The 241,795-nt window shown below is 44.0% G+C and overlaps 16 protein-coding genes across 17 annotated transcripts; 7 read left to right on the forward strand and 9 right to left on the reverse strand.

Moving 5' to 3' along the window:
* The first annotated feature begins 18,680 nt into the window (after positions 1 to 18,680).
* Positions 18,681 to 19,888, forward strand: LOC131287182 (dnaJ homolog subfamily B member 14-like). Its single transcript, XM_058316209.1, has one exon. The coding sequence runs from the start codon at positions 18,689 to 18,691 to the stop codon at positions 19,787 to 19,789; it is 1,101 nt and encodes a 366-aa protein (XP_058172192.1). The 5' UTR covers positions 18,681 to 18,688; the 3' UTR covers positions 19,790 to 19,888.
* Positions 19,889 to 21,470: 1,582 nt separating this feature from the next.
* Positions 21,471 to 23,640, reverse strand: LOC131288751 (cytochrome P450 4d8-like). Its single transcript, XM_058317923.1, has 4 exons — positions 23,481 to 23,640; positions 22,513 to 22,966; positions 21,884 to 22,446; positions 21,471 to 21,811 (listed from the first exon to the last, which is right to left on the reverse strand). The coding sequence occupies exons 1-4, from the start codon at positions 23,638 to 23,640 to the stop codon at positions 21,471 to 21,473; spliced, it is 1,518 nt and encodes a 505-aa protein (XP_058173906.1).
* Positions 23,641 to 27,861: 4,221 nt separating this feature from the next.
* Positions 27,862 to 29,295, reverse strand: LOC131287812 (FMRFamide receptor-like). Its single transcript, XM_058316896.1, has one exon. The coding sequence runs from the start codon at positions 29,293 to 29,295 to the stop codon at positions 27,862 to 27,864; it is 1,434 nt and encodes a 477-aa protein (XP_058172879.1).
* Positions 29,296 to 40,739: 11,444 nt separating this feature from the next.
* On the forward strand, positions 40,740 to 100,306 carry LOC131289286 (endochitinase-like). Its single transcript, XM_058318506.1, has 5 exons — positions 40,740 to 40,956; positions 83,538 to 83,999; positions 98,505 to 99,066; positions 99,148 to 99,527; positions 100,155 to 100,306. Exons 1-5 carry the CDS (start codon positions 40,740 to 40,742, stop codon positions 100,304 to 100,306), a joined length of 1,773 nt encoding a protein of 590 aa, XP_058174489.1.
* Positions 100,307 to 123,833: 23,527 nt separating this feature from the next.
* On the forward strand, positions 123,834 to 125,749 carry LOC131288680 (cytochrome P450 4d2-like). Its single transcript, XM_058317847.1, has 2 exons — positions 123,834 to 124,605; positions 124,667 to 125,749. Exons 1-2 carry the CDS (start codon positions 123,974 to 123,976, stop codon positions 125,565 to 125,567), a joined length of 1,533 nt encoding a protein of 510 aa, XP_058173830.1. The 5' UTR covers positions 123,834 to 123,973; the 3' UTR covers positions 125,568 to 125,749.
* A 497-nt stretch (positions 125,750 to 126,246) lies between these two features.
* LOC131289294 (cytochrome P450 4d2-like) lies at positions 126,247 to 127,821 on the forward strand. The gene is made up of 2 exons (XM_058318520.1): positions 126,247 to 126,878; positions 126,948 to 127,821. The coding sequence occupies exons 1-2, from the start codon at positions 126,247 to 126,249 to the stop codon at positions 127,819 to 127,821; spliced, it is 1,506 nt and encodes a 501-aa protein (XP_058174503.1).
* A 381-nt stretch (positions 127,822 to 128,202) lies between these two features.
* Positions 128,203 to 129,786, forward strand: LOC131289298 (cytochrome P450 4d2-like). Its single transcript, XM_058318523.1, has 2 exons — positions 128,203 to 128,837; positions 128,913 to 129,786. The coding sequence occupies exons 1-2, from the start codon at positions 128,203 to 128,205 to the stop codon at positions 129,784 to 129,786; spliced, it is 1,509 nt and encodes a 502-aa protein (XP_058174506.1).
* Positions 129,787 to 131,248: 1,462 nt separating this feature from the next.
* Positions 131,249 to 132,032, reverse strand: LOC131287462 (large ribosomal subunit protein bL17m). The gene has a single exon (XM_058316510.1). The coding sequence runs from the start codon at positions 131,938 to 131,940 to the stop codon at positions 131,314 to 131,316; it is 627 nt and encodes a 208-aa protein (XP_058172493.1). The 5' UTR covers positions 131,941 to 132,032; the 3' UTR covers positions 131,249 to 131,313.
* Positions 132,033 to 138,398: 6,366 nt separating this feature from the next.
* Positions 138,399 to 187,179, forward strand: LOC131289304 (uncharacterized). The gene is made up of 5 exons (XM_058318531.1): positions 138,399 to 138,690; positions 144,012 to 148,303; positions 161,455 to 161,628; positions 181,032 to 181,230; positions 186,622 to 187,179. The coding sequence occupies exons 1-5, from the start codon at positions 138,399 to 138,401 to the stop codon at positions 187,080 to 187,082; spliced, it is 5,418 nt and encodes a 1,805-aa protein (XP_058174514.1). The 3' UTR covers positions 187,083 to 187,179.
* A 1,960-nt stretch (positions 187,180 to 189,139) lies between these two features.
* On the reverse strand, positions 189,140 to 189,857 carry LOC131288339 (uncharacterized). The gene has a single exon (XM_058317463.1). It carries the CDS (start codon positions 189,832 to 189,834, stop codon positions 189,181 to 189,183), a length of 654 nt encoding a protein of 217 aa, XP_058173446.1. The 5' UTR covers positions 189,835 to 189,857; the 3' UTR covers positions 189,140 to 189,180.
* A 952-nt stretch (positions 189,858 to 190,809) lies between these two features.
* Positions 190,810 to 200,026, forward strand: LOC131288338 (dual specificity mitogen-activated protein kinase kinase hemipterous-like). The gene is made up of 9 exons (XM_058317462.1): positions 190,810 to 191,685; positions 191,762 to 191,994; positions 192,068 to 192,475; positions 192,552 to 193,003; positions 194,673 to 195,538; positions 195,603 to 196,256; positions 197,176 to 197,560; positions 199,033 to 199,119; positions 199,193 to 200,026. The coding sequence occupies exons 1-9, from the start codon at positions 191,391 to 191,393 to the stop codon at positions 199,335 to 199,337; spliced, it is 3,525 nt and encodes a 1,174-aa protein (XP_058173445.1). The 5' UTR covers positions 190,810 to 191,390; the 3' UTR covers positions 199,338 to 200,026.
* Positions 200,027 to 204,288: 4,262 nt separating this feature from the next.
* LOC131287623 (b(0,+)-type amino acid transporter 1) lies at positions 204,289 to 213,129 on the reverse strand. Its single transcript, XM_058316687.1, has 11 exons — positions 212,997 to 213,129; positions 210,930 to 211,055; positions 210,272 to 210,391; positions 210,066 to 210,167; positions 207,458 to 207,700; positions 205,940 to 206,210; positions 205,581 to 205,808; positions 205,401 to 205,497; positions 205,174 to 205,323; positions 204,941 to 205,109; positions 204,289 to 204,359 (listed from the first exon to the last, which is right to left on the reverse strand). Exons 1-11 carry the CDS (start codon positions 213,127 to 213,129, stop codon positions 204,289 to 204,291), a joined length of 1,710 nt encoding a protein of 569 aa, XP_058172670.1.
* Positions 213,130 to 226,244: 13,115 nt separating this feature from the next.
* On the reverse strand, positions 226,245 to 228,582 carry LOC131289308 (RNA-binding protein RO60-like). The gene is made up of 4 exons (XM_058318539.1): positions 228,136 to 228,582; positions 227,081 to 228,071; positions 226,631 to 226,994; positions 226,245 to 226,556 (listed from the first exon to the last, which is right to left on the reverse strand). Exons 1-4 carry the CDS (start codon positions 228,496 to 228,498, stop codon positions 226,412 to 226,414), a joined length of 1,863 nt encoding a protein of 620 aa, XP_058174522.1. The 5' UTR covers positions 228,499 to 228,582; the 3' UTR covers positions 226,245 to 226,411.
* Positions 228,583 to 229,892: 1,310 nt separating this feature from the next.
* Positions 229,893 to 232,118, reverse strand: LOC131289420 (nucleolar complex protein 4 homolog A). The gene is made up of 4 exons (XM_058318670.1): positions 231,955 to 232,118; positions 231,630 to 231,753; positions 230,396 to 231,555; positions 229,893 to 230,328 (listed from the first exon to the last, which is right to left on the reverse strand). Exons 1-4 carry the CDS (start codon positions 232,093 to 232,095, stop codon positions 230,209 to 230,211), a joined length of 1,545 nt encoding a protein of 514 aa, XP_058174653.1. The 5' UTR covers positions 232,096 to 232,118; the 3' UTR covers positions 229,893 to 230,208.
* Positions 232,119 to 232,840: 722 nt separating this feature from the next.
* On the reverse strand, positions 232,841 to 233,457 carry LOC131287980 (uncharacterized protein C1orf131 homolog). The gene has a single exon (XM_058317074.1). The coding sequence runs from the start codon at positions 233,453 to 233,455 to the stop codon at positions 232,859 to 232,861; it is 597 nt and encodes a 198-aa protein (XP_058173057.1). The 5' UTR covers positions 233,456 to 233,457; the 3' UTR covers positions 232,841 to 232,858.
* A 236-nt stretch (positions 233,458 to 233,693) lies between these two features.
* Positions 233,694 to 238,540, reverse strand: LOC131286146 (uncharacterized). 2 transcript variants are annotated; one of them, XM_058315038.1, is made up of 10 exons: positions 237,590 to 238,540; positions 237,219 to 237,385; positions 236,843 to 236,996; positions 236,512 to 236,777; positions 236,123 to 236,432; positions 235,840 to 236,046; positions 235,657 to 235,776; positions 235,403 to 235,582; positions 234,988 to 235,325; positions 233,694 to 234,229 (listed from the first exon to the last, which is right to left on the reverse strand). In XM_058315038.1, exons 1-9 carry the CDS (start codon positions 237,684 to 237,686, stop codon positions 234,997 to 234,999), a joined length of 1,830 nt encoding a protein of 609 aa, XP_058171021.1. In that variant the 5' UTR covers positions 237,687 to 238,540; the 3' UTR covers positions 233,694 to 234,229; positions 234,988 to 234,996. The 2 variants fall into 2 exon arrangements, with proteins under 2 accessions (XP_058171021.1, XP_058171020.1); XM_058315037.1 differs by lacking the exon at positions 233,694 to 234,229 and having other exon boundaries at positions 234,455 to 235,325.
* Positions 238,541 to 241,795: the final 3,255 nt, after the last annotated feature.

Here is a 241,795-nt window from a genome sequence, read left to right on the forward strand (position 1 = left end):
CCGTTGCGGGACAGTTGAGTTGGCGTTAATGATGATGATCATGATGATGCCTTCGGGAAAAGCTCCATCGTACGGGTTGGTGGTTGGAAATTAAATGGTCTTTTTCCGTTATGCTGCGAAGGTATTTTGGTACACCGTTGCATGTTTTGCGCGCAGCTCAGCAGCAAATGCACTTTGTCACTGTCAATCCTAATTTGTCAATATTTCCCACTGTTTTTATGCCTCTTTTTGGAAAATATTTGCAAAAATTCTCTCAATTCTCTTTTTGGAAAATATTTGCATTTCCCCCAAACGATATAAATAGTAAATTGCTGTCGTGAAAAATAAACTCCAAATACCTTAGCCAAGATTAGTTTTACTGCGCTTCAATTCTCGGTAGTATTTCCATTCCAAACACCGAACACACCGAACTCGAAGGGCAGGATCATGACCTAGCTCAAGGGTTAGTGGTTTCCTTCTAACTGCACCCAACGGAGTTGTTTGTGGCTGAGTCAGTCAGGGCGATTAATTAGTAACAGAATCGAGCGCGCTTAAGGGAGTTCGTGTCCATTGTCGTTTTAGTTTCAGTCAATGGGAGTTTTCCAGCTGCTTCAAAAAAGTACAAACGCATCAAGTTGAAGTAGGTGAACTTTTAATGAATGGTTCGATTTTCCACCGATGGATGAACATGTAAAGGGACTGTCAAAAGAAACAAATTAAGGCAGTAATCATTTTTTCTGTATTTTTATCAACTGGGGGAGATATTAGTTTGGGCAAATAGTGAAGCGAGAAATCCAATCAACCGTGTACGAGTGCTCGGGGAAAAACATCCAACGGCGATGAAAGGGTAACTAAGTTGCTCGAACTTTTCGACTTTACTAACTTTGGGAGCTGAAAATCTTGCCACCCGCTTCGCCGATTGCATGGTTGCATCACATTTTCCTCCTCCTGTCTGGTTTGGTTTGCGTAGGTCCGAACCGAACACAAACGTTAAGAAGGCACAAAACTTTTTCCCCGACAGCCACGGCGGAAAACCCGTGATGCAGTTTCGGGAGATTGGAGGTGGAGAGTTTGCCTCATATTTACCTCTCGGCCCCAGGGAGAGTAGAACAGCTTTCAACGAGGCTCCGAATAGCTGTTTGGTGGAAAATTGTTGCGATGTTTTCCGTTACATTCGCCTTCATTCGGCGGGGTTTCGCCTTTTTTTTTTTCTTCCCTCTAATAGCTTTGAGGACCACTTTTCCGGAGCGACATAAGTACGGCGTCTATATTTACTCGTTCGCCGGTGGAAGTCATTTTGCGGATGGGGGTTTTCCCCAAAGTTTCCTTGCTGTGAAGCGGGTCCAAAGGACACCGAGCGTATAGGTGGGAAAAAGTGGAATGCTGGTTTGGTGAAAAGAAGCATAATTCTGCTGTAGGATGCCATTCCGATCGGGGTTTGCTTCCTGTCGAGTGAACAAAAAGAACCTGGCCGTAGTCGTCCTCGTCGTCATGAGGGAGACTTTTTACGTGAAAACAGTAAAGGTAGCAGCTTTTCGACATCTTGGGTCGAAGCGGTGCTACAAGGATTGGTCAAGTCTGGGTCTGTTCTGTTAAGGTTAGAGCTCCATGGGGACTTGTTTGCCCCCCCCGGAAGGGCTATTCGTTTGACCGGATCCGGAAACGTTCGCTGCAGCAGGTGCAATGGAATCGAGGCAGCAACAATGCTTTCAAACGACAAGGCTACAGATATTTGCATATCGATTTGTTTCTCTAATGTTACCCATATATGCCGCTTGGCTAAGCTTGCATAACTTTTCATGAAGGCATATCCTCCAACAAGGTGTAAAACCTAAAATAAAGACCACAAAGTAGAGTATTAAAATTAAATAGTTTCTGAATTGAAGCTATTCAGGAAAAATGGCCTTCCATGCATTTTTGTCCCTCCTTCTCGTCCTTTATGTTAAAGGATTGCTTCTGTTTGTTCAAAAAAGGATGCATTCATGTAGTGCGGAAAAATAATTGCGCCAAACATGCATTTGGAACGACTTTTTCCATGCAGCTTGCAACTTTTTCAACATGGCCAGCTCCAGAAATATCTTTTCCCACATCTGCCTTCGTTTTCCCACATGTGCCTCCCACTTGTGCGGGCTTCCTGGGTTGTATTATTTCATCGCGGGTGTATGCGGGTGCAGCATTTTAACTTTTCCAGAAATGCGCCCACGCGCGCAGTTTGGCCAGCATTATTTTGCGGACCCGGGTGTGCACGGAAATGGGATCGTTTGCCGCCACCCGGTGGCCTACTTTTCCGACCTACACCTGCCGTACGCCCACGTAGTATTAGGCCACGCGCCACAGGCCACACAGGAATCACGGGAAAAGCACGGCGACGTGCACGACTGCCATAAACATCAATTCCCATTCAGTCGCCTCTTCTCACGATAACACTGTTTTTATGGCAGCGTCTGGCAGGCTTCATGGATGCAGTCATTTTGGAGCAGATTATAGTTACAGTGAGGATGTGTTGTAGTTTCATTTTTTGTCCTGCCGCAAAAGTTTGGTCGGACCTTGAATGTTCTCCCATTTTTCATGCACATCAGTGATCTTTTTTGGACGAACAACATGAAGCCACTACACGTTGCCCATTTTTGTAACTCTTGTGGAAAAGAAACCAGTCCACTTCGATCGGAACAGTTTCATGTACTTTACCAAAGCTGACGAGGAGCGAAACCATTCACATTTGACGCCCGGATGAAGGCTTCGCGAGAACCTAGGATTCGGATGGTTTGCTTCCGACGGTCGAACATTCGTTGTCGTTCGCGGGAAACACGAGCTATCCGCAAAAGTTGACTGACACTGACAGTGATAAATTTAGTAGCTGACTCTGCGGGGTTTTTCTTTTCATTTACGTGCATGCTTTAACCTACTATTAGTATTCTTTCTCCTGCTAAAAAAAATAAACTATGCTTGGGTGCCGCCGCAAACCATGGTCATCAAGTGTTTCGATGTCTCAAACCACACTCGCTCCCTTAGGTTGAGCTAATCAAAAGGTGCTGAAAACAAGCCAACCGTTAAAAAAACATACAAACAGACAAAGTGATTCAAGCATTACCACTTTTGAAGCAAAAAGCGACATCGGTTAGGTGGTATTTTTCGGTCGAATCGGTGACAACGTGTAAAGTGGAAACAAACACCAAAGAAGGTATTTTTACGTGCTTTTCCTTAGTGTTTCATTAGCAGAAGTTCAGTAAGAACGTATAAAACTCTAATGACATTATAAAAAAAGCTTTAAAAAGTTTTATAATAAAGTTATATTTCTGTTACTTGCGTCACGAAAATACTAGTTTAAAAAATATATAATCAATCAATATGCGATACAAAATCTTCAAATTTTAGTTGACTATAAATTAAACAATATGCTTTCTTCAAAGCTACGTATTAATAAGCAATTAAAAAGGTTTATAGTTAGCATTGCCACAATAATGTCAACCACACTTCCACAATAATGCTTCCCCTAATCCGATACCAGCTCCATTACTTGCTCGATCTCGGACGCCCTTGAACTTCGTTCGAACAAGCAAGGAAAACACCACGTGGCCAACTTTCCAATCCTTCCATCGATGACAGTGTTGCAGTATCGACAGTTTTCTCCGGGCAATCGTTGCCGGAATAAGGGCACAAGCCTCCGAGCCAACCTTTACACCACAATCGCGACGGAACCAGCCATGACCAACATTAGCTGAGTTGGGCATGGAACAGACCCGACTCGGTTCAAGTAAGTGCAGCTGCACTCCATTCCATTGACCCAGTGCTACAGAATTATTTTGCTGCAGAAAGCGTCCCATTTGTCGCTCACTTTAGTAGATTAAAGCTGATGCAAACGGAATGGAGCCTGAAAGAACGAGCCGATAAAAGAAAAAGAAAACGCGAAGGCAGCCATGTTGTAGGGAGTTGTTCAAGAGATTAGAAGCATAGGTTGATGCAAAAAAAAAAAGGCAAAACTGCACCAACTGTTCAAGCGACCATAGAGCATGAACGAGTTTGTGTCTATTCTGAATGAATCATTAACGTGCCGTGAAGCGAATAATTTGTCTCCCCTTTCCACCATAGATAGTGTGGCCTTCAGTTCGGTGCAACCCCCTTGTGTGTGGAGGGGTTTTCCACCGGGCACTCGGTGCAGCTGCCCTTGCCGGCTGCAGCGGGATTTCCATCCATACTTTTCCCTTTCAATGGGTTCCCCTTTCTGTCGCTTGTTTGCTTCGAGTGGAGCACATGATGAGCTGTATTATGTGGTTTTTTATGGTCGTCTGGTATTATATTTGTTATTAGAACAAAAACATTTCAAATACATAACATCACAAGCTGTTATTGATAAAAGAACATATATTGGATGATTACCTTGAAGTAGTTATTCATATCAATAAGCTGAAATAGAAATCCGACAGCCATTCTCAAAGTGAGACTAGGTAGTATCGAATTAGGTCGACTATATCAATCGATAAATATTCCAATACGCAGTCAACAGAGGCGAATAGAATCGGGACGAAACGATCGGATCGATAGTTTCGCACTGCAAAACGATTATAATCGGTACAGTGATTGTTTGTGTGTATCAGCAGCTGGCGCTTTTCCCGTGATTTACGGCTCACGGTTGCTCCCATGGCAATGGCGATTGAATTTGTGGCATTGCGAAAAGTGCCGGAAACCGCCGGGAAAGCGCAAGTGCCCTCCCCTTGGCTTCATCGGCTCTACAATCATCGGAACTATTGACTAATCGTTCGTCCGGTGAATTGGCAATATTTATGTCGTCTTGCCCGATTTCACCAAAACCCGATCTGTCTGTTCGGGACATTTCGGGAGAACCCGTCGAAACCGGCAGTCGATAAATATTTATGATCCAATCGGGTGAGGTTTTTTGTTTTACTGATGGCCGGATTGAGGGTCAATCTCGTGTGATGTCTGCATAAATTGGTTCACTAACGAGTTCGTTAACCGATTAGGGTTGTTAGCTTGCTTTATAAGCATCCTTTTCCCAATTGGTTGGTTCTAGATAGCGATTTCTTATCAAGCAGTGTTGATTAGATGTTGCTGTTAATGTTTGCGTATGGAAACAATTTTTTCACAATCTCTTTGTTGGGCAATTTTCACTCGTTTAACATCGTACAGCTGGTTTTGCCCGTTCTCCCGTTTCAATGCTCGATAACACACATTAATTACGTAACGCTTCTACCCACTGAACCGCGATCAGATTAAACCTCGGTGCAGCTGAACGCACCAAGGACGCCGAACGCTTATGAGGGGGGCGAGGAAAAAAGTAGGAGAACAAAAAACCAATTAACAAACGAACCTAGCCTAGCGGAAGCTCGGAGAAAAGTCAACGAAAATCGAACGAAGTAGCGAACGAAGGAATGCCTTTTATGTAAGAAACCCTTCGAAGGGGGAAAAAAAAGGAAAAATCATGGATTATGTTGAACGGGGCGGGAAAAGATGCGCCAGCACAACGTGTCGATTACGTTGGCATTCCTGCGGAGGGGGGTGGGAGCGTGTTATCATCATCGCCGGAAGGTGGCACGTTACATTAACCTAGGAAGCCATTCCGTGGTGTGATTATTCGTGGTGGCGTCAAGCGAGTTGACAGCGACAAAGGATATTACGTAAAAAGAATGGTAAACTTCGTGTCCAGGTTCTTTGCCCCGGTTCACATTAAGTACAAGCGCACCAACCAACCAAGTGTTGAATGTGTCACCTTTTGGGATTGTGAAAAGTCGCGTGGATTAGCACCAAGCACAGATTCGCTGATTCGAACGTGAGCAAAAGTGTCAAAGAGACATTCGCGCGCACACCTGGTCAAACAAGGAAATCTGTGATGGCGCAGAAAAGCGAGCAATTGCGAGAAAACAATAGGCAATCAATGGCCTGAACCGTCGGATTATCGGTTGTCGCAGGCAAGGTTGTTCAAATAAGGCGCAGGAATCGGATTCGCCGCCATTTTCATTCACAATTTTATCGCACTCCAGGCGCTCTCCCCAACCGTCACCGTCGGTTCATGGTCAATAAATGGGGAAATCAAAATGACGATTATGATAAATCACCACCCGAACTCTCGGCCGTCATATTCGTGTGCCAACACATGCGAGGATCGCAATCTCTCTTCCGTACATTGTGTTCCGTAGTGTTTCACGGGGAGGGGTTTTGTGTTTACGCCACGTCCGATCGCATTTATTTTCAGCTTTTCATCCACCCACCGGAGCTCCCCCGTATCAATCATACACGAGCTCGAATTCGCGGATTATTATCGCTAAATTCGAGCCGTTACCAGGCCGATTTCGTCTGATCCGTCAGGCTGGGAGACGTTTCCCCAACACGTGGGCGAAAGGAAATGGATTCCAATTTGTCGAATGATGGGCAGCGAATGGTGCATCCCGTTCCGAAAACCGGACCATTTCTCTGCCTCGTTGAATCGATTCGGTTTGATTAAAATCCATCAATTCGTGATCGCTGGTGTGGTTTTAGCTGTCAAAATTCTTTTAATTCCATTCTTTTTGTTTCCATTTGAAGTGGATGATTGAACTCGAAAGGTAGAAAAAGATTTTTGAAAACCTCCAATAGCTCCACTTACAGCCGGTGTTGATAGCTTTGCCTCTAACTCTCCGATGATTGACATAGCGGCTCAAATGACGTTTCCAAGGTACCTGTGTTTGACATTACGCATCAATTTTTGCTCTAAGTCAGCCATGTTTGTCTCTAACGTATCAACTGTCACCTCATAGTTATCTTGTTATAGACAAATTCGCTCTATGCTAATGAATTTATATATGAGAGGTTAATATTTGTTGGAACATAAAGTTTACTGTATTTTTAACAGAACAATTTTAGTCTCTAACTTCAATATCGCCCCTATATCCCTCAGATTTCAATGTTACCATTGTCTTAATGTTTGGTTCATTAGCATTCAGTTTGAGAGTTTAAATTTACTAACTTCTATAAGTATTAGAGATGAAGTATCTGGAATAACTACAATTACGCAAAAAAGATGACTACGGAGTAAAAATTGATGCGTTGGTGGCAAAATATGGCATATTTATTGGTGCCTTAGAGCCAACAACACGGGTCCGCGACAGCCGAGCGGTAGCGCCGGTTAGAAAATCGGCCCATGAGCGTCGGGGCTCACCACCTCGACGGCGTGGGTTCGAATCCCAACCGAGACCGGACCCTCCCCTGTACGACAGGACTGACTATCCACGTACAACAGGGAAACAAGTCTCGTAAGCCCTTAACGGGGCAGGCATGACCAAGTGGTCGTTACGCCAAGAAGAAGAAGAAGAAGAAGAAGCCAACAACACCGGCTGCCGAGATGTTCTGAAGTGGTCAATTAAAAATGAATGAATTAAAAATGTGCGTGTCCAAGGGCGCGTCGGCCGTATCTATCGCTTGGAAAAATCAATCACCGGCTCTCATTTGAAGAGATAATAGGTACGTCCTGGATCCGGCACACCTGGTCCACTTCGTAGTGGACCTTCCGCGATCTTATCGAACCTACCAGCTGGTGGTGGGTCGGCGATAACAACCTACCGCCACCCCCGGGAAGATACGTGGGAAGGTTCAAAGGTGTCCGCGTCCCAAAGGGGAAGAAAAAAGTTAATGACGCACCTGTCGCACTTGAGTAGCTTGATTAGGTCACAGACCGTTGGCGTGTGGGGCAGAAGGGTGGCCGTGGAAAAGGGGACAACCGCAAGTGCACCGTGCACTCGGCAAATCAAAGGTTCTTTGCACTCCCAACGGCGAACCGGGGGTCTCGTTATCGTCAGTGCGGCGTCAACAATCATGTCCGCGTGTCAAGTTTGGTCCCATTTGGAGGCGTTATCTTGGACCGCCGATTGACACTCGCTTCCAGCGCTGTTGTCGTCGGGCGGTTATCTTAGGGCATAGCTGTTTGTTTCCTCTTTCGTCTTCCCTGCCGATTGGTTTGCGGCGTGGGGGTGGCTCGAAAGGGATGATTATGCAAACCCCCCCCTTCCCCAAAAGCACTCGGTAGAATAATGTCTAATTGCTGTAGGTTTGTAGGTGCAGCTCCTAATAGCCTGATAAGACCCCGGAGAGGTTTTTATCTCAATGTACTGAACGCGGCGTCGACAGGTGTGCGAAAAGTGGCTTATCAGTTGGTGGTTTTTCGTAGATTATCCCACCGAAGGGGTTAGTAGCTCAGCAAGGTCAAGCATTCGTTGAGTGGCTTTGATAATAAATTGCTCATGAGAATGTGTGGCACTATTATCTCACCATGTCTTAACTTAAGATAAACATCAACAGGATTGATGGAGCATGGAAACTGAAAAGTTCTACCTTTTTGTGATTCAACTAAATAAGTGTTCGAAAGAAGATTATAAATAAAAACTCCACTACATAAAAAGAAAGAACAGTATTTTTAAAGAAGCTAAATGGGAAAGAACGTTTACAATAGTTCTTTCTTAAACTTTTTGGTAGTCAATGATTGACTTTCCTTTTTTGTTCCTTCAAATTTCAAAAATGTTGTTTCATTTTCAGTTTCATTTTTCCAATTTGTTTCTTCCTGTTTACTTGTGCACACCAGAAAAAAAGAGCTTATACCAAGAAACAAATAACCAAAAATAAACGAATAGAAACCCCGCTAAAATCGCTCAACTGTGCAAATAATGACTAGCAACGGGTATTGGTTTTCTTCCGTTCCCGTCTGCCTTCCGGTGAGGTGAGGCAGACAAGAAGCAGTCCAACGTACTGTGCACCAGATCTAAGTTCAAACATCCGCCAACCGGTTTGCAGACTGATTGAGGTAGCGGTTAATGGACGGAGATTGTTTATAGCTCACCCGCTTCTTTTTCTCTTCAGTGCTTTAGTCGGTAAAGAATCAGCGATTGTTGAGGAAATAGTTACCAAGTGGAGGTGTTAAAAAAAGAGTTGTGTAATGAGTTCAGCGGAATTTGATGTGTTTATTTTCAAAATCAAAGTCAGGGTTCAGCTTAATTTCTTAGTCTTAAAAAAAGTTCGCATGAAGTTTGGTTTGGTTTATTTGATCTAACAGCAAAGGTTTTATGTTTGTTTCCACAAGTATTTCAAGAAATAGCCTCATGAACAACTATACACCAGTGTCATAGTCGCATCGTTCAACACGATCACCCAAGAGGAAATAAGCACTTTATATTCTTCTGACTCGAACCCATCGCCATTACTATACCGACGAATGTCCCCGAAGGGAAGATCGAAATGAATCGGCTCGTCCATTTTGGGTGTCACTTGGCAAAAGAAAATAAAACACATTTAGACCCTCGTGCGTGTCAGCAACGCCGAGTCCATGTCGGTCTTGGTTGTTAAATTGTCATTTCATTCCGCGTTTCCTCCCCTCGTGCCCCGCAAAGCCCCCTAATATCAATCAATAAATTGCCCAATCGGACACAAACAACCACGAAACCATCCTCGACGGTTGGCCTGCGGGACGACGTTCATCGATTCATCGATTGTTATTATCGTGCGGGTGGCCATTTAATTAGCCGCGCCTGCAATGATTTCGCTTTTCCGCTCCTTTCCGTTGAGTTTTCCCAAAAAACCGAAATACATTTAGTTGAGACCTCTTTTGCCCGCAATGGGACGGAGGATTACTTACGCTTAGGCTGGTGTTGTTATGCCGCCGGTCATACGGTTCGCGAACCTCGGGGTGGTTCTCTTCCTAAGCCAGAGAGAATCCTTTTAGCTTTCGAGGATAGCGTCGGAATTCCTTTGCCTCGGTTTGTCCCGTTGTGGTTTTGTGTCGTTCGTTTTTTATTTCGCCTCCTTTTTTTCGGGCTGGCTAATACTGTTGAATAATAAATCCACTTAATTCGCCCACTCGGCGCGACGGTGCTGAAGATTCACTCCAGTTTCTTGGGGCAGCCAAAAACGAAAAGCTCCTGGTGCCTAATGTATTAACGCAAGCCAGCGCTATATTTTTTCCAATCTTGCCTTTTTTTCCGGCCTGGATCTGTTCACAATTTGCTACTCTTTTTAGCAACTATATTTTCTTCGATTCACGCGGGTTTCACTTCACCAACGGCACACGATCACTTTAGAGAATTAATACGTCCTCATTATAGCATTTTGATTCTACACAAACATTTTTCTTTTTCAACACCACGTTGAAGTTCTGCGGGAAGAAGTTGCAAACTCATTTCTGTTCAAGTTATTATCACCATTTTCAACTACTTCACGGTCACCACACAAAAACACTTTATAACTTTTCTGCGGAGAAACGGAATACGATATTAAAAGAACGTTTTAGGAAGTACATCCTGGATACCGGGGTTTGAGTTAAACTTTTTCGTAACAATACTAAACAGTTACGGAGTATTTCCGTGGGACATTTTCCTCTATACGTCGATGCCCTTGCCACTTTTTTGAGGTACGTTTTCGATGGGAAGCCCAACAAATGGGACAGCAGAAGATGCTGATGGGTCCAGCAATTTCACCATCGAAACACCAGCACGGACGCGAGTTCTAGTGTCAAAAGCAAACGTCAAGTTGGGGATGGTTCGATCGGATAGTTTTTTTTTTTTTTTTCGGGGACGAATCTCCTCTCCACCGACCAGACGGACAAATATTTACTCTCGAATACCGTGTGGCGTCATCGCACACGCGTGCAGTTCTCTCAAGGATGGGGCCACGAGCGGAAAAGTAATGAAATTGAACACAAATCGACGGTAAATAAAGACATTGACTATCACTTCAGTCTTTCCGATCGATTGAAGACAATGTATAACGATTTATCGTTTTGTAAAATGTGGTTAAAAATGAACCTTTCAGGTGGCAGAGAGGAGCATGCCATGGTTTTGACGTTTCGAAACGCCGAGGGAGATTCTCGCGCAAATCTCGCGGAGATGCAGGAAAAAAGCAGCTGATACATTGGAGTGGAGATGTGCAAGGGTCCCCCCCAAAAGATGAAGGTGCATGCCGTGGTCTGGTATTATTGGACTCGCAGCTCTCGCAAAACCCGTTTGCCTGCTGTCTCACACCGTCTGCCGAAAGTTCGACGAAACACGCAGCAAATTGTTTTATATCCATCCCGTTTCTGCTCCGTTCGACGGTGAGAGAGCGAGAGATCACAAAATGGGTAAACTATTGGGAGATTCTTGTACGATTTTTCAGATGATTTTTTCCCCCGATCGCCCTCTTTTTGGTCACTTCGATTTTTTGACACTGGCTCGCTTTCGGTCACTTACGAATTGCGGACAGGTTTTTCCTATGCCTACAATCTCCACCCACAAACGAACACTCAAAACGAAACTAACTGTGGACAATCCCTGCAAGTTGCAAACGAAAATCACACCAAATTGGAAAATGGTTTCGGTACGGAATGAAGGACGGTACAGGTTCGACAAGAAGTAGACAATAGGTACGGTCACACGAGACGAACCCTGCTCGAATTTGGACGCTCGGCGAACCTTTTCTTGAATGTGTTAGTGAATCGAGCAGAGTTCGCGAACCTTTTTCGAGCAGAAAAGGTTCACCGATTTTGGTGGATAGCACGAACCTTTGCCGCGAACCTTTTTGACGCTCCGTTCGATTTCCCCATTTGTTTACAATGCTTACTTTGATTTATTCTTACCAACTATCAATGAAACTACATCAAAGATTCGTTACGTGTGAACGCTAAAAGGTTCGGCGAACCTTTTTTTGGCATTCGTTTGTAATAGTGTGCGAAAGGTTCGCCATCAAAGGTTCGTCTCGTGTGATCGTACCTAATAAATGATCTGCTCCCAGCGTTTTTTCACCTCCTGTGAGCAGTTCTCTGCGTTCTCTCTCCCTGGGTAGAGAAAACTACCCTCACAGAGAGAAAAAGAGAGGGAGAAGAAAAGAGGCATCTGATGTGTGGAAAGCCGACCCGCACGAATGGGGGTTGTTTTGTTGTTGTTTTTCATTTTTGGGGTGCGAAATCGCGACTTGCTCCCGGCGCGGCGCGGCAGCAGATGTTTTCTTCCGAAACAAGAGGGGGATGTCAAAGCAGCTGACGACGGGGAATGGCCGGTGACAGCCCCCGGCCTCGTGGGTGTGTGGGTGTGAGGGAGAAGGGGCGGATGAGGAAAGCAGGAAGAAGAAAGGAATGCATAACCCCACCAACCCTGGGTTTAGGGTTTAGGGGTTGGCGTTCTTTTCTCACTCTCGACTCTCGGAACAACACACGCGTAATGTTTGCTCGCAGGTCTTCGAGCAAGAAAGAAAAAGCTGGGAAAAACACACTAGCAATGGCTGGTCGAGCCGTGGAAAACTATAGTGCAATGGTTAACTGGTAGTTGGTTCTGGTTCGGAAGGGTTTGGCGATCGCTTTTGGTTGTTAGCAACACCAACAACAAATCAATCAATAAAACGCTCATGACTTGTCAGCCCTCGGAAAGGCGAATGGAAGGACAAAGAGCACTGCCGTGGGAAGGGATGGTGGTAATTCAATCCAACATGGTTCGGGGCAGCATATAGTGCTCTTTATGCTGTAGAGCTAAAGTTTGCTGCACTGGACGATAACAAAGAAACTTACGCCTTTAGCCGAGACCGAGTTCTCCTTTCGAAAACAAGGCCCGCATGAGGCCGTTATGGCCGCGGGGAGGCGTACTAGAGGAGCGGGGGTAGCGCGGAGGTCGATGGCGGCGAGTGTAAATAAAACTGATGTTCTGTCCAAATGCGTCACATGGAAACTTTCTTTTTCCCTAACGCACCAGCAGCAGCACTACGCAATAAAAATGGCTCTTATTTATCCACACAAACACACACTCGCTTGGAAGATTCGAACAAGGGGTTGGTGAGCTAGCCAGGGGTGTCTTTACCCGATGCACAATAGAGGCACGGTGCACACAAAAAAAAACACATACACACACACACACACCTTGCCAACAAAACACACGCACAACCGCGACCACGTGTGTGCGAGAGAAAGAACGAGCGCGACGGTTTACACTTGGACCGAATGGCTTGGCCTGTCCTTCCTGCCTTCCTGGGATGGCGCACACGGACGAGGAACACACACGGCAACGGCTCGAGCTCCGGTGGGGTCGACTGCACTCGCTCATCTGTTCGGCACGTTCGCGGTTTCGCGGTCTCGCGGTCGCGAGAGAGAGTCGCCTCCTGGGTTTTCGGTTGAGAAAGGGAGTGAGATTTTTCTCAGAACCCCGCGAGAGTATGTTTTGCGCATGCCCGTTTGTTTGCAGCGTTTTTGGGGGAACAACATCTCCATCGCAAGTGTGCTGGAGATGAATGGGGTCAGAATGGGGTCCAACATTGGCGAAAGGTGTTCGTGACCTACCGACAAACCGTGGAGGAACACACTTGCCTTCTAATCTAGCGACTGTGGAGCTGTTTTCTGAGCTTGTTGTATTTCAATACTGGAATTATTGACAGTTCTCCATTATTTTCTGAACAAACCCTTTTACAGACTCCTGAGCGAGATAAGGAGATCTTACCTCTACGCGCGATCTCAATATATTATGGGTTGAGCGAGGAGTGACGTGTCCTCCTGTCGAACAAAGGATCCCTTTCCTTCCGACCGTTCCAGTTGCGTTCAACGATCTTTGCCAGCAGATCTTTCTTCTGGCTGGAAGACTTTGTCTATAAACAGTACCATGTGTCTGGCTAACACTCCTAGATTTATAGATTGTGTCGCTTGTTATGGATGAAGTGTGGATAGCAGAAAAGATTGACTAAGACTTGCATAGGATCTGAAACTATGATTGAGGAATTCATGCATATAAGCGTACGTAGAAATTCAGGAATTTCCGAAGATTCTTAAAGATTCATTAACGTGTGTAGTAGGCCCATGCCCAATGTTTGGAGAGGAATATGTTCGAATTAATGATGGCCGAAAAATTTACATTACTTTGGTCGAAAGATTTATAAAGCGTAATTACTATCCAAGATGTTCCGAATTTGTACAAGCGCACTGGATGAGATCCTTGGTTGGAGTCATGTTTCGGAATCCTTGTTTTCTATACCATTTTTATTTTTTTACACCTATTCATCATTCACTTCGCAGAAATCTGATTCCATCTGTTTAGAACTCCTATCTCGGGACAGGATACCAACAAAGGCAGTGTATTAATAAATCTCGTCATGATGCAACAACGTCCGTGTGCCATCTCGCCGGCGTGCCGATTTCACGCACCGTCAAATGGGTGATTTTATTTTTTCTCAAACACACCTCCAAAACGTGCAAGCGTAGGAGTGAATGTTGTGAACAGAAGTTCCACCCCCGAACCCCACCTGCCTTCCGCTCGTAATTGCACAACAAATTTAGATCGGGCATTGAATTAGCATTGAACGGGGGGAGCGGAGGGGAAGATGGTTATGTCAGCGTGGGTGGAATCCGAGAAATCCATTGCATCAAAAACATTCCTGCCACAGACCGGTGAAAGGCTAACCGTATCGCTCTTCATTCGTCCCGGTTTTTTATCGTTTCGTTATAGGACTTCTCGTTATCCTGTATTCCCGCCTGTGTTTCCTGTTGGGAAGTTGTTGCATCACAGTTTCGAGTTTTTGTACGTCTATTTATTATGTTGTGCTATTCTCGGTAGTCTGGAAGGCATGTCCAGCTCCAGCTGAAAGTTTGTGGGTTGTTGAAGCTGCTTCTGAGTGGTTACAGGTATTGTGCAATACCTCCTCGGTTGTAATAAGTGACAACGCAGGTTTTGTAATTTCTTATCCACTTTTTTAGATGCTTCACGGTACTAGAAGTCAGCTTATGTTATTTCGTATTTTCTTATCATGCTAATTTTTGTACAAGTTTGGCAAAAGCTTCAAATTAATAATCTCAACACATTCCCTCGCCGTCTAACACGTACTGGATTTAACTGGTTCGAATATTTGACTTCATCGTCATGATCGCGACGACAATCAATTGACACAAAGCCAAGGGCCGGTCAATTTACTTAGTCGCGATCGCCTTGAAGGGCTTTGCGTATAGCGGGCTGATTAGACTGTTGTGTCACTGTCTGGCTTTGGACGCATTTCGGGGCCTGTAAAACCCTTGGTTGGTTGACCAGGGTAGATGTGAAGGGTTGACCTCAATTTGTGTCCGCTCGAATGGGTGTGCGTGTGACGTTAATTCGGCCCAAGTTCACCACGCCACTCGGGGACTCGGACCGAGCCGAGATAATGGAGGCAGTTGGGGACGATCAAAGTCCGGGATGAGAAAATTAAACTCGCACGCATTAAGTTGCGGTACGCAAATGTAAACCCTTTGTCAAATTTCGTTATCTATAGTACACAAATGTACTAGGATTATTTGTACTACTTTATGTACAAAACCTTTATGTTCATGAATCACGATTTGCCATGGCCTACAATTATTATTTGATCAACACGGCATTAATGTTATTTTATGATACATTGACCGCATTAATGTTATTTTAATTATACAAATATCCCAATTTGATATCAAATCTTCAAAATGTTTACGCCTCGTTAAACAAACCAGATAGCAACTTTGACTGTCGCCTTGGGTGAGGGCTACAATGGCGAACATTTATCTAACCACAGTCCGTTCTCCATTGAAATCAACACTTGGTGTGCTTCTCGGGACCGTGGTGTAACAACGGTTACTAGGAAACGTTTGGCAAACGTTTAAACGTTCCGACGTCACTCCGCTGGTAAAGTTTTTCTTAAACGAGGAGATAAAAAATAAACTACCCGTTGAAACCCGCGCACCAACACACGTGTGTGGCCTCATCTAAGCCCGTCCGCAGATGGCCAACCATAAGGCTTCCGGGTGCTGGAAAAGAAGATGCAAGGGAAGGAAAATTAAACCCACCATACAGCGTCACGGAAGCGTACGACCTCACACTCGTGGCCACTATCCGGTTTTGCGAAATGGGTGTATGTGTTTGATTAGACTAGCGAGAAATTATGCGAACCGACAGAATCAAAATCCGCTGAATCATGACTCCACACACAAGATGGCTGGAAGCTGCACCGCCTTCTGGCGGAACGATCTTTATGTTGTTTTTTCCCCAAAGTGATTATCTCACTAGTTCTTGTTCTTTGTCTGCACGACTTGCGTCAGTTTTGATATGCTTCCTTAATGACTCTTGTAACTTTTATCTCGATATCGCTAGGCCAGAAGTTTGGTGGAACTGAATGGATAAACCCACCGGTACACATTTTTTCTAATCATTTCCAGAATCCTCTTTCTTTATTGGCTGTGCCTTAGTTACTTCAGAAAATAATCACCGATCGTGCATTTACAAAATGATATTTTTCATACGAATGCAGCAAACGTGAGTCAATACCACCGCATACGGATTAGAAAAATAAATACACGAATGTGAGACAAACAAAAAAGATTCCAAAGAATGTCGACGATTCAACAGGAGTTCGCGGGGAAAGAGAGAGGGAAGAAGAGGAAATTGACGCCAATAAGCCTAAAGAGCCTTCGTCATCTTCGACGCCGTGAGTCAGCAAACGAGCCGCCCTCGTCCGGGTGCGCGTGCACTGGGAACAGCTGATCGTCCAACGTCCGACCCTTTTCGGTGCAGATGTACCGAGCCGCCATTGATCCAGTGCTTGTGCACCGGAGCGTTTTATGAGTTTGAAACGGGCAGCATGGCGAGAGGAAGAGAGCAATATGTCCGCAGTCTTTCCCAGTGTAACGAAATGCGATAGCACGAAAGAGCTGAGATGGATCGATAAAGAGTAGAAAGACGAGAGGAAGAGGAAAACGAGGTTACCGAGCGGCGGAAACGCATAGAACCGCTGTTGTACCCTTCCTCTTTTCCCTCTTATCCAATAGAAAATACGGAACAAAACAAACCTCACCAACACAGGAACACTCGCGAACAAGATCAGTAAAATGAGATGTCGGGTCGAAGGTATTTTCTGCTCCACCATTGTTGTGACAGTTGGTTGGAAAAATATTTACAAACTTACTTGAAATATGAGGAAGATTTCGCAAAAACCGCAGTGTCCATGGTCTCGCGGGTGGAAACTGTTCTTCTGTGTGAAGTCATGGGATGTGGATCCTGTTGGTCGCCATGATTAGCGAAATTAAGTGTGATGGAGAACTACTTAATTGCTTGCTGTTCATGAAACATGCCAAATTTGCAGTTTTACCTCACTTTCCTGGCTTCTCGGAAGAGGTAAACAAAATTTCAACCATCTGTAAAAAAATTTCCCTCGGATTTTGGCTCGTACCCCATGGTATGCTGCGACCTCTTTCCCATTGATTTTACGTTTAAGTCAGGTTGTTCTAGCAAAGCTTTATTCAATCGTATCGCTACGTTTAAACCACCTTAGGCTGGTGTCATTGCTTTACCGCACGATGTTTTGTCGGACGACAGGTCCGCCAATTTTTCTGTAATTTTTTAAATTCGAAGACGATTAAATGAATTTTATTATTTTTCTTAGATGAAAGGCACAACTCCGAGTTGATAAAGTCCAACTTTGTTGACAGATAAAATCGGATGCGTCCATCCGAAAAAATCAAATGATTTTGATTTTGTCGTGCGGAGAAATCGTGCGAACCTTGCAGCTGTCAAATCCCATACATTTTCGCCTGTCAAAAGATCGTGCGGTAAAGCAATGACACCAGCCTTAGTCGCATTCAAATTGGTTATTTTATAACTTTTACACCTTTGGCTGCTTCATATAAATATTATAGTCAAATGAAAGTCACCCGGTTGACAGAAATTTAAATTGTTGCTGGTACTATATAGTTCCAGCAAGAGTCCCAGCAATCTGCCATGGAAAAACTTGCTGTAACTGACAGCTGGAAAAAAAATTGAATTTTTGTCAACCGGGCAGATTAACTTTGCACAACATGAAACATTACCTTCCAGGGAGAGCACTCAAAATAAAGGAGATTTTAGTTCCTTCTAAAGAAAACTTACAAAAATTTTAAGAATTGTGACATAGAACTTATTTGCGAATTGTTGTTGATAATTCTGATTCTTCGCAATTGTTAAAAATCAAACTCATCCCGCTAGACAATTTCGAGCAAATCGTCCTCAAAAACGTCCTCCATGACACAAACATCGAGCAGTTTTGTATGGAGAGTAGGACGAGGAGGGCGATTGCTCGAAAAACGTCCTCCTTTTGTTTCATTCCCATACAAAAAAGGAGGACGTTTGTTCGCGCGGAGGACGTTTTGAGAACGATATTTCGAGCTGCCTAGCGGGATTTTTTATCAAGACGAGACTATGAACTCACCTTTTTATTGACCTATCTTGGCGTTACACCATGTGACATTCGCCGAGATACAGCTGTCATGAAAATTGAAATACCTTCACTTGTACTTCATGTACCTTTGGTAGAATTAAAAGTGATGTGTTTATTTTAGTAGAACAATTATGTTTTTTCGTCCTACGGTCCGTAGTAATTATTGACGAAAAACGAAGCATAATGGTTTGCTAAGTTGATAAACAGTTGTTTTCGGGCGCAGGTGGCAAAAGGCATTGCCAAAAACCTTTTGTTCAGGGTAAGTAGAGTGATCCATGTGATCCCATGGTATAATCGAATGACGACATGTAACTCATGTAATTGTATCGATTTTTCAGCCAAGCATCATCGGGTCGGGATCTGTTTGGATGTGACGTGTAGTTCATCAGGAGTGGGACACGTGAATCTAGCAGTCACGTTTGTAAGGAATTTGCGAACTTAGTCACGCTAACATTGGATTTTAACATTCCACATCGAAACTGGCCTTGAGCTGTGCAGGTCATATTCCTTAGTTGTTCGAAACGGTGCAAACATCATGGAAAGCAATAAAGAAGAAGCTCGTCGGTGCATCCAAGTAGGCACGTTCTACCTTAAACTCGGCAACCTGGAGAAGGCGGAAAAGTATCTGAAAAAGTCACAGAGCTTGTATCCGCTACGTGAGGCAGAAGAGCTTCTCTCCCGAGTGAAGGCCGCAAAGTCAAGAACTGGATCGAATGGCACGACGACGAACGAATCTATGAAACCGGGACAACCAAAACTGAACGTCGACTTCACCCAGGAGCAGGCAGATGTGGTGAAGCGCGTTCAAAAGTGCAAAGACTTTTACGAGTTGCTTGGGATCTCCAAGGATGCTACCGATTCGGAGATCAAGAAATGCTACAAGAAGCTCGCCTTGCAGCTGCATCCTGATAAAAACAAGGCTCCGGGTGCAATGGAGGCATTTAAATCGCTTGGCAATGCGGTTGAGACGCTCACCGATCCGGCCAAGCGCAAGGCGTACGATTTATACCGCATAACAGACCATAGTTCCGAGGGTCGCTCGAGGACTTCGGGAAGCTCGGCAAGAGGCTACGGTTACGGTCAAAATGGATTCACTTTCCGGGCGGATAACGGACCAGATATTAACCCGAACGACATCTTTAACATGTTCTTCGGCGGTGGTTTCCCGCAGCAGCAGCATCAGCAACATCACTTCTATCGTGCTCGCGGTAGCCGCGGCACGCAGTATGGCGATGCCAATAGCGCAACCGGAAGCTTGTTCTACATGGTTATTTTGATTGTGGTCGGTGTATCCGTGCTGACGACGTTCTTCGCAACCGATCCGCTGTACAGCCTTCAGCGGACGAACAAGTATTCGGTCGAACGGCACACGCTGAACCTCAAGATACCGTACTACGTGAAGAACAATTTCCTAAACGAGTATCAAGGATCGCTCGGCAGGCTTGAGTACTCGGTGGAAGAGGAATACGTCACGTATATGAAGCGAACCTGTAGCAACGAACGGACCTATCGCGATGCGATGATAGGCCGTGCTAAGAGTTTCGGTAGCCGAGCGCAGTTCCAGCAAGCCCAGCAGCTGAAAATGCCCGCTTGTGATACGCTGTACCGGCTGGGTATTGGGGTGGTACACTATTAGACGGTGCTGGGTTAATGTAGAGCGTAAATACTATCGTACAATGTTACTAAGTGAACGTTGTCTTATTGTGTTCCTCTTTACCATTGTTTTTATTAGTTTTCCAGTCAAATCAATCTCCCCCATTTAGTCTCCGGTTCACTATTGAACCAAATCATGTATGCAAAGCTTTTATTTCGCAAGATACAATAAATGTTGAAAATAAATGATCATTTTAAAAACAATTCCATTATTGTTTCGAACAGATGTGTAGCAAGTAAAACATTTTCGAATGGGTGTAGCTCAGATTGGAAATTGCAAATGTGAAAGCTAGGAATAAATGTTAAAATTTAAAACACAACCACTGGTTTTGAATTTATATATTTATAAATTGGGATTACTTCGCGGTAATCGTGTCTCATTCGAGCATGAGAAAAATGCTAGAAATGTGGTCGTTAAAGCGCGGTTTATATGTTTACTAATAACCATCTGATTTATGTCATAAGAGTTTTCTACTCGTATTAATAGCTTTGTTTGGATGTTATTAAATGGGTTCATCATACACTTTTACTGTTTCTCCATCGAGGAAATGTAGAAAAAATGTGACGAATGGCGGTTCTCATTTTAAATGTTCAAGAATCCTCCAATCCTCTAGCAGCCATCCACAAGGGGAAGCTCCAATGCAATAATCTATCTCATAAATCCGAAAGTTTTATTTTTCCCTTGTCCACATGTGTCACCGCGACAAGAAGTTCATCAACCCAAACGACAGAGTGGCAGATACCTTTCGAAATGCTAACGATAAGCATAATTTATTGCTCTTCGCCACCCACGCCGGGTAAGCGGGTTACATTCTGGACGTATTAATTTATGAGGTCCCGTAAAAAAGGCATCCCGCGGCCGGGTGCTGCATCACGATGCAGCTAATAGCCATTGATCGTAATTACGTTAATGTTGGAAGTAATTAATTCTTGATTCAACAGGAATTGCAGGAAATCCTTCCGGAAGACCAATGGCGAAAAAACCATAAAACTTCTGTGGAACAGGGTCCTAACAGGATTAACGGGAATGCAATCGCGAACGTGTCGAAGCGTGAATTGTTGATTACTCGCGTGGTGAGTGGTGTCCACGCTTGTGATTTTGTTTTTACCACGATGTTCCGAAGTCAACCCCGCGGAACTTGCTGACCACCCGGACCGGGCCCTTAATGGCATCCAATTGATACGGCTGAATAGGTTCATTCGCCCGTTACTGGCGGGTGAGTGCTACAATTTGAACGTTAAATTTATTAATCATTTTTATTGATTGTCCCAGATCGAGGGTACACAGAGCGGCTGCGGAGTTCCTGGATCCCTGCAAGGCTGATGGAGGATATGAAAAAAGCCCGCCCTGTATCATAATTGATATAAAACGATAATCAATCATGTTCGAATGACATGACGCGGGCGGTTTGTTTCGGAGGTTTTATTGCAAGCAGACGAACTCGGCAGATTTTGGTCGATGTCAGCAGTGAACAACGTATTGGACTGGGTGATGGAAATTGAATCTTATTTTGGAGCTTGCTCCCGATTTTTTCCTAGCTTTTGAATACTGAATCAGGATCTCTTGTTTGATTGGACTGTAATGTTATTCATTTTATTCAAAAAGCATGGTCAGCTATCTAACAAGGATTCAGAATTAGGAAACCGTCTCTTTCCCGTCGCTGTCACTCACGGAGGACAATTTTCACCGGAATTCCAATATCCGGTCGTAGCACGAGATCGGTTTTGACACGAAGCTTTCCCAGCGACTCGCCCGGCAAAATACGATAGTTGGCAATCAGCTTGATCAGGGAGACTTTCATCTCCATCAGCGCATATCGCTGGCCGATGCAGTTCCGTGAGCCGATGCTGAAAGGAATGTAATCGAAGGGGCCCCGCTTGGATTCGGCTTCCTCGGAAAAGCGATTCGGATCGAATTGGTTCGGATTGGGGTAGATCTCCGGATTGCGATGGATCACGTAGATCGGGACGAGTACTTGTTGACCAGCTGGGACTGTAGTGCCATCTGTAATTGGAGCCAAACAAATGGGTTAGTGAATTGAGGCCTATAGCTCTATTGAAGCCCGTTAACACTTACTTAGCTCAAGATCTTCTACCAGCTCACGACCAATAATTCCCACCGGTGGATACATTCGCAAGCCCTCCTTTACCACCAGATCCAGGTACTTAAATTCCTGCAGGTTTTGATAGGTCAGTTCCGCCGTCTTGTGATCCTTGCCTAGTATTGCCACGATCTCCTCGTACACCCGCTCCTGTACGTCTGGATTTCGTGCTAGTTCGTAGATCGTAAACGAAATACCGCTCGTGGTTGTGTCGTGTCCTTCAAACATAAATGTATCCACCTCTTCGCGGATATCCAGATTGCTTAAAGGTTTACCCTCGACCGTCACGTTCAGTAGCAGATCCAGGAACGTCAGCTTTCGCTTCGAGTACAGGTTCTCCTCGTTCAAGTCGAACGCCACGTTTTCTGCCTTTTCCTTGGACAGTTGTTGGCGTCTACGGCGGATGACGTCGTCCGTGAAGGCGTGCAGCTGTTTGATAACTTTGCGCTGCTCCCATGCGTTCGGGTGTAAGACATCGTACAGGTTTGGATATGGAGCGAGAAGGCTGATTGTTCGCAGGAGCACCAGGACGGCCATACTGTTGAAGCGAATAGATAGAGGATTGTAGATTGGAACAGTACTGGATGAATACCAAAAAACTTACCGCTTCACATTCTGGACGTATTTGTTGTTGGGATTGTGTTGCGCATCCACCGACGTACCCATCGAGGTCTCGCAGATACTATCCAATGCCATCAGCGTGACATAGTCGTAGATGTCAAACTCCTTGCCACCGACGTGTTTCCTTAGTAGCTTCACCATCGTGTCCGTCTCCGTGTTAAACACGCGAATAAACTGTTCCAGGATCTTGAAGTGAAACGTCGGGGTGATGATCTTGCGCCGCTGAAACCACTTCTCACCGCTCGCGATCAGCAGGCCCGTTCCAAGCCACGGCTCGATGAACTGGTACACTAACGACTTTTGCGTCTGCTTCGCCAGCAATACCTTCTCCACGTTCTTCGAGCTGGTCATCATAATGAGGTTCCAGTTGAACAGCGACCACATCATGTAATCCTTGCCATACTCCTGGTGCAGTTCGACAACACGCTCGAAAATACCTGTGGATGTATGAACATGGTAGTGATTACCACACCGAAATAGCTAATCCCGATAGGTGGTCACGAACTTTGGCCTTTCGCCCGTGGAAGATTTTGCGAGTGGTGGATTGGAAAACAAACGCTCACTGATAAGAGAAATCCAAATTCCGGGTCGATAACAATCATTACAATGCAAAAAGTCTAAAGTGGGGCAACGTGCACTTTCCCAGTATGTTTATGAAGGTATTTTAGTAATGTTAATTGAAATAAGAAACAAACATATAATGCCAAAGTATTTCACTTTCAGACAAACGAAATGTTGGAAGAATGTACATAATTGGATAAGGGAAAATCTTGAGAACAAATATGATATCGGCCAGTGGCACGCTTCCAAAAATTATTAAGACTGTGCATAGAAGGAATGTCTTTACCATAGCCCAATTTCTCCGAACACATTCTCTTTCGAACCCATCTCTACTCCGTTTCGGAAAATGTAACCGGTCGGAATTCACAGTACTTCCAAATCCGTACTTACCTGGAATGTCTAAGAATGCGAATTCCATCAAATTACCAACCACCGGCAATGGTTTCGGGCCCGGAAAGTGTTTGTTAACTTTCTTCAGCTTTTTCCGCTCTATCAGATGGCTGATGAGCAGGAACACGAGCGTCCCTATGAGAAGGGCCTGCAGGATCATGGTGAAGCTGGCGACACACTGTTTTGGCTAGTGGGTTCTTCTGAACCTACCTAAACTTTGTCCACTACTGACCCGTTCGGACGGTAGGGGCATTCTTTTTGATACATCACTATCGAACCTTATCAACGAGCTTAACTTCAGATATCTTCGACCACACAGGTTGGCTTATCGGATTTTAGTTTATCAGGCCCATACGTACACAATTCCCAAGATAGGAATTATGTGGTAAACACACAACAATGCTTGGAACCGGTCAGAGGTTGTAAATTTAGCAAGGGTTGGATTAAACACCACGTTGTTTTATTTACATTTTTCTGCTTTCTCATTGCCAAAGGTGGGTCACTGATAAGTGTGTGGTGATCTGTAATCATTTTATTTCGCACTGGCAAAATAAAAAGAAGTCAATTCGGATGAAGTTGCTTACAAATTAAGATGCATTTTCTGTTCGTTGATCAAAGAACTTCAACATCTTGTTAGCTGCAATGCACAGTCTAGAATACAAATTACTTCCAATGGAACATTCGCCAACTAACTAGTGCCAGTTGAAGTTAAATTGAAGTTGAAAGTAGTAACGAACCCACACCAACAGGAAAAAAAAACAACACATAACAATTGGTCAACTTAAACGAGGTGCACGCCCGGAAAAACTATACACTAATTGTAAAACCAGCATCGGAGTGGAGAAAACCACTGCCAGGCAACACTGAATTCTGATGGTGCCCCGGGCTTTGTTCGAACTGAGGGCTGGGATTGGAACTTGGTGAAAGTAATTTACATTTGCAGTCGTTGTCTTTCAATCGATACGAAGCTCCTCTGGAGCTTAAGTGACGCTCTGGAGGCTATCAGTTAACGTTCAAAGTGTAGCATGCTTTCAAGTGAAATTACCGTTAGAGACCTGAAGTTTGTGGAAAGTTTTTCCAGTTCTGTGTAGGCGGAATTTTGCCTCTTTGCTTGAAGTATACTTCAGAGGCAATGCAGGTACAATTAATCACTGGGTTGAGATGGTGGAAAATTAAATGAGAGTGTGCTGCATTGCAAGTTTACCATTGTAGCGTTTTGGTCCTTTATCGGATCTTTTATTTCGGAGTTGAATTTTCGGAAAATGCTTCTTTTAACAGGTCCAGAAACATATGTTCATTCTTTATCATTAAGAATTTATTTGATATTGTAGAGCTTTTGCCATGTTTTTTTGTTGTTTAATTTCAAAAACTATCTTATTCAGGATTGATAATTGTAATCTCATGTCATTTGTTTGTGTTGCCAATATCGTTTTATATCTACATTGTTTATCGTTAAAATAAATATACTATCTCTTTACGGACGTCGTTTTCCTTCCCCTTTCATCGGTTTTATATGCAACTTATATACAATTCCTTCAAATCTCTTTCTTGGTTCACCATCGTCTTATGCAAAGATAATAAAAAGCAACAGCAACAATTACAGCAGATTTGAGTTTATCCTCTTACTGTGGATACATTTACGCCATTCTTATCTTACTATCCCGGATTGGTCTTTTCGTTTCAATCTTTCAAAACTCATTTGCATATATTTCGCACAACTCGCTCACATTGAACGACTGTTCAGAATTAATTTTCGATATTTTCGCTCTTTGTTCGGTGTAGTAAGAATGTTTGCTATGTACAAAATTCAACAATATTTACAGTTTCCAATAAAGATAGCACTAAGATTGCCGGAGTGAGTTTTACAGTAAATTTTCGCTTTTTCGCGCCTTCGAGAAACATTGTAATTATTTTTTTCTATTCGGTACAGCTTACTTTTGAAGTAAAGTGTTTCCATTCCTCAGGCACGGAAATGTACCCGCACATGTATGTGTTGCACCGTCATCTAGTTGGAACAAAATCAATTGAAATCCACCGAAAACTACTGGAAACTTTATTCAAAACTAAGCGTTGTGTCGATGGAAAAGCTATGCGGGCTAGTTCCCATACACCGCACCGAACTATCGAAAGGATTGGATAAACGTCGAGATGACTAGAATAAACTAATGAGGTAGATTGAACAAATGCCACTAAAAAGCTACGGAACTAATTGTCACTACGTCGGTCGGATTGTTCACAAATTCGAAAGACAGTATGCTTACTAAGGGAAATAAGCTGATGTTGCAGTTGGGATGCAAGGGAAGGGTGTTTTGTCTTGGCATCAACATTTTCCTATCCTCTTGGATTCTCTACTTTCTTAACCATGCGTTCTTGTAAAAGCCTTCGAGAATGAGAACTAATTTCATACAGTCACACGCATTAAATTCAATAGAAAGTTTATATCGCGGAAAATGAAAGGAGCAGCACAAGAAACTGTGTCATGTCAACCGTGATTAAATTAGTGCAATTGTTTTCCGCTTGAAACTTTTCCTTCATCAGGGGGCCGTGTCGGAAAATGGGAAAGCAAGGAAAAGCACAAATAGCATTCATTGGTGGCTTCCGCAAAAGACAAATCGTTCGTATTGTTTTTCCGAGTGGTGGCAAAAAGGCTGCTGATTTGCTTGGGTGAGCGAGAGAAAGACAACTTTCCGATGGAGCAGGAAAACTGCGAGGTTAAAATTAAAAGTATAAATAAAAGAAAGCAATCTCTTTCACAGCACGACACGAGAGCGCACATAAAAAAGCATGGTCCACCATCGTAGACAACAATGTCCAGCCAAGAGGAAAGGGTGGCCAAGGGAGGAGGGGAGGTGTTTGTGATGGTGATCTGAAAAAGGATATCGATGGGCAGCGATGAGAGGAAAACCAGTCAGTGGGAGGCAAAATCTGTTCCCCTAGAAGCTGTTCATTTGAGTGTCGGTTTCACAATTTTTCTCACTCTTTTACTCGTGGGACGATGCGCTGGAGGAGATTTAAAAGTTTTTCTTGTGGAAAATCCCATAATCCCTTCCGTACCGTAAGATGGTGCTAGGGCACCCAGCTTGATGATTGCTGTGGTTGAAATTGCCATTTAGATTCGGAAATCTCTTACTGTAAGGCGAGATTTTCGTCCATTTGGGAAAAGTTTGTGAGACGAAAATGGCCCATTTGTTTCACTGAGAAGATCATTTAACCTTTCTGTCCCTTTCTTCATCTTAAAACGTCTCATGTGAAGATAGAAGTAAAGTCAATGTATAAATCAAATAAAATCTTGTGTAAATTTCTTTCTGTTTCACCAGCAGAACGCGGGTTTAAAATCAACTTTGCTGGCCTTTGACGAAAAACAATGGCTTCTTTGTGAAAAGTGGTGATGCTTGTGGCTGTGAGAATAGTTTGGATAATGTTCCCAATTATTTGATGTTACACCATTGGTTGTGCAAATGAAATAAGTTTGAAATGGTTAATTATTTAACAGAAAATTGTAGTTCAAAGAAAAAGGTAGCAAATGATTGAATTGAAACATTTCAATTGAAATATGTCAGTGTGTTTTAAAGTTGCGAATCCTTTACGTTTCTGTAATAAAACGCACGGAAAAATCGTGGCAAAACTAACATCAGATATCTGTTGTCTTTTCCCCCTTGCTCTACGATAGCAAACGAATCACCCAAGCTACAGATTTTCCCGGCTGGTAGAAAACTTTAAATTGCAAAAAACGAGCTCTCCCAGGAGAAACTTTTCCAACTCGACAATTTCTGTTCGATAAGTGCTTCATCACAGTGCGTCCTGGTCGTTATTTTGCCATTGCTTCCGACTGCACACGGACGCGCGCGCATCATTAATCACAATTAAGCTGCGTGAAGTGAAGTGTTGAAGTGTGGGAAATGGGCGAAAAGCAGAAGCACCGAGAGAAAAATTGAACCAATCTCAACGGACGTTGAGTTTGGATGCGGGGTTGTGAGGATCAAGGAAGCGAGGGTGAGAAAATGAAGTGCACTAATTACCAGGCTCTTCGGGCCAAACGGTGTGTGCGGAGATACGGCGGAAATTGAAACTCAATCTTTTTGTCGGTTTTTACACTCGACAGCAATTTCCATGCTTTAGCTCCGTATGCGGATTGAGTATGGATGAGAGATTGGGAGGTAGGAGGATCTAGCATGGGAGGGTAGGATAATGCTAAAAATGTGCCTGGTAAGCGAACTTGTCTTAATTAGCAACCTTTCACCTGTGGTTTTTTTCCTACATTCGTGACACAAGAAGCACTGGAGAACCAGGTGAGACGCTTGGAGGAACCCTAGAGATTAAAGCTAGAAACCTCAGTACCAGCGGTTGTGCGTGGATCGGCGAAACTTCGCCAACGCACTAGCTAGAACCCGGACGACGCCATCATGATCCCGTTGGTACCATTCTCCCGCTGATGGTTCCAGTCGGGGAACATCGAGCTACTCCGCGTGATCGTCGGGGGATTCGCCAGCCGGGGTAGCGTCTCTCGTGCCGGATAGTACACGATGGGGCCGGGCGAGGGCGCCCGGGTACTCCGGACCGTCGTCCGTATCGTGCGCATACTGCAATTGCTGAGCTTCGTCGAGGTACTGCGCGTGGTGCCGACGCGCTGAAACCGGCCCGAGTTGCGGTTGCTGGCGTCACCGTTGGAGAACGAGCTGTCGTCGTGGATCAGACCGTCGTCCGCTGCCTGGCGTCCGCGGGGTTTACAAAATAAGAGAAGAAAAATCCGCTTGAACTTCTCGCCGAAGATGACGTAGATGAAGAAGTTGACGCTCGAGTTGATCGTGACGAGCAGGTTGGAGACCTTCACCAGGTGGTCGATGATGACGTTATAGAACGCCTCGACGATGTTGACCATCATCGCCGGCAGGTTGCAGAGCAGAAAGACGATCACGACGCAGATCAGCATCGTCGCCAGGCCGATCTCGCGCTTCTCCGAGCGGGACAATCGCTGCCGTTCCTTGTTCGCCCGCCGCACCTGCTGGTAGATCATTAGGTTGAAGAACGAGATCAAGCTGAAGGGCAGGAAGTAGACGAAGATCATGTACAGCCAGTGGATGTACACCTTGATGTACGTCTCGTCCGTGCGCATTTCGGACGCCCGCACGCAGTAGATGGTGAGCCCGGTGTGCGGGTGTTCGGAGGAGATCAGCTGCACCTCCCAGAAACGCGGCAGGTTGTAGAGGATCGAGAACACCAGAATGCCGACCACGTAGAGTCGGGCGCGTCCGTACGTGCAGAGGGCTCGGGCCCGAAGCGGATGACATACGGCGACGTACCGTTCGAGAGTCACCGTTAGCGTCAGGTACACGCTGGCCGTCTGCGCGATCATGGCGAGCGGGTAGACGACGAGCGAGATCTTGGGATATATCTGATAGTGGTAGTAGTACAGGTAACCCGTGTGCGGATAGATAGCACACAGGCCAAAGATCAACACCGAGGTGAGGATCAGCACCGTGTCACACCGGGCCAACCCTATCAGCAGGTAGTTGATGCTGGAGCGCATCTGTGGCCTCGACAGGATCACCATCGAGAAGATATTGCCCAGGATCCCAATCAGCGCCACGATGTTCATCACCACTCCACTGAGCCAGAACTCGAACTCCGCCAGCGCGTGGTTGGGAGGATCGTAGCAGTCAACCATCGCCACATAACTCTCGTTGAGCAGGCTCGTGTAGTTCTCCATGAAACCACCGGTACTGTGCGGTGCTGCGACCATCTCCACGCTCCTTCCTCCGCCGCTGCCATTGTCGAGCAGTATCTGTACCTCATAGTCGACGCTGGATACGTTCATTGTGTCCACGTCCCGGTGCCGTATGCATCCGGAGCTTCCCCACACTCACACACACACAAACACACACGGTGGCAGCACGGCTCTAGAGGGATTTACAATTCCGTCTCTATTTCTTCACCTTCTTCCACTGTTTTGCGGTCCTCCACTCGATAGAACTATACTAGCTCGACTACTAGCTGGTGGTAGCCCCCGCGGGACGCCACTACGACCAACGGTACCATTTCGTCTGTCTGTTTTCACTGTGTCGCTGTTGTGTTTCTTACTCCTACTTCCACGACAGTTTTATTATTTTCGCAGCAGAGTGGCGACCTCATTCTTTGCCTGCTCCACGGTCACGACATGGTTGTCTTAGCCGCTGGCAGGAAGCAGTCGTCCAGTCGAGTCCAGTCCCTGCGAATGAAAGTGGGGAAAGAGAAAAAAAACAGCAGAAGACGTCACTAAAGTTGCACTTCGCATCGCTTGCCAATTTAAGGGACGAAATTTAACAAGCGTAAAATATGGGTTTCACATGAAAGAAACGTTGGACAAACTGAGGGAGCTCTTCTTAGTGATAGCTTTAAATCTGAAATATTTTTGATGCATGGGACGTACGCCCACTCCCGGTGGTGAAGTTGATTTTTATTATTACAAATTTTCTGTTACATAAATTGGTGACATGAAGAGGACGTGCTTCTCATGTGTGATTTCTTGTGACCGACATTAGGTCTTTGTTTAACGCTACGAATCGGAGATGTAAGGTGAAATAGAATTTGAAAATTCGCCAGAAGTGATAAAGTTTATCGCAAGGCGGAAAATGTGATAGAAATGTCAACGAAAATGCATGTTTGGTGTAAATTTATTTGGTGATTAAAACTGAGCATTTCTCAATCTGAAATATAAAAATTCATGATTTTTAAAATTGCAACTTTGCAGTGTGTTCGCAAGAAAATCAACAACAAGCTAAAAATGACTTCCAACAATTGGGTTACCATGGTATCAAAAATGAGTAAAGAAATATGAATATATTTTATTTTATTTACATAACGGAAACGATATCGTTTCTGTGAACGTGAATTGTGAAGTAGAAAAAAAACCGCTGCACCACAAAGGGAATGCAATCTGTGGGCCATTATCAATGTTTTGTTTTTGGTGTAATCCAGCTGCATACAGATTCACGTTGCGATATGGTTTAAAATGTCCACCCGCCGCCCTTTTCCCACCCTGGCATTCAATGCATCTCATTATGACACGTTTGCATGTTTTGCGCACTTTCCCCCCGATAGCCGACGGGGACTTGAGCTGCAAAAAGTGTTGACTTAAAAATATAACCGGAAATGGAGACGCCTGGTGCTGCGTGAGCGATGTCACCGGATGTGTGCAAATGGAACGTGAACAATCGAGGGCACGGTTCGTGTGATGCACTTGTATGAGGCCTTTCGTGGCACAACGAAATAATAATAATAATAATAATAATAATAATGATACTACGAGGATTTAAGCAGTGTCAGACTTAAGCGCCCAGTTTATCTTCCAGCACACTGCCCCGGAGGAAAATGTTTATTGTTGGGTGACGAAAAACAAAAACGGAAAGGAAAAACCCAACGAGCCGGGGCAAAAAAGAATGCCTGGGCGTCATCATCAAGTGCAAGTGTGCTGGAACGATGTGAAACCACCGAAAGGCAAACGACCGTTTGTTCGCTTGTGTGATGAAAGGTTTCTGTCTTTTTTCACTTGACAATCTTGCAGCGGTATGCAAAGCTTCTCTCGGTTTTTATTGCAGCCTTTTTGTTTTGTTTTTGGCCTCAGATCCGTTAATGAGCGTTAAAGTGCGATTGCTTTACACTGCCACACTGGGAACGCTTTGTTCCTCGTTTGCGAGGTTTTGTTTGCTTTGTTTGTTTGAAGACTTAACAACTATCATTATCACGAATACTTGTAGTTTGTGTCATAAGTACACGTGATATTTTTTCTGAAAAATTAAATCTAAATTACTTCTATCGTAAACAAAACAAAAAAAAAACGCCATAAGTAGAGAATAAAAGATATCTTCATTGCAAACGAGGGAGCATTTTGCTTATTTTTAGAGGCAGTTAGCGTCTGCTGTATGTCTGCATTATTTGAATGCTCCAGACAGACGTCTACTTCGGACATAATCACTTCTTTAATGTTCTTCTTGCTTATGTCTGGTGTTCGCACTTTCCACTGAAGTGAGTAACAATTGACTTGAAAGTGCTCTTTTCTTGTCGGAAAGTCATGCTTAAAGCTTTTGTCAGGATAGTAATGAATTTTTTTTTTTGAAAATTCACCGTAATGTTGAATGTTAAATGCAGCGGGGAGCATTTCTCATTATAAACTGGTGCTTATTATGTACGTTAAGTTCATTTGAAGTTGTAAAAATGGTTCCGGATTGCAACTGTTTTCTTGAAAAATGAAAACGGCAGAAAACGTTTTGGAACAAAATTATAAATTAGTTGAGAAACAATAAAGCTTAAAGACTGGTTGTGCGTCAAGTAAAACGCAAATTAAAGCATAAAAAAATAAGCATAAATTCAAAGCTTTTGCCTGTTTTGTCACAGAACAGAACTGGTGCCATGATTTGGTTTGATACAACATGCAACTTGTACGATACAGTTTAGAGCGTAGAACAAGTTGCTGTTTGTCAAACACACTGTTTGTAATTATATTTGTTGTATTGGATAACAAAAACTTTCTATTCATACATACTCCCTACATTGAATGGGCTGATGAAAGCAATGAATTTAATACCGAACCTTGCAACGTTGTTCCATCCGAGGGAAGGAAATAAACCCTCCAGCTTATTTCGAACTGTGGCATGATAAATTATTAAACCCCAATTGGCAGCCGACTGTTTTTTGTGCCAACATCCGAATGTCGATTTTCTTTTACATTCACTCATCGAATCGACTGGAACTTTTTGGGCTCCGTTACTTACGGTACACGTTTGGATCCGTTCCAGCGCACGCACATGTTGGGCTGCTGTCAATGTTTAATGATGTGTTTATTTTCTATTACGACCTTTTGCGGGTGCAGCTTGTCGATGTTCGTCGATGAATAGTGATAGCAGCCAATGTTCGACCAACAGACACACACCTGTTGCCGGTTCATGCGTGGAAAATCGGTCGAAGGCATCACGCACTCTGGCACGTGTAAAATAATGATGGACGATGTTGCGACCAGACTCGCTCCATGAAGCCCATTACAAAACAGTCCACTGAGGTCTGCTGAATTCGGTCCTAATTTTGTTCTATGTGAGTGCCAGAATATTTCATATTTTCTGTTGATGTCGGGCCGGGACTATGGGTTTCTGTCTTTCCAATGGATTGCTGGCGGGTGTCGTAAATTTTTGACCGTTTTGTGGTTTGAACACGAAGCACTTTGATCTTTTACGCTCCACGTACGAATATCCAACGTAGTCCCGGTAAAATTGAAGGTAGAGTCTACTAACCCATGAACTTTGAACCTTCCGTAGGAGATTCATTTCGAATGCACCATGTTGGACCGGAAGCTTGCTTTTAATCACATCCAACACGTGTTTTACGTGCGCTCGGATTTGCTATGCTTTATTTTCCATTGTCAATTTTCTTCTACCCCGCACGGATGATCCAATCCTCCGATCCCGGGGCCTCTTTGGGCTTGCGCTTGCGAGCCGAAGCCGGATTCGGTGGTTCGATTGTGAAATGAAATGGAACCGAAACCACCATACCGGCCGGCCGGCAATTCAACCGGAAAGTAAATCGACCCCCCCCCCTCCGGCCAAGGCCGGGGCGGCGCGTTACGGTATGGAAAATCCAATATTTGCATGCAAATAATCCCACGATTGGACATGGATACACGCGGACATGGATGCGGCTTTTTTCCGTGTGCTTTTTTCTAGCCATATTTTTATCTTTTCCCAGGCAGATACACGTTGAGAGTTGTTGAACCTTTTCTTGGCTACCGTTGTTCGGGCCGATCCTGCTCACATTCTTTTTCTGAGCGGTTTTTCTTATCGCAATGCGCGTACGTTATGCTATCCGTATCGGAGGCCCCGTTTCGTGGAACGATAAATTCGCATCGCACGGTTCTTGATCTCGTCTTGCTGCCTAACGCGCTCCGTTGTGGCGGTGAAAAACAAAAATACAACACCGGTGAAAAACCTCGTGGCGTGGAGGATGCCAAAGATGATTGGAGTGCCACTAAAATATTGATCTCGAAAGCCACGGCCTCGGAATGGGAAAAGTGGCGCTAGAACCGACACTTTGAACAGTGCGGAACAGAGAACGCTCAGATCGAGTGTTTTCCTTGCGGAGTTGATTCAATTCGGTTTTTTTTAGAGATGACATTTCTTCGTCGTTCCTCAGCTCTGGAACCAGTTCTTTCCGTTTTTTGTGTCGCGTGACAAATGAGGTTATGTTCACACGGTTCTTCGTTGTGATAGGAAACAATCTCTTCCACAACCTACCGAAACGTCGATGGGAGAACCCTTTTTTGTTGCCGCAGATGTCGACGAGACCGAGAAATCTGTACACTTACCAGTGATTTTTGCCTGTGCTTTGTATTCAATTTTCGCTTGATGTCGAGGGCTTTTAAATTTACCCTCGAAGCGTGACACGGATGAGTTTATTCTTGCAACCTGTTGAGTGGGTGAACTCTCTCACTGTAGACATCCTTTACGTGCACACATCCCGCCCATCAGCGGATGTTTTGCGTGTTCTAGTATGTGGCCTTTCCGAATGAGTCGGGGAAATTGGATTGAGAGCTCGTTACAGCGTTTCTCGGTGATGGAACTGTGGTATTTTCTCACATATTTCAATTTACATAATTGCTGAATAATGATGCATGGCAGAAAAAAAGCAACCGTTTCATGGACGATAATGGCGTGTGTTTTCCTACATCTTGCAAACCAACGCCACATTTATCTTGGTTTACTTTTATGTTTTTCTCAGCCACAAATTTTCACCTTCAGAAAACTATTTTATCCTTTATTTTACCAAGAATGTTTCAAATTTTAGTTTTACCTTATATCTAACACATGTATGACGGCACATGACTCACCGTAAACCACTCTCTGAACATCGTTTAAAAGTTTATAACTGTCGGGTAACCTTTCCAGTGGAATGAGAACCATGTTAGGAATCTCGATAAAAGCTTCCATGTTCTTCGCGGACGATGTCACTTGAACTAAAAAGTTGGAAACCATTGTTCACCGTCACCGAAACAGATCGAAACAGGCGTTGAAATAAAAAGAAAACCTCAGCTGACAGGATGGCAAAATTGAAATTTACTAAAACATGTACTAAAGCGTATTTCCGACGTTGTTGCGCTATTACCATATGGGAATGCATGCAGATGTTCGCGAAAAAGAATCCAGTGCAGCAAAGAAACAACTTTCCATGCCTTATATGCAAGAAAAAAAAATTAAAAAAAGCGAAAGGAAGCGAACGATTCAGAGAAGGTGAACATCGGGCAAGAACATCGAGAACGCCTTCGAGAGAACATCGAACTACTACAACATGACTGCCGGATAATCCGCCTACAAAAGCGAAACGACCGGGAACACTGAAACATCCGGTCGAATGTTATGAGTTGCTTCCTTCTCGATCTTCCGGTTTGCGGAATGTGTTTGCCGGGAAGTCGTGGTCGTGGGAAAGCGTTATTGGGAAGAACTTCCGTCGGCGAGTTTTTACTCCCCCCCAGTGCGCCGGTATGTCAATACTTCAGTGAAGCATGTGAGCATGTTTTGGGATACATGAAGTAAGCATTTTTTATTCCTACCATTTTCTCACGCTTCCACTTCCAATGGCTGGGACGATTTTTTGATTGCTTGGGGTGGTGTTTTTGGGGATGGGAAACGATACGCGAAAAACCTATTTGCCTCCCACGGGGGGAAACAGAAGAGCTGACGCTGGCTCTATTGAATTTCCACTCAACAGCTGGCGGCTACTAGAGACTAGGAGATCGATTAGAGGTAGTGGATCAGCGTATCGGCCGGTGTAAAGTCGGTTGTCGGCCGGTATAAAAGCTTTGAAGACGAAGAGACGGGTTTTCCGCCGAGAACGAAGAACAGAAATCCCATAAATTCCTTACGATATCCAAACCACCAAGCAAAGAGATTGTTTTAAGTACAGGAATTTGGAATTTTTAAAGAAATTGCAATGCAGTATGAAAATAAACAGTAAAATAGCACAAGCCGGTCGAGTTCTTCAATCAGTTTCTACCACATTTTAGAGATTCCTACTTGCTCATTATCTGAGATATGGGATAGCGAATCGATGCCTTGTGATTGGAATCTTGGTATCATCTACCCCATATACAAAAAGGGAGATAAGTTAGACTGCAGTAACTACAGGGGTATTACGGTGTTGAATACCGCCTACAAAATATTCTCCCTCGTTCTTCAAGAACGACTTGACCCATACGCTGAAGAGATAGTAGGAAACTATCAGAGGGGATTCCGAAGAGGGAGATCAACCACTGATCAGATCTTCACCATGCGGCAAGTCTTGGAGAAGATGGCAGAGTACCAACAAAACACTTTCCATCTCTTCATTGACTTTAAAGCCGCATATGACAGCATAGCCAGGGTAAAACTGTATCAAGCCATGAGCTCATTTGGAATCCCGGCTAAATTAATCAGACTTGTAAGAATGACCATGACCAACGTCACTTGTCAGGTGAAGGTGGATGGAAAACTCTCAAGTTCCTTTGCTACCACCAAGGGACTGCGCCAAGGGGATGGGCTTGCCTGCATACTCTTCAACCTAGCGCTAGAGAGGGCCATCCGAGACTCGGAGGTAGAAACTTCGGGGACCATCTTCTATAAGTCAATCCAGATCCTGGCATACGCTGATGATATTGATATTATTGGTAGAAGACTCTCCTATGTAGCGGAAGCATACCAAAGGATCGAGCAAGCGGCGAATAACCTCGGACTGCAGATAAACGAGGGAAAAACCAAGATGATGGTGGCATCATCAGCGGCCCTGCCAACAATTGCCGAAAGCCTACACGGGGGTGACGTACAAGTAGGTGAACGCACTTTTGAAGTCGTCCAAAATTTCACCTATCTTGGGTCAAAGGTCAGCACCAACAACAACATTGAAGATGAAATTCGCGCTAGGGTGCTGGCAGCCAACCGGTCATATTACAGTCTGAGAAATCTCTTCCACTCACGATACCTGTCAAGACAGTCGAAGCTGGGACTATACCGAACATACATAGTACCAGTGCTCACATACGCCTCCGAGACATGGACTCTGTCCAAATCTGACGAAACCCTCTTAGCCGTGTTCGAGAGGAAGATGCTCAGGAGGATTTTTGGCCCCGTATGTGAGGAGGGACAATGGAGGAGCCGTTATAACGACGAGCTCTACGAGCTGTACGGCGACCTTACTGTCGTACAGCGAATTAGACTCGCCAGGCTCCGGTGGGCTGGTCATGTCATGAGAATGGCACCGGACGACCCAGCCCGTAAAGTCCTTTTAGGCTGTCCCCAAGGACAGAGGAGGCGTGGTAGGCCTAAATTGAGGTGGAAGGATGGCGTAGACGAAGCCGCCAATAAAGCCGGGATACGGAATTGGACCAGCGTGGCGAGCGACCGTGAGCGGTTTCGGATGGAGCTTCGTCAGGCCAAGACCGCTCAGCGGTTGTAGCGCCACATAAGTAAGTAGTAACTTGCTCATGGTGCGCTTTATTACGAACTCGAATGCAAGCATAATTTAATTTTCTCGATCAAACTTCGATCATAGCTTCGAAGGGTAATTCATTCAATTTGTTTTAGATAAAAATAAGTTGTTGTGTCCAAATTAAGAGCCAAATTATTTATTCTTTCACTTCGTGAAAAGTATTGGTTAGTAAAAAGTTTATAATTTTTTTCTGTTATACACAAAAGAAATTTAGGTTCTTCTAATCTTGCTTTAAATTTGCCAAATGGACCTTGTCAATTCTGATATTGAAAGGCGAAACGACTGCGACCAAAGAGTCTATAATATCAATGAATTTATTGTTTTAAAGATATAGTAAATGCAGTTTTATGTCTCAATCTCATGTTTTTGTTATAAACAATTTATAATTTATTTAAGTTATTATATTTCTAGGGAAAGTATCAATAAATCTGTTCGGGACGATGTAAGAACGCCGATCGTATGATAAACGAACCGTGGAACATTGGAAATCAATTACCAGCGTTCAGCGTGAAAATTTTAAGGCGACGAAAATAAATCTGTTTTCTTTAGCGGTTTAAACTGGCAAACCGTCGTATCCGGCACGACATGGAAGATAAGGAAATGTCGGTCGTCGAAATAAAAAGTCAACGAGACAGAGTTCGCTGGAAGGCAACGTTGTCGTCCAAAACCTTCCCCCACGGTTCCTTTTATCCTGTTCACGCATCGGTAAACGGTAGTGCAGGAACGGGATAGAACGTTGCGTTGCAGAAATGTGACACAAAATATTCATTAATCAAAGCTCTCGCAGTGCGGCCGTCTGAACGGAACATGGAAAAAAAACAGCTGCCCCGGGGAGTGATGAGATGACTTTCAGTTAAGGAGGATGCCTCACTTGCCAGACGCATGCACAGACGGATCGAACTAAGGGGGAGACAAAAAATGGGAGAAAAGGACCGAGCAGCGAAAAAGACGTTGGCAAACAATCGGAAAAGTGGTTATTTTATGGCCACTTTTCTAGAGTTGACCCAAAACCCCGGGCGCAAACGAGAGGCCGAGGAGAAAGACTTGACAGCCTCTTGGTTTTGGTGGAGCATATTGAAAATTTGCGAAATTCCTAAGCCTTCACAGCACGAGACGGTCCGGGGGTAGGAGGAGGCATAGCTGGGCGACAGTTTTGCCACCATTTCTGGGCACCATTGTCATTATGTCTTCCATCAATGATGGCTGGCTCCGAATAATGTGACCGTATAGGCATCTGCGAGGCCTGTCCCTTGTCGTCTCAACGGCGACAAGATATCTCGGGGTCTTGTATGAATAATTCACAAACAGCATGGCGTTGCTTCGGATCATCCAACATTCTAAAAAAAAATTTAAAGGTTTGCATACACGTTTTCTTGTTTGTTTGTAATACTCTGATGGTTTCACAAATAAGAGAAATAATCTATTTCTATATTTAAGTGTTGCAAAAGCACAAGTCCATATCGCTATAAGCAAACAGGATGAAAACAAATTGGTTCGAATGCTAGCTCCATCATCTAACGACGCCTTCGATACTCGAATGAAAAGGGGAAAAAGATGAAGGAACTATCAACAACAACGTTGATGAGGTCCGTGACCTTGTGGTAAACAAGTGACAACGCACTGATTGGATACCAAAGTCAAACATATTGTCACATGTAAGAAGGGAGTAACGTAAATTATTATATCATAATGAAATAAACCAATAAATCAAAATGAAATCAACAAAGTTTTAGGTGTTTGATCAAATAAATGACTGATCTTTCAAAAGTGTGACAAATGGAGTATTGTATAATTCGGTTTACGCAAGACACAGTTCATTCCCCGTGTCGATTCCGAGAAGACATTGAAAATGTCTAAAACATTCAAATACCTGAATATCAATTAGCAAGAGTGTATTCAATTAACGTGAGACAATATTTTAAATGCACGTTCGGTGGGGTTTTGGGTTGCTTTCTCGTTTAAGTTCTACCGTTCCAAAGTTTCTGCTCACCTGCAGATGCTTTTCCACCCGGGTTTTTGTGTTTATTCGTCGCCGCAAACGGTGGCCCCCACGACCAGACCGGGTGATGAAGGGAAAGATCGCTTTTCGAGAAACCTAACACCGGTCGACGGTGAACCCAAAAGGTGGAATTTAATTTAGTGGAAAGAGCGTCAAGTTCATCGAAGGATGCTCTCTCGTGCACATGATGCTTCCATAGCCTCAATCTCTCCTAGACGACGATGGGTTTTCCAGCGAACCGGTGGAAATTGAAGTGTAGTTTTGCATATTTCCCGGAAACGACACTTTAGGGAAGAATTAAAGCACGTGTCTCTGCAAGCGGTCCGCAAATTTGTTCCCAAAACCATGCGAACACTAGCTGCGCGCGGTTGTACCAACTAAACTGTACAACAATTCGAACGTAATTATCTGTCCTTTGGGGCAACGTGGGTGTTATGGAGTGTTCGTAAAATGGTCCATGCGCTTCATACCTCGATTTGTTGCGACATTCTGTTAGGTGTTCCACGAAGCGGTCCCTTATGAATTTTTCATTTCAAAACAATGATCGGGAAACTTTTCATGTTACACAAGTTGGGTTTCTAAGCGCTTCCGCTATGTTGCTTTAAGTATTCAGGTTTCATATCGGCAACAAAGAAGAAATGATATGCCTTACGCTTGCAAAAGCAGGTAATTTCATTTTTATGCAGGTTGAATGACACTTTAGAAAAGTTTTATCATGCTTCGACCATGTTTGTCTTGGTAGCATGTTTCTTTGTATCATGTTTTTGATTAAACTGCAATAATATTTTGTCTTTCTGAAGAATGTTTAATTGATTATCTAATCTGTGAAGTTCTAGAGGAAGAATTTACAGTTTAAACGATGTTCCTGAAGTATTTACACTGAAAAACCACACAGTGGATCGTGTGAGTGGATTTAACATTCGCCAGGAGATCGGAGAGTAAATTCATCGTATTGATTGAAAGTATTCAACGCACGTTTTCCTCCGTGCTTCAACTTATATCAAACCACCAGTTTTCTACTTCCGGCTGCCGTTTTCTCATACCCCAAAGGCAAACAGATCTGGCGCTTCTGCCAGTGTGAAGTGGAGCATCCTCCTTCCCCCCATCTTCGATTCGTTGCCGCGGCGCACATTTGCATGCCGAAATCAATTTATTTACGGGCGCGTCATTCTGAAGTGACGTTAATTTTGTGTCGTTCGCCGGCCAACGTCGTTTAATTCATTAATTTATATCCAATCCGCGCAAAATGTGCCTTCCCGCCCTATTGCCGAGACGAGTTCCGCATACGGAACGCGGAAGATCAATTGAATTATCGCCATTTTGTTTTGATTTCTCGCCTCAAGATGTTCGAGGCAACCAAAATGAGGGTGGAAATGTCTTGGGTCGTGCCTGGGATTCGATTTGTGATGGTCAATTTACTGTCACTCAAGCGTCGACCACCGCCGAATGGTGGAGATGTTTTGTTGTATAAATAAATACTTTTGGTGGACACCTTCTTTTTCTACCCTCTTGTTTTGCGGTGTTCTGCAATGTGTTTCTACGTGGCACGAAATTTAATTACTTAAACGGTACAAAACGTTACCGGAACTATTTAAAGGCTCTTCTGTGCACCACCACAGGTTTGTAGAAACATGGTTGAAGTTGAACACCGACCGTCCCTGGAAGGACGTGGCCCATCCTTCCCAAACGTCATCAATTCGTTTCCGCGCGAGCTGATTAAGATCTACGACCGATTCGCTTCTGTTCGGTGGACTTTTCCCATCCCTCCCTCTCGAGCGGTAATGTGCTTACTTAAATCGATATCCACCAACACCTTGCCGATCGCCGAAGTCCCAGAAGCAAACGATAGCAATGATGATGGCGATGATTATGGAAGTGCTGACGACAATGGGCCCGAGTTGCTGGGAATGGCGCTGTGGGTCGATCAATATGACGCCGGACCGGACCCAGATGACATTCGCCGTAGATACGTCGACTCATTCCCAGGCACAATGGCGCGTACGTGAGCTTCGGGAATAAATTGCAATGGAGAAAACGTGCAACCCGTGTAGGAGGCAAATTTTCCCTCCTGGAAAATGTCCGTCTAACAGTTGGGTGATGCTGAAGAAGCAGAGCTAGAGTAAATTGTTCTACTTCCCCACGAATCTAACCAAAGTGTTGGCGGTCGTTTGTGGAAAATGTGCAATGAATCAATACCGTAATGAGTTGCATTACAACATCTTCGTGTTGGCTAGTTCAGTTGTTGGTCTTTCATTCTTTTTCTCGTCTGTCACTTGTCGTGCCGGAAGTGGCAGTACGCAAATAGGTTTGTTAATGGTTTAATTACGTTGTTTCCTTCTCTTCTTTTCAATGTCATTTTCTACGCAGGATCTACAGGTTGAAAAAAAAAAACAAATCTGTAGATAAGACCAGTGTCAGAAAATTATCCACTAGCACGGACTTACTTTACTCCATAGTTGTAAAGGTTGAGATAATTTCCTTCGTTTGCTATGTATCTGAGCCGTCGGTTGAAATCCACTGCGAGAAGGATAATTTCCATGAGCTTTCCCCTGGGAGCAATGAAAATCTTGATCAGCCAAGCCACAAGGGATAGTTTCGGTGCAAACGGTTATGGACTTACAGCTAACGGGCAGCAATGGCATCCATTTCAATTATCCTTTTGCTCCGCCATACACTACGATGGTTAACTGTTTTTCTCGATGCTTCGTACACGCTCTTTCGTTCTCTCTTTAAGTTTCTCTAGCTTTAATTCTCTCTGTCTATCTCTCTCTTTTTTTTCTCTTCCTGTCTTCAAAGCGTACACAATCGTGTGTGAATATATTAATTTAATTAACTTTCAGCTGTTTGTCTATCACAACCCTCCGCCTCGAGCGCTGTCGCTACATTACATCGTCCGTCTGTGTTCGTTCTCTCGTCGTTTGATGTGCGATTTGCGGAAAATCGACAACTGTATACATGCTGTTGTTTTGGATTTCCCACTAGAGCTGTTGAACGGCCTCATCACTTTAATGTAGCATTTGTCTACGCGCAATCTGATTGTTTGTTTATCAGGTGTCAGAGAGATCAAAGACGGAATAATAGAGTGTCAAACGATCCAACGCAAATCTGATTGCTTAGAAAAACTTCATTTGGGAAGGTTTCATAACATAAGTTCGCTAGAAAACCACACAAAAGTTCCAAAAGCTTACTCTCAAGTGAATTAAAGATAGTTTTACGCAGTTCGGATCGTTCGGCCTTTCCATCAATCTAACTTTCATGCGAAGCTACGAGCAGTATCCACGTTTTACACACATTTCACAGAAGGTTTTGAGGAACACGTAACGAATGTTCTCATGTACCTACACAACTTTTACTTCCTGTTTTGTAATGCCGAGCATGGTTTTGACAGCTGACACCCCTATCAATCCCGCTTCTATCAAGTAGCTCGTTAGCTTCCTTGAAATGAATATCCTCATTTCACCAAACCTTTTTGTTTTTCACTTCACAAAAACACCTGTCCGGGGTAGGTTTTCCTTGGACGACATAACAAAAAACCAGAGCTGTCAATAATCCGACAAATATCATGTTCGTCATGTTGATTGAGGCTTTGTTTTCTAAAGTTTTAGAAATTGATTCCTGTGAGAAGCAAAAACAAAGACCTTTTTTTCTGATGTGTGTTCCCTGCGTCGTTATCCGCTACGAAATAATCGGGCGATTGAGAAATCCTTAAACCGAACAACCATCTAGACAGGCATTAGCAATTGCACGAAGCACAATGAAGACATGTGTATTTTTTTCAGTCGAGTGAGCTTTTCCGTTTATGGTTGCCCATTTGAGGAGAGGGAGGGAAACATGTGCCAACCTCGCCCCGGTTCCAGATGAAACCGGGTGGAAATTGACACGCCTGCGTCAAGTAAGGTGGAGTGTAAATTTTCGCTCGGATGCGTTCGATGGGAAAGCTGGTCTTTTGTTTTGGACTCGAGATGTTTTGCTTTGCAGAAACATTGAAAACATGTCACCAAAGACAGTTGGATAAAGGGGAGTGAGAAAATCGATATTACTTTTTTTATATAGAAAGAAAAACACTGTGTCTTCATCCTTTCAGAAATGAAAATTGAAATCCTGCGCTCCGGGGAAAATTGCTTCAAAACCCAATTGTAATAAACGAGGAAGTGGGTTCGGCCAGCGAAAGGACAGTTTCGGGAAATGATCTTAAGGACAAATAGGCAATTATCATTTTGATTGCAGTTAATCCATCTTCGGTCATTGCTTCGCACGCACACAATCGGGTATACTCTCTAAGGCTCAGCATAAATACCGGCAGTTGCTTCAGTGGACGATAAATTTCCCAACCATACTCCAACCCATGGTGGAAGTGATTCATTCCAAACGGCTATTCCCGCAGTAACGGCACGAATGGAAATTGTCCAAGGCAGTTTGCCGGGTAGCCCGATGAAGGTTTGCTGCTAAACTAAATATACCCGTGGGAAAGACAGGGCACAGTGCCTCCCGAGCGATCGGAAAAAGGATACCGACGGCGAGCAAAGCAGGATGCCATGATAATGACAATCATAAATTTTCTGCCCGCGCGACGTAATTATTGGCCAATCTTTTCCGATGGCTTCGAGACGCCACGCGCCACGAATCGGTTTGAGGTTAGAAACATTCGGTTATTGTGTAAATGTAACAAACGGAATCTGAACCTCAGCTTCCCGTCGGTTTGTACTCTCCGGCCTAATGGAAAATAAGATGGACGGAAAAGGGGTTCACGCTTTACAGAAATGCTGAAAATTCCGTTTCTCTCCGGTGGGAAACTGTGGGCTGTCACGGAGTGTAATTGACGCTTAATTTTCGTCCCTAATCTAATGGTTTTTGTTCGGAGACCTGGACCGGAATCCGAAATCCGGTTACGCGCTTGAATGGTGCCAATTGGCGTTTTTTCCCGTGACTGATGTGACGTGACGTGGCCTGAATTTGATTTCGATTCATTTGAATGCGTTCCATGCGCCCGGAATTCGTTGTTCCTTGGTGTCAAGGGTTTTTCCTTTTTTTCTTCTATCATTTAACTTTTCCACTCAAAACACTTTACTTCAAACGGGAGTTTGCCGGGTTCGCCCGTGCCAACAATCGTAAAATCATAATCATAATTTGATCGAAATTAATCGTCATTTATAACAACTCCCCGATTGGAAGTCGCACGCCGTTCCAGCCTCTCGCTCCCCGTTGGCCCTGCCTTCGACTTGCGCCTGTTTTTACGACCGAATTTTAACACGAACAGCAAGTGGACCCTTCTCCGGTTCGGAAATGAGAGACCGAGTCGAGTGACGGGTGGCAATAAAAATTCAATCAGCTCGTTTCTGCACGGAGGTTTGCTTTTCCGATTTGCCGAAGTGAATTGCCGGGCGCGCGCGATGATGATTGGGACAATTTGTTTGCGTCAGATAAAATAATGTTGTTTTTACTCGCTTTCGCCTTTCACTGGTGTGGGACGATTTGAGTGTGTCCAGGAAGCAGAATGATGCTTGAAGGATTATGGATATTCTTAGAGAAGCGCACGACTCGTCAGCGTTCGGAAGTAGAAATCATAAAGGGAGTGTTCAATTTGCGACGGCAGGGCTCTTATCGTGTTGTAGAGTTTTTTTTCGGTGCTGCTTTGAGCACGGGATTGCTGTACAATCAAGTAATTCATTGAGCATGATGGATAAACTTGGGATGGTATTTTTACTATTCATCGTTGATCCTTACGAAAGCAGGAAAATTCGTTCACGCTCGCGAGGCAATGAAAAGTAGATCGATGCCAAAATTTTACGTGAATAATTTTATTAGATTTTTTATCCCTAAGGATTCAATTTTTATGTTTGGGATAACACTGCATGATTTAATATTGTTGTTCGTTTCAAGTTCTTGGGTTGTTTTAAGTGATTCACGTTACATTGTCAATCTGTTCCATACTTCTCTTTTATGTTGTTTGTGTCTTTTTGAACTCGACAATGCACAATTGATTTAAATTGATTGCTTGATGAAACTAATCATGTGTCAAAATTCTTCAAATACCATAATAAAATATCAACGTTCTTCGTCGGATGGACCGGATATGCATATTTCGATTGCATAATATTCGAATGACTCCTCTAAAAATCTCGTAAAATTGTTTTACTAATATTCAGAACCGTTCAACCGTCAAATTGTTAATACATTTTCATATGCCATAAGGTCTGCATGTATGCTCTTCCCATAGACTGTTTGCATTCGCAAACACTTGAAGGAGTATCTTGAACATCGGCATGTCGTAAAGTAGGATGATACATTCGCGAAACGTGCTCCCTACGAACGCGTTCAGGATTATGGAAACGCTCGGAATCATTGCTTGCTGTAGGGAAAATGATTTCGAACTGCACCTCGAGCGGATGTCGAGCATAATGCGAAACGAAGAGCTGCCTTTTTTTGTGAGTGGGATCTTCAATATCTTCGCAAACGGTCAACGTGGAGTTGAAACGCCGGAGCGCGATATCTACGGAGGATGTAAAACACTCAAGACACGGTGCAGCAAAGCATGTCGCGTAAAACCCGTGGAATGTTCTGCAGCAAAAGCGCTTTCTTGAGTGGTGCGTCCTTCCGTCTGCCCGTCTCCATTGGTATCAAAGAAGAACAATTCACGCAATTTCTTAGTGCAGACCCGTGGAAGATTGTGAGTGTGAATCACAAATATTCTCCAAAGAATACATTAAAAGCATCCTACTGAGATGTGGAGCGATTTCTTCTGACCGTCGGAATTAGCCCTTAGTCCGCATCGCTCGTCGAAGGATATCGTTGCCGGCGTCTCGCGGTAGCCGTCTTTTCAATTCAACAAGGATAAAGAGATTAAAAGCCGGCTCACCATTAGCATGCTCCCGGTTTCTTCACCATTTTGAAGTGAAGTGCTGCAGACACAAGGAGCAGAAAAGCTAACAAGAAGCTGGAAATCCAGGATAAGAGTATAATAATACTCATGAACGTTCGAAAGGTGAAAAGTATGTTGTTCGTTACCGATTGGCTTGTCTTAGATGGCGTTGAGATTATAGTTGTTTTGAGGGAGGAATCTGCGATCATAGTTTACGAAGTATGTAAGTCCCCATTAAGGGAACGACACGGAACGATTTTCAATCAGGTCGTTTTCTTGTTGGCACGAGCAAACGAATTTCGCTGATAGTCGTTCTTCTTTTGATCTGTTTTCTCTCCCTTTATTGATGATTTTAATTAACTTATGTTCCGCAAGAAGTGATTTTAATTAACTTTGTACAGTGAAATATTCTTTTCACTTGCATTCCGAGTGAAAACATATTTTCCTTCCTTATGCAAAGCTTCTCTTTTCACCAGAGGATACTTATCTTGAGACTGAAATGATAGAGCCTCTGTCGAAATGGTTTCAGCGAAAGACGTTCGCGTTGACTGGGGCTGCGTCACAGCTGGCGGAAATTAAAAGACGTAATCAGGTCCATCATTTTGTAACTGTTTCCTTCGTTTCTTTGGCAGTGTGCTGCTCGTTTTATACAGGCAGGAAACGGTAAGGTACCGTTTGGAAGGAAAAACAGTGCATAAAAAATCAGTTACACTCCATCGTTGCCATATTTCGGGCTTCTGAAAGCTGAATCTACCTTCGCCTTTGTTGTGAAAACGGATGCCATTTGACGCCGTTGATTTACATTTTTGTTCCATTATTACACGAGAAAAAGTTGAATATTTTTTGTCCCCTTCTACTATGGAACGTGCGACAAATTATATGGGATGCGCAAGGCTGAAACATTTTCCGTTCTATAACAAATTTCGATCCCAAGGTGGTGATTTGAATGTCTCCGTTGTTTTATAAGGCCTGCGACGTTTGATGGATAAACCTACCGCGCTCATAATGTAGAAATAATAAACCCCTTTCCATTTCAATACCATGGGCGTATTTGAAGGAATTTCTTACCATGGTTAACAGTAGGGCATTTCAAAACTGTCACGCTTCTTAAAAGGAACCATGGAATGGGTATTTCAATTAAATTATGGAAAGTCAATAATGAAACGTCAATTTTTATAGCTAGACTGTTTTGCAAAACCTTCGACCTTCTTCACAAATGGAGGCCGATTTTCAATTTATTTACATTTAATTTCCGATTTAATGGGTATCAGCAGATATCAGCGCATTGATTAACTTCTTATTTTGAAAGGAATGACGTTTTCTTAGATTGTAGACTGAATGTTGAAGCCTGAAAGATAGATAAAATAAGTATTTGAAGCTCTGTACTAATTGTTGACACTTTGCAGTTATCATCAGTGTTTAGTTATAGATTATATTTAACATTCGTTTTACTGTTTTAAAATTACACGATTTAAACTTAAACTTAATTATATATTTCGTTTATGCAACAGTCATCCAAAATGTTATTGCGGTCAATCAAAACCCCTAGACGAAAGCCAACCTCGTAACGTACAATGTAACAAATACCAAAAGATTCGTTTCATAATTTACTGAAATGATTCCAATTAAGGAATGAAACGACAATCTCATTCGAAACCCGTTCGAATCTATCGCAGTTCGACCTGTAGCACTCCCGCATAGCAGTGTTTGTTGCTTTGGTAATCGAAAAAAGCAATTAAAATGTTACCACCTCCAGGGAAAGATAACTTTTCCCTGAGGGCTTTCTTGTGACTTAACGACGTCTGTTTGAAGCTGCGTAGTTCCAAGAACTGCACAAACGAATTTCACGGTTTCCAACGTTCGAACGATTTCCAACTTGATGATCATGTCGGTCGATGTGTTTCGTTTAGTGAATCTTGCTTTTGTTTACCGCATCTAATTTTTTTAGCTTTTTGTTAGCCTGGTTTATCCGACATCGGTTGCATTTTGGAAGAGTTCCGTAAATTCGTTATCAACTACGGCACGGAGTATTCCGCCGATGGTTGGTTTTTCCAGCGTATCGTATCATGGACCAATGTAGCGTAGATTGATCGAAAACATCCTTTCGTTCCGTGCCACTGATGCTTTGTTTCAATATACATCGTAGGAAAGTGAGATTTTTTCCTTTTTTCTTAGTTTCAGAACGAACATCTCACATTTCATTACCACTGACTTCAATAGTACCATCATCATCATCATCAGCAGTGGTGAGTTTTTGGTACTTCGTCTTGCGTCCTTATCAGCTTGATCACATTTGTTACGAATAAAGATGTAATGGAGCATCTTTCAGTGGGAAGTTACTTTGCATCGGGAGGGAACGTACATATTTTTCTCGTACATTGGAAACTAAGTTTGTCTTTGAAGTGGCAGTACAATATCTTAACTGGAACCATACGCATTCTTTTCAAATCTTCGTCTTCCCCGACAAAAAATATGACATAATGTTTAGTTAAGTAATCGTTTACTATATAACTTGACATATGGTTTTTTGCCATGAAATTGTCACATACTTCATCTGATACATAACTTTCCATCCATAAATTTCCAATTTATTCGCTTTCCGGTTTTCCGGTGATATTTCGGACCCTTCAAGCGAGTCTTTCATGTCACGGTGTCATCGGAAAAAATCCCTCCACGTGGCGGAATGCTTTCCGTTCGGAATGATTTGACCATCTTCCGGTTCACTCCTAGCACCGGAGACGCCGGGTCGAATTTTGTGTGATTTGGGCTAGCCCGAAGAAATTGGGTGCAATAATAATGATAATAATAATAATAACAATAACAAGGAAAACAAGAAACGACATTCCATTCGTCCGGTGATGTATGATCGGCGTGGCTTAGTTTTGTTTGTCGATGGATGACGATGGAAACGCAACATAGTGCCTTTATGGGCGTCGACCGTATCGGAAATCGTTCATTTGCGATATTTCGTTGACCATTTTTCATATTTGGTAAAATTATTCGATGCGGCGATAATGAGCTGCCGGAAGTTTTCATCGCCATTGTTTCACGGATTGCGAGTTGGTTTATCATTCTTTGTTTGTTATGTTATGCAAACGAATCATCTTTCAAATGATGATAAATATTGGTTGGGAAAATCTACTTACCGATTCATAAAACGGAGTCAATATTTTTCTGATTATAATTTAAAACTTGCATAACATTGAAACTACTATAACAAAAGGTCACTGATTCAGCACAAGAAGAAATGTTTTAAAAATGAAACTATGTTTTAAAAATGTTTACAACTAATTAATCCACTGCAGATTCCTTCACTCTGGAAAAAAGTCGGTGAACTGGATTACATCCAACCCATATAAAAACAGTGCCAGAATCCATAGCATCACGTTTTTTGATTGATGCGAAGATGATTTATTGAGCTACGCTGGCGGCGGTGGCCACATCCACGTCAAGGATGCCGTGAACCGATCGTGTCCGTATGTGGGCAGTGAGATTACGATTGATTGCATTTCTTATGGGATTTTCGAACTGTCTCCAACTCCGGGGTTAGCTATGTCGCAATCGATTCATCTCGTTTCGAAGAAGAATTCTTCACTGTCTGAGCTGTTTATTTATGGTGTCCTTTCCTCGACCCAAACGCTTGGAACAAAGGCTACAAAGGGCAATCGGTGTGAAACATGAAGGAACGACGGTATTCGGAGGAACTGAAGCCAAAGGGCAATGAAGGATTAGCTCGGTATTTCGGCACCGTCAAACAAAAGTCCGTCCCGACCCGGGCTCGGTTTGAAGGAGCCGGAAGCAATCCAACTTCAGGATCACATTCCTCCGGTTCCTATGTGTGTGAGCAGAGAGGCCGTGTCCTGCTGGTGAAATTCTCAGAAAACCTCCCTTCTCAGCAGTAGAGACAAAGACAAATGACAAAGCTGTTTTTGTGTCCTGTGCCATCAAAACAGTTCTCTCCGCTCTTCACGCGTTGTCGACTCTTATCGAGGGTGGAGTGTCAATTTTATTGGCATTTCCGTCTCCGATTTGCCAACAGTGCACCCACGTGTTGTTCGTAGGCAAAGTGTGAACCACCGGGCGTCTCCATGCACCAGAAGCATCCCGCACCAGGCGCCTCCATTTCCATCGGATCAGCTTTGTTGCTTTGTTTGATGGCTTCGAGCGACGGAGATTAGCTTCGTTGATAGTATCCCCCCCTCCAATGCCCGTCGGGTTCGTCTGGTCGGTTTTATTTCTTTACAAAAACAGCATTAGCTTCCTCTCGACCCTTTCGAGCAACGTACGAACACTTTAACATTTTACCCGACAACATCATTGCGGTGTGCGGCACATGAATAATCATGGTCTTTTGCACGCTTCCTTTGCTTCGCCGATCGAATCAAACGAATCGAACGATTGGACCAATTTGTGTTGCGTTCAATTTGTGGAGCGAAGAAAGGCGATGGTGCACGCAAAAGCGAGCTCTCTTCTGTCGGAAATATCCATTATGCCATAACTCCGGCGATAACCTTTCCCTGCCACGCTGTACACAAACACACAAGCGTACACTCTGTTCACCTTTGAAGGCAAATAAATCGTAGGGTACGCCCGGCAGTCCATATTGTTTTGTGGAATTCCGGCGAAAGGCCGCTTTTTGCTTGACGAAGCACTTTGGCGGACGAAGCGATGAGCGGTTTCCGCTTTCCTAGAACCATTTTACCTATTCATTCGCACATTTGTTCGCAGCGCCGCGGGAATCCATTAAAATCGGAAACAATTTGCATTCGTTTGCATGTTTCGTGCGGTGGAAAAAAACTCAGCCCCACATAAACAGTGAGCATGAAATGTGCGTTTTCGAGCGATTTCGATCGTTCACCCATTCCGAAGGTCGTGGTATTTTTAAATCGGTCGTGGAATTGAAAATCAAACAGCTGACGACGCCCAACATGTAATAAGCCATATTTTTTATAGTTGTATTTTATAATTTTATTGCTAAAAGTACCCTATTGTAAACGTTTGAATCTACTTATGTTTTTTTTTTTCATTTTTCAATGTTTCCAATAATTAAACGATTATTGAATCAAATAAAATTAAACGCTTCGTTGAATTTCTCTTCCGAAAATTGCATAAACTATTTCTTTGTAACTGCATAATCAGATCGAAAGGGCATACAAAAAGCATATTCAATCAATGTTGGTCGTTCTGCCTCATTAGCATGAACATAACTCAAACAGAAATTATTATTCACGCGATAACAATTGATTATTCTAAACACGCACCCAAATCGCCTTTTGAACTATGGAAGCGCGTGTGTGAAATCGATATCTTTGCACTTTCTAGCAATAGGACTGAAGCAACCATTTGTTATCCATCGTATGTAAATTCAAATTGTGTAGATAAACTCAAGCTATTGATTTGGGTTTCATTCAAATAGTGAATGGCATTTTAAACTAAAATTAGGAAACTAAGATAAGCTGTTAGTAGTTCGCATTTGAACAAAGATATGATATATAAACTTACGAAGCAATTATTTATTAATAGTATTCAAAAGCATACACAACATTTACACTGATCCTTGTTGAGTTTACATAACATTTTCTTCCATTTTGGTTGATGTTTTGAATAAATTTTGGCGTGTCCTATCAACGTTTGAATAAGTGATGCATTACAAAGGTGTGTTAGCACACTCCTTTAACGAATGTCCGTCATGTTTGACAAAGAAAGTGAACCACAGCAAACCCAAAAATAAAACATCACATTTAGGGAGTGTTCAATTTGATTTACCGAGCGTTTTTGGACGGCTTGTTCCGGTTCGTGCATCTTTTTGTTTGATAATCACTGACGCGCACGAAACATCCGTGCCGGCAAGCATATCAAATGTTTGTCCAACGTCCATTAAACACCGTGTAAGCTGTTAGCATCGCGAGTACTTGACCTGCGTACAGGACACATGATGGAAACTATACTGAAATTTTATTTCGAACAGCTAGGCAGCCGTACATCATCATCAACCGTCGTCATCGCCGTTGTATGCAGGGTGGAAAAGTGTTCGTTTGGGCGGTAGGAGGGTGTCTAATAGCCCGTGCATTAGTCCATCGGTGATGCGCATCGTGAATGACCGGCCCGGAGTCTCTATTAATATACCGCGGCGTTGTCAGTTGGCGTTATGCTGGTACTCGCGTGATGGGCCAAGCGAACACGCGGGTCGGTTTTCTACCGTTTCGATCGATTAGTTTCGGCCACGGTGATGATGATGGTGATGATGATGAACTACAATGAAGAGTACTTGCTGTCTGTTGCATGAGACGGTGCAGCCCTTTACTCTCCGTGGTGAATTGTTATGAAGAGGAGCAGCAAATGCGCCATAGACGACACATGCGGTGCTCTAAATTCGTGGCATACACTTCAAGGAATACGTAAACATTCTGAGTGAGCGACACGCATGTTTGGAACGACACACTACAAAGCACGGGTCGTTCGTTGTTGCAACTTAATCGAGAAAATAATTAAACACAAGTAGGCTATGCTGGTTTGTGCCGGGAATTTGCATGAAAGCAGTTTTGAACAAATTTCCCAGGGCTCTAAAACAATGTAGGGGTTGGACGTTCGAGTTGCCTCAACAACAATATGAGATGCAATCTTGGAAAGGTTGCATGTTTCCTGTATTTTCTAGGTAATCCGCAAAGTATAATAGTTTTAGAAAGTTGCCTTGAGTGTTTTATTATCGCTGAAAAAACCATATTTCATCTAACATCTCCCTTGAAAAATGAACAAATAGTGAAAATACTTTTTGTACTCGTTTCGGCGTGTCATGTACTTTAATTGAGTTTCCATGCCATGCACGATTCGAACCACTTTCGTTCGAATTTTCTTTCGTTGCTTTTTGTTTACCGATTGCAATAGTCAATGTATTCTTCGTTGTTATTGCAGACGACCACAAAGAACTGTCGATTTGTTATGTTAGAACAAAAGCAAACACCCACGTGTAACGAATGTGTGGGTATGTATGTTTTCGTTTCTCTTTGCCCGGAGTGGCGGAATCGTAAACATTCTGCAATAAGTTTGCTCTTAATTTGATCAATTCAAGGAGTTGCGATAGGGAACGGTGTTTCCTTAGAACAGACATTCCGTACAAAGAAACGCAAGAAAATGTTTTTCCTACCGTTCCGATGCCAAAAAATGTATAAAAAAAAGCAAACGAAACAAAATAAAAACCCCATCCTTATTCCGTGAATAGCACGAGGAAACAGTGATGATCATTTAATTAACAAAAGTGAACTTACCATGAAAGAAAACAGCGCACTACGCGGACAACGAAGCTTAATTTCGCACGATTTAACAGTAAGCAGACAGTAGGGAAGCAAAACAAACTACTAGTTTTAGGACTTCTGCAGACCAAACCGAGACCCTTCGTTCGACGCTATTTCAACTACGGATTAGTGCTTCACTTCCACACGCAACTTCTCCAAACCAAGAAACTAGTCGTTTCCTCGAGTCGAAAACGTGCGCTTCAGTTTATTTTGCACCAAAAAATCCATCTTATTAGCGGACCGTTCTAGGCGGAAGGAATTTCACAGGACGGAAGTCTCGCAACGCAAGACAAACATAGTTGGCATTCAACATCGCGTGCTGCGAATCGGGATGAAGTGGTAAAAAATGCGAACCAACAAACAACAAGAAGTCGAGCCCCCGTGAGACCGCACGATGGAGACGCCCGGTGGTTTGTTGTAACGCCATAATCTCTTCATCTTTTTTCGGGAGTAGCTCGCGCCCGACGCCGACAGCTCATTCGGTGGAAGGTTGGTTTTTCTTAATTCCACGTAAATGACGCCACCGTCACTCGTGGATCAAGTTATTGTGAGACCATAGTAGAAAAGCATGGAATGGAAACGGACTCTTTCTTTTTTTATTTCATTCGGCATTCACAATTTCACGCGCTGCGTTTCGAATGTTTATTTTTTATTCCCCAACCCCATGAATGTACGGATCATGCAACAAACGCTCCGGACACATTCTCGGGTGGACATTATTATAATTTTTTGGTTTAATTCCGTTTTTTTTTTGTCAAACCGTACCGCAGTATTCCGTTTTCCGTCCCTAATGGGATAGCTTTGTGTCGTTTATTACCTTTCCCGCCACTCTCATGTACATTTTTTGTGCCCTCGTTCCGACTTTCTAATTTACGATAGTGCCTGAGTGCTTATTCGTTTTGCAGTAGTTTTAAGCAGGGTTTGTATTTTTTGTTATGGTGTGAATCAAGTTTTTAAAAATTTACTGTTTACAGCTCAACATAATTTATGAAATCAGTGAAACTTATAAAAGAAAAATTTCCTCATAAATGCTGAAAAGATAAGAATTAGATATATCTATAAATGATACTAATATGCAGTTAAGAACTACTGAAGTTTTTTTCAGTGACAATGAAACCGCGCTATCCTAATTCTCATCCAAAAAAAGGATATGTTTATCTCATTTAGGAACGAAAATAATTGCTTTCCCAAAGTCATATTGGCTGGACAGTGTAGCAGAAAGAAAATAGATTTGCTCGCTGGAGTCGAACATACAAACCCGAACCACAAGACCAAACTTGCAATGGACAGGCGAGTGTAATAAATTTCAAATCTGTCACCAACACGGTGGAGCCTTCGGGTGGACGGACAATGCCAGCGAGTGGGTTTTGCTGTTAAGCTTACATTTCGATTTGCATGGGATTTTTTGGCATCGGTAAGTGGATTGTGGTTCGGGCACTCTTTTGACCAGTATCTCGCTCCGGCTCCCGGAAACATCTATCGCTCCCCGGGCAAGAGTAATAAATTCCCCAACATGTTACTTTATGTTACGCCTGCCTTTTTCCATTCGTCCTCTGGGATGAATGTCTCGTTGGTTGGTGGACTTCAAGTACTCTTTTTCTTGCCTTGAAATGATGTTACTTTCGGGAAGAAAAGGTTTTCAACAAGCAGCAGTTATCAAAATACCACTTAGCATAGTTCATCAATTATTGGAATCGAATCCACAAAAAACTAAATGAAAGTAAATTACTATAAACCAAAACGTATATTTATATTAAGCCCACTTAGAATTGATAACATTTCAAATAAACCTTCCTTTTTTAATTCCAAATTCAGTCCATGTTTTTGAAATTTATTTCTATTTCTTCCTCAAACTTACATTTCAATGTCAAATTAATGCGTTTGGAAACTACTCTTTAATGGTAATAAAATGTTTGATTACATGAGATCGTTTGTCATTTTTGAGTGCATTCCTAAAAGCTTCCCTTCATTCTATTTTCCCTTCTAAAACGGTCGAAAGCGAGCTGCAATGCCAAAGGAATGGTAATGGATTAGTGCGCGCCCGAAAGCTCTCGGGAAATTGATTTCATTGAATGAAGCTTCGTGCCACCGTTTTCTCCTCTTCATTTAAACTGTCATCCCAAAGTACGTGCACTACCTAGCGCTCCTCTCAGCTCGTAATCCACGTGAGCTTTGGCTAAAAGTTTCACCTGTACTTTAAACACAAAGTTTGACAGTAAAATATCACCCTTGGCTTATTGGGCTCGTATCGTGGGACAACCACGATGGTGAGGGTTATCATAAAGTAAGAAAAATTACGATCCCTCGCCGCTAGCGGCTTCCCCTTGCGGAGTTCGGAAGCATCCGAAGCTCAGAACGACGCTTATGGGTTGATTCGAATAAAATGCATACTTTAAAGCAGTTGCGAGCACAAAGCTGGCGTCTCGTTTCGCCACCATATGCTGATGTTTTGGTGTCTAAGTGAGGCGTCGAAAGTTCATGCCCATACAATGATTGCTCTGGTAAGGGTGAGGAAGCATGGGGAAAAGGTCAGGCCCCGGGTACGGGTCGGTATCTGTTCCACTAATGTTGAAATATATCCTTCGCGTCGCATCACGTTCGTTCCCCCAAAACTGTGCCAACTTGCGTCATCAACTGACGGAACTCGTTGTCTTTCCGGTTGGAGAGGGGGGGGATAGAAATGGAGGAATGCCATTACCCTCGACCGAATGCCTGCGGTTCCAAAATCTCCGTTCTGTTTCCGGTTGAAAATCAGGCTTCCGGAAAGCGTTCAGTTTGGAGTGCAAATAAGTGCAGCCGCTTCCGGTTGCATCCGAGTGCACCGGGGAAAATGTAAGTCACTGGGTAAATGGTATTTCCCTGTGTGTGTGTATGTGTGTGTTTCTAAAAAAAAAATGCGCGTGAATGAACGAGCGCTTTTCCGATCCCCAATCGAGGAGCTCACGGGACCACAAATTAAACATGCTGAGCTGAAGGAAAAATAAAATCATTCTTGTAAAAGCCTCATTGTTTGAGCGCAAATGCCAGCGGGGAAGGAAAAGTGTGTTTACCTTTCCGATTAAATGCCAACAAATGGTTCACCGAGTGGCACCACGAACCGTTGTCAAACATGACGATTTACAAATGTAGTTACCCGGCACGCCGCGTTGACTTTGATGACGCGAACGACATTGTAAATATTAATAACGGATTTTGCATTTTCTCATTCGCGCGCGCTTCCTTTGGTTGGAAAATTTATACCGGCACGGTCTCCCGTTTCACTCGGTGTGGTCCGTGAAAAATTACCTTGGTCAAGTTTTACGACGTAATATGCACCATCCACTGATGTCCCTTTGATCTGCTACTTCCATCAAAAACCACTTCTCGTGGCGCTTTGGTGTGTCGTTTAGAGTGAAGGCATGAACACGAAACTCACTCGCACATACATCCACCAGCTGGGTAACTCGAGAGGGTAGCATTGGTCGTGGCTGTCCGCAGTCGTTTTACGTTTCCACGTTGGCCGTTCCCATCCAATTGGTGCCATTTTTACACATTTCTCGCATTTCAAGCGCGCGGGAGTGGATTTAACTGAAACCGGAAAATCTCATTTGAGTCACAAACACCGTTGGGAAAGTGGAGCTTAGGCTACACGCCTTTTCAAAACCCCCTTAGCTGGAAATTATATCCATCCCGCGTTTTGCGTGATGCATAAGGCAACTGGAACCGTGGAAGGATGGAACATGCGTAAAAGAAATATTAAATTTTATAAGATTGACATTGATGTGTCCTTCTCGGTAGCTTTCTTTTATGGTTTCTTTTCACGCTCACTCGGATGCTCTATTAGCTTTGGGCCAGTTTTTGATGTACCGCGGGGTGAGTTTCGTAACATTCGCTCCCTCTACAGAACTTCAGCTCGGGACGTCTCTTTCTCTCCCTCGAGGTTTCCCTTAGAAACGGATCAACGAGCTTTGCCTGTGCTAAAAAGGAAGCCTTGTTTGAAGAGGTCTGCTCCCTCGGGGTGGTTTGATGAAGTTAGCCACGCTTGACGTATTCCATTCCCGTAAAAAGGTCCTGATTTGACTAATGCTCGTGTGAAGTCGTAGACATTCGACTCCCCTTTACGTCTTCTACTAAAAAGGGCTACGGGTCAGTCAGGCGGGATCAAAATGATTGGAAAAATTAGCTACCTTTCTCCACGTCTCCTTAAAACTCGTACCTCGATTTCCATTTTGAATGCGATCGCTTTATTTCACTTTCAAATTGAGTCCTATAGCTCATGCGTAGCCCGAGGAACCAGTTTCCTGCACTTACCTGCGGTGTTTCTTTGTTGCTTTTCCTTTTCCTCCTGATTTGTTTTGTACATTTGGCTTCATTTCTCCAAATCATGCCCGGGTTTAAGGGGATTAAGTTGGTTTCAATCATTCAAGGTCGAACGGTAACGCTCGAGGATAGCAATCCCATCTTTTCCTATCGTTCGTTTTTCTTTCGAATCTTTGCTTTAAATTCATGATACAAATTGAAAGGAAATAGAACGGTTTCTGATAATAAAACAAAGTGAAGGAAAATGGCGAACGGCTAATGTAATTTCCTATTCGTTTACCTTTATTGCTTCCAATCAATTGAAGTAGTTGGAAGTTCCAGTCCTGTTGAAACATTTCTGATAAATAAAATATTTATATTCTCATCAAATGGTGATCAAACTGACCAATAATCCAGTTTGATTTTGTTACTGTAAATATTGTGTCATTTTCAAACACAAACATTTATCGACCTCGTCGGTAAAAACCATCTCCCGGACACTTCGTGATACTGTAAACGATTATTTTTCTACGTACGCAAACCCCGACCTGGCGTTCCATATGGCAATGTTTTTCCTCCGAATGCCATGGGGGATAAGTTTACCGAGCACTTGCAGCTTTTGCTATGGTTTATAAAAATGTACGTTTGTCCTGTCCGCTCGGCTCGACGTTAGGCGTTCGGCATAGCTTTTTGATTAAATTACAGGCTTTTCGAAAATAACAAAAAAAAAACATGCTTGTTTGGGTTCGAGAGATAGAAAAAAAAGAAATAATTCTCTCGAAACCGGGGACAGCATGACAAAAACAGTTCTTTTTTTCGAAAGTCGTAACTAAGTGGCGTTGGCTACCGCAGGAATGTCGCCCCGCAGTGCCTTGGTGAGGGGGACATCAAAGGTTTTCAGGGCAAAGATGAAGCAAAGTCTGGAGGACGTTTGAAAAGCACGAAATCCAACCCATCGGTAATACTTGTTTAGGATCTCCTTCATGTGTGCGTGCGTGCATGTGAGCCGTGGCTGGAGGACATGGTGGGCTGGTGGCCATTGGATGGTTTTTCTTGGTTTCCTTTTTTTTTACCTCCAGCCAAGCTAATCCCCACAAACGGGCCCCAATTGGGTTACCTTTCTTATCCCGGGAGTTGTTGCTGACAAAGGAAAAATTGTCAGCCGGCCGGCTCCGTGGCTTTGCTGCGGGTCAAAAAAGGCACGACCTCTTATTGCTACTCACGTAAAGTTACTGCCCTCAGCTGCTTTTTCGATTGTCCAGCGGGTCGCAGCAAAGCGGTTCCGTAAAGGAAGATCTCACAAATGGAAAACCCGCCTCCCCATAATCCTTTTCATAAAAAGCCGCAATTGACGATTATTGTCACAGACGGTTGGCGGGGGAAGGGGAGAGAGAGAGGGGTGGCGGCAAGGTGTCCTAGGTTGAGGATCAATTCCTTGCTGACAAGGGCAATTTTGTGGCTGACGGCAAAATATATATACGTCCATTTTACCTTCAACGAAGTACAACGTTACTTCTACCTGAGCGTTTAACGAACGTTTCATTCTCCAGTTTTTTTTTTTCAAATGGAAAATTACGGCAAGCCCGGCTCGTCCCGTGGAAATTGCACTTTTACCCGTACAATATCGCGACCGTTTTATGGAAGTAATGAATTCTTGCATTTTTTGATACACTTGCTTGCTTTTTTCCCCTACTATAACAAAAGAGATATCTGAAGTAAGATTTAGTAAGGTAAGGTAAGGCAATATGTACCACTTAAGCGATAAACATGGCTTTTTTGTACCTCATTGAGTTAAAAAACCCCAAGCTGACACAGATTGATTCTATAACATTGTCTGTGATTAAAACATAATATAAGATAACATCGCGAGTTTTATTTGAACAATTTTTAGAAATATCCTCTTTAAAGCCAAGTTTCGGGACATAACAAACCCTTGAAAATTATGTACTTACAAAAATTTAATATCTTTACGTTTTGTTTACCAATTATACGTGTTGTTGTAATTGCATTCAATACAATCCGTATAATTCAGCATAAGTTATCGAAAACTATCAATGTGTGATGAAATGTACAATTATTTATTTTAAAGTTTAAAAGACTTGAATATTTCGCTTTACATTAACCGGTCAATTTTGTCCCAGATAAGCAAGTGATCATTACCTTCAGTTGTGAATGTTTTAGTTTTTGTTTCCACAACCAGAATCCAATGCATTTTTTTAGTTTTTGTAAAATAATATATAGGGATACTTGACGAATGTCTATTTAAGTGCATTATCTCATTTCAAAACATGTTACAGGTTAAATTATGGTAGGGAAAATTGCAGGCTTCAAATGTTTCATTGTGTTTTCTCCGATCAATTTTCATAAAGGATGAATGAGGCATGCTTATGAAAATATACCATCAGATAAAATATTATTATGTACCAAATTCAGCTATAAATTTGCAGTTGAAAATTGGCCCTCCGGTGCATCTTGCTCCAATTTCCCCTATGTGATCATTCTTTTTACTCCCAGTTCGCTAAGAAGCTCTCCCGGAAGTAGGACTGCGAACGAGTTGGAGATAGTTTTAAGGCACAAGAAAAGTCCACTCAAAGGCCCGCTGACAGGAGCAATAAATCAGCATCCTTTATTCATTTCAATAAAAACGGGAAATGAATTTGTTATGAAGGTTATGAATGCAGTTTGGGCAAAGGATAGCGAAAGCAGAACGACAAATGTCCTGCCAGCTGTGGCAAATTGGAGTGCTGGTGGTACCATTGTCCTCGGGAATGTTCACCGTTAACTCAGGGGTCTATGTCTACCGTAAAAGTGATTCAATAATTGAAGAAAGTAGGACGATTGTGAAGATTACAATATGCCTTTCCCTTGCTGCTCGCTTTTAGCCGTCCGAAAAGCTGCCCTTGACAAACACCGGCTGCTGGGCAACCATCTGTTAACCGTTACATATATTTTATTTTATTTCTTTGGGACCCACTTCCGCATTTTTTCCTCTTGTGTGTGTCACACTTTTGACTTCTATTTTCCTCCTTATCTTTAATATTGAATAGAGCCACGGGCTGAGTTCGTCGCCTCGAAGGAGCTTCGTAGCAGATTATGGAAATTCGACTCGAAACGGTGTCACATGGGACGGATAAAGTGTTATAAGTGGATCTTCAACGCCAAAGGCGGAAACCTGTGGCGTATGTCCCGGTCGCATTGTTTCACGCCACGATTCCAAGTGAAAAGGACCTGTTCAAGACGCATCACGTTCACGCAGGAGTAGGATTAAATCAGAGAACATCAACAGCAAGTCACAAGGAAAGCAAGTCACAAGTTGGGGCGAAAAAGGGGAAGCCTATCAGCAGCTCGGAAAACGACTGAAGTGGGATTGTTATTGGATTTGAACCATTTCCTCGTATCCCCCACGCCATATTCGTTTCGGAATTCGTTTGACTTTCTGCCGGAAACTGACGACTTAAAAAAGAAAACATCCCCGTCTGCAACGGTGAGGGCGTTTTTGGGAAAGTTTTCCGCCGCTCGACGTCCTTTTCAGCTCGAGCAAAAGTTTATCTTTCGCAATGATCGAGTTAAGAAATGAGCGGATCCCTCGGAGCGGGGTTGCCGTTGGGGAATATCGGAAGGACACGCGGGTGGCCACCATCGGCTGGAAAGTTGTTTGTAACGAATTTCGGTCGAATTGTTTTTATGGCCAGCTTATCGATGCGACGGACACAGGAAGGGTTTCGGAAGCAGTTCCACTTCTCAGAGGACCAATTCCGATCAGTTGCACATGTTCCATCTATTAGCTCGGGGCAGTTAGTGACGCTATTTCACCCCTAATTTAAGCCTCAGCTTGTCAAGGGGCCGTTTGCTGAAAGTGAGGTAATTTATAGCAAAACTGGTTCCCTTTCGAACGATTTTTATTATGAATTTAATATATCCTTTATGGAAAGCTCAGAATAAATGAAGGGAAAATATAGACAATGTTGCATGACTCACAAGAAAGAACTTTTAACCAAAATAAAAGAAGCAGAGCAATTTGAAATAGAAACAAGCAATTCAATAGTGTATGACAAATTGATATCGCTCACGACACAAACTGAAAGTAAAAATCGGAGCCACACAACTTTTCCCTTGATGATGCATAGCTTCCGTGCAAGTCAATTTATATTTTCCAACGAAGCCCGCATCGCATGTTTGCGAGGCCCGTGGGGCCTTTAAAAGGAATAATGGATCGACTCGCTGCAATCCTTTCCGAAGGCAATAAATTGCATCGAAACTCATCAAATCGACCCTTTTGTACGATCGGTTCCCCTTTTACTCTAGCTGGATATGCTTTTTTGTTGTTTTGTTTGATCCAGTTAACAACACTGAACATCGGATGAAAAGTGTGCCGATGGGGGAAAAAAGCAATTTCAAAGCTCATGCGATTCGCGTGTGGCTTTGCAGCTTCAAGCACATGCCGAGTTTTCCGTTGTTTTCCGTGGAAATTATTTTACCCTGATACATTGTGGCTTCCAGGGTGGGATGAGAGCAGCAACATGTTGGGTTTCATCAATTTCCACATATGAAAAAATACAAATATCAAAAATTAGGTAAGTGTGTAATTATGAAATTATTACGCAATATTCCAGGACGAATTAAAAACAAATGTATCGAAGAACATGACACTCGAGAGCGTTTTTCAAAGTGAGTTTAAAATAAACGTTCATGTGTAATTTCTGCGTATGTTTTAATACAAAATTGAGTCCAACCATTAACCATATGCTCTTTGGCGTTCGTTTTGGATCGACAGGTATTAACTTGCAATACAATCCTTGCTATTCACTTTAAAAATTTAACTCCCGCCGGTATTTAAATTCAAACTTCATCAGGCTTTCGTGAAAATATAGGTTTAAAGAAAAATCATTCCCACGCATGGCTCCAGGTAACCCCACCGTGTGTCAGAAAATATATAATAATAATATTAATTATACTACGTGCTATTTCCACTCTCCACACTCCTTCGGGGCAGGATTTATCTTCGGCCCCCGAGGAAAAACGTGATAATTGAGGCATCTGTGATCTGATTTCCCGGATTCCACACATGCTGCACGATCCCGTCACACTCAAAACCCAAATCATGCACTTGTCGGCCATGTCGACGGAATGCAAACATAATTACGCAAACTGGGGTTTTTGCTCCCGGAACTTTGCCGGAGTCCCGGGCAGGTGATTATTTTTCCCATGTCATAACGGGACACGTGTTTCCTCGCGGACATCTGTTGACCACGCAATCCTCGGTGTGCTCGTCGTGTGTATTTTTCCCCCGGTTTTCCTCGTTTCATAATGAATGGCCTTACCGTTACGAACAGCCGGATCCGGATTCTGGATGGACTAGCTGGACTCGTTGCGATATAACCGGAAGCGCGATTGCTTCACTGGCCACAATCCATCGAACCGTGGCTTTGACACGAATTTGCACCGGAAGAGGTGCCTCGAAAGACCGTTACCTGCCACCATCGTAGGCTTGCATATTGGAAAATCACTCTTCGCGAACGGATAAATATTTTTCGATCCTTCGATTCTGTTATCGAGGCATCGACGAGAGTGCGGTGACGTTCATGCGTTATCCAATCTTCCGTGAACCCAGGCCCGTGTTGTCCTTGGTTCGAATGCACTCTTGCCACGGTTTGGTCCAAACATTCACTTCCGTCCCGGATCGCAGAGTGCTCGGTCAGAGTGTTATTTCAACGTGCCAAGGACAAACGAAGCCCGGTGGCTTCGCTACACCATTGGAAACATTGCCAGAATTGCCCGCTAAATTGGCTCCGGCTGCCCAACAACATCTGGTGGACACATCCGGATTCCGCAGCCGAAAAGGGCTTCGGTCGAACCACGGACCAACACTGCCGGGGTCTTCTCCTCGGGGAGGCGAGTGAGATTGATCGAAATTGGTAAATGAAATAATGCGGACCACTTGAGCTGGCTGGGACGCGTGTACGGTTGCAAACTCGATTGCGCCGTTGATAAAGTGGTTGTCACCAAGGGCGGCCGAGTTTGAAGATTTCTACTTTAAGCCATTGACTTTAAGCCAGAAGAGATGAAGAGTGACGATTGGCCATTACGTGGCAGCTTGGTTCGTTTACGACGCATTCATCACGATCATGTGACGGATTGTTGACGGTGTTTATTGGTGTAATAGAACGAAGAAGTTGGATTGTGTAATAGGACGGTGATGATAATACAAAGTGTTCAACTTGATTCTCACAATATTGAACAAAGAACTGGCCCCGTATTTATCCCACTGGATCCGAAGAAAATATCCCCATACACACTTGGAACAACATGAACAACTAAATTCTACTAACGCCCTTCTGTTGTCAGTGGTTTAAAGTTTTCCAGTTTGAATCCATTCACTTCCAGTCACTGGCAAAAACTTCCCTATAACTTTTACACAATTAAACTTTTCCTCCATCTTCCAACACTGCTTTCCACTGAGACTGTATTGTTTGACCGTTTTTGCCACGACCTCAAATTATCTTTCGCCAAAAACCCCTTGACCTACACTCACCCTTCCAACACGCACTCCCTGACCTTCAACCGTTTGGTTTGGAGGAATTAAAGGAAGGCAGAAAAAAGGCAGATCACGTCCAAATTGATATCCACCCGGGGGACTAACATGTGTTGGGGGAGGGAAGTGTGTTTGTCTTGTGGAAACTCAATCACACGGGCGTGGCACGAACCGAGCGGAATATTTCATCTTCACACATGAATTATTTCTTCATTTTTCATTCCAGGCCCGTGAACGTGGAACGTTGTGTGAAAAATGATCTCCGGAAAGATTGGTGGGAAGTTGTAAAAGAAAATCCAAGTATCTCGCATGTCGAGGGGGTTTTTTTTTCCCGCGTGCAAGTGTTGCATCTTTCTCCTGTTCGTCACTATCTTTGAACACGATTCATAAATCGATGGTAGGAGTATGCCTAGACCTTCAACCCTTAGCGAAAATGTCAAGGGAATTAGGGTAACTCTTGCTTTTCCGGAAGGACTTTCGTGTGATGCGAAAGAAAAAGGTGTGAAAAACGGGCGATGACTCGTGGAGGTGAAAATAAAAACAAACACATGCTGTTGGTAGACGATAAGATGGCTGATTTCCATGAATTCGGAGCCCCCCGTTTTGAACCTAATGGTTATTTTATAGTTCTCTGAAGAGTTGGCAATCCCACGTGTCGTGGTTATTCCTCCGTTAGTGGTTGTTCTCAACCCCCCGTTCCATGTTAACACGCGGTGCTTCTCGGGTTGGAAATCATTATCAAGATAGTCATTTTCTGCTGATAAAATGTATCCACTTTCTCCTAATTTAACCATGTTCTACGCTTATTGGTCAATCGTCCCCGATGCACCATTAGATAGCGCCACTCTCTCGGTCTTTCGCCAACGTTTTAAGTCTCGGGAAAACGTCACGACCGTGAGTTCGGTCACGTGCGTCTAGGAGAAATCGCTTTCCCAAAACATTCTGCACGAATCTTCGCCCCCTCCCGAGGGAAAGCGATGACAATTCAGCGCTGCTACATCCCAAGATCTGGATCGTTTCTTTTTCCTTTGCTCTTAAGGACAAAGGTTAGAGCACCGTTGAATGTTCTGTGTTGCTAGGTGGAAAATCTCCCGAAAAAAAAAAAAAAAATGGTGTGTGGAATAGAAATTCCACTCGAAAAGAAATCATAATGCATTGGATGTTGTGAGCTCTTCACGATCAGAAGGCAAACAAAAATTAGCAGCGGGTTGGGGTGCTCGGAAGCTAACGGTTCTGTATTTCGATGTTCGTTGTTGTGCAGGTGGAACCTGTTCGCTGTGTGTGGAGGACAAATCCATCCGCCTGAGAAGAAAATCCGTCGCAGCTGACGTGAAGAGGAAAACGGTGACATTTTTCGCGCGAACCTCATTACGGTTCTTTTCCTCGCTGCATCCGCACCGGGGAAAAAGGAAGCTGCATAGCTGAGTGAAACTTTAATTCAATATTTACCAACTTTGAATTAAATTTCCTTCCGTTCCCTTCATTGGGGACGGGGAATAAACTGAGCGTAGATTGGATGCGGGTGTGAAAAAGTTTGTTTGAAGTGTCAAATCGATTTTCTCAGAGTTCTCGTTGAGACTCGCGATTCGAAAGATCATGCGTTGTTTTCACTCACCAATTGTTGTGCAAATATCGGGTGCTTGTTTAGCATCCTCAGAAACTACTGAATCATTTTTCCTAGAAGCGTAAATTACATTCGTTTCCATTGTTCATAAACCCAGCATTCAGGGAAACTCAACAACTATCGTAAATCCGTCACGCAAAATACGTAGAATTCCTTTACATATCGCTCATGACATCTACCATCAAATGTTTCCATTAAAAAGTAAAATGGTTTGACCGTTTTCCTAGCGCATTTAAAAAAGTAACCTTCTTGAACCCCAACAAGTGGTAGAGAAATATCATCATTTTCAATTGAAATCAAAAAGAACGAACGAAAATGGGAAATGGCTTCCACTGCCTCGATCCCCGTCCCCGTCGGTGTCCGCATGAGTGCGTGTTATTTTTGTAACATTTTTACAACCCTTCCACACACACACACACACACACACACACACACACGCCACCTGCAGCGATGCCTCAAAAGATCGTCCGTTGTTGTTGCGCGCGATCGCCGGCATCTGTTTCCACTAAAAAATGGAGGCGCATGGTTGTTCAGTGAAAAAATAGGAAAACCGCTCGGTTTGTTTGACACCAGGGGGATGTAAACCGTTGGGAGGAAGGTAGAGAGGGTTATGGTAGCCGCGATGGCGACAATGAAAGCGACAGTAGGCAGCGCACGGTAACAAGAAAAACAACAGCACAGTGGAATGAACCACCTTGAGTGAGGATAGATGAACCCATGACGAAAAACTGTCACTGGCGACATCAGCGCGCATCACTCCTCGCGCGCGCAAACTGTGTGTGTGTGTGTGTGTGTGGGCATATGTGTGGGAAGGGCGGGACACACAGCAGAAACGATGCCATGGTCGCACGAATCCGTAATCGAGTTGATTTTTACACTCCCCACCGTACGATGCTCCTGAAAATCAAAATACAAAACAAGGCCAGGCCGGAAAAGTTTCGTGTGAAAAAGTTACCTTCCCAGTAACCGTCCCGGGTGGTTTTAGCCTCTTGTAATTTTTTGCGTGTGAACGGAATGTTGCCCACTCGCCAGCAAGGATGTTGATGAAGAATTATAGCGTAAACAAACTGGTCGGTTTTCCACCATGCACTTTGGGCCGGAAAATGTGATCGTGTGCTGAAGGGTGGGCTGATTTGTTAATTTGATTCATTTTTATACTTTTAAATGAGTGCCTCCGCGATGGCGAAGGTATCAAAGGGCGGGAGGAAGTTAGCTTCCGGTTTGTTCGCATTTTATCTGAGCATAAAAGTTGGTGTGCGATATTTTATTTATTCATTCCGGGAGTGTCGGGAAAACAACCGCCGAACGACAAAACGATTCCACCCCTCGAAACGATGCCGCGCGTTTCATAAAGTTGATGTGATTTGCTGGCAACGATGTGTGCATGAGTTTGTCACCGGAGCTGTTCGTAACTTTGATTGAGTCACGAGTGTTTTTCCTGCGTACTTGTAACGTTTATTTTTCCCGACGGCCCATTCATTGCTTTTGGCAAGAAGTGTGTCGTAAGACGGGTTTCCGCACCAAATAGGATGGCGGGCGTCATCAGACGACACGTGCCCTACCAGGTGAACATCGCACGGTGGAAGTAAACAACAGGAATTAGATGATTCGCGTCCGAAACGACCTGAGAGAGATATATATTTACGAGTCATCTTCCCATCGGTCATCGGATCGACGCCATCTGGAATGGTTCGGCTGATCGTTTTCGAGAAGCTGTAGGTGTTGTTATGATGGAATAAAACGTCTCCCTCCCCCCCCATTAACCCATGGTTTTCCGACAAAGAAATGATGCACATGAGCGAGCGAGCGTTCGACGACAACCATGAGCTTGGTCGTACATCATCCGTACTAATCCGATGAGTATGTAGAGAATGCAAAGAGCAAACGAATTTCTGGGGAAGAATTCGTCGCAAACACACATCGTACACTCGATGAATCGTCCGGCTTCAAATGCACTCACCGACAACTGACACAAATTCCTGGGATTAGCAAAAAGAGCTACTAACACATTTTATTGGTTCTCCGGAATGCAATCATTTGCAGTTGGATCGCATTTTCTCTATGGCAGTCTATAACCCTATTAGGTATCCCTGAGTCCGTTGCAGAGCTCAGTGTGATGCTATCGGTTAGATAAAAGCGTACGACAGGTTTGGTCTTTTTTTTCACAGAAACCAATATTGATATACGCTTCTCCCGAGCGATTCCATATCAAAGCTTAGGTTCGCCCGGACGAGGATTGATCACTTTGGTTTGCAAATCGAATGGTTCCATTTTAGAATGTGTGAAATCCCGGAAAATGTGTTTCCGGCTGAAATGTCATCGAGATGAAACTGATTTTGAGAACGAGACATGCTTAACGAAATTAGACCAGAAAGGCGTAGAATAGGATAACACAATTTTTATTCGTTCATTTTAAGTAGCGTTCATTTGAAAGCCTTTTAAGTGCACTTTGGTGCCTCTAAGTAGATCGACGACACTGATGGCCTCTCACATACCGGAAGAACGCGAGGAAACATTCAGACTTGCGAAGAAAAACACTCTTCGTAAGAGTTGGAATGAAGTTATAAATTTTTCACCCAACGTCACCCAAAACCGCCTTCAGTCTGCAGCTGATAGTGAAGTCCATTTTATGGCAACACATAGTAAACACACAGCGCTTTTCTTGTGGAACCCGGAAAAGGCCACCTCCTCGGAACGGGCCACGATGGACTCGATAATGGCGAGTGTGATAAAGTTTCCCATTTTGTCATCAATAAAGTGTTCTCGCCGCTTGTTGCTTCACTGCACGTTTGCCAGCATTCGTGTTTGTCATTTGCTTCCCCGGAACCCTTCCGTGCGCTTTCCGCGGGAGTCGAACGATGGCGATCGGTGGAAATGGTCAGTGTACATTATCACACATAATTTTCTCCCATAAACGGTTTGTTTTGTGTTGTTTACTTTTCTTCGTCCGTTCCGTAATGGTTCAAACTCTTTCAAAATAAATCTATTTGATAGTTTTCACTACATTCGATCAATTCATAAAGCTTTTCATTGTGGTAGCTTAAACTTCTAACTATTATTTATTGTTTTCTCTAATTTAACTTTATGTTCTTTTTCACGCTCCATACTTGTTACACGTTCAGCTACCCAATCCTCACGCTTCCCCGAACCGTCCCGCAATCATCCGATCGAATGCCGATAATGTTCAATAACAAGGATTCCTCGAAGGCAGGAATGCCAGCCCCCCTTCGGTCCGGTGTGCCAGCAGGAGAGGCAGTTACTGGACGATTTATGGCGCTGACCACAACCCGCACTCGCTAGGTTGATACGCTTACCGCAAGCAAGTAAGGAAAATGCGACGAACGCCAAGAATGTCGTTTCAAGGAAACGGAGGGGGGGGCGGACGAAAGCTGTCAAACGGAAGCGAACGGGTCTTTGGTGAAGGTGAAAAGTGCAATCGGTAATTGAAAAGGCGCTGCCATTGAATCAACCACACACCACATACCGAGTGGGTGAAAATCTTCCCCCCGGAAGGGCGTTGGAGGATGCAAAATGTACACAGAAGGGTTCGAAAGGCCGAACGACCAGAGTAAGTGATACGTTCTACGGTGTCGGTTACAAGCATGACCAGGCCGATGAGTGGGTTTACTGCATGTTCACAGGGCCGGTCTTATCCGTTGCACCTTGTGCAGGTTATGTGTGTTTGCCATTGGACAAGTCTTACGCTTGTAAAAGGATCACCGTTGTCCCTGGGCGAAGTAAAAGAATGTTTCCATTTCTTTACAGTTTCCATTCACTTGATTGTAGTTTCGATGAAGTCGTCGATAGTGGGGATCATTAAAGTCTGAGATGTACCTTGTAAAGCATTCATCGTATGCATTACAACATGCAAGCCATCCAGGTATGGTAAATCCAAACAAATAACCTCTTCTTGATGTTCCAATGCACTCAACATACAAGAGCTGGTTGGAACAATGCAATATCTATAGTTGGAGGTGGACTTGAGCTTCCTGATTCCAATCCAATTAGGATGTATGTATCTTTTGTAAGAAGTTGAGTATGTGATTTAACTGAAGAAGTTTATGAAAAGTCAATCATGGTATCAGATTGTAATTTAATTGTATTTAGTACTAGATTTTGAAGTAGAGTTTATTTAATTAAAGAAACTAAGCTTTAATGATCGGCCTGAAGGATTTCGTCGTGTGTAATAATAAACATCTTCCCGCATACAATGATAGATTGTTAATTGATTCAACTCTATGTACTACCATTTTTCCGCTCCGATGGTACCCGTGACATAAACGTTTTGTGGGAGATAGATGAAGCCCTAAACATAGTGCTGATTTGTCCTAATCCGGTTGTCATCCGTAAGGGAGGAACTAAATTACAGTACCATTTTTTTTTCATCTACGATTTGCACCGAAGATGCTTACATGATGAAGAGAGACCTGATGACCTGCACTAGTCGGGCAACATTTATCGAACGCAAGCGGTGTGACGATGGAAGCCGTCGTCGTTGTCGTCTTGTGCGGATCCTAACACATGCTGTGGCGCACGCTGTTCATTTTCGGTAGGGATTTAGACACACACAAGATGCACGCCAGTACCGCTTACGTCAACAACAAGCGATCTCTCGGTGTCGCCCGGAGAGAGATACGTGTCTGTGGTCCACCTGACGTAAGCCACCTTCTACCTCTCCCTTCCTTCATGGGAGTTTCCCCTTGGCAAACTCTTGACCTTCCCCGTCGACTGTGTGTAATTGATGGCAATAGATGAAGAATGGTAGAACATGCGTAATTCTGGGCGGGACGCCACTGCAGATAGCTAGACTCCCAGGGCCCAAGTGGGATGTATCGGTTTCACAAGCTTTTTCTCTCTTTGCGAGGAAGCGCTGTTGATATCCCTCCGGTAACATACGGGATGAAGAGAGATTGTACCAGCTTCGGTATGTAATTGATGACTGGTGCAATTTAAGGGGATGAATTGGAACGAAGAGTACTTAAAACATGTAGGAGCACAAGGGACTATGGGTGAATGCAAGTTCTGTGATGTGGTGTAGCTAATTTTATTTGGATGGAAGGACTCTAACTGGTTACAGTTTTAATTCTGAAAATGTTCAATTCCCTCTCGAATTTCTAAATACCCTTAGCCTTATTTCGACGTCCCAAAGGATGTATCAATTCGTTTACGTTCCATTGTCTGAGTCACAGCCTGCTCGAAACAGCTGTGAGTTAATGATGCTTCACTCCTAGATCATTGTCCGTAAACCCGTCTATCGCACATGTGTTCAGGATATCCGCATGATCCGGATAATTTGGCCCTAGTAGACAAGCAGCGCTTCTGTAGGATGTTCGTGTTCTGCCATCGTTTACACTTCCGTGACGGAGAGCTCTAATCTTTCTGATTAAACAACAAAATGGCCGTCAAGGGAATCATCGCCGCGAGTCGAGGAGAAGCGGCGCACTGGATGGCAATTGACGATTGACGACTGACAGACAGTCTGCTCGACGTTGTAAATCTGGTCGGGAGAAATGCTTCGTTGGTAGTTTTTTTTTTCTTTTCTGCACGCAATGTTTACGAGTCTCGTGGGAATTTATTCGTGGACAGAGGACAATCATGGAGCACTTGGATGTAGTTGCTGTCCATTCCATATTCAACAATTGTCGCGATTGTTCCAACTGCACGTACAAACCAGCACGTTCTACCCTTTCAGTGCATCGTAACACATATCAATTACTTGCAGTTGACTTCCAAATGTCCTTCGAAGCAGAAAGTAGTGCGTGTGTGTTTATTTTTAGCTCAAAATTATAACAGACAGTAATGAACTTTCCAGAGTGTTTAAACAAACAGTAATCTATACACAAAAAAACAACTGGTCTGTACCCTTTAAAATACACGAAAAGAAGTAGAACTTTCATGCCTTTTTGCTCTACTTGTGCGTAGGATGTTTGTTTTTATCTTTTAATAAACTCTAGGCAAATTGTGTCGAATAGGAAACGGAGAGGCAGCCCAATTGTCGACCCTTGTTTTATCCAGAACTCTTCGAACATATTAAATGGAACATCCTGTCGTTATCTGAAAAAAAAAATTTTCCCCTATTTGACCTTATCTCCGGCTCGTTCCAACTTTTTGCTCTCCATACTCTGATCCGGGGCAGCAAAAAAGCTCCAGGTGCGCGTCACTGACAGCTTAATAAATTTACCCTCGGGCGTACTGTAATCCGGTTCCCATAAACCGAAAGGGGTTCCTAAATTTTCCGAGACGTTCCGAAAACTCCCGTTGGTGTTTCCTCCTTTTTTTAACCCCGTGTCGAAAGGTTTCGCAATAATCGCGTAAGTTCCGTTGCTTAAGAGAGAAAAAAAGGAAAGCTCTCGTTTTCTTGTTGCATTGATCGCAAAAAATAGGTTGTGAAAATTATGGTTTGTTTGGTTGTTTCCTTTTCCCTTTTTTCGCGAGCCAAACAACCAACCGTCGGAAGTCGGAAATGGATTTTGAACGCGATAAAATGATGTTGGGCAAAAACTGGAAAACACGTTACGTTCCTTTGGATCGCGCGAGGCATTTCACACGCCTTGCAATGCCAAATAATAACTTTTCCAATGTGTGTTGGTCCATCCGGCATCACCTTTCAACCCAAATCAGCACAGAAAAACGGCTTTTTCACTTTCGACTAAACGTTGAACGTATTCCAGCATGCCGTTTCAAACCATGGGTAGAAGGTGGAAAATGGTCGTCGGGTTTCCTCGGTGTGATTTACTGGTCTTTAAGAGCACGCGGTTGGCAAAGAAGATGATGGAGCAAGGTCTCTTTATGTTTCGAATACGTTACCAGTGGTAAAGGATGTTCCCCACCGCGAACTTTCGGCAGACTACACTGCGGTGGCCAACGGATGAAATGCCACAAAATTAACGATCCGTGACGGTGGTAAACGGTGGAAAAAAGGATCTTTTTGGAGAGCCATAAACGCACGAAACGAGGAGGAAAAGGGTGTTTGGAGTCTGGTCGGGCTTTCCCGCATTCCACCATTGCAATGCCTTTTGCTGGATGATCCCTCATCAGGCTCGGATATTCGCGCCTTCCCAGCATCCGGCCGAATATCCGGTTACCTTCAAAGCAAAGCCGTCTGGCAAAGGCCTCTGCGCTAATATTTTGTTTGCTAGGGGAAATTCAACCATTTTACTTGGAATGATTATTTTACACACCTTCAGGAGCTTTAAGAGCTCCGAATTCCGAGGACAACCAGCAAGGAGGACCCTTGTTTTACACGCACACTGAAATTTGTTCCCAGATGCCGGACTCCCGCCGTTCGGTCAAATATTTTCCCAAGCAGAAAAACCCTTATGCCAATTTCCTCCACCGTGAAAGGGAAACTAGCTTTGATGGGATGTTTTTGCCTGTTTGCGCCATGGTAGCTGCCCTATTTCGTTAGGGGGAAAAAAAGACATTTATCTTCGGTCGAGCGATGTTTTCTCCCTCTGGACATGGGCGACTTCACCCGTTGGGGTTTTCACTTTTCGTTGCTCCATAACCACAAACATGTTTTTTGTTTCATTCCCGTTGCACTTCAAGCCACAAAAACCCGACAATTTAACCAGTTTTAGAAGGAACTGCCTGAGTTTCCTCTCGTTGATGGAAAACCAAACGTTGCGGTTTTAAAGGTTGTTGTGGCACTGCGTAAAACAGGGCTCGGAGAGAGGATGCCAGCCACGATATGCAGATCGGTTGTCTTCCGTCCACTACCGATGCCAGCCAATTTTACCATAAATTTATTTCCATTTACCTCCTTCGTTTCCACTCTTTCTACATTTCTCGACCACCGACACTTTGTGGAACAAATTTGAAAAATTAATTTTCCTGTTTCAATTTATGCAAATTTCCCTTCGTTTAGTAACAAGAGTTTAATTAATTTGCGATTGGAATTTAAAGAAGCATATTTCAAATTCCTATTTAAAGTCTTCCACTACCGAAACCACCACCGTTTTACACCTGGCCTCAATTGATTTGCATCTAGAAAACTGGGGAAAAATGGAGGGAAATTTTAAAAAGCGCCACAGAGTTGATTGAGTGAAAAAGAAGAAATGTTTGTGTTTTAGGAGGGCTTATTTTTATTTCATACTTTTCTATGCTAATATATACGATAGACAATTTGTTCCAGCTCATGAAGCTAAATCTCAACGTTCGCTACAAACGAAGCATACGATAATGGCAGCACAAGCATTGGCTTAGGGAAGGGTGAATAAAATCAAAATTGATAAATGCTATTTCATCCCACGCTCGGTTCCGCGCATAATGTGGCGGGAGGATTATGCAAAACATTAATGTTTCGTGCTCCACCAACCAATGCGGGTGATAGCGATATTGAAAGCCTCACGAGAAGATCAGCTCAATATAGACCGGGAGTTCGCATTAGCGACAGCTTTGACCTACGGGCTTTCAGGTAAAGATATCTTTTTAAAATCCAGATAGCCGTCAAAGTCGTCAAACGAGTGAGTTTGTGTGTGTATGTTTTCGTCCAGAGGAAAGTTGGCAACGTAAATCGGGTGAAATTTGTTTGCAATTAAACTTTTCCCCTAGTGGGTTCCAAAATAGATACCACCGGGCAGAGTTGATGGACGCTGGATGGGACCCAAATTGAATCGATAGAACTTTCCAGGGAAAACACACACACACGCCCACGAAAAAAAAGCTTTCCTCCATCAGCTTTACAGCCAACCTAGAACTCATTTGCCTCGGTGCTTTTGGAGGGAAAAGTTTCTTACACCTTCAAAGATACGGCAAGGTGCCGAAACCTATTGTCCATTCGCACTTACCAAAAAGGTACCACCATTTTCCAGGGTTTTTGGCGAAAGTTTCCAGTAACCCCCAACTAGAATTAATTTAATTTCCTACCATTTTAGAGTCGGACGACTTTCGGGGTCCACCTCAGACTAGCTTTTAGTTTTCGAGTGGGATAGGAAACAATGCCCCCGGGGCATAACTCGGACACCTTAATGCAAATGGGAGAAAAGTTAGGGGAAAGCAATTTTCATTTCCGTACTAACCATTCTCGCTACATGAATACCTTCCCATTAGCAGAGAGTTTTAATTATTAGAGTTAAAAACATGTTCATAACTTTATTGACCGGATTCGTTACCGCATTGGACTGGAAAGGCAATCGTTAGAACGTTGATGAAATAGAAACCATTTTCATAAATCAATTACAGCCAACCACTACTCACGCAGAACTGTATAAATATCTTCATAACATAAGAAAGACCCAAGGTAAAACTCGCTGAAGGTAGCATCAACGGAAACGAAATCCACTTCCGTAACGCGAGCACTTTCTATTATTAGAATAAGGCTAAAACTTGATGGTACACAACATTGGCCACCTTTGTAGGGCTCCGTTGCGAACGAGGCAAGAGAGAAGACAACCAGCAGTGGGCGATTCCGCCGAAGTGCTTTCCGCTGTTCATTCCTTCACGTTCACTTCCGGGTGATTAGCTCCGATGACATTAAACCCCGGGCTTTCCATCGGATTTCGTCGGAGGGCTAACTTTCCACTCGGTGCCAGGGAAAATTTCAGCAAACGGAAGGAGCAAGCCGTCGTGATGTCGTTTCTAATTAGGATTTCTTAAGGCTTCCGAACGGTATCAAATTGGCCCCGTTTGATTTCTAACTGCCTTGCACCGTATGATTCGAAGCGTTAGAATGCTTGGGAAAACGGCAATGACGCTGCAGATGGGGATAGTGAGCGTTATGGAACCAATACAACTGGGAAAAAAGGGAAAGGTCTCCATCGATTGTTGGTAAGCAAGCAAAAGCTTGAAAAAGAAATTTCCATTTTTCTTCAACTTGACAGCAACTTTTTCTTTCAGTTCGTTGAAGAGCAATGAAGTTGCGGTTTTTCTGTTCATATTTTGAACCGAAAATTAATCCTTTCTTCTTTCCATCATACGTCTACGGTTCATCGGAGGTAAAATCCGGTTTTTCACAGCAATTAGGAACTTCCTTTCGGTCTAGACTTTGGCATCGAGTTTCAAGAGCCCGAATGCTTAAAGCTGATGATAAACAGACGGAACAGAAGAAGAATGTAAACATCCGCGGAATGGAGTCGGAAATGCGATTTGAAAAATTAGACAAACGACCGCTATTAACGGACAGGAATAAATCAAACATGAAAATTAGTTAAGTATCTGGTATGTAGTTTTGTATGCGTAAAGTCCCGGTCGCCTTTTTGTGTAGAGTATTTGCATTACCAAAATCAAACAAACCACTACCGTCAGCAACTATTTGCCCACACTTGATACACTTGGCCCATGAATCGATGGTAATTGAATACCGTTTTCCATCTAAATGTCGTTCAATCACACTTCAGATGGCGTAAAATTAATTACACCAAATTTACATGCTATCAACAGTCCGGGGGTGGGCTGCATCGCTGCGTCTGCCGAGCACCACACATGCGATCTCCAGCCACCTCGCACCATACATGAGACCCAACTCACCGACCGCCCGCACCGACCACAGCACAACCCGCCCGCACCGACCACAGCAAAACCCGCCCGCACAATCCACAGCCAATCCGCCAACAACAACCGAGTTAACCCGGGATAAGGTTACAGCCGCTGTTAGCTGGAGGAAATGCCACGCTACAATTAGTTTTAAGCATTAGGTTAAGAAAAATGTTATATTTTCGGTACAACAAGTACAATACGGCCTGGCCGTCCAAATATATATAAAAAAAAAAAAAAAAAAAACAGTCCGGGGGTCAACATTGCGGTTAGGGACTGGTGGTTTGCCCGTGTTAGTATTTTGTTTGATTATTGCGAAGCCTGCCAGGGGAAACTCGCTCTCGATCGTGGTGTTGGCAGGAATGGGATGAGTTTGAGGTAAACCATAAGCGCATTCCGGAGTTGTTCGATTTTCAGTCCGAACGACTGGCACACCCTTAAAGCCCCGCGGGTGGATAATTTGTAGTGCGACTAACCGGTTTCGCTGTGGTCGTAACTAATTTACCGCTGCCACGCGATTCCGAGGCGGAAATGTTACGCGGTTTTGCGAAGTAGAGTTCACGAACGATTTGTTTGCATGGCAAGTTGTTTGTATGTGTGTGTTTGGTCTTGTCCACGTGGAAGCTTTATGCTTGCCGACCTATTATCTTCCGTTTGATGAGACTATCGAATGCGCCTACTCCCACTTACCGTCCGTTAGATGTCCTGAGGTCGAGTTGGCACACACATGCGCCGCCTACCCTTCGTGTTTAAGTCAAACGTGAAGTGAAAGTGAAGGAGCAAAAAAAACCATTGCGGTTCCACTCAACGCCAGACCACAACAGCGCGAACAATCTACGACACTTTGATCAAAAGTTGGTCGTTCGGCAAGTTCCCCGAAACCGAGCTGACTAATAAACCAACACATACACACAAGAGCGAATGGTTTATTTATTTCCCCACCTTTCCGCGAGGATCCAACGGAACACAACCGTTTGGTGAACTCTTTCCTCTTGTCGGGCGTTGGGTGGGTGGGAATCTTTCGCGACTTTTTCGCTTATCCAATTCCCGGCTCAACTCACCTTTGACAGTTGCGCCGAAAGGGAAGGAAAAGTGTGGACAACTTCGGACAAGTGGTCAAAAAAGTTAGTGCAACTTTTGCAACGCAAATCGGTTTGAGTTTGTTAGCCGGCCGCGTTTGTCCCTGCTCGTCTGCAAATGGCGGAGAAAATAACCTTTCAAAGTGAAATATGCTAATCGAAACTTTATTGTACTACATAAATTAACGATCATTTCTTCTTTTCTACTTGAAGAAACAGGACTGTGAAGAACCAAAATCGACCGGAACTTGCTATGATAACTTTAGAATCATCTATTATCATACTGTTATCATAAACAGAATGTCCAACATTTGTTAGATTGTCGTAAAATGAAAAATAAAATGAAATAAAGCTGAAGTATTTATTCTTAGCACGGTGGGAAAGGAAAGATGTTCGGCGATAGATCGAAGGAGTAAATTTATAAAAACCACCTGGCGCCTCCATTAGCAACGGTCTCTGAATTCCGAAAATCAACACGCACATATTTAGGATATCAAATATTGTTTCATTCTGTTCGTGTCCACTGAAATGAATTCTTCACGCATTTTATTTTTTCGTAAGCAAAAATAAAGGTCATAAGAAAAACATCAAACGTCTATTTACAGGCACCTCTATCAGCGAACATTAAAATGATCGTACCAGGCGGGCCATATTGGCAACGATGGGGGAAAAAAACCGAATGGCCACGATCATAAATTGCATGATAAAACTCCCAAAACGCGCACCCATGAAGGAATTTGTTGTCTTCTCCTATAATCGACAGTATACGCCGTAAAAGTTTACAATCAATGCCGTTAGACGGCGAAGCAACCCGTACTTTAAACCATCCACCGTAACCTAGAAGGTACGAGGCGAGCGGAAAAGGTTTTCGCTATGATTTTTCTTTTTTGTGAAAATACTGATAAGAATTTATATGAACTTCTTGCATCGCCAGCATCAAGAGGATGAAGGATGTGGCGGCGGAAAAGAATGTGGTGGGAAACAAAAAGGAATTTTATCTCAGTTGTGAGTCCATCCCAGCGTGAACTGAATGGACCAACATTATCTCGATAGGTTACCCTCTTCTCTTTCTCGCTGCTTTTGCCGTTCTCTGTGAAGTGTGTTGTTTTCATTAAACCCGTTGGACAGGGATTTTTTTTTTTTTTTGAAGAAAAAGTATAGAGTAGATTATATTTAGAAAAGGCACAAGACCGAAACAGTCCGCTATCTGCGTCGCATGAGGACAGTGGAAGATTTTCAGTCCGGTCGAAAAGGTAATAAGATAATGGTGCTTCCTTTTCTCTAGCTTTGCTTTAATACAGCCCCCCATAACGTACATTTTTCTCTTCTTTACCAGCACTAATCGAGGGACGGTGATATCAAGAATATGGACCAACCTTATTCAGTTACACCTCCACACCGCTGCTCGATTTATCGTGCAATCTTTTGGAAGGCCTAATTGGAGAAGCAGTTTTTTTCTTACCTATGTTTCCTCCAATGTTTGGGTTGCTTAGTTTTCTTGTTATATTTTATATCACTTTCTGATGAACCACTTTATCAAGCGCAATTTATTCTGTTGCTGTTTCTAATCCCACTGCAAATCAATTTTCTTCTTTTCGGTTAAACATTTATGCATTCATGGTATGAAATATTTCTCTCTTTTCTTTGTCGTTACACTTTGTGTTACACCTTGTTCACTGCAATCAAGTCCAGCAAATTAATTTTTCACTCAGCCCTATATCACTTGAACACTACCACATTTAACATGAACTGTAATAACATTTCACACTCCGCAATAAATTCGACTGCAATGGATAGAAAAATGCACAACTATTCAATTATCATTAAAACTAATCACGGTGTTCACGATTCCAATAAAGAAGAATTTCCACATAACAGGAAACGCAATCGGGTGGAAAATGTGCACTTTCATTAGCACTATCACCTTCTGCTGCGCCATTTATTAGAGGGGTTTCGCAATTTCTCCGTCAGGCCAACTTTGCTGCTCTGAAGCCGGTCAAACAGCCTCAGCCGCTCGTTACTGGCGAAAGTTGGCTCGTTTAACAAGCCGATGGCCGGCACGGATTGTGTTTCCCACTTGGTACACCCCACTCTCCACACACACACACATTACCACGAAAATGGCTTTCCGATGAATCGAAGACGAAACGACTCGAATGCAACGCTTCTCGCCTTTTGCCCCGTGGGGGAAATCTATCGGCCTGCCGACGGGTTTGACACTGTAGGATACTACTTTTTTAATTAAAACTACACAACAAACAGCAATCACCACAACCAACGCGCGTCGCCCATTGCTGTGTTCACGGGGTGGTTGTTGTTGATGACGACGGTGTTCGTTGCAATAGCTGGGGACAATCCTTTTCCAGGACGTCATTGGGCCTTCCGTCGAGGCCCGGGTGTTGTATCCGGTTACAAATAGTTTGCTACCACTTTGTGCACTGCAACATGCTGCTGGCGATTGCAAGAACCAGCGTAACAAAATACACAGAAACTGGAGTCACTTTTACAGCCTTTAGCTAAAACCAGTGGCGCTAGAACATGGTGGAATTTCTGCTTCCCGAATTCCCCCACCACAACTCGGTTCAACAACCGTGGGACACCGATATCCGGCAATTCCAATCGAGCATAATCTCAAGGGGATTACGAGTCGGCAGCTTTGAACAGACAGCTATCAGGAATGGCGATCCGCTGTACTAGAAGCTACTTTCTATTGTACTGTTATCGGAACAGGCCATTTTTTTCACTGCCTTCACCTGTTTTCGAGTTAGTAAGGTAGCTCGTTAGAAAACAACTCGTTGTTCTGTTGTTGTTGTGAATATTTTACAATTCACAACAACAACATTACAAAGAGATGTTTTTTAATGAGCTAACTTTGTAAAGTTTTCCATGATGGGAAAATATTTGTCTTATTTTCAATTAACTATTTGTGGCGATGTTTTTTTGCTTTTCTCATGTGATTTTTGCTTCTATTTTTAATTCCCTGTGCGTTTCACCTTCTTTCAACGAGTCGTTTGTTTTCTTTAATGTTTCACTCTTGATTTACATCCTCTCTTCACAATCGAACATTGCACTGCTTCAAATTTTGTTTGTAAATTCGTTTTGCTACAAACTTTGATCTTTTTCCTTGAAAAAACCTCGAAATTATAGAAAACCTAGGGTTATCTACTGCCACTACGAGGACGTGATCTCGAGCGCCTTCTGTTTCGCCCTCCCCCGGTGACAGGAAGCGGGCGACCGGTCCTAATTATTTTTATTCCACGCCAAACACACATTCTCACACACACACATAACGGTCTTCTTGAGCATTAATGCGAGCGAGTAAAAATTATACGCGAAAAAAATGAATCCCTCGTGTTACGAAGGGTGGGTGGTTGGGTGACAGGATCAGGAAGAGCAAAACGGACACACCACCGTACGCACACTTTGGCTCCTGCACACGTACCTAATCCGTCAGTGACACGGTCGCTTTATAAATAGATAATTATATCGCCCCAGGTCTCAAGGGAAGATCCTTTTGCGAAGATGTTGTGTTTAGGAAAATGATGATTTAAAAAAAACTGAAACATAAATACATTCCAATTCTTATATTGTTACACACGAATGCTTATTTCGTCAAAATATCTCAAGTGCGAATCGGAAGAACGGAACCACGTTCGCAAACAGTTGCTCTTTGACAAATGGCGGACAAACCGTTGATTATGTCACAGCGGCGGCAAGCAACGATCAACGATGATCTTGTGTTTTTCCGTTGCATTATTTTCTTTACGGAATTCACGTTTACTTTAAGGATCGGACTGCAGCTCAACACTCACTTCGTTTGCACAATTTTGTCACACAACACCTTGACCTCTCTAATTGTTTGTTGGGTGAGGCGAGGAACACGGTCGTCGGTGTGCCATGTTTTCCCCGCACATTCTATTTCTTTCTTCCCCCGCGTCAACCGTTTTTCCACGGCGTACAGAAACCGTCCCTCGGCCGCGAGGTTGAAGATCGCGTGAATCCCGTGACCGTGCGTCCGAAAATCGCGTCCATACGCCGCTAACGCCCAGCCGGCACGATTCGTTCCGCAGCGCTTCAGCGAGAAAACTAACCAGCGTGATGGGAAATGCAGACTGCCGTGGTTCGAACTCATCATCATGAAATGAACCCCACATGCTTGCAATGGCGAGATTCGTGAGCGCCACTCGTGGCCCCTTCGTGACGGTGAGCATCTGAGTCGCGCGATTTGCTTCGGTTTCGGAGGTTAAATTTACCAACCAGCTGATGAACCAGACGGTCGCAAACTGCACACGATCGTGCGTGGTTTTCAGCATCTGCTGCTGCCGGTTTGTCTGTCCTTTCTGCCGGCTAAGTAAACGTGATCGCATCGAAAAGCGCCGTGTAAGACGCCGACAGAAAAATAAAAACAAACAAACACACTGGACTTGTATTTTGGATGGATGTTTATTTGGATTTAATTAGCTTCCGTTGCGTGATTTCACTGTGTCACTGTGGCTTGATCGAACTAGAAGTTTGTTTTTTCTAGAGGATGTCTGGGATCGCTTCTGTTGACCGATGTAATCTGATTAATGATTTTCCCTCCTGTGTTTGTCCGTCATTTTAGACACACATGCATCATTATCTGAAGGTTCTCACAGTGCCTTGCATTTAACAATGAAAATGGGAAATAAAATATTAATAGAATACTAAACATAACGAATACAAATAAAGCTCATAATCGATTTAGTTATAGGATAAATTATTTGTTGTAAATTTGCACATTCAAATTAAAAAAATTCAAATAAAGACAAGAATATTCTGGAAATTTACCTCCGTGCACAGTGTGACAGCATCTCGTCGATGTAAACAAACGGATACTCGTGGTTCGACGCGCGGTCGCGCGCATGTGTTCATTTCTCTTCGGGTGGATGAGTGCCTCCGACCCAACCGAGGGCAGATTTTACAGGCAAATGCTCCAGCCTCCGGTGGGCCTCATGAAAATAGCGCGCTTTTATCGCTAAAACAATACACTGCTGCGTGTAAAGGAAAACATTTTCCATTTCTACTTGTGCGATGTTCTGCAGTATTAAGAATTCGATGGACATGAATTCGATATGAACATTAGTATATGTCTGGAAATTTATTACTAATACTTCAATCACAAATGCACCTTTTTTCCTACATCATACCTTTGTTAAATTTACAAAAGATTTTCGTTAAGAAGAAAGGATTTATTTTCCTACTCCTAAGTGGGACGAAGAAACACTTGACAATTACGTATTGGAAGAAGATCAATAGCGTGTTACAAATAATAACAAGAGAATATTAAATGGACCATTATGAACTTTTTCATTTTTCTACAAACGTGTTTTAATCGCATGCAAAACGCAAATGATTTGACTGTAAAAACAAAACAAATATGTAGTACAGGAATGAAGAATCGCCAATCTCTTTCATAACTGTTATCTCATTAACAATGACGTTAGAAATGCACACGAAAGAAATGAAGAAATGAAATGGTGCAGTCCTTGACCCTCATAACGACCCAAAGTGATAAGTATCAGGACCAGCTGTATGTTAAAATCACCCCGGTTTAGCTTGAACCGATGCAAACCAACTCAAAGACCTCAGTTCCATACGAGCCTTAGCATCGAACGGTGGAAAAGTTGAGAGAGACTCGTTTCCTTACCATGGCAAGAACTTGTAAGTAATTTCCAATCTGTGATGTTAAAAAATTGTACTTTTGAGTGAAACAATATGTTCGTTTTTCCGCCTTCACTACCAGTGCTATGCATGGTTCTGTTCATGACGATCAGTGTGGTATGGGCAGAAAATACAGTTGATGGACGGGTGGACTGCGTCTATACTAGTCGATTCCATGCGCTTACAACCATTTATGCTTTTCAAATCGAGGACATACCGATCGAATACTGCACGCACGTCACTTACAGTAATATTTCGTACGAAGAGTCTTCAATGACGATAATCCCCGGCAATCCAGAGTACGATGTTGAACAACATGGTTGGAATAAGTTCATCAATCTGAAAAAAGTCAACCCAAATCTAAAGCTGCTGATGAAAGTTGAATGGACTGCAGACTTTATCACAACGGCTGAAAAGAGAAAGAAATTGATCGACGCAATTGTTTCATTCCTGACAGAGTATAAATTTGATGGGATTTCCATTGATTGGTTGGGATTTTGGAGGGACGTACCAATAGTAGACGATTTATATGAATTTTTCGAAGAATTGCGCCACAGTTTCGAGACAGCTGGTCATCCGTCATGGGAAGCCAATTTACTTGTGCCAATCGACGACAACACCATAGATTACGAACGAATTTGCCAGTAAGTGTTAAGTTTTGTACAAGAGTTTTAAGCCGATGAGTATATTTGTTTTTTTCTTTGTCCTTGTTTTAGAGTTGCCGATTCTGTATCTTTGATTGGTGTTATATTACCTTCAGGTGATCAAACTGCCCTGTTTTCTCCGCTGAACAGCAACACAGTCGAGTCTGGTGAACTAGGAGACGTGTCTATCAAAGATTCTTTGCAGAGATGGTTGAATGCTGGTTGCCCGAAAAACAAGATAATTCTAGGAATCAACTATGGGGCACTAACATTCAAGTTGGAAGATCCCACAAACATCGGACTGGGTGCTCCTATTAGCGGCTATGGCGAATTTTGTCCTTTGTTGGGGGGCGAAGGAGTCTGCCCATATTTTGAACTATGCCAGAAATTTGTGCTATGCCACAAAACGGGCTGGACCTTCAAGTGGGACGAGGATGGCACATCTCCGTACGCATTCCAAGGTGATCAATGGTTCTCTTATGAAAATGCAACGTCAATCGAGCTGAAGGCTGCCTTTGCCAGGACGAAAGGCTTGGGAGGAGTCTTAGCTTTGAACCTAGCATTCGATGACTACCGAGGTATATGCGGCGAGAAGTATCCGTTGACGAAAGCATTGTGGAAGGGATTCTATGCCAAAAGTATTCCATAAAATGTTTTGTCATATTCAAGGCGGGATAAATAGAACGACATGTTAAATAACGTTACATGAAGGGAATAAAACTGAACGTGAATAGTTTGCCTGTAAACAAAATATCATGTTTCATCTTCTTCTGAATCTGACAACTTCCATGTTTAGGGCGTTTTAGCCTTTTTTTTTGAGAAATCTACCGATCGATTTAATGTTTTAATTTAAAATTCTCATAATAGGAAACAGATGGCCTTCTTTCATAAGCCTATAATGTGCATTATTTGTTGTACTTCGTCAACTTACAAATATCGTCGAAAAATAATATCTTAAGTAGTTGAACTGCGTCTCCCGACAACGCCATGGGACATGAATCCTATTGATCGCTATTATATGACCAAAATGAAGTGCGTAGCTCTTTCTCTGGTGTAACTTCTCACAAGAAACATAACGAACTCCTGAATTGTTTGCTCAGTTATGGCAATATACATGTACGCATGTACTTCGTCGCAACTGTTTGAACCAGACGAATTTGTATTGCTTATCAAAAATATTCTACTTGGCTAATCTGGTCTGCATAACTCACAACACAAATCAACCAGCTTGATACTCCAACATCTAGCTCGTACTACACCAACAAACAAGAGCCTCTTTCTGGACCCCCTACATTTTCCAAAGCGATAAGGTTCAGTTCAGTTCCAATCGCTATTCGGCACCTTCTTTAGCTCGATCCGCAATAACGCAAACTCAAATACCCCAGTTCCATTCGAGAGTTGCGAGCAAAAGGTGTTACAGAAGAGAGCGACTTCAAGTTTCCCAAGCATGGCTAGACATTGTAAGTATTTCTCAACATGTTGGTTATAGAATCAGTTTCTTTTAGGCGATAACCAAGGTTTTGTGTCTTCGCTTCCATCTGCAGCCTTATGTTTGGTTTTGCTTTTGGCCATCGGAGCATGCGTCGAAAGTTCGCCTGAAGGACGCGTTGACTGTATCTATTCCAGCTCAAACCAGAAGCGACCAGGCACATATTCCCTCCAAATCGAGGACATACCGATCGAATACTGCACGCATATCATCTACGAGGATATCTGGTTCGAACGATCTACAATGACGATCATGCCCAGCAATCCGGAGTACGATTTTATACAAAATGGTTGGGAAAAGTTTATTGATCTGAAGAAAGCCAACCCAAAGCTGAAGCTTTTAATCAAAATTCAGCGCCCCTTAGACTTTATTGGTACGGCTGAGAACAGAACAGAGTTCATCGACGAAGTTGTTAGATTCGTGGAGCATTACAAGTTTGATGGTGTTTCCATTGAATGGTTTGGATATGGAAAAGGTGAGGCTGAAGAAGGTGGCCCTTTATATACATTATTTGAGGAACTCCGACGCAGCTTCGAGGCAGCAGAGTTGAATTTGTGAATGTGTGGTTTGGAATCTCTTTTATTAACTGAAGATACCGACTGCTTCCACTCGCTGCTAGCTTAAGACTCAATCACTTCAACGCAAGCTAAGGATACTATGATTGCTTCCTCAACACCCCCTCTCAATCATAGCCTCTTTAACAAGCACAGATCTTTCGACAGTTTCCGGATTTCGAACACCCAAAGTTAATCTATGTCTTTTAAAATTTCCTGCCGAAAGACTCTTTGTAAGCATATCTGCTACTTGTTCGCTGGTTGGTATGTACTTCACACTGATGGTACCATTTTCAATACATTCTCTTATGAAGTTGTACCTTATATCCAAATGCTTCATTCTTTTCTGGTCACGAGGCTCCTCTGCTATGCATATACATGACTGATTGTCCTCGTAGATTACCAATGGAACATTTATGACTATTCCAAATTCGCTTAGCAGATTCCTCAACCAAATTGCTTCACACGATGACTGACTCAATGATACGTACTCAGCCTCTGTGGAGGATAAAGCCACTGTTGTTTGTTTTCGTGTAGTCCAAGAGATCGTATTTCCGTATACTTGAAACAAATAACCACTGGTTGAACGACGATCGTCCATGTCGCTACCCCATTCTGCATCAGCAAACCCTACGATTGGTTCGACTCGAGCTTCACGATGGTATTCCAAACAATAATTCTTCGTTCCTTGCAAATATCGTAACACACGTTTCAGATAATTCCAGTGTACATCAGTAGCACCACTCTGGAAACGGCTTAAAATATTGATTGCTATACTTATATCGGGGCGCGACGTTAGCATCAGGTACATCAAACATCCAATAAGTTCCCGATACGGTTTTTCTGTTGCTGGTTCACTATCCTTTTTCTTTTTCACCTTGATATTCGATTCCATAGGAGTTGATGCCGGTTTACAATTCTCCATTCCGAACCTTTGCAATAATGCCGAAATATAAGCTGTCTGATTTAATTTCAATATTCCCTTATTTATATTTCGTAATATTCGTATGCCGAGAAAATTCTTTAATTCCTCCATATCGTCCATCTCGAACTCATTTTTCAAAAGCTGTTTTAAATTCAAAATTTCCTCCATTGAACTGGATGCCAGAATGATATCATCGACGTACAATACCATATAAATGCATACACCATTAACAATTCTAGTGTAAAGACAACTGTCATAAAGCGACCGCCGATATCCTTGATTTAGCACAAATGAATTGAAACGTTCGTTCCATGCACGCGGCGCCTGCTTTAGTCCATACAAGGATTTGCGCAAACGACATACCTTTTTCCCCCTCTCAAATCCTGGTGGCTGCCGCATATAAACAGTTTCCGATAATTTTCCGTTGAGAAAAGCAGTACGTACATCCATCTGGTGCAAATGTAGATTTTGCTTAACTGCCACTGCCAATAAGGTTCTTACAGTTGTCATTCGCACCACGGGGGCATAAGTTTCCTGATAGTCGTAACCTTCTCTTTGAGAACAACCTTTAGCCACAAGTCGCGCTTTGTATTTGTTAATGGATCCATCATCAGCATATTTGATTTTAAATACCCATTTGCAGGGCACTGCCTTTGCACCGACTGGTAGATCCACTAAATTCCACGTCTCGTTTTTCTTGAGGGCTTGCATCTCATCCTCAATTGCACGCTTCCAATGTGGCCAATCATCACGTTCTCGCAAACCGTTGATGTTTTCCGGTAATGCGTCTACGTAATTTTCCGCATGTAATGCAAAAGCTGCAAACTTTTCATCACTATAGCGTTCAGGCACCTTACGATTCCGATCGCTTCGCCGAAGTGAATCAACGACTTGTTCTGCGCTATTGTATTCTTCTTCCGTCTCTCGAAGTTCCACTTCTTGATCTTCCGTTTCCAAGAAATCCCTAGTCAAGACAACGCCAGCGCATACATTGTGGACAACGCCATCGCATACATTGTGGACATCGCCAGAGCATACATTGTGAGTCAACATTCGATCATCGCGACGCGGCCCCCGGACCACAACATTATGCTGAGTTGCAGCTTCCCATAGCAACGCGGACCGCCCGCATTATGCTGAGATTGCAGATTCCCGCAGCGACGCGGACCACCTAGAATCAGAAGACCGTGAACCAACGATCCAGATCGCGAACCGATCATCAGTTGGTATCCAGCATCCGAACACGATAGTTGGGTATTAACCCGCACATATGTTGTAGGAAATAAAGTTTAAGTTTTTTTAAAACTCAAACACCCGCAGCAGTGCGTTAACTGGCGCCCGAATAGGGACCGCGCTATGTGAAATTAAGTACAAGTGAAAGTGAAAGTAACCACGCTAGAGTGATAGTTACCACCGAATCCCAAACTTAAAAAGACTTTCCTGATCGCCGAGTGCAGCCGTGTAAAAAGGATCCCGAGTCACCTGTGCAGTTAGCAGCTCACACAGGACAAAAAGGAGCCATCCATTACACCGAGAAGGAAGTCATTCACAGCCGGTTTTCCAGAAACTAAACTACGCCCGCTAGAGGAGCAGTAAAACACAACGCCCGTCAGAGGAGCATCATAAATCATAAAACCATCGCCCGATACTGGATGCGTATGGTACTGTAAGTAACAAAAAAACACAGTAAGTAAAAATTGTGAAACAAACACAACATTGTGAAACAAAAACCAAAAGTGATTAACAAAAACGCGATTAACAAATATTAAGTAAAATTACCTAGTGAAGTGAAAAACGTGTTAAAACAAACAAAAAATCCTGGAGGATCTTATAAATTCATTACAATCTTTTTCCTTCAAAATGTCGAGACCAGAGCTTGACCAAATTATTAACCGCATTGCCGCACTCGAAGCGTGCAATGTCGCCCCCACTCAGATCGATTATTCCGATCCACCGCTTTACTTTACAAAGCCAGATGGAACAAGTGTAAATCCCGAAAGTTTTGAAAAAATCCCTGATTTGGTAAAGGATCTACCAAATTTCACTGGGGATCCCAGCGAACTGAATAGCTGGTTGAGTGACGTAGACAGCTTGGTAAAACTGTACCAAACTAAAAGTACAGACACACTTGAACGCCAAAACAAATACCATATGATCTGCAAATTCATTCGCAGAAAAATCCGCGGTGAAGCGAACGATTCACTCGTTGCTTCAAATGTAGGCATAAATTGGAACCTGATCAAAAAAACATTGGTCACGTATTACGGTGAAAAGAGAGATTTGGAAACATTAGACTTCCAACTTATGAGCGTGCAGCAGAAGAGCCGCTCATTGGAAGTATACTACGACGAAGTAAATAGATTGCTCTCGCTTATAGCAAATCAAATAAACACTGACGAAAGATTCACACACCCCGAAGCCTCAAGAGCTTTAATCGAAATGTACAACAAAAAAGCAATCGATGCTTTCATGAGAGGACTAGATGGAGACGTTTATAAATTCATTAGAAATTATGAACCGACATCCCTTGCAGGAGCGTACAGCTACTGCATTTCATTTCAAAATATTGAGTGTAGAAAAATGCTAACCAAACCAAGGCCATATATCCCACCAACGGCACCAAGGAATATGATTCCCTTACCGCCACCAACGCCCATAAGATATACAAATCCACCTCCGCCACCAAGGCCTTACCATCCCAAACCGTTCACGGGAAATAGAAATTTTAATAATTTCGCCCAAAGGAACAACCAACACTACCAACAAAAACCATTTAACAATTTTCAACGTCAACCGCCACCAGAGCCTATGGAAGTTGACCATTCCATCAGAACACAACAAGTGAACTATGGAAACCGCCCTAACTCAAACAATGTTCGACCCCCAAAACGTCCCAGGGTCAATAATATCCAAACACAGCCAGGACACTCAAATACGGTGAACCACATAACGGATGCCAATCCGCCACAACAATTCGAAAACGGTAACCCCGCGAACAACACAATAGATAACAACACATTACAATCGTTCGAGAGATACCTCCGAACTATTGAAAAACAAGAAGGATGCAACTTCAGTGACACTGTCGAAGTCGCAGAACTTAATTTTTTAGACTAAACTCGGCGTTGCCTTACTTTCTTTTTTACGGTAACGCCTCGGAGCCATTAAAAATGCTCATTGATACCGGTTCTAATAAAAACTATATCCACCCGAAACATGCTAAAATTTCCCACAAAATTGATAAACCATTTTATGTATCTTCAGTAGCAGGAGACATAAAAATCGAAGCTTATTCACAAGCTCGACTATTCAAACCATTTTCAGATAAAATGTTAAAATTTTATCATCTTGAAAACTTGAAATCATTCGATGCCATAATAGGGCACGATTCACTGAAAGAAATCAAAGCAGTAATTGATACAGCCAATGATGAATTAATCATTGACGGCACAAATGTAATACCCCTACAACAATACGAACTACAGGAAGTAAATAAAATAAACATCCGCGATAGTCATCTCAACCAAAACGAAAAAATACAGCTACATAACCTATTACAGGAATATCAGGATCTTTTCCAACCACCGGATTCTAAATTACCTTTTACCTCACAAGTAAAAGCTACCATAAGGACAAAAAATGAATCGCCAATCTACAGTAAAACTTATCCTTATCCCCAAGCACTTAAAGGTGAAGTTAACAGGCAAATTGAAAAACTACTAAATGATGGAATTATCAGACCTTCAAAATCCCCATACAATGCACCAGTGTGGATTGTTCCAAAAAAACTGGACGCTGCCAATGAAAAAAAATATAGACTTGTCATAGACTACAGAAAATTAAATACTCAAACAATAAGTGATAAATATCCTATTCCGGATCCATCTACTGTTCTAGCCAATTTAGGCTCAAATAAATTTTTCACTACCCTTGATTTAGCATCAGGATTTCATCAAGTACCCATGTCGGAGAACGACATCGAAAAAACTGCATTTTCGATAAACAATGGAAAATATGAATTCGTACGCATGCCCTTTGGATTAAAAAATGCACCTTCCATATTCCAACGCGTCATGGACGACACTTTGAGAGAACATATAGGAAAAATATGTCACGTTTACATCGATGACATTATCATATTTAGTGAAACAGTTGAAGAACATCTGCAAAACTTGAAAATTGTCTTAGACACATTGCGAGCCGCAAATTTCAAAATACAGCCAGACAAATCCGAATTCTTAAAAACAGAAGTAGAATTCCTCGGATTCATTGTCTCAAGTGAAGGACTTAAGCCAAACATAAAAAAAGTTGAAGCCATAAAAAAATTCCCAGAACCACAGAACCTTAAAGAACTGAGAAGATTTTTAGGACTGTCAGGTTATTACCGCAGGTTTATTAAAAACTATGCACACTTAGCAAAACCCATCACAAAACTCCTAAGAGGGGAGGATGGCCATCGCCAAATTTCAAAAAACGAATCAAAAAATGTTCCAATTAAATTTGATCAAAATGCAAAGAACGCATTCCAAACCTTGAAAGACATAATATCTTCTAATGATGTTTTAGTTTTTCCAGATTTCCAGAAGCCATTTGAACTGACAACAGATGCATCAGATAAAGCACTAGGAGCTGTGCTTTCACAAAAATGCCACGACGGAGATAGACCAATAACCTTCATTTCCCGAACTCTTTCCCAAACTGAGGAAAATTATGCAACAAACGAAAAGGAGATGCTTGCCATCGTGTGGGCACTACATACACTGAGAAATTTCATATACGGAGCAAAAATTAATATCCATACTGATCATCAACCACTAACATTTGCTTTATCACCGCAGAACAACAACGCAAAGCTGAAAAGATGGAAATCATTCATAGAGGAACATGATTACCAGTTATGCTACAAACCAGGAAGATCGAACGTCGTAGCCGACGCCCTTTCCAGAATACAAATTAACTCACTAACACCAACCCAGCACTCAGCTGATGAAGACGATAATTCATATATCCCTTCAACAGAAGCACCTATTAATGTTTTCCGCAACCAACTAATATTTAAAATCGGAACTAATTCCTCTTCCGAACTAATAAGCCCTTTCCCGAAATTTAAAAGGCATATTTTCATCGAACCAAATTTTACTACTGATTTTATCAAAGATAAATTCAAAAAAGTTATTAATCCAAACGTAATTAATGGAATTCATACAGATGAACAAACAATGGGAATTATCCAAGAAGTTTATAAAAACCTTTACAATCCAAAAACAGTTAAAGCTAGATTTTCTCAAATACAAGTTGAAGATCTTTGCGACGTAGAAAAACAAATCGAAGAGATTAAAAATATCCATAATTTTGCACACAGAAACGCTAAGGAAAATTCATTGCAATTTATAAAAAAATTCTACTTCCCCGGAATGAGAAAAAGTATTCAAAATATTGTTAAAAATTGTGAGATATGCAAAACCGAAAAATACGATAGAAAACCACAAGTATTTATACCAGTAAAAACACCAATACCGACATATCCAGGAGAGTTAATTCATATTGATATATTTGCATACAACGCAAACTTTTTATTTATCACGTCAATCGATAAATTTTCAAAGTACGTTAAAATACGACCGATAAAATCGAAATCAATCGCTGACATAAAGGAAGTATTACTACAACTTTTATATGACTGGGACTTGCCAGCCCAAATTGTTATAGACAACGAATGTACTTTTGTATCGAATGTAATCGAACAATCAATACTAAATCTAGGAGTCAAAATCTTCAAAACTCCAGTTAATCGTTCAGAAACCAATGGTCAAGTAGAGAGATGTCATTCGACTATCAGAGAAATAGCGAGATGTACGAAAAAACTCAATCCAGAAATGAGTATCATAACATTAGTGCAACAAGCCGTTTATAAATATAATCATAGCATTCACTCATTTATAAAGGATACACCAAGAAATGTGTACGTAGGAGAACGATCAGATGATCCACAAGAAAGAGCAAGAATAAGAGAAGCTACAAATGAAAGAATACTCGAAATATTCAAAAAGAATGATGAAAAAATCAAAGATGAAAAATATAAAGACTATGAAGAAAATGAATACGTATATGAAAGGAAGAAAACAAATAATAAACGCGAAAGTCGTTTTAATATAATAAAAGTAAAGGAGAATCATCCAACTTATATAATTGATTCGAATAATCGAAAAATTCATAAAATGAATCTAAGGAAATAAGGAAGAAATATTAATACACTCTTTGAAATTCTTTTAACTATCGTTACAGAGTGATTACAACCCTGTTGATCAAGCTTATTGTAGCAGATATAAGCATATATGATCTAAGTAATAATCCCTTAGCTATAATACCAATAAGTAAAGCTAAAGTTCAAATCGGATATGTAAGGACGATACATCCAATCGATTTATCAAACATAGAAGAAGCAGTAGAAAAAACGTTAGAAGAAATTCCAAATGGAATCTATACGGCATCAATTGAAAGTTTGATTAATATAAAAGCTAGAACGCTACAGGAAACCTTTAGAAAGATTAGACCGTTTACAAACAGAGAAAAACGATGGGACACGATCGGAAAAGTTTGGAAATGGATCGCAGGAAATCCAGACGCCGACGACCTACACATTATTAACTCAACGATAAACTCCCTAATTGCTGAAAACAACAAACAAGTAGTTATCAACCAAGGTTATCAACATTGAAAATCAACGATACGAAACGCACCAGACAAAGATTCGTCAACTGATCCTGTTATCAAACATGAACATGCTACAAGAAAAATTAGAAGTAATTGAAGATGCCATCATACTCGCGAAACACGGGATTCCAAGCAGCAAGCTACTATCCCTAGATGATCTAAACTCTATAGCCCAATTCCTAGAGAGTAACAACATTACTTACCGTACTCCAGAGGAATTGCTAGGGCAATCAACTGCGCAAGTTGCTGTAAACCAAACGCATATTATCTACATACTAAAGTTCCCCAAAGTAACCACACAAATGTACGAATACGAATACATTGACTCCATAATCCAGCACGAGAGACGGATTATCGTAAAACAAAATTTCATAATACGAAATCGAACGCATGTATTCGAAATTACGGAAAGATGCCAAGAGCAGGAAGATTTCTACATATGCCAACAAGTAAATCTGCAACAACCCACCAAATGCATAGAAAAACTCGTGAAACGAGAAGACGCTGAATGTCAATACGAAAAAATTTACTCGAAAGGATTGGTGAAACGCATTAATGACGCCAATATTCTCATTAATGATGCAATCGCAGAAATATCGTCAAATTGCAGTAATGCAAACCAAGTATTGAACGGGTCATACTTGATACAATTTGAAAATTGCAACATAATCATCAACGGAGAAATTTATTCAAACAATGAAGCCATCATTCCCGGTAAACCATACCACTCGACAGCGGGAATAAAAGTCAACATAAGCGAAATTGAAGACAGACCACCGATAGAATATCTAAACAATCTTACGTTGCAACATCGAGAAACGCTACAAAGTATAAATCTACAAAACAATTCCATCAAATGGAAAATTCATGCATTCGGAGGAACGTTCATGTTACTATTCATATGCGCAACCGTAATCTGCTTATTTTTCAATAGAAAGAGAATGGTAAAAGTAAACATAAACCAAGAACCGCAACGCGGAGAAACATTCGTAAGCAGACCAACATCATTCCACGCAGCAACAAGACTTTGAGGACAAAGTCATTTAAGAAGGGAGGAGTCAAGACAACGCCAGCGCATACATTGTGGACAACGCCATCGCATACATTGTGGACATCGCCAGAGCATACATTGTGAGTCAACATTCGATCATCGCGACGCGGCCCCCGGACCACAACATTATGCTGAGTTGCAGCTTCCCATAGCAACGCGGACCGCCCGCATTATGCTGAGATTGCAGATTCCCGCAGCGACGCGGACCACCTAGAATCAGAAGACCGTGAACCAACGATCCAGATCGCGAACCGATCATCAGTTGGTATCCAGCATCCGAACACGATAGTTGGGTATTAACCCGCACATATGTTGTAGGAAATAAAGTTTAAGTTTTTTTAAAACTCAAACACCCGCAGCAGTGCGTTAACTCCCTTCTGTTCTGAATCGAATCTTTCTGTGTTTCCGAGGTCTCCTTTTCAAGTGATTCCACGCTAGATTGTTCCGGTACTATTTCCAATTTTCGTGATTCCACATGATCATTCACTAGGTGATCCTCAGTGAACACTTGAACTTTGCTTTTCGATTCTTGAAAAACCACATCTCGAGCCATAAAGATCTTCTTTTTCACAGGATCCCATACTCGATATGCGTTGCTTCCATACCCGACCATATAACCAATTTGGCTTTTGGCATCAAGCTTCGTTCGCTTTTGCTTTGGTATGTGACAAAATGCCTTACTTCCGAAAATTTTCAGACGAGATACATTTGGTTTCTCTCCGAACCACATTTCGTACGGCGTTTTGTTGTTTTGTAGCGCTGAAGTTGGACTGCGATTGATCAAATATACTGCAGTCAAAACTGCCTCATTCCACATTGATCGTTTGAAATCTGAATCATCTAACATTGACCGGGCACGTTCCATGATAGTCCTATTCATTCGTTCTGCAACGCCATTCTGCTGTGGCGTATATGGCACTGTCGACTCCATCAAAATTCCAGCTTCCTCACAGAATTGCATAAATCGAGCATTTATGTATTCTCCGCCGTTATCACTTCTTAATTTGCTGATTCGACTGCCAAAGTGTGCCGTGACCATCGCTACATATTTTTTAAAAACATCCACGACATCTTCTTTTGACTTTAGTATAAATGCTATTGTCAGATGTGTATAATCATCAATAAAAGTGATGAAATACTTCTTTCCATCCCATGAAGCTGGTGTAAAAGGACCGCAGACATCAGTGTGAACCAACTGCAACGGACGAGAAGTTCGATGTTCAGTTGATTTTTTAAACGGTAGCTTGGATTGTTTTCCCATCATACAGGAAGAACAAACTTCTTTTTCCGATTTCAAAATTCCACTAATATCGATTCCTTCAACCATTTCGCCTCGTACAAGCTTTTCCAGTCCAGCATTTCCAATGTGTCCATACCGTCGATGCCATAATGTTATGTTGCTTCCTTGGTCTACGGACAATGCAGATACGATTTTCGGAACAATCATTTCTATTTCGTATAACCGACCCTTCTTCTTTGCAAAGCCAATTACTTCCGTTTGACGTGTTATTCGCGCATTTTCTTTTCCAAAAACTACTTCATTTCCTTTTTCTGTTAATTGTCTTACCGATAGTAAGTTGGCGGAGAGTTCAGGAACATACAAGACGTTGTATATTCTGCACACTTGATTTTTATCATTTACAGAGCATACTACTTTCACTTCGCCGACCAGGTTGCTTGAAAGTGATACTCCTGACTTCGCTACATGGACCATGATTGGTGTTTCCAATTTCCGTAAATTTTCAAGATATGTTTTATCATTTACCATGTGCTCCGATGCTCCACTGTCTAGGATCCAGCGAATTCTTCCTTCAGTTGGTGTAGCATTACATGATAAAAATGCAATTTCATTGCCTGTATCCGCTGTGTATATCTTACTATTTTTCCTCGGTTTGTTCCAATTTTTACTGCTGTTTTTCTTTTTCGATAATTCTGGACAATTAACTCGCTTGTGTCCAATTTTTCCACAACCGTGACACTTGTACTGAAACTTTCCAGTTTTTCCAGTATTTCCAGCAAATGCTGTGCTCGATTCCGGTCTAGCTTCACCGTATTTTCGCTTAGTTTCTTCACTTAGCAACCGCGACTTTACAAATTCCAAAGTACACTGTTCTGCTGGTAACGTCTCAAGTACCGTGATGAGATTTTCGTACGCAGTAGACATTGACTGGAGCAGAAAGAATACTACCACTGGTTTGTCGAATTTTATGTTCGCCGACTCCAATTCCCGAATGGTCTTTTCAAATTCCAAAATATATTCTTCCATTGATTGTCCTCCGTCGTACTTCATTCCTGCCAGCTTTTTCAATAGATAAAATATCCCTGAAATTCCTTTCCTTTCGAAAGTGTTCTGCAGTGTAGTCCATATTGCCTTGGGTGATGTTTTCCCGCGAATATACTCAAGCTGCGAGTCCGCTATTTTATGGATAAGGACGGACTTACACTTAGCGTCTTCCTTCTTCCGCTTAGTCCGTTTTTCCTCCTTTTCCTTTTTTACAGCCGCTGAATCTTCGGCTACTTCCGGGTAGAAATCTTCTTCTTCTAAAGTTTTCTCAATACAATGAAGCAATCCCAATTCTTCCAGGTAGGCTTCAATCCGAAAGCTCCAATTTGAAAAATTTGTCCCGTCGAAAAGATATACACGAACACGAGATTCCTCCATTTCCGGACGTTCTGGGCCCATAACCAGTTGAATTTGTGAATGTGTGGTTTGGAATCTCTTTTATTAACTGAAGATACCGACTGCTTCCACTCGCTGCTAGCTTAAGACTCAATCACTTCAACGCAAGCTAAGGATACTATGATTGCTTCCTCAACAAGCAGGACATTCGGAGTGGGAAGCCAACATAATGACAACGATCCAAGAAAAAGATTTAGATTACGTCCGAATTTGCCAGTGAGTTTCACATTTTGTACAACTTTTTCAGGTAATCGTGAATGTTTTTAATTGTGAGTTACTCTCTTCATTTTATCTAGAGTTGCTGATTCTGTTTCCTTGATGGGCTTTTTCCAACGAGCGCATGCTCGGAACTACTTGCTAGCTCCTCTGAACAACAGCAATTACGCGATAAATACGATACATTTACAAGATGTGTCCGTTGCCCACTCCTTACAAAAATGGCTAAATGATGGTTGCTCACCGAGCAAGATCATTCTGGGAGTCCCTTTTTGGGGGGTAACATTTACGTTGCAAGATCCCGCGAATAATAGGCTGGACGTTGCTATTCGCGATCACGGCAAAACATGTCCGGTAACGGCAAAAGAAGGAGGATGTGCTTATTTCGAACTGTGCCAGGTATTCAACGAAACTGGGTGGACCTTCAAGTGGGACGAAGACGGCGCATGTCCGTACGCATTCCAAGGCGATCAATGGGTCTCTTATGAAAATCCGGCGTCAATCGAACAGAAGGCTGCTTTTGCTAGAGCGAAAGGCTTGGCAGGAGTCTTTGGTTTTAAAACCGGATATGATGACTATCGAGGCATCTGTGGGGGGAAATATCCTTTAACCAAAGCATTATGGAGAGGATTTTACTCCAAAAGTACTCCATAAATTACATTGTAATGATCGACGAAATATGGTAAAATAAAAAGTAAAATCGTATGAAAAGAATAAACATAAGCTTGTATCGAAAAATTAGAAGTTCGTTTCTCTGCATACCACCCTCTTCAATCGTCTAACCCTTACTCTTTCAAAAAAATGGTTGTGTTTAAGTCAGTTTTCTCATTGGAGGTGTGTCGTAATTCGGCTATGTCGGACCGCTTTTTGCAATTTGATGTACCAAAGGTAATGATGAGCAAGAAAAATTTGAATGAAACTAGCTTCTTACTTCGAACGACACCAGCGACATAAATGTAAGTTGACTTCTGCCATAGGTTGTACCAATGACTTTGAAATGTTGCTGAAATACATAGTAGCCCACTCTTAATTTCGAACGCGTGACGCAAGCGCAAGCACGTTGTGTATTGAACTACCAGGCAAAGGTTCTTTGCTTTGCTGCTTATCAACAATTCTTCGCCAAACAAATGAACCAGACAATTTTTTTTTTGCTTACCAAAAATCTCTGACCTGTTATTCCACGCGCGTTATACATAATATTTTTTTAATGTGCTCTCACAGTCATCTCAGCCTACCAATCAACAGCGACCGAGGCGATAAGTTACGGTATTTAGCTCGATTCGCAGTAACGCAAACTCAAAGACCTCAGTTTGATTCTACCATTGGCATAGAACAGTGATACAGCTGAGAGTTATATTCTTACCATGGCCAGAACTGGTAAATGATTCTCAACATTTGGTATATTTGCAACATTTGAGTGAAAATCGGGTTTTGTATTTTTGCTTCACCAACAGTGTTATGTTTGGTTCTGCTTTTGGCCATCGGAGTTTGCGTCGAAAGTTCGCCTGAAGGACGTGTAGAATGCATCTATTCCAGCTCAAACCAGAAGCGACCAGGCACATATTCCCTCCAGATCGAGGACATTCCAACCGAATACTGCACGCATGTCATCTACGATCATATAACGTTCGAACATTCGTCAATGACTATCATACCCAGTAATCCGGAGTATGATGTTGTACAAAATGGATGGGAAAAGTTTATTGACCTGAAGAAAGCCAACCCAAAGCTGAAGCTTCTAATGTACGTCGACAGGGCTTCATTCTTCATCGAAACGGACGAGCTACGAAAAGAGTTCATCGACGCAATTGTTGCATTCTTGACGGCATATAAGTTTGATGGCGTTACCTTCAGGTGGTTTGGATATTGGAATAGAGAAGGTGAAGAGAGTGGTATATTATACACGTTTTTTGAGGAATTACATCGCAGCTTTAAGGCAGCTGGTCATCCGGAGTGGGAAGCCAACATTATGTTGTTAATCGGGGAACATGGCATAGATCACGCACGACTGTGTGGGTGAGTGTAATATCTTGTTTCAAGTGTGTCAAAAAAGTGAAAATATTGTTTATTGATGAGTTCTGTATCCATTTCTTCCAGAGTTGCCGATTCTGTTTCCTTGATACCAGCTTTTGACAGTTCTAATTCTCATACTTACTTGATGGCTCCTCTGAACAACAGCACATTCAAGGCTAGTGATGTACAAGATGTTTCTATTACACACTCCGTACAAAAATGGTTGAAAAATGGTTGTCCAGCGAACAAGATGATTCTGGGAGTCCCCTTTGTCGTGGCAACGTTCACGTTGGAAGATCCCGCAAACAACGGAGTGTATGCTCGTGTTAGCGGTTCTGGAAACCCATGTTCGGTAACGGGCAACGCAGGAAATTGTGCCTATTTCGAACTGTGCCAGAAATTCAACGAAACTGAGTGGACCTTCAAGTGGGACGAAGACGGCGCATGTCCGTACGCATTCCAAGGTGATCAATGGGTCTCTTATGAAAATGTGATGTCGATCGAACAGAAGGCTACCTTTGCCAGAACTAAAGGGTTGGGAGGAGTCTTTAGTGTAGATATGGGATATGATGACTATCGAGGCATCTGTGGTGAAAAATATCCATTAACTAAAGCAGTATGGAAAGGATTTCCCGCGAAAAGCACTTCATAAATTGTGTTGTCATGATCGTCGGGGACGAAATATGAAATGAATAAACATAAGCTTTTATCAAAAGGTGAGAAGTGTTTTTATCTAACCAAATATAAATTGCCATCTTCCTCACAATTGGACACCATCGTAATCAAACACCTTATTAAACACCACCTTACTCTTTCTAAAAGTTTCTAGTAGTTAAGAGTTCACTAAACCTTTTTCGTTCGGCGTACATTGATAGTTGATGTTGATTGATGAAAAACATAGTGGGTCACTGTGAATCTCGAAATCGAGACACAAGCACGATGTGTATTGAACTACCAGACAAATGTTCTTAGCTTATTAACAGTTCTTCCGCAAACAAACCAACCAGCAATGTTGTTTTTTGCTTATCAAACACTCTGACCTGGTATTCTACGCGCGTTATACATAATCTTTCTTTAATGTGCTCTCTCAGACATCTCAGATGACCAATCTACAGCGACCTCCTCGAACCCCGTACCATCCGCCGAGGCGATCAGTGTTGGTACTAGTCGTCAAACAAAATCACTAATCTCCACCGGCATTTGCTCGATTCGCAATAACGCAAACTCAAAGACCTCAGTTTGATTCGACCATTGGCATAGAACAGTGATACAACTGAGAGTTCATACCATGGCCAGAACTGGTAAATGATTCATTTGAGTGAAAATCGGGTTTTTGTATTTTTGCTTCACCAACAGTGTTATGTTTGGTTCTGCTTTTGGCCATCGGAGTTTGCGTCGAAAGTTCGCCTGAAGGACGTGTAGAATGCATCTATTCCAGCTCAAACCAGAAGCGACCAGGCACATATTCCCTCCAAATTGAGGATATTCCGACCGAATACTGCACGCACGTCATCTACGATCATATAACGTTCGAACATTCGTCAATGACTATCATACCCAGTAATCCGGAGTATGATGTTGTACAAAATGGTTGGGTAAAGTTTATTGACCTGAAGAAAACCAACCCAAAACTGAAGCTTCTAATGTACGTCGACAGGGCTTCATTCTTCATCGAAACGGACGAGCTACGAAAAGAGTTCATCGACGCAATTGTTGCATTCTTGACGGCATATAAGTTTGATGGCGTTACCTTCAGGTGGTTTGGTATTGGAATAGAGAAGGTGACGAGAGAGGTATATTATACACGTTTTTTGAGGAATTACGTCGTAGCTTTGAGGCAGCTGGCCATCCGGAGTGGGAAGCCAACATTATGTTGTTAGTCGGGGAACATGGTATAGATCACGCACGATTGTGTGGGTAAGTGTAATATCTTGTTTCAAGTGAGTTAAACGACTGAGCATATTGTTTATTGATGAGTTCTGTATCCATTTCTTCCAGAGTTGCCGATTCTGTTTCCTTAATACCAGCTTTTGACAGTTCTAATTCTCATACTTACTTGATGGCTCCTCTGAACAATAGCACATTCGAGGCTAGCGATGTACAAGATGTTTCTATTACACACTCCGTACAAAAATGGTTGAAAAATGGTTGTCCAGCGAACAAGATGATTCTGGGAGTCCGCTTCACCGGGACAACGTTCACGTTGGAAGATCCCGCAAACAACGGAGTGTATGCTCCTGTTAACGATTATGGGAACCCATGTCCGGTAACTGGGATCCCGACATATTGTGCCTATTTCGAACTGTGCCAGAAATTCAACGAAACTGAATGGACTTTCAAGTGGGACGAAGATGGCGCCTGCCCTTACGCATTCCAAGGCGATCAATGGGTCTCTTATGAAAATGCGGTGTCGGTCGAACAGAAGGCTAGCTTTGCGAAAACGAAAGGGTTGGGAGGAGTCTTTAGTGTACATATCGGATATGATGACTATCGAGGCATCTGTGGTGAAAAATATCCATTAATTAAAGCATTATGGAAAGGATTCCGAGCTAAAAGCATTCAATGAATTTTTGGCCCTGATTGAACAAAACAAAATTTGATAAAATGAAAAGTAACATTTCATACATCGAGAAAAATACACATTCGTGAAAAATCAAACGGTATTTACCAACAAACGCCCTCTCAATTGATGACGTTGCTGATCAATGATGTTTAACCTTCATAGTTTTAAGACGTTTTAAGTATTGTATTTTGTTTTATTTTGCAAATTGTTGTGATGACTTCATTTATTTATGGCTCGATTACGACTATCTCATTCTCCTTATCTCACTTAATACTACCACTAATGCAAACCTTTAACTATGTTTTTGGTTGTATTTCTGAATTTGTACAACGCTGATGAAAGACATACTAGGCGAAGCTTAATCTTGAAAGCGTCACTCGGGAGTCATACTACAAATCAACATTGCTCTTCTTGACCCCCAACATCATAAGTATTGGTACTCATCGTTAATCCAAATCGCTAATCTGCACCGTATTCAGCTCGATTCGCAATAACGCAAACTCAAAGACCTCAGTTCTGTTCAAGAGTTGGCTTCTAGTGGTGGGTCAATCAAGAGTGCAACCAGTCGCCTTACCATGGCAAGAATTTGTAAGCAAATCATAATATACAGTGTGGAATTTCTGTACAACATAGTTAACAATGACTTCTTGTATTTTAACTTCTCTCAGCAGTGCTATACTCGGTTCTGTTTATGGCCATTGGGGCTATATACACTGAAAGTACAGTTGAAAGACGCATGGACTGCATTTATTCAAGCTCGGCCCAAACGCGCACAGGCGGTAATGCCTTTCAAATCGAGGACATACCGATCGAATACTGCACGCACGTCATCTACGATCATATATCGTTCGAGCATTTCACAATGACTATCATGCCCAGCAATCCGGAGTACGATGTTATACAAAATGGTTGGGAAAAGTTTATTGATCTGAAGAAAGCCAACCCAAAGCTGAAGCTTCTGATGAGCATTAAAAGTCTTTTTACATCGGACTTTATTCAACCGGCTGAACAGAGAAAGTCGTTCATCGACACAATTGTTGGATTCGTAGAGGAGTATAAGTTTGATGGCGTTTCCATTGTCTGGTTTGGTTACTGGGATGAAGAAGAAGACAAAGGTACCATATACAAATTTTTTGAGGAACTACGACGCAGTTTCGAAGCGGCTGGTCATCCAGAATGGGAAGCCAACATTATGATGCAAATTCGACGAGAAAACATAGACTACGGACAAATTTGTCGGTAAGTGCATTTGTACTAATGTTTCAAGACAACGTCTATATTTTCAATCAAGTACTCTCTGTCCATTTCTTCCAGAGTTGCCGATTCTATTTCTTTGATACCTGTTTACGATAGCAACACTGATCGAACTAACTTGCTTTCTCCGCTGAACAACAGCACATTCAATACTACGAATGTACAAGATGTTTCCATCACACACTCTGTACAGAAATGGTTGAAAAATGGTTGCCCACCGAACAAGATCATTCTGGGTGTACCCTTTATGGGCCGTACATTTACGCTGGACGATCCCGCCAATAACGGACTGGATGCTCCTTTCAGCGACCATGGTAAACCGTGCCCTGTGACGAGCACCAAAGCAATCTGCGCATATTTCGAACTGTGCAAGAAATTCAACGAAACTGAGTGGACCTTCAAGTGGGACGAAAACGGCGCAGCTCCTTACGCATTCCAGGATGACCAATGGGTCACTTATGAAAATGCAGCTTCGATCGAGAAAAAGGCCGCTTTTGCTAGAACGAAAGGGTTGGGAGGAGTCTTCGGTTGGGAGCTCGAGTACGATGACTATCGAGGCATCTGTGGTGAACAGTATCCGTTAACCAAAGCATTATGGAATGCATTCCATTCAAAAGCTAATCCATGACATGTGTGGTCATATTTACCGAGATAGAAGTAGAATTAAATGCAAAGTAAAACCATGTAAATAGAATAAAAATTAGCACTCTCTGCAGAAAGCTGTGCTCGCAACTGCTCCGATCAATTGTTACGATGACCTCTGGGTGTCCTATTCGCGATAATTCCGATTTTTTCGAAATGTAAATGAACCTGGTTGACCTTTGTCTGTTTTTGCTAGTACCTTGTTGATATTTCTTGGGTCCGATAATGGAACATATGCAAACCTTATTTAGCTTGTTTCACTGGTTTGTTAGCTGTTGAGGCACGAAGAGATCAGTTCCAATCAAGACTTGCTAGACTGCGGGTTATCTTGAAACCATGACGCGACTAAGTAAGCTTTTCCAAACATTTGTTAACTTACCAGTAGGTGCATCGAATAATTTCTAATTTTGAAGATTTTTCCCTATCTCCAGCTGTGTTGTTTACGATTTTTCTCCTTACCATCGGATGCTGCTTCGCTGAGGAAGCATCTCAGGGACATGTGCACTGCACCTTTACCAGTTATGCAGCGAAACGGCCAGGCGAATATGCCCTGCGTGTCGACGACATTCCTACCGAGTACTGCACCCACGTTATATACGACACTGTGTCTATTGAACGATCCACACTGGCCTTCCTACCCAGCAACCCAGATTACGATATCCTAGAGCAGGGTTGGGACAAAATTTTAGATTTGAAAAAAGCCAACCCCAAGGTGAAGCTTCTGATGGCCATTCACAGTGCTTACACTTCCAGCTTGGCCCGAACGCCTGCACATAGAGAAGCATACGTTGATGGAGTTGTGTCGTTCTTGAGTGAGCATAAGTTTGATGGAGTTTCCATCGCCTGGTTTGGGTACTGGGAGCCAGCCGATGTTAATGATGATGGAATATACAAATTGTTTGAGGAATTGCGTAGCCGTTTCGTAGTAGCTGGTCATCCGGAGTGGGAAGCTCACGTAATGATAGGAATCAACGAAAAAGACATAGATCACGCCCGAATCTGTCAGTGAGTATAAAACGTGTTCAGAAACATTGAGCCTTCATTTAATTCTATTCGTCTCTACATTCTAGGGTGGCTGACGTTGTGTCGCTGGTGGGAATGCTCGAGCATAGAACTACACTGAACCACACGAATGTGATCGCTCCTCTCAACAGCCATACGATTGACACCCGGGACCCGAACGATGTATCTATAAATCATTCCTTGCAATCGTGGCTCGACGACGGATGTTCGGCGAACAAAATGGTGCTGGGAGTTAATTTCGTAGTTCAAACGTTCACCTTGGCGGATCCCAAACACAAGGAATTAGGTGCTCCAACAAGCGGTTCTGGCAAACCATGCCCGGTAACTAATGAGAAAGGTATTTGTAGTTACATGGAACTGTGCCAGGCATTCAACCAGTCCGAGTGGATTTTCAAGTGGGATGAAGAAGGCGAAGTTCCGTACGCCATCCAAGGGGATCAATGGGTGACTTATGAAAATGTTTTATCGGTCCATCAGAAGGTGTCATTTGCAAAGTCTCAAGGACTAGGTGGTGTTAGTGGCATGAACTTGTCGTACGACGACTACAGGGGCAAGTGTGGTGAACGTTATCCACTGACCAAGGCAGTGTGGAATGCATTTCGTACATAGTTCAAACACACTGCAATGAAAGATTTTTTAAATCAACGAATGGACTATAGCATGCATGAAATAAATTTCATCAAACAAGCACAATCTGGTTTCGTTACATCCTCTTGGAAGTTGTAATCTCTGACCTTTCACTTCATAAATCCAAACATTAACACTTACTTCATGTCGTTATCGCCCAAGCGTAATCAGACACGAGTAAACCCAAACATGCTGATTAGTTTAATTGTAACAACACAACAATTAGTTGATCGGAAGAAAACGCGCTGCAGATCAAGAGGTCGCAAATGTTTCGATGCCGAAAAAAACATCCTTTTAAACGAGCGCAATATTCGCCGGAAACTCACATTGAAATCAAGGGGGTGTTTTGCTTGATTGTTCCTCCAAAGGCGCTCACTCGCTCGAAATGAAACGCTCCAATGACGTTCCAGTTCTGACCAGTAACGTTACGCTATGCGAAGAACTTGCTCCTGGTATGTTGCCAAACGACGGATCGGCGAAGCGATATGGACGGGTCATGCGTTAAAGACAAACCAGTTTGACCCAAATACTGGCGGTTGTGTCTCGACATTCGAGGTCACGAGAATCGGTTTCGCTTTTTTCTAGCACGATAAGGAAAGCAGATCAGAAGAAAGTTTGAGATATACATTTTCTTGTTCTTGTCCAGTTATATTTCTTGCAGGAGAACGTATGGCGTAAGCAAAACCTTCAGACTTTGCTTAAAAAATGCGTAGTCGTGCTCTAGTTCACTAGGGCGGAAAATGTAGGACGCGGCCGGCTTTTTTTTATTCGGGTCTTTTGCATGAGAAGCGGTTTCATAAATAAATATGTTCATATACATAACACACAGGGAGTTGCTTATTAATTTGGATCAATTGGGAGATTCATCAAATTTGTCTTTAAGACCCTCCGTCGCCAGTTTAAGGTCTTTTATGGGGGTGTTATTTTGAACATATGAAGGATTTTTGTAACATATGATCTCAAAACACTAAATCGTTGTGTGTTGTGTGAAGTATGTCATCAAATAGCCACATCAAACACATTCACGAAAAATCAAACCATATTTCACGAACAGTCGTTTTTGTTCGTCGCATCATGTCCCGAACCATCCTTTTTCCTGTGTTGTCGGATTATCTTTATCGTACCACTCCATGCCTACACAACAAGCCATTTTTTCGACGTGTAAAACTCCCAAGGAAATCAACAAGAGCCACCGAGCTCTTTCGGCACGAAGCAGGCGCCACATGGGCCGCATGAAAAATGGAGCCCCCGACAAGAAGTTATCAATTTCCCAACCAGATGGGATAAAGGCGTTACGGCAACAGAGAAATGCAAATCCCTAACGATTCCCTCGCCCCCGTGGAACGAAGCGTAGGTGAGGCTTCCCAATAATCCTTGTCGATCTGTTGCAGGCAAAGTTTTCAATTTCCTTCCACCAAAGGCTCGAATTTTTGAGTCACAAAAAGTCGTCCCGTCGGTCGCGTCGTGGTTCACGCTACAAAAGGGACTATAAACATATCCGGCTTCATCTCGCCATGCACCTCCGGCTCATGGTTGCAATTGGCAAAGGGAAGCCAACAATGGAAAGATATTGTTTTCCTTCGCACGATGCGAGTCGTGGGCTGCATGCTGCGAGCCGCCTCATTGACTCCCTCGGAATGGGAAGGAGTTGTTCCGAGTGGCATTCGTGCTTGTCATGTTAAGAAGTGGCTCCCATGCAACGTCCCGCTCGGATGTCCATTATTTGGTATGGACCATCGTGCCCGTTGCACCACTACCATTCCAGCACGTATCCGTCCTCGGATGGTGCTCGTTTATGTTTCATTTATGTTTCACTTCCTTTTGAGTGGGTGCCTTGGCTTGGCGGTCTCGGAAGTCTTTAAGATGCTGTGGCCTCTTGCGTCGGCGGTCGGTAAACGATTTCCGTCAGTTACGCTTTTCGCTTTTAGCATACAAGCACACTCATCCTAGTTCATCAATCCACCCACACATGGAACATCACGCCTGCGAGGGAGAACCTGATGATTTTCCCGTTTTTCAGCTCCATTTTGTCACACTTTCGCAAAAAGGCAAAGAAAAAAAATATAAACACGTCGGGATGGAAAACGAAAAAATCATACTTTTAAAAGGACGCCAGTAGTTTGCTGTGGAAGGTATTTTAAACAACAACACTCGAACGGGGGAATGGCGAGACTTTGGAAAAAGATAATACAGCTAACGACCGAGCAACCAACACATAAACCCGGACTGGAAGACAGCATAAAATATCCTCGTCATCGGTTGAGCGGTTGCTTCCGGTTCAATTAAAAATTCCACCCAAGGAAAAGTGGAACAAACTATCAACACAACAACGGTAGCGTTTAACCGTGTGCACATTATATCGACGATAGATAACGAGAGCGTAAAATGCAACCGAAGAAAAACGCACCCAGCTCGGGATGATACACTCTCCATGTCGGTTTGCGGTCGGTGGAGTCGGGAAATTTGACAGAGTAATTAAAACTCAACCCCTGCGCAAAGGTGGTTGAATTTGTGTTATCCTTTCTCACTTTCTCCATTCGCAGCAGATGCAGTGAAAGAGGAGTGTTAAACAAATATAAAAAAATAAATTCACGTCTACCGATCTTCCACGTGGTATGAGTTTGTCATTTGCGGGGTGCTTGGATGTGGAAATTATAATTAAAACTGTGCACCGTTTTTCTTCTGCTTACGTTTTGTAAAGTTTGTTCATCTTCATGCTGACACTGGAAGTGAACTGCTTTTTGCCCTTTGGTGTGTGTTGGTTTTTGTGGTTTACCTTTGCGAAATGAAATAAAAACGTTTGTAGAACGATTTAATTGTAATTGTCCTTTCAATTTGCCTTAATGGTAGTTTATGTTTATCTTTTCTTTAAATTTTGTTTATTTGCCATATTCTCCAAGAGTCTGACATGTCTCATTTTTTCGTTGCAAATTTGGCCTCGAGCTTGTCTAATATTTCAGTTTTACTAGAAGAAGCAATATTCTGGAACTTTCCTCTTCCAATCGTTTCTTATCGTTGTTTTTTTTCCTCTATTATCTCGATCTCTCAAGTACCACCATTAAGCAAGAGTTGTTCTTAAATTAAAACGGTCTATTTTTAACATCTTGCAACATTACTCTTGGGATGCGCTAGTTAAATCCTTCTCGTTCATGCTTTTTCCTGCCTTTAGTCGCTTCGCTTAAAGCTGACATATATTCCCCGTGAGACTGTGAGTTTTGTTACACCCATTTTTCTTTACCTTTTCTTATCGTGTGAGAGGGCACAGGCTGAGCCACCTTTGGTTCCCTATAAATCGCTCCACTTCCCTATTTTCCTACGTCCTGTAAACGGTGGGGGAAAACTTACGATTAGCTACAAAAATAATGACACTCATTAGTCGTCCCAAAAAGCCCAGCGCAACCGACAGGGAACTCGTGGTGGTGCATAAATCTGCGCGCCAGCATAAACGAATGGTGCCCAACAACACGGCACACACGGCACCGTGACGTCACAAACATTTTTGAGTGTGACGCACCGAGTGAACCTTCAAAGCTGGCAACATCTTGTCTACAAGGTCACACCCGTCGTCGCCTGAAGGGCGCAAAGTTCGCTGAAAATTCACGTGGTTTTTCAAGGTTCGCTTGTTTTATTTCCCTTTTTCCACACGCGCTTGTGTATTTCCTTCACATCTTGTCACGAGCCATCGGTTTTCTTGCCACTCCAGCCGGTTGGCACTCCTTCACCGCGAAAGCGTTTATCGTGAACAGTTGATTCAATGTTTGTCTTTTGCTCGCCGAAGGATTTGCTTCCGGGAAAATCGTGCGTCCTCCAGCTTGGAACCGCAAGCACAATCGGCACCATATTGTTTCCTCAAGTAGGTAAATGTATTCCGGACGTGTCGTGGCGACCTTCAACCATTCTAATTCAATCCTCGATTGACCTTTACGGTGGCCAAACATGTTTACACAATGTTTTGCTCCCATCTTCGCGTCGTTCACGTCGGAGCCCACGCCGGAATGAAAAAAAACCTACTGGAGCATACCCATCCGCGAAATGGAACCAAGGAACTGTCTACTTTTTGACAAGTGGTTCAGACGAATTTGAGCCGGTTGGAAAAAAAAAATGATTGAGGTTCAGTGTAATGTGATTTTGACGTGCTGTCCTTAAGTCTGAACACTTGCGATGTGAAGGTTGCGTTTTTAGTCCTGATTCAGTCTTTGTTTCCTGATTTTCCTCAACGTTTTATTTATTATTGTTCTATTAATTGTTGAATGTTTATGTCGAATGCATATTTTTCGACTCTGATTATTGTTTCAATACTTTTATTTACAAAAAAAGCTAATTTAATCACTTATAACACAATTCAACTAATGCATGTCATCGACAAAATATGTTCCACAAAAAACGAAAGCTGCCTTTGATCTAGTGCATCACATTATCTTTGTTGGCCAAAAATTCTTCACACCCTCGGGAAAAGAAGGATTGATGCGCCACTTAGGGCTAGCATCTGTGTTGCAAGCTTACCATTGTTCTCTCTCCGCCCCCTCCCAGCCTCGGAAAAACACAACAGTGGCGGTCACGTGGCAGTATTCTAGGGTGACATACTTTCCGTGGCCTGATTCTGCCTGATTCGCCAGAGAGAATCGAGACGAAAAGCAAGTGGTTGTCTGCTCGGCGGCAGTTCTTAACAAGCGCCCACCGGAAGTGGCGGTTAATGGCAAATATTCACGGTTCACAATCGGAAGCAGTGAAACCTTATACTTGAATCGTAAGCCGCCGAGCGGGTCACTGCCGATATAATTCACGTTTCGTTCCATTTCGACTCCTGCTGACTGGGGATAAAACAGGGGGACGTTCCAAAAATGTTCCATATCGGGCGAGGGACCCTACGCACTAACTCAATACCCACACACAAATGTCACTTCAACCAAAGCAAGCGATGAATTATGGGGAAAAGTTCTAGCTTTCCTCCACTCCAGCGAGAAAAAAAAACAACCGTCACCAACGGCTGTGCCGATACTGTTTTACTTTGCCGCAGGATGGAGTGGAAACATTAGCTTTGGCACAATTTACGAGCGCGTCTGCGGGAAATCAACCCCACGCGAAAGGAAAAGTAGCACCGGTGGCGAAAGTAAAAGTTGAACAAAGAGAAGGCAAAGACGTTGTGCGGGGCGGCGGCAATCCGATGACAACGATGGACACGTGCGGCGCATATAAATCAATTCGTACCGATTCAGAGAGCCTTACCGGAAGTAAATCCCATACGAAGTGCAGAAGTGGGCCAGACTCGTGTGAGGGTCTTGGGTTTTTTTCCCCCTGAAGCGATTATTTGTGCCGACGCAAAATATGGCTACATCATCCGCTTTGATGACGTTGGAGGATGTCGTTGGTCAGATTTGTTGATCATCGTCACGCTGGCCTGGGAACTGGCAAAGTCCGAAAGTCCTACTTTTTCGGCCAAGACTTGACTATTGATTTCCAATAATCATCCTTCACTTGATGAAACTGGAAAAGAACTCCACTCGAGCGAGGAAAGAAAAAGAAATTGAAGCGATCAAGAACAGGTTCTAGCGATTAATTGTAGTTTTGATTAAAATCGTGACCAAAACGCTACCGATTCGCTTTTTCTTCATTTCCGACGCTTTCCATGACACGTGCAGGTGTTTTTGGGTTGGCTAGAAACAGGTTCCCGTGCCATCGTCGGAGTGTGACCTACATTGAAGCAACAAGTATCTCCGAAACAGTATAACCCTTTCCAACACGTGGCCAATGAAGCTCGGATGAGGGAAAGGTATTTCTTAGATAATAAATTTGAAACGATACTGTTGGCCTCTACGGAATGAAGCTGTCTTTCTATTTGGGAAACTGTTTCTTTTTACAACAAGTGCATCACTAACGAACAAGTTGGCCCATTCCAAAGATGGAAAACAGTTCATGAGGGTTGATTGAATTAAAGTCCGTTGCACTTCCTTAGCTTGGCCTCTTCGCTTGACCTGATCGTAAACATTACCCATACTGGAGCTCGTCTCTGGCAAGTGTTGGCAATGAAAAAGGTATTAAAACACAATAAAACCGAACTAAACTAAGCGGCACAACGAACTCGGTGAGGAAGTTCCAAATGCGTCCATCAAAGTTATGTTCCAGCTTTCCACCTTTGAATGTACGCGGGAAGCAAATCTCTTTCAGTCGAGTAACTTCGATTCGTTTCTGGCTAGATGATAGTTCTGGACCTACTCCAAGGTTCCGTTGAATAAAGCGATTTTTCACTTTCACCCCTACACCCTTTGAAACGACTCAGCACCTTGATTGCGTTCCCTTTTTTTTCTTAAGGATTCATTTTATGTCCATGAAGAAGGGGGCATCGCACATAATTTTACGACCATCATGAAAAAGGGAGAAAGAAAAACGCAAACAGGTCCAACGACCCATCTCGAACGACTCCGGGCAGGTCTATCCAAAAGTTGAACTTTTCACTCTATAAAACTAACGGTTTGAGTGACTCACGCCATCAAGCAACCGTACTCCATCATGGACTTCCAGGTCCTTCCTGGGGTGGCCGAAAACACGACGTTGCTGCAGCTACGTCCTGCAAGAAATGGCCCCCATCCTTTGAGAGCAACCGACTGGCAACAGAGAGTCCGGTCGAAGGTAGGCTGCGGTGGAGATAAAACCAAACATAACTAGGTCAGCCGGATGGGTTGTTATCAATCATATGTTAACTCCTTCACCTTAACACCCATCAAATGTTAGGCTGCGTAACGAGCAAACGAGCCATTTCAACCAACACACACTTTTATGCATTTGGAGTGATGGGAGTAAGTTTCGTCAGCCTGCTTTTTTCCCTTGTTTAGTTCCTTCTAAAGCTGTGAAAAAATGGTTTCCTTTACAAGAAAGTCTTCATTCAACATAAGGTTTTTAAAGGTTCTTCCTTTCGCTAACAAATTATGACTTTCTAGTTGCTTCTCATATTTTAGTTTACCTTCAGTTTCAAGGCTTAGAGAAATGATAAAATATACATCCTTTTATGATTAGAACCATTGCTTTTTGTTGATGCTGCATCTTTTGGTATATTTTTAATGGGGCAATTTCATTATAATGCCTTAGTAAATTTATGAGCAGAAATTGTTTCGAAAGCAGAAATTGATAAAACGGGTTTTTTCTAGTACAAGAATTCCTGGATTTGCGCTTTTCATATTTCTGCTTTACTTACATTCTTTAGTAACATTGGTTCAGTGCGTTTTTTTAAAAGACTCGGGGAAAATGTTCCAATTCTTTGCGTTGTTGTCTATTTTTATCAAACAACAGGTATTTTTGATTGTTAATAAAATCTTATATGTAATCGTTGTTGTGATTCATTAATCTAGAAACATAATTAGTTTGCATCTTCGATGTATAATTCTATTTAAATCTCATCATCTTTTAACAGTTTTGTAGCAATATTGCAACACTAGCGACAGTTTGTGACAACTTCAGGTGGAATATCTCATCAAACTAATCAAGTTCTTTTCACGACTATATCGTTGTGCGTATGTCAACAAAAAAAACGAAGATAAAATGCTCGTAAAAGAAGGGCTCACAGGCGCCAATTTGTTTATTGACTGTGAAACACACCTCATCCTCTTAGTTTTCCACCTCAGAACTCCAACAAGCAACAGCGGCGAAAGAGCATTCCGAACCATTGGGGAACTCCCAAAGTTGGTTTTTATGTTTTTTGGGGAGCTTAGGGGAGAAGGTAATTCAATGTGTGACCTGTGTGCGTGTGGTTTTATGTGTCCATGCACGGAGGGAGTTGAAAGTGATGCTGCGGTCGCTCGAAAGTCGATGAAGTGATTTGTTTTCATCCCCCTCCCCCCACCCCACTCTCCCAGGAGGGGTGTGGGGAGGGGGAAATAAAATGGGGCCCGTTAGATTGATGAGGGATCATTTATCATGCTCACATGCCACATGGGGAGTTCATGAAGCCCGTGATGTGGTTTCGGATTTTTCGGATGTTCGTCCGAAGACCAGCATGATCGAAGACAGATTGAAAAGATAATTTCGATTCCGTTTGAAGTCGTAACGGTGGCGGCCGACAGAGGCGCCGTATTTCTTTTTTCAATTCCAAGCGCTCCCCCCCAAAAATCTGGTATCCGTTCTCTGGAATTTCTGGAGCGGAGAAAGATTGGTCAACTAAACTGACTGGACTGGTTTTGTGGTTGGCTTTGTGGTCCCGAAAGAATCGCCCGTGTTTGATTGATCTTTCAATGATGCTGTTGCCACTGGAAGAGGAAGCCCGCCTGAGAGGCACGTGCCGGAATGTATGTGACCAGGGAAAGGAGGGTCGAACACACCCTCGGCTACCGAATTGGAGCACCATCGACCACCTGTTTTCGCTTCTTCCTGAACCGAACGCACGGCTAATAAATTCCAAAGACTCACTCTCACCAAAGGTGTCCGGCTAAACACGTTAATGCTTTTGCCTTGAGCAAGGTCTCCAACGTGTCGTATTTGTAAAGGGCTAAATGGGGTCCGGGATTGCGAAGAAGTGTTCTCGAAATGGGAGGAAACCGTGACCTGACGAGTGAAGGGAGTGAGTAGCACCTATCGAAAGGGCAATCGCTGTCTCCGGTGATCCGAGATTTAACGTGTAAATATTTAGACAGGTTTATCGTTCGGTTGGGGAAGTTATCTCCCTTCCATTGAACTTTGACTGGGCAACCACGTAAACGATTGGAATGTTATGGGGAAAGACAGTTTGTGGTTAGTCAAAGTCAATTCACCGGTGAGCGTTTCATAGGAGACGCTATAAATTACTGCTATGTCAATGATCCCTTTGGAATTAAGCAAAAGTATCATCTTCCCAAACCACAACGAGAAACCCATTGAGAAATAAAGGGAACTTGCATGTATCGGAACATACAGCAATCAACCATTCCAAACGGTTTTGTTCCCCGTCTTTTTTGAAGAAGCCGACGGAACCTCAACTCACACACACGCGGCCAAGGGCTAATCAATATTCGACCTCCTTCCAACAACTTTCCTCCAAATTGTCCCAAATGATTTGACATAATACGAGATCTGCTTCACCGTTCCGGGGATCGGATCATGGGAAGACCGGTTTGAATATTAATTTCCTCTCACCTCACACTTGTACACATTCCCAAAAGCGACCGAACGGCTAGATAAACGGCCTGACTTAGTGCTGCGGCGAAGCGACAAACGGATTTGCCAAACGAGATCGTGGTTTGAAAGTTCTAGTGGTCAGAGCCGCCCTTCAGGGACTTACGCTCTGAATGTGGACAGTCTGTCGGTCGCCTTTGCAAATTCGAAATACAACTAAACCGTGTCGCTTTTCCGCTATTAACAGTGAGGACCCCAGTGATAATCTTGCGCTGGGTTTTCGTTGTGTTTTTCCGAGTAAAATCCCTTTGGGGGCGAACGAATTCATTCGTTACTATTTCATCGCTCGACTTCGGTTGAAGAATCATAAATTTTCCCCGTCATATCTTACTGCTCGTTCCCTTCTTACCACCACCTAGCAGGTTTAGTTTCTGATATGATCCGCTACTAACGACGAAAGCCACCAATTAATTTCCCGAGTCCAACCATTTGGCGAAAAGCGCCAACGGCAGCGAATCCCCGTTCCAACGGAGATTTTGGCCGCGTGCGCTTGTTGCGGTTTGCAGAGCCAAAGCTTTCACCACCATGGATGTGTCTGTGTGATTCGTACGTGTGCAAAGGAAGTCCAGTACCACACAAACACATACACATGCTTTTAAGGTTGGACGAAGTTCGGTTTGGCGCGTCGGAAACGGCTTAAAAGCCAGCCTTTCCGTTCTCACCGCGGAAAACCCAGCGCGGGTTTGCTTTCGATTAGAAAGATAAAGAAAAGATAGCTGGTAGAGAGAGTGAGAGACGGGCTGCGCACGAAAGCAGCTGTCAAAACAGGACACATGAAGTGCGTGGAAATTTTGGCACCGGCCGCACCGGATGATGATGAATCAGCTTCCCATTTCCGACGCTTCCTGAACGCGCGCGCGACGGCTGGAATTGTTTTAGGGCGAAAGTTGGGAAAGTTTCAGTGCCAGTACGCCAGTGGGAAAATGTGCGCTCAGACACACTCACACAACACTCTATTCTGCAGGAGGCGGCTCGCGTTTTGGTGTGAACACGTTTACCAGCGAAGTCAGCGCGCGAAGACGTTGATGAAGTGTGGTTTTTGAAGTGGATTAAGATGATAGAATTTATAATGCACGTCTCGTCGCTACGATAAACTACGGATAGGATGCACCACCACCAACCCAGGGTTCCTGTTTGCCACACATCCGGTTGTGGTGCAACAGACAAACGTATGGCGTACTTCAATCGATAAACGTGAAAATTCCAGGCAACTTTTGCCACAGGTTTCCGTTATCACAGGAATCATTTATTTATACGATCAACTTGTTGCTTATAGATTATTATTTTAAAAATATTAACATCGGTCAATCAATCCAACAACATCTCTCAAAATGAAAATAAGATTGAAAAATCTGTTTTTCTTTGGCACTTTTGCGAGGCTAAATAAATATGTTTTTTGTTCATAACGAATTTCTTCTGCTATAAAACATTTATACCGTCTCAAACACAAAAGATGAAAAAGGAACAACATTTTCAAACTATACCAGTGCTCAATAAATTTTCGGTTTATTCATAATTGAAACTTTGTCGTCTCGTAGGAATTTCTTTTGTTGTAAAATCGTTCAAATCGTCCCCAAAACAACAGAGGAAAACAAGAAAAACCTCAACCACTTTTCCACGGTCAATAGAGATAGATCGAGATTGTACCATTTCGCGTTTCGTTACATACGACCGCAAAGGAAAACTCAACAGCAGATGAATACAACATACACCCGCGGGAATCACGATCGCACAATATGGCGGGGGATTTCGTTTAAATTATCCCTTTCTCCCACGGCACTCCATCAGTTACTCCTGCCTTTGTGGAATAGTTCTGCTTAACCACAATCCGACGTTCACTTGCAGCTTCGGTCCAAACGGTTCCGCGAGGTTTTCCTGCTTTCTCCGAGTGGAAAATGAACGGAATAAACCCCTATCCTACCAATCCTAGACTAGGCGGGTTAGGAAAACTAGCTTCTCCTCCTAAACGTGCGGGTTACCAAATGGATCAAATTTAGAAAGTGGAGCTGCGATTCGCTGCTTCCCTTTGGAACAACGTCGCCGTCGGGGCGTACTGGAAAATCCCCTTTCCGACGGAACGGTGGGAAACGCGAGAACAGCGAAAAGGAAACAAAGTTTGCAGCATCTCTGTTTTTTCACGATACTTTTCCGTTTTCGTATCACAACCATGCCGATGCATGGCTTCTATGTCGAGTGTAGGAAAGTATCAAAGTATTTCAGCACAATCATAGAGTTTTTCCACCATTTTGATCCAACCAGTATTCGATTCTCCAACGTGAGTCTGCTTTAAATCCTATCCATTTCAACCAAAAACGATTTTCTACTTTCCGATGTGTCCAAAATCCTAAAGCTAACGCTATTTAATGGAAAGTAACCAATCTTTCACTCGCTTCTTTTTCTATTTCTCTTGCCATCATCCTTTTCTATCAGTTCATGGCGGTGATCGGGAGCGCAAACCATACGCTTTTTGATTGAACGAAAAATCGCTGCAGGGTCTTTTGGGAAACGTTCGATTATTTGAGTAACCATTCATACCGGAATTGAAATACCGTTTCGGCAAAATCGTTTTAGTACTTCTGAATTAAGCTTTAAATATTGAACAGGAAAAAGGTAAATTCATAAATTCTAATAAATCTGACAATATTGCTTCGATTAATGCACAGACATTAACTTTTACAGCAACATGACAATGAAAAAAAACACCTGGCGTTGTTGGCCCCCGGCTAGCGGTGGAGGAAATTAAATTGCTTTTAATTCGATTTTGCACAAACACACTTCGTCACGGGCTGGTAACGTTTCTGTTCGTTGAAAATTACTTACTTTTGCCAAACAGACCCAACGTTCCGTCGATGGGCACGATAACGATATTTGCTAGCGGCCGATGGCAAGATGTCATAGTGACAGTGGCGAAGTGTCGTCGTGAGTGATGCCAGAACCGAACGCTGAGGAAGTTCCATCGGAAGGGAAAGTAGCCTGTCGGCTTTCACCGAAAATAGCAATATTGGCGACAGTACGATACGTACTAGCGGAACGATGCTCGGAAGGATGACTCCTACCCTGGTGCCCCCCGGAGTGCCTTTTTTTTACTGTCACTTTCCCTGCGTCGGAAAAATCAGCATAAGTAAGCAATAAAATTATGACTGAAATGCGTCCAAGCGATGCGGTACTAGTTGAAACGGAAATCCGGAAAAAAAGAAGCAAATGCTTGTTGGCAAACGCAACGGAATTTCCCAACGCCACCACCGAAGCCAGCGTGACGCCTAGGATGCCCTAGAAGTCCTGCTGACAAAGCGTGTATCAATTTCATTTCATTCAATTTGTTTCTTCCTTTTTTCAGTGGGAAGCCAGATTTTATCAGTCTTATTATTCAGTTTTAAAAAAATTGAAGCATCAGTCATTATGTTACTCCCACGTTCGGAGAATGATTATGCGCTATTCAGAAATTATAAGTAGATTTGATAAATTACTAGCTACATAAGTACATTTCCGAGTAGTATTTTTCTCTGTATGGCACCAATTATTTTCTAGGAAAAGAAAATTATATTTTTGCTATATTCTACAGCCACTGCGAACCTAAATCGAATGGAATATGTAATTCCGGAAACATCCCTCGAGCAATTATAATTTATTTTATCTCGCGTACGAAAATGCTATAGGGAGAGTGATCCTCATCAAATAAGTAAAGAAAACCGTTTAAAAACTCTGAATTTTCTCTCATTTTACCTGTTAATCAAACAATTTGCCCCTACCTGTCACTTAACCTGCCATTCCATCAGAATTGACAACGGTTAACAGGAGCTGCCAGGCATTCCGGGAAGTGAAACGAGCACGCAATTCACATCCACTCAAATGCTTTCGAATGGCTTTGTCACCTTCCCTGTTGGATCCCTGTTTTCGGGTTGAGTTGACCATGAAAACAAATCGGTTCCAATTAAACCTAACCCTTTTTTACGAGTCCCGCGCGACCTCTTTCGGTGCCGCTTGCTCGAAAGAAATCAGGAGTTAATTGGGGTTTAATTGCGACAGCTTTGGAAACCGTGTCCTGTTGTCGCCTGATCTCTCCAGTGCCCCGTTGGATCCTAGCGCGTCAAACTTTTAATAGTCCTCCGTCTCGCATCGACAACGCTACTCATGCTGCGAAAGGATACACCTGGCCTGGAAATGAAGGAACCCGTAAAATTCCAATAAAAAATGGCATTATATACTGTTTTAGGAAAAAAACCAAACTCCACCCGGGGAGAGGAACTGTTGGAGCAAAAGTTATGCAATTAAACGAAAACAAGGCGTCCCCATGGGTGTCGGGGAAATTTGTAATGGAAAAGTGTCAGACATTCCAACAATCATTACACAGAATTTGGCCTGCGGCTGGCGAGCGTTGAAGATCTTTTCTGACGTTGAAAGACGTCGAGACTTCGAGGAATTGTCACCAACGACCGCCGTCGAGGACTTGCACAACATCCGCGAAGCGCCTGAAAGGTATGCAAAGCTCTCACATCTTATTTCATCAACTTCCACCGGCGTGACGTTGGTCAAAGGCACATCGGATAAAGCATGCTTCTAGTGGTGTGGATTACGATTTGATACACCTATACACCAAACCATCTAATGCGCACTATTCACTTCCTCATTCCCTTCTCCCTAGACACAACTTCCAGCTGAACTTTTTGTTTCCAGCATGAAGCCTCTTCGAGCGACTTCTTCGTCGGTTCGTTGTTTGGAAAGGACGCGCCATAAAACGGAGCATATTTCCATGGCTGTCGGGGGAACGATAAATAGCAAACACGTGCTCCATACGGCCAGCCTGCCACTCCGTCGCGGCCTATCGTAGTTGCCACATTGAGGCAAATTTGTACCAAACGCGTAAAACGGGCGGCAAACATAACGAGATCCACCCGAGATCATTCCGTCGTATTTTAACGCTCGCCATTCTTTCTCTACTATTTGTGTCCCTTTTTCTTACTTAAGCATATACTTTTTGGAGGCTTACGGGTAGGCGAAGCCACAGTCATAACAATGCTTCGTCGAAACAGCTCCGTAAGTGCCGTAGGAAATGGTATGCCTTCGGAACTTCCTGGCGCCATCCGTCGGCGGCGCGTCTACCGTCAGCCCTCGCGATCACTTATGGCCCATTGGTTTGTTTGAATATATTTTCTTCCCATCGATTTCGGGTTTTATTTTGCAAAAATTTACGGGCGATCGAGCTCCATCGACGAGCCGGTCGCGCGATGGCGGAAGTCAATCGATTTTTGGTTCCGTTTTTGCTTCCAAACCACGATGCGCCGATGAGGACGCCGAACAAAAGTAAATGAAAAATAAATGGTTCTTCAAGCGAGGGAAAAGTTTTTCCCTAACCGATGGCTCCACAATACAGATCGTAATTTTACTACCTCGCTTTATTGTTGCAGATTTTGCTGGTTGGTGAATAAAAGAACGCCTAGCCACATTTGGTCAAAGTGTAGCCGAAGTCAGGAGATTTTCGCTGCCATTAGAATGTGAGGAGGGAAATTCTATTGTGAACGCCAAGCTCTTATGCCCCTCGGGCATCTCGGCTCGAGTCTAATGGGGTATTATCCTCTTCGGCATTCATCGAGTCTCCCGCAGCATGCAGTCAACTTTTGACGCAATTATTTTACAACAATCCGCAAGAATGTGGGTAAAGTTACAGCTGCTTTCGGAAAAGTTGCCCATTTTTCGGTGGAGCCTGAAAGCCGAGAAACTTTACGCCGTTCCTTGGGGCGCTGCGAAGTCAACCGGTTGGGGTTAATTTAAACGTTGCTCAAATTACGCCCCCATCCGACTGGATTACGACCATTAGTCATCGCGAGAAAACCAGTTTTTGGGTAGGGAAAGGCTTTTAATTATTTGTACTACGACCGAAAACAACGGCAAACGGTGTTTGTTTCTCTTATGTCTCGCCATTGCTGTTCGAAATTGTGCTTTTAACTCTCATCGATGAGCCTCCGAAGCGTGAGACACACTCCAGAAGCAAACGAACCATTTTTTTTGGAGTGTCAAATGGGCGAAAACCATACCAAAAGCGCCTGCAAGATATGCAAGCATCTATCACCTGATTGCCATCGAGACATAGCTCGTTATCGACCGGCGAACTGAGCGATAATAGGATTAAGGCCTGAAGCCACACGGTAAACCGAATTAATTCCAGCTCTCCTATAACCGGATCCGCCAATTTTGCCGAAGAGATCCTCCGGATGCTGCAGTGCTCAACTTACCCGGAGAGGTTTTCGAATGAATCAATAATGTGATTTGTTTGCCGAGTTACGTTCGTTATCAGTATGAGGTTGGCAATGAGTTGGAGAAGCATGAGTGAGCGGAAGGATGGTGAGCTTTGCCTACCGCCAAAGATATCATTATCAAAACGCTGGGTTTCCATGGGGTGTACACCTCTTCGTTCAGCATTGGCTGCTGTAAACTGTAAACACCTCTAAATAAAGGTGTTACCAACGTACCGAGAAGAAGTAAGTATCCTTCAAATGTACTTTGGTATCCACGAATGGGCGGAAAAATGGGCTCTACGTACACATTTAATATGACATCAAATGGAGACAAATTTCGATTGGTATCCGAGCTCTCAACCTGTATGCAAACGGTTCCAGAAGGTTACAGGATAAAGACACCGAGAAACTGCCAGAAAATTAATTTCCCTCTCATGCTACACAAAAGATGTTGGACCTATTTTTATTTTGGAATGTACTAGGTCTATCGCGACGGTATTTTTCGAAATTGTTCTCTTTAAAATTTGATTTTTGAAAGCTAAAAATAAAAAGTACAACATTACCAAACACTTTCTTCTTTATCTTTTAAAATGCAAAGGTAGAAAATCCCGCTTCCGTTGGCAATTTCAACTTGGACAGCATAAATTTTAAAATTATCGCAAAACACCTTCCGGGTATTGCTCGCCTGCCATGATTTACGCTGACCGTTCGAGCCCTTTCTAATCGCCAGTTTTTGCCACTCCACTTGGTTTATGGCCCCCTATCGATCAAAGTAACCCTTCATTTGCAGCCGTATCGAACTGACCTAATGGCTATGCCGTTCCAGAGCACGATTATTCACCGGGATAAGTCGCTAGGTTACCGTACCGTTTCGAGAGTGCCACGTGCCCAGAGCCAAGGTGTCGTGCTTTGGCTGCATAAATTGCCTACCCAAACTTGTCAGGGATGATCGAAGACAATCACCTTCGAGAAAGGCGGTACCTTACCTTTTCCTCGCTCTTGGGAAAATTTAACCATCATCCTTTGGACAAATAAATCAAACATAAACAACGTACCACGGCCGCGTCGGCCACGGTTTTACTGGCGGAGAAGATCCTGATTTACGAGAGCGTACACACACACAGACATCGAAAAGCCACCTGATCGCCAAAGGAAACCCACGCTACCATCTTGGCAAACAGTCACCAGGAGCGTCGACCAAGGACATAATGGTGCCCAAGCTACGCCATCGTAATGCCGGGAATGCTTTGTTTTCTCGAAATATTGGTGGTTGATGTTATAAATTATAATCAAAGCTTCGCCTCGGCTGCCGATGGCGGCATCAATAGCAATGTGGCTGAGAGTTCCGCAATCAGCTTATGGAAGATGGGCCCTAACGAAGGGTGGTGGGTTCGAAAGGGATAGCGGGTTCGAGATACCTGATAACCGGAAAGATACCGACACCTGGGCTGGTGCTAGGACACCATTCCAGTGCCGTGTAGGCATTCATCATAGACTTCGGACTCAACTTTACTGCCTGTCAGTTGCTGCTTCCTCGTCGCAGGACTATTTCTAGCTGCATCTAAATCTTGTACCGGGAGGCCTTTGTTTGCGAGCTCCGACTTTCGACTGTTCGATAAATAATTGTAATAAATTCAACGTGCAACATGGGCTCTCTCGTGTTGGACTCATGTAGGCTATTTAATGCTTAAGTTATCCCAACCGTTCTCCGGAAGATGTTAACGATGACGTAGTCACTTGGACCGAGTCCACAACGATGGAAGAATACATTTGGATAACGAATGATATTCAACTTACGAAACAAGTAACTGTACGATGACCTTGCGCTTGGAATGATTCCCTTGGATCCTAGCAGGTTACGAGTGGGATTTCAGGGTGGCTTCGTGTCGGCAAGATAGGCTCGGAACCGAGCACAAATTGATTGCTTTCCTTGTTTATCTATTTCCGGTGAAATTATCCACGAATGTCGAACGTTGCAGACGTTGGTAGCCCTTCCTCTTCGCTGGAACAATACAAATCTTTTGCAATCTTTTCCTTCCTCTTTTCGAGCGCATAAATACATAAAGCTGCGAGGCACCAACACCATCGTGATGGTTTCGCGAAACGATTATTGATTTACCATCCTACGCCTTTTTTATGTAATCTATGGAAGCATCTTTGGAGCTTCGTATGCTGGAATGCCTAACAAATCACGCGAATCGGATGATCTAATAAATAAAACATTCATCAAAATAACCGAGGCAGCAACACCGATGAGAACAGCAAGACATGATAAAAAGAGGGAAAGCGGAAGCGAAAGACATTTATTAAATTTGAAAATTATGATTTCCCATGAGTCTTTGCGTAGATTGATAAACATTTTTGAAAAGAATATTGAAGAATTTGAGTATCCTAACTTAGCAGCGTCAAAAGCATGGCTATGGAAAATACAATAGCAGTTGAAGAAATTACCTTACAATCACTCGGTGAATCATATCAATCGTTTCACCGCTTTGTTATCATTTCAATTTCACACTGAACAGAGTGTATTTTCCAATCCTTCCATTTTTTCCAATTTCTAAAGTCCTGTGCATTTCCAATCACACATCGCTACGATATGACTGAGGCAGATTGTATTATTTTGCCTTCTTTCCTGTTCTCAACAAATGCTCACAGGAAGTGTACAAAAGTTTGTGAATTTAAATCAGAACGAGGATATCCGTTTTCCGTAGATGGATTCAAATGTGAATTGTTGTGCTTTGTGTAGGTAGGTGTGTCAAAATAGATCCTGCTTGGAAACTTCCAGCATAGGATGTTCTATATTTTCTGGAACACATTAGCATATTGCATTTTTGAATAAGGTATGTCTTATTGCATATTTATGTCAATATTATCTCACAAAAAAAATGAAAAATGTATCGATAAACTTCTCAATCTCAGGGTTGGGATGATAAGCAACGTATGGAAGATATTTTAATGTTCAATGGGGTTGGTGTTCAACCTTCGTTCTTCCAGTGTATCGTCCGGAAGTGAGTAGCCGATTCAGCTTCTGTTAAGTCATACTCCACGCCATTCTCGCGTGACTATTTAATTCGCAATCTAATCTTATTCCATGTTATGGAGCTCTTCAAAACAAAGTCATGCGGCGATGTCACACGTACACAGAAAAAAGCCCCAAATCTTCCAACCGGTTCAAGGGGAGTATCCGCGATAGGACACACACTCGTACGACTCGAGATTGATCGCGAGCATAACATTCAGGGTCTTGGCCACCCGCGGAATCAGTTGTTGCTTCCAAGACGCACAGTAAACAGGTGCCGCGTTCCAGTTTGTGTTTGAGTGGTAGAAAAAAAGTCGAAAAGTGTGTACGCGAAAGGAATTACATCACTCTGCAGATTGATTCATTTTCAGTGTTCCATCAAAACAAACGATTAAATACACGGTAGCCGCGATGCTGCTTCAAGTTCTGGCCACCGCCTTTGCCATCGGCATCTCATGGGTAGTGGTAACCGTGTTGCGAAATAGAGCTACCATTGCTCGATTGAAAAAACTCCTCCCGCACTTTGACGCCGTACCGTCCCTGCCCTTGCTGGGCACGTCGTACCACTTTAAAGATCCCACTCCGGAAGGCATTTTTGCCACCTTTACCGGGTTCCATCGTCGTTACGGACGCAATTTGTTCACCGAGGGTCTGTTCAATCAACCTGCCATCCAGATTACCGACCCCAAGGTAATCGAGCAGGTGGTGCAAGCGCGTACGATCGAGAAAACGATCATCTACGACTTTATGGTGCCATGGCTCGGCACGGGACTAGTCGTGTCCACCGGCGCCAAATGGGCTCAGCGTAGAAAAATCATCACGCCAACGTTTCACTTTAAAATTCTCGAAGACTTCCTCGTCATCATGAACCATCAGGCGGACGTGTTCATCGATAAGCTGACGGCGCATGCGGGCGGCCCAAATTTTGATATTTACGAATACGTTACATACTGCGCACTGGACATCATCTCGGAATCGGCGATGGGTGTCAAGTTGAACACGCAGCAGCATCCAAACGCGGAGTACGTTCAGTCTGTTAAAGAGTAAGTAACATTATTGTTGAATGTTAAGGAGTAGGAGTATTTATAGCAATTTCTATTCCAGGATCTCGGACATCATTTTGAAGCGACTCTTCTCACTTGGCCGTGAGTTTAAGTGGACATTCCTGTTCACCGAAGCTTACCGGCGGCAGAAGAAGCTACTAAAGGTGGTGCACGGTTTTGCCGATCGGGTGATTAGCGAACGTAAGAAGCAACTGGAGGATGAGCGAGAGCAACAGCGTGCCCAGGAGAAAATCGAGGAATCGGACGTGTACGGAAAGCGTCGTATGACCTTGCTGGATCTTTTGCTGAACGTCTCGGTCGAAGGCAAACCGTTGTCTAATAACGACATCCGGGAGGAGGTTGACACGTTCATGTTCGCAGGACACGACACAACAACTTCGTGCATCAGCTTTGCCGCATACCACCTGTCCCGCAATCCCGAAATTCAACAAAAAGCGTACGACGAGATTCAGGAGCTAGTTGGACCCGATGCAAAGCGGGCAGAACTTACCTATGGAACACTGCAAGAGCTAAAGTACCTCGAGATGATCATCAAGGAGACCCTGCGCATGAATCCATCCGTTCCGATCATCGGTCGTCGATCGGTTGGAGATATGGTAATCGATGGTGCAACAATTCCAGCCGGCATCGACTTTGGAATCATTATCTACGCGCTGCATAATGATCCCAAGCTCTATCCCGAACCGGAACGCTTCGATCCGGAACGGTTTAGCGACGATGCCACAGCACAGAGACAACCTTACAGCTACATACCGTTTAGTGTGGGTTCACGAAACTGTATCGGTCAGCGGTATGCAATGTTGGAAATCAAAACCATCCTCGTGAAGCTGCTGGCCAACTATCGGTTGTTGCCATGCGAGGAAAGCAATTCACTTCGCATCAAAACGGATATGACGCTGAAACCCGTAAAAGGAGCATTTGTGAAAATTGTTGCTCGGTAATGAGATAATCTGAACGACAGAAGTCAAGATAATGATAACCGGTAAGTGCTATACATGTTAAGAGGTGCTCAGCCTTATCAGTTAGTCAAAAATGATCCAGGTGTACTCGAATGAATTTGTAAAACGCTATGTGCTCCCAGTATTTGAGGAGCATATTTTCATGCATGACGCATGCCAATCATATAAACACCAGAAATAAAAATAAACAAATGACAAAATCATTCTGAAGGCCCATAAAATTTAACGCTACCCAGACCCACGCTACCCCGCAAACACACATTCAATGTAGTAAAAGTAGTAGTAAATATATTTTATAGAGGCTTTGAGCCGGGTGGCCTCTTTCACCCCTTACACATTCAATGTCTCGAGAAGGATGACGATAGAAAGAACTTTTATATTCGTAACGTAACCTTAAACCTGCTGCAATCTCGGTGCATTTGCTTTCAGCGTATCAAAGTAATAAAAACGAAGATTCGTGGAACATAAAATTTAAATTAGAAAAACGGACCATTATGTTACGATCACATGAGTGATCCTCACCAAATGATTATTCAAACACTGTATCACGAATAAAATACAGTACACAGCACACGGAGTGCATCAGTTGTATCCTAACCTCCAGATGATTCAAACAACCAGTAAGGCAGATTAGGTAGAGAAGTAGAACCTCGCAGATATAATGGTGATCTCCTTCTTTATTTTGTTCTGCGTAACTGCAGCGCTTGCGATCGTGCTAAAAGTTACCATCAAGTGTCGTGAAGTGGCAAATCTGTTGAAAAAACTACCCAATTTCCGGGCCGTACCTTCGTTGCCGCTGCTTGGAAGTGCACTTCTATTTCGAGACACAACTCCTGATGGAATCGTACGTACGATGACCAAGTTTCATCGTCAATATGGCAAAAATTTGCTATTACAGGAACTTGGTAACGAATTCAAGCTGCTCACTATCGATCCACGAGTGATAGAACAAGTTATGCAGACCCGAAATATCAAGAAAACTAAACTTTATAGATTTTTGAGCCCATGGATAGGCAACAGTAGTGTTTCACTGGACGGAGAGCGCTGGTTAACTCGCAGGAAGATCATTAGCCCTGTCTTCCATTACAAAATGTTGAACGATTTTATACTCACGATGGTTGCACAAGCCGACGTGCTGGTAGAAAAGCTACGCGGCAATGTTGGTGGATCTGACTTTGATATTTACTTACCGGTGAGGTACTGCACGATGGACGTTATCTACGAAACCGCGTTGGGCATTAAGTTACAAAGTCAGCTGAACCCAAACGTACAGCACGTTGAGGCTACAGATGAGTAAGTAAAAGTACAAGGTGTTCGTGATAGTATGACAAGTTGATAAATTTAATGAATGTGCCTTTCCAGATTTCTTGACTTAGTACATAAAAGAATCTTTAATCCACTGATGAGAAGCAACTTCATCTACTCCTTCACAAAAGCGGGTCAGCGTCAGAAGGAAATAGTGAAAGTGCTTAACAACTTCATGGATACAGTAATCCAGGAGCGAAAGCATAATGATAATGCCGCTCTAGAGTCGATTGAAGGGAATCGTTCTACGAGGATGACGTTCCTAGATCTTCTACTTCAGACACGCTACGATGGTGAACCGATGCCGGATGAGGAGATTCGCGGTGAAGTGAATACTTTCATGTTCGCCGGTCACGAGACGATCACGTCTTGCGTCAGTTTTGCCTTGTATTATCTGTCACGTAACCCGACCATCCAGCAGAAGCTCTACGATGAAATAGTGTCCGTTTATGGAGCTGACGGGAATGTCCGATCGGCCACCATTACGCATGCGTCTCTGCAGCAGCTCAAGTACATGGAAATGGTGATTAAAGAAACGCTTCGTATGAGTCCTTCGGTGCCGTTCATTGGGCGAACATCGGCAGGGGACATGACTGTGAATGGGGTTGTCATACCGGCAGAGACGGAGGTTCTGATAAACATTTACATCATGCACAATGATCCCGATCAATATCCGGAACCTGATCGTTTCCTGCCGGAACGTTTTGAGAATGAGGATGGAAAGACCACCTTCAGTTACTTGCCGTTTAGTGCCGGAATACGAAGCTGCGTTGGACAGCGTTTTGCCACGTTGGAGATGAAAACGATCTTGATAAAGCTGTTGGCCAACTACCGCATGTTGTCGTGCAAGCAAGAAAACGAATTGCAATTTAAATCCGATCTTACTTTGAAACCATTGAAGGGAGCTTTTATGCAAATACTGGAAAGATAGATTAGTGGATGGTACATTATGTTTGAGCATCCTTAGAAAAACTAACTAAATCGCCCAATCGAATAACTATAGCGTTCTGAATAATAAATTTCAGTACTGATAGATAATGTATTTCAATTTTGCACATGTGCACATGTTTAAATAATTGAATGTGTTTGAGTTCCGAAATAATGAAACGGTCCAATTGCTTAACTTAATTCATTGTTTAATTCACTACCGTGTTCTGGTGGTGATAACCCCCAGCTGGCCTGCACCACTGTAACCTTTTCTCAGATAAGTATAATTTCTTTGTTCGAAAGCGGCACCCATTGCTCTGGGCTCATCAGTACTGTCTGATCTTCCAACGAGTTCGAACAATTTTCCATACAAGTGCATACGATCATGATGATGATAAACTTGTTTTTCTTCTTTTGTATCACTACAGCTATTGTTATAGTGCTAAAAATTACTAGAAAACATCGTGATGTGAAAACCCTTCTGAAAAAGCTACCAAATTTCCGTGCCGTGCCTTCGTTGCCTCTGCTTGGAAGTGCATTTCTGTTTCGCGACTCTACGCCTGATGGGATCCTGCGTACCCTGACCAAGTTTCACCGTCAGTATGGCAAAAATTTACTACTCCAGGAACTTGGCAACGAATTTAAGCTGCTCACGACCGATCCACGTGTGATAGAACAAGTCATGCAGACACGGAATGTCAAGAAAACTAGCTTCTATAAATTTCTGACACCGTGGCTAGGGCACAGCAGCGTTATACTGGACGGATCGCGTTGGAGTACCCGCAGAAAGATCATTAACCCAGCGTTCCATTACAAAATGTTGAACGATTTCATTCTCACCATGGTTGCTCAGACGGACACGTTGGTAGAGAAACTGCGCAGCCATGTTGGAGGGCCAGAATTTGATGTCCACTTTCCATTGAGGTATTGCACGATGGACGTTATTAGCGAAACTGCAATGGGAATTCAGCTCCAATGCCAGTCGAATCCGAAAGTTCAGTTTGTTGAAGCTTCAGAGGCGTAAGTAAAAGTCAAAGATTATTAGAGTACCATTTCTTGTTTGATTTTAATGTTCTGCATTCGTTCCCCAAACAGAATGATAGACATCGTTCATAAAAGAATCTTTAATCCGTTTGTAAGTAACAACTTTATCTACTCCTTGACAAAAGCGGGTAAGCGTCAGAAGGAAATAGTGAAAGTGCTTAACAACTTCATGGATACAGTAATCCAGGAGCGAAAGCAAAATGATAATGCCGCTCTAGAGTCGATTGAAGGGAATCGTTCTATGAAGATGACGTTCCTAGATCTTCTACTTCAGACACGCTACGATGGTGAACCTTTGCCGGATGAGGATATTCGCGGTGAAGTGAATACTTTCATGTTCGCCGGTCACGAGACGATCACGTCTTGCGTCAGTTTCGCCTTGTATTATCTGTCACGTAACCCGACCATCCAGCAGAAGCTCTACGATGAAATAGTGTCCGTTTATGGAGCTGACGGGAATGTCCGATCGGCCACCATTACGCATGCGTCTCTGCAGCAGCTCAAGTACATGGAAATGGTGATTAAAGAAACGCTTCGGATGAATCCTTCGATTCCGTTAATAGGAAGAACTTCAGCAGGCGATATGATTGTTGATGGTGTGGCTATTCCGGCCGGAACGGAGGTTATGATAAACATTTACATCATGCACAATGACCCCGATCAGTATCCGGAACCCGATCGTTTCCTGCCAGAACGTTTTGAGAATGAGGATGGAAAGACCACCTTCAGTTACCTGCCGTTTAGTGCCGGAATAAGAAGCTGCATTGGACAGCGCTATGCCATGTTGGAGATGAAAACGATCTTGGTGAAGCTGCTGGCAAACTATCGTCTGATGCCGTGCAAGCAAGAAAATGAACTGCAACTTAAGGCCGATTTAACTTTGAAACCACTGCGAGGAGCTTTCATTAAAATACTAGAGAGATAATTTTTATTTTAATCATATGGAAGGTGCTTCACTTTTTTGTGGAATAAGAATGGATCAATAAATTTTATTTTGTTTTTGTTCGACGCTTATATATTGTAGTTTTTTGTGAGTTTTGAACATGTAAAGGAAACTAAAATCACTTTCATAACCAACATCTTTCTGCAACACGTCTCTATCTTGGTGAAGTTCATTTATGCGTAATTTATGTTTATGGTTAATATTCCCAAAATCCGCCCACGAACATTACAACCACACATTGTGGTCGTCAACGTCTAGTCTTGTTGGCGTCACAGTGAACCACATAACACTCATGCTGGTCCTGGACGTACGTAAATGCATGATATTGACCATTTCCAAGCATGCTGCCCTGTACAACAGATATCAATTGCAGGCGCCGGTTTTGGTACGTGTTGTTGAAGCAGGATGTATGTAAACTGATTCCGTGACGGAACCGTTTCTATATTCCAGCGAGAAGATTGAGTAAATAGTCCGGTCGGGTAGTAAACGAAGGACTCCTCTTCCTCTTCCGGGGTATAGGGCTCTAAGATCAGTCGTTTGTTAAATTGTCTGTCTTCCGAACATACATTGTTCAAGTCTGTAGTGAATGAACATCCTTGTGTCGACAAATGACCAAAAACATAAAAATGTTGGTTATAAACATGATACTTTTATGCTTTGTTTGTCGTCACTATGTTTGTCGAACAGGATATAAAACAGCAAGTAACGATGTCTGTTAAAGAAGCATCGTCTCATCATGCATCATACTACAACATTTACTGTAACGTCGGAGGAATGATATGCAAATTTAAATTTAAAAATATAATACATTTCATTCGGAGAAATCTGGCATTAATTAGGAGTACAGTTGGTCCCCGCAGTACGCGAATGTTTGGGACCGAACGCAATAGCGTATATCGAATTTTCGCGTATTGCGGATTTCCTCTGCCATATCGTTTATACCTTATATTGAAGAGTTGGCACTGAGAGGGAACCGCTTATTTAACATATCTTTTATCCAAATAACTGTTTCCAAACTGTTATCCAAATTTTATCCAAAGTGTTCCATTTTTTTTATTGCATAGTTATATCTCTGTTAAAAAATGCATATTAAAAACTTCATTCTACCAAAACAAAGTAAAATTGACTAATCAGAACTCGAGCAACGCTAAGAGCTGTCAGTTTTAAAAAATCGCGTATTGCGAATTCGCGTATATCGAGTATCGCGTACTGCGGGGACCAACTGTAATTGGAATAATATCTCATGAAATTATCATTACATCGTTACAAGCGTTTAAGCACTAATTTGGCCCTTGGAATTAATCTCATTAGATTATTTCTTACGATTGGGAGAACCTAGTTAAACTATGCAATTAAAACGACCAGCTTACCGGATTAAGAACACTTATTTAATAAACAATGAGTGTATTGTCTAGAAGAGGAATTTATCTCTTATTTTGTTGCACTTTGTGATATTTATTGGTTTCTACTTTAATCTAAACAAATGGCATAATCCTATTTACACAGAACCTAAACTTGTTCTTTGGAAGCTTTTGGTTGTTCCTTGCTTTCGGTAGCTTGTCCCGCAACCGACTGGCCTGCATCCAATGGTGTATCATTACCGATTTGTCCCGCTATTTCGGCATACTTTTCCCTTCGATAGTCTTTCTTCGCCTCGTCCATCAGTACGTTGTGTAGGAGGTTGCGGTTGTTGGACTGGTTCGGTAGTAGCGAAGGGTAAGGGTTTCCACGCAGCTCCAAGACGGCACGCTTGCGATACCAACCCGGATATTCCTTTGGCGCTTTGTACATCCTTGTCGCGGACACCTTGTACTCCTCGAAACGCGGCACCAGCACCTTGAAAAGTTTGTGTACCAGCTGTTTCTCCAGCAGCCAAAAATCGGCCATCTCCATCGTCGGCTTGTGGCAATCTCCGCGGCGTATCGCATCGGAGATCAACCGCTCGGCATACCCTCGTGCCTCGTCCGCCCGTTGATAGTTCAGCTCGATTCGCTCGTGTTTCACCAGTGCCGTCACCGTTTTGCGCAATTTATCTAACCGGCCCTCGGGTCCATCGATGTTTTTAAGATTGCGATGTCGCGGCGCGACGGCTATTCGCAACTGCGACATCAGCTTTGTCACTTCTGCTTGATTCATGCTTGAATAGTAATGTACTTAATTCAAAATTTGAGAAAAACACTTGATTTTCTGTACAAAACTCTTTACATTCGCGTTATTCAATCAAAACACATTTCTACGGCCGGTTTGACAGCCGTCAAACAACCTTCCGCTAGGTAACCAAGGTTTATGTATTATAAGGTTTGTTTCGCTCTCCTAGTCAGTCGTGTTTGTCATGCGAATCCCTCGAACCATAAAGTTTATTACATCATATTGCGATGAAAAATTAGGATTTTGCACAGGTAATTTTACTTCATTTTTTTTTTCACAGGATTTTTCACAGGAATTCGGTAGTTTCCCGATGATATGAAATAGTAAATACGTTTGAAAAAAAAACTCGAACGCCTTTGGTAAGGTTGTGTCAAGTCACGAAAAGTCAACATACCCGTGGAGTACGAAAGCTACCTGCGAAAACATCTGTACTTTGAACGAAACAAAAAAATATTTACGTCCCACGACCCACGTCCGACGTAGACGTTGCGCGTGTCAGTCGTGTCAGCTCGTCGTTGTGCTGCGGATCGTAGCGGCGCATGGGAACACAATACGAGAGATTGGATGCTCTTCCAAACTAACACAAATCAGTGACATCTTCGTCTTCCCATCGTCCAAGAGAACGGATTCTGTGACCGCTGTTTGTGGTGGATGTTGCATTCTCCGAGGGCGAACTGTAACCGTGGTCGCCATTCCGGCTCCGAGGGAGAGCTTGCACACGCGGCTCGCTAGCCCTGGTGACCGCTGCGACCGGCTGGCTGGCTCGTTCCCAATGCTTATTTTATTGGATTATTAAAAGCATCCCGCTCTCCAGCATTCGGACGGCGCGCTCTTTTGCTCTTGTATCACGGCGGCGTTGCGGAATCCTTCCACGAAACCGGTCAGTTTCCAGTTCCAGTTCTCCGGTCCAGTACCCAAGCGCGCCTCCCGAGAGAAGTGTTTAAATTGTCAATCCTGTCCAGAAGAGAAGAAGACGAGACAGGTTCTTTTTATTTGCGAACAGACGCACTACTGTCCGTACCAGATCGATTTCCATACGAGAACGTGAACCACGGGTTTTCAGTTTTTTGTTTTTCGACCAAGTAATTGCCTTGTGAAGTGACGCAAAGTGAAGAGCGAGAGTGCTTCTCTTCATCTGGTGCGTGGTGCGGAAAATAAAATTAAAAGCAAGATTCTTGTGCAGTCGAAGGTCTCGGCAAGATTGAAATTGCCAGCGTGTGTTGCGTTACGCGGAAAATCCTCTTGAACGCCATATGGAAGGTGGCATCGGTGGCGGAGAAATCGAAAAAGTGTCCGCGTTCTAAAGGACGTCAGTGAAATAATCCACTCAGCGTGTGTTGTAAGTGCCGAACGCGTAAGTGTCCTTTCCTCTGTCCGGTTTTGTGTTTGTGCATGTGTGTATGTTTTGTGCAGGCCTCTTTGTGCATGGATGCATACGTGTGTGGTGCTGTTCTGGACGAGTGAAAACTTGATTAATCGCATGCATGCGCAACGACGCACTCTCGGTCGCTGATGGCGGAAAGTCAGTAGGAAGAAAGGAATTAAGAAGCCAAAAGAATAGAAAGGTTTCTTCCTCATCAGCCATCAAGCCCATGGGGCTGCAGCCGATTGCCAGTTTCCGTTATGATTTCTTCTTTTCAGTCTCTCAATGTCAAAGACACCGTTGTCTTTTGCTAATGCTGTCGAACGTGCTGTGCACTTGTTTTAAATGCGACCTTTTATTAGAGAGAGCGCTGGTGCTACCCATTTCCTCCCCGGTTTATGATGGGTATGGGAAAATGTCGGAGGAAAATATTGCCCCCGCCGGGACTGCTGCGGTGTGAAAACTACCTCCCGATGAAGAAACGCTCTGGGAATGGGCTCAAGTAGGCTCAACGGATCGAAGTAGGCAGACTGGAAGAAATAGGGAGAAGATAGGGAGGCTGGTTCGTGCTGTTGATGTTGTAGGCTTTAGAAGCTCCTTCACCTTGCTTCAATTTTAAATCCGGTTGAGCAGCAGCAGCCCCAGCACTTGGTTCAGAAGAAGAGTGTACGAGTATGGCTAGAACGAGATGCGAGAAACTCCGGTGTCCAGGTGCGCAGAGAGCAAAGAACCGAAACGAAAGCTGCTGCGGAAGGGGTCGTTTGAAGGAGGGCCAAAGAGGAAGAGAGGGCCCTGTAGTAGAGAACAATGCACCCGACGCAACGCAATGTGGTACCGGAATTGGCTAGAAGAGGAGTCCATCGCAGCAGCCGACCAGACTATGGAAAGGCGCTAGCAGTGAGGACTGGGAGAAGGGACGGTTGGTGCGCCTGCGTACGCACGGCAAAGCCACCGGGCGTGCGCAAAAGCGGGACGGAAGGGTGATATCGAGAACCAAAGGGTTCTGTTTTGGAGGCGGAAAGCAAGCCATGATGATGGTGTCTGCACACGCGACGGATGGTTGGCGGGTGCGGGTGAAGAAGTGGAGTGGATGTGATGAGTATCGCTCGTCCGCCGCCACCTGACTCGAGCTCTGGATCACCATTTTTCTTTTTTCGCCAAAACGAGACCAAATCCCCGAGATCGGGCAGCAGTTTGAAGAGATAGCGTGTTTGGATGTGTTTTGTCCAACAAGACTAGAACAAAACAAAGCCCTTTTCGAGGATGGAAAACAGACGAAATTTCTCTGGCCGCTGGAAAAACTAGCCCATGGACTGTTGGCTATTCAATCCAGCAGTGCGCTGAACTTGCCATACCGCCATGATGCAAATGTTTGGATCCCGTGTTCGGGTTGCAACATGTGAGGGATGACGCGGGGTGGATGTAGGAGATACCTGAAGGCAGGGGACCGCGAAAGAGTTGTTTGAACTCTCGGCACGCTGGGTTTTCCATCGCTTCAGCGAACGCTTTCCGCGGGCTTCCATTCATCTCTCTCTTTTTCGCTTTTTTCCGACTTTTGTTAATCTCTTTCTCTCTCCGTTTTGAATGGGCCGAACATCGAGAGGATTGCTCTGTTGTGATCCGTTTGACAGGCACTTGTTGTTGTTGTTGTGTTTTCCCTCGGCCGAACCCGGAGTTTTCCACCCGTTGGCTGAATTATTGCCTATTTTTGTTTTTTGCTGCTGCCTGAACAATATTCGATTCAGCTTTTTTTTTCTATTCCCCTTTGGACGCGTGTGTGTCTATGAACTTTTGACAGCTTTTTTCTCAGCGCCTACTCGTTTGGGTTGATGAGGTTCGTTTGTTTGCCGGCGCTGTACCTACTTCCGGAATGCCGGTAAAGCTTTTTAATATTTTTTTGTGGCTCCCCCAGTTTTACCTTCCTTCGGTTTCCATTGAGGCCAAATTTCCCAACCAAGGCTTGTTTGGTTTGGTGCTACGGAAAATGGTTTTATTTGATCCCCCCCTTGATAGACTTTGTTGTTTTGGTTAACCAACGCTGGGCAACGCCGGGACTCAGTCAATGGCAACGAAACGAAAAACCTTCCGGTCATTTCGATTTATCTTATCACTCGCTCGCTGGCCGAAAACGTCCATGATTGACAGCGCCTAGCTTTCGGCGTCGGGCCGCAGCGCGAATGATAAGCAAAAGTTGATAAAACGGAAACCAATAAAAACTACACCAATCGAAACCTTGTCGAACCAGGCTCGGATTGCAAAAGGCCACCAGCAACATTTTTGTTCTAGAGGTCGCTTTTCATCCACGGCATCACCACCACCGGGTTTCCGTCATGTTTGTTCATTATTGATTTTGTTCCCCAAAAGCGTCCAGGGCTGATAACGTTCGCTTATATCTGATTAGGAACTACAAAGGGGCAAAATAAAAATTAGTTCCGCCGCCCCCGGAAGGGATGTTTATTGGTAGGGTTAGCTGGTTTAATGATTCTTTGCAGTGTGGTGTACGGTTGTATGCGTAGGTAGGAAGGAAACTTTGCAGTTTTCCATGAGTCATTCGGGACATTTTCATGTGGAGGAAGGTTAAAGGCGGAAAAAATCGATATTCAAAAGCTGGGTATTCATCTATCTACGGCACACGAGTTTGTCATGAGCCAAATAACATTTTTATACAATTCAGTTCAGTTTTTTCTGTTTAATGAGTAACTTGAACTAGATGAAACTCCCACTGTTTTGCTTTCCCATTTCAATTACGTGCGCGAATTATGTGTGGTTATTGGAAAGTAATTGAATTTCATACCTCTCTGCCTTTAATACCAATTTTCAACACTTCTTAGTTCAATGACTCGCGAAAGGTTTGCAAAAACCAGAGATGAACGGACGAGGACCGGGGAAGAAAAAAAAAGGCACACCCAAGTAATCGCTGTCCATTGACTAAAACTGACCATTTGCGGTGGAAATTGATTCCTTCCGAGCCCGCCAGGGCATAGGGGCCAGAGGGGTGATTTATTTCCATGCTTTCCTATTTCGCTATAAGGGAAGGAGATTAAGGCTGGTGTTTGCACGATGCCGGACGGGAGTGAGGAAAGGTGTGTGGGCAAAAAAACAAAGGGAAAAATAAAAACTCACCCAAGGCAAAACTACACGTTTGGGGGGTGGTTTTTTTCTTTTCCCTTTTTTCCTCCCCGCAGAAGACCAAAGCCTGTGCAGAAGAACGTATTTGTTACGCATGAAAACACGCATAAACACCAGTCCCTTCGTTCCCCCCAAGGGCCTCTCGCGCTCGCGCTGGATTTTCGTAATAGCTAATAAACAGATGCACCAATACATGATTACGTTTGTTTGGTCGTATTGGTCATCCACCTGCAAATTGTTGCGAGAAGCATAGGTGAAAGTATTCCCCCCCGGAGGGGTATTGGAGAAAAGGGTGAGTCCGTCCTTGAAACGGCTTAAAACCGGCCATTCAGATGATAGGAACAGGCGAGCTGGTTTGGAAGGTCGACTTTTTGCCATTTTACAACGATATGGAAAACAAAATGCCAAATAAGGCACACGTCGAAATACAAAGTGGTAAACTATAAACACACGAATGTGCACATTTTTCAAAGCTATTTGAATATTTCATCACGGCACGATGGATTGGTTCGGTTGGCCGGTTGCAAAATATTTTCCCTCCCCCTCCGTGCGGACCGCCCTTGCTCGAGGATTGTACGTGTATCCATCACCCGTTAGAGATGGGTTTGTGTCCACCGGGTTGTCCACCACTTATCATCGGGAAAGTGGACATTGAACTGATGGCCAGTGGAATGCTTTCGGTCAGGTGGAAAAGGGGGGTGTGATTGCCAAGTACTGTTGAAGATTGTTGGCAACTGATAAAACTGCTGGACATGGCCACATCGTAGTAGCACCCTTGCTTTGACGAAACGAACCACTAGAAACATTGGAGCTGGGAGAACCTTCCTTTGGGGATGGGGATGGGGTTCGGGGTGCCACTATCAGCGAACGGTTGATTGAGTCATAGTTTAAAATTGCCTCACTGCGAATAGCTTTGCCCATTTTTCATTGATATTTATTTTTCTCTCACTGAGCACTTCTATATTGTTGAGATATATTTTCCAAAACCAAACATCTTTATTATACGAAAGACTCTTTCTTGGGTCAGCGACGAACCCCTTCCAATAATCGAATTCAAGTGTACGAATGAAATGGAAAGCACCGCAGGTTAAAATGGAGAGGCGACGATGATTTTTCACACCGAAAATTGGCCTCAACCCGTGGTTCTATTGTAGAGTTTGGACCCCTAGGATGGTGGCCGTACAAAAGGAAGCAATGGTATTTACTCGGTGGGTTTTATGTAGGACATTCAGCTAGAAAGGGAAAGAGGAGTCACAGTCGGCTTTTGGGGGAGGAATAACGAAAGCACGAAGCTGGTCGAGCCTATCGGATTTCGGTACAAAATAATGACATATTTGCATTTGAATGACTGTGTTGCAACTTCCACTTCAACTAAAGCCAGTGCGAGAGAATGTTCCCTATTTTCTCACGGTTTCCGTGGATAGAGGAAATGAGTGAATATTTCCCAAACAGTGTCAGCACGGCCCAAAAGTAATTAAGTTTAGGAGAGAGGAACTAAAGTAGAAACTAGAGTTAGTGAAAGCAGCCCGTCAGCGTCAGCACACAGCATCATCAGCAATTACGGCAACGGTGGCCGACAATCGGGCGGAGGAAAAATCAACAACAACAAACTGCGATGCTATAATTAACCTTTTTGCGCCTGTATGTCTGCCTGTTTGTGTCTGTGTTTCAGATTGTGTGTTGTGGAAGTTAAAAATCGAATTTATTAAAACACGCCTTTGAACGACAGTGCAACCCAACTAATCTTATCTGATCGTAACGAAATCTTTTCTTTCATCTTTCATCTTAATTCTTCCGGAATCCTGCATCACCCTTCCTCTTCCTCCTTCAACATCCCTCCTCTAGTGCACACATTTCTCCCATACGTCCCTCGGCCCAAGCACAAACGCCGGCTTTGGGAGGAAAAATCGATCCACCCCCCACAGCTAGCTAACGAGGCGCCTTCTCTAACAGCATGATGGCCGACACGCCCACTAACACTAGCGCGCACGTGCCACCGGCATCGACGTCGGGCAACGGCGATCCGAGCGTCATCCCGCAGTGGAAAAAGGAACTGATCCAGCGGCGCAAGAATTTGGCCAAAACGATCGGTGCCGTCGCAACGCAGGTGCACGACTCGGCGTCGACGGTGGCCGCGGCCATTTCCGCTTCCGCCTCGTCACCCGTCACCCCCCATCCGCGCACGCCGACCGGCGGTGGCGCTTTCCCCGTCGGCAGCCCCTTCTACGCCGGGGCCGGAACGAAAGGTAACATTTACGCGAAAATCACTGTTCAGACAACGCTAAAACAAAATCACCGTAAAAGGGGATGGAAAATCGAGGAGAGTAGAGTCAGCCAGAACGACAGTTCACTTTCTCTCTACTCGTTTCTATCCCTTTATCGCCCCTTCGTTTTCCTAGTTTGTGTAGATTTGTATGTAAAATTCAATCCTCCCATTGTAAAATTTTTTCAACTTTGCACATACCGCATACCACACCAATGATAACGTTTGTTTTAGTTTTGGGAATATTAAACATTTTTAAAGATTTAAATCATACCAAACAAAACATCATAATCCGAATTTTTCTTTTCACTTTCTTTCCTTCAACTTACAAAAGCGTTATAAAACCTGTTCGTGATGATCTTTTTTATTCATTTGTATGATTCTACTCTCGTATTCTTACTACCCTCGAATGGACTTCCCCTGATTTTGTGTTTGCCAATAGCTGTAGTGTTTGAAAATGACGTTTGGTTTATAACACGCGGCTTGTCACAATCTCATTCCCGTCCGATAACGTGCCAATCAGATGACAATAATGCTCTCGACCAGACAAATGGCCTCGTTCCGCTGTAATTTCGTTCGAATTGCGTATGAACATCCATCGGCGCAATCAAACCCACGTCTGTTTGCATTCAACTGTACGTTTCATGACGCAAAAATTAACCTTGTTTACTTTGATTGACTTTTGGAGCTATTTTGTTTCAATCAGACATCTTTGATTGAAATTGCATTACCATTTTTAACTGTTGGTGGTACAATTATTCGTCTTCAGAACTTCCTCAACACTTGCCAATAATGAAGAAATCCACAAAAAATACAGTTAAATTCATCATAGTAGGCGCTACCACTGTTTGGCAATCTGCTCGTCATATCTCTCCGCCCGATCGATGGATGAATCACATTTCATTCGGTGTTTAATCCCTTTTGGCCCTTCCCCCTCTCGCCTTCACTACAGTCACTTCGTGCTTCGACTGTCCTCATTTTGCACGGGTAGCGAGATGGGAGGTTAAACTGATAAGCTTGGTCCCATTTTATTATTATTTAAAGTAGATGTACACGCCATTCGGCTTCCAGGTTTTCGAAGCTTGCGGGCGAATGGATTATCTTATCAGCTCTCTTGCTAGCTGCCGGCGGCCTTAGAAGCACCTTTATCAGCTGACCGAGCTCTCGAACAACTTTGCTCCGAACATGTGACAATAAGGAGGGGATGGGGAAGGGGGTGGGTAGACCGATGTTCGGTTTGTTTTGCAATAACGCGAACTTCTTGTATGTATACAAACCTACCACCCGGGCAAGGTTGTTTCTACGGCGTGTGCATCGCATTATCTATTTCTGCTACGTTATGCTTTGTGAACATCACCATGACACGCCGCTTGCGGTTCTCGTGACCGAGCATTAGCATGTGTTTCCCACAACAAATCGATCCCAGTGATTATCGACTTGGTCATCTTCTTCATTGATCATTCATCTTTTAGCATAAATATGCTAGCTTAGTTTTGTGAACCATTACTTGCACGTGTTGGCGTGTCATGTTTTAGATTCAAACCCATTTCTATCACTTTCAAGAAGTATTGATTTAGCAAAACTCAATATTTGGATCACTTGTTTGTCTTTCTTGTTAGTTTTGTGTCAGTTCTTGGCTTGCTTTTTGTGACAATGTGGCGAGCTTCCTTTCCTCATTGCTTTCGGTGCAAAATTCAAATATTAACCTCCGGCAATGGAATTCTGTTGATTTGGGAAGTTATAAAACAAAGTCCTTCAGATACCCGCACCGGTTAAATGTTAGGTCTCTCGTTTCTTTCACTACCTTGTCGTCACCAATGTGGCTCTAACATCGCTACAGTTTATTTGCCATACTTTGGAGCAAAGTCCCAATGAAAATGTCATCGCCTCACCCGACGCTGTGCCGACCTTCGCACGTACAAAAATTCAAACATACTTCCCCCGGCCACCGCTTGCTCAAACGTTCGACACTGGCCGCCGGGTTCGGTTTTAAATAAACAACAACCCCCAAAACAGACTTAGACAAACGCGAAGCAGCAAACGCCGTGGACTGGGATGAATAATACGAAGCGAAATTGGTTGCGCGTTGCAATTAGGTTTTTTGGACCCGTTAGTAATTGATTATGCATTTTTGGAACGTTTGTTTTTTTTTGTCGTTATACTTTCAAGCCGAACGACGAGGAGAGGGCGAACGAGATGGCGAGCAGACAAATGCTGCCCATTAATTAGACGTGTTGCACTAATGGGTGACCACCGCCAGTATCATGTGTCAAAAGTCAGCAAAAAGTGTTCTTCAACCTAAAGTCTGATGAAAAATTCATTAGCCCCCTTTCGAAGCTGCTAAGCGGGGCCGATAATTGCAAAGCAGTTGCCACGGTGGCGCACAAGGGAGGAAAAGAGGTAGCACAATAAAAAGAGGTGCTCCAGATTTTTAAAGCTTGGTAGAACTTATCTAATTCACTTATGAACAAAGAGAAGAAAAAAAAAGTTGATTCCGTACGTAATTTCGGAGTTTTACTGAACTCTTCGATCGCTTTTGTTGGCTTGTTTCATTGATGTTCTTTTGATACTCTTTATTTTCATTGATTCCAATCGGTTTTTCAAAACCGACTAAATCTAGGATAAAATATCCAACCATTTCTCCACTGAAGTTTATTTGAAACTCTTAAAGTTAGTTGGGACCGAAACAATGCTCCTCCACACACCCCGTATGTAATGAAATAAAATAACATTCACGGCTACGATGCAAATTTGCGTTCCAATGCAAATGCTACCACCTCGTCAACCTTTTTTTTTAATGCTGGCGAAAGATAAAATTCAGTACAGAAAAAAAGGAAAACCGATGCGGGAAGCCGCCTGGGAGCACGGGTTGCGGAGGTTTTGTTTTATTATTTTTCCGATGCGTTCATATGCAAATCGAGAGCCGATGTGTGACGATTTTCGAATCGCGCAACATCTACTATTTGTGGATTTTTTTTTTGTTGTTTTCTGTTTTGTTAACCGACCTCTTGTCCAGAAACTCGCCGTCAACAGCAAATAAAACGCGGTCGAGAAACGGAACAATCTTTTTTTTTGCGTTCGGATTTTCTTTTTGTCAAACTCGAACCGCGAAGCTTTGCCAACGTGGTCGAGGGAAGGAGTTTTATTTTCGGGCATTCGATGGTAAATTTGGAGTCCATTTTGAACTGTTTCCAAACTAAGAAAAATGTAAAAGGAACGTTCGGACACCTTTTAATGGATTATATTGGACTAAAAAATAAATCTTTATTGGGCGAGGTGGATTTGAAAAATACATGTTGATGTTTGTATAGAATGAATACTATTTCTTATTCATTTGGTTTAGTTGTTAGAATATTCCAAATGAACCTAATGCTTTTCAACTCAAGTTCAAACACGACGCCCCAGCATTCGTTGTGTTGTGTTGAATAATTCCTTCAACTTTCTTAGGCTCCCAGACAAGCAACTATTTAACCGATTTCTTATGGAAATCTTATTTCAAACCCATCGCCTCCGGGACGATACCGGGGAACAGCAGGGAGCCAATGGTGTCTAGAGATGGCTTCGCATTAGAGGAATTATTTATTTACGTTTTACGATGCTATCTTTTTATCCCGCTTTCATCTTCCCATGGAACGCCGTATTTCTCCACCGAAGGCACGCGTTCACAAGCACAGCACTATGGCAACGTGGACGACCTGCTTGAGCTACTAGGAGGTAAAGAAAAGAATGAGGTGAATGTTTTTGATCTTGCTTCTTCCCATCCTCTTCGAGAACGGTGTTCCCTCGGAACCGAGCGAAACGCGGGCATGTTCGGTTCTTGCTTTTAGTAGACAACTTGGGAAAGTATGTTTGAATTTTTCTCCCGTTTAACTTACTTTTGGTTGCACTTAACAACTGGTTTGCTAAAGTCCGGGTCAAAATTTTCCCTTTCGATTTTTATAGATGCTTGTTTGATACTGTTTGCTGTCCATCAGCGCGTCGGAAAACATGCGGCAGTAATTTTTCCCGACCGATCGTGATGATCATCATCATCATCATCGGCCACCCAAACTCCTTTTCTCCCCATATGATTTTTCCTTCCCACAAAGTGAGCAATGAACTCTCCCAACCCATCCGCGTACAGCGGTACTTTGATTTATGTGTTTTTATTATTTTATGTTCCCTTTCTTCGAGCATTTTTCGGATTCTGTCTCGCTCACACCAATCGTTTTGGGGTTGATCTTGGCGTTCCCTTATACAAACATACATGATGCTCTTGGAATGCATTCGCGGTTCATCTCGGAATATCTGGCTAATGTTACGACCGGTCGCGAGCAGTATGTGATCACTAACACTAGGAAAGCCGTTGCTTGGAGGGGAAATGATCGTTTGCCATAAAATTAACCCTTGGAGAGGAATATAACAAGAAACTTGATGATCGAAGATTGGCTTTTTAAACGAATTGTAAAGAAAGGTTATCTCATTTATAGATTTGACTATGTGTGGACTATGTGTATCACTACTTTCGATACTAAAATTTTCTTAGGCTTGGCTTTAATACGTGAATTCGATACAAAATGTCCATACATATCCAAACCATATTCCGTTGCTAACATTAACTACCTTAAATACCCTTATGTATAGTTCTATTATCACGATAAAAATTAAAATCAATAGCGATTTACTCTTCTAAGGGCGAGTGAATGAAGTTGGCGACGATGCTATAAAATTCGTTATCATTGGTTGTGGTTTGTGTCTCGGCTAATTTTTATAGCAAACAGGGAGTTTCATCGTTGCTATTACGTACGTTTATTGTAGCTTTATGTGTGTGTGCGTGTTTGTTAAACTAATCGTTTGCATTGTTGTTCATTCGTCTCCCTCTCTTTCTCTCTCTCCCACCCTGTATGTTTGGTCGACGATCGTCGAATTGTGTTCATTGTTGCTCCACCACAAACATACCACCCTACCGCACACCACTTCAACCTGCCCCGTATATACACCGAACTTGGGTTCTTATCATCGACATCATTGCACTCCAAATAACACTTTCCAACCGTCCGGATCCGGTGCCTGCGGATGTGTGTGGTGTGTCCTGTCCGATGCGTGAATGTATTGTACCACACCACTAACACCCTGCCACGTGCCGTGTGCGTATGTGTGCTCTTGTTTGTATATACGATCATCTGTTGTGTGCACCACCCTCCTTCCACACACCCGCTCGTCATCATCACGCACCACCTGTTCTCACCCCCTGTGTTGTGGGTATTTCATTGCTTGTTTACTGTTCGTAATCTCCACACGGGACACATACACACACACGCACAGAGGGTAGCACAGCTACAAACACCAACACCGACACCGACAGTCCGCTGGATACAGTGCCCGACAGCGAACGACAACATCCGGTGGTGGAAAGTAAGGAAAATGATCCCCCTTCTTTGTTGTTGGGCACTGACAGCACTGATAAAAGTGACAGCCTACCATCCGAGGGTGAGGGTGGCGGTGGTGGTGGTGGGGATGTAATGACACGAGAGGACGAGGGGAAGGTAGTGATCGCGCGGGACAATAACCCCCATTGCTCTTCCGTTCCACTCAAAGGCGCCGCCGCAACGTCCCCAACCGTCGGAGTTCATTTTGGGGCACACTTTGGTGGAGCGAATGAACCGGCCCAGCAACAGCAGCACCAACACCACAATTACCATCCGCAGCAGCAGCAACAGCGCAGCAGTGTTGGTGGTAGCGTGCGCACAGGAGAAGCCGTATTGGTGCCGACGACGACGCCGCCGCCACCGCCGCCGTTGGCCGCAAGTGGAACGCCGTCGTCTTCGAGCGGCGGTTCGGTGTCGGCCGGAGCAGCTAACGGGCCTCAGTCACATTCCAATGCCGGTTCGGAACACAGCGGCAGCAGTAGCAGCAGCTGTAGTAGCGGAAGTAGCACCGTCGCTGCTGCCATCGCAACCGCAACGTCGTCGGCGCGTCCGAACAGTGTCGTGATCGTGGACCGTGAAATTCCCTCAGTGAGCAACAATTCCGGTGGTGTCGTTAAAGGTTCGTCGCTCGTTCTATCGCCCGGTCAGCAGCAAACGCAGCAGCAGCAGCAGCAAAGGGAAGGTGCTGGTGTAGTCAGGAAGATGGTCGCTGCCACGGCCGCGGAGGAGATCGTCGTCGTCTACGAAAAGAACAACTCGGTGCTGGGCGGTGGACCAGTGGTGGATGTCACGGGTGGCGTTGGTGGTGGTGGAGGTGGTGGCCCCGGGTTCGGGGATGCCGGGGAGGAGCTGAAGTACGGCCCAGGGATCGTGTCACGGTTGCGCTGCCGCTATCTTAGCCTGGCCCTGCGCCAATCCGTCACCAAGCAGCGTCCCTCGCTGAACAGTATGCGCCGCGCGACCAGCCTCAACAACCTGCTGGACGAGGAAAGCGAGGATCTGAGTGAGCGCGAACAATCGATCGGTAGCGAGGGTGGTGGTGGTCAGCACCAAAACCATCATCATCATCATCATCAGCACCAACAACAGGCGCACCAGCAGCACCAACAGCACCAGCAGAAGAAGTATCATTCGCAAAATTATCACTACCAACAACAACAGCAGCAGCAGCAGCAACGCGAACACTACGCAAACGGAAACGGCAACAATCATAACCATAACCATAACCATCTTCATCAGAAAGAGCAGCAGCAGCAGCCGCTCCATGCAACGGTAGTTCTGCAGCCACCGTACCAGAAGCAGCAGCCGCAATTCGCTCCGAAGCAACCGTGGATCCACCAACAGCAACAGCAGCAAGAAGAGCAGCAAGTGGTGGTCAAGACGGCGGCACCGTTTCTCCGCGGCGTGCAAAACAGTTATACGCGAGCGAGCCGCCAGGTGGAGAAGAAGAACGAGTACAATCGCTACACCAAGCACCATCGGGGCGGCGGTGGCGCTGACGCGGTCCTGCTCAAGCGTGCCCGCTCAGTCGAGGCTCTGGTGCGCTACGATCACCACAAGGCCTGGGAGCGGGATGCAACGACGGGGTCGCCGCCAGCAGCAGCAGCAGCAGCAGCAATAGCACCAGTGGCCGCAGCAGCAGTCGAAACCGTTGTCGGCGGCGTGTCGTCCTCGGAGGTGGGCAGCAATGTGATCATACTGGACGAGATCGCCACACCGACGACCACAGCGACCAGCAACGGCGGCGGCGGCGGCGTGGTGGTGGTAGCGTCCGCGACGGCGGTGGCAGCGACGACCACGCTCGAAAGCAACGGTATATCCAGTTCGGGACCGGGATCGGGAGCACCGATGGCGGCGACCGCGCCGACGGCGATGATGATGAACGGCGGAGGAGCGGTAGTTGGCGTTGGCACGAGAGGCGCGGCGGCTGGCACCGATTTGCCGCTGCTGGTCAGCGATTGCGTGACGATCGAGGAGAAGATCATCAATGGGCGCGAGAAAGGTGATCCGAAACCGAAGCGGCTGACCTCGTTCATCGATGCCGACGAGCGGCCACCGCCGGACGTGGTCAAGCAGACGATGAAGATCTTCGAGGCGAACGCGAACCGTCGCGGTGGGAGAGCGAACGGGGGCGGTGGAGCGGGCGGTCCACCGGGCAGTGACGTCGCCAGCAAGGTGGCCAACTATCGCTCGATCATCATCTCGGGCACGGTGACGACGCCGGCTGCTCCTGCCGTGGCCGCGGAAAAGCCACCCATCACGCACCCGAAGCCACCGCTCAGTCCGAAGAAGCCAAATATTAAGCCGCGTACCGCTAGTCCGAAACATCAGGCGCCCGCACCAGCACCGGCCACCACAGCAACGGTGGGCAAACCGCCACCCTCGCCGAAGTCGCTGGAAGCCGTCAACAATCTGAAGAATGCCTCCGGCAACAGCAACGGTACCATCGGCAGCACCACCGGTCAGCGAAACAACAAACCATCAGCGACGGTTGTTGAATCGCTCGGTGGTACGCCACCGTCTCCACCGGCAAGAAGTAAACACGCGTCTTCGACCAGTAATGGCGTTGGCGCTGCTGCTGCTCCTGGTAGTGTTGGTGCCGTCAACAAGAACAGCATGCAAAGCAACGGCGGTGGCAGCAACAGCGAGATGATGGGAGAGGTCACCACGCACTCCGCCGAATGCGCACCCGACGAGAGCGCGCTGGAACCGAAGAACAACGCACTTAAGAACGGCGGTGCTGCCGCAGGAGGAGGCATCGGTGGCGTTCGCGATCACCACCACAACAGCTACGAGAACGGCTTGACTCAGACAGCGGCGACCGCGGTCGTCGTAGCAGCATCTAAGACGGCGACGGGGTCAGATAGCGGCCACCAACACATGCACAACGCCGCCGCGAGCAGCAATACGGCACAGGGAGCGGCAGCGTCGTCGTCGTCGTTGTCGTCGTCGTCGCCTTCGCCAGCAGGGGGAATTTGCGAGTCGCCTTCGATTCAGCAGCTCACGAGCAAGCTTGCCAGTCTGCATCTGGCGACCTCTACGCCGACTGGAGCCGCGGGAGCGAACGGAACCACGAACCACCCCCTGGACAACGCAGCAGCGTCGCAGGATCGGCGTAACCTTGAGTACGTCACGAGTGATGAGGAGGAGGAGGACGACGACGACGACGACGAGCACGACGGAGGTCACCATCACAGCGCCTCGTACACGGTGAATCCGGATTCCGGAAGTGAGGAAGATCGCCATCCAAAGGTTGGAAACCGCGACGCGGACGACGACGGTGACGACGAGCGCGAGGAAGCGGAAGGAAACAGTGACGACGACGTCGACGACGCAGGGGACGATCGTATGGTGAGGAAGATTTCGCGCACCGCAATGGAGAACATTGCCCGGGCCGGGACTACGACGCAGTTCCGCTTTAATGGCACCGTCAAATCGTCCTATCTGCCGGGAGTCGGCGGAGGAGGAGTGACGTTGGCTGCCCCGAGCACCAAACCGCCCGCTCCCCCGATTCCGATGTCCCGCGAGAGCCTCGGGCCGGCGAAGTCGTCGGCTAACGGTGTTACCGCCGCCGCAGGCAACAACGAGGCCAACGGTAGTGCGGGTCGTTCGCCGTCAGAGGTCGCTGGCAATAATAGTGGTGCAGTGAACAACGGTAGTGTCGGTGGTGCGCATAATGATGGTGTTGTTGCTGGCGGTGGCTCTCCACTGACCAGGCGTGAGATCGAAAAGAATCAAATCAATCGCGAAAAGAGTGGTGAGGTCACGGCGTCTGCCGTGTCGGGAACAAGCGGCAATAGTGGTGCTGGGGTTGGGGCTTCGCCAGCCGTTGGCGGCGGCGGTAGTGGTGTTGGTGGTGGTGGTGTGGCAAACGCGAGTGTCCAAAAGCTGCCAACCGGTAGCAACAACAACAACAACAGTAACGGAAGTTCCAACAGTGTCGACAGTACCAAGTCGTTCGTGGCCAAATGGGGCACGGGTGGTGGACAGTCGGTGGCCGCAGCCTCGTCAACGGCTGCCTCACCCCTGGCCGGGCTGGTGGCGGCAAGGAAGAAGGCAAAGCCACCGCCAAGCCAGCAGGATGGGACCAACACCATGGTGTTCAACTTCAGCGACCGCAAGGACGTTCCGGATTACATCGAGAACGATGGTGTCATCATTCGGCCACGCCCGAGAGAGCTGCCAAAGGTAAGTCCCAACCCTCCCGGGAGGTTCGTCGCCCCGATTCCTCCCTCCGGTGGCCTGTGCTGCACCACCGGAAGGTGATTCATTATCGGTGCGCATTTAGATTAGATCTGGGTGGGTTCACAATTCGCGTGAGTTTGACTATGGTGGTAGTTCCCTTCGTCTGGCCGTGTGAGTGAAGAACTGTAGCATCGATAGTCCGACAGACATCCGATATCGTCACCGGTCCAGATATATCCAACATGATAAGAGGTTAACTAAACCTTTGGGCAAGAGATATGGGACCGAAGCATATTCCAACTCATGAACTCGACTGGCTAAAGTTTGGGGCGTTTTTTGTGGACGAACAGAATCAATCCCACTCTGATTACACCTGGAAGGTGTTATCTTATCGATCCAAATTCCCCGGTTTTATTTTGACAGCACACTAACTCCACGCGGAAATTATTGGTCATCGTTACGCCAAGGGAGTAAGACGCTGAGTTCATTACTTGTCTTTGGTTTACACCGGAATTGGAGAAACCATCAATTTTGCGTTAACACACCCTCTGTAATCTGATTGTACCTAACGCGAGCGACGATAATGGATGATTCATACTGGCAAGCGTATTCATGCTTCGAATTCCCATACGAACACATGCATTCAACTCTAGAGCTAATGCTGTAGTGCTGGTCACGAACACTCATATCAGAAGATGCTTAACCAGCCACTGTTGCAGGTCGGTCCTCGAGAGTAGACTTCAACTGGATCAATTACGCACAAGTGGGACAGAGGAGGTTGACCACCAAGTCATTTGCGGCTATATTATGAGGGTGTTATTTCTGTCTCGACCATCGTTGTCGCTGATTTTTATGGGCCTATGATGCAAGTGAAGGGTGCCGTTGACGCGCGCTGATAGATTATCTTCCCTCGCGCCGTATAAGCTTTGCCGTCCTCTCTCGGTCGATGTCTATCAGTGATCCACTTTAAGCCGGTTTTTCGGATCACTCCCCCAGATGCCGCCCGACTGTACCAACATCTTGATCTTCGTTGTTTCGAGTTCAAGGTTTTGCTGACGGTGGATTGGACGGAAATAGCCTGGCGTCCTGCCGTTTTCTCAACGCGATGCTAAGTGGGGGAGCTAGATGAGTTGGCAAACAGATGGGCTATTTTGGAGCATTGGTGCGACACTCGTGCTCGACGCGATATTGTGGATTGGCATCATAAAACGGTTTCCTCGAAATGTGTTGACAAGCTGTTTGAGTAAGAATATCATATGCGAAAGATATGAGAAGTGTGAATATTTGCACTTGAGTTCAAATAATATAAACAACCTTAATGTTGTTGGAAATGTTTTAATTGAAAATTTGTAAATAGTTTACAGCTTTGGATTCCGTGGCCAGAGTATCAATTTCATCTCCAACAGCTAGTCGTTCGGCCCTGAGCAACGAATCAGCAAACTCTGAGTCATTGCCATGGAAGGACGCAAAAGCGCAGAGCGAGTGAAACTATAGCCGATTTCAAAACATTGCGCGAAAAAAAAAACATACAAAAGAACTTCTTTGCTGCAAATGCGCGTAATTCGAACTGCTTCAATTTTGAAGGCTGTTTTCTGTTGCACCATAAAAAACCGTGTAAAATTCCGCTGTTGCCTTTAATTTTAAATCGATTCAATTCAGCAACACTGATGTTGAATTGTCCATGCAGGTTTGAACTTGGGCGTAGTTCCCGGATGCGTTTTCTTTGCGTAAATTCCTACGTAACCTGTTTGGGTGACATAATGATGGAGGTTAAATTACTTGTGCACAACGCAAGTTTATAGTCAAAAATCGGCAGTTTCTCAGCCTACTATTAGTACCAGCCTACTTACTCATAAAAGTATCAAAGAAATAACGTGTATGTATCACCGGAAAATCAAAATCGCCGTTGTCGTTTCGTTGAAGATGCCTTTGAATAACTGCTTCCGGTGGAGGATTGTGACTTTGAAGCATCATCCTGTTCTTCGGAACTCTCTAGATCCTGCTTGTCTTTGCCCATGGCTAAATCGTTCAACTGCGCCTTCAGATCGATAGCCTTTTGCAGCAGATGATCAAACCGTGTGCACACATCACACTCCTCTCCGTCGCGGCTATCTTGCGAAGCATCCGGATTGCCGAACAGTGCCAACAGTTCGTTCTCCTGGGTCGATCGATCCTCTTGAAACGGTTCAAACATCTCCGGAGCTATTCTCGACCGCGCATCGCCGTCGTCGTGCGTTTCACCGGGAAACGTCCACCGAATCACGCGCAACCTAAAGGGCTCCTCCAAACGACATTCGGGGCAGGTTTTCTTTATTTTCATCCAGCGCAGGACGCAACGTTGGTGGAACACGTGTCCACATGAGGTCGCCAGGCACTGGTTGAGCAGTGGCTCCCAGCAAATATTGCACACAAAATTCATAACTTTCAACGCATGCGTGCGATGAGTACTTGATGTCCCAGCTTACTTTGATTTTGCTACCATTTGGATAGTTAGAAAATCCAGGTTAGATGCCATCACCAAGCCTGAGTACTATAATTGAAGTGGTCTTTCATTTTGCGGAATGTCGATCGTGATGCGTCCTATCTTTCGTACCCCATCAACTTGCATTTCCAATGAGCAAAGAGGATTGGAACATTCTTTGATTCGAATCAGAAAATCTCCATGTTCTTGTGAAGCTATTGTTTAACGTCAACCCGGTGCATTGTTTTGCAGATGCAAATGTCAACCCGACCGACCGGGCTTTTGGGCGTGACGTTTTCCAAGCTGCTGCACCTTTGTGAATTTTCTTGCAAATTGCTCTTCCCTTTTCCCTTCTGAACGCGCACGTCCTTTTTGTCGTGAAAATCGTTCAATCACGATGTTCCCCGACTGTGCGACTTGTTTTCAAGTCGACCGCGAGACATTTACGGCTGAGTTTTGTCCCTCCGAGGGGCGGGGTGCAGTAAGGGCCTCGATCGTCGTCGGACGAATTGAAATCGAGAGGCCACCGTCACGATTCATCATCGTCGTCGAAGGGAGAGGTTTGTTTACAGAAACACCAGCGTTCCTTAAGGTTTTTGGTTTACTGCATGCATCGCATGCAGTAAGACACGATTTGATCTCGCCGCCTTTCGCACTCTCGATTCTTGGTTCTCGTTCCTAAACAACAAACTATCCCTGTTTGCTCCTTAGTATTGGTTACGAAATATGATCTTTGCCTTTTCGAAAAGAAAATAGTTTTTTTTTAAACTTCCAATACACTCGAGTCGAGAGAGAGAACGTAGTTTGCAAAGTTTTCGTGCTTCGTGCGAAGCTGAAGCTTGTGTTGTATATTTGCATTTTAGATTTTGTGCAAACTTCGATTTCACTCCGCACCGGGTTCTGTAGTGTGCGGCATGTGCTACGACTTTGCAGAGGACTGATCAGATTTTCCATGCACTCTGCTCCTATGGGCCTTCTTGTTCGTATTTCGTTGTTTGCCGCATTTTATCACACGCACCGGTCTCGTCGAAGGCAAAGTAAACGGAAATTTATTCTACTCACAAGACTCACCGGACCAGCAGACGAGTGGATGTGTTGGCGAAATGAATAATTTATTAAACATTCTGAATTGTTGTCTCTTCGCGACGACTCCGTGCATAATCGATGTCCACGTTGGATCGGTATGGAGCGGCTCGATTATGTGAACGATCGGTGTTTAGTTCTTCGACGCCTTAGGAAGAGCTCTACCGGCTCTAGGGCGAGTCTGTTTTGCATACTCCTCTTCTCACCCATCGGTTGGTTATTCGGTGAAAAAGCACAAGGGGAATAGAATTTGAATATTTTAAAATATCCTAACGGCTTTCACTATCCAAGAAATTCACTTTCCGTTGAAACTTAAGGTTCCGCTCCAACCGGAACATGATAAGTATGACACAACCTTGGATTTCCCCAAGCGTTCGTTTCCGATGCGTCCACATAGGGCGCGTTGTTACCTTTGTGGTTCTTTGTTGCAAAACAAAATATGTGCAATTTTTTCTGTCAGCGACCTGTTCACTAATAATAACTCGTAAGGTTGCGTTGGGTTTTTATCGCTGTACAAAGTGCAACATGACAGTATTTTGAGCTCGAGTCATCCGTCACGGAAAAAAAGCATGAACGTTGCTTCGCCTGATGAGTCATCGTATTAAAAACCAATTAGAACTGCTTGCAAGTATCGATTCTTAGTATTGGTTTATGGTAGTAGATCTATCAGCAACTTATTTTCTATCATATGAATCAATTTGTTTTGAGCGAACATATGTTCTCTCTTGAATCATCCCATCTCACCTTGATAGAATTTGCAGTGAGGAATTTATTTTCATGTTTTTCTCACTTCCCACCGGAAATTTAGCTAAACTTAATTAGCCTTGTGTGGCCCGGTTAATCGTAGGTTGTTCGTTCCTTGTACCTTGTACAAGAATGTTGACGTGATGCGTTTGACTTTATCAAATCATGATCTATGGTGTTCCGTATTATAAGTTACCCATTTCCCACCATTTGATCCCTTCGTCAGTGTACTCTAATCGTGTTAATTGCACAGCAGTTCGTCTGTTATCGGATGATTCGGTGACGAAAATCGTTCTCCACCCTTCATTAAGCAAACATAGGCCTTACAGGCATAAAGTGTACCAACCCATCGAAACTCCACTAGCACTGCGAAGGGTTGATGGCAAAAATAAAGGTCAATAAAGCCAAATCGACGCTGGAGAAAGTTTCCGACGACCCGGTCGACAAAAACGTTTATGGTACGTCAATTATCATCAGACTAATTGATGGTACAAATGGCGCACCAAAGTGCCAGTAACATATGCTTTGCATCCTACATTATTCTCTTTGGGGTGATAAAAAGCCCGGGCCCAGTGCAAACAACATCACGAACCAATCCCAGGTTTTTTTTTTGTACAAGTTGTTCTACTAAAGGTTTTGGGAAGGGCTGATTACGTTTGCACCTGCTGACGATTTTTCGAACAATTAGCAAATCCAATATTGACGAGTGTTACTAGCCGTTGATATCCAAAATATTGAGGACTTGGGAGTGGCGTAGAAAGTTACAGATAATCAATGTTTTCAAAGAAAATAAACAAGTCTGGCAAACATTGTTATTCATTTTAGTTATCGACTCTTCTTTGGGAAGATACGCTCTTTCCCGCATTTTCATGTGTGTCGTTCCATAGATCTAAGAGCTACGATCACAGATCTTTGTTCCCAGACATTGGACCACTATGGCAATTTCTCGATGATGAACATAATTGATTAGGAGGAATTATTTGCGCAATGTTTTGGAATGTTTATTTTATCTCTTGTGCATACATTTTCCGATTAATCACAAGTCGATTTTGCCCGATTCCCTTCTCAGACCTATTTGTTGCCCGCAAATAGGACTCGGACCAATGGTTCCTCCAGCGTCCGGCTTTTAGTCAGCGACCGGATCCTCTCTTCCCTTGTGGCCATTCCCGACCTACATGGCGGGACAAGAAGTAGGCGAAACGAGTCGAAACAGAAAACCGACCACATCCATTCGCCTTGAGCGGCTGTCGGTTTCAAGGGCCACAAAAACCCACACCGGAGAGTATGTAGATTGGAGCAGTAGCCTCTTCCTCGCCCAGACGTGATTGAGTGACTCACATCGGACGTTAAGAAAATATCGTCTTTTGCGCTTTCTTTGCACGATGATGTGTGGCTTATTTTCAGTTTTTCGCATTGGTGTGCACCTTTCCTTTTTCCGCTGCCTCCAGGGGGGTGATGATGGAGGCTTTTCCACGCCGAGAGATCGATAACCGAAAATGGGCACTCAAATCAGTCTTGCGAGATTATCTTGCTCTTTCCCTCGCAGCGATCGGCAGAGAAATGAAGATTATGATCGTCCGGAGGGAAGAAGGCGGCCCATTAGTTGCACGCAGACACAGGCAGGCTGGTGTGCTGTTATTTATTTTCCATCGAACTCGAAATATGCTCGCGCCGGAAGTCGGTGAAGTGGTCCGTCGGGCCGAATGCTGCTGCACTCTCTGCTTCGGTCATTCGCGGCGGATGGACGTCAGGTAGCGGTGGTGTTCCGTTGGCCTCTTCCTTCCTGCCAACTCTGGGCCAAGTGGTGGTTTGCAAAATTGGCGAATTCGCATACCTTTCGGTGCCTAGATTGGGCACAATAAAATGGAGGAATAAAAACAAGCAGAACGTCTCGTTAACGCTTTGCCGTAGGAATGGATTTGGCATTTGCGAAAATCAATATTTGTATGAGTGCGCGGATGTGAAGTTTTGAATACAACTCAACATAAAGAGCATTTCTTCCACCCTCCTGGTAGCAGAAGTAATCATTTCCTAATTTTAGAACAAGATCTCCCGCCTCAAACGTGCTTCCTATCGGGTTTCCTTCTCATTTTTTAATTAGAATCAATTTGGAGCCTCATTTTATCATTAGCTACCGTCCATCTGGAGCTGCAGGCACTTAGGCCAGACTTATCGTGATCTTGTACTTTCAAGCCAATCGGTTTTTGCGGCTTGTCTGTCCGCACGTACCCTTCACTTGTTTCACTTTGTGGAACCGTGGGCCTGAAGCTACTAGCATCGGCTTTATGACGGGGAGTTATCCCGGCAGGGGGCGGGAAATTAAGTTGTTGCCAACTGTGGTCGCCTTTATTCGACACTCTCAACCGTACCGAAGGCGTTCGCTTCGGGGGGGACCAACAAAGAAAGAACCGCTCCACGGCTCAAGGACTTCACGGCCGTCCGTTCTGCGACGGACGTAAAACCTGTTTGGAATCTAAAACGCTGCAATCCGGTTTGAAAGATCCGAACAGTCTTACCTGCGTCGAAGGAGCTAAATAAATAGTAAGAGAAAAAGATAGTGCATCGAAATTTTCTACTCACACACATACCCCCCGTTCTGTGACGGGTTCATTCTTTAAAGCAAGCCTACGAAGGAAGTAGAGAACTCCCTCCTGGTAAGGATAAGAGAACTCCCTCCTGGTAAGGTTAAAAGCAGTCATACAAGATCCACGAGTCTACGGAGATGTCTGCAAGGACATACATAGGCTGATTCGGCTCCACCCCAGTGGAAAGTAAACCAGTTCATCGGAGGGACAGACTCATGCAACAAAAACTGGCTCGCCGAGGACGCCCGCAAAGAATGGGACAACTTTCAACAATCGCTTGCCATTTTGTCAATTATCATGTATGCGATCTTCAAGCTCCTCAAGAACCTATTCGATATGAACGTCACGTATCGTGATGAGTTATGCCCATGCTCCATTCTCGACGAACTGGAGCAACTCGAGCAACGCCCCGATCCATAATTACACCCGTTGCAACAATGTATCAACCTTCGGGAATATATTTTACGGCATTCCAATGTTTTGGTGGCGGCAAAAACATCAGAAACCAGTGGGAAACGGCAAAAAAACTGCTCGAAATTGGCATTCCCCTGGTCGATGAAGGAAGAGGAACTCCTTAATAGGAATTAACTCGTGTGCCGAATGGGACACGCTCGTCCGGAGTACATCCATCCGGGACCCACCGATTACGTGACATTGTCGCATCGCGAAAGGGCAGCCCTTCAGGTTTCCCCATATGAAGGTAGGAAACACGATGCCACTTCGGAATCGTGTGTTCGCCACGCTTGGGGGCTTCTCCAATGAGTATGAGTTATGAGTAATGGTGCCTTCCCCTCCGCCAAACTGGTGCAATTGTGTCCGCGCAATGAAATCAGCCCTTCCGGTTGACTGTACCACCACCAGATTTGTGTTTGTGTGTCCTCACAGGTACACTTGTCGACATGTCCAATGTATTTCAGCCCGTTACGCACTCCTAATCCATCGTCGACCGGGCGATGGTTGCTGGTCGGAAATATTATTATGAAATTTCGGAATTAGTTACGCATCGATTACGTCGCCCTGGGAGCAATTGATAGTTTCAGGTACGCACCGGTAGGTAGGTGCCTTGCCTGCTGCCGCTCGACTGCGTATCCACGTTGTTTAACAAACCAGATAATAATAGTTCACCCTGCTGCTGCCATGTCGACAACGGTGTGCGTGGGGTGTTACGCACAACAAATCGCTTGCCGATTGACGAGGAAGTACGGTGTGGCTCCAGGTGGATTTCTTGGTGGACCTCACCAGATGGCGCTCACATAGGCAAAGCGCGGATGGATACTAGGAATGGCATCTTTTTTCCTGCGGCTGTGGGTCAACCATGTCTAACCCCCGTGTAAAGAGGGGTGTGTTTATGTGCAAGGTAGGCAACTTTACAGCTCGATCCAAACCCTGTTGCGATCGATCTGGACTGGATGATTTGCAAACGGTAGTAGAAGTCGAGACGGCGAGGAAAAAGGGGCGACCCTTACACGCCATTGACAGAGCCCCATCGTACGCCATTCGATGCCTTTGTTCGTCTTGCAGTGCAGCAAGTTTTCAGATGCATGGAAAGGGGTAGTTGGTGGGGCCGCGTGGAGAAGTAGAGTTGGCTGACGGTCGCGAACTGCCTTGAACTTATTTCATATCGCTCGTGTGTCCGCACGCTCAGCAAAACGAGCTACGGCGATGCGCGGACGGTCTTTGTGCCTCGAGGAGGGGGGGACTGCCTTAGCGGAACCTAGCTTCCAGTAGTGGGTTTCTTGCTTGCCGGTTGTCGATGACCGTTTCCTTTTTTTTGTTATTATGCTTACTCATTTAATCTCCCTCGATGGGGCCTGACATTTGCGTCCTCTCGATAGAAGTTCCTCGTGTTTTCAGAAGTTCTTTAAAATCTGGAGTCCGAACACTGATTGATAATGTTGCCCAGAATGCATGGGCGTGACATTTGCGTGCTCTCGCTAGGCGTTCCTCATGTTTTCTGAAGTTCTTTAAAATCTTGAGTCCGAGCACTGATTGATAGTGTTGTCCAGAACTCATAGGATCTCGTTCAAACGGTCTACTTGTCGAGTATCAGCGTTCAGAATACGACTATAAGCAATTGAAGTGACTTTCTGAAATGGTACAAGAACGCATCGTTGGGTACTGTAAGTCGATCCATCATAAAACCCCGATAAAAAGGCATCGTTCTGCCTACGTTCACTACCGTAAAAAGCCACCCAACTCCACGCACCCGATCAGCGTCGAACGGAAAAAATGCCACCATCAACCTCACCTTGCGGGAAAAAAGATCCGCAGCCAGCGTCGACAACCTTTGTGGCACTTAGTCACACACGTTGAGGCGTTACTCTGACTCTACTTCCGCACCCTGTTCTACCGACAAAACGGCGGCGATGAGCCCCGCCGGCAATCGGGGACTCGGGGACAATGGCACCGGTTCAGGTCGTGCGCTTCCAGGTTCCGAGAGTTGGGGTGTTGGGGGAAAAGTGCCGTAGGCGCGAGGTAAATTAGAGGAGACTGGGCTAATCGTTTGCGTGCGGATCGCGCCTAATGTCACACGCGTACAACAAACCAATCGTCAGGGTACGATCGCGATCGCTGGGAGTTCAAAGCCCCCGCCTAACTATAGGGAGGAGGTGGTGCGTGTGTCAAACACGTTTGACTTGCCAGTCCTCGGGTGGCCGAATCGAGTAGCCTGGTTGGATCATGTCGATGTCACTCAACCGGCTTAATTTAAAGGAGACCTAAAAGAGACCTATGTTTCTTTGTGAGCTAAACGCGGTTACCAACGGGAGGATTAATATCTTCCGTTATTCTCTATTCTGGAGAGTTCGATGAGGTCTTTATATGTTCTAAATGAAAGTTCGCAATCTAATCGCTGGATAGAGTTTATCAAATTGAAATAAACCATTTTGCGCGAATATTATTGAACTTTCATGTCGACAATAACCATTTCTACCACGCAAATATAAGGCAACCGATGTATTTGCGATCTCTCTTCCAGTCTCCGAAATTCCAAAGTTCACGTTTTATCTCGCTACTAATGAATCAAATGGGAATAATTTATTTGGTGTTTGTAGCATTCATTCCGTTTGGTGCAACAATTTCTCGAGTTTGGAATGAAATACAGCACCCACTATCAATTTGTATTATCCTCTTTTTATCCTCACTAACCTCTGGAGCAATGGCACTGCATAACTTGCCCTTTGGAATCCACTTTTTCACACTGGTGGCCATCCGTCGTGGGCTATTTATTTGTCGCTATCTCAGTACGCTCTTTCGCACCATTTAGCGCCAAAGTGGCGGTCGGTTTCCTCCGTATGTCGCTCGTCGGTAGATTTATTCTGCCCAAAGAACCGCATAAGGAATGCAGGCAAACATTAGTCACGTCCTTTTTGCTCTTGACAGAGAGAGAGAGGGTGTTTGCGTGCTTCATTTGTTGTTCGCGCTAGACACTCTCGATGGCATATTGTGGGGGTGCAAGGAACTGGTTGGCACGTTGGTGGGTGATATTTTGTTCCACTACAACACCCACTTACTCCAAGACTCCAGACCTTCTTAATCCTTTAGCGAAACGTGTGGGCTCTTATCCTTTGCACATGCGCAAACCGGGAATGCCGCCCGTGTATGGTTTCTTTTCACTTTTTGCTTGTTCTACTTGTGTGTAGGAGGAAAAAGTTCCCATAAGCCTACGATCAGGCGCCAGCGATTTTGACCCCATTTGTTGTTGAATGACGTTGGCTACCGATTTGAAAATCGAAGTAAAACCGTTTCCATTCTGGTCTTTCAGCTGGGATTGGGGATTACGTTTAGGACGAAACCCTTCTCTGACAAAGTGCAAACACCCAGTGCCATTTTTATTTAGCTCACTTTTACATCCGATGGCTTCCGATTGGAAACAGAAATAGAAAATCTATTGGTGTACAAAAAGAGGCAAAAAAGAAAACGATACCTAGGTGAAACTAGCGGAGGGCCACAATACAAACACGCAATATCACGTGCTGGCACGTTGGGTGGCGCAAACAAGACAAGGCGCCCTGTGTGTGTGTAAAGCCCGTGTAATGTGTCACTTGAAAAAGTGGACAGATGAAGGAAAAGGGCCACGCGAAGGAATGCGCAAACGATCGATCATGATCCCCAAAGCAACTAACGAAGGTGACACATATGGAGACGATCGCAGCCGATTGTGCGTGTGTGACGCGCCCGATTCGAATGAATATTAATTGCGACTGGGTCGAATATGGGCGGCGCTGGTTTTACTTTTCATCATCTTCAGCTTTCACCGCACAGAGAGAACTGTGAAGTGAGTAGAGTGGTGCTATTTACTTCTCCGTTGAAGTCGGCAAACATCCGGCGATGTCGCTAGTTTGCTGGCAAATGTTCGTCTAGCGAAACTGAAACGAATGTATTGATCATTTGATGACCTCGTTCGAATTTCTGCAGATAAACAAATAACAAACATTGATCGGTTGTACCTTATATATCGATAATTTGAACAATCGCATTTTTCATCATCTTCGTGGTAATTTTCCTCGCGTGCTCATCATTACACTACACTCGTGTTGGATACCCTTGGGACCATCGAGAATCGAGGTTTCTTCCGATGGAAAATTATGGCTATTACCCGCAGTGGAAGTGAAGTTTCATCCTTGTCGCTCGTTATGTTTATGTTCCGACCAGAAACTTCCAACTTCAAAAGCCAAAAAAAAAACAAAACATTACGATCACCACCACCCGACCGCCACCATCGTTGTCATCATTAGTACATTTTTGTACATTTGCTTTTGTACGTGTTCCGGTTCGATTCCGTTCGGCGCGCATTCAAAGCGAAAAAAAAGCGAACGAATTTTCCTCCAGCTTCATACGGTGCTTTTTCCCGCCCCGTCCAACAAAAAAAAAAGAAGAAGAAAAACGTGCGCCATCCGCGAGTTATTTCTTTTTATTTCCCTGCGAACCAACGGTGCATGCTTTTTTTTGTCCTCCCAAATTGCAGCACAAAACCATCTCGTTTGGCCGCGAGCATAGCTATAAGAACAAAAAACTTAAAATAAAAACACACTCGATTGTCATCTCAATTAAAGTCACACTCTTCTGCTAAGGGGACGATGGAACGGGAAGTGGCGGACTCGAATAATTAGATGGATAATTATCATTTGCAATTGAAGTCCATCCCGATGGGTCTCTTTTCGAGGTCGCGCCACATTCGAGGTTTGTTTGGTTTGTTTTGTTGCCAACGCGCAAAAAGGTCATTTGTTTTGGTCGCTCTAATGTTTCTATTTCACTTACCGAAATCGTTTGCTTCTTATTAAATCGAGAGATGATGAGCAAAAGATATGTTAATGCCTGCCAAGTGGATTGTTTTCCTTGGTTCCAATCCAGTCCGGTGCTGGTTATTACTGAGGGGAGGGTTCGAGTAAACTCGGGGGGAGGAAGGAGCTTTTAATTTAGGTTATTCATTTGACACCTTTCCACTCAATTAGGGTTAATTACGTTTTGATGCCGAAGGATAAGATCTAAACAGTACTTTTCGTTTCTTCGAAATCGTGTTCAAACAACAGAAGTATATTACAAAATCTTCTCGTGTACCGTCTCTTTTTCTGCGAGTTTTCCACCTCCCCAATCGGGTTCGAATTTGTAATTTCGATCCTCTTTATCACAAAGTTGCCGTATTTTCACTGGTTCAGGTTGACATCTAAGGCGCCCGGGGGGCAAGATCTCCCGTTTTTCTCGAATTCGACCAAAGCTCTAACCCGAGCTGCCGGAAAAATTTGCCGGAAGCAACGAGACGGGTTGAAAAAACCCCATCATTAAACGTTAAGTATCTCGACCAGTTTCCGGCTCGGCTGGCTTAAAAAAGCCCCCCCCCCCTCCAATGTCGATGTGGAAACGAGGGAAAGAATTCACAAATTAGTCAAACACGGGCAGAAATTTCGAGCATTTTTGGGGCCAAAGCAAGACAAAACAAATGCGAATTTTTTTGCTTTGCTTCTCCACTTGAGGGTTGACCTCATTTTATGGTTCTCTTCGGTTCTCAGCGTGGGCACACGGGGGCGCTTTGTTTTAATTGCTGTTTGATAAGTTTGGTTGGAATTTCTAATTTATCCGCCTCGTCGTCTTTCTGCCAACCTTTTGCGCCGTGGGGAAAAATCAACCGCGAGAGGAGGAGGGATCGTTTGGCTCCGTAATTTGTTGTTAATTTCTGCAAAGAACACTGTTCCTTCGAGCGTCTCCGTGAACCCTAACCGAAATGCTTAATCTGTGCAACGTTTTCTTACTTTTCTTTCCTTCTTTCTTCCTCGAACGTTTAGCCCGGCGAGTCCGGTTTCGTGGTGCTTGGCGACCTGACGCTGGAAACGTCGACGGATCCGGACGAGGCGCTTGACATGGGACCGCCGTCGCCGTGCAACGGTGAATTCGCCAACGCCTACATCGTGATCAATGGCAAATCGAGCATGAGAAACAAGACTAGTAGAAGTAATAAGGTAAGTGATGATGATGATGATGATGCAGATGACGGGGAAACACAGCTATCCTAAAGCAACTGGTTTATTTTGGGCACATTTCTTTTTCAGTTCTTCTTTCCTATACTTTATCCTCTTTAATTGTCAGTGCATACGAAAATGAGTCATATATAAATGTCCAAATAGGCAACACTGCTCGTTATCAGACGAGCGGAGACTATTTGAGAGACAAACAAAAAGTTCTGATAGGGGAACCGTTTAGTAAAGATAACTTTTACCCTGTCCAACAGTTGGCAAACAATAGAGTTTCAAGTATCTCACTCACATATATTGCTCTTGAAAATGTTTTCTTCCACCGATGCTTTATTCACGTGTCGGGAGAGTCCATGTTGACAAATAGTCTCTCCCAATGCTGGAGTTTCCAATCCGTTGCGAACCACACCTTGTGGTGGAAATCCACCTTTTTCCACCCTCCTCTAGATGAACCGTAGAAGCTCTTATTTGACGTTTCTCATAGGAGTACAAATTTAAAACCAAGGGATAAAGTTTTGCAAACGTGGCCAAACGGCGAAGGTGAAAAACGTCCGGCCACCGTTAATAAACGCTAAAATGTGCGTGTGTCACAAGTGCGTGTGAGTGTGAGTGTGGGCCCAGTGTGGAAAGGAAAAGCAACCGTAAAAAGCATCACAACTCCTCCTGTGCCACAAGCTGCGAGGAAGCGGATCGCATATTTGAACATCTTTGAGTGCCCACTTCATGGAGGGAGTTTTTTTCCCTTCTTTACTTTTAGTTGGAAAACGTAGGGGTGGTAAGTGGGAGTCGTGGGAGGAGGGTTGGAAAATTACTGCCAGAGAGATGCTCCATCTGGTGTGTAGTTGTTCGCGGTGGTTACCTATTTTATCTCTCTCATTCCCCCTATTTGGGAGCGCATATGCATCGAAACACGCACATGCACTAATGGTTGGCAGACATATGCGCAAACGACAAGCAGATGAAGAAGTGAAACAAAATCCCTTGAGGGGGGGAGAGGGATGTCTAGCGCGGAAGGAAGGAAGGTAGTTTTTCTTAATGAATGTTGAAAAACGCAGTTTTCCGCAGAAGAAGAGGAGCCCGATTGGCAAACACTTTAGCAACGCGCGCAGACGCAGAGATCCGCCAGCGTGAATCCGGCTCCCGGAGTCGTGAGATGAGCGTGTCAAATTCCGTTTCCTTGTGTTGAAAATGAGATTTTCTCCGCCTCCGCCACCTGAACGCGGGAAAGCAAGGAAATCGACAGCAGCTTCACTCTTTCGACAGGCTCCATTACTTGGCGGCGTGAAAATAGTGTTACTGAGTGGCGACGTTACGAGGCCGATCGAAAGATTGGTGAAGGAAAAACGCGGCGTTTACTTGCACGAATCGAGGGACGATGTAGATGTAGTTTAAGGGTGAAGGGAAAGGGTACCGGGAAGACAAGTGAATGCAAATATTAGGGAAAATTTATCGTCATTTCTCGGCGCGGGCTTGGAAAATGGCACAAAGGGTAATGGCTTGAAAAAGAACGTAATATATTCGCAGACCGAAAACTTTGAACCAATTTCTTTTTTGACGTTGGAAAACGCTACGCAAACAGAGTGTCACATCCATTTAAAAAGGGAGATTTAACTAATTGATAGTGGTCTTCTGCACAAGAGCCGCATCTGTGTGCTTCGTGGTCTAAAATGGAGCAAAATATACGTTTGCTTCTTTTTATCAGTATCTCTTTAATAATTTTTATGTATAGCTAGTTATTCTTTCCCTTTGCTGTTAGAATTTACTCCGAAAGTTTTCAGATTGTATGTCCACTGCAAAGCCGAAAAAGTCCTAAAAGAAACTACATCTATTAAATACCCTTACAATGTTTGTGCTCCTCTTGGCCACGAACAAACGAGAAGAGCCAAACTTTAAAAAGTGTTTGCTCCTTAAACGGCTCCAAACAAACGTAATAAGACATGAAACTGTAGCGTGCCAAGTTGAACAAACGAGCCCCCCGTGGCGTGAAAATTGATCGCCGGAGGAGGAGTCTCAATTTCTCTGGCGCTGCAATAATTGGTACTCGTCAATTGATCTATCGATAGCGTTGGAACCAGCATCCATCACCACCCTGTGCTTGCGTTTGCGTGCCCATTGCCATCCAAGTTCGCCCATTAGCGACGTCGAGAGATGTCTTGTGGTTCGCTTAAACTCATCTTCCGTGCGCTGAAAAGGTAAAGTGAAACTTTTCCTCACCTGTTCCGATTGTGTTGGATGTTTCTTTTCCATCTTTGGGTGTTGGGAAAATCCACCGATGACTGATGGGTGAGTGATGCTAGTTATTGGCAAGTATGATAAACATGGTTTATCAAGCCCAATGGTTTTGGTGCTTTTGAGAGGTCAAGAAAAGAGGACTAATAAATCGAAAGTAAATGAAATATTGGTAAAATTGATGCTTGAGAAATGCCCACTTTCTTCTTTGATTGTATTTATTTTGTTTATCTTCTGAAAAAAATAAATTCCAGTGAATGATAATATAATCAAACTAATAGATTTTCGATCAAATCTTTTCCATTGACGGATGCACTTAACGATCGTATAACATGTGTGTTATATTTTTAAACGAAAGCACCTCCACACAGGTTAACATCAACTCAAAAGCGCGTTAAAGTGAAACATTTATCTCACCGTTCGGATCAGCGCCTTTTCGGTCAGCTTTGGCAGACATTCTTCTTCGCATTCCAAACTCTGTTTATGTTGCACAAACAGTTTTCTGATAACATCCAATCCGGCCGGCCACATCGGTGGCCATTTGTGTGCTTTATTTTTTCTCGTTCCCCTTCAGCGCACAGCTGCTAGCTAGAGGTTGTTTTGATAAGTTTGTTGTGCTTGTGGTTTGCTTCCTTTTTTCTCCTGCGCGATAAGAAATAAACGTCGGCGGCCAACAGTGAAGCTCAGAAGGAAACAGCAACGAGATTAAAGTCGAAACGGAAAGAAACCTAGAACAAAGAGCGTCAGTTTAGTTACATCTTAGGCCAACTGCATTTGCAACGAAGGTTAGCTTGTTTGCGAACTAAATTATTCTTTAATTTATTTCGCGCAAAGTTATTCGAGAAAATAGATCATCTATTAAAATCATAATTTATACCGAAAATATCATATGTGTGCACCTGCTTTTGTGATGTTTGTCAATTTATCTCCTTCCCATTGAAGCTTTTGATTGAAGCGATCAATTATGCCATAAATTAACGCCATCTCGGAGCGAAACCGTTTGATTCATTGTCGATATTTGTAAATTAAATCGATCGATAAGCCGAAACCTGAAAATCGAAGAAAGTGAAAGGTCCGACCGAGGTGTGGTGGTGGTAGTCGATCATGCTAATGACAAATCAAACCCCGGGCGGGACGTTTCCTCCCATTTTTATTCGCTAACGGTTCCGCCGATAGCGCCGATTCGGTCGATATAGAAAATTAATTGCGCCAGTGAAAGTGATGAGGATTATCTACGTGTTTGCTTTCACGATGCGGCGCCCCCAGGGTTTTATCGCTCGTACTTTGTATACGTGGACATAACTGCAACAGCTTCTTTAAAGTAGCAGGTTGTTGCCTTCGGATTATACGTCTCTTTAACGCCTTTCTCTTTTAGACATACAAATTATTTTAATTACATGTGTAATTTGTAGCCAAGTTTATTCTTGACTTATTTGAATGCAACAGTTTCATTTTAAAATATTTAATTGCCAACCTATGACAGTAAACAACGGTTCGGTAAGTCGTTAAAACTCAAATGAGAAAATATGGAAAATTCACGGTCCCTCATGCCTGCTCTGGTCGAGTCACAAGTGCATCGAATGTACTACATTGTGGTTACGTACAAGGTTTGTGCTAGTTGTTTGTGGCTTGTTTATTGCAAAACCGAAACGGAAGCTGTGGAAGTGTCTGGAAGGTACTCTGTATGTATCGTTCGGGGCTAAAAACAGCCTTTTGCCTATGCCATCAACGTAAGCAAAAGCAGAAGCTACAAATCAACCCCTTGGGGGAAGGAGGAAGCGTAAGTGCAAGGTGGAAGTTCGTTCACGAATATGAAATAACACGAATTAATGCTCGGTGCGTGTCGTTGCTCCTCCGCCCTACAACCGACGACACAATCGAAACAATGTTGCGAAGAAATGTATGCTCATCATGGGGGAGAGGAGGGGGGAAGGGTGTTGGAAAAATCAGAGGTGAGGGAAGTATGTTTATGTGAAGCAACAGCAAACAAGCCAGGAATCAACCGAACCTATATTACCGATTCGTTTGCGCTCTGGGGGGTTTGTCTTGACTTTGGTTTTTGGATTTAATAACACGTACCCGACTTTTGCCAGCAGCCCGGCCACGCATCAATAAACCGGCAAAAAGGAAAATGAAAAAAAAAGGCCCTAATGTTGAATACCACCCCCCACGCTAATGCCTGCACCTTTCCACGAGCGGCGAAAAACTATCGTGCGCAAATTTACACGTTTTATTCGGTTCTACGGCAAAGAAAAAAACTCCTCACCACCACAAGCCGAGAAAGAAAAGTGAAACAAACAAGAGAGTTGTTGCTGGCTGATTACGAAAATTTTCCGATTTTTTCGTACCCGTTTTTCCTCCTCCTAACCAAAAGGGAGAAACTACCCTTTTTTCCGCCGATGATAAACCGACTGATCGAGCCACTTCTCAACGGGTTACGACAAGATGTAGACGCAGACGACGACGACGGTGGTGGTGGTGGTGGTGTTTGTGCGTGCGTGCAAATTGTGAAGGCGGAAGCTGCAGATTTACGGTAGCCACCAGCAAACCTCACCACCACCCTCTCTGGGAGAGCGCTGCAATCATGTGTGCAAATAAAAAGATTAAAGCAACACAGACAAAGGTGTGTTCGATGGTCGGGTGGGGGGGGAATGGGAAGTGGAAAATGTAAAATCTCCAAATGGAAAAGTGGAAAAGCGTGATGCTCTCAGCTGCGCAACAGGTGGTGTGGTTGGATCCATCGACAGGCGAAGATAGTTGTCCGTTGGTTTGTTTGGAATTTCCATCGATTGGCCCGATCCATCAACCATCTGCGGCGAATCCTTCCACATCCGTTGGCAATCGTAGGACCGGGCGGCAGGTGAAAGTGTTAAACCCACAAAACCCTTCCATTTTCACATACACACAGGCACACACTTTTTCTAGGGCGCGAACATTTGCGTGTCCCCGGCGCGAAAAAGAGATTCGAAGCTTCGATGAGAAGGAGGAGGAGGAGGAGGAATGTTCGATTGTTTCCTTCCTTGAAGGGGTTGAACTGCTGAACGCTGATTGATTGCATCACTGTGAGATTGCTTTCTGCCAATGTGAGCCATCGGTTGGCTCGGAATTTTTATTTGCTTCCCCTCGGAATGGATGATTGCGCAAGTGCAACACTACCAGAGATAAAACAGTCGTGTACGCGGTAGTCACTTTGTCTCCGGGCCGACACCTTCACCTCGAGGAACTGAATCAAAAAGTGTACCGCATTGAGTAACCCAACTGCACTTTGATTGATTTTGTAATCATCACCCCCCGTTATGCGTTAGTGTTTACGCTTGTTTTTGATGTTGAATAAATAGATGAGTTTTTCTCTTCAGCTCCTGTTTGCCCAAGCCGTTTCTGTGCAGAACAATTTACAATTTACAGGGTTTGCCACCTTATTCAGCTCTCACCCACCAATGATTGAAATAGCTCATCGACTGTTGCCTCTAACTCATCTCATTTTGTCTCCAACTCATCTGACTTTGTATCTGACGCATTCGGGGTATTGTCCCAAGCCGAAAACTAGGGAATAAACAAAGTAATTGTGGTTATGATACATTGTAAAACTCCAAGAACAATAAACATTATTATTTTTGTATGCTTTAAAGCTATTCTTATGTATTTTTGAACAATTTTGCAGTTAATTTGTATACGTGCCTTCATAAGTATATCATCTAAGAAGGCTGAATTGTGGTGTTTACCTCGGTGGCATAAACGTACTTGCTTGGATCAATGACAGTTAAGATAGTGCGTTTATGCGACCGGGTTAAACACCACAATGCAGCCTTCTTAGATGATATACGTATGAAGGCACGAGTGAAAAACATACGCAAAATTGTTTAAAAATACATAGGAATAGCTTAAAAACATACAAAAATAATAATGTTAATGGTTATTGGAGTTCTACAACGTATCATAACCACAATTACTTTGTTTATTCCCTGTTTTCAGCTTGAGACAAACCCAGATGTGTTAGAGACAAAGTCAGATGAGTTAGAGTCCATTTGTCACCGTTAAAACGAAGGATTGCCGTTTCCGTTTTGTAATCGGGAGTTTGATGTTCAACGAAGAGTAGGAATAGTTTTCATCGAAACGAAAATTCGCGCTTCTGTAAGATGGAATTTGTTTGGCTCCACGAGTTCCATGAACTTTTTGTCGGGTCCAAGTTTAAGGTTACGGCGAAGGTTCAAGTGTCACGAGACGAACCGGTTTTTTTTCCTAGTTTTCCATTCTCATCACATCTTTAAAGATAGGATCAATTCCAGAAATGGTCGACAAGACTTGGTCTGGGAAAAGACACTCCCTCGTTCGCCGTCCTCCCTTCCCATTTGGTTTGAGCTGTGAGAACTTTTTATTATGAAGATGTTATAGTTTTCGCTCTCAATTCCTTGAATGCTTTTACCTTCTTATTTTGGTAGGAGACAAAATGAGATGAGTTGGCTGGCAACGCCTGTATCAGAGTCAGACTGTGATCTATAATTCAAGATCTGAGTCGAGCATAAAAAGACTTGCAAATTTTCCTCTCCAGCCTGGCTTCCTTCTCTCCCTTCAGAGAACTGAGTACTGCGTTCCTCAACACTGACCCCGATTAAACAGAACGCATAAATGAAGTCAGACGTCAGAGACGCACACCTTCCTGGGTGCTACAATGATCTTGAACTGGCAGAGCATAGCAAGACGCGACCACACGGTGACCATGAACACCTGGAGGGGGGAGCGTCATTGTTCGTCGATTGTTATTTTATCGCTTGGCCGGACGACCGGGGACCCCTCGCTGATTAAACGTTTGTTTGTTGAGTGATGTGCTGTTACGATCGAAAAAGGGGCTCTCGGGATAATTTGAACAGGAACTGGCCAATATCGCGTCCATCTTTCTTCTGAGCGAAAGGGGGCGAAGAAGAAGGTATCGATTGCGTGCCTGGGTTGGGCAGCTGGGGCAAAAAGGGGGAGGGGGGGGGGGACGGGAGAAAGGCGTTAAGCAGGCAAGAAGAAGGTCAACTTCGCCAGCAGCTTGAAAACTAACGGGAACCAACTGCCACGATTTTATAGCCAACCCGAGAACTGCACAGAAACCTGAATCTCGGTTTCTGGTTTGGCTATCTTGCTCTAGCTTCTACTTGCCGTTCCTTTTCCGCGCGTAAGACGAAAATCTAGAAGGTCCAGAGGGAAAGCCGACGATCGCGGAACAACATGCCTTCTACCATTGGATGGAAGCATTGCAGCTCGGTTAAGAAGCCGTTGGTTTGCGTTTTTGGGGGGTTTTTGTGCTTTAGCTCGCGGTCCAGAATCTCCAAAAGTGCTTGTGGGTGTGTGTTTGTATTTGTAGGACAAAAGCCACACTAGTAAACTCAAAACAAGGGTAGTATGGGAAGGAAAGTTCCGCATGAAAGTAGCCACATGCATCGATGGAGGAAGAACAACACACTTCAAAGATTTACTTTTTTACAACACACGTCAAAGCTTTAAGTCATTTCTGTGTCCAGAGCAGCAACTCACTATTCTTTCATTTTCCCTTTTGGAAGTCCCCAAAACCGCAACCTCTTGGTGGGAAAACATAACCTAACTCTATTTCGCGTTGTCCGATCTCTGGGTGGGTACCACAACTGTTCTTTCCTTCTTCAACATAACTGTGCTTTAGTCTTTCACTCTTCTTGTGGCCGTTTCCTTTACACTCTCGTCAGCGTCTTTTCGTTTCATCTCTCACTCTTCCATGTTTATACTTGGCAGCTCGATCAATGTCCGTACGATCATGTTCCGCCGCATCTTCAAGAACCCTCTGGGCGCGTTTCCCTGCTGTGCGATGAAATTTATCTTCATTCATTCCTTATCACTCTCTTTTGCCGCGTGGTGTTTAAACTGGTTTCCGTCAGCCTCTAAGAGAAAGGAAGTACAATAAATCATTTCTCCGATTCTCGGGGTGACCTGATTTGTGTTCAGATTTAGCTGACGCGTGTTCCAAAATATGGTCAATGGACTCTGGAATCAAACACCAATCAACATTTTGTTTAACACCATCTTTTAAAAATTGGAAAAGCTGACAAATTTCTTTGACATTTATTTTGCAATAAATGGTATCATTCTGGTGGCAACTTGTCTTAAAATTTCACACATAATAAGATAAAATAGGCAATTCTCATATATAGTTTTTTTCATGAGCATATATGTTATAAATTAAATTTGCTAATTATATTTCGTATCGCCTCACTGCGGAAGGGGAAAACAATATACTCTCACGTGATGTCAGAAAATGGCATCGTATTGTGATGAACGTCAACCTACGAGCTTTTGTGATAAATTGCTGAAACGTGTTGTCCTCCTAGGAAAAAACAAATTAAATCTATCACTCGTACGTCTGTACGTAGGAAGAGCATTCGAGAGGAAGCATAAGGTTATGTTTTGCTTTAACTCACCCGATGTTCGCTCTCGGTATGAATCTGAACCAACGAAGGCGGAAAATCGATCAACAGACCACGTGCTGCGTCCGACTTGACTCCCTGGCAGATGCGTGTTACTGTGGGGTTGTGGAAAATGAAATGAAAGTGCATAGAGCCGACAATGGTGTAGTGAAAGCAAATAAAAAAGGGATTTATTAAGAGCGCGTGATTTGTTTGATGTTGCACTGTATATCGTTGGATAAAGTTAAAATATAACGTTGGTGCATGGCCAGCTCAAATTCGTATCCGGAGCCGTGTCCAGGTCGGGCGAGATGACGCACGAAAATTATTTGACGCCGGTTGTTTTCATTTTGTTACATTTTGCATGTGTATTTTTGTCAACTTGTGTGTCTCTTTCCTTTTTTTTCTGACCTGTCGGACGAACAATCGGTGCTCTCGTGATGTTATTATTTTCCCCCATTTTTCCTTCACTTTTTCGGTCCGTTCACTTTATCAACATCATATTTCTCGTTTTTAGCATGTGACGCGGGGGGAAAAATGCATTCCAAAACGAGAGTTTGTTTTCGCAGCATGTGTTATGTCAAAGGCTCAGGTGTGACGGTGAGTGTGTGTTTTTTGGCCGTTGTTTTCCTGTTTGCCAAATTTCACCCCAACTCGCACGTAACGGTGGACGTGGAAAAACTGTGAATCAAGAAAAAAACGTGGATGCGCCCGCAAGCTTTTGTGTGGATGGTGTAATGTGTATGTATTAAATAGGCATAAATTAAATTTCCAAATCGTGCCACCAACCTTCATATGCAGTTGCAGTTGCGCATCTCTTCATGCATTCGGCTGGCGTTTGCGCGAAAACAATTTGCGGAAGCACGATGCCGTTCATCAACAACACGTTCATTCAATAGGTTCGGAGAGGGTGAATGATGTAACAACTAATGAAGAAAGAAAAAAAACAACTATCGAAGAAATGTACTGTCGATGTTCAAGTGCGTTTAATTTAATGCCCAAGTGTATAAGTTACACAAATCTAATTGGATTTAATTTGATTTAAAGGCGCATGTTGGTGGATCCACCATCAAAACGTGGTACCGAAATGGGTGGATGGCATGTTGGAAAACGTTAGGGGGAAAAGTAGGTCCAATGGCAAATTAATTTGTGCTTTCTATTTGTATTGTCGATACGCTAGTTTTGACAATCGAATGTGATTGCTCGTAGTGCCAAACATCGCACCTTCTAAAGCGTTGACCCAATTATCAATAAAGTTTCTATTTTATTGTTTACTTTACTGTGCTATTTTTTTGTCTTAAAAGTTTGTCTAGTTAAAATTCATTTTTGTAGTTTACTGTGTAGAACTTGTTCTAAATACAAAGATATTAAAATATGCAACTTTCCATGTTTTAAAGCCATCTTGAACCTTCAACTGCATGTCGTTTCATTCGCATGGCAATTCAATTTTGATATTTTGTACCATATGAGCCATAATTTTCACTCCTTTCCCGAGGAGATGTCACTGACAAGACTGTTTGCCATCAAGCATGAGTGCATAAACGTGTCCGTGTATTGAAATACTATCATTTAACGAACATTCACCGGAGCCGGAGCATTTACATCATGTCTCAAGGGGATGATGGTGAAACGTAAACGTGCAGGAGATGCAGTCGCAAATATGAACCACATTAATCATGGCTGTGTTTTACGACTTTACAATGTGCTGCACAAAATGATGCATCGTCGTTCTCGTTGTCGTTCGTAGCAGGTTCCGTTTTGGCTTCTTCTCGATGCTGGAGAAGTCATCGTCATCTGTGCGATCTGGGTCTATAAAGTCAAGCACCCGAGCAACTGTTCGTCGTTTAAGGATCAGGAGAGCTTTTGTCAAATCTGCCCTTTATTATAGCTCGGCAAACTCTTGGGACAACGAATTGGTAACACGCAGCGAGAGGTGGTTACATGGTGTATGCAAGAGTGAACCAAAAATCACTCGGTTCGCTGGAAAACATTATGTAAATTATGTGAACCTGCTGCCAGAATGAAGAACTTTCATGGCACTCGTTCTCTTTTTTCGTTAAACCCCTTTTTCTCACTCGGTACCAAACCATGATGTCCACAAAACTGCAAGGTTCTAGTCACCATGAGTTTAATGGATATGACATTGTTAATGATGATTATGGGGGGGGACATCGTTACGAAATCGATGGAAATGAGTTTCAACTTTAGGCGGATTGTGGAGCTAAGCTTGGGTTGAAATGATGACTCGTGGAAAATTACAACCCTGCCGGTAGAGAAGTTGTCGAACTGTTTTGCCTCGAGTCCTTACCAGAGACGGTAATGATCCTCGCACGAACGGAAGCTCGAAATGAAACTATTCCAAAAATATACTTTACGGTCAGCTGGCTTCCGGCGCGTGTCCCTTTGTCACCGTTAAAACGTAGGATTGCCGTTTCCGTTTTGTAATCGGGAGTTTGATGTTCAACGAAGAGTAGGAATAGTTTTCATTTCGAAGAGTAGGAATAATAGAAACGAAAATTCGCGCTTCTGTAAGATGGAATTTGTTTGGCTCCACGAGTTCCATGAACTTTTTGTCGGGTCCAAGTTTATGGTTACGGCGAAGGTTCAAGTATCACGAGACGAACCGGTTTTTCCCAGTTTTCCATTCTCATCACATCTTTAAAGATAGGATCAATTCCAGAAATGCTCGACAAGACTTGGTCTGGGAAAAGACACTCCCTCATTTGCCGTCTTTCCCCATTTGGTTTGAGCTGTGAGAACTTTTTATTATGAAGATGTTATAGTTTTCGCTCTCAATTCCTTGAATGCTTTTACCTTCTTATTTTGGTAGGAGTGACGGGAAATGTGCCCACTTTTTCCATAGTTTCTATGGCTTTATTTTCGGAGAATGACAAACTGTAGGCGAAATTATTTTCATTATCGTGAACACTTTAATTTTAAGAAAACAGGGAATTGAATTAAATCACCTTTCATTGTCTCAGTTTCCGCCCGTCTATTGGTCTTCTGGGGCGTTTGAGGTTAAAAATGTTTAGGCTTGTGATGTTTTGTGATGAAGCAGTGTCGACAAGATCGCTTGCATCCATAGAACAAGCTTTTATCTCATGACAATCTTAACGATCGTATCATCCATCTTCTTTCTTGGTCATTTTTATGTTGGTTCTTTCTTCTTTTCACAAGACAGTTTGTGGTTAAACATGCTATATCTGCATTTTGTTGGACATAACATTATCTTTTTCAAGACATACCAAGCACATTTTTTTTAAATCACATGCTTCAAACACTTGTTCGTACATTTTATGGTTGAAAAGTAAGCTCTCTCCAATCTAAAATATTATACTAATACGTGTCCAAGCTCTGTTTCTGGTTTCCTTCCTTCATCTACACTCGATATTTGTGAACGACCACCTACGCTCTCACTGTAAAAGGAGAGCACCATGACATCAGACCGGCAACTAAAAGCAGGTGGTGTTACTTTTCCCTCCCCGCAAGTTGACTGAGGTCAAGTCCAGATCGTCGTCGTCGTCATCTCGCCATCAGTATTCGGGTAACGATCCACATCGTCTGCTAGTTTAAGGGTTCCGCCCGCCCGTACACACTGTCGCATAAGAACGATATTTAACGTTTCTTCTCACTCGGACCCTCGCATGCTGTGCATATGTCCCCTCTAATAAGCTCCAGTGGCGCTGCCCTCGTCGGAGAGATAGCCCATCATCAGGCGATAGGGTGTGGGCTTGCGTGTGGTACGAGAAAGAAACTAAGTGGCAATAATCCCCGATTCTTTAAACTCCAGTCTCAAGCCAATCCGAGCGTTGGCGTCGGTTTTTTTAAACACTTATGATGGCCTTGGATTGGAACTCTAAATTAAGTGGAACCTTCGCATGGTCGATCGGAGGCGACTAATAAAGACCGAAGATAAATTTGATTGACACGTACTCTTGACCAAGAGAACTACTGTATTAAGATTGGTTCGTTTAATTTTTGACGTTGGCGTTTGCAGCTGATTTAAGATAAAGTCGCACATTTCAGATGAAATTCTGTCTTTACTCGTCATATGGTTAATAACTCAAAACAGTCGACGAACAAACTGTATCAGTGAAACTCTTGAAAATTGAACTCTTGAGTTTGAAAAAAAAGAGAGTTCAAACTGAAACAACGTTATCAATTCTTGCATAAACAACCAGTGCATTAACATTAGCTGACATTCGGTCGAGCTTAAAAGTGACATCATCGTAAACCGCCTTGGAGTAATAATGAAATGCAAAAAAGAAAATACGATGACCTATGCACCAAATTGGATCATCAGTTCGCACGTTTACTTTCTCGTTCGTTCCGTCCCGTTATGTCCCGTCTCGGCAAACGTATCTCTCTTCCTTATGCTGCCATTGTTGGTGTCTCAGGGACGGCGAAAAGTATCACCCAAGAGGCACGCGAGTACTTTTTATTTGTTTTACAAAATTAGCACAAAAATATACTAAATTTGCGTCATTAGTATGTAGGACGAAGGCGATCCTCGGGTTTGGTTTTGTTCACGGAACGGCAACTTTTGTATTTCCGCCATGCTGGTCACATAATCGCAATGTTGCGAAGTGGAAAATGACACAAATCTCAACAAACCCGCAAGGTAGGGCAACAGGAAACTACGTCCCGGAGTGTCCGAAGCGGCTTCCATCGATTTTTATTGCGTAGGAGGAATGAGAGGCCCAGACGTCGTACTTGCATTATGCTACACAGAAAAGGGGAAGAAGAAAAAACCAGTCGATTGTGATTTGCCATGCAAATCATTTTGTCTTCGCGAGCTCCTTCGCGAGTCTAATTTGCGTGACGGACACAAAAATTGCTTCATTTCTAATGCCCAAGGGGGAGGGGAGGAAGTAAGAGACTGTCGATTCGCGCCGAACTTAGTCTGGCGAGGTCTGTTTGTTATGCTGCTTTTGTGTGCGCTATGTCGTCTCGTCATGCTATATGTTGTGAACCGTGCACAACGCCTCCACCCTACATCGGGAGTGTGGCGGGAAAAACATGGAAAATGCACCGGCAAAGTTGTCGCCCTCGTGCGCATTTTCCGGCATTTCCTTTGGCTTCTTCACCGTCATCGTCGAGTTTTGTGTTATGTTGTTACTCCTCCGAGACATCGTTGGCTCGGCATTTAAAGCATAGGAGGAGGATAGTAGTCGCAAATGTTTACTTTGAACATGAAAGAGTTCCATTTCCTCCACAGTTGTAGTAGTGCAGAGGTTTTGTTTTGGAAGCAAATGGAAAAAAACCCGTTCGCCAAATGTGTGGTGAAATAAAATCCGGTAAACGAGCAGCGTCTGTTGTTTAAGGTATTTGTTTGCTTCTGCATTATCTTCCTCCAGAACGCTGTCGGCCGCATGCCTTCGACCAAACACGAATGCATACGATGCGGTGCACTCTATTCCTTTCGGTGTCGATGGAGACTTATTACCTAAGGGTCTGTTGGCGACCCTGCAACGCCGCCTGGCACGAGTCGCTAATGCCCCACAGCACATTGTACCACGAACACACACAGCAAACAACATCATTGAAGGACTTCAATTAGCAAAGCCCACAACAGCAAAAAACCACGTTCTAGTCGATAAATAAATAGACCTTTCGATAGGCGAAGGGGCAGAACTGGCAAGAACAGTCGTCTTTAGAAGACCAGCGGACCGTAACCGTCTAGCAGAGTCGGAGTCGACCGTTCTCGGAGGCAGAAGAACAGCTTGAAAATGGTCAAAGTTCAAACACAATGCACTTGGCATGACTTGATTGCACACGGTTTCTTCATTAATTCCCTCAGTCCTTGGTTAGAATGGCACGATTTTGTGCGTTCTTGGTTCTGGGATATTTGTTTTCAATGTTTTCGAATATTCAAGCAAGCTATCGTAAGTACACAACAGTTGATTGAATCGCCTTAGAAGATGTTCCTGTTTGTTCGTCTTGAAAGATAAACTCAGTACCAAAGTCAACAAATATCGGACAAACGCTAGTTTTCAGCCATGACTCACATTAAACGGAAGTTACTTCTCTTTGCCTCAATTCAATGCCTCTCCAAAAACAGACTTCTCCAGTCTTCCCTACCTCGCCTAGTGTCACTACACAACTCCACCTGCCTTTTGTCAAACACAGCATAAAAGAAGCCGTATTGCACACTTTTCGCCGTGCATTGATGTGCACATGATGCAATTTCTCTTTCCTCCCTCACCGTTCTCTCATGTCTTTTTGTTTTCCGGCCGCAAAGATGTCGATTTTCCAAGCTGCCATGCTCGCTTTTCTGACTCAACTCGGCTTCGTAGTACACCCCGTTCGGGGATTTAGCGTTGGCTGTGAATGCACCATGAGTCAGTTTTCTATTTTCATCTGTTTTAAAAACTGCACTTCGGTCGATTGTTGGCGTAAACCCAGTTCCGGCCAACGCGTCGCTGGTTTTGTTTGTTTTCTAGACGGACAAAGTCGTAGCAAACAGATCGCAAATGTCTGCGCAGAACTCGAACCTTTAGGGATTGTTGAACTCTGGAGTGGAAGAATATGAAAATGGATGGTGCATTGTTGGCATTGTCGTCCATCACCGCTACTTGCATTCGTTTGTCTCAGTTCTTAAGTACGAGAATGCTCAAACACAAGCCCATCATGGCATAAAAGTCTCGGTAAGGTAATGCACTTTTCGATAGGCCGGATCCACAAGTAATATCATTCGTTTCGATTTGTATGTTTGGTAGCTTTACTTTACACGACTTTGTTAAGGACTTATTAGTTACAGTAAATTATATTATCGTAAAATAATTGTCCACTTGTCCATAACTAACGACACCATAGTTGTCGATTAGTCACAAGAAAAGAGAAACCTATAAGCAAACTCCGACAAAGTGGTGTAATGCGAACTAAACAATCGAATGTGCCCACTTATACCCACATCCAGTCGATTCGATTAGTGCCACCTTTTGGAGAAACATCTTTGCCATTCTGGCGATTGTTTCCCCATGCTCTCTCCTATGCATCGATTGCACCACATCCATTCGAGCAACTTGGAACTCCGGAGGCAAAGTGCAACAAGTCGTGTCCAATGCACACCAACTGCCGTCGTGTTGCGTCCAGGTGGACGCTTGCTTCTTTACCCACCAGGAGTAAAGGTTGGTTGGTCGGGTGGATAAATCGAGTGCACTTAAGTAATGCAGTTCTTCGCGAGAAGGAGTTACTCAAAGCGGACTCCGACTAGACGTGCCAGGTGTGTGGTGTGGTGTTTGTTTGTGTGGGGCGCTGATCAACGTGATCTACGACCGACCCGGCACGTGCCTTCGCTATTGAAACCAGTTTCAAACCCTCCGACGACAACATATCCCAGGCGTGTTTCGTTGGATTTCGGCAAGATCACCTTTGCGGGGGGAGAAGAAACGTGTGCTGGAGTCACGTAAAGTGGAGAAGCAGATTTAACTGAGACCAAGCAAATGTATTGGCTGTCTGAAGAGATTACCATTTATTGGGGTCAGTGTTTACTCTGGTCACCCTCGAAGTAGTTACATTTATCGCCTCACGTTCTCGACTCACGAGCAAATGCGACTCGATTGTGTAATCAATTCGAGCGAAATAGATCACTTCGTTCCCACAAAACACAGACTGCTTGATACTAGATATTATAGTATAGTTTCTTATACAGATATTATAGTATAGTAACATTTCATTGTTGACAGAATTGTTGGCTTATTGTTTCCCTCCTACTTTCGGTATGTTTTAAGTTTATCAAAGATTCAATCTCCAAGATACTCGAAGCCCGGTGAATGTAAATACGCGTGAAAGTATTAGAGCCAAGTGAGAAAGAGACGAGAAAGCAACCATTCGAATGCTATAATAACTGGACTATGTACTCGATTCAGGTGCGAGGCGAAGAATAAATCCGCATAATCGCACCACCGATTAAAGGAACAGGAGGAAACCACCCCCGGCGCTGGCAATTCTGACTCTGGCGGCCTGGCTTTTGCGGTGGTGCGTTGTGGTGTTGATTTTCTTCCCCCTATTTTCTTTGTTTTTCGGCGGGAAAGAGCGCCATTTTCCGGCTAGGCATCAAACTTTTCTAACCACTTTACCTCGCCTTACCTTCTGGTTACTTCGGAAGTTGATGGAAAAGTGTGAGCCAGGGGCAGGGGAGTGGGGGGGTTGGTTTCTTGTGTTCTAAAATGTTTTTAATTGACGTAGTTCCGTTTCGGTAAAGTGAAGCCACACACCGAGGGGTGTTTTTCGCTGAGCAGCAGTTTAATTATTCCCCATGAAGCAGTTGCCGCTCCGAACGGAACCAAACTTCCTTCCAACACGGATGAAGTTATATCCCGCCTCCGGGATGATGTCTCCTACACTTCCCCTCCCTTTCTCCAATGTCCAAATTAAACTTCTGCAAATCTTTCGACTTTTACTCCGGCCCATTAACTGCTCGCAAAACTAGGCGCTCGGAAACTTATTGCTACCCCAAGTGGTGTTCCGTTTTGGGTAAAAGCATTTAATTGCTGGAAAATGATGATTTCACATGATGAGCGTTACTTTATTGTTCGTTCCGCTTACAATAGAACCACCGCCATCAAGTTCTAGAATGAATATTGACACATACGAACCGTTTAACAATGATTTACGGAAGCGGTGTATAATTCACAATTAAAAGGCCACCCTCGGTATCGTCATGTGTTCAAGTGAATCGAGCCACTTTGGAAAGACGTTCCAGACGACTCCAGCTTTCTTGGTTAACTGTCTGTCATCGGTAAATTGAAATGAATGAATGTGGGCTCATAGAGTTTCTCAACACAAGGGGAAATAGATATGCTGGTCGAGTAAACATCAAGTGTTGTGCGGTAACTCGAAGTTCTGATTTCTTAAATGCAGCAGAAGAAAGAGGAAAAATTTAAAAATGTTCTCAAACCAATTGGACACTTTTGTTTTGATAAAATATGGAGGAAGTTGCAAAGAGCAAACATAAAACCCTACGAGGTATGAATGCAATCCATATAGTGCACAGAAGCCTAGAAGCTAACAACCAGAAGTAGTAATGTTTCGATAAGCAATTAGCGATAGAAGCACACTGAAAATAGACAAATATAATCTCCTCTAAGAGCACACAATGTATGTATGCATCCACACCTACACACAGCCGGTCGAGGTTCATTTTTCCGGTGCAACATGCCGTGACTGACAAATGGTGTTTTCGATGTGCCACCCGCCTTTTCCGAAAGATAGACGGAGAAGGTAAATAAAACACCGAACCATGTTCCACCACCCACCACCCAATTATGCTGTGCGCTGGTCGCGAATGAAATTGGGATTTTTTTTTCTGCCTTTTTCGCTGTTGTTGCTGTAATTTTTTTGAAACCCATGTCGATTGTGCCACCCCACACAGCCGCCCACCCCCTCCGGTCCAACATCTTGTCATTTCCCCATACTTTTCCTGCACGGAAGTGCCACCACTATACGGCGCACATCGAAAGCATTTGTGTTTGAGTGTGTCCGCCCCCTCCCCCCAAGGAGCCCAGCTTCTCTTCCCCCCCCCCCCCCCCCTCTTTCGTCCCTTTGTCGTGGGCCGCGAAGTGGTGAGATTTTTTATATGCTGTTTATTGTTTCTCCGCGCGGCATTTGACTTGTGGACGCCTGGCGCTCGCGGGAGTTGTGTGCATTTGTGTGTGGGGGTTTTTTTTCTATTTCTCTTCTCGTCTCCCTCCACTCTGTCTGTGTTCCTGTTGCTCACATTTCTTCTGCTTCTGTGTGTGGTTTTTTCTTTTTCAAACCCCAAGTGCATAAAGTGTGGCCGCCGCCGTTATGCTACCCTCGAGGGCTAATTCTCACTCCGTTTGAACAAACCATCGAGCATTGAGAGGAAGCTCTCACCACAGACTAACTGCGCAAGGGAGGGTTTGAAATGGGGGGGAGGGGGATTGCTGTTGTAATTTTTACTTTTCGCGACCCACATTCACAGCGCAAACTGTGCGCACACACAATAAAAACGCACACACTACTTCCTCTTCTGTGCGTGAGTTTCGTCAATCCTCCCCCTCCCCGCCGAGGGCCTCAGGCCAATGTTTTCAACTGTTGGTCCAGCATAGTTCACTAAGCAATTGCAGATACAATTTTTTATTAGTGGGCCAATCAAGATTCCCTCGTGCGCGTTTGTGTGCCTGTGTGTGTATGTGGTCACACGCTGAGAAAATATTAGAAATTGAAAACAACACTATTCACGACGACCGCAGGAAGTGGTCACGATTCGTGCGCACTTTGCCAATTGCATGAAAAGCAGGGGTTAGCTAGATTTTCTATTGATGCAATCGACTGAAAATGGAGGTTATGCTTACAGTCGATAGTTCAAGCTATCTGAATTCTTTCTTTTTCCGGTTCGTTGTCGCTTACTAGTGCCACTAACTCACCAACGTGATTGAAAAAGCGCATCAACTCAATTTGTTTAAATTTGTTTTTGTTTAAATAATTTTCCATAATTTTCGTTAAAATACACCAGTTGTAAAACAACTCCCGGTGTAAACAATGATTTTTCTGTTTAAAAACAAAATTTATTGAAAGGGACATAATTTAAATCTGAGATTAAAATAGATGCATACAAGACCAAAGTGGAGGCGCTATGTCCAAAGGAGATGCCTCAGCGACAAATGCTTATGGGCAATTTAAACAAAATAATTGTATTATCACTTAAAGAGCATGAACATTAGATAAAAATAATGTTAACCTATGTTTGTGTTTGGTTCCTTCTTCCTCTTTCCACAGTTCAAAATCCAATTCGACGATTCGCTGACCTCCACGTACGAATATCCCTCGGAGACGTCCCTGCTGGAGCCGACGAACGGGTTGGACGTCTCGGACAGCGGACCGGACACCAGCAGCACCGGCCTCGTCCCACCCCCCTTCGCCACGGACAACGGGCTGCTCTCGCACACCAACAAACTCCTCTCCTCGGTGCCACTAGGTAAGCCATTCGTACGAAACCACCACCACCACCCCCACGCCCTCTTGCCCTGCCACCCCAACCGTCCAATTTTCCAACTCCTTCGAGAACCGTTTCCGCTTTTCTCGTGCCTCTCCGATCCTCCGATCTGACCAAAACCAAAGCACCTTCCGTAGAGAGAAAAACAACCTGAAAACAGCATGAAAATTCCGTATCGTAAAACCGTAAATTATTTCTTCCACTTTCCTCTTATCCTCCTCCACCCCTCCCCCGAAACCCCGTTTTCCTTCCACCACCTCGTCCAGTGGCCGGTGTGTAGAGTTCAATTTGGCACACAATCGCTAGGCTCCTCGGCTGCACACCGCCACCACAAGGCTCTCCCCTCCCCCACCAAGTGCATCCTGTAGCGCGTGCGATTTCCGGTAAAAGACACACCCAGCCACCCACCCCAGTAGTAGACCCCGAACCCGCGTGTGTAACACTTTGTGCGTTCGTAATTTCGTTTCCTCTAACGCTGCTAACCTGGCCCTCCCCGCGCGGTTTGCTCGGCACAAAACACCACCACCGAACCATCACCCACACCCCAAACACATTCGTGCACCCAATATCAATCTGCCCTCCCGCGCCTCCGCCCGGCGCCTAGACACTCAATCCGGGATTCAAACGTCGTGATTCGGTAAGCAACAACAAGAGCCTTCGTTAAATATTCATTTTCATTCCTTCTCCTGCATTTGTTTGTTTTTTTTTTACACACGAAACAGAATCATTTTTGTTATCCATTTTTCCGACACTCCTTCCCTTCCGCCCGGACGAAGATGGGGTCCTTGCTGGGCAAAGAACGAAGGTATTTCCAGACTGTGGAGTCGGCTGTGAGGTTATGTTCCGCTTCGGCGGACGACGGGATTCATTTGTTTACGCAATTAATTTACGTGCATGCATTTATTTACTTTACGTTTACCAGCAGCTAATGCAATGCATCGGATCGGAAAACATGTGCCAGAGACTAGCACATGTGTGACCGGATGCACCACGAGGGTGGAGTGCATCGTGTTGGAAGACATTTCATGCTAGTGCTTTCTGACACCTTCGTAGAGAAATGGGAAAAAAGGCTAGAAAGTACCGTAAAATGTACACAAAGTCGTCATCCCCTTTACCATGAAATTGGGGGATAGAAAAGCACAAAGTTGTTTAATTTTAAATTTGTTTTCTCTCACATCGTTCCATCAACGAGCAGTTCAAAGCGGGAGACGTAAACCAACGGCTGCTCAACTCGAACCATGGTCCGGTCCGGTCATCCCCATTGAGTTCAATTAATTGCATATGCAACCCGATGATTGCACAACACGTCCGAACAAACCGGACTTCTCGTAGCACACACGACGCTGTTGCATCAGCTGCAATTGGATCCGAAATTCGAGACCGATTGGGAAAAAGGCGTCGGTGGTTATTATTATTATTATTATAACACAGAAGGTCGTCTCCATGCCCGGCTTTCGAAGCGAACAATCACCAGAGAGAGAGGGGGAGAGAAAACTGTCTCGACAAACAACGATGCAATGGAACAAGGTGGAACTGCATTTATTGGTGCAATTGCTTCCCCGCATCGATGGCGTTACGTAACGACCGGCGATAGGATCTAAACGAAATGTCCGTCCTCGGTGAAAAGGCTCCCACGTCAAAGCACTATACTTTTATGATTTTCTCTTTTCAAATCACTATCATTAGCCTTCGGGCTGCACAAGAATGTTAATCCTTAAACACAGGCACAAAATTAAAAGGGAGTGAAAGTGACACGATTTCACTGGTTGTAAAATTTGCGTCCATTACAAAACGCTACACCTCTCGTGTGACGTCATGAGAAAACCCTAGGGTACTTGCGTGAAAAATAAAATCGCTGCCCCAAAGGTGCTTCTTTATTATTATTTTTTTTTTTTTGATAAATTACATTTGGATCGCAAATCGATCATCTCTCTCTTTTTTTGCTTTCTTTAACTATAATGATGCCAATAAATGAAGGATTATTTGCTGGTCGAATAGGCTCGAATTATGTGTGTGTATATGTAAAATATAGGGAACCGATATATTGTGCCGACCACCGAGTTTTGCCGAGATTCAACCGTAATGAGTATAAAAAGTGGGTTAATGAGCCTTAACGCATCACGCAAAAGGGGAGGAAAAAAAATGAAGAAAAGTGACTACCTAACCTAAGATGCATTCCGTGGGCTTTTTTTCCTTCTGATGGACATACCTGGACATCCACGACCGTACGAAAATCGGACGTCGTTTCATGACATGGAAAAGGAAAACAGGTAGATATTTAATGAGTCCAACCGCGGAAGTGGTAGCAAACGCACACAGAAGACTAAAAGAACCCACAGTGGCCATCTCTAGCTTGACGATATTGCCGCAGAGAGGAAAACCTGCCAATTTCAAGCATTTGTCAGTAACCGTCTGGCGTAGCCTATAGGATCTGTTCCGCCAACCAACTACTTCTTTGGCCTATTTCTTGTCTGCTTAAGACGCCTGTCCTACGAAGAAAGCAAGAAACGAAGCGGATGATGCTTGCGAAGGGAAATAGGTCGAATTCTTTCCCGATTGCGGTGGCCCGCGACCACCGGACGGAATGTTGGTCGGTGGGTTTTTCCATCGACCTTGGGATTGGCAGACCCCTTGTGGAACAACCCTCTCCTTCCTGTGATACATTAGCCCATCACCACTGAGTCATTATGTTTGGGAGCCCAAGAAAAGGTTACATACCTACACCGAAAACTGTTGCTACCTATTGGTTTTTATGCGCGCTTTCAATTTGTATGACCAGTTTATTACGTCGAGTGCAATTTTTATGTACCCAAAGTGTCTTAAACAACGACAAACTAAATCGATCGCAATTGAAAAGCAATGAATTTCCCCGCTTCGTAAATATTGTGTTGCGTGTTTATCCAAAAGAGTCCACGACAAAACACACATAAACACATCGTTAGCACTAGGGAAGACCAATGCAGACCATTTTCCACCCGTCATCCGTTAAACGATCGAATTAATGCCCCGAACCAAGGGCGCTGTCGGCGGCTTCAGGCTCGCTGCTTTCCTTTCCATCGCCGTCTGGACTGGTTTTTCCACTCACCGGTGGATGCTGCTCTAGCCCAAGGAGCGCGGGGACCCGAAACGGAGAAAGAAGCACACCACATACATGGTCCGGCATTTTAATTGAGGCCCCCACAGTGCACTGGCATAAGTGTTGTTTTTCTCTTTCCCCTTATTTGCGACCAATTTTCCCTCCCTTTGGAAAGGTGTTTGTTTAATTTCCACTTCAAGCCACCACACCAAACGTCTCGGGCCCACTCGAGGCGGGGAAAATCGAGGCAAGGTTTTTTTAAAAGAAAATAAAATGCACCGCGTCGCCGAAGTGGCTGCGAAACTAAAACTATCGCTTTCTACCATACTATTCGCTTACCCCGGAGAACGACGGGTGCATGGAGTGTCGTAAATGGGGAAAACGAGTGCACTTTTTCTGCCAACTGCGAAGGAAACATGTCCAACATGTCACAATGGTGCGCTTGAAGATTCAATGCAATTGGTTCTGACATGACCTGAGAAGGTTTGGTCTTTTTACGAAAAGAGCACAAATTGTAAAACTCTTTTTTTTCTCGAGGAGCGGGGAATATTATTCTGCCCTCAAAAAAACGCCCCAACCAAAGCCTTCAAACTTTGAATCCCGCACAATCGCTATCGGTGTTCAATAAATTATGGCTTCCACCTCCAAAAAGTACCGTTAAACGACACCCACGAGTCCGAAGAGACTCGTGTCTTACATAAAGCAACACACATTCCTTCACACTCTTTCTCGGCCCCGGGCAGACCGTTTGCCAAAAAAGAAAAACCCGCTGCCAACAACAAGTGGTCCCCCGCTTCCTTTGGCCAAGTGCCAAGAGCAGCAGCACTCTTCCCCAAATTCGTGATTGTGCTTCTTGCGAAGCGCTCACTCGACCGGAAAGAACCACACGAATCTCCACTCCGAGGCCCCCGTGTGTTGTGTGTTTTGAGGTTAAGAGCAGGTGATTTATCGCATTATTAAGATTAATAATGATCCAATAAGAAGGACAGAGAGAGAGAGAGGGAGGAAAATCGGGTTGCAGCGGGGGAAAGGGGGGTGAAGTGAAGCGGCGGGATTCTCCAACGTGTGTTCGTGTTTTCATTTTCTCCCTCCGTTACAACAAACTCGGCTTGGAAAATCTTTGACCACGCAGAGTACGTTGACCCCCCTCCCGCCGTCCGTATTGATTTTTCATGAGTTCTAACGTTTCTTACATTTCGAAACATTTGAAAACAGCATTGTTCTGTAGCCATGCTTTTTTATTTAAAAACAATCAGTCGAGTCACATTCGATCGCTTGAGTGGCTTTCTTTGAGATATGCAATTAGCATTTTTGTGTTAAGATGGGAGCATCTGTAGTGGATTAAACGATTCAGATCACTTTGAAAGATATATTCACATTCACACATTCACATAAAGTAGTTCCCTGGTAAAATCATTCATTTTAAGCAGGTAGTTTGATTAAGGCAGCCATAGCATTATGATAGGTAGCTCATTTTTTGCTAATTGACCCACTTATTTTGTTGGAACTGTATAGACTGTATCTGTGAGTGTTTTTTTGTTTTTGAAATTCCAATCGGCCACATCAGCTAGCTCTCCTTTAAAAAAGCGTTCCCTGCGACGCGGTGTCAATCAAAAGATGCCACACATGCTAGCGAGATTCCTTCCCGTGGCCCGAAGAATTTGCCCATGTTGTTCTTTTACTCATACTTGACCTCTTTCCCACTCTCACGCAAACGTACACACACACACAAACACAACGTCAGCCGCCACCACCACCGCCTCTAGCGCTGCCAAGAACCAAGGCATTCCAAAACGCCGCCAGCGCCAGACGACCTGCTCTGTCCCGGTGAAAGCGAACGAAACCACCCTTTCAAGCACCAGGCAGCAAAGGCACGCACCATCACAACAACGTGGCCACAACCTAAGGCGGCCACAAAAATGGCCAGAAGACAATCTTCTGCACGATCAGCAGAACCGTGTCGGTTCGACGGCGGGCGGGGGACCATTTCTGTTTCACCCGTATCCCCAAGGGCCGGAGACGCTGGTTTTTGTGGACACGTCCCGTACAATGAGCAACTCCCGTAGCGCCACCCGGCGTCTGATCGTTCTACCAATCGGAACGGAGTCGGTGGTTTAGCAACAGAAGCGATTTAAACAAACCTAACAAACCAATGTTCGTGCAATGGAAAATGTTAAATGTGTTTTTGAAACCCCGGTTGATGTTTTTAGTTAGTAAAACTCCCCTCCCCCAAAACACCGAATACTCGTTTCGAACGTAACTAATCGTAGCTAAAATCTCTGCCGTTAAACTTTTAGGTTCTGCACCATTCGCTAGTTACACCCCAGTAAAAGCCGCCATAGACACGACCTTCGAGCTCGGAGTGACCCGCACGCCGTCACCGTCGGCGACCAGCACGGCCAGCTCGAACGGAAGCCACAGCTCGAGCAGCAGCAATAGTCATCACCAATCCGCCACCTCCCACAGCATCAACAACGACCTGCAGCAGCATCAACAGCACCAGCAACAGCACCAGCAACATTCCGTTGCCAACGGTCACCGTCATCAGTTGATCGATCGTCCGAACGGCGGCCTGCATACGGTGGCGAGTAACGGCCACAGCAACGGTGCGGACACGACGCTGCTGCTGAACGGTCTCGATAGCACCGGCTTGAACGGAACGGGCGAACCGGAAAGCATTCAGTACCTCAAGCCAGCCTCCGACGAGCAGACGGTCAACTGGAGCCAGGGCACCCGGGTGACGGACTTGCTGTTCTAGGGCTGTTCCGTTTTACACCACTCTTGTACAGTTTACGAATTAGCTTTTAGAGCCTAGAGCTGGATAGTGGATACTTCACTCCGCAATAACCAACCACCACCACCTACACCACCACGCAGCTAATGTCCATTGCGAAGAATGCGTTTTCTCCGCCGGTCGACGCACGTTTGCCTTTTGCGCCCGGTAGTACACGTTGCATCCGATTTGAAGCAGTGCTCGTCGATGCAAGCTCGGGGATGTTTTAGTCAAACCATTTGCCACAATATCAATATTTTGCTCCTTATAGTTTTGTTTGTTTTATAACTTTGGTCGAGCAAACAAAATGCTAAAGGCGTCGAGAGAGAGAGAGAAGGGTTGACTGAAGAAAAGATTGTGTTGTTTCTTCTTTCGATAACCTCATTGAAGTAATTGACCTATTGCAGCTTTTTTCAACTGTTCATAAACCGACTAATAGTAAAACTCCGTTCCGGTGCTGCCCGAAACATTTTGTTTTTGCATTCTAAAGGAAAATACAGCCAGAAGAAATTGAACATACATTCCTCCAGCGTAACAACACACAGCCGAAGGTGGTCAAGAGCGAAGAGAGACACGTCTAATAATATTGTGATTGATAAAAGCCCGCTAGAAAAGAAACGTGACCGAAAGTTTAGTCGGGCGAAGAAGGGCGAAGAAGCGTTTTTGAAGAATAATAATTAGAAATTGTACATGCACAGGTGCATATTATAAGTAGCGTTTTGGATGATTGGAAGAGTCGCTGTTTTTGCAACACGCGCAGCGGTTCGAGAAAGAAAGAGAATTATCGCTATTATCATTACTCTTATAACTATTATATTATTATTACTACTATTACTGTGCAAACTTATACAGAGAGCAGAGAGTGCGAATGAGTAGGAAATAAGGTTTTTTTTTCTCTTTTTAAGAATTTGAATTGTATAGAACACGAGCCCGTGGTGGACCGCAAGAAATCGAATGCGAATGCAAGGTGAAAGTCCGGTCCGGGGGAGAGAAACTATGAAATAAACAATGTCGGCATAGGCATAGTAAAAGGGACACCGGAAACGCTTGTCATACCCCTACGTCCCTGCGTTCGGAAGTGTGAGTGATTTTTACATAGTGCCGCTTATTGAATGAAAACCACATTCGCTTCCGGAGATGTGTCTTTCTGTTGCTGCAAACCATTCATTAATCGATCAATAGATCAACGTGGGGGGAGGTTCACAGTGAAGAATAATCCAATGAAATGCGGGATAGTTTTGCAGCGGGCGGATATTGCAATATCAAGATAATCTTTAGCGAGCCACTTAGCGAGTAGCAGCACCGTTGCATGAGAATGTGATTAAGCCTTTAGAGTTACACCGATTTTTGAGCAAAGAAAAAAAAGAGCGATCGTTTAATATGTAAGCAAAATCAGACTGGAATTGAGCAGGGACGAAACAATGGGGGGGAAAGGGTAAACCGTACTACCGAAATACTGCCCAACATACACGATGCGAACCGTGCCCACCTCATCAAACCACGTTGCCTCGAAGTCGAAGCAAATTGTGCTGAGTGATAAATAATGATTGATAGTGGATTGTGAAACCGCACGTTTGCTTTCATTCGCTGCCAGACAGTTGTTGACCGCTTCACTTCGTCGTGGGGCCTTCTTGTTGTGGGAGGTTCCCGCATAGAGTCGCTTCCCTTGAGTTTGTCTTCTCAATCCCCTCCCCGTCCTCCCTTTAATCATTGGCTTTGCTCTTCCATGGTTGTCCATATTCCATTTACAAGTAATGTACGTTCTGATGTTTTTTTAGGGCAACACTAGGCGTGTATTCCGTGTTCGATTTTGAGGAGTTTGAACTAGTTTCACCCAAAATTCCATACCGTTCTTTACGTACATATTTTTTATACATATACATGCATATAAAAAGTATACAGAATAAAACTATCGACAGACAGTCTTAATGCATTTTATGTAAAAAGTGTATTTCATGTAGATCGTATAGATGTGAGTTTAAGACTACATAATTTCAGGAACCGTGATTAAATATTTTTCTTAAAAACTTTGTGTTGTGTTCGCGATTAATGCTATGTACATGTGTGTGGTTGCTTGCTTCCTCTATTGTTCCGTTGGTGGCTCTTCTAGTTCAATTTTTGGCTCCGATATGATATGCTGCTTGATTAGAGACGCTCCGTTTTGCATTTCATGGATATGGCGAGGCGGAAAACCTCCTTCAGCTAGATGTAAGTTAAGTGCCTCCTCGTAGGTCCTATCCACCTCGTACTTTGACTCGAACGGTACGTCATCGGCGCTAGCTCCTTCCTCGGCGACCGCATCCTTCAGTGTCGCAAAGATTCGCTTCATGCGCAACACTTTGTCCGCCTTGCCCACGTATCGGTACATCTGCTTGATGGCTTTATCGAACACAGGATCCAGCTTGGTCGCGTGCTCGTCATCCGGTTCGAAGAACACATTCGTGCCGAAGGCGCTTTCGTACGTTCCGCGGTACACCTCATCGTTCACCTGAATGATGGGATTTTCCGAATCGAGTCCGATCATCTTGATGTGCGTGTTGCCCGGGTGCGGATCGTCTTCCAGCTTGAGCAGCATATCGAAATCAACCAGCAGCATCATTTCCTCCTCGTAAAAGTCGTCTTCGTCGTCACCGGGGAACGGTGCGTGTTCGTATGGTAGATCTTCCAGGCTTCCGCACAGGAAATGTGGGGCTACTTTTTCCTCGATAAAAGCTTCACCGTCACCGTCGCACATCATGGCTAAAAAATGCAGTGCTTTATTCAATCAATGCTGAAGACCTGAAACAATCGCAGCCGGATTTGTGGACAGTGTATTTTGTTTACATTCGAATGTTTTCTTTAGAGTGCTTGACAGTTCGTCGCTTTGAACTGTCATAATAGAAAAAGGTATATTTTTCTGCGTGTCTTTGACACATTGTGTCGACTTTTTCAATAACTAGAAAATATGGAAAGATCTATTTTTACACAAAGTTGTATGTCTTGAAAAGACTTTTCATTTGAGGAGTCACATGCTCCAATCGATTTAGCGATCATAAAGTTATTAACAAATTTGTTATTTCAGCAGAAAACACTAACCAAGGTTTCTGTACCTACGCCTCAGAATTTCATAAACTTAGAATTACGGAACAGTCTTTGTTGCACAGAGGTATCTGTCTTCAAAAGACCTAATATTGGCCAATCCACTAAAAAGTTATTAACAAATTAGCTATTTCAGCCATTTATAAGGCAGCTTGGTTGTTCAAATTGAATTCGACGGATTCGACGATTCATCAACTGTGGCACTCGCTTCTAAGAACCTTGGTCATTCAACAAAGCTACCAACTTGTCAACTCTGTGACAGCGTTCATCACAGATCAAGTCAGAATCGAATCAAATCGAGTCCCAAACAAATCAAAACAGATTCGAGTCCTAAACAAATCAAATCAGATTCGAATCCCAAACAAATCAAAACAGATTCGAATCCAAACAAATCAAATCTGATTCGAGTCCTAATCGAATCAAATCTTGAGAATCCGTCAAAAGGGATTCGAATCTTTAGAATCCGTCAAATGGGATTTGAATCTTTAGAATCTGTCTAGGGATCGAATCTGCGAATCTTCCGAATCACGATTCTGCCAACACTAGAAAAAACCCACAAATAAAATAGAAAAAAGAGAACGAATAGACTATCCTAGTGCAGCGAGAAGGGAAAAAGCGAGCACCGTTCCCTGCCGTGCGCCGTTGTGGTACCGTGAAGACGAAAGACGACGACGACAACGAGAAGAGAGCGTGTCCACCTCAGCGAGGCACCCCGTGCCGTGTTTCCCTTTGTCCGTAGCACCCGATCGAGCCTGTGATTCCTGTCCCGCGGCGGGGTGTTTCAATATCGGTCGGTCCGTCGTTTCGATTCCGTGTTGTCAGATGCAGCGCTCCGAGGCTGTCGATTAAAATCGTGTGTCCTTTGCCCTCGTTTGGTGTCGTTGTCAACGCCGTTGCAGTCGTCAAGTGTAACATTGTGTGTTTTTTTTCGGTCCATCCATTCCGTATCGATGGGAAGAAGTTGCTGAACGTCCCAGCGAGAGTGTACTACGCCACTAGTGTAAACTCGCTAGTTCGGGTGTACACGAAGGAAAAACAACAGAAACATCCACATGCGGAGCGCGTAGTGACCACACACTGCGGAAGGAAGTGAGCAGTAGGCCCTTTCCTATTCTTTTTCCTTTCCACGAGGACCGGGGAGACGAGACGCAGGTGTTAGGCGCGGTTAGGCCCCGACCTCGTCCGTTCGCCGTCGAAGCGCCGTCAGCCCAGCCAATGCAACCGACCGACGGCAGTGACGACGACGTCGGAAGCACCACGAACGGCGACGTCGGTCGAAGAGGCAACAACAAAGACGAACAGCGATCAAGCAACGGCGTCGCAGAGGGCAGCGGGTTCGCCATGTCCACCAGCTCGATAGACACCCGCATCACCATGATGGAACGGTTGATTCAGAAACCGACCCCGCGTACTCCACCGCCACCGACCCTAGCGCTACCCGGTTCCTCGACGCCCGGAGCGAACCGTTTCAATCGCACCGGAAGTGGTGGCATGGGTGGGGGATCTGGCCGTAAGCATCCAGAGCAATGATTCCCATCTGACAACCGCACCGGCTTTTAACACTGTTTGTTTCCCCCCCATTGCAGCTAATCGGCCTACCTTGGACCTTCATCTTCCCATCCAGACCGGGACTCGGCGGAGCGAATCGGAACTCAAGTTTCAAAAGATCGTTGACAAGAGTGGCCTGCTGAAGATAAACGAAAAAATCTACCGAACACAGCTGGCCGACCTGGACGATTTGGGTGAGCTCGGGAACGGCACCAGCGGGCATGTGGTCAAAATGCGACACAATCCGAGTGGCGCCATTATCGCCGTGAAGGTAACGAAATGAAAAACGGGGTCAAGGATGGGTTTCAATGGTTCTATTTGTGAATTGTTTTGGTCACGTTTAGCAAATGCGACGAACCGGCAACGATGAGGAGAACAAACGAATCATCATGGATCTGGACGTGGTGCTCAAGTCGGAGAACTGCAAGTACATCGTCAAGTGCCTCGGATGCTTCATCACCGATGCGGACGTGTGGATCTGCATGGAGCTGATGACGACGTGCTTCGACAAGCTGCAGAAAAAGTCCAAAAAGCCCGTGCCGGAAGAAATCCTCGGCAAGGTGACGGTGGCGACGGTGCGCGCCCTGGCCTACCTGAAAGACAACCACCGTGTGATCCATCGGGATGTGAAGCCATCGAACATCCTGATCGACGATCGGGGGAACATCAAGCTGTGCGATTTCGGCATCAGCGGTCGCTTGGTCGACTCGAACGCACGGACCCGTTCGGCTGGGTGCGCCGCTTACATGGCGGTAAGGGCAATTCCACTTCCTTACCATGCAAAAGAGCCAAGCCCTTTGTGACCTTTTTCCCTTTGTGTTCTTTTAGCCCGAACGAATCGATCCAGCGAAGACCGTGTACGACATCCGTGCCGACGTGTGGTCACTCGGCATTACGCTGGTCGAGCTGGCCACCGGTGTGTTTCCCTATCGTGGCTGTGTTACCGACTTTGAGGTGCTTACGCAGGTGCTCACCTCGAAGCCACCACGGTTGCCCGAGGACCAGAACTTTAGCCCCGAGTTCCGCGACTTCGTGCAGCTCTGCCTGCGCAAGGACTACCAGGAGCGCCCAAAGTATCCGGATCTGTTGCGGCACGCGTTCCTGCAGCGCGCCGAACATGATGCCAACATCAACGTGGGCGAGTGGTTCCGCAGTGTGGCCGTCAGCTGTGGCATCCAGCTTACTTCCACTCCATCGCAGATGGCATCACACACGAACGTCAACAACACTTCTGTTGCCTCGTCTCCGGGGCCCTGGGTCGGTTCGTCGGACCAAACCAGGTAAGCAAACCTCCGGATCCTCCATTAACCGTTGCCAATCTTCTTCAACCCCTCCTCCTTATCCGTTTCCTGCTCAACGACCTCTACCAACACGATTCGTGTCCCATGCACTTTTCTTCGAGTGTTTGCGTTTTGAAGTTGATTGAAGCGTTTTAGTTTGTTCAACCTGCATGCCGTTAGTGTTGCAGTTTTTTTTTGAGAGTTTAAACCACCGCTCTTTAGTTCCGGTTCCAGACCTGTTCTGCAGCACTGCATTTACTCCCCCTCAGCACAACAACATGCCTCCACGAATTCAGAAGCAAGTTCCCGAGTTGCAATCCGAGTCCAAATGACTATGGTCACTTTGTTCTGCCAATGCTGGAGATTGAAGTTAAATCAAACTTATTCCTTACCCTCACTAGTCTAATAACGTCTAATGAACTCTTACTAATATTCAAAAACCAGTTGAATCGCCCGTCGCACCACTGGAGTGGTCCTTTCTTCCCTTCGGTTTTACTAGAAATCTAGAAGTACACTCCTTCCCTCTTCCAGTAAGACTCCTCTGATACATTCGTTCAGTACTACATCCCTCCACTTCTTCTTGTTTTCTGTTCCGTTTGCCGTTTGTTGTTTGTCGTTTGTTTTACAAATTGATTTTTCTTATTTGTAGGTAACTATTTCTTTAGTAATTTTTAAGTTATCCTAAGAGTAAGTATACCACACTTTCCAAACACTTACTATTCACGTTTGTTGCGTTTGTCCTCCTCCATGCTTACTGTTTTATTTTATTTTATTTTTTCACACAAACACACACTCCTCATACCTTCCCAGAGAATGTTGTTATTGTTCTGTCCTGTCGTTGTTCTGCTTATGTTTTCTTATCCTGTATATAGTTTTTCGTTGTATTGTTTATCTCTCCTTCGTTTTCTTTCCGCAAACACCTTTAGCAGAATGTCTTGTTTTTTTGTTTGTTTTTTCTTCTTTTATTTTTCCTTCTTTTGCCTTCTTCCGGTAGCTAATAACACTCCTTTTATGCACGCAACATATGCATGGTAGTTCTAATGCACTAACAGATGTACTCACCTTTATTCATGCACCGTAAGCCAAAGGCTAAGTATCACTATCACTATCACAACATCTTTCAACATTACGAAGAAGAAAAACCTCGAAGAATTTAAATGTTTTTGTATGAAATGAAACCATTACGTCATTCGCCTGTTAGAGATATATGACTTATGGTTTCGATTATAAGGTCATTGGAAGAAATATGAATTAGTTTTTAATCTGATCTGATCATTGATGATTGAAAGAGCTGAGAACTTGGTTCGTTTTGTCCAACATTCTGAAAACCTTAAGGGAGCTCACGTAATTGGACTACAGCGACACGAGAGAAGAATTTCATTTGAATATAGGTCATTAAATTTGTATTTTAATGCTTGTAGCGCAGTTTTCACATGTACATGTAAATTGGGAATCAAAATTTTGCGCTCTCTCCTTAGCAAAGTATCTCATTTCCGGCGCACAAGCACAACTGTCAAATTGTATATATCGATGTGGGTTAATGTATTGGATATCCTTTCTACCGTAATGCTAGAGTTACTTACGCTTTTCTTCTGTTTTTTCCCCCTTTTCACAATCTCTTTTCCTCGCTACTCGTCTGTCCCGCCGTGCTGTTTCGCTTGAATATCAGAATACCGACACCACTGGGAAGTTTAACGGAAGCGGTCCAGGCACAGTCAAACCAGCAGAAGCAAACCATCGCCATCGCCGCCTCATCGATCCCGATCAAATCGACCGGCAGTGGTCCGGCCACGGTCGCAGCAGTCCCCTCTCCGCATCTGGCCCACGAGGCACCCAATAGCTTCCACAACCTCGGCGGCAGCCGGCAACAACAACAACACAGTCAGCAGCAGCAGCAAATACTCCAGAGCAAGCTCAGCAACATTCAGCTTGCGTCGGCCGCCGTAACCGCCAGCGGCGCACCGACGACCGCGGTACAGCCGGCGGCCAGCACATCCTCATCCTACGCGTCTACCTCGTCTTCCCCGGTGCCGGCGTTCGATCCGCGCCGTTCGCCCTCTCCTCAGGCTCAGCGCTACCTATCCAAAATGCAACCACCAAAAAGTGCCATTACTAGCACCAGCAACGCAATCCCGATCGGTGGCCCAGAGCTGGCCCCGAGAAAGTACAAACAATCGCCCTTCTTGTCGCGTCGGACGGCCTCGGAGTATGGCAACGGTAGTCCGAAGAAGGAATCCACCCTCAGCAGCTTGGGGCAGAGCATCTTCAAGAACCTGACGACGTCACCGTTCTCGCAGCGCAAGTCACTTCCAGCGGGCGACTCCAAGCTGACCGTCTCCTCTGCGTCACCCGTCGCCTCCGGGTCCCTCTATGGCACGTCACCGATGCCGGAATCACCCTTCCTGGTGCACAGCAACGGTGCGGGGAGTAATCCTTCCTCGCCCTTGCTGCTCCTCCGGAAAGCGCAACATCACGACCCATCGACCGAACCCGACACTCAGTACAAACACCTGCAGGGAAACACTAGTCCAATAGGTAAGAACACATCGATTGTCAAACCATTGCATTAAATTAACGTATCCTTTTTTGTCCGTTTTAGTTCTTCAGCGATTCTACCACCAGCAGAATCAACTGATGGAGCAACAACGGGAAGCGTTACAACACCAACCACCGCAACCTATCTATGGCAATCATCCACAACAGTTCGGAGCCCCAGGTGCGGGACAGGGGGTTTACACAACCGTGGCCAATGTACAGCAGCCGGGAAGCGGCACCATGCGCTACAGCCCGTTACCTTCCCACCGGACCGTGCACCACGGTGTCCATCCGGTGCTGACCTCGAACCTCCCGCCACAGTCCCACTACCCGCACCATCACGAACCACCACCACCACCTTCCGGCATTCCCGTCTACCAGCACCACCAGATACCGTCGGGAACGGCCAGCCCGAAACAACACCACAAACCCTCGGGCGGATCGTCCTTCTTTAGTACGTTTAGTCGCGGCATGAAAAGTGCCTCCCGGGGTGACAAAGTAATCGACCGAGGGGGTGTTGGTGGATCGGCCAGTGTGGCCCCGGCACCGACGGCCATGTACGGCGCTACGGCAGCGAACCAGGCGCCGCTCCCCTACCATCAGCACCACTATTCCGGAGCGCCAAACCACGGCGTTCTCAATAGGCACGGGTCGCTGATGAGCAACGGGGAAGGAAGCGGCGCCGGAACGGATGGCCTCAAGGAGCAGCAGGAGCAAGGTAACGTCCCGCACTGGATGTGATAAAGTTGTTAGATGCGCTCTAGATGCGCTTGCATTTTTGCTTGCGTATGGCTTTTTGCAAAAGTTTAGCTTTTTTCTCTTTATTTTATCTCAAGCTTTCCTCCTTCCTGCAGTCGTCTTTACAGTGTTTTACAAATCAAGTCTCAGAATCATAAAATTTCTAGTGCTACATTTCATACTCATTTTTGTTATTGATGCCAAGCATCGTTGGACGGGCCAAGCAATTGTCTGTACATTAATGTTGAAATGTAAAACGCTGTATATACAGTGGAATAACTGCTTCTGCAGAGAGGAGAAAGTCGAGAAAACGTTACGTGGCTCATGATAACTAAAAGATACGCTAATTGCTGTCATCATTTTTGCGGTAAGATTATCATCTTGAACCGCACAGTTCAATTTCATCGTTTCCGTTTCGTTTCCGCTCGCACTACTAGCGCACCCATTTGTTGTGGAATGCATTCATTTAGTTGTCTTTTTTTCTCTCTTTCTCTTTCCTCTTCTCTCTTTGTCTCTCTTAATTCTACTTGTGTTTTTTTTTGTAACGTTGTTCCGTTTCATATGCTCGCCGCCGCTATTTTGCCTTCCTCAAACCACTCTCAAACGCCGCGAATGATGATGCGATGGTTACCGCTTGCGTCTGTTTTCTTTTGTTTTTGGTGATCATCGGCTTTTCTCTACGCAAATCGCAACCAACCCCCTCGCACACGCAACATCATTCCCATTCAATTGCGCGGCACCAAATTCATCCAAACCGGATCACCCCATCCACCGTCGTACCGATCACATTCGCACGATGTGTGGCACCGGTCCGGGGGTTCTTTTGTTTTGTTTTGCTTCCTTGGCCGGTGTCCGGCGCGGCTTCCATTTCCACCGGACTTTCCCACCACAACACACAGGCTGGTTCAATTCCATTGCAGGGCTGGCGAAGCGCAGTTTCGCCTCGATCAAGCTGAACCTCGGCAACAACAACGGCACGACGATGACGGGCACGTCCGGCACGTCCAACCTCGGGGACAAGCGCACACTCAAAGAGAAGCACCTCCTCCAGCAGCAACTTCAGCAGCAGCAGCATCAACAGTACCCGGCAACCCATTTCGACCCATTGATGGCCGGAACGGCCGGACCGGGAGCTGGTGTTCCACCTCCGTACGGTTCGGGCATGTTCGTTAGCAGCATGGTGCAGCCTCCTTCCGCGATACCTTCGCACGCGGGACCGATATCGCACGTGCTCGGTAGCGGAACGGCAGATCGTCGCCATCGCAGTCCGGATCCTCCACCGCGGTAAGTACTAGGGGGGTTGAGAGACAAGTCACAGTCCTTTCGGAAGATGTCGTTGATGCGATAATAGACTTCCCTTTCAAAGTCCAGCCAAACGTTTCACAAGAAAACATTGCCGAAGCATTAAACAACACGAAGACGTAATACAATCGGGATAGATGTTTTAGCAGTTTTTTTTATTTATCATACAAAGACAAATTCATCGATAAATTACTAGAGATGAGTTAATGATGCACGTTGTGTTAAAGCACGTCGTTGTACGTCGCTTTCATAACCGAATACGAAAAAGACAAATTCTCGCAAATTCATCACTAGCAGATGCTACAGCTAAGATTAACCAGAAGCAGAGCCAAAAGGAAGAAAACGATAAATTTGATGCAATGATGCAATCATTGATATTTCCAAATGTTTGAATTTCGCTTACTGATAGCACCGACGTTTCGACGGACGATCCGATGAAGTTTGTGAGATTGTGTTTTTCTGGTTTGGAAGGGTAGCACTTTCCTTCGCCAACTCGAGCTCATTCAACTGCACCCTTAAGTTGATCGCCCTGTCCAACAGCCAGTCAAATCGCACGTTCTCTTCCAATTCCTTGGAGCTTTCATCTTCCGAATTGCTTGATGTAGATTTGCTGAACAGTGTTAACATTTCGTTCTCCTGCGTGGTTGAAACGTCCTCGATTTCGAAGATGTCTTGGCAGCTGTTGTCTAGCTGCGAATCGGTAGGAAAGCTCCAACGAACGAACCGCAACTGGAATGGTTCACTAGACAGACAGGAAGGGCACGTTTTGTTGTATTTCATCCTCTGCAGGATGCAGCTCTGGTGAAACACATGTCCGCAAGCTGTCGCGAAACTATCCTCTAGCAGCGGTTTCTGGCAAATATGGCACACAAAATCCATACTTCGTCCCGTCTTGGATCTGAGTACACTTGACTGGTTTGTAACGATTACTAGATAATAGAGTGCTTGGTGAGATTTCCCAGATCACTTTGATTTCGAGAGTAAACCAAGTCAAGTCGAGGGAACAATCTTAAACAACATCCAATAAACGCACAAAAATATGTTCGATGGCCGAAACATTGTGTATTACTATAACAGATAATGATGAAAGTTAAGTTTTATTAGAATTTCTTTAGTTGTTTTATGTAAACACCGATTTAAAGGTTTGCACGTTTCAGTTATTGTTAACTGTTAAACGCTTCTTGAACCTCAAACCAACACTTGTAATCGCCATTTCCATGGCAACGTAATGAAGTGTTTCGTAAGCGCAACTCTCTTTAACACTTCACTTGCCTTTCATTTTGGTTTTGAAAGCAATCCATGCGGTTTAATTCAATCGCTTTACTATTGTACTGTTACCATACTTCAAAAAGTTGTGTGTACAAAGGGAATATGAAAAGAGATTTCAAAATAGATCTTGTTGCGAAAGGTGTACTATTCATCGAAACTAATCCTTCGCTTTCGTCATCTTCCAGATTGAACCGAGGACAATCACCATTGTTGCTGCAGCGTAAGCTCGAACAGCTCGGGCACGCCGGATCGCCGTTGCTGAACAGACGGCCGTAAGTAATGAAATCCGCCGATTCGCCAAAGTTGCGAGTAACTCTAATCAACATTACTTTCATCTCACCCTAGGTTCAACTCAACGTCTCCCTCGCCCCCGTTACCACCGCGCCGGGGGTCGGAAAGTGTGCCCGGTTCGCCGCAGCATCTGCGGACGCGCATCAACTACACGCCGGAGCCGCACCGCCGGCCCTACCGCACCACCATAGACCAATGAGTGGGACTGCAAATTCTGGTCATGTGATCGATGTACAGCTTTCTCGACTAGACGACGCCCGCGTCGGTATGCCATACCGCCATACGGATTGCGCTGCTCCTCCAGTCGTCTCCAGTCAGCTAAACGTTGCCTCTTTTTTTAATTTGTTGTTTGCTGTTGTTGCTTAACGATCGGCGGAGACGTTGCTTTGGAAGAAATTATACTAGACGCTGCTTAATCTCTCCTGCCGTCTTCTGGAAGACACTTGCTTAAACTGGATGCTGCTCTACTGAATCATCCCCCAAAGGTAGAAAAAAAATCAAAATCCAACAACGCGAAACAGAAAAAACAGAATGTAAGTGATACAAACGGCAGGCACGGTAGGAAAGGAGAACCCCCTCGCTTACCAAACGAACAAAAATCCTCGAACGAAACAAAAAACGGCCCCCAAACAATAACACACTACTCTGCTCCCGGGGCTGTGGAGTAAACGAAACCTTCCTGCGAAGATACAACTAACAACACGGAGTGTAGATCGAAGGCCGAAACAAACTCGAAACTCGAAAGTAGCGCCAAGGAACGTCTCTTTCCCACGCGGTGACTGAGGGAGGGTAAGGGATAGAGAATGCCAGGGGATTGCGCAATCCACGGCCTGGTGCTTTTTATTTTTCTGTAGTTCGTAGGTTAGTAAGCAATTTAGCAATTTTGTCAACGGTGGTGTGCCCTCCCCCGGGGTGTCCGAGCCCGACCGGACCGAGCTATTGTGATTGAAAGTACGGTACCCAGAAATGCTCTCCTTTGGTCTTTCTGACTGTTTTGTTGATTTACCGGGGTTTTCCGTGCTTTTCGCTTTTGCGTGTCGAAACGGTTGGTAGATTTTTTCTTTAGATTGTTTTTTTTTTGGTTCCGCTTATGCATCCGGCGTTGTTCGGTTCGATATTACAAAAATTGCATAACTCGAATGATAAACAAAGATGTTTACCCGTCGTTCACACTGGGAAGGGTAAAAATTCGATTGAAACACACATTTGTCTGTGATTTGGTTTCATTTGCTTCCCGGACCTTCTCACGAATTTGCTTTTTTTCTTAAGCTGCAACAGCAGCAACAACCGGCCTGCTGCGATCGGTGGGATGGTGCTTCTTCCTCTTTTACCATCTATAGGCAAAAAGTCATTTCCCAACTGCTTCCCTTGTTTTTTCCCTTCCTACTTGTGTGGTGGTGTAGGAATTTCTTTGGTGATGACGAAAGATGGCATCGAAAAGACCTGACATATGAACGATTGTTCCGTTTGAACGAGCCCCCGTACCGATCGCCACCAAACACTCGGGCAAGGCCTGCTGCGTTCGCTTTACGGTGCGGCCGCACTCACAACCCACTCTCTCACCTGTAGTTAGCATTTTGCTGCGAAGAAAAGGGTACCCAAGATAAAAACATATATTCACTTTGTGCAAGTTGAAACATTTGAACAACATTACATAGCGCTGTATACAATCCGCTCTAAAGGATAGGAACTCTTTCGTAAATTCCCATAACACACGTTGCTCGAAAGTATGTAACACAGTTTTCAATTATCGACGCTTTCATATGTATAAAGGACTACAAACTGCAAACAAAAAACAAAAGAACAGACAAGAAACCACGCTGCCAAAACCATTTAGAGCACCTATAATACTAACGATTTGAACGCGTGAGAGAGGACGCGTATATATGAAACCAAATTTTTCCAGCATTGCATCTATCGGATAAACCAAAAAGAGCCTTCCGAGGATGAGGTGGAAAATCACTCGAGTGATGAACGCAAACGAACGGCAAAGTAAAACAGCAAACATTAAACAAACCCCGCCCTACGGTGTTTGTGGAGAGAGAGGAGTGTGGTGTTGTGACAGAAAACGAAAAAATCGAGAAAAATAGTCATTTATTATTATTATTGCTATTATATTATGGTATATTATTATTATTACACTAAATACTGTAAACTCCCGACTTGAAGGAAATGAATGAAATTGTGACCGAGAGATAACGACGATGAGCAGGCATTAGGGTGATTATTTATGAAAAAAAACAAACATACATATATAAAAAGAACATACAAACACACACACACACAAACACGCAATGTTGATTAGGAAGGACTAACCGGAAAATGCATCATCTGTGCGAAAACTGCGCAAGCATGCGATCGGAGTGTAGCGACATTTGAAATAAGTAAAAAAAAAGAAGACACTATAGTCCAAACGAAAAAAACGATTCAAACAAAAAATGTACGAACAAGGAGATGGCTAAATAAACGAGAAAGGTGAACGCAAGAGCAATGACTTTTATAAAATTGTATCGAATCTGAACCGAATGTTCACGTCCAATAAGTCAACCAATCATGCGCTCCTGTTACTTTAGTTTTGGCTGCAAAGGTGGACTTTACTGCACACGATGAAACGAGTATTCAAAAAACTGAATATATCGCGAAAGTAACAGGAGCGCAGGATTGGTGTTTGCTCGATGGGATACACATGAGGTTGCTTGGATTGCTAGCAACATTGAAGTCATGCATCCCATCCCATGGCGACTCAATCCTGCGCTCCTGTTGCTTTATTGTTCATTAGCTCAGCTGTTTCGAAGCGTGGGTTTTGACGATAGAAGCGAAAAGTGAGCTACCCAACTTTGCAATCATCAATCCTGCGCTCCTGTTACTTTTGCGATATTTTCATTCTTGAAATCTCGGGCTCGTGGGGTCTAAAATATAAATTACGACACCTGTAATGGTCCTGCGCCCCTGGTACTTACCAGGCCACTTTGGTCATTTTCTTACCCTTCTCCAGCTGTCAAATTGCGATTTTCATTTCGGAAGTCGAACAGAAAAACCAGGTGAACGAAACATTTTAAGGTTTCTCTATTGCATTATATAAATAACGTCTCTTTATTTCATAAATTTGCCAAAAATAAAAACTAACACAAATGAACGTTCGTTATTGCACTAATCACGGCTGTTTTACCCTTCTTTTCCGTTCCGATCTTCCTCGCTTGGAGATTTTTTTGATTGTTTCTAGTTGAATGTGTTTCGTTCTGCAGTCCCGGGGACTCGTAAACAGTTAGATTTCTAAGTACGTGCAATCTTGCATTCCATTTCCCAAACGTACATAAGATTCCGTTTTCTTTTCATTTAACGCACGATGACGCATGATTTTGGTGTGTGTGTTTGATTCCCTTTCCGGTTGATCGCTACGGTTTCCATGGTTTCAACTAAAACGAAGTAAGCGCCTGTCCCTTCAAAATATCACCTATCGGCCGTTTTAACACATTTCGATATATTTACTTATATAATCATAAGAAAACTCCAATAAAAACACCCGAATTAAAAACAAAAGCCTACAGTACTTACAATACCCTCATCGTATCGCAATATGTCACGGGGATCACGCACGAAATTATAACGCTTCCAGATCTTCCCGGCTGCTTCCGGACCAAAACGGCGCTTGCTTTCCAGGACACAAGGCAAGACACAAGGCTGGAGTTCGGTTCAAGGGTTTCGATCCTTCGGTGCGGAATGATAGCTCCATGGTGCGCCGATCGAAACGATACCCTTATCTCCTCCCTCCCCGCCCGTGCAATGGCACACTTCCTTTCGCTTATCCAGGGTGTTAGGACTTTTCGGTTTTGCTATTTCGTCGATTCCTGCACCAAACCGACGAATGAAATGGTCGTTCCGCAGATGAAAACGGGACTTCTTGTCGACTGCACACCGGGTTTTGTGGGCGGTCAAAAGTTTCCTAGACTAAACGTAACAGAATCAGCCACTTTTTTTTAACGTCCCCACACACCGAAACGAAACGACCATCTTTGGGAATGATCCGTGCAGCTTTGAGACAAACGGTGGCACAAATTGATTGATGAAATGGGGATGGAACCGAAACTAGTGTTGCGATGAGTTTAACTAATTTTTAACTAAATTGCAGTCGATCCTAACGTTGTCCGGAAAAGCGAAAGGCATGCGTTTTCCCTATGCCTTCCTGCTCCGTGTGCCGTACTGGCTCGGTTCGCTCGCCGGTTTGAAAAAAGTCTTTTTGTAGGTTACACAAGTGTACGTACGGTAATATAGTAATAATGATAAGAACTATAAAGCGAGCCCCTTCTGCCGTGGACCTACTCCAAAAGAATTCCAATTGTAAACCCTCACTCGTAAAGTCCTTTCGTTCACGATCGGTCCAAAAAATGTTGTTCCAGTGTGTAAAATGTTTCCAAAATCATGTTTCCTCACCGACTGACTGACCGACTGTGTCTGGTTGTATCTGTTTTGGTTTTGTGTAGCAGTTTTGTTTCAGTATTTCTGGTGTGTTTTTGAGCAGTATTTACGCTCCCTTCTCCCTGGGAGGAGGATCTAATATCTTCCTCGCTATGGTTGCTGTGCTTCGATGCATTCAAATCGTTGGCACATTTTCCGGATTGCTTTCGAAAGCCTTCACCAGCCTGTGATTGGCTCGTTACAAAGTTCCAACACTCTCGCCTTTCCGCTCCAAAATGGTATCTAGACACAATATGCTAATCGACAGTTCTTGCATTACTTCCGGCTACATTTATGGTGGGGTCGTCATCAACTAGTGGCTACCAGGATCAAGTACATCAAAAATACGACCATATTATTGCTATTTTTAGATAAAGTCTCCTTTCTGCCTACCGGCCGTAGCCATAGAGAGCGAGCACACGGGGACACGGTTCCAATTCCACAAGTCACAAAGTATCCGACCAACGGTTTATGAACTTCTAAAGTTCTCCAGCCGCTTTCCAGCGCTTTTGCGACCGCGTCATTTTAAGCGTTGCTTAGTTATTGGTGTGATTAAGTACGGGATGCATAGCACTAGAGGGGACTGTGTGACCCCTCCCGGTCTCCCGACTAGCCAAAGGATTATGTTTATGGTTGCTTGTCTGGTTACTTTGTGCCGCAGAAAGTCCGAGCTACAAACGTGGGGGGTAGGTTTACTAGTCGAACATCGCCATCGTGGTCGTGGGGACCACTTCGAACAGCATTTGGAAGAAGAGGGTAACATTGTCTGCAATAGAAAAGAAGAAAGAGAACAATTAGTTTATTTGCTTTACAAAGAACAGATATTACACGAAGGATGTGTTTCCATAGTAACGAGCAGGCTTCACAAGGGAAGGCTGCGTAACGATCCGTAACGCTTTGAAATGTGTCACCCAACGAAGCTTGAAGTTTGGCCGTCAAGCTCGCGCATCGCGCTGTGCATAATTTAACTCAACCAAGCAAACCAACATTTTATTTATACATTTTGGGACAAAGTAACCGAACTCATTGGCTCATGGTGTAGAGAATTTTGGGAGGCATGCGGCTTCAATCTTGACGGGCGTTCGAAGGAAGAGAAGAGTGTTATCAAGTGAAAATTAAAAAAAAACACCGGATGGTTATTAATTTTTGCACAGAATAACCTTCGAGCGTCGGTGGCCGGTTCGAGTACGAGTAAAAGAACCCTCATACAATCACTGAAACAGTGCAGCACCTATCGCCATTCGTTCGGTTTGGTGGGGAAGGATCTTCGCGAGCTATTTTTAAACCATTTGCCATCGTGTTGGCGACGACATAGGATTACGCGATTACGCGAGAAGATTTACTTACTCATGAACTTTGGATGGTAGCCGTAGTGCACGAAGGGAACGTAGAGGATCAGCCCGGCCAGTATGAACAGCACTGCGTACAGGTACTCGATTTGCGGGTTGTCGATGATAGGCGCCACGACAAGGTAGCCGGAAATGACCATAACCAGAATTGGAATGATGATTGGAACCTGCGGGAATGCAACGGTGTCGGTTAGATCGTGGTAGGTTTCGACGGTGCCAGACGGTGCTTACTTTGTAGGGCCTAGGGTAGTTCGGTTTGGTGTAACGCATGACGATGAGGGCCACCATCGCGCCACCGTAGAAGATCCACGCGGTGAAGCTGAAGAAGTCGATCAGGGAATCGATCGTACCGTACAGAACCATTGCGCCGGCAATCAGAGACTGTAAAAGGCAGACCCAGTGAGCCATTGAGGGAGGAGGAGGTCTAGCTAGCATTCAGCCAGCGAATGGAAACTTACGTGAAAGATCAATCCCGGTGCCGGAGTGAGACGACGGACGTGCACGTACGACAGTATGTCCAGCAGATGTCCCTCACGACTCGCAGCGAAACAGAGCCTTTTGAAAGGAAGACACAAAGGGGAAACATAAGACGACATTTTCCGCAGCTCAACGTGAAGGACATGGCCAACGATACGAACCGACCGGCGGCAAACAAGGTACCATTGGCGCTGCCAAATGTACTGATCGTGACACTCAGCGGCATCAGCCAAGCCATCACGCCCAGGATCCGGTTACCGAACGTTACGGCGACCGCCTCCGACTCGATCATCTCCGTCGGGGACATGGCCGCCAGGTAGGACACGTTGATCAGGGCGTAACAGAGTGTCACCAGCGGGATTCCGATGATGATCGAACGGGGAAGATTTCTGGAGAAAGAAATGAAACATCGGTAAGCGTCCTCTCCAGTTGCCTACATTCAGGCGTCAACGCCTACGTTGACCCACGTTCCTCCATGATTCTCGAGCTAATTTAGATGAATTCTTCTTCGAGTACTCACTTGCTCGGATTCTGGATCTCCTCCGTGACGTAGTTAAGATTGTTCCAACCATCGTACGCCCACAGGCCGGTGTAGAAGGCGGTCGCAATGGCACCCATCGACGGCGTGGCGCCACTAAATGCATTCTGCAGGTGCTGCGTGTTGCCCTGGCACAGCTTGTACGCGCCCCCGCAGATGACGATCAGCACCGCGACCAGCTTGGCCGACGTGAATACGTTCTGCACCGCCATGCCGAGGTTCACACTATAACAATTAACGAATAAAATGCTCACTATTGGATGGCCGGCGCAGGTCCGAGTGCGGGAAGTGGAGAGCGGGCGAGTGGAAAATGGAAGAGAACAACAGAAGAAGAAGAAGGACAACGTCCAATTAGTTAATCCAGCCTTAGCATCCCAAAAGGACGGGTTTTTTTTCAGGAACGAAAGGTAAAAACCATACGCGTTAGGTATTGTGGATTTGTTTTGAGATAACAAAACAACGGAAAGTATAAAATGAAACTAAAACGTGAACCAAAAACAAAAAGAGTATGAGTAATGGCGAGGTGATATGTTCTGTGTGTTTGTGTGTGAGGAATGGAATAGAAGGAAAAACAAAGATACGGTTAATGAAAAGGATACCAACGATGGCGATGAGCATGATTTTGAACGATTACGTGTGCTGTGTGTAATGATGGTGATGCAAAAAGAAGCGTTTCCTCTGTGTTTCGATTCCAGCTCGCGGTTAACGTGAACCATCACTTCGTCGACGTACACATGCACACGAGCACATAGAGAGGCACACACACACACACAAAGAGAGAACAGCCTTTTGGTCCGCGCGCTCGTGGTTGGTGGTGCTGGCCGCCGATGGACCCTTCCGAGGCTCGCCAGGCTTCGATCGGAGGATCGGGGTGGTCACCCTCGGGGCACGGGTGGTAGAAGCCTCGGTCCTCTTCCCACTTGGCACCTCGCGGGAACCACTGGAGGATCGCTTCCCTCGGCGAGTGATCGGAGTTCGGATCGGTCTATAAGAAAAGGACATTTTTAAGCACGCACTGCCACTTGCGTCAGGTCCGGGAAGAAGGTACAGGGAATGCTCTGCCTAGCTGCTGCTGTCATTGCCGATCGAAATCTTCCGGTTCGGTTCGTGTGTGCGCTTTCTGCGTGTGTGCGTTCTTTAATCTCTCTCTCTCTCTCTCTTGTCTCTCTCTCTTTGTGGCACTGTGTCGTGATGTGATGCGGGAGGGTCCACACACACAAATACACACCAGCAGTTCATGTCTGACGGTCTGGAATAGAAGTGGAAGCAGTTCTAGCGACTAAAAACAAACCAAAAACCCAAGGAAAGGAATGTACCGAACTGGCGAAGAAACTGAACCAAACAAATCCGTGGCGCGAGGATCCGCTCCTCAACGAGTGGTGGAACGAATGATCACCAGCGCCGGGGACCAGCGCACGCCATCCGAGGACACTCTTGAAGTGGAAAAATAGGAACAACACGGAAACGGCGGTGGCGGGCGGGCGGATTGGCAACACTTACCAATCGCGAGGATTGCGACCATCTTCACCACACTGAGCGGCGGGTCGCACTCGGACACGAACGCCTCGACGGCGTACTGCGCGAACGACAGACAAATGATCGCCATCTGGGACGGTTTGAGCACCAGCGTCGACACCCACGAGAACAGGAAGGCCGGCCACGCTCCGAACGCATCCATAAAGTATGCCCATTCTGCTCCGGACGAAGTGTTCATCGTGCCTAACTCAGCGTACGCCAATGCACCTGGCAAGGGAATGGAAAGCGAAAGGTGAAAGTTGTTGATTAGTGGACACCCTTAAATCTTCCCCACTCTGGCACGCTGACTTAAAGATGGCCCATGCTGACGTTCATCAAGCGGAGCCATATTTTATGACCGTTTTGCCTTTACTTTAGTTTAATGACTCGCAAGAAGCGATTCGAGATCAGCAACCGGATAGACGCCCGTCTACCTGGCACTTTGACAAACGGATCCTTCTTTAGCATGCATCAACTGTTCGAAACGATGCGTTCAACCGCGGTAAAATAAGGTACAAACGTTGACAAGATCGCCACCATCAACGAAACGGGGCTGGTTAACGAAATATTGTTATAAATAAATTTAACTACTGTGCGGAACGAACGGATTATAGTTCTTTGGTTGCATTGTAAACAATCAAATTCATTAAAAACCATTACTGCGAAGCAAGATGGTTTCAGTTCACGATGGTATTTAACGGCCCATAAAAGCTTAAACTAGAGTTTTCAAATGACATTACCAGAAATAATTAAATTTTATGGACAGAAACTACGATAAAACGGTCGTCCTCAACATCACCTTGAAGATTTGATGAGTTTATCAGAAATATCAACAAACATTTACCTGCTTTTACTTAGTAATTTCAATCGACATTAAACTACGCAGCGGTTTCATCCGTTTGACCTTCGTCTATCATTGAGTACTGGAGAATGTCTCTCCCAAAGCAAACATAAAACTACCCTCATGCTTACCTCAGTTTGCTCTTTTTTCACCATTCGTTAACGATAAATATTTTCCTCCACAGACTTTCCACGTAAGCGCGAAGATAAGGGGGCGTGAAAAAGTATTTTCCGATCCAAACATTCTTTTCGCATCTCGATTTATCGACCTTATCGACGACAATCATCACAAAAAAAAGGAATGTGTGTATGTTTCTCACCCACCACCGATGACGTTACGGTGGGTCGTGCATTAAATTCATTCACGCTATTAATAACCCTGACGGTGTGCGGTTCTCTAGCGACCGCCAGGAAAGGCACGGTTTCGGCCGGTAACAGTAATAGTAGGAATGTTTTGTAAATATTGACTACCACAAAGTACAGTGTAAAAGGTCTTGATGAAGGACGGCGGACACAAAAATAAAAGCAATTATTAAGCAAAGCAAAAACGTAGCGCAAAGTGCGTGTCGAATAGGACGTTAACCATCTTGTATAAGGCTTCGGCAATTCAACCCAAGATTGATAGGACAGACGATCAAGCTCATCGCAAACACAAGCCGGTGAAGGATGGTCAATGATTTAATTCTTTTGAAGTTGTTCATCAAAGTGACGAAGATAAAAGGGGAAACAATCGTTAGAAGCAGTTGTTTAATGATGTTGACAAACGTCAAACGAATGCGTGTTATTCTATTTATATTTTTCAAAAATTGATAATAGACAAACATGATAATAAATAAAAATGCAAAGGCGTTTTCAGTACAAATCTCCTTATGGCACAAACAACCAGGCGTCTCCATTCGTTAAAAACTACCGGGCGCCTCCATTTCTTGAGCCTACGAAATGGGTATCAACTTAAAGTAAACCAAAATAGAATAACAACTTAAGAATCTTTGGAAAATGATTCATATTCTTGTACGATAAAAAAAAGCAATCCTCATCAAAATGATCGGTACCCGAAAACCATAACAAACTCAGCAAAGAATGTGCCACATTAACAAAAGCACCGGGCAGGATTTATTGCACTCGGATGAAACGATTTAATTCACAAAATTTTCGTTCCCATCATGTGATATTTTGCGACCGTGTTGCCTCTTTTTCCTGCCCTTCTTTTCTCTTCCTATCAAATTGCTCTTTTCGCTCATTGTTCATGCATTTGCACCCTACATCCAACAACTGAACCCCGTATCATGCCCCAATCCGTTATTACCAGTGTTAGTCTTTTTTTTTATGATCCGTTTGTTTAAAGTGATATTTTTAGATCGTAGCCGCTTCTCCTAAGGGGCGATGTCTCACGTCAAGATCGCGACATGCGACAGGTTTCGCGACGCGATCGTGCAACAGTTTCCTCTAAGAGACTCGGGTTGCATCACACACTAACGGATACCGCGGTACAAGCGTATTTGTCTGTTGACGCATTTTCTCACGCAAAATCCATTCATAGGATGTCAAGGATTTCCGCCTCCGAAAAATCAACCACAAAATAATTCATAGGTAAACATAGCCAATTTCTCAAACTAGTGACACTTTGTCAAAGTGCAAAGCCCTGCCCGGATGACGCACGTCAACAAAATCCCCGATCAATAGCAAGCGGCAAAGCGGCCCCAAAAACAACCCCTCCTCCCGCATGTCATCGGCTTTGATAAACGTGACTTACCTAACAACGAGAGCAACCCACAGGCCATCCAGATGATAAAGCTCACACCAATGGAACCAGTTCTCACCAGTAAACCAGATGGCGACACGAAAATTCCGGATCCTGCGAAAGAGGGGTGGAGGGAGGCGCATGTATTAGCATGAGAAAGGCATTCATCTTGCGAAAGGTGGGCTCAGCTCACAAGCGACCCAAAGTTCTATACTTACCGATCATGGTGCCGACAATTAAAGCAACCCCACTGAAGAGTCCCACCCGTCTCTTGAGGTGAATAGCGTCGTTCGGCGCTGAGCCCGGCCCCTCCAGCGCGTCCCGCATCCCCCCGGTCCCTGGAAAAGAAAAGGTGTAGGGGAAGATTTTTGCAATGCGTTCACACAAATAACAAGGAAGGTTTTCTCTTGATATATTAATCATCACACTTAAGGTTATAACATCAACATCATCTAGAGAATTCCAAGAAATTGCTCAGTCAGGTCAAGATGTGTTTTCCGGAAGCTTAATTGAGAAAACAATTCGCTAATCCGTGACTTTTCTCTTTCCGGAGGACGGAAGCAACAGCAGAAGTTGCACATGAAATAATTTTAGTTCAAGAACGAAAGTTGCCAGAAAACGGAAATGACTCATCAAATAAATCGCTGGAAAAGCGGCACGATGAGCTAATCTTGTTAATGACCGGCTTATCGGGAAACTGTTGGAAGTGAAGCACTTTGCAAGAGTCTCCTCCGAAACCCGAAAACACTTCGGAAGGACGAAAATAAAGATGCGACACTACAGAGAAAACTACCACTAAGGTCAAGGATAGATCATATCTTCCAACCACTTTCCTTATGTCACTAAGCATAATCGCTTTCGGGTTCTCCTTCTTACCTGATGAGTCGGTCTCTGCCGTTTCGGACGTCCCTCGGCCGAGAGTCCCGTTGTGCTTCGCGGTTCCGTTCCCGTTGTGGGAATTCCAGTCTGTTTTTGATACATCTTTAATTGATCCACTGTGTCCTGAGTTGGGAAGAGCAAAAGAGTGATAAACAAAGCAGATAGCGATTAGAATAATGTTAGTAAACAAACATTTCAGAAGGATAATTTCTTAGACGGGCAATCGAGTGACGAAAGATCCGTTTTTTTCCTAAAACTCCAAGAGCGTCGATGTTTAAATACACTTTCAAATGTCGATGCCCATCCATCAATCAAACAAAACCAAGTCCAACATCGATCCCTTTCGAACACAAACCACGATCTAGGGACGTGTTTCATTTTAATGATGCTACAATTACACTCCGTCCCCTTGGTGCTAATTAATTGCGCGAAGGATATATTTATCAGCCCGCTTCCCGATGCCACTTGAAACCGAATACGACTGGCTTGTTCATCATCGTCAGCGGCGTCACCATCGGGCAACCATGGTAACCATGGCACCGCCGGATTCCTTCGACATTTTTTTTATTACCATTCCGTATAGAATCATGCCGCATGCCGCTGCCAGAATTAAGACTGATGAAGCGGAATTCGAACACGCGCTAAAATTGAACCTTAATTGACTCGCACCGGATGGGCAATGAACTCGTGCGATTCATCGGGTTCTTTAGGGATTCGGACAAACGTTTCCACGATCCACGCACGACGAGCCGATTGAGTTTATTTCCCATAAATCGTACACTTTATCAGTGCGACACTAAAGATTCCTTCGAAGAACTTCTATTGGGATTCATTTTAAATACTTTTTCTACAAACTACTACTTTCCACCAGTTTTTTATTCCACAAAAACAAGTCTTGAATGTTTGTATTTTAGCCGAAAAACATCCGGAAAAAAATGCCCACACGTTTTTTCACACTTTTCTTAATCACGTTTCTCTCTCACCGATGATTCACCACTCTGATTATATGTATCCAATCCACGATCTTGCACTGGCCTTGATCTATTTTTTCCTTTTGCTGGTCGTGTTGGTCTAACCAACCCACGTGAAATCCGAACGAACCAGGGAGACGATTGGGGATTTTGGAATATTTCGAATTTTTGTTGAATTTCATGATTTGCTTTTTATTTAAACCCGCTGAGTGTTGGCAGCTGCTTCTACGTGTCTTCAATGGGAATTTGCAAACTCCTGGTGTCTCATGTGTGTGTCTTTTTCTCTTTCTACCTTTGGTAAACTATGATTTAACACTCCCAGCGGACGATGGAGGCGCCCGGTGGCTTAAAGGATTCCAGGAATCGTTTCCTTTTCGAAAGCGCAAAAAATGCCCGCAAATAACACGGCAATATGAAATGGCAAACAGTCGCAAGCGGACACTGCCCCAGTTTCTCAGGTAAAGATAGAAACGCTCAAGACGTCGCACGCAGTAATCCGGCCAACGACATCGAACCGCACAAATATTACGTTGTGACGCCATTACGGCGACGACGACGACGATGGTAGACGTTGTTATATCATCATGGACTTTACCACCTAAGTGGAATATGGTGAGAAGCTCTAGCAAGCCATGAGTTTATGGATAAGAGAAAATTGGTAGGCCCTTATTAAAAACACTCAAAGTCTGGAAGGTCTGAAAACATTTAATCACCCGAAGTAAACCAAATGGTGAAAAATTCTTGCCCCGTAGAAAATCGATAAACCTATCAAGCTATTTGCACGTCCCCGTTTTCCCACCGACGCTAGGGAAATGGCACGTCACACACTCGTGTCCGAATCGACATCCATCAATCATCACTCAATCTGTTCGTCGCAATTCAGGTATCGGGGTTTCTTTTTCCCGTCGGCCATATGTTGAACATGTTGGCGCTTTCGTGGGCGCTATTTTAATCCCCTCTTTTTCTACTTCACCCTACACCCTCGCCGAAAGTATGTTCGATAGCGTTCGCTTGTAGGAAGGAACTAAGTGCATTCCCATTTGCTTTCTTTTCGGTTTTGTTTCTTCTTTCACCATGATGACGAGGAACGCACCTGCATAGCCATTAGTGCATTGTGTAGGAGCTCCGGCAGATTGCTGCTGCTGCTGTTGGTGTTGGTGTGCGCTACGCTCTTTGGCATCGTGATCAGAGGCTGCCGAGAAGAGCTGGGAGATTGAGCTGCGCATGGCATGAGCGTTCTGAGCAATGTTGTCCCGACCGGTTTCGCAAAAAGATCTCGGGAAATATGCTATATTTTCTACCGACCACACACCACTACAGTTCCGGCATTCGCCCGATCTTCTCCAAACTCGTGCTCTGTGTCGCTCTCGTTCGCCTTCCGTTTATAGATTTTTACGGCTATTTCCTCGCTAATGGAAAGTGGTTGGTTGGATGGAAAAAGGGCGCACTACTCCTCCACGAGAGGTTCTTTCACATCCGAGGACACTACGTAAACTGAAGACACCAAACGAAACGATTCAACACCGATGGAGACGATCAACACACGGGAACTTTGTGCACATATGGCGACCACGTGGTCGAGCGGATCCGGGCAAGCAACACAGTCCTTGGGGATCGTCCACACACCAACGCACACGTGCACACAAACAAACACACACACACAGAGAGAACAACACTCGCTCGCTCGAACGGTACCTCCGGTTTCTTCTGTGGCGATGGCGAAGATCTTTGCCTCCGTTCGAGATAAAACTTGATCTAGCCCGGTTCAGGTTCGGTGTTCAACTGAAAAGATTCTTCGACCGCGATTTGCTTTTTTATAGATCACCCATCCGGCGGCCGGGAGAGCGTACGTGTGTGTGTGTGTGTACATTGGGGTGAAAAATAAAAGCACGAACGCGTTCGTGCATCGTTGTCTGGTTGGGAAGGCAGCCCCCGAAAACACGACACGTCACATAATTTTCGTCGCGATCGGAATACAAAGCAAACCGAAGACCGGATCGAGAAAAAAAAACGACTGCCCTCTGTGACACGACGATCCGATGTCAGACGGTGTGGTCCATCAATCAGGAGCAACGAGCCACACACCGTCACTATCACTAGACAAGCGCAATACAAACAAGGCAGCTCTTCCTCTCGGCTCAAACCGACGATCGTTAGATCATTGGATCGGTCTGAGCAGCGTTCGCGAGCATGAAATATTTCCGAGACATTTTTTTTTTTTCATGGTCAAAAATAACCCAAGAGCCAGGAGTTCAAATCATCGGATCGCATTACTCCCGCACGATCATGTCGTTTAGGGTGTAGTGGAGTAAAATAGACGACTAGGATAATATAGTCCACCTTACTGATATTTGGTGGCAAGACAGGTTCAAAATACAGTCTACAAAGAATATATAATGTGGAGTATGACACTAACTCCTTCTAATAAAAAAAGCTAAATATGTTTATCAATAAATTATGCTTATAAAGGCTAAAATAGTAAATACGACCAGCTTTCATAGACTGGTATACGTGTTAACGGTTGGCAAAAGTCGATTTAAACGCTAGTAATTTTCATTCAAAGTAACCGTCAAACGTCTTCTTCATCTGATCTAGCACTTGTAAAATCGAATTACCAAGGCAGAGCTAAATTTTTCATTCTTTACTATAGTAGTTTAAGTGTCTAGTATTTTAATGTAATAATAGTTGCGCTTATGAAACACGGTCACGTTCCCATGGTAAATGGTTACAAGGGCTGGTTTGAGGTTCACAAAGTGTTTAACAACAAACGATAGTTGCAACCGTTTATAGGATAGTGTATATTACCTCAATTGTCCCTACGATTTTCTTTCTCTCTATTGCGTGACCATAGTGCAGCATCTATTTCTTGTCGTGGCGCCATTAGTGTGACCGAAGAATGCTCACCGGTAAACCTGCATGCTTGCACTTGCCCTTTAGTGACACTACCCTGCAACCTCCCTTTCGATTCCTTTCGCATTCTAACAAGCCGAAGCTGAGAGTGGTTGACGCAGGTGCAGGTTGAGCTTCGCATAGCGCCAAACAAACAAGCACACCAACCGCGGTAGTCACGAGTGAACGATACACTATTCTTCCCCGGCCTTCTTGTAGATCTATCCGATTAACTACCTGTTCCTAATGGATTTCAAGCGGACGTACCGAGATCGTTTTTTATGACTTCACTTACTTTTGAAGACGCCAAATGGGAGGCTGACGACCGATTGCAGCTTGAGTACACACAATTTCGAGCCCACAAATAAATTGGTTAGGACGATTAACTTTTCAAACGACGACGACTTCTAATCATGCGATATTGGATGTTCGTCATGTGATAAGTGGGAGGGAGTGACGTCTAATTTTTATGATAAAATATAATCACCCTCCGGAGACCACCCTAAAAAACAGCTAGACTGGATCCCATGGAAAACTTTCCAATCAATTCCACCTGGGAGGAGAGGTCCGCAGCAATAAACACATATGGGAACTCGTCCCATATGAACCCCTCCCCCCCTAAATTGCTCGTTAAATTAAATCTAAAAGCTCCTGTCCGGTTCGATAATTGCTTCTGTCAGCTTCGCAACAGTGCAACCCAACGTCGGCCCTGTACCCTGGCGCCTGCAGTTAGTAACCGTTTCGTTGGACTGATCTCTTCACAGCTGACTGCACTTTTCCATTAACCCCAACGGTCAGCTCCTACCACCCGCCTGCCTCCATCAAAAGTGTGCCAGACGGGGTTTTCATCGGCAAGGAAGACGCATACACGCAGAAGGAATCGCTCCTTCCGCATCAAACAGGCACCTGATAATGTTTGGCCATCGGTTCCTGTACTTTGGTGTGGTGTTGTATTGTGGCCATAGGTCAGCACTGGTAGTAGGGCTTCAATGAGGTGTGCAGCTGGCAACACATGTAGGGTTAACCCTCATCAACGAAACGAACCTAATGAAACGAACTGCGTTACATTTGCGGCCATAAAGAAAAAGTAAAAAAAGAGGCTGAGGGAAAGCAATCATGTTACGAACCTGTTTGGTACGAAGTGTGATACATTCGTGCAAGTGTGTGAAAATGGTCGTTTTTGGTTGTATCTGTCTGCATTCGTTTCGTGAAAACGTCAGAGCCGGTTCCGTTTCCGACCCGGCGAAAACGCAGCTCCCCCAGAAGACCAAATGGACCGAAAGGTTTCGTTCGTCGGTCGCTCGTGCGTGTCCGCTATTTTTGGAACCTCGTGACCCATCCCGCAGACTTCCTCCACCCGCGTTCCTCACACCAAGCCCACCCCCGGCCATAAACTGACCTTCCGTCGCTTTTTTGTTTTCCTCCCGCCCAAGGTTTCGGCACACGTCCGGCTTTGATTCGATGGTCAAGTGTATGCTTTTGTGATGCTGAGAAAATATTTCAGACAGCGTTGATTTTTCCTCCCACCACATCATTGACGAATGCAAAATTGCCAACCAAATTACGTACCATTTTGTCATGGCGATAGCCGTTTGCTGAGTGAAACCTTACGTAAACACTTTTGAGTCGAAATCTTTTTTTCCTTTTCCTTAGCGTGTTTAACAGGTTGTATTTTTTCGGCTCAAATAACGATCGCTTTAATCAACAAGCCTCGGGAATGGCCACGTGATTGCTTGAGGATTTTAAAGAACGCCAGTCATTTGAGGCATGAAGGCAGACATGGAAGAAAAAAAAAGTGTCTGCAAGATTCATGACTCTTGATTCGTTCACCACGTCAAACGTCGGGTTTTTGGTACCTACCAACAAAAGTACTGGCAGATTGCGGCCCAGGATAAGTGCGACGTGTCAAGTTTCTGCCAGAAATAATTATAAAATTAATCCATCAGTTTCGCAGCAAAGGGTGGGAGAGAGGAGGGGGAGGGGGAATAGTGGAGAGAATATAATAAACCAGCAACCATCGTCCATTTACACTTTGCAATCTGCTAATTGTCATTTCTCTAACCCGCTCTCCGTTTCGGCATCCCAAATAGGGTTATTTTTCGGGACATTTTTTGGCAAAAGAAACACGCCCATCAAAGCAAGCAACGCGGCTACAGTAGGGATAAACAATTAAACGGCCGACGAGCTGTTGATTGCCGACCCGCCGTGCATCGGCGAAAAGATTTTATTTTCGTATCCCCTGATCGACTTCCATCAAAGCCGCGGGTCCACGACGCTCGAGCCCCCCGGTTCTAAGCCAAAACACCGTTATCGTCACCATCCGCGGAGGCACTTCTTTTTTTCGAGGGGAACCCGGGGATTTCGAATTGCGCCTCATAAGCCGATGGCAAACATCGTAAACTTCATACACACACACACACGCTGCTTGAAGGATTGATTTACGGCCACCGGTTTCCTTGTTTTGTTTTTTTTTGCGCTCGTTCTGCGAACAGAGACTCGGAGTGGAATGTTGGCATCGGCGCAGGAGTTTAGGCGCATTACAATACGGTTTAGAAAACCTACATCTGCTGCGTCATTTGTGATCTACATTATCATGGCACAGTTGTAGTGGCTAACGGGGAAAACAAACGTGACCACTCGAGACGAATAAGGTCAAGGATGGTTTTAAAATTAATTATGAAGGTCCAGAATCGTTGCGAGGCGTTGTAAAGAATCCTTGGAAATTGAGGAAATATTTAAATTGATAATGATTGCTTTCGTGAGACATAACACGTGAAGATTGTACCAAATATTAACTGTTCAAAAACATCATAATTTCTGATGGCCATTGCAAATCTCAGGGTTCCTTCCATTAAACATCATTAAAAAAATGCCAATGACATTCGACTGCCAAAAAGTGCGCTGTGGAGGTCAGTAGCGGTCGTCAGGATACGCACAATGAACAAACACACGCGCTCATTCGAAACACTTTCCGGCTACCACGTCGAGCGCCATCGGGAGAGTTGAGGTTAGAACGGCAAAATGGTCGCGGAAAGAACCGGCCCGCCGGTTCAGTGTCCTTGAGCCGATGTTCCGGACGCTCGTGCACGCAAACCACCACGTGGAGCCGTGGAACCGGCCTCATGGATGGAGCGTCATCCAGCGGGAGCGGGAGATACACAAGGAAATACAATAGGAAGCAAGCGGTTCCGAAAGGACAACAAATTGGTTCGAAATGGGGAGCAGCGGTGGAGAGAGTTTTTCTCTGTATGCTTTTCTCATTCTCCATAATCGTAGTAGCTTGCTGGTCATGGAACGGAACAGCGCAATCGCAAAGGTGGTGAGAATTTGGTGAGAAGCTCACTGAGTGAGCTTACGTCTGCTCACAACTCACTCGAAGTTGATGGAGGCGCCACAAAATGAGCTAGAATATAATCGTATTATCAGACCAAACAATTGAAAACGAAATAAAAATAAATTTGAAGTCTTTTAAACCTATGGATATTAATCACATATATTTTATGATGTTTTTATAGTTAAAATCACTACCACCAGTGTGCCAAATAATGTCCCTTACTACCGCAAGAGTTGCCAAAATAAACACTTGAAAATGACGCAGTTGATGAAGGCATTAGCCATGTTTGAATAGTCGGTATCAAGATTGTGTGACATCAGTTTTATATCAAAGAGGGTTATTCATTAAAGCTCCTAAGAAAATAGTGAAACAATGCTAAAAATAACCCTCGCTGAATCTTTTATGAAATATAATCAAATAAATTTCATCATTCACCTACGTCATACACCCGCAGCCTCTTTCCTACTCAAAAAGCTTCACTCAAACGTTAATTAACTTTACGGGTAAATTTTTTTCGGTTTGGAATTTCTACAGAATGCTCCTTCCACAAGCCTGTCACTTATGTCACCTTCCGGTGTACGAAAATCAAATTACGCCACGCAAACCACCGATCGATGGTAGAACAGGGAGAACCATCGAGGGTAAAGTTCACTTCACGGTTAAAACGTACAACATGCGTTGACCGTTACACGCCCTTGCTTTTAGTAAATCCCGTGGGCTAGTAGAAGATAAACATCTGAGTGTATACGAGTATTTCCGGAACGGTTACAGCTAAACAGATTGAACATTGAGTCAATTTTTTGACTTCCTAGGACTATTAAAATAGAACATTCTCAAACGATAAAACCAAAGCCATATTTTTACAATCTAACTTTCAACTATGTTACATCTATTCAACACTCATCTTTTCGCCACTAAGCCTCCAAACTATCGTGTGTGTGCAACCAAAGTAAACTGAATTACAAGCTCAGTTCATTTCCCATTCTGTTACCACATGCTAGAGGTTTTCCAATAAAAATGTGATCTCAAATGAAAAGTGACCCGAACCAAACGAGTATGGATGTCCAAGTGAACCGCGAAGCCAACGAACGTGCTTCTCTTGTAACTATCCAAAGGGAACGAAGGGATATAAAAATTGTTCCTCGTTACTCCGAATCAAAAGCAGTTACTGAAGCGAACCAAAGTAATCTCATTTGCATTACTTCCATTTCTACCGATCGCCGCAAAACAGAAGAGGGACGATAATGTGCTCCGCATCCAATCGAATGGATTATTGGTATGGCATTTGTTTCGTTTCTTCGATTTGTACGCACCTTCGCATGGTTCGATCAAACGGCAGCAAAAAGGATTCGTTATTCTGCCGGGAAGAACTCCAGCGGAAATCGGATAACATTTGCATGAAAAAAGGAAAGTTTCACTACAGCTTCCACAAAATCATATTTGAACGCAAACTAATGAAGCAATTTATTAAAGACAAGCGTAATAAATTTGGAATGTTTGTGAGATGATAATATTAATTAAAATTCGTAGAAATCACCCTGAACAACTTGAATGGATCAAACACGTCATATAATGAGAAATTCACGTGTTCTCTCATTACAAAAACCGTGTGCTCCCGGTTCCATAGACGCGATCTAGTTGTTACACGTTTTCGCCTCAAAGGCGCCGACCTCAACAAGCAAAATACGTTCCAGCACAATTAGCTGAGCAAATATGATAATAATTTACGGCCACCATTTGTCCTTCGTTCGCGCGTACTGACGCCTAGGGAGAACGTAACCGTCATAGCTGCGATTAAAATCTAACTAATACCGGTATGTCAGATATTCCAGTCTTCCGGACGCAGAGTACCGAACTCTCCCCGCCGGTTACAAAGGCTTCATCGTTTTGCGTCGATTGTGGCCAATTAGTTTCAATTGACCATCAATTGGGTGGATCTTTCGAATGTTCCCAAACGAACCGACGCCTCCACCGGTCCCAGGCCAGTTCGAAAATCAAATGGATTGTAAACTTCGCACATCAGCATGCAAGCGCAAAACTGCATCGCCATTTGGCGTCGTTTCGCTGAATCATTTCTTTCTCAGATTTACGACAACCCGTTGATAACCTCGTAGTAGATTATGCTTTCCAGACATATGGAAAGAGCCTGCATTCGTTTACTGAGTACAAATGAAGCTGTCCTCATTCCAGCTACGGAGGAGAAGAAAAATCTTATCATTTATTTATTACCTCTACAAGCCAGCTCGAAAGCATCGATAAATGTCATCCGAAATTGATCTATTGACAATAAAATCGCTTCCAAACAAACGCTTCAAACGAAGCTTTGCTTGTAACAGATTTACTCGATTCGTAGTGTTGGCTATCTTTAGAAATAAAAGATAAAAAAAAAGATAATCTCCTATCAATCTAAATCTCGATATCATACGTAGGGCCAGCTCACGTAATTTTGTCGAGGTAAACAGAAGCAGTTGTACAACTTCTCACATAGATTGAACGTTTACGTATGTTTGACTAGCCGATAAATAAATTCCTCACTGCAATGTAAATCCAGTAAGCCAGAAGCTACTTGTTTTGCGTTGGATAAAGCCATGATAGAGGCGGTAGATAACCGAACTGACAAATTACGTATACTTGTATAAGTAACATAACTATCGCAAAATTAATTTAACTACAACTGTTTCGACTAGCTACGCACGGCGTTCATTCATCAGTTTTACGTCAATTGAACAGCTTCTTGGAAGGCTCTTTCCGGTGGCGGTTGAATTGATAAGATGGCGGTCGTGTAGACAGCGTAACAATTAAATTAGGCACAATTGGAACCGGCTGAATCTCGTGCCTACTATGTCCTGGCCAGGAATCCGAGAGCAAATTGCTCTCAGAACAGACAATAAACCATAGTAATAAAGCCTTGACCTACATCTTCCGGCCTGTAAGCTTTGGCCAGGCTCTGGAGGTAGGATTTAACACCCATTACCATCAGTTTCAATGTTCCATTTGAGATGGTTTTTATACCTATGAGAACATGTAACAAAAAAGTCCTGACTTCTTTCGGCAGACAACGTCCTGTCTCCAGACGCCGCCATCGGCTTTCCCTTGACCGTTGGAAGAAGTGTTCCGTCGAACGTTCTGATGTCCCCGTTCTGAGGTCGACTGAAGGTCGGCCCCAGAACGCAAGACGTCCCTTTTTTCCGGTGCTTGAGCTGCTAACGCCGCCTACGCCGCCTCCAGCGGGAGTTGCATTTAAAGCATACCATAATCCACCCGAGCGTTCCGTTGGGAAAGGCCATGGAAAGGAACGTGGGCGATTCGAAGTGCTGTAAACGTGTGCTTACACCTGTGCGCCCTCTGAGTGTGAGGTGAATGAGGATGAGCAGGAGCGAAGGCGGGTTGCCGAACGTGAGAAAATCGCAAGCCCATGGAGCGAAAGCGAAGTGTTTTCACCCCTCTTCACAAATATCCTTGCGAGTGAGAGAATCGTCGAAAAGTAAAAGGAAACGAACTCTCTTCCTTTTGCTTTATTCGAAGGTGCCCGCCCGCCCGTACATAACCTCACAAACTTGAACTGCAGATTGGAAAAAAAACGAACAGCGGCATGGACACGCACTAAATCATGTCTTTTTTCGCCTACTCCGACTAGCAACGAAAATGGTACGGTAACTTATTTGATCGGCTATTCAACTGACTGAGGTAGAAACGACAATGTGGTTGTAGTCACCCGACACTAATTTTCAAGCAAATAGAAAACTTCGCACCCTCTCACACATGCGACGGACAGTTGTGACGTAGATAGGGTGAGATTGTTTAAAATAGTTCTTCCACCACGTGCAATTTTCTAACGTAAATCAGCGCAACCCTATTCAGTCGATTGCATCATCTAGATGTGTATCTATAACACGCGGGGACGCCATTCCTGTGCAGCTCGTTGACGCACACTACTACCAGCCGGGCATCGTTTTTTCACTGAAGCTCTCGCTTCGTCACATGAGGTTTTACATTTCGTTTTTCCATTCAGTGCGTGCAATCTTATTCACAGTGCAAAGTCACTACTAACTAGACTTACCATTGCCAAATTGATTTGTTTGAAAAGCATGCTGAAACATGTCTTGCTATCGATCACTTTCGATGTCTTCACTGTCATGACACTCGGCACACACTGAATGGGGCTCAACTGGGCATCTCCTTCGGTTTTATAGACTATTCCACGCTCGCAGACAAACCTTTTTCGCTCTCATTCTCTGGCAGTCGCGAGAAATCTCGCGAGCTATAGCTAGGAAGGGAATAGCGGCTCTCGCGATGCTAAGATAAAAAAGTGAAAAGTACCGCTTCACCGCCCAAAAAACGATTCATTCAATAAACGGAGCATCGTTTACCTTTCGCTTTTCCCCCCGGTAAGCCGAAGGACGAAGTGTAGCAAAGGGGTGGGGGGATAAAACAAACCGCCTCCATCACTCTTTCGCCCTCTAGCTCACGACCCCACACCGCACTGACCTCATCTAACCAGCTCAGCATTATGTGCCGCCCGTCTTACGGAATCAAGTCCCTTCTTCCTTCAAGTATGTTTGCCTCGGCTGGAAGGATTCGTGCATACGGCCTTTGGACAAGCACTTGACTTGGTGCAGGACCTCTTGTAAGAGTAGTGTGTCTTGTGAGGGTTGCTTAGACGATTAAATCCTTCAATCTACTTAATTGTTATAAATTCCACGGTGGCATAGTGCAAGACAGCGATAATCGAGGAGGCAACTTTTGTAGAATAATTTAAGGAATAATGGTATATAAAATTCACACAACACTTGTGATATGTCTACGAGATTAAAGAATTGAATTAACAATCCGCTACTAATGTATCTATGAATTAAACTAAAATACGCGAAGTTGTATTCCGGGTTTTGGAATTTGAACTGCTGGGTAGCCCAATATGAATTTTTATTAATCTCTTCTGTATATGGAACTAGATATTTTTGTAAAAAAAAGTTGTCATGAGCTTTTTCAAACATTATCTTGTTTGCGGCAGATATTTCAAGGTTTATGGCATTTTCATTAATCTTCCAATTTATAAACGTACATTAATCAGCAAACTTAAAAACAAGTGTACTCTACAAGGAAAATAATGTTTGATTAACATATTAGTAGGGACAAAATGTGCACAAAGAAATGTAATCAACGAGAATCATAATCAAATAGATCTTACTTTACATGTAGTACTACTTAAATTTAAGAATAACATTAAAGATAGATCTGCATTTGATCAATGCAATTTAATGGTTGTTTTAATTTGTATTGTAAAAAATAAAAGATTGGGGAAGTACTGTGATGAGTGAATTACTTTATCAGTCTTCGTACGAAGATTCATTTGTTCGTCTCTAAAATCTTTAATCATATTTCTTGCTGCCAGTTCCTTCACTTTTTAGTGTTGATTTGAGTTGTAAATTGTACATGGGAAAACTGCTGTTTCATTTAACGTATCGGAGTTTCGTTGGTCGAAATTTAGTCGATTCTAACTATTAGTTGTTGATCTTTTCTTTGTTGGCTTTGGTACCATGTTAAAGGTTCTCCAAGGTTCGGGAATGGAGTTGCTGTTATTTTGATTATTTATGAATGTTATTTTCCGTTATAGGACTTGTTTTTAACAATCCATTGCTCCTGCAAAATATTTTTCTCTTAGCAGCATCTCAATTGGCTTTCTGTTTTCTTTGCGCAACAGTTTTACTATTTCAAAAATATCACTTTCGTTGAAATATGTTTTCCAATTTGAATTTGTGTTTGGTGTCCATATTTTGTATGAAATTCTCCATGAAAATATAGTTCAAATTTACATTATACTTCTTTTATACATCAGTTGCCTAATCAGCGTTATTATTGTGCATCGTTTTAGATTGAGTTCTACTTCTTCTAATGAAGTTATTCATCAAGTCGGCGAAATAATTGCTTTTCGTTTCCTTGTAGCATAGTACAGGCGGATAGAAAAAGTCTATGAATTTTCGTATTATATGCTTTTGTATGACATTTTCGTTTGCATATATTTTCTTAACGAAAGTTAGTGTATACCCGTTTTAGTTGCGCTAGTTTGCTAACACTTAATCTAATTCACAATAAGCTCCCATTCTGTGTAATGCAAAAAAATAAACTTAAAACAATCTCTTTTTCCGTTGAGTTACTGCTTTCTGTCCATGAATTAGAAGAATAAATGTTATTTGAGACTATTGTTTATAACAATGGTAAGATATCACATGGGTTCTTCCGATCGATATAAAGGACAATATTCCTTTTCCCACATGAAAATAAACTCGAGTATCTATCCACCCGACCAGCTACATCAAAGGGTATCTTAAATTCACTTTCAGTTGTATTTTCGTTCTATCACTATCGTTAAGCTGCTACAACCTGAAACATTGGGCAAATCCAAGATTTGAAAATTTTGGAGCTTGCTTGTTTTTGGCATGTAATGATGATTCTTTTGTATTTCTATTTCAGATAAATAGCAGTCAAATTATTTGAACTGTGGCAGATTTGAATCAAAGTGAAAATATTTCTCGATCCAAATCACAAGGAACTTAGAACCTCTAAGAAACACAAAAAAAACCTGAGAGATTGTAATGGTTAATTAATTTCAAAGTTTGAATCCTTGTTCGTGCTGTTTTTTCATAGAAAATATCGAAGAAAATCTAATTAACATCCAAAGCAAACCATTCTCTCTGCGAAAGTGATGCTTCCATTAAGCGACCAATCGATTGATTAGATTATTTAATATCTTAACTATCGTAGTGGAGTGAAACTCGAAGAGACAAAATGGGAGATGTACTGCTCTCGAAAACAAGCTTCTACAATCACAATCAATCTAATAAAAAACCGTATCAAATATTTGTCATTGTTGCGGGCTTTCACGTGTTTTGATCACAGTTTCAATATTCATCGTGGAAATTGTTATTTAGCGACTTGCCATATGATTGTTTCGACATTATTTTGTTATTCCTTTTTTCGTATTCGGCTCGGTAGTTCTTTCAGTTAAGTGCTTCTGTTTTTACAATTGTTTTGATTTATTATACTGTTCGCTTGACTGGCATCGTGTAAGGAGAAAAGCTGATTCATTTACGAATTCAAAAGAATCGCGTTAATCCAACTTTATAAACCATAGTTGACTTAATCGGTTTGGAAAGAAAAACTTAATGTAATAATGCATACATGTTAACTATGTATCTTAGTTTCTAACATTTATAGATGGATAATAGAAAAGATACTGAATAATTCTTAAAGAGTAAAAACCATTTACTTCCACTTTGTGCAAGAAAAGATAATCCTGTGTCTCTAATATGTTTTATGCAATATACAATACAACATTCCACGTGGAGCTAAAGCAACGTTTTCCGCATTTTACCAAGAACAACAAAATCGCAATCGAATATTATGAAAGTCTAGTTTTTTTTTTTCTTTTTTTTCTATTTTCACGGTGCGGGAGTGAAAGTCTATAGTTGTTTATATCTAAACGAGGGCCTACGGAATCAGTTCCTTAAAGATTATCACCCATCATTATATGAACGGATGTTTTAATAGTTTTGAAGAAGTGATGTGTGAATGTGAATTTAAATACAATAGTAGAATAGAAATTCAGTGTTCAACAAGCGTAACATCAGTCACCCAAATTACGCTTATAATAAGATTCAGCAAATTAAAAGAGTATTAAAGTATCTCTTAGTTTAACGCATCAAAGAACTGATCCTGTAGAAATTCACGTTAACTATTTCTTCAGACCTGCGGTTGAGATACCGTAGTTTGCCATACTATGAACAAGATTCATAACTAATTTAGCAAAAAAAAAACGACGAGGATACTAGGGATAACTTTTAACACTTTTTGTTGTAATCAAACTAGTATTGTTCAAATTGCGATTGCGAAATAATGTTTCCGGATTAGGCGGATCCAAGGCACACAAACGAAAGGGCCAGCTTCTTCTTAACATATACTCGATCCAATAAACCCATAACTTTTGTTCCAAACTGATCAAAAAACGCGTTTAAACTGCACGTCATGGAAGAAAAAAACATAGAATGAACGAACAACAATTCTTTGACACCACAGATAATCTGATTACAATTCACATTAATACACATGGATCAACAGGGAGAAATTGACCGGAAATTCAAATTGTCGGTCAATGTATTTAAGAACTGACAATGTATATGGTCGGTTATACTAATGATAACATATTAATAATAATGCACATGAGACCTTGTCCAATGTGTAGAAGAAATGAAAAAAAAAACTATCGCCTACCTTGTCGCCACAGCTTACTACATGAAAAGATTCTTCGCAAACGCTTCAATAATCTTCGGAGTGTTTTCATTGTAGCCGACCATCTCCAGGATGCCAGTCGTTTCCTGAGACGATGTGAAGTCAAACGAAGGTACGTGGTTGCTGAGGGAAATAGCTGCGTATCTGCAATTAGACAACAACGCATTAGACAATCTTTCGCTTGAAGATTCCATGCAATCTAGAGGCAAGCCACCTACCGGCTTAAGCTCAGCTTGACTTTCTCACGATAATCCTGTAGGGCCTTGTACGGCGGGGTGCGCAATGGATTGACTCGAATCAACGAATCCGTGATGGTGATGAACAAGTCTACCTTCACCTTGTCCGCCTTGGCCCGGGCAATTGGGGCAACCAAAGACACCTTAGTTTTCGGGATCACCAACGCATGGCAGTGAGCGACTGCATCCAACCAGGACATAGATTCCCCAAACTCCACCGGGTGCAGAATGTCGGCTTGCTCAGTGAACGCCATTACTGTGACGTCCTTTTCCCGCTTGTAAATGGAAAATGCCAACATTACGCTGGCTTGGAAGCAGGATATTATGAAGTTGCGGAATACTTTTTCTGCAAAATAAAACGAAACATTTCAAATAATAGGACACTTTCGCGTTGCTCTAAACAGAAAGTCGCAGCTTGTTGGTAAGTCTTACTTTTCGCGTGAGCCTCGCGCAAATCAAGTGTTATGTAATACCGAACGCCCGTCTTCGGATGATGCAAGAACGAATGTTCAACGGCACCCCAAAGCTTCGCCAGTACCTTTGTATTTACAGGACTGTCAACGTGAAACAGTTCCTTCTTTTTACTCTCATACCGGCTATTGTTTTCGTAGAGCATAGCGATCTTATGCACAGCGACTGGATGGATCTGTCTGGATTCGAGGTCGTTTAGCCGACCCTCAAGTGCGGCTACGTACGTTTCAACAAGCGCCGATTCCGAGTTAAGCAGCCGAAAGTCCTGCAATCGCAGAGCGGCGCACATCAGCTTATCGTACGAGATGGTTTGAAACATAGCCTCCCAAACCTTGGCCGAACGGAGGAAGTGTGGTGGCATCATATCAATTGTCATTCCATGCTGTTTGATATAATCCAACACCTTGGAGACACTAGGAGCAGCACGAAACTGGCGCATGGTGTGATAACGTTGCAAGGCTTCGGACATTGCAGGCACTGAATTCTTGTCTTCACCTTCAAGAGTGGCGTTTTGTTTGGCCTTTTTGTCTTTCTGCTTTTCCGTTCGTTTGCCCGCCAACAATTGACTTGTCCGCTTCCTTACAGCATCAATAATGGAAGCCTTTTCTGGACAGGACAGCTGCACGTGGGCTTTGGTAAGGACGTCAGCGTGCGTCCAGCCATTAATACTAGTGCTTTTGCCTAGGATTTCCGATAGTTGCAGAGGTGTATGTTTGTCATACCAGCGTGTAATGGCGTTGCGTATGCCGTGACCAAAGCCAGCATATCCAGACTCAACCGCAAGTTCCGTGTAATATTCCACAAAGAGGAACAAATCACGAGACTTGCCAATCGCGCAAGTAGCCGCATTGTATGCCGCATGCCGCTCTTCGGGTGTAGGAAACTCCCGCGCACAATAAGCCAGCGCAAACAGGCACTCATCTGTCCGGCGAATCGTGTTGCTTTTGATTGTCTGAAAATGGAATTGGATTACATGTTTTAGCACAGCATCTGTGAACATCGACATGCTTTCTTACCCTCTTAAGCAACGTCAGGATTGGTGACTCCGGTTGCGCCGGAACCAAACCCGCCTCCGTCTTTGCTGGCTCGGATGTTTCCCCGGTCGCTTTGTCGACTTCTTGCGCGGCAGCTGCTTCTTGTGCTGCTTTTGCGGCTTTTGCTTTGGCCTTTTTAAGTTTCTTTTTTTGCTTACTCTTCGACTCCGTCGCTGTTTGTACTTCTGTCCCGTTGGGGCTTTCATGCTCGTGAAGTTTGACTATCGGCCGAAGCACATTTTTCCCAACATCCTTATCCAATGGCGTATGAGGCCCGTCGATAAAGAATGGTGCATCATTCCCTATGTACAGGAACCGCTGAACAGTTTTCATAAGTGTCTCCATCTTGCCGAAGATACCAACGGTCTGGATGTCGAATAATCGTGAAAGAACTTAAAGATTTACTGAAACTAAAAGAATAACCACAATCTTCTTAGCTTTCGCGTGTTGTAAATGAAATCACCAGTGCCAGTCGAACAAACACCTGCGTTCGTTCTGTTCGAGTCGGAACTTCAAACGCTGTCAAATTGAAGTTTGATTGAAGAAAACAAATAAAGATTATTGGATAAATTTTTGTTGCAATTTTATAAATTTAAAACTTTTAAAGATAAATCTAAACTTTACATCCCTTTATTCGTGATGTGCGAACCATTTTATGGAATGTACATTGATACGATTCAAACCGAAAGAAGCGAAAAAAAACTGGCAGAACTGCCAATTCCCACAATTTGGGTATAGAAAAATATTGGTAATTTTATACGTTCCTCCTCATTTGTCCAACCCAACTTATTCAAATCAGCAAAAGAACGTTTTTCGTTGCGTTAATTATGCTACGAAACATTGTTCGCATGCTAACATCTTTATTTTCTACCCGTGCACCGAGTATGGTGAAATTAACCGAGAAAAACCATTTGTACCAGACTTGAATCCAGATTTTATTACATTATTCTATGGGCATGTATAAATCCATACTTTTTTTCTTTCTACGGCGAGCTCCAGTTTATTAGCATGTATGATCACAATTTGCAAGTTGCTCAACAGTATTCCAGAATCAATTCAAACTGTTTGCTAGCTTTAGTAAACCAACGACCTTTATGTGTTTCATTTAGTTTGGAAAACCTACAATTTTTATTCACCACGTTGCAGCTCTTCAGTAGAGTATAGAAATTATTAAAATAATGATAAAATGATCATTTACTCGATATCGTACAGGTTCTTATGCGTTTAGAAACAAAACAAGATCTTGCTAAAAATGCTACTCTACCTTGGAAATCAATCCTTGGTAAAGCCTTCTCTTCTAAAGGACCTGAAATAAAAATTGAAAAACAATCTTTCTCAAAATCAATGCAACCCGATAACGAGTTTACTAGGAACATTCTACAAATTTGAATGGTTAACAATTACTGAACCCGATCGTTGCTGTTTTTCTGGCATTGCTATCGTCCAGTAGAAAATAAACGTTTTTCAATGCTTTAAAATTATGGAAGGACTAAGCAGAAGGAATTCAGTTGTATATTCTATTTCACCAATTCGCTGCAGATTCCGGAAGGTTTCTTAGACTTCTTGACTCGGTCATGTATGACTATGTGGTATGGTTTTGTTTACTGCATGTTGGGTTATTAGTATAATAATTATATCGTTTCTAAGATCATTTAAAAAATAAATAATAGACTTTCTGTTCTGTAAGGTGCTTTTAGGCTGATGCTTGTGTGGCTATGTTATTAGTATTGATCATTAATTCTTGTTTCGCTTTTTCGATTTGGAACATTCAATCAGAAAAAGCTACCAACACGAGTGGATGGTAAACACAAACCGTTCATCTTTCTACTTTCCACCTTAAGCTCAATTAGAGTCAAAAGAAACCACAGTGCTTTTGCTCTAGACAGCCATCCTTTACTAAGTAAAAAAGTAAAGGCTTTTGTAAAGTGTCTGAGAAATCACACATCGATAAGAACCCCTCTTCTCGCCGATACGGGCACGCTCACCACCGCGGTTACTTCCTTTTCCTGCATCTGCTGCTAAAACGAAAAAGCCGAGTACGCATGTGAAAGGCCATTAGAAGAGCTTCCAGTACTGTGAGGAAAGTTCGCCACCGCAAATTCCAAACATGCCCGTCGGGCGTTCTATGTTTAAGGCAAACTCTTTCGTTTTTTTAGCGATCTCTTTATCAAAAATCTGGGAAAGACATAATAAAAATTAGACCACTTCGCCAAGGATCGACTTGAGCTGTTGGAATACGTACGTCATTTTCGTTGATTTCTAATACGGAGGAAAGATCCCATTCTACGCTCGGGAGCGGATTGGCGATAAATTTGGCCGCCATGGCGACCGATGGCAGTACGTGGTTTTGCAGGGCCGCCACTTCCCACAGCGAGCTTTCCAAGGCCTTCGACTTCATTGGGTCTCGTTCTTCCATCACAAACGGATCGCACGATGCCTCGCCACCAGTTGGATGGAAGATAAGCCTCTTCAGCGCCGGGTGACGCAGAATCAGATTTCCAACGAAGCGCATGATGATTACCACATCCTGCGGGGGAGCAATCAGGGCGAGCCGGGCAAGACGCTTCACGAACGCAGCCACCAGCCCCTCCGGAAGATGGCTCGAGGTGAGAAAGATATCGGCCAGGTAGAACAGGCGGGCCTTGAACTTGGTGTGGAAAATTTCCGGCTCAAACATCGAGTACAGCTTCTCGTAGATATTCGGGTAAGTGAGATTATGCTGCTGGATGAGAACGAAGATTCCTTGGAGCGCAAGCATGCTGACCGAGCCTCCGACGTCCAGTGAATCCATGAGAAAATCGGTCAGCATTACCGGACGATCGAGATGGGGAAGAACCTTCTCCAGCAGTACGATCAGTAGCTGCTGGTGGGCCTCCTCACTGAGAGGCCAATTCATCACGAAGCTCCACGTCTTGTTGATCTGCTTACGCACGTACACGTAGTCGAAAGGACCTCTCAGTGGCACACACAAAACGTTGTCCGTTTCCTTGAGCGAGTCCTTTCCGAATGCTACCGCCCCAATCATGAGCAGGAAGTTCTGCACGAAAATGTCACTCGGTACGCCATCACGAGGCACCAGGGAGAGCATCATTTTCCAGGAAAAGAAGATAACGTCCAGATAGAACGTATACTCCAGGAACCGGTTGAACAGATGCGTGTTAATGCGCTCCAACGACAGCATCGCGATGAAGATCTGTTTTAGTCTAGCCGCGGGGAATTGGTTTCCTTCCCCCGACGCTTCCGGCGGGTTGTGGGCCTCGGCGACGAGCAATTTCATCGCCGTGGTGAGAGCTTGGCATGACTCCTGCTGTTTTTCGTGATTCATGGCGCTCACGATAATCACGAATGCTTCCTTGTACTGCGCGAGTAGCCATTGTTTGTGATTTGCCTGCGGATCGTTCTCTGTGAAGCGAACGGAGGAAAGATGAAGTTGCCCTGCTCGGATCGATAATGCATCGGTGTTGGGGGGGGCTTACCTAAACTCACTCCGGCCGATCGACCTACAGCCATACGCATTTCGTTACGCCGAAGCAACTCTGTGAACAAGGACTCTAGCGTCAGCAGGCATGGCGTAATGGGAGCCTTCCGTACAAGGCATTCCTGTGGAGAAACAGAAAAAAATCAAACAAACACGTAACATATGATAATCGAATGTCACACAACGCACGCACTGATGCGCTATACGAGATTGGTAACCCTCTACTCTCTGCTCCACACCTGGTTCCAGTTCCGCAACTAACTTTTTGCACATCACCCCATGAAAACGGTAGCCAATGCTTCTTTCTGCGGCCCAAAACTTACCTTCAAATAGCCTAGCAATTCCGTCAAGGGAGCAGTGGAGCGCGTGCATGCTAGGAACTCGGCCGCTTTCTGTTTCAGCTGCTTCGAGGCAGTTTTGCCGGAAGAAAATTGCGTCGAATTGTAAGCGATCGTCAACGACATCTTCCTTTTCCTCGCTGCGCTGCACGCACTGTTTTTGAAGGGAAAAACACGCACTTTGTCCGACATACGGGTTAATCTCGTTCAGCGTCTATGTCGGTGGATCCAGTGATCGGCTCATTCTGACGTTCCGCTGTCATCTAACCGCTTTGACATAACCATACAGAGTTTTTCAGATTACATCGTAACAGTAGCAGTATTCAAAGTAACTGCAGCACATGATATTCCAACAGTACTAGTTGATTTTATAACGCGATCAGTCAATTACTGATTCGCGTCAGTGACCCGCACGTCAAGAATTTGACGATGTCTATTTTGGGTCGATTTAGGGAGCTGAAAATGTCCATTTTTCTACCATGAGCGAAGGATTTAAAGTGGTTTTACTTACCTAAATAAGTCTTTTCGGATAGTTTAAGGCTGTTTTGGTTACCAACTTCCCTAATCTTTGCTGCAGCCTGAGATTTCGCATACTGTTTGAAGGTCTACACAATATTCTAATAAGATCTTCAAGTAGATCTCCATCGAATGACGGCATAGACCCTTTTCTATGGCCAAACTACCTTGACGACGGAGTTTCAAATTTAAAATTTAAATTTTATTTAAAAAAAACAGAATTCAAACTTATGTTCAAAAACATCTACAGTGCTTCAACTAAATGTGAGAAAAGTTTCCGAATCGACGGTTCAGTATTGGTCGAGGTTTTAGTGTACACAAAACTCTATACAAAAAAAGACATGCATATCGCTCAAATGACCATCAAATTTTATTATCTTTTCTTATCCATACGCGGTTTGGCCACTCCATAGTGCTTCATAATGGACGTAGGATTCCGCTGCTTTTGTAGCTTTCTCTGCTTGTACCTGTTGTACGACTGTGTAGCCCCGTACGCGATCTGCCCGGTGCGCCGTTTAGTGGCCACTTCCGCCTCGTTATTTTTGGCCGCTCGCTGTTCTTCCAATATCTCACGGTAATTGCGGGGCTTGTTTTTTGGTGGTTTCGCACCCAGCTTGATGGCCAATGCTACGCTCGCTTGTTGCTTGTTCTTCTTGTCGAGTCCGCTGATGCCAAAGTTGATGATTTCCTTGCGTGCTTTTGATATGTCGAACACAGTTGGGTCTTGCATTTTCTTCGGCTTCTTGCGTGGTGCATCGGAAAATATATCATCTATGTCGTCCTCATCATCCGTCGAATGTTTCCCATCTTCTTGCGCCAGCGGCGGTCGCAACCGAGGAGCTTTCCTTTTCTCTAGCGCCGCTTTCTTTGGTTCAAATACGATCACGTTAAACGATTCCGCTGCTTTCTCGTTCAACACTGCAGAAGCTCTGGTTCTTATCGGAGCAAAATTGCCCGCACCACAAGACATGATTCAATAGAAATGTTTTACACTTTGTTGGTCTCTTGCATTTCCACCGGCCGAAAATACCGCATTGCACATTGTTTTTGTTTTGATATGATTTGACACATCGACAAGGTTTATACAAATATGGTGGTCTGTGAGTTGTTTCCAAATTGATCTAATCTTTAGATCATTAAATCGGATAAATAAAATACAGGAAGCATGAAATTACTCTATTTTACCGTTTATTAACATATCTTGCAGTTCTGATAAACCTTTTTATGCTCTCATCATTTATTTGCCACTGGGACCGACTGTACGCCTACGACTTGACCGCAGAAACGCCAATTCTTTCTAAATGTCTATGCCGTATCTGTGAACGAATTGTGCCTGTGCCTATATGCGATTCGTAAAAACTACCTACTATAATATGTTCTTTTTTACAATAACGTGCCCCTATTTTTTTCTGTAGCACAATCTGCCTCGGTTGTTGATTGACTTCATTCTACCGTGAATGACTGTGTAGGACACCACGGTCACTCCAAACGATATCCCGTCGATTTTAATTCGAGCTAGTGTTATATTTATCATGCCAGTACGGAAAGTACTCATAATCAAACCACCAATGTATGTTAATTGAATAGGCTTGAAAAAATATTCTTTTAACAAGGAAATGTATGGCCAAACCATGAAGTAAAGAAACACTCAAGTGAGCTGTGTTGAGAACAGCATACAGGTTTCCATGAGCTTTCTTTGGCAGTTTGGGTTGTATTATATTGTTCCATAAAAAGGACGGGGTTCCTTTGGAAACGATAAAAAATATCATAAAATAAACCATATATATCAGTATCACATTATAGAATCGTCGTACAAAACGTTGAATATATTATATTATATAAGCATTGTGTTGTTCGTACTGTTTCTTAGTTTGCTTTTCGCAGTGTTGTATGCATGGAATAGTTTTTCAAGCAATAGATCATTATGTTCTCCCAACACCATCCTTGACATAATAAAGCGTGTCTGAGAAAGAAAATAAACTCTTTAGCGAAATAATAAACGAAATATACGTGCTTCTGTACAGAAAACTGAATCAATATCGAACGGAGATCGCAACGCATTGCCTCCGAAATAAACCAATAGAACAGTCTTTTAATTTCGATTCTCTCTGTTATGCCGAAAACAATGTATAAAGATAGTGCTTAAGACAGAAACAGTTGTTGCTCACGATCAAATAAATCGGGAAAATGAAGAGAAAGATGCCCTCCTTTCTTGAATTGTCTTCAATCATGTTCAAACAGTATTTCATACATTTGTATCTTTGCGTATGAACTTTTAGCATACTATGGTAGTTCTTGGTTTATTAAAGCATTAACAATCGAATCCTAGATCCTTGATCAACGTGATACACACATTTCTGTTGGCCATGCTGCCCCTAGCAATTGACTCGACTTTTGTTAGTAAATCAAAATGGGTTGGGATAGAAAAGTTAACCCCAGGAAATGCTTTCTTCGATTCTTTCCACGTACGCTCAAAACGCATCCGCGCAACTAAAAACTTACCTCGACCGCTTAGGTCATCGAACCGTACCGGAGAGATGATTCTCCAGCGGGCCCGGACGGCGATACATCGTCTACATCGTGGGCACTAGAGCGGCGGAAGTTCAGCCGCGGTATTCTTACCGAGTCGCGCAAGCTGTCCACCAGCCGTTGGTGGAATGTTTTGTACTCCATGTCGTCGTCCAGCGAACTCGTGTCGCCGAAGTTGAAGTCGGCCACCTCCACGATGAACCGATCGCGGTTCTGGATGTAGTAGGCCATCCCAAACACCACCATAATTACGGCCAGCAGACAGAACCCGATCGGTACGATAATGACCGACAGTTGTGACTTGGGTTGATCTACGCAACGGAAACGAAATATGTTGTAGTCAGATAACAAACAAAAAAACACAAGCCAGAAAGTGGCAGACACTCACTCTCGTAAAACTGGATGCCGATTTGCGTGAAATAGTTCGAGACGCGGTTGCGAACGAAGATCACGATCGAGTATTGGTCGTTGGTGAAGAAGAATCGATGAATTTTAAACCGACATTCGCCGTCACGCGTCGGTTCCCATATATTGCTACACGTTTCATCGTTTGTCGTATTGTGCTGACCTACAATTGCAAAGCAAAGAAATTTTAAAACCCTGGTAAAGGAAGGTTTCAAAATCTATCGATAGGGGTTTTACCGCGGTTCACGTTGAAACAAAACTCGAACGGTGGCGTACCGCTGCACTGAAATACTAAATCCACCGGTTGTCCTTGCCTCACCCACTGCTGCCCGGACACATTAAAATGGGCAATCGGTCCTGAAACAGAGGGGTCGTATATAACCAATGTACAACATCGTTCAACCAACAACAAAAACTCACTCTGGACCGTGAAGGTACGCTGAAAGTGACCATAAACCTTCTTTGGATCTGGTGGAATCATTGAGCTGTTGCCACAAACGTACGGTTGCCTTGAATCCTCCAGGTTGAACATTTTATCGGACTTCTTGGTCACCTGCAACCAAGCAGGATCACTCGCTGGTAGGTTCAACGTAACCTCCTTTGAAGCATCTCCTGGCAACAAAATGTCTATTGAAGCAAAAAGAGAAAATATCGTAACAATTCAAGGCTCAAGACTCCTCCACCGACTGGGCGATAAACATACTGCTTCTATCGGTTAGATTGAGCAATGCAGGACTTATGCTTCGCAGGGCTTCGGGCAATGTCTCATCTCCTTGCTCGGCATCTCGTTTCCTTCTTGTCTCTTGACTCGGATTCACCGTGGATGGTTTGGGTGTAGACGTTGAGGTGGTAGTGGAAGGCGTTGTGGACGTTGTCGTCGGTGGCGTCGGAGTAGTTGTTGTTGTGCTACTCGTGGTTGTTGACGGAGTTGTGGTGGTTGTTGTAGTGGTTGTAGTAGTAGTTGTTGTAGTAGTCGTAGTAGTGGTAGTTGTTGTTGTTGTCGGCTCGGGAAGCTGGAAAAATCGAGAAAAATCACATATTATGCCCTTTGTTCCACAGGTTTGCCAAGATCGAGAAAGACCAACCGGTTACCTTTTCAAACGATGCCACTAGAAGTGCCTCTATCGTGTAGGTATCGTTTTCCCGGGTGAAGTTGCTGAGCGTGGACAGTTCGTTCGAGGTGCCAATGTACTGGCAATTGATGAACCAGAACGTGTTGACGTACGCTGCCTTTTCAAGGGCTTTTTTATCGCTGTCCGAGAGAGCAATAGTTTGGTTTAACGGTAGCGTGCTCGAGATGTAGGTACTGTTGATGACGGTTTCGTTCTGCACCAGCTGCATCTCGCCATTGAGCATACCTAAAAAAATAAATACGTTAGCGCTCAGTAACAAATCTACCGAAAACGAATTTATAAACGCCTACTTGTTAAATTGAACGAAATTTTGGCCGTGGCCAACGGGTATGGAATGATAAAGTACATCCTTTTCACGGAAACAGTGACCTCGTATGTGCCGGGTTTCACCGGATGCGAGTACAGGACGGTCCAATTAAAACGTGGCGATTTCGAGGTAACATCCTAAAATTAGAGTTACGGATCGATTAATGCAATTGGCTGACCTTGAATCTGCAAAAAGGGTAGAGTAACCTTTCAGTACGAGAACTTAGTAACTAGAACAGTTTCAATTTGATTTATTTTTAATCACGCTGTAGTAGGCTAGTGACCATTAACAGCCAACCATCTTTAGAATGATAATTCGAAAAAAATGGACAACCTGATTAGGCGTTGCTAGGTACTCACTTCTAATTTATGCTGGGGTGATGTGTTGTCCATCCAATTCACAACGTAATCATCGTTCACCAATGACCCGTCTGTGTATAGTACGGCATAAAATTCCACCGTCGAGTTCAGCCCAAGTACGACCGAACCGGAGGTTTTCAAATCTATATGATACTCTGCTGCGTTGGCTACCATTCCGGAAAAAGAAAAGAATGAAAAAAGAAAAGGATTATTACTAAATCTAAAAAAACAGAACTAAGTCTGATAACGTGAAGCGGTCCGTAACGATGAGTAATGCTGATAAATCACGCCTAGACCGAAACGAGTTTACCAACTCCGGGAGAAACCGGCCGGAAAGAGGACCACACAAAAACCGGATGGTAGGGACTTACATTGGTGCACGAGCGACGACAGGACGATGACAAGAATGGCAGAAATTACCAGCCGGCTTCCATTCCCACAGCCCCGCATCCTGGAGACGGAGCACATTTTGCGTACTAATGCACCACTCTCTACTACTCGTGTCCGATCGAGTATCACAAATGTTTCACTTTCACCTTTTGATTTATGCTTGCGCTCGCCCTGTACGGCTTCAATCGGCTCGTTCCGAAATGCAACCAAAACCCGCAAGTTGCATTCACTCCACGGTACCAAACAAAAAAGTGTGTCGTAAATAAAGTTGCTTTGTAACCTCCTCCTTTTGCTGCGCTTTTCTACTGCTCTGGCGATAACGCGACCTGTCACAAAACGTTTTGATGTGTACCCTCACACACCATTGGATGATGCACTGTTTGCAAGATGAGACGCACTTCCGACCAGCGGAGACGCAGCGGATGGCTGTGGAGGGCTGAATGAATATTCCTATTTTCCCTACCAGGATCCGGTTTTCACAGTTATGTTGCACTCCTTTCGCTCGATTCAGTTTCCGGGATCAAACATCGCAAGACCTTGCGAAAACCGTTCAATATTCCCACATTCCGTAGGCTGCAGCGACTCTGAATTGCAAGCTGTTTCGCAACCGATTTCTGTTTTAATAAAAATTGTAACGTAATGCACAAGACCCAATCGACGGACAGCAATGTAGAAAGTGAACAGCAAAACTAAGTAGTTTTCCGCACCGACAACAAAGCCCAGGGCTTCTGCTATGCGCTTTTTAGTTCCTTGCTTTATTGTTTTCGTTGCTTCGTTCGCGAGTTCGCTCCTCTAGGGCAGACGGCACTTTGTTGTTGGTCTACATCGACTAATAAAACACTACACTGGCTGAAGCGATGGGACGATTATGTGTGATAAAATTAAATGACGTAAACACAGCCCCAAAAGCGAAGGGTGAAAAGAAGCTCCTTTTTCGCACAACCGTACAAGACGTACGAATGCACAAACTTTGAGCACAATAGCAACGCAAAGGGGATATTACGCTGTTGGGAGTAGGCTGCGATATCGCTGCCACAGATGACAGATTGACGTTTTCTTGCGAGCTACCGCCTACGCGCCTTTGAGACCATCGAAAATCCACAGCAACAAATGGATTTTTTCTTGGAATTTTTACTGAGACGAGATAAGGTTCGAAGATTCATTAAAAAAAAATCCTTTTACATGGATAACATCAGTACAATCGGAAGATAAGTGAAAAAAACATTAAAACGACAGAATGGCAACTGTCATTTTGACAGTTTTAGATCGCTTTAGATCGGTGCAACATGGCGCATTTTTTAAATTTCCCCAACATTCCGTTTTTTAAAGAAACATTCAATCAGACAAATATTAAAACTCAGCATGAATAAATGTCCAGTTGCTTATCAAGACAAACGCACCAAGCATAGATACAAGATACTTTTTATATATCATGTATATATTTATATATATACGTTTTATTCATTAGAAAATAGATTGTTTTGTTTGCAGTTGGTTACACAATTATGATCAATCAGTTTACTTTCGTCTCTTTTGCGTCTGTTTTGCTTCTTTTGCTTTTCTATATTATGTGATGAGTTATTTTTTGTTTCCATTTTTTTAACTAGACGACTGGTTGACGAAAATTTCTCACTTTAGCGCATCCGCTATATTGCAGTTTTTATTTGTTCTATTTTAATGTTTTACTGAGAACGCGTTCTCGCTGGTGATTTGAGTGTAGTAATAATACTTTCCATCAAACAGGAAATGGAGAAGGCAGAGATGGAGAGAAAGTGAAAAATATGCTGTAAATCTTTAAGCCACCGCTAGTGTTTACCATACACCTCACCGCTACCAACGTGTTTCGTAGTAGTGCATTTTTCAATTTTCATATTCTTTGAATCCCATCGATTTCCATTAACAACTGACTTTAATAAATCACACAGTATCAAAGCCTTTGGCAAAGCCTGACACATCATGAGCACAAACAGGAAAAAGTCCATCCAGCATTCACACACGCTGCTGGAAGATTGTTTTGCCAAATATTCTAACACAATCGAAGCCGGTCCTCCCTAAATGATTGAATTCTCTTCCGTCTTATTTTTTTGTAATTCGCGCTAATAATCTTACTTTGCAAAAAGTTAACCAAACCAAATTAGAGCAATTTGAAAGTGTGCATATGGATATGAAGAAAGTTCATGTGAATGATCATTTAATACTTCCTGACTTCCGTTTCATTTTCTATGGTTGATCGGTTTGCCCTGGCTGGATGCTTTCCAACATCTTATGAGCGGAACTACACATTATACATTAACCATACTAGCACGCACCATTGCACTATTTGATTACGCATCGTAACCGAATTTCTGCACGCTTCGAGAAAGGAGAGGATGCGTTAAAAGCTGGTCGAAAACGACTCACTGCGCCGAGGTGTGTGAATTTAGATAGGATGGGGGGTGACGTTCCAGGTGCCGTTCAGTAGAAACATTCCCATCGTGCTGGAATAAAACAGTAAATATAGTGCTCGAAGGCCTATACCACTTCACGTCCTTCTATATCCCCTAGAAACTGTAAGATTGGATTATAACATTCCTCGTAGATGCGATTCATTGCGAGACAACTACAACAAGACAACACATGATGACCAAACGTCTATCCACAAGAAGAACATTATTTGCTCGCTTTCTTCCACGATGTCCTCTTATTCTGCTATTTAAGTATATGTATATTTTTGTATAATAATTGCCTTTGCTTACTGCTAACATCGTTTAATACGCTTTTCAAAGGTGTGTGTGAGTGCACGCACTTTAAATTTTTCATATGCGTGTAGTTTATCCTTTTTTGATAAGTCCTTTGGGGGCAGGTTTGGTTTTTCTTATCCTGTGTTTTACAACAGATATATGAACCCATTGAAAATTCCGTGCAATGGTTGCTTCTCGATGACATGAAGCCATCTTGAATGTGAAGTTGAGCTAGAAGAAAAATAAATGTTGTACGATTGCTTCGAAAAGCCAACACCGATGGTTTACTTATAAGTAAGTTAATTCTACTCCAGCACTCCCTATTACGACCGTGTTCCCTTTGGCACCATTTCACAAACTGAGGGATGAACCTAGAACTGGTACATAGACGGACCATTGCCGAACGGTCATCTACGAGCATGGAAATGGGATTGCACGATCTGGTTTTGAGCGACACTTTTCAATTGATTCAATTCTAATAATCATGATTGTGAAAGAAAATATTTTATTTATTTGAATTCGGCGTACGTATAGTATAGAAAAGATTCTTGTAGAACATATACTTCCTGACATAAACAAAATGCCGGATCAAATATTGATATTGCGGTCGACACCACGAAATGACGCATCTTATACCTTTAACTTTGTGTCTTATCATCCTATAACTTTCCTTTTCTCTTGCAGTGCCATACACGCTAAACGGAATCGGGAAAACATAAATCATTTCAGGTCTGTTTAAAAAAGGCCTTCGTTTGTTACCTAGGAAGATTTCAAGCAGGATGGTTGGAACACACGTGATCGCGATCGCCACTCCCGCTTCCACCTTCCTTCCACCGACCTGACGCTTTACAATCGTGCTATATCACACTACTATCAATTCCACTCTTGTTTCGTTCCATTTTGCCACGCATAATGTGGTTTGATTTATTTCATTTCGACCTACAGCGAAGTACAATTAAAAAGTAATAATCCTATTCGCGCGGTACGAACAAAAGGCGACCAGTAAAGGGGGCTCGAAGTACTGAAATACTTTTTAATTTCATTTATATTTCTCTTGTAAAAAAAAAAAACAAATTTCTATCATAAAAAAACGAGAACTGGAAGGCGAAATAGAAGATAGAAAATGTCCTAACGCCAGCGGGATATTTCCCTTTGCTGATTAGTGGGTTAAGTTCCTCTTTCTGTTTTTGCGTTATCTATTGCAGCCACTTGCTATCATCCAACCGGAGGCAGCCGAGTTGCATTTGAATGTGCCCACTCTGTCGCCCGCCGTGTCCCCTCAGTCCCCCCCACACGTTCCTTGTTACGATATCGCTCTTCCTCTCTGACTCTACTTTCTCCGCCTGTTGTAAACCAATGTTGTTTCCATTATTCCTTTCTCTTCCTCGTGCTGCGCGTCCGATAATAAAACATCCGGATGTTTGATTCGGTCTACTAATCTACGAAGAATTTGCGGATGCTAGGGTT

Source organism: Anopheles ziemanni, chromosome 3 (assembly GCF_943734765.1).
Source record: "Anopheles ziemanni chromosome 3, idAnoZiCoDA_A2_x.2, whole genome shotgun sequence".
NCBI classification, from domain to species: Eukaryota; Metazoa; Arthropoda; class Insecta; order Diptera; family Culicidae; genus Anopheles; species Anopheles ziemanni.

Bases quoted from the DNA above. Each gene is read 5' to 3' on its own strand.
- LOC131287182 (XM_058316209.1), top strand. From the start codon at position 18,689: ATGGAAAGCAATAAAGAAGAAGCTCGTCGGTGCATCCAAGTAGGCACG.
- LOC131288751 (XM_058317923.1), bottom strand. From the start codon at position 23,640: ATGATCCTGCAGGCCCTTCTCATAGGGACGCTCGTGTTCCTGCTCATC. The intron at 22,967-23,480 runs GTAAGTACGGAT...ATACATCCACAG, and splicing joins CGCATTCTTAGACATTCCAG to GTATTTTCGAGCGTGTTGTC. The intron at 22,447-22,512 runs GTAAGTTTTTTG...TCGCTTCAACAG, and splicing joins TACGTCCAGAATGTGAAGCG to TATGGCCGTCCTGGTGCTCC.
- LOC131288339 (XM_058317463.1), bottom strand. From the start codon at position 189,834: ATGATGTGCGACGGTGACGGTGAAGCTTTTATCGAGGAAAAAGTAGCC.
- LOC131287462 (XM_058316510.1), bottom strand. From the start codon at position 131,940: ATGAATCAAGCAGAAGTGACAAAGCTGATGTCGCAGTTGCGAATAGCC.
- LOC131288338 (XM_058317462.1), top strand. From the start codon at position 191,391: ATGCAACCGACCGACGGCAGTGACGACGACGTCGGAAGCACCACGAAC. The intron at 196,257-197,175 runs GTAACGTCCCGC...CACAACACACAG, and splicing joins CAAGGAGCAGCAGGAGCAAG to GCTGGTTCAATTCCATTGCA. The intron at 197,561-199,032 runs GTAAGTACTAGG...GTCATCTTCCAG, and splicing joins AGTCCGGATCCTCCACCGCG to ATTGAACCGAGGACAATCAC.
- LOC131289294 (XM_058318520.1), top strand. From the start codon at position 126,247: ATGGTGATCTCCTTCTTTATTTTGTTCTGCGTAACTGCAGCGCTTGCG. The intron at 126,879-126,947 runs GTAAGTAAAAGT...GTGCCTTTCCAG, and splicing joins CACGTTGAGGCTACAGATGA to ATTTCTTGACTTAGTACATA.
- LOC131289286 (XM_058318506.1), top strand. From the start codon at position 40,740: ATGTGCTTACTTAAATCGATATCCACCAACACCTTGCCGATCGCCGAA. The intron at 40,957-83,537 runs GTACGTGAGCTT...TATTACCTTCAG, and splicing joins ATTCCCAGGCACAATGGCGC to GTGATCAAACTGCCCTGTTT. The intron at 84,000-98,504 runs GTATATGCGGCG...CTTCACCAACAG, and splicing joins AGCATTCGATGACTACCGAG to TGTTATGTTTGGTTCTGCTT.
- LOC131288680 (XM_058317847.1), top strand. From the start codon at position 123,974: ATGCTGCTTCAAGTTCTGGCCACCGCCTTTGCCATCGGCATCTCATGG. The intron at 124,606-124,666 runs GTAAGTAACATT...TTTCTATTCCAG, and splicing joins TACGTTCAGTCTGTTAAAGA to GATCTCGGACATCATTTTGA.
- LOC131289308 (XM_058318539.1), bottom strand. From the start codon at position 228,498: ATGGAGACACTTATGAAAACTGTTCAGCGGTTCCTGTACATAGGGAAT. The intron at 228,072-228,135 runs GTAAGAAAGCAT...TTCCATTTTCAG, and splicing joins TCCTGACGTTGCTTAAGAGG to ACAATCAAAAGCAACACGAT. The intron at 226,995-227,080 runs GTAAGACTTACC...TTTATTTTGCAG, and splicing joins GCGCGAGGCTCACGCGAAAA to AAAAAGTATTCCGCAACTTC.
- LOC131289420 (XM_058318670.1), bottom strand. From the start codon at position 232,095: ATGTCGTTGACGATCGCTTACAATTCGACGCAATTTTCTTCCGGCAAA. The intron at 231,754-231,954 runs GTAAGTTTTGGG...GTTTCTCCACAG, and splicing joins AATTGCTAGGCTATTTGAAG to GAATGCCTTGTACGGAAGGC. The intron at 230,329-230,395 runs GTACGTATTCCA...TGTCTTTCCCAG, and splicing joins TAGAAATCAACGAAAATGAC to ATTTTTGATAAAGAGATCGC.
- LOC131289298 (XM_058318523.1), top strand. From the start codon at position 128,203: ATGATGATGATAAACTTGTTTTTCTTCTTTTGTATCACTACAGCTATT. The intron at 128,838-128,912 runs GTAAGTAAAAGT...TTCCCCAAACAG, and splicing joins TTTGTTGAAGCTTCAGAGGC to AATGATAGACATCGTTCATA.
- LOC131286146 (XM_058315038.1), bottom strand. From the start codon at position 237,686: ATGTGCTCCGTCTCCAGGATGCGGGGCTGTGGGAATGGAAGCCGGCTG. The intron at 237,386-237,589 runs GTAAGTCCCTAC...CCGGAATGGTAG, and splicing joins GTCGTCGCTCGTGCACCAAT to CCAACGCAGCAGAGTATCAT. The intron at 235,777-235,839 runs GTGAGTTTTTGT...CCTCTGTTTCAG, and splicing joins GCGTACCTTCACGGTCCAGA to GACCGATTGCCCATTTTAAT.
- LOC131287812 (XM_058316896.1), bottom strand. From the start codon at position 29,295: ATGAACGTATCCAGCGTCGACTATGAGGTACAGATACTGCTCGACAAT.
- LOC131287980 (XM_058317074.1), bottom strand. From the start codon at position 233,455: ATGTCTTGTGGTGCGGGCAATTTTGCTCCGATAAGAACCAGAGCTTCT.
- LOC131289304 (XM_058318531.1), top strand. From the start codon at position 138,399: ATGATGGCCGACACGCCCACTAACACTAGCGCGCACGTGCCACCGGCA. The intron at 138,691-144,011 runs GTAACATTTACG...ACACACGCACAG, and splicing joins CGCCGGGGCCGGAACGAAAG to AGGGTAGCACAGCTACAAAC. The intron at 161,629-181,031 runs GTAAGTGATGAT...CTCTTTCCACAG, and splicing joins AGACTAGTAGAAGTAATAAG to TTCAAAATCCAATTCGACGA.
- LOC131287623 (XM_058316687.1), bottom strand. From the start codon at position 213,129: ATGCGCAGCTCAATCTCCCAGCTCTTCTCGGCAGCCTCTGATCACGAT. The intron at 211,056-212,996 runs GTGCGTTCCTCG...TTCCCAACTCAG, and splicing joins ATGCACTAATGGCTATGCAG to GACACAGTGGATCAATTAAA. The intron at 210,392-210,929 runs GTAAGAAGGAGA...TTTCTTTTCCAG, and splicing joins GGCAGAGACCGACTCATCAG to GGACCGGGGGGATGCGGGAC.